The sequence below is a fragment of the Ambystoma mexicanum genome, chromosome 2q (genome assembly GCF_040938575.1).
Source record: "Ambystoma mexicanum isolate Mex_15411 chromosome 2q, UKY_AmexF1_1, whole genome shotgun sequence".
Taxonomy (NCBI): Eukaryota; Metazoa; Chordata; class Amphibia; order Caudata; family Ambystomatidae; genus Ambystoma; species Ambystoma mexicanum.
The window spans coordinates 403925983-404214340 of NC_090924.1; the positions used below are offsets into that span (position 1 = coordinate 403925983).

Consider the following 288358-nt stretch of genomic DNA (forward strand, 5'->3'; position numbering starts at 1 on the left):
CCACTGGAAAACACTCACATAAGACAAAAGATCTAGCAAAAAATGCAAAAATGGGTAATCCCTTAACCTTGGAGGAGCAACATAAGTTGAAGTCCAAACCGACAGGATGGACTCATGAGCCTACAATAAATTCAACTGGTACTCAAGAAAAGAGTCAAAAAACACACATTTGAGTGAAACTAAGAAGAAGTCCGGGGAAACTTACCATAAGGAACATACACCGAAAAGGCAAAAAATTGGCTCATCTAATAATGACACGTCATTGCACAAAACAATACCTGAAAAAAAGAGCTATCAGAAGTACTTGAGCAGCGCTTCTACATCAATAAAAATGACTACCATCATAATCAGGAGACGGACCCTGCAAAGAAGAGATGGGTGCTCAAATTAGAACAAATTCCAGGAAATGAAGACGACGTGACATTGAATCGAGGCTCTGTATTAAGACTATTTTCCTTCATTCCAAAGCTTGGAGGCATCAAATCGGAGGAGCTGCTGATTGTTGATCCAAGTCAGATAAACCGAAAAGCCATTTCTCATCTATACCTATCGTCTAAAAAAGTACACAACCTTCTAATAGAAGAGACCAAGTCCCTATTACGAATGGGCTACGACATCACTAAATCGTCAAGATCGATAGCCCCGAGGTCAAAGACAGGTGTGACAAGGCATTCAAACCTGAAGAAAGGGAGTTTAACATGGGGCAAATCAAGCCGATTTGAAAGAAAGCCATCTCTAGAAGGAGATGAACAAGAAGAAGAGAAACAGTACGAAAAAGATTGAAAAAAAGCCACATACCGGGGGAAGGCCACGGATCATTACTTGGCTCAACCTAAAGAAGGGAAAGGAAAAACCCTGACGGCAAATAACCAAGAGATTGATGATTACAAAAGTGCTAGAAGCATGAGTGATAAAAAAAAACGGCCATCACGATAACAAGAACCATAGAGAAACCAGCAGCAAAGGTAAACCATGGATCAGTTTCAGAGACGAAAACATCTCATATCATATGGGCATGGCTACTAGAAGCCCTCCAGAGGGAGGCTAAGAGATAGCAATGCAATGCTAAAAACGATGCGAGCGACAACTACAATGAAGAGGTGAAACATCGACCACTCTTTAGAATAGGCTCATGGAACACCAGAGGGCACTCCCACCTGACTGCACAGGGAGCCATACAACTGGCTGACTATGACATATTATGTCTCCAAGAAACATGGCTCACACAAGAACCAACATTAGATGGCTATGCAATAGCTTTTTCTCTGGCCAAGAAAGGATCGATGGGTCGACCATCTTCTGGTCTCCTAATAGCCTGCAGGCAGGGCTGCGGATGCGTCTTGGAAGAAATTCTGGTTTGCAACACTTCTTTATTACTGGTTAAGGCTACATGGTCAGATGGCATCTCGAAGGAAAACAAGGGAAAGGCACCAGTCATCATTATAGCAAATACCTACTGGAATCCAGCATCATTGACTGACTCAGTCTATTTGGAAATGGTGGAAAGTGCAATTGATGAAGCAATAGGAGACCATCTGGCACCCTACTTTTTGATCTGTGGGGATCTAAATGCCACCTGTATGCAGGCCTCTAATCCATCAATTTCCCATGAGTCGGAAAGGTCTAGACAAGGATTGGCTTGGCTCAAACTGATGAAGTCAAGAGAGATGTACAACTTAGACAGCGTGTTTCCTGACCCTCTTCGGCCTCCGACCTGGAAACGAGATGCTTCGATGGCCACCATAGACCACATATTCGCATCGGCTTCCCTATTATTGGTCTTGACGACATTTGAAGTGATTGAAACACCAGCTAGTGATCACAACCTTCTTTGTGCTACCTGGCCCAGGAAAAGGGCTGAAGCAAAAATGGAACAGCTTTCACTAGGAGTTAACACGCAGCGTACAAGACTGAAATTATCGGCAGCAGCGATCTGTGACCTTAAGTCAAAATACCATCTGCAGTCACATGGGACACCTGAAAAACGGATTGACTACCTCCCTTTGTTAACTACTTACAGCCGCCAAATGGGAAAAGGCGCCCCTAAAAAAGTGCATATCCACAGATACGATCCAAAACTGGTGGAAACAAAAAAGGAAATGCAAAGATTAAAACGGCAAGCAATCAAAATAGGAACCCCAGTGGCACCAAAAGTAGCGAAAGAGAGCCAACGCCAATACAAAACTTGGGTCCACCATCCCAGAGCAAATCTGTATCAACAAGACGCTGAAAACATCATAAAAGCAATAACATCTAACAACAGCCGAGGAATTTAACTTATGGGCAAAAACTGCGCCATGCAGAGACCACCTCCAAACAGGATTTAAAAAAAACTTGGGCACCACGGCCAACATTCTGCTACTAAGTGCTCTAAAGAGCAGAGTACTTGACGGAGGCCCACGCATTTTTGTAATCTTCATTGATCTTACTCAGACTTTTGACCGCGTAGATCGAGCACTTTTGTGGGCTAAACTTGAAGACTGGGCCTGTCCACAAGCGATTTTGGATCCTATAAAGGCCCTGTACACTGATACCAGCATGAAAGTGAAGTTAGACCAGCAAGGGCTATTCTCCAAATCCATTTCAACAGCCAGAGGAGTTAAACAAGGGTGCCCTCTGGCCCCTGTGCTGTTTTTGGCTTTTTTGGGCGATTTACAGGCAGTAAATTCAGCAGTTCGATGTTTTCCCCCCAAATTGGGGAGTGACCACATACATAGATTGTTATATGCTGACGATCTGATATTGATGGATCATACACCTATTGGGCTGCAACGTCAGCTGAGCGGCCTTGAGGAGTACATGAGGATAAATAATCTGCACATAAACGATAAAAGACCAAATTTATGATTTTTTCGGCAAAAACCAGAAGATCTGAAAAGGTTACACTCCACCTAGCAAAAGAACCAATTGAAAAGGTGACTGAATTCAGATATCTAGGCGTAATCCTGGACAGTTCGAGTTCTGAAAAAGCGATGCAGACTCATTTACAATTGAAAACAAAAAACTGATTGGTCAAGGGAAGGCCATTAATAGGAAATTGGGCACATTTTCGTTGCTACCAGTCCTTGAGTTTTACAAGAAAAAGGTCGTCCCATCTTTGACATATGACGCTGATGCAATGCCAACTCTACCAGCCGCCCTGTGGCCAAAAATAGAAGCTTTATTCTGGAGATCAATATTAGGACTTCCAAACTCTACATCGGTGGCAGTGATTAGACAAGAACTAAGCTTGCTGTCTTTGGGAGGCATAGTAAAAATCAATTCTCTGATGCTATTCAGGAAATGCAAAACGTCAGAAGACCACTCAATATACAACCTGATATTGAAAGAAGCAGAGAAAGGCACCAACAAAACATTAACTGCCTGGTTCTCTTCGAATCAAGATACTTTAGCATCAGTTGAAAGTGATGAGGAAACCTTGTTCGCAAATCCAACTAAAATCCAGAAAAAATTGAAAGAACTAGACTGGATCAGAACAAGAGAAATAGCATCAAATAACAAATTGACTCAACACTTGCCTCCCAACACAAGGAGATTCAATGAAGTACAACCTTTTATTAAAACGTTTCCGTCAAGACGGGCTCGTGATTTGCTCATGAGAGCAAGACTGAACCTCTAATTAACAAACGAAATCCTGGCTATTAGAGGCAATTCACCAAAAGAAAAATGCCGTTTCTGTACTGATCAAGCTGCAATAGAGACAATTCGGCATTTGATTCTGGAATGCTCGGGCACTCAAGGCCCAAGAGCGCAGTACTTACCAGATATTATGAGTGACTTTATATTAAGTGACCAAGACAACTGTTGGGCTAAACTAATAGGCGGGGACAGAACAAGCTGGGAATTGGCAAAGTCTAACATCTTGAATTATATAAATACGGCTCTACTTTCACAGGACCAGCCTAGTTAGTTAGCACGCTAGCAAAACTATCTACAGACGTTGAACTTTGCACCGCTTCTTGACATGATTAGCATTTTTTCTTTTTGAGAATTTGCTTTCATGTGATTCTTTTTGTAAAAATTTTTTTTGATTAAACACAAATAAAAAAAAAAATAAAAAAAAATGTCCTGCAAAAATGCCGCAAAATTTGCCATTTCATGCTGCAAAATTTGCCATTTCATGCCGCAAAATCCTGGAAGGTCTGAAAGGGGGTTGCTAACAAGTACCTTGGAGTGTCATGGGTGCTAACAGGTATCTTGGAGCGTCATGGGTGGGCTGAACCTTGCAGGCATAATGCTCTAAATGAAACCACATGTGTTATTTAGTTGCAGTGCCAGGCCACCCACATGTCATTGCCCAGCCCTATGGAATGTCCTTGCAAATATTGTAAGGATTTTACATATGACCTATGATGTATTTCCCACCCACAAAACACCTGTCTAAGTGCGTTGCATTTCATACTCCCAAGAGCCACCTTGGTGCATCACCATTCCTACCCTCAAGTCTTCTAAGTGCTTACCCTATCCTATCTCCAATAATCCAACTAGACACACCTCATTTTCTACCTCCAGTGAAACCATCTAATCTGAATGCTTGGGCAAGCCCCTTTGATATTAGATAGGACAAGTGCATACCAAATACTATCCCCACAATCCAACTAGACGCACCTTATTTGGTACCTCCACAGATCCATCTAGTCGAGCATAGTGTATGGGCAAGCCCCTTTGATATTTGATAGAACAGGAGCTACCGGTGGAGGACCTCTAGGTATTGACCCGAGACGGCAGTTAGGATGTGACCCCAGTGCATTTTCCAAGGCCTGATTGGCTGCCCAGACACTTTCCAATAAGGAAAACGTATTTGCAAAACATTACTATGTACATGTTCCCATCAGATTGTCAGGTGTTGTCCGGGAACAAGAGCGCACCAGTTAGCGTAAAGGAAGTCTGTGGAGCTGAAGTGTGATCATGTGCAGGGGTGGATTGGGGTTGAGTTTAGCTGGTCGGGGCGCCGCAAAAGCAGACAGCATCCACTGCAATGTGACTTGTTGATGTTTCAGTGAGTTTGAGGCAGGTGTTTATGTGTGAGGAAAGTCATGGGACTGCGCAGGGAGGAGGATTCAGGTTGTGGTAGGGAATAGCCAGGTTTTAAGGACCTTTCTGAATGCAAATTGGTTGTCAATGCGGCAGATGTGGAGAGTGAGAGAGTTCTAGATGGTAGGAGCTTGGATGGAGAAAGAGGATCTTCCCAATCTGGTGGAGTTGCAATGGGGAATAATGAGGAGAAGCGCTGCACCGGAACTGAGGTTCCTGGTGGATTGGTTGCATATGAGTTTATCCTGGAGAATTTGTGTGCGGTGTTGTGGATTGCACAGTGAGTGATGCACATGGCTTTAAAGGTAGCCCCGTGCCTAATAGGGAGCCAGTGTAGGACTCTGAGTATAGGGCTAATGTATTCTCTAGGTGAGGGGCAAATGAGGAGAAGGGCAGCTATGTTTTGCATTCTTTGGCATTTTCTGAGCTGGAAAGCTGGTGCACCTAGATAAAGGCAGTTTACATAATCTAAGTGGGAGAGGATGATGGTGAGGATTGCAGAGATTCGGTGTGGATATGTGAGGTATGGGAAGATTCACCTGAGAATGTGAAGAAGCAGCTTGTGAATACTGGGCTGATGTGTTGGGAGAGGGATACATTTGAGTTCAGTGTGCGTCCGAGGTTTTTCACTGAAGTGGAAGTTGTCACAGGGGCCTAAAGAGTGAGGCTAAGGCATAGGTAGGGGGAGGAGAGCAGTTTTCCCACATACTAGGATTTTTGTTTTTCCAGGGTTGAGCAGGAAGTGGTTGGTCATCATCCAGTGGTCAATATTTGAAAGGCAAGATGAGCGATCCGGACGGGTGGCAGCTGGTGATTTGGGCATTTTGAAGATGATCTGAGTGTCATCTGCATAGATGTAACAGTTGAGGTTATGAGAGCGAATTACTGCAGGTAGAGGGCTAAGAGAGATATTGAAGAGGAGGGGAGACATCAATGCTCCCTGAGGAACCCGTTTCGGCACTGGGCGAAAGATGGAGGTGAAAGGGGGAGGAGCATGATTTTCAAGCGATTCTAGATGCAGAAGGAGATTCATGTGAGAGTGGTGTCCTTGATTCCAAAGGGGTGTAACCTGTCTGGGAGTATGGTGTGGTCAATGGTATGGAATGCGGCCAAAAGGTCAAGAAGGATGAGCAATGCACATCCTTTCATGCCCGCTGTTCTTTTTAAGTCATCCCAAATGGGCACCAGTGAGGACTCTGAGGGGTCTGAAGCCTGATTGGGCTGGGTCAAGGAGGTTGCTGGACACTGTCAAGAGGCAGAGCTGCTTGTATGCTCTGTGGTCCAGGAGTTTGGCAATGAAGCGGATGTTGGAAATGGGTCAGTAGTTCTGGGGGAAGAGTGGGTCGAACGTGGGTTTTTTGAGGAGGGCTTTGAGATAGGAGGTTTTCATGGCATTCAGGAAGATTTCAGAGGTAAGCGATTGGTTACGTATTGACTGAGCAATGCTACCTGTGCAGGTTGATGTTAGGATTATTTTAGGAGTGTGGGTGGGCATGGGTCTCCAGGAGAGCCTGACAGGCAGCTTTGCGCTACAAGCATGAGGAGATCCTGGTATGAGATGGGGGAGCAAGAGGAGAAGGTTGACATTGTGAGGGAATTAGAACTGGGGACGAGTGTAGAGCGGGGAGGGGGCATCATTGCTATTTTAGACAAAATGGCAATGTGTCTATCGACAGAGATGTTGTGAACTCTTGTTAACTGGTTTCCTTTTTAATATCTTGTCCTCTGGACTAGGACATGGTTCTCTCCTCTTATAATAACGCTCTTCCCCAACCAGGTCATTTGTTACTTGTTTTCTCTGCTTTTTACAATTCCAATTACACAGTCCTATCGTTACTTTTTCGTCCTTCGAGCTTGGACAAGTTTCTTCAGATCGATAACGGTGCCCCAGCGGCCTCCTGCTTCTCCTGTTTCCCCCGGTATGTCTCTTTATGCAGGGGAAGGTTGCGGGGTTCGGCTCTCGCTCAGATATGCTTTGTCGCTCTTCTCAACCGTCTGCTTCTCATTTTCGGTTCCTCGTTGGGTCCCTGCCGTACACTGGCATGGGTGATCCGAATCTATCAACGTTTCCAACAATGGTGATCTCTGCATCGTTGCTCAGGCGTCTTGCCCATGAAGCTATGCTTGCGTTCACACCACCACTGGATACCTTGTTCCTTATTTCCTCCTCACAATGCTTTCCTCGCATCTGCGCGTGCGGGCCTTTGGCGTTTCGTACTGGCTTTCTCTATCTCGATGAAATTCGCGGGCTCCATGATTCCAAGTTGCGCCAGGACCTGATTTTGGGATGTCGAAATCGGGTCCCAGCAAAAAAAACGCAAAAAAGATCCGTAGGCAAAACCCCAGACAGGGTTTATAAACTAAAAAAACTCCCGGGACGTCGGGTGATTTCCCCGGAGTGTTCCAGGAAAACCCGGACGTCTGGTCACCCTAGGAGAAGGGACGAACCCTGTTGATTCATCGCAACACTGAATATAATCTCCTGCCTTCCAAGCAATATAAGCATTCTTCTCTGAAGCTCATTTTTGGAATGGCTATTAATAGATGGCAGTCACTTACAACCACTGAATGCAATCTCCCCCTGCCTACCAACTAATAGGAAAATGGTCTCTACAACTATTTTTGGTTATGGCCATTAAAGTATCATACTCACAGAGTACAGGCATAGAATATAAACACCTCCTGCCTACCAAGAAAGATACGACTTTTTCTCTGTGACTAGTATTTATTATGGCCACTGAAAGATGACACATGGACACTGCACATAATCTCCTCCTGCCTACCAAGGAATATCATACCCTTTCTCTTCAACAAGTATTTAGTATGGCCGCTCAATATGGCACAGTGCTCTACAGGCACTGAATATAATTTCCTGTGGCCTACCAAGAAATATAAGATGTTTTAGATGCAGCTAGTTTTAGGTATGGGTAGTAATAGACAGCACTCTTAGTTACAGGCACTGAATTTAAACACCCCATGCCTACCAAGAATAATAAGATCTTTTTCTGCAATTTGTATTTCGCATGTCATGTAACATAGAATGGTCTTATATAGTGCACTTCTGCCAATATGGATGGCCTCGCTTTGCATGGCTCTGTAAGAAAGGAGGGGTGTGTTAGATAACCGGAAGGTAGATGCAGAAACCTTTGGTGTTTATGGATGCAGGCTGGAGGTCCCTTTTACCTGTGTGCCGATATGAACATTTCTATGTTGTTTCTGGTTTGTACCGACCCGGCATGTTAGCTGTTGATAAAAGATGAATAGGGCCTGAATCTGGTAAGTACATTAGGCCAGGGGGTCATCTGAAGTAGTGTGGGCGGTGCAAGAATGCAAGATTTTAGTAGTGAGGAGTTAGCTTTGGGATGAGCAGGGAGGAGGGGCAGTGATCGAAGTGAGCAGGAATGGTCAGGAGCGGTGATCCACTACTTTTCTTTTTTTCTTTTACCATTCCTCTACTTTTCACGACCATATTCACCGTTCTATAAAAAGCATTTGTCCATTCATGTCCCTGTGCGAGTGTAAAGTTTTAATAGGAGCCTTAGTTGCAAGTCACTTAGATTATTGCCATGCCCCGGCCGCAACACCTTGTCACATGTTGCTCTATGCTTCCACCTACCATCTCTCCTGCTGAGAGCACAGTTCCACTACTTTTTTTGGGACACTTCTACCACTCAGGAGGTGGTGGGGAGGTGAGTGAGGGTGTTGTCGCTTCCTGGCTCTTGATTGTAGATTTCAATGAGATTAAGGTGATTGTAGTAAATAAGGCAAGGATTTTGGTGCAGTTTTTAGTCGGTTGCTATTATTTATAATTTATTTGAAAGTGGCTGATTGAAAAGCCAAGTCTTGCGTTGTTTCCTGAAAGGCAGGTGGTTTACCTCCAGGTGGAGAGGTTTGGATAGGGTGTTTCAAGGTTTTGTGGCCAGAACTGAAAAAGAGGATGCACCTTGCCATTTCTTGTTGAAGTTCTGGACTAGTGCAAGTGCAGCATTGCTGGACCTAAGTGTTCTGGATGGAGTGTAGTGTTGAAACGTACTTCTGAAGGAAGAAGTGCCCCCTCATGTTCTGAACGACAGGCGATGGACAAGGTTTTTAAATTAACCCTTTTTATTGTGGGTTATTAGTTGGTGCTTGCACCACCTATAAGCCCAGACTATTGTGTAAGAGTAGGGAGAAATGGCATATGAGGAAGGACACACAGCTTGTAGGTGTTGTTTGGTTATTTTCCCATCACTTGACTGCCCATGGCCACGCAAATCCCTATGGCCTTTCCCACCCAGTTCCTGCCCCTCCCCTCCCAAAACACATCCTCATGGGAACTCTTTGAGATCACTTAAATCAAGCCTTACCATCAAACATTGCATTCGAAGTGCCTGTCAGTGTTTTTTCAAAGCAATCTATTAAATGTTAATGACTTCATTGGAGCTGAAAACCTGCTACATGTGTAATAAAAAAATCTTAACCAGATCTGCCTCCAGCCACTCGATTAATAAGCACTATGTGTGTCCTTCACTGAAATCCTATTAAGAACAAGCATTGGCAAAGGCAACAGTTTTGACTGGTATAAATATTAGGCATTTGCTAGCCACTGCTATCAGATGCCCAAGTACTAGCACCATTTTGCACCATCTAACATCAATCATCAATTAATACCCATATGGCAGTGCATTTCCGATGCCTACACATGCCTACACAATAGCACAAACTGGTGCTATTCCCAATGCTTGCTTTGATGGGTGGAGAATATGAAACGCTAGCATGATATGTTCAAATTGCTTTATTCTGAGAAGTAGTCTTAAACTCTTTAAAGTTTCCTAATTAGGTCATCTGGAAGTCTGAGGCAGAGGCGGTCTGCATAGTCTAGTTTGGATAATATTAGGGAAATCATGGCCATGGCCCTGTGGGTAAATAATAAGTAAGGTAAAATGCACTAAGGTATGGCCTAAAAACGAGTAGATCTACAATTGCAAACACTAAACATAATCTCCTGTATATCAAGAAATATAGACTTTTTCTCTTCATATTTTATTTGGTATGACTCCTAGAAGACAAAAACCGCCCTCTCTCAGACACTGATCTTTAATCTCATCCAGCCCACCAAGAAATATAAGACCTTTCCTTTGCAAATGATGGTAATCACACTGAAAGATTGCACACTCATTTAGAGACACTAAATGTAATCTCATCCAGCCTATCAAAAAATGTAAGGGACTCATTACAAATTTGGTGGTGTGGGAGAAAAGTGGTGGCAATTCTGTTACTGCCACTTTTCCTGCACCACCAAATTATCATTTTGGCAGATTTTCACATTTTCACTGGCAAAATTACCACACAGTAGATCCACCGATTTTCAAAGGGAAAGTGGCAGATTCACCTGCAGCTTTTAGCCATATATAAATATGTAAATCCTCCACTTTACCTCAAAACATTGGCAGATTCACAGTGCAGTAATTCCGCCAGTGATAAATCCACCTAAAATCCCGAGGTTGTCCTATGGACTCCAAAAATTGGGAATTACCACCAATTATTATCCCATGGTAACTCCACAGGACCAAGTGGCACTAATTGTTATTGAGTTTGGAGGTATTTCAGTGGATTTACCACTCGAATACTGCCAAACTTGTAATGAGGTCCGGAGACTTTTTCTCTGCAGGTAGTGTTTGATATGACCTCTGTGCTCTAGCACCTTGAAGCGTCTCTTGTGCTAGATGGAATTACCCCAAAAGATTTCAGACAAAATAACCGGACAGACTCAAAGAATATGGCAAAGTAGTACTTTATTTTCAATTTAATAAATGCTTGTACACTTACACACAAACTTGATTACACAGAGGTTTCATACCCCAATATGTGTCATATATGACGTCATGCTACATGGCAAACAGTATAACCTATTGACGGGAGGGATTGGTTAGGGGAACATTTCTACTTATAGAATACATATGGGTTGGTACTTCACTGGCTATCTCTTATCTCTATGGCATACCTTGAACTACCTCTAAATATGTATAATACTGATTATAGCAGACAAAATGGGAGCAGATTGGTCTCTGCAACATTGTATAGCAGGTTGCCCCATGGACCCACTGATTGGTTGGCATTCCCACCCAACCTCAGACTTTTGGCTCGGCAAGCAGCACGTAAGCAAAACAAAACCCAGGTGCTTCAGTCCCGTCAGATTACTCCCCACTTTCCGAATTAGTCCATCATCTCCCATCAGTCTGACCATGAGCCAAGGTTTCACGTCTGTAGCTGATCTTGTAGCTCTCTCTCTGTTCTAGGACATTCAAGGGAGTGTAAGCACATCACTAGCTTCATCCACAGCTTAATAAATGGACCTGGTTTTCAACTTCTGAATCACGTATGAAGAGACCACAAATGTTTCCATTTCGACCTCTTATTTACTGCTATTTGATTCAATGATGTTGGGTGTCTTTGCTCCTCTTGGTTTCTAGAGACTTGTTCACTCCATCTTGTAGGAGCCTGATTCATTGTTAATTCCCATGACTCTTGCTAATGTTTTCTTCTTCTTTAATCTAAGAGAAATATGTCTCACGTCCATGACTTATCCGTCTGCTTCCCTTTGTGCTTTGCAATTATTCCATAAAAATAGCATCCTTGCTTCCAGGCCAACATAGACTCCTCTTCGTTTTTCACACAAAGCTTACTCTCCAAGATCTCCTCACTTTGCACCCCCGATCTGTTTCTGAGGCAGCTGGATTGAATCTTGATACAATATGACATCCATTTTCCTATCATGGCCGTCCTTGCCATGTTATATTTTCCTCTATAGCAAGCTTCAATATTTCTCATCTACCTTGCATTGCTGCGTATTTACACTTATTGGCCAGCAAGTTACTTTATCTTCTTTTACATATGATTACTTTGTCATTTCATGCATGTTTCTCTTGTCACTTCAGTTGCTTTGTCATTTCCATTGGAAACATTCCTAGCCACTCGAGCAGCGAGATTCTGCAGCAGTTGTAGTCGGGCCTTTGGGCTGCGCAAGGTACAGAGTATTGTAATAATCAATGCAACTCAGCACAAGGGCCGAGACAACTGGAGGGCAGATGTGAAAGGGAAGAGAAGCATAGAAAGAACTTTCCTAAGAATCTTAAGTGGTAATGTCCGTTCTGTAGACAGCAGCCAACTGGGCATCCATGGAGAGTGTTGATGAACAAAAAAAACACCCAGATTTCAGGCAGCAGTGACTGGTGAAGGAAGAACACCCAGTGACAGTGGCCAGAAAGCAGAGGTCCACAGTGAAGGAGAAGGGGGAGCACCAACCACCAGGACTTCCATCTTGTCGTCATTAAGTTTCAGCCTGTTATGGCTCATCCAAATTTCAACGGCTGCCAAGCATTGGCTAAGGCATGATGACACCTCACCCTGGTCAAGATCAAGGCGGACGCGGATCTGGGTGTCATCGGCATAGGCATAGCAGCAGAGGCCGAAGGAGTGGACGAGTCTCACCAGAAGCTGCATGTAGATGTTAAACAACAATGGCGACAAAGCTTGACCCACGGGGGACACCACAGGAAATAGTGTTGAAAAAAAAGGAAGAAGAGAAAGAATATGCTACGATTTGCAAGGAATTAGGTAACCAGGCAAGAACCAGCCCCATCATGCCAATCTTGGCCATACGGAAGATCAGAGAAGGGTGGACAACAGTATCGAAAGCTGCTGAAAGGTCTAATAAAATCAGAGCACCCAACCCACCTTTGTCTACCAGTCTGGCCAGGTCATCCTGGACTGACACAAGGACACTCTCGGTACCTCATACTGAGCGAACGCCAGATTGGAAAGAGTCAAGAACATCAGACTCTGCAAAGGTTTTCCAGACTTGTACCTACATCCTCTTGTTTTATGTTTGTTGTAATGTGAATAACGTTCAAGCACCAGAACTTCTGTTACTCATGATGCCTTATCAAAAGCGTTACCCACACTATGTAACCCAACTATCATCTGAAATATTGAATACTGACTGTAAAAAGACAGGCTACTGGGATGTGTAACCTCAACCCATGCTTCCAATTCTTAGTACATTTGCCACGCAGGCACTTTCAAACGGTCCCCTTGCAAGTTAATGCAATTCAAACATTATACTCAGCATCTCCTATTTTAGCGTTGCTAACATCACCCTACAAGTGGAGAACAACATTGCAATATTATTTACTTGACCTGCAAGGGATAATGGGTATGGACTATTGCGAGCATTGCTTATCTATACTGTCTGAATATGCATTGCCCTAAATTAGGGCAATGCATATTCAGACAGTAGAATGCTTTTCACACAATCTGCATTCTTTCCAAGTGTTCAGAGATCCATTGGGCACAGACCGTAACAAATGATATTGTAACCCACTGCTGTACAAAAACGTTTTCAATGAGCGTTTTTATAACCCTACCCATCGATATAAAGGTGGGGTATATCGCACAAAATCTTGTATGCACGGCAAAATAATTATGTGCATGCAGACATTTACTTAAAATGCACATAATATCATGGTGAGGCATTACATGTTTTATTTACAAAGTATTGTGGGTATGCAAATATCCCTGTGAGTGTTGACTGCTACAATCCCTCACCTTTGACAGTGCCCTGTCTACTATTATTGGCGGGTGATGAATACATCAGCAACAGTCCTGTGTTTCAGCAGTAAAGTACAGTAAAGGGGACGTCTTGTTTGTTTGCTAAAAGATAGGAAACTCTAGTAGCAGTCTAGATAACTCCACTTTCTGTTTCTTTCTATGCTCAGCTGCTGAGGGCTTTTCAATATAATCATGTGGTCTGCGTTCATTGAACAAGATGTATCCCCCTGCATCTTGTTCAACTGATAACAATGTATTACAGAGGAAGGGGTCCTTAGTTACAGAAGAAGGCACTCAATTTGCTGTACGTCTCAGCAGTGGTGATTTTAACTTAAAAGGTATCTATATGTGATTTTCTTCAATGGGGCTCCAAAAAATAGGGCTCTTGTGGAATTCTGTCTAGGCTGTGGTGAGGTTGGGTGGACACAACTATGGGCTGTATTATATGACCTGTCAAGTCACTTCAGAATTCAGGGTTCCAAGCAAGGCTTTGAAAATATTTTTCTCCCTTCTTGGAGTCAAACGATTTTTCAGGGAGTAAAAACGTAATTACCTTTGCCAATAGGGTTTCTTTTTGCTTATTAAAAGATGTCCTTTCCCCTTACAATTTGTCTTGAGATCATGCAGAAATATTATTAAACTTCTTTCCGATGCCACTGTTCTGCTGGCCACTGATTCGGAAAAGTATCAGTGGCACTTCATGGGTACAAACAGGGGGCTGGTTCCTATATGTTCATTGTTTCCTTTTTTTGTGTGAACATTTTTCCGTTTGAGTGAAGAGGAGTGAAAATGGATGGTGTATGTGCCTCTTTGCTGTGAGGCTGGTTTTGAGCAAGTGTTTTCACAACTCATAGGACAACATGATGTCGATAGTAAGCAGAGACCCAGGAATTTTGATCATCATATTATGTGGTTCATTTATTCTGATCACCCTTGTGAATATTATGGGAGGCATGTTCTCCTGGCCTTTGAATTACTTCATAAAGTGGTACATGAACTCCTATTTGCATGTTTTCTGAGACATTCATTTTAGTTGCCATTATTCCCTCTGCAAATATTGTATCCTCTCTAATTTTTGGCAGCCACAACAGTTATTAAAAGCGATATTTGTTTTTGTAATGCACGTGAGCATTTTTCAAGTGGCATGAAGCACACATTTTCTCTGCACTGGAGTAGGTTTGCTAGGTACTGTGAAAGATATTGAACTTTTGGGGCCTCATTAAAACCATGCTGGTATTCTGGCAGTAAATCCACCAGGATACTGGGAAATGGTAACTTACCATTGGATTCTGAGGACCGTGTTATGGTGAAAATCCCCATAGGACTCCAAGGGGGATTTGCCAGTATTACAGGTGCCGGTATTACCAGCCCCTGTAATACCAGTGATTTTTTCCACTAGGGTGGAGGAATTACCTCCAGCTCTTGGCCCACTGGCAAACTAGTATTTGGCCAGTGCGATAACGTGCCAGTATACAGAATTACTGGCACGTTGATAGCACACCGGCCAACCCATAATGTGGCCCTTGGACTGGTTGATGAGTACGATACACAATCACATATAAAATATTTTTTATTTTAGACTATGTGTTTGGAAAAAGGGTTGTAAAATGCACAATTTACACAGATTTTTAAAGATATGCAGTAGTTGGGAAGAGGACATTCCTTTACAAACTCTCGTTGGAGATAGTAGCTCACTAACTACTAAGAGTTGCTGAGTTGCCAGGGATGTTGGAGTCACAGAGGAAGATGTTGTTGGTGTACATGAGAGAAATGTTGGTGAGCAAGATCATGAAGACTCAGATGAAGGATCTGTTAGGGTTGGATGGTCTGTAGTTGAGGTGGATGGTGACTGTGTCTTTGGGGAGAGTGCAAAGTGGCAGGAGAGGTTTTTGAAAGTGCTGATGTTGACGACGTCCAGTGCGGTGCATGGCCATTATGCCCTATGAATGATGGCAAGGCCTCCAGCCATCTTGTTTGCACAGTTTCTCAGTAGAATGCTGTAGCCATCGGGGATGAGGATGTCTAGGATGTGAGTGGAGGTGTATATCATCCAAGTCTCTGTAATGAAGATGGCGGGCATGTCATGAATGGTGATGAGGTTGATGATGTCGGCTGTGTGGTTGATTGCTGAGAGGACATTGACGAGCAACACTTTTAATTTAGTGGTGGAGGCTGGAGTGCTGATGAGATCTATGGTTGCTGTAATGTGGTGTCCATGAGGTTGTTGGTGAGTGATCTGGTTGGCAATGAGTGGTGATGCTGGACTGTTGTTAGAGATGAGTAAAAGACATATTTGAGGGAGCTTACCTGAGGTTTGAGAGGCAGGGGTTCTGGTCCTGGGCCCTTCTGATCCATACGGGTCCAAACAGGAATTCCCCTTTTCTTCATCTACCCTTCACTTAGGGTGCCTAGCCGAGAGATGCCCTGTGATCTAACAGTTAAGAAAGCAAACGGCAGGGTTAAGCAGGTGTGTCACACACCCTAGTTCCACTTGCACCAGCTCACAAAATGGAAAGGAAAAGAGGCTAGAAGTCTCTTTCAGTAGGGAAAAAGGGAGTAGCAAAACAAGAAGATACCAACAGAGCAGCAGTGATTGACAGGTGGGTGGGGCAGATACCACGTGACCTAGATCCACTTGCACTAGCTGACCAACTTCAAAAGAAAAGAGGCTAGTAGGTGGCTTAAGGAGGGAAGAAAGAGTGACAAAACAAGAAGGCACCACAAGATTAGCATTGATTGACAGGTGATTGGGGCTTCAGACACATGACCTATATCCACTTGCAGCAGTGGGCCAATTGCAAAACAAAAGAGGCTGGAAGGCTGCTTAAGTAGGGGGAAAAGAGCAGCAAAACCAAAAGGCACCAAACAATTAGCAGTGATTGGCAGGTGAGTGGGGCACATGTCACTTGAGCTAGATCCACTTGCACCAACTGCCACTGCAGCTGTGACACCATTCGTTTTGTGCAAAACTAAAAAGGTGACATGGGGTAAGAGGCATTCATTGGGGCAGTCCTAGATGGTGCTGAGTTTAGGGCCCTTTAGGAACGTGTATATATAAATATATATATATCCATATATAAATATATATATGGATGGGATACACAGATTAATTCTGAGTCCAAACAAATGAACCAACTCAGGAAGATGACAAAGTACAGTTTTATTAACAATGATCTAAAACAGGGAGTTTACAACGAACATCAACGGACATGCGCTCAGTTTCTCTCTCAGCGATCTTCACACAAATCATAGCTTTTATATCAAAAATACATCAGTGGTGACGTCATGCTACGTGCCAATAATGAAAAACCTGTCAAGGATTGTGATTGCCTAAGGGGAACATCTAAGTTTATTTTTCTATAAGGACTAGGATTGTGATTGGCTACCCACTGTCAGGTGGACAACAAATGCCTACCTCTAAAACATGTCATCCTCAGAAACATTAGATACACAGTTTCTCATTGCTTTTCAAACTATAAGTTCCTTCGTTATATGGACTACCACAATTGGCTGGCACACTTTTGTCAGGTCCGAATTTTTGGTTCACTTAGCAGCTCGTAAACCCAGGCCCAGGTGCAAGGAGATGGGGCATGATGCGAACGCCCCACACCCAATTAGCCCAGCATCTCTCATCGCCAATGCCTTCTGCCATGAAGATTGTCTTTGAACTTATCCTTGCAAAATATCCTTGTCTTTATAATACATGGGAGTGAGAGCACTCACTATCATGTTCTGGGATTCCATGTTCGATTTCTATTTTCATTGTTGGCTCGTGTGACAGGAGACCACGATTTGGTCCATGTTGCCTAAAATGAATTAAACTTGGCACTCTTGGTGTTCTTTCTTTGCACCTTAACGGGGGATAATTCATCCTTTGCACATTAGCTCGTTTCCAGAATAGATAGCTGTCCATGGCTGCTTCAGTCTTGACTCCAGGCCAGACAGCCTCGTCTTGCAGCTCCGCGATTCTGCTTATTCTTGCTGCGACACAGCTTTCCCTTCCCACTTCATTGGTCCTGGCTTTCTAATTTCATGATACCGATGTCCAGCTTCTATACAATGGCGGCTTTGCCTGCGTTCTACTCACTACGTATAGCCACAACTATGATGCCTTAGTCTACCTTGCGTTTCAGCATCTGTGCATTTATTGAACGGTTGATTCTTTACAGCAGTTGTACACGTGTAATCTTCTTCTTTTACATTTGAGAGTTCACTCGATTCTTTACTTTGTCATTAGCTTCTTTACGGTCTATACATTCTCATCAGTCAGTATCTCGAGACGTGCATACTTTTTGTGACGTCACTAGCTCCTTTTCTCTGCTCTTTCTCATATTCCTTCAGCGAGTTCCTCCCTTAAGTTGTCATCCCTTCGGGGATACATTCGGTAGGGTTGTCTCAATGGGTATCTTCTTTCGAACACACACTGCAGTATTTGCACAACTGCTGGTGTTTAACACGGCACGGTTTCAGGTCTCCAAAATATGGGAGGAAAGGGGAAAGGGTTTCCTGCAGAGGCATGCAGCTGTTCCTCTGCAGCGCTGAGAGAGAGAGAAGTATTTTAAATGTAGCCTTTCTTGCAGCGGCAATGAACCAGTGCCAGGAACACATATAACTTTGCAGTAGAACTATATACCATCAAAAGTAAACCATGTGTGGTCATGGAGAGATAAAACCAGTCGTACTGTGGGATAGACATTTCAAACCCTACCACCACAATACGGCTTTAAATGGTTCATACTCTTTTCTATGTCAGCAACCCAGAGGGAACCTGGAAGATTAATTGGTGTGTGTTATCCTGCATCATTTTGTGTCAACCCGTTCATTAATAACAGTGAGCTGAATAACAGAGATCCACTTCGCCCAGTGAATTACACACTGATAACAGTGAGAAAAACAGAGAGGAAGGCAAGGGTGGTGCATTTGACTTCTCATCTCAACTGGAAAGATTGGTACAGTCCGATTTCCTGCAATCTTTGACCATCTCAGTGGATGGATCTAGGACAAAGACCTATCACAAAATGTATCTGTTCAGACACATCATTTGTTGGCAAAGATGATGGTAGGCAAAATGTGAAAAACGCTGTCCAACTCAGTGCTTAATTTGTGGTGGTGTTTGCCAGGGCTCAGTCCTGGCACTTATTTGTGAGCCCCGGGACTTATTGTGTCAGACACAGTTTGATAATGATGTGGTGTTTGGCAACTTTATTATTGTAACTGCCGTTCACATAATAAACACCTACAGAATCAGAGCAAAATGTAAATGATGGTTGTGTTTAAAGACACACTTAAACATTTGTCTCATGTCAAGACACAATGATTATGTTATTTTATTTGTATGTTGAGTGGTATTTCTAAATCATTAATATGACGTAGTGACCAAGTACATCCATCAACCACAATAACCCAGTGGGAGTTGCAGCTTTAACCCCATATATATTGACAGCATGGGGAGCAGTCGTGGGTGTTGGCAACAGTGGGTGGGGCAGCTACCCATCCTCACGCGTCCTGGGCGTGTTAGCAACTATTTGATCCCCGACACTTATTATTTTGCAAATTAAGCACTGGCCCAACTGCTGCAACACAATCCAGCTCCTGGTCACTGGGGGAAGCATGGGTTGGGCTTGTGGAGAGCCCAAACATCCACCTTATGGTGGTAGATAGTGCACTCAGCTTGGTTTGCTGAACTCCTTTTGGTGTTACACAAAGAGGCGCAGTCTGAATCTCCCGGGTCTCGTCTGACACTGAGGATCGAGAGTGAGAGTGAAGTAGACGCCAAGATGGATAGCTGTGAATTAATTCAGAAGGCTTTTTGTAATGTTGCATATAGGTTAATTTGTAATAAATGATCCCAAAACAGTTTATATCATCCCCTGTTTTTTCAGCATGCAAAAAAATCACCAAGGTCATTAGAGTGTGGTACTCTCCCAGCTGGTGTTGAACATCTGGTGCGGAACTATATTTACGTCGACACACCTACGGTGATAATTGCATTCATGTTTTCAATGTCAGCAGATCTTTGGCAACAGTGCTGCATGCATGAAGCCATCTACATGACATTCCTAGCATTCAATAGAGATAGAAAAAATCATTTTCCCCTTGCTGCCTGTAAAAAGGTACATTGCAATGAGCGAGAACACCAGACTAGCAGCAGTGGCTGTGAACAGGAACCAGGGTGGAGAACAGGTTGGAGTGCCATCAATACTGTCGTTAGATAGCTGAAACAATGACAAATGTTACATTCGCAATCAAAATCATCAAGAGACACGTGGGTTTGAATTTAGGTGGCAATAAGCAGAACAAATAAGTGATGGAGAGCGATTGCAGATTGCCTGGTAATGTAGTTATTTGTTTCAAACTTATAAAAGATCAGTAATCATATTTTCAGCTCAGATTTTTGTCGGTCTAGCAAGCTATAGCTCTCCTCCAGACCTGTTACATAAACAGAGAGGAATCCTGGTATCAATCAACTGCCCCATAATGTAGACAGAATGATCATGGTGAAGGCCCTATGATTATGTCAGCCATTTTGGTGGTGGAGATGTGGTTGTTGGCATGTTCCACACCTAGATGGAGCCTTAGACATTGGCCTGTGCCGCATCTAGGTAGGATCATAAATGTCGGCATGTGCCACACTTGGATGACATTGTGAATGATAGCATGGGCCGCACTTGGTTGGAATTGTGAACATTGGCCATAGACGCATCTATTTGGGATTGTGGATGGTGGCAGGTGCCACACCTGGACTGAGCCACCCATAGATAGAGATGTAAATGTTAGCATGTGCCACACTTGGATGGAATCTTAGACACTAGGCGTCGCATCCTGATGGAAATGTGAATGCTGGTGCATGCCACGCTTGGATAGAGATGTGAATGTTAGCTATACCAATTAACCAATCCACTAAAAATTTCACCCCTCTGCATACACCTCTCAAACTCTAACCAAACAAAACCACAAGCCTATAAACACAACAATCCACACAAGCTACACTACACTGCAACAACGAAACAAACCACACATAGACTCACAAAACAGTAAACGACGGCTACCAACCGGAAAACACCCCAAGTCCTGCCAACGGAGTTAACCGGGTTGGAACTGCCAACAGCACATTCCTGCTCTCTTGCACTTTTCCAGCTCATTCCCACTAGCTCACCCCCCCCATTCCCTTTTTCTGAGCCGCCAGAGCGCCGGAGGACCACTCCGGTGGTGATAGTGCACGGTACAAATGTCCTTTAACATTAACATTTTCTAGAAACTAGTTCAGCTGTCCAGTCAGAGCCCCTCCTCAAGCCAGTACTAACAGTCTTTTGGATAATACCTCTTGGCATCTTCGCCAAGCTTGCCCTTCGCCAGACTCCTGCTACCACACATAGTGATCTTTTTACCCAGTGACTTACGATTCACGGCAAAGCTGTTATTACCTCGAAGCAAAAAGAGACATCCGTGTTTTGGGACTGCAAACTGTCTTTTGGTCACCAATAGTCACCTTCTAGCACACATCAGAGCATATACTTGCTCTTCCCCTGCCCGCCCCTCCTCCCCAGCCCCATCTCTTGCTGCTCACCCACCTATTCTCTCCCTCTTGGTCTCTGCTCTTCCTCCACTGTCTTCACTTGCCTACTTCTTTTTCCCTCCATCATGCACTTTGGATTTATTCCTTTCAGCCTCATACTCACCCTCCTCTCCCATTTCTCCCCAGCATTTTGACACAACTTGGTCTAATGTCTACCTCACTCTCACCCTCCCCCATCATCTTTCCTTGCACCGACACACCTCAAAATTGATGGACTCATTCTCCCAGAATCACTGACCTCACCTACTCCCCTCAGCTACCGTACACACCTGCTCGTCTGCCGCCCCTTCGTTCACTCTTTCACTCTGCCTATGCTCCCTTCCCCCTCCATGACCAGCCTCCCCACTGTCATAACAACTCACTTGAGGTTTTGTTTATATCTACTTCTCCTCCTCTGACCTCTCCATTGACCCCTCTCCCTCTTATCATTCTATTGTTCACTTCCAGTCACTCCACCCCTTACTTCTCCTCTCCTCTCTTCAATGACCAAAAGGAAATTCAAGTAGGACTCTCTAACCCCTTTCCTTTATGATGTGAGGACTTCTCACCTGTCTCTATTTCCAATTCACATCTTTTACATTGACTGTGCATTTCTGACTTTCACTATGCACTTATGACTCACATGGACCACATGGACCATCACTATCCTGTGCCCACATCCACACTTTCCCATCCCCCGTCCTCAGCCCTGCATCACCTCTGAGGTCCAGACACTCAAAACAAATATGTGCCATGCCCTGGGATGGTGGCGTAAACCCCAAAGCCCTACATTACAACTACCCTACAAAGATGGGCTTGCTACTCTTTCCTGTGCACTTGCCCCTACCAATTCCTCCTACTTCTCACTCCTGATGTCCTTCTTTCACAATTAATGTACCCTCCAAGCTTTGCTCACACCTCCCAAGCAGAAATCCAATGACCCAATGCCAATATCCCACTCTGCCAATGACTTTGCTCACTACCATTCCTCTTAAATGTCTACAATTCATGACACTCTCACAGCCCTTCTCTCGCTCCCTCCTCCACCCTGGTTCTGTCCATCCCCTCTACCCATTACCCTTTCTACTCTCAACTACATCTCCCCTACGTGTCCTACTGCATTAGCATATATCCCTCACAGCACTAACCCATCTTGCACTCCAGTCTACCTGTTTTCTCCTCAAATGGCGAAAGACATAGTCCCAATCTCCTGCCCTTATCTCTCTGGGCTCTTTTACCTCTTTCTCTACACTAGACTCTTCCAAGCTTGCTTCAAATATGTAACTTTCCCCTTTTCAAGAAACCCTCTTCTGACCCCCAGTGAACTAATGCCTGGTTTGCCTCCTACTCCATTATTCGAAGGTCCTTGACCAGGAGGTCTTCAACCAGATCACCAAGTTCCTTGCGGATAATAGCCTTCAAGACACACTTTAATCTGGCTTCCCTAGTAAACACTCCAACTTTCTCTCTGGTGCACACCTCTCCAAACTCTCATTTATATTCCTCCTTTTGGAACTCGCTGCTGCTTTCGACCTGGGGTTTTGCAAACTGTGCTCGCCTGGATTTCCTACTACCTCAAAGGTCGATCCTTTAAAATATCCTGGAACCCATAAACCTCCATCCCCACCCCTCACCCTGTTACTGTGGCCCAAGGCGGTGCTTGGACTTCTGCTCTTCAACCTCTATACCTCTGCCTAAGGCAAATGGATCATGTCCTTTTGCTTTCTCTACCACCTCTTTGTTGACAACATGCAAAACATTTGTTTTTCTTTTTTCTTCGTCACCCAAGCCATCTCAAAACTGTCTCACTGCAGTCAGTCACTGGGTGGCTCTCTGATGCCTCATTGTGAACCCTCCAAAAATGGGAGTCATCTTTGCTACAGCTTCCAACTCCCTACCTACTCTGCCTTCTCCTACATTCATTCTTCTTGACCTTTTTGCTGCATTGCCCAAAGCTCACAACCTTGGGTTCTTCTTTGATAGCGACCTGCAAATGCAACAATATATCTCTACCACTGCCTCTGCTGCTCGTATTAACCTTCTCAACATTCGGAACGTTTGTCCGATTCTTGCTATACTCTAATCGCCATGCTCATGCTCAGAATACTTGACTACTGCTATCTCGAACTCGCCGTGCTACCTCTCTACTCCTCCCTCTAGGCAAAGCCCTCCTCTTCACTACCCACACTCTCAGGAATCTACTCAGATCCCCTCCTACTTCTAATCATCAACACCATGCAGGATGGGTCTGCATGTACAACGGCTACCTTTTCAAAGCTGTTCTCCGAACCTACAAAGTCACCTATGTTCTTGCTCCTCAGTACCTGGCTAACTGTACCTCAATCTATTCACCATCTTGTTCCTTCTGCTCCTCCTCTGCACTCAGCTTAATTGTCCTATGCTCATCCTCTGCCTCCTCTCGAATCCGTTTGTTCTCCCTACTTGACCCACTCCACTGCTGCCCATCACAAGGTTATCTTGACTGTTAATCTCCCCAAAGTTCGGCATAAACGTACCTAATAGCGAAAGGGGGAGCACCCCTGGTATAACCCCCATCATCCCTAACTGACCCCAGCACTCCCTCCAGTGCTCTGTGATAATGTAATGTTGTATAGTTTTACAGTACTCCTCTTTAGAGTGCATCACCCCCCACCCCTGTGTCAATTGTACCTTTGTAAGTCACCACGTTATCTTTTGGGTTCTAATGACTAACATAAATGTGATTGTTTAATTGAACTTAATGACTGCATCTGTGTATTGAAGGCATAGGAGATTCACAATTCCTTGTGCCAATAGGTATACATTTGTTTACTCTTGATCACAACAGTGATGGATTGATTTTCACTATCTCCATAATACACAAATGTGGAAATTATAAAGAATCTTTCTGTATTTTAGAATATTCACCTTGAAACATTTCTTCTTTTTTGGGGGGTTCCCCACAGAAGTGCCTGGACATTTCTTCGATATTCGAAGGACCTAGTATTATATGTATTTTCAATCCTTGTAGCCAGGGACCTGTCTGGAGCACCTGAAGTGTTGTCTTAAGTTTTAACTACTCATTCAGCTATTACAAAACACATGAAGGAGAAGCAATTTTGTTGTGCGTCCCAACACTCTGTTGTTACATATTTTTTTCGCCCCTCGTGTATGCTTCACTTTCTCCACAGCATCATCTTTGTGATGTGTACAGGTGCTCTTCCTGGCAATGCCATTTGTCATTGTGCTGTTTTGAGTGATTTACTTTTTTATTTTTCAAACTTTCTTTATTAAAGCACTTGGATTCGCATATTACCATTCAGAGTAGAGGTGACATAGAAGCAATCAGAGAATACAATGGTGCAGTTGTGTGTAGACAAGGCAATTAAGAAGACATCAAAACAAATCAGAGGCAGTGACATGCGCAGGTGAAAGCAAACCCATGGAGGAATTTAGGCGACCTTGCTAGGGACCAAAGTGGCGTCATTCATTAGTCTAACTGGGAGTTTTCTTGCCAAGTAAGCCTTAAAGGGCTGCCATATGTCTTTCGGACAGCCCTCCCGCTCCCTGGCTGCATAGAAGCCCCTTGATCTTCGGTATCACTGGCCCAGCTAATATCCCACAGCCATTGATCAGTTGAGGAGTAGCGTCCGGTTTGCCACCAGTCATCTCATCAAGAGCAGCACAGACATCCCTCCAGTACCCATCAAGCTTAGAGCAGCCCCGAACCTTGCGGAAATACCCAGCATTATCCTGCCCACATCTAGGGCAGCAGCCCGCACCTTCTTGCGAAAACAGTTTCAGTCGAGCTGGAGTGTAGTGATACCTGTAGAGAACTGTAAATTGTATTCGACAGAACCGAGAATTGTAGGAGACCTCAGGGGTTTGTGCACACACATCTCCCCAGACCTCTTCTTTAATGTCTAGATTCATGTCCCATGCCCATTTGGAGCAGAGCTTGGTTAAGGGCATCGGAACTTGGCATTGGACTAGGCTATGTAAAGTAGAGACCATGCCCCAGACCTCCTGTGCACCCATAATAGACCCAAGTATGGAGTCATTTACTGGTTCAACTGGGAGCCCACCGCCCTTTAAACACGTTGTGGAGGCCGATATGTTGAGGCCGCTGCGAGGATTTATACTGCCTGAGAACAGGGACGTCATTGGAAGAAATAAAGTTCCCATCTGGGTTCATGTTTCCCAGTGACCTAAAGTCATTTTCAATCCATCGCCATTCGGTAACAGCATCTACCTGGGAAATGATGGACTACTGTTCCATAAAGAGAAATTGCTATGGTGAGGCAGAATTACCAACAAAAGTTTCGTGATTTTGCGCCAGGGCAGGGCAGTGACGCTCGCAGGGTTAAGTGGGCAAGAGTCCCCGAACATAGGGGGCAGTACTAAAGATCTAATGTCCCGCTCACCCGCTGAATACCATTCGAGCTTAACATGTGGGTTAGGCACATCCTGCACAAACCAAAAAGCTGCATATTGTGCCTGTGCCAACAGCCAGCATATCTTGAAGTCAGGAGTGGCGAATCCCGCTTGCGTATAGGGTATGGTCAAGCTAGCACACTTGAGGCGCATCGCCCCTGCGTGCCACACAAAGGCATTGTTGTCAGATTCCAGCTCTTTAAAGATTTGCATTCTAGTCCATAATGATATATTTTGAAAAAAAATATAGAGGTTTTGGGAGGGCTATCATCTTGAGCAATGCCATTTTACCCGCAACGGTCAATGGCAATCGCGCCCAAGCCGTGAGCTTAAGCCTAAGGTGCGACAAATATTTTGCATAATTACAGTCGAATGTGGTAGTATGATGTCTAGTCACTGTGTTCCCTGAGTATTTTATTCCAGATGGAGCACATGAGAAGCCAAGCAAGTTGCGTGGTTTGGTCACAGTGTCCATTAGAGGGAACATTTCTGATTTGTTGCAGTTCACCCGGAGGCCAGATAGACCCCCTAAAGCAAAAACGTCCTGCATAATCGGGTGCAGGTGAATCTGTGGATCCCTTACATCTCCAGCAGCAGAGGTTAAAAACGTGGGCGGTAAATTCCTACTGTCTATATCCTATGCAGCACAAGTTGGTGCTGTCCGCAAGGCTGGCTACAAGTTAAGAGTGCTCCGAAAGGTCTTGCCTTTCCTCCCTTTTCATCTGCGCCCCTTGGTGGTTGCCTCCCTCACTCTTAGTCGCTTGGACTAGTGTAAGCCTCTATATCTTGCCCAACCTATGTATCTGTTTCACCGGCTCCAAATGCTTCAAAACCTTGCAGACCCCTTTTGGTGCTCATATTTCACCAATACTTCGAGCACTTCATTGGTTGCCTGTCCAAAAACAGGTTGGTTTCAAATCTCTCTGCATGGTTCACCGGGCCTTTCAAAGCCTTGGGGCAGAGTATCTGCAGGAGACGTTCCGGCCATATGTCCCGAAGCGACCCCTGAACTCTCAGTCTCAGGAGGCCCATCTCCTCCCTGTTGCTTGCTTTCGCCTGAACAGAATGGGGCGCTGCTCCTTTTTTATTGCAGCCGCAAAGCTGTGGAACTCTCTCCCCCCAAAACTATGCGCCATTGAAGATCACCTCGCCTTTAAGCGCTAACCCTTGCAGTCAGCAAGGTGTAAAGCGGCCGCACATATGGTGCGAAATTGGGATCCAATTTACATTACTCCAGCATTGGATACATGAATCGCCATGAGACCAAATCAAAGGCCTTCTGTATGTCAAGCGTGGCTGGCACAGCCCGAACCTCTGGATTTATCTGAGCAAGAATATAGAAAAGGTGACACAAATTGAGTGCCGTAGAGCACCAATGTATGAAGGCCGACTGGTGAGGCATGTGTGGTGTCAAGCGAGTAGCTAAAATCCTTTCAAAGACCTTAACATTAGAATTTATCAAGGATAGGGGACCATAGGAACCACATTGCTGGGCAGATTTTTCAGGCTTTAATAGCACCATAATAATCTATTCTCTGATGATATTGGGAAGCCTGTGTAACTCGAGGGCCTCTACCCATACCTTATGAATATAGGGTACCGGAGAAGACTTGAAATGCCTATTGAATTCTGTGGTAAGGCCGTCCGGACCAGGGCCTTCCCGCCAGGCATAACATCAATTGCACAAGCAATGTCCGCTCGGGAGAGCTAGCTGATCTCTAGACTCAGATGATAGTTGTGTGAGTGTGAGACCCTCCAAAAATCCATCTATGTCCGTATCGGAACAAATATCTTTATTTGTGTATAAGTCAGAGTAGAAAGTTTCAAATAATGTATTGACCTCAGACAACATGTGTACCAATGTGCCCGGCTTATCCCTAATGAACAGAATGCAACAACTGCCTGGCAAACCAAACGAGTCAGCAATCTACCTGGCTGCTCACCCTCTATGTATCTCCTCGGCGCAGCTGGAACATCAAGAAACTTCAGCTCCCTCGTCACAAGGGTGGAGTTGGAGCCCTGATTCGGTTAGAGCTTTCAGCTACATTTGACACAGTTGACCACCACACTATGTTGTCCCGCCTGGTCAATACCAGTCTCTCTGGGCCTGTGTTAGACTGGTTTACTTGCTTTCTGGCTGATAGGGGGTAAATACTCTCTCTTCCTGCTTTTTTTTCATCTTCCTGTTCACTCCCCTGTGGTGTTCCCTAGGGCTCTGCCTTGTCCTCAATGCTATTTAATCTCTACATCCAGCCGCTTGTGTGTCTTGTCCGCTCCTTCGGCCTCTGGTGCTATTCCTATGCCGACGAGACCCAGATCCTGGTCTGGTTAGATCTTGACCAGGCTGAGGTGTTGTTGTGCCTCTGTTGATGCCTGGTGGCGTTTGGGGAGTGGATGAAGCACAATTGGTTGAAGCTCAATGGGGACAAGACTGAGGTTTTGGTGGTGGGTGGCACTCCTATTTCCTCACTATGGGTTTCTTATTTTTGCCCATCTACATTTGGGAATCTTCCTGTCCCAGTGACAATGGTAAAGAATCTTGGAGTGGTACTTTCTTCCATCCTCTCTCTGGCCACATAGGTTGGTGCAGTATGTAAAGTAGGGCATTTCCACCTGAGGATTCTGCAGAAGGTACTCCCTTTGATACCTTTCCATCTTCGTCCACAGATTGTGGCTGCATTAGTCATCAGCCGGGTCGACTACTGCAATGCACTATACCTGGCCCAGCCTAAGGACTTAGTAGACCGATTGCAGCTCCTGCAGAACCTTATGGCTTGAGTAGCCATGAATACCCCATATGGAGTAGATATTACTCCGATTCTCTGGCTTCCAGTGCCAGTTATCTTCAGGATAAATAATAAATGTGTGTGCTACCTTCCTCGCTGTGATCCTCATTCAGGATCTGCTTGCCTGGTTCCTAATACTCGGCTAGCCAGGGTTCGTGATCAGGCCTTCTCAGTGGCTGCAGCCAAACTTTGGAATGTGTTGCCACTGCCACTGAGGTGTGTTTCCAATCATCTGGAGTTCAGACGTTCTCTGAAAACTCTCTGAAATGGGGTCCTTGATTTTGCACTGGAGGGAACTAGGGCTGGCAATCCCTCACTCTGAGAACCTCTCGGAGGGTGAGTATTATGCATTCATCTAGCCCTTAGACCGCCTGTAAAACGTATCACTGCTCCTTGTACATAGATGGAACCCAGGAAGTAGACATTTTTGTTTGTACACAAAACAAGGGGGGTTCTGGGAGTCCCTCTACCGGCATTAACATGGCCCATTGACCCTTCTTGGGTGGATGGCCCCCTGGAGAGTCTCAACCAAGTCTTTAGCTCACTGTCCCTTTCACAGAGGAGAAATATCCCTGCTTATCAGTATTTGTCCTGCCCAGCGGCAGTCCAGCAGCGAAATGCTAGGCAATTCTCCACTGAACAAGAGTAACAACTGCAACCACAGACACATGTTTCAGCCTAGTCATCCGTCATCAGTGAGGTGGAGCTGTGCCTCTCTAAGAAAAGTGAGCAAGGGGTCCACATATTGATTCCCTTGGTAACTTACGCTTTGTTTGTACATCTATTTATTTTCTCCTCTCGCACACCGCACCTTCACAATTTAGCAGAGGCAATGTCTCACTCCATACACCCTGCACGCACATTTAACACAAACGCTATTGCACATCACATCTGCCATAAGAATGAAGCTACTTTTAACGACGAAAATTTGAACTGTAGCTTCCCACATAACTCTATTTCTCCTTTAACACAACCTCCCTTTAGTCTATAGTATAGCTCGGCTGCGCGTAGACACACTCCATCTAGACATGGGTGACTAGCATGGTCTTGGCCACCTTTGCATAACTTTAATGGCTGAAATACACACGTGCATAATAGCACCTCCGAAATTCACTTACCCAAACAGAGAAAGGAGCTGTCTACTAGAGGTTTTAATTAGCATCTAGAGGGTCCTAAAGGAATGCGGCAGACCTCAGATGTCGCTTCACAAATCCAACTGAGAAGATTAACTGGATTAGACATGTGCGTTTGTTCCAAGAAAAGCTCCCATCAAGGGACTCTGGGGTGCCTAAACTCCCATGGTGGAGCCATGTAGCATGCCCATCCGGGCTGCTCTACGTGATTTGCATAAGCACCTCTTTCTGTGTTTATGCCCTAGAGTGGAAGCTAAAAATGACAAACAGGTTACTAGTGTCCCACTTTCTCATCCAACTCCTTACTCAATAAAGGATATCTGCCCTCTACAGGTGTGCCTCACATTTCCAATATGTATTAGCCTCCTTTTCTTCCCAAACTCCACCCCACCGTTGAAGCAATAAAGGTTAATTTGCAAAAGAATACTTCCTTTTTACACAAGATACTCTCAGAACTTTATGGACCAGGAAATAATCTTGCCGGTTCCGGCCTCTTCATCAACGGAAGCAGTGAACAAACGCTGCTTTGAGCAGGTGCCCGAGAAATGAGGTCGTCGAGGCGTATTCCCATTCTGGTGCTGCTCTAGTCCCTCGAGTGCAAAGATGGTTTATAGTTGGGTGGCAGCTTCATGCGTAGAGCTCAGGGGTTTCTCAAACATGGTATTTGCAGAGAAGCCAACTGAGATCCCCCAGGGACTTCCATTTCCATTACTAATTGAGAGTGTAGAATGCCGGAACCATCATTTTGGAGCTGCCGCTTTGAGTTGAGGTCTACACAGAGGTAAGAGATGAAGGCATAATCTCATCTTCGTAGACCTTTGTGCACACCCTCAATATACACACAAATCAAGATGTGGTTCAATGCTGGTCTTCCAGCTTTGTGTCAGACACCAGTGTCAGGGGAGATTTGGGCCTGCCCAGAATATGTCTGTTTGATTGAGGAACAGTGCTATATTCTTTCGATAAACTTTGTGAGGGTATTCAGTGGCAATACTGGCGAAATAGTATTCCTGAAACTATATGTACTCCTAAATGCTCCCTGGCCATCACCCAGCACTTTCCCCAAATATTTTGGGATTGTAGTAAGATTAGTAAATTAACCCAGTTTTAGAATAGTGCTTTTTGGCACCAGGAAATAAATATAATATCAAGAACAGCATTTATTGCACAGGTATTATCACATAAAAGCCAGCCCCGAGAAGTACAAATTACCCCAAGCAGCAGGTTTGGGATGTCTTAATACATGATGTGTCAGACCCCACTACACTCCTAATGTTCAGCGTTACGCTGAAGACACCCCTCTCTTTCAAGCTACCCTCTTGCACCTCGTCTTCTTACTCTCTCATTCCGCCAGCCAGACTTGGGCCTCCTGAAGAGGGTGTCCCCTGTATTCATGCTTGAGAAACACACACACACACACAGAGCATCATCTCAGTCCCCCTCTATTATATGATTATTATCACTGTGGAAGCTAGCCCCAATTCCTCCATCAGGGAGCCTGGCTATCATCTCCCTCACTTTGAACACTTTTACCATGACTACACGTATGTTGCACTATTGTTAGATTATAATTATTGGATGTGTATAATTTTGTGGAACAGCTCCTAACAGCAGAGAGTGCACTTCAGGAACTCATGGAGGGATTTGATGGGTTACAAGGAGGCCACGTAGGTTTAAAGGGACATACATGGATTTGCTTTCTGACTGTTATTTGGCTGTTTATTTTGTTTATGCAATACCTCTATAACGATGAATGGGCCATCCCTTTTTGATTGCTGTAATGACATGCAGCTTACGAGGAGCAAACAATATTCAAAAAATAAAAGTGAAGATATTTTGATTTCTGAATCAGTTTTGTCTTGTGTTCTACATACCTAGTAATGAGCGCATTGTGGAGTGTCATTAATTACGCAGTTTTGAACGCAGTCTACTTTGGTCTTCTCTCATAGAATAAAGGATGGCAGAAGGAATCGACATAAAGATGTAATTCATTGATTACCTATGGCAATTTGTTTTATGTATGATGACATCTTTGACCAATCGCGCATCGAGCCAGCACCTTGCGCACCAAACGGTTTCGGCTCCTTGAGCGACATTACGAGAATCCGCTGAAATACTGCCAAACTGAATTACCGTTACCACCATTTGGTCCAGTGGATTTTCTGCAGGATTACAAGTGGCGGCAGGGCGGTGTATGTGTATATTTTTGGAGTCCATGAAGCTCGCCCGGGATTTCGGCGGAATTGTAATTCCGCTGGAAGTAATTCTGCAGATTTCTGGCGATATGGTGGAGAATTGACCACTGCTTTTTGCTGGAGGTTTATCTTCCACCTTACCACCAAACTCGTAGTACTACGGTGTGCTAATGCAGCAGTTATGTGTCAGTAACGGAATTACCGCCACGTTATTGCGTTTTTCCCTCACTGCCATACTCGTAATGAGCCCCTCACGGGCTGGATGCTGTGTGCAGCTTCACCACTTACAGTTTGTTGGGAAAAGTCACAAGTGGGTGTTTTTTTGGTGCCCGGGCCAATCTTGTGTGTCTCCAATCCCATTTACACTCTCATGTCTGGAGCATTTCAGCTCATATGTGTTTGTTGCACTCCATGTGCAGGCCACCATGTACGCGTTCCATTATTTCTAAAGCTGGTTGTTACTTTTTCTTGTTAACTTGTTTCCCCAACAAGTTGCCCGAGTTTGTTTTCCTCGTTGATATGTGTACAGATTACAATTCCTTCAAATGTGTGCGAAAAGACTGAATACCATTTCTGCCTTCACTTTATTACATATAAAAACACATAACATTTACATACATTGATAGTGCTTTGGATGCCAAACATTAAAAAAACAAGTACAACCCAGCTTATATACATATATATTAAAGATATTTCATCTCTTTTCTGTCCCCAAAATACAGAGACCCCCTAGACTCCCAGTCCAACAGCCATACGAACGGGTGAGAGAAAATGAGAAAAAAAGATGTTTCAATATTATTACCAATTTACACTAATGTGAAACAATAAATAAGCTATTTACAATTGTTGGCAGTTGTTGATTTTGTCATACACTTTGCTGACATGCACAGTTTGTGTATGTGTGCTTTGGGGTGTTGGAACCTGGCAGTTGGGCGGCCCTTTGTAAAGAGGGACAGTCGGTTTGTTTACAAGTGGAAACCTGAATTTGACAGTTATTTTGAAAATTACGAAATTTGAAAATATGAATTCATAGAAATCAAATTACGTCTCGTGTTTGGAAATGTATGTTGTTGCTCAATGGAGGCTGACATACATACAAACTGTACAATATCAGATTGTTGTCCTTGTAGAAGGTAGGGGCTTTGAAACTTACATTGCTTAAGCAACTTTTAATAAATTGAAACAGATTCTAAGTTGCAATCAGTGCAGGGTGAACAGTTACACCGATGATCTTGTATATGGAACCAACATTCGCCTTCCAGGGAAACTGATTCGTGTGGGAGAAGAACGCGCTGGTTTCAGTCCATTCTTCCTGTTCCCTGGCCGGGTAGAGAATGTGTTATTTGAAGACCACCTCGTATTGAGTGTCCATACAGGGATGACTTGTTCTTGGACTTGGCCGAGTGTCACCTGCAGACAAGGAAGTTTGCCGGCTATTTTTGCTCTAACACCAGACACTCTAGCCTGAATTGGCCAAGTTTCACTAGTTTCAGGGTTTAGCATCAAGGATCGCCCACAGTGCCACTGAGCAGATGTGGTCAGGGCCATCGCGTCCCATCCCTGAGCTGCTAGCTCCAGACGACTGCCCAGGCAGCGATTCGGTCACAGTTGCCGTGGTGCGGCCACGCTGACATTTATGATGCACTGCCAGGCCGGCTGCTGGGCGATGACGGGGACGGGCTCCCTCGGGAGGACGCACCACTGGACTCGATAGAAGGCTGGCGGATTAGTAGCCACTTGGAGCCTAGGGCCTTGGAAAAGTGATCATCGACACTGCCGGCAATGGAGAGCGCACTGGCAGAATCTGGGGGGCAGTAGCGTGTCCCCAAGCTGCGACGGAAATGTTCCTCCACCACGGGGTCACAGGTGTGTGGCGAGCTGGCATCATCTGAAAGGAAGTTCACAAAGAGAGTGTGTTATTAAATGGGTTTCAGTCGAAATTAGAACAAGCTATGTACTAAACCATCAAACGGCCTTCGCTGCTTTGCCAGTAAAATACAAAGGGATTCAGCCCCAGCGATGTCAACCCCTCCAAGAATCCTACATTACCCCATCAGGAGGCCATATGGGCGAGATTCGCCCCAAAACTGCCACTTCCACCATGCTTTATTAGGGGTATAAATATGGCTTTCCCCAGCCCAGATGGTCCCAGACTTGTCCTGAGGACATAAAAAGGCCTTCATTCTAAAACATACTCAAGTCCCTTTATTGCCCGGTCGTTGGATATATAGAGGGATTCAGTGTTCGTAGCACCATTGCCTCTTCACAGCCCTATATACAGGGGAGTTTGTTTTTTTCACTGGGCCGTGCCATTCCTACTCTATGGGCATTCGGTTCCCATTGCCTACACTACTCAATGGGGCATTGGTGGGTTCTTACTTGGACTGCTGGTTTCTTGCCGGGGGCTGTTGGTCACCGGAATGCATGACTGTTTGTTCCAGTTGGCGACACAAGTGATGACCGATGGCCGCATCTGTAATGAAGCAAGGCTGGTGTTAGAGAGGCAAGCGGTTGAGTGACAGAAACAGGCAACCTGGTTAAAAAGAGATGGCGAGAGAGAGAGAGAGAGAGAGAGAGAGAGATAAGGGCAGACTCAGGCAGAGAGGGGGCAGCAATAGGGAGACAAAGAGTGGGGAATATGGAGAAAGAACAGGAGAAACAGTGTGAGAGAAGAGGAAAGAAAGTGAGTTGTGGGTTTTACAAGGGAAGAGTCTAGGCTTTAAAGTGGGTTCTCACCTGCTGCAGCATGGCGGCGGGTACAGGACTGGGTGTCTTGCTGACGGCGGACACGGGACTGGGCATCTGGCTGGGGGCAGGCACCGGGCTAGGGGTCTGGCTGTCAGCTGGCATGCAGCTGCTGCGTGGCTTCTTGATCAGTGCCAGGGGCTCGTCCATGGTTGGGCTGGGCAGCGGGGCCATGAAGGAATGCCGCTGGTGGTGTGGTGGCCGCTCTGCAGCGTAGTTGCGGGTGCAGCGCGGCTGCAGTGGAATGGGCTGACCAGCTGCCAGGCGGAGGGAGGCTGGGAAGAGCTGCTGCAGGGCCCGCGCTAAGGCAGTGCGGTCAGAGGGCGAGCCTGCCAATTCCAGGCGCTCTGGTAGCTTGGCGATTCTCTCCCGGTCACTGACTTTCGGCCTCTCCGTAACAAGGGACGCCCTTTCCCTGGGGGTGAGAATAAAGCATAGAAGTTAATATTTAGTAGGGTGGCAGCAGATAATGCAATATAGAGTCCATGTGGTGTACAATACCCTTTAGTGCCCTTCAATCCCACTGGGGGAGATCATGCCTATGAATGGGAGGCCAGTTCTATATCCAAGCCCATCTCCCCCCCTTAATAGCTCTTAATGGCCCTCAATAGACATCACTCCTCATCAAAGGCTCCAAGTTCCCTTTAACTTTTCTCACCCTCCCATCAAACTATGCCAAACTCCTTGATTCTACACCCCCATTTGAAGTCTTATTTTCCCACAGTGACGTTCAGCCCCTTACAATGGTTCTCAAATGTCATTAATGGCGCCAACCACTATGAAAAGTTCTCTGTATTGCAGTCACCTTAACAGTTTTTAGCACTCTCTGTGGTTCTGACCCTCTGTAATGATTGCCATACCCTCAAGGATGTCACTTCCCTAATTAGCTCTCAAACCTCCACCAGCATCATTAAATCCCCTCAACAGCATTCAATCTCCTCTGCCCGCCACCTCTCGAGTAGCACCCTGGACTCACAGACGCTACTAAGACCTCTGTCCCTCAAGGGTTTACGAGCATTGCCTCTGCAGATGATTTGGACTACAACTCCCATCACCCTTATCCGCCATAGTCAATGGTGAGGGATTGTGAGAAACGTGGTCCGAAACCTCTGGAGAGCTGAAGGTTGCAGCCCCCTGAGCTAGAGAGTACAGGTAGAAGGAGTGCTTACATGGTCAGTGGGAGCGGGATCCTCTTCCTCTTCTGGGTTCCCTCCGCCGGGTGGGTGGTGGTCACACTGTGTCTTTCGGGGCTCAGCTTGCGTTTGATCGGGTAGACCGGGATCCTGTGGTTTGAGACTGGGCGAAGCCGATCTTCAGTCCTCATGCTGGGCTGGCCTGTAAAGAGATAACCGCAAAGGAGGTCAATAACCCTGCTAGCCTTCCTTTCAGAATACAATAATTCCAATGAAAATACAAAAGGCTACAATGTGTGTAGGGAGGGCATATGCGATATCAGGGGTCATAGAGGCATGGGTCCTCTGCAGTGCTCCTTCACACACACACACACACACACACACACACACACACGGTCCCCTTAGTGCATTTGTGCATGTACCTCAATGACCCTGTACGCATGTGGTCAGTTCAGAGCTGTTATACGCATGTTACCTCAGTTGCTAAACGCATGGCAATGTGACGCACTTATGCAACCCCTTGGCAAGCAAGCTCTCCCTGTTGCATCGATATGCCCTTACAGGGCTTCTATGCGGGAGGTGCATCGGCCCTCTGTGCACGCATGCAACAGACGACAGGGCACGCGTGCCTGGTGGGAGCGTAAATTGGGTTTTTGGGATCACGTGTGGCAGACCCCGCGGCTCTATCTCGCGGGCTCCCCTCGGCGCTCAAATGCACCAGATATGGACAGCCGAACTCAGCGCAACCTTATGTATCTGTATAGATCTGCCGAGCACAGCTACTTCTGCTGGGCTTATGCAAGCCCAGTATGCGCCAGAGCTCTATAAGGGGTAATAAGCCCCTCGGGGGTCTCCCTGCATCTCGCTCTCTGCCGTCCACACGCCGCCCCGCTCCAGTAGCCCACCTCACACTTCTGCATCTCGCCTTTGCACCCCGTTTCACACCCACCTGCGCCTCTCTATTTTATTATATCCGGGGCGCCCCTCGTTGACCCACCAGAGACCCCTAGCCACTTGTCTTGCTCCCCTAATGTCTTTGAATATTTCCCAAGTCGGTTTTATTTCTGATCTCATAAAATGCCATTCTCAGAAAGTAACGCGCGGGCCTCGTTACATTGGGCAGGCCTTTGTAACCGGGCCCTCCTTCTACGCCATGCAATGCAGGCCCTGGTGAAAGGGCCCGGAAAGGCCACGCCGTTATCTCCAGGGGACACTTTCACTTTTAAGTAGGCTTCTCGGGCCTGCAGGCGAGAGAGAGTCATGCAGGCCTGAAAGAGCAGCGTGGCCGGCGGCGCCTTCACAGGCATCGCCACTGGGCACACTGGACCGGGCGGCGCCATCACGGGCATCGCCACTGGGCACACTGGACCGGGCGGCGCCATCACGGGCATCGCCACTGGGCACACTGGATCCGGCGGCGCCTTCACAGGCATCGCCACTGTGCACACTGGACCGGGCGGCGCCATCACGGGCATCGCCACTGGGCACACTGGACCGGGCGGCGCCATCACGGGCATCGCCACTGGGCACACTGGATCCGGCGGCGCCTTCACAGGCATCGCCACTGGGCACACTGAACTCCGAGGAGATCAAAGAAAATTCAATTTTCAGAAAACGCACTTTCTAAAGAAAAGAGGCAGTTTCCGTGTAAGCGATTGTGCCAACTTCCCTTTCCAAAGTTAGAATGGCCCTCCTAAATCATCGCTCACTAGCGCCCTCAGCAGACAGGGCCGCTGGCGCACGGTGTGTGCCCATTACCTGTAATCGCGGTAAAAACCCTAGGTTCAGCCTGCGGGGTGAGGTCTATTCTCTAAATCATAATAAGTTCAGACATAGGAGCAGCACCCACATGTGCAATCGCTGTGAAACTTCGGGGACAGTCCGCGGACAGCGGACTCTCTCTGCCACAGAAATACAACCATGCCATTCTAGTCTGCTTTTCCCGGTAACACCGCAGACTCTAAGTGTGTAGTGTGCAACTCTGTCTTTGTTCTCATATGGGGTTAGTATCAAATGTATTCATTTATTGATTGTGCATTCGTAAGGCGCTTATAAATAAAGTACTTTGTCTTGTAAAGTGCCCGTAATAATTGCAGTTGCCCTAGCCAATGCGGAGAGACGCCCCGATGCCTAGTACACACAGACAGTATTATTATTCCGAATATTGCCCATTTCATATCGCATGCACATGGAGGTTCCCAACTTACCTTCCAGGATGTACACCTTGAAGCCCCGGCTGATGCCCGTGGTGTAGTGGAAATTGGCTACGGCCATGGCAGCGGCGGGCTCCCGGGCCTCTTGTGTGGGGATGAGTAAAACGCGGGATGGCACCCAAGGAAAGTGCTGCGAGCAGGAGCGAGACTGGGAGGGGGACGGCGGCTTGGTGCTGGCGGAGGTTACTGACGCTGACAGCGGGCTGCTGAGCGTCCGCAGAATCCGTGCCCCGGGGCTGCCCTTTTCCGAAGCCGCGCTTAGCGAGTGAACCCTGCTGCTCTCGCCGGATCAGGTACTGAATGAAGTGTGAGGTAACCTGCCGGCGGCCCCCAGAAGGATATACCCCTGGGAGGGCGAGAGAGGGAGACGCCCCCCGACAGCCGGCAACCAATCTCCTGCCAGCGCACTGTTTTGGAGGTGGTGGTGGTGCGGGTGGCAAAGAGCAAAGGCCCCTCCTGTGTTGTACCTGCTGCTGCAGGGCTGTGGGGGGAGGGAGGAACGGGGGCTCGGCCTGTCGCCGAATTGTGTAGCTGGAGGCCTCGGGTGCCTGACATACCAGGCGAGCGACAGGATGTGTGTTTGGGGATGGGGGTGGGGCAGGTAATGAAACAACGCGTGGAGCGTGCGTGCATCCCCCCCCCTCCCCCGATCGCACCCCTGGAAACCCACCTCCATGTCACAAAGAGCAGGCGGCAGCCTGCGGTCACCTAAAAGTCACCGAATACAAATAAAACACATTTATAGATCAATTTGGGTGCGCTTTGTAGACAGCCTGCGCCCGCGCACTGCAGGTTCTGACTGCAACCACGCAAACGTACAACGCCAACCTTTTTCAAAGTTGTAATGAGGGTCACCTGACATTGGAATGCTGGTCCAACTTGAATATTATATTGAAAGGCCTTGGGCTGGAGGGATAGTTTGGAGATTCGCAGTTGGATAATGGGTCTTTTGCTAAAATGCTGCAGTTACTCAAGCTTAGATAAGCTGCAGACTGCAGGCAACTAAACAATGCCACGAGTCAGAGTGTGCATTGGTGAATTTCAGCCATGCATTCTTTCCCAGGGCAACTGTGGTGGGGGCGGCCCATCGACACCCGTGTACTTTCTTGAAGCGCGGCTTTCAAGGTTTAGCAAGAAGTCCACCATGACCAAAATGATGTTACTTCATGTATGTGCACCGCTTTCGATGACTTAACAAATGTGCACATCATTTTCCCCCACAGACGCTAGTGCCTCCTAATCTCCCCCGTACAGACTGTGTTCAGATGTTCCTTGTGCTTATAATGTGACTCCTTCTTGCACCAGTGGCTGTTCTTCTCACTGTGTGGTGTGTTGTGCGTGTGTTGGGTAAAAGCATAACTTGTAATCAGTGACTTAGCTTGCCTCCAAGAGCCATAGTAGGGCCATGCCCTGCCTTGGACCCCTACCCCAGATCCACAGGCCATATGCATTTATAAAATAGACCACAAAGACAATCATATTTTTGGAACAAGCAGATCACATTCTATTGGAGTCAGCAAACAAAATGGCGGTCGGCCCCAGCCTCCATTAGTGTAATGGCCTACCAGCACCGACTGAAGGTGCGCTGGGAGGATGCAGCCACACAAAGGCATGATTCTTTAATAGGTGCTGTTTACATGATACTGAGCTGGGGGCAAGGCGCCCTTAAACACACTTTACATGGACAGCAGGAGGCTCATTTCTGTTGTTCGGCTGATACTTGTTCTAGTATCAGCCGAACAACAGAACTGAGCCAGCCCCTTGCTGTTTTGTATTTGTGGTAGGCGGACGCACATATCTCGCACAGGGCGCTGCCAGACCTGGGGCCGGCACTGTGGCCTGCAACACCTTTTGTGTGGCCCTTTCCAATTCCCAGGCTTTCACCAGTATTTTATTGTCATTGGGTGACCTGTGTCACTTCCGGTTTTACATAGCAGACGTTCGCCTCTGGTTACCAACTGCCACGCAGTAGCTCCGACACCCTAGCCTGGAGCGAATAAACCCGGGACCAATGCATTTAGTTGGGGAGGAGTCTCAACTGTACATAAGAGGGCCAGTGCCCGATGAACCTGCGCACTTGCCGTAAGTGGTACCCGCGGTGCCAGCGGGTACCACTTACGGCTGGACCTGCAGCGAGAACTCCCCCCTGGCTAGGACCATCCTGTAACTCTGTTACGCTTTGGGAGTGGCCCCCTGCTGTCCCCAATGCACCCACTTACTTCAGACCTTAACCTTATGCACCTATACTCACCATATCTTCTTACGCACATCCTGCCCTTTTTTAGAGCTTTAAATACATCCAAGAGGAAAACCTTGTGCTGTATGTCCCTTGAGAATGAATGGCCATCCTCTGGTATTCAACTGCCAAGTCAGTCACTCCCCTAACCTTTGTATGGATCACTTCAGTTTCTGCTCTTGCGAGCGAGCTTAAGGCCCTTTGGAACGTGCATATGAAATGGATGGAGTCTAAACAACCAGACAAACTCAAGAAGATGGAAAGTTTCTGTTTTATTAAGAATTATCTAAAACAGGAGGTTACAACGAAGATCAACGCACATACTCTCAATGATTTCCCCAAAAAATACACTTCATATACTCAATTATGCATCTGAGTGATGTCATACTACGTGGCAATAGTGAAAAACCAATCAAGGGTCGGGATTGATTAGGGGAAATATCTAGATATACAATCATATAGGGGCTAGGATTGTTATTGGCTGCCCTTTATCAGGTGGACAACTTATGCCTACCTCTTCAAACATGTACTTTAAGAAAAAATAGTGACATCGAGTTTCATTGGTCTTCTCAACTACAAGGTCCTTCATTATACGGACTAATACAATTGGTTGGCACGCTTGTGCCATGTCTGGAACATTCGGTTCCTTTAGCAGCACGTAAGCCCAGACCCAGGTGCAGAGAGCTAGGACATGAAGCTATCTCTCATGCACTCGTGATCCCTCCCATACTTGCTCCTCACCTGGGTCTTCGTTGGAGCTGTCAGGGTCTTCAGATCTCTTCTTCTATCTTGGCTTCTTAGTATCCTTTACCTTCCTCTCCTTCTTTTTATCGTGGAGGTGGAGGCGAGCTCCCTCGGAGGCCACCTTGGCCCGTTGTGTATTCTAGGCCAAAGGGAACCCCGAGGAGCAAGCCCCCCAAAACAGGGAAAAAGCCAGTCGGCACCAAAAAACCCTTTGTTGAGTTCAGCTGTGTATTTCACGATGAATGATGTTTCCAGAAATCCATTTGGTTCTTCAATAGAGGATCCTCCAAAACGAAGCTTGTAACAGGACTGAAAGACTTCAGGGAATCGGGTAATCAACAGGGTTCAAGGTTAGAAGGCTCCAGCAGCAGCTAGCTCCAGCAGTGTTGCTCGGATGGTGGTCTGTAAGAAACTGATGTCACTGGGCTCTCTGAAGCACAGTGTCGGAATGCGCTAGGGGGGTTGGAACAGTAAATAATCAGTTCCTTTGGTACACAGATCAGAAAGGTAGAGGAATGGTAAGGTGCAGCAAGAGGAAAAGCCAAACCCAGGTGGAGAACAAGAACAGCTTCCAGGGAAGCCAGAGGAGAAACTGAAGTGTAGGGAACTGCTCTGCGTGAATCGGGGATAAAAAACCCAGATGACAGATGAGCCCGCGAGGGAGTGGACAAACGGGGAAGAATGGGATAGTTCAACGAGAATAACGGGAAGAGACAGAGAAGTTAGAGGGCTCACAAGATAGCGGAAGGGGAGAAAAAGGAGAGAGCGAAACCTTGTGGAGTGACCGTAAGAGAGGACTCCCTGCAGGGGGGCTGGTGAAACTTCATGGTAAGGGGAGCCCAGCGGAACAATGGAGAAACCTGGAAGAGGGAAGATGCAACAAGAGAAACACTTTAAGGAAAGGGAGAGTACCCCGGGAAGGACAGGGTACGGTCAGAGAAAAGGAGCTCAGTACAAATTCGGGTAATTGGACGGGGTAGAGACTGGAAGAACCCACGGAGAGCAGGGAAGAAAAGGGGCACGGTTGGATCTGTTGGGAAACAACCGAACAGGCGGTTCAATAGAACTAGAAAGCGAAAGACAGTGTCTCGCCAATGTGACGGGATTCAACGCAGCGATCCTCAGCTTCCGCAGGCAGAAATACTAGCGGCGGCTATGTTGGATGGGAGCTAGACCGCTAACCGCTGTTGATGGAATAAGGTAGTGGAACCTTAATGGAGTCTCCAATGCTGCCAGCATTTCCAAGGGCACCACATGACACTATCTCACCACCCAATTAGCCCAGCATCTATCATCACCCATGCAGGCTGCCATGACATTGTCTTTGTACTTGGCCTTGCAGAGTTTTCTCATCTTGGGAATGCACATGAGGAGGGCACTCACAATCGTGTCTGGAACTCCAAGTTCAAGCTCTATTTCCATCCTTGGCACACATGACAAGAGACCACGATCTGGTCCATTTTGCAGTTTTTAAATGCTCTAAATGAATTAAAACTTGGCATTGTTTGTGTTTTTTCTTGCACCTTAACGTGAGAAGATTCATCCTCCGCACACTCGTTCTTCTTCAGAGTAGATAGCTGACCTCGATTTCTAAGATCTTGACTTCAGGCCAGAGAGCCTCACCACACAGCTCCACTAGCCTGCTATTCTGCTGTGACACAGCTTTTCATTTTCCGTTCATGTGTTTCTGGCTTATTTCTTTCATGATACCAATGTCCAGTTTCTGTACAATGGCGGGTTTGCATTCTATTCACTACTCAAAGCTAGCCTATTCAATGACTTGATCTACCTTGCGTTTCAGCTTCTGTACATTTATTGAACATCTATTTTCTGCAGCACTTTGTTAACATGTAATATTCTTCTTTTCCACGTTGATAGTTCACTCAATTCTTTACTTCGTCATTTGTCCTCTAGAATCTGTATATTGTCTTCAATCGGTATCTTGGTCCATCATGTACACTTTTTTATGACGTCATTAGTTCATTTTCTTTGCTCTTTCTCAGATTCCTTCAGGGAGTTCCTCCTGTAGGTTGTCATCACTTCGAGGGTACATTCCATAGGGTTGTCTTAATGGGTATCTCCTTCCAAATACTCGCTGCGGTATTGGCACAATAGCTGGTGTCAGGCAAGGGACAGTATCATGTGTCCAATACAAAGAAGGTAGGGGGCTGGATCACCTGCAGGTGTATACATCTGGTCCTCTACATTCCCCCCTCTGGTCGAGTCCTCAAACACCTCCTCAAGTTTTCCTACTTCTTTGTATTTTCGCTTGAAGAAGTATTTCTTGGGTGTCTATATCTTCGTCACCCCTCTTCAGGGGTCCCACTGTTTTAATGTGTTCATCCACACTCCAAGTCATGTAATTGCATTGTCTATTCGGGGTACAGAAGACCCAACGTCCCACATAATTCTTATGATTATTTGGATACCAGAATTATGTTCCTTCAAGTGCCACAATACTTGCTTTTATGTATTCTTGGATGGCATCATCATTCAGAACTTTGTCTTCTGGTTCACCCTTTGCGTCAATCATGATCTTCATTCCCACTGCTTTCTTTGCCATTTTCTGACATTGTCCAATGTTTATCCTTATCATACAGAATCCAAATATTATTATCACATATATTGATCCAAGGAACTTGAATAGGTTTGCCATCCAATAAGGAATCTATGAAAACAGGAGTAAGAACCAACTATCATCTCCAATGGCCTCTGTCTCATCCACCATTTTTACGTGTAGATCTGTCAATATTGATATGGCCTCTCTCAAAGTCCTGTTCTGGCCGTCATGAGATGGTGTGAATGTACAACATGATGGCCCGATCTTGGGGCACACACCTCCTTCCACTGCTGGAATCATGTCAAGGACATATACCCGAAAGCATAGTGTTGCATTAACCAATAGGACTACAGCTACTGGGCCCCCTTCATCTTCCACCCATGTCACCAGTTCAGAGAACTTGGCCTATGACTTTAGGCACTCATCATTTACCTTCTGTACCTGCACTGCTTCCTTCCCTAGCAGATGAGCTGCACAGGACATCATTCCCTCTTCCCATACTTTGGTCGTACTCGCTCATCCATAGATTAGACGTTGTGACCGTTCCCAGCAATCAGACATTCCAGTCTTTTCCGTCATGTCAGAACAGGTCATCCTTATCATTTCTTCAACAATCACCTTGTCTTGTACTGAAGAAGGATACACAAGTATCTTGTCTGTCCATCCAGGCTCGTTTTCCATTTGTGTTGTCGTGATATAATCATCCTGGTATGGAAATAACTGTCTTGATCTCCATCGCAAGACTGCCTAGTACCCTTGAAACTGTCCTCTAGTATTACATGCTGCTAGATGACTGAGGGACTTCGCATCTTGCGCTGACATCTCTTTTGAAATGAAGGTTCTTACTGTTGTTATGGCATAGGGGATGAGAGAGCAGACGTAGCAATTCTCATCAGATGCTCTCTCCCCCACCTTTTTCATGTGTTGGTACCACATATTATTCCCCAGGTGAACTGAATTATCAAGATATATATTTATCCCCTGGGTATCTTCCTCTGCATCCCTCTTATGTCACCAGACATGCCCATAGAGCAGTGATCCCCAACGTGTAGCTCACAAGCAACCTGTTGCTCTCCTGACCCTAAAATGTTGCTCACCAGTTGCTTTGGGCCATTGTGTGGAGGCCAAGAATGGGGACATTCAGGGATCAGACATCAATGGCGGTGTACCCTGATCCAGGACTGCACGGGCAGGCTAGCCAATCAGTCTGCTCTATTTACCAGGCATGGCATACTGTTAGTTGTCAAAGCATTAGCTGTGGAGGCATCAGTAGAGTGGTCCGAGTGGTGGGGAAGGCCGGGTGGGTACAGAGAGCAAGGGGGTGGCTGCAGAGATTAATCTCTCATGGCTTCAGATGAGACACACCCCAGCCATTGAAGAGAACCTGAAGCACAGGACCTAGACTGGCCTGGTCATCCATGTGACTATCCATTGTACTGCTGCTGTAATCCAAAGTAAAAATGACTACCCACTGAACCCACACTTATTGAGAGAGTCACAGTCTTAGCACTGTAATGTTTCTAGGCCACATCGTGCTCTAGTATACAATGAGGTGCACCACTGGCTAGATCAAGTACACAATCTGTAAAGAAAATGTTGCAGCCTACTGAGCCTTCCCCTGCAGCATTAAGGTAGACAATAGAGGGTTAGTTGCCAACACTTGGCAAATGAATAGCAAGAAAATAAGTGACTTGAATGCCCAACTGTCAATGAAATTCCAATGAGCTTCTTTTGTACATGTAATATTTGCGTTTGTTGCCAGAATGCAATGTATTACCCAAAATGTTCCACACGAATTGAATCATCTTTGTGAAGACCTTTTCATCTTCTGATTCTTTGTCGAGTACGAAAGTGCGTTAATGGGAAAAATAATCAAACTAGATGCCCATGTTTGTTTTCTGGTGAAAACTGCCAACTTCTGTGCCTTTGTAGAGCTGGTACTTTAATACTGGACTAATAAGTGGCATGCACGCCCAAGCTTTCTTGGTGAATCTGTCGGGGGCCTCACTGATATTGCGGTGGTAACCTACTCCCGTGTGGCCAGGGGATGGCGGCCACTACCTGATCCTGACCCAGGGGGCGGCTTTATGAGGAAGGATCACATGGGAGGAAACAGCTGCTGGGGTGATGTCATGGCTCCATTGAGCGAGACATGGTATCCCCTGTTTTCCTTTGAAAATAACCTCCCTGTGTCGGAAATCCTCATGGCCTATTGTCATGCATCTACTCCTTTTCCTATGAAGAACAGGGAAGCCCCTTTTACCAAATCTGATGAAATCACCTTTTTCAAATCCACTTGTCAATCAATCAGAACTGACTTGCCATCAAAACCTTTTAAAAATGCTTGTTCAAGTCCCATAAGTCAATTGTCCACAACAGACTTTGGTTCCCAGAATCCGCAAAGTACTGGGACAAAGAAGAAAAGTCGAGCAATGTGAAGCAAAAGACACTGCAAGCCCAAAGAGCACTCTAGTGTTTTTTGGCACACACCTGTGCCTGGGAAATGTACGCAGCCCAAATCAAAAATCAATGACAGCTGCTGTGGCGACTGGCTAGAGAGAGCTGCACCTCTCTATAAGGACCAGAGAACTGAAGAGCCGGGACCGGCATTGTGGAGCCAGGCGGCTCATTGATTGAGAAAGAAGCTGCTGAGCCAAGAGACACTGTGAGAACGCTAGGAGCTGGTGAGGGACTCCTGGGCATTCGCAGACAAAGGAAAGCAGCGTTTCACTTACCGGAGCCAAGATGAAAGCAGGCATGTCAAGTGGAAGCCGTGGAGGACCAGCAAATGAGGGAAAGGTACCTGCGAGAAGGAGGCAGATGGGAATCCTTCATCTGCAGACTGCGAGAGAGTTGACCAACACAAGCATAGACTGGTGAGTCCACTCAGAAGCAGCGTGGACACCGGGGCATATCGGTAAGCACACGAAGTGTGAACATTTGGGAACCGCTTAACAGAGAAAGAGATAAAGAATGGACAAACTGAAAAGGGGGGGCCTAAATCACAAACAACCCACCCCTCTTCTAATGTGTGAATGCACACAGTGCAAATACTTAAGAAGCAGAGAGGAGATAACATATCAGAAGGATACATTATCCAACATTATATATAAGGAACTTTGGAAGTGGGCGAAGACTCTGAATGAAGAGAAGCCCTGTCAGGAGAGTATACCAGGCAATTGAAAAGGATTTTTTTAAACAAGAAAGAAGAAACCACACCATCTGATAGAAATACCAGGTGTCCCGAAAGAAACCAAAATTGTAAAGCCAAACAGTTTTTGTGTGGAAGTTGGCCAAGAGAGGCCCAAATATCTATTGTTTATAAAAACCTCAAGGAGCAAAGAATCCAGGGGAAGGGAACTACGCCCTGGAGCCAAGAATCTTCTTTCGTGAAGAACCTTTGTTTGAACAATTTATTCTTCCTTTATGAACACTTTTCTACATTTCAATGTTAAAGACATACCCCTTTTCACCTTATAGTTTAGGTTATAGTCTGAGGGTCAGAATAGAACTTTGGACATAGCACAGTTTTGTCTTTGACATCTTGACACAGACAGATCCTTAGTTCTGGGTTAGGGAGGGAAATTACTGTCAGAGCAGGGTCATAGAGGCCTTTTGTGAACCCCTTTATAAAAGTCTTTAACCAAAAACATGGCAAACCTGTGTCCGACTTTAATTCCTGACTCCTCACATTTCCTTCTTAAAAAATGTGCGTATGTCAATTTCTTTACATGAAGTCTGTGGGCCCTATGCATCATGTTTGTCACAAATGTTACATATGTCTTGTAATTCAGTGTCCTGGTGGAACATTTCTCATTGTTTTATGCTTTGGTTATCTGGCATGTGGCTAATGGGCAATTAAGGTGAATGAGTACCAAATTGTGCACAATGATTAATTAGTTTGTGCACAATGATTAATTAGTATAGCTACCAATGGCACTTAAGTTAGTGAAAATAATTTCTCAGTGGCATAGCCATATTATATTTACTTTAGTATAGCATTTCTTGCTAGATTCTTCCGGCTTCTGTTACCCAATGTAATTTACTGAATTTATCAATCTTCAAAGATGAATGGCTATGTCGACCCTGCCATAGGTTTCAACTTGCGCAGTGCAGGCTGAACCATTGTCAAGGGTAAGCACTTAACAAGTGAGGTATACAACCATAAACATATAATATGCACAGTATCAAGGAAAATCTTCATTGCTTCTGTAAAGTTGTCTTCAAAAGTTCCAACACGGGTAGTATAGCTCAGTGGCAACACGCTCGCCTTGCAAGCAAGGCGACATTGAGCAACACAGGTACTAATCCTGGATCAGCGCTTAGAAACCTCTTTGGTATAAGCGTGCTATAAAAAACAATTATAATAAAAAGTTGTGAATAATGTTAGTGGCCTACTAATGTCCCTAAAAATATACCCCTTACAACTATATTTCCGAGATGATTGCTTGGGGAAAGAGTAGCCAAATCCATCAGAAACATTTTCTTTTAAATCCTAATCAATTGGCTTCAATGTAACAGACCTATAGTGCTTTAAAAAGCACTATTTGCCACTATATTTCACAGGAATTCTTAGGTGGATAGCCCTCCCCACTCAAAGGCTGTATTAAATGATATTTAAATTGTACCATATTCTGTCCAGTGTCAGTCACCCTCTACTCCTATAAAAAGCACAGTTTTCTACTAAAGATCCTGACAATCCGTTTTGAGGAGGGGATGGACCCAAAACAAGCCTTTAATTTTGGTTTAAATGTTACTGTTCAAACATGTTTAAACTGCAACATTTGCCGTTTAATCTCTTGAAAATGTCCTGGGAGAGAACTCCATGCTCTCACATATTTTGTTACGTCTCACAATGTTGAATAATTCTGCTGTGCTCGTGCCTAAAAATATACTGTTTGCCACTTAATGTATACTAAACTTTGTATTTCTATACAATTAAATGTAAAATTATGCTAAAGGCCATTATCGATTGCCTGGACTAGATGGATGGATTACTATTAATTACTGATTATTAATGTGTGCCATTAGCACTATTGAACTTAGTACAGTTATGATTTGTGTTCCAATCATTTTAGCCCCAACTGAATGCCAAAAATTACACCAAAGCAATGTAGTTGCTCACCATTCCGTCTGGCACGTAAATGTTGCTCAATGCTAAGAAAGGTTGGGGACCCCTGCCATAGAAACTAAAGAAATTATTATAATTTCTACTCATACTAGGAAAAATCATAGGTGTTGTTTGTTCAATTGGATCATTAGGATAATAGAGACTTCGAAAGGTACACAAAGAATAAGAAAATACATATGCATATATATATCACACATAGAAGTCTGAAACATTTGGTGTGCCATTCCAATACTTGTTGAACTCGTGCTCTATCTATAATCACATTATCCTCTTCACAAATCATTTTAATATGGGTGTTCAATTTACATTTGTAGTTGCACAATCTGCTCAATTATCGCAATCAGAAGTCTTCTTGTGAGTGGACCATGTTTTTGGTAATTAAGAAAGGTGTGAATATTAACATCTCTTCTAATAAGAGCAGGTTATGACTGAAGTATATATACAAAAATAGCAACTACAAGCCAATGTGTGTTACTGTCAACGGGTATCATATATTATCCTTGAAACAGATGTGCTACTAAAACTGAATATGGGTATTGATCTCTCTTCCAATTTCTAATCAGAAACTGACGTTTCGGCATAGTACTCATGCAATGTTATTCCTTAAAGAATTTCTAGAAAGTACTTTTTAACCTCTGTAATTCTCTGCAAGTCCAGGCACTTCCTGCTCGAATGTTTAAGGAGTGTCCACCGAATTCCAGTCCAAAATAACTGTGTGCTAACCAGACACTGTTTTATTGTCCTTCTTCTTGGTCATCGATCGAGTCTGCAAATGTGGAAATTCTTCTTCTTGTCTAGCTTCATAGTCAACAAGTGCTGGTGGAAGGGTCTCGCCTTTGTAGATTTGTATGTCTCTTAAATGTAACCAAGCTCTTCTTCCAGATACCTTAACTGCAGTAGGGGAGACTTCCTCAATACAAAAGGGACCATTAAACCTAGGTTCATGCCATCTTCGGGTGAAATTCTTTATAGGGATTTGGTCAACAACATATAACTTTGGTGGTGGCAATAATTCACTCGGATTGGTTCCTGGGCTGTCCTCTTCCATGTTCCTTGACCCCTCCCTCCGATGCTTGACTTGATCTGCAATGAAAGAAACACTGGTAGTCATACATGTCAAATAATCATGCATTTCATCACCTAGAGTCTGCTCTACACTCTGGGCATCACGCCTGACTCTAGATGGGGCATAAGACGTGTCCTCATGGGACACCCTGTCCCTAACACGTGGGGCATAAGATGGTGGTCTGAACCTGGCTGATTTCGAAGGGCATATAAGGCTAGAGGTAGGCAATATAGCCATCCCTTTTTCAAAGTTAATTTGATCTTGGCTATCCTCTCTTTTAGGAAGCCGTTGAGACTCTCACACATCCGTTTGCTTGTAGATGATAAGCAGAAGAAAAGGTTTGTTTTATACTCAATAGAAGTCCTATTTGTTCAAATAGCTCATTAACAAATTGTGGCCCATTATCGGACCTTAGTACTTCGCACACACCCCATCTTGGATGAACCTGTTTTGCCAAGACTATCATAGATCTGACTTGTCTAGAAACCTTGGGAAGAAAAGGGGAAAGACAGAGAAGGAAGGAGGAGAGGAGGCCGAACAGGGGCCAGAGGAAGTGCAGGGAGTAGAGGGAGGAAGGGGAGAGGACGAGAGAGAAGACAAGGGGCCTCATTACGAGGTTGGAGGTAGCCATGGTGCTATTATCACCATGGCTACCCCCTTACTGCATTCCGGGTCCGGGTTCCCTGAATGGGGAATTACCGGGCCATTCCAACCTTGGAGGACCCAGTATTTCCCCATTCAGGGAACCCCCATGGGGCTCAATGGGAATGGTGAGCATGCTAATAACGGGCCCGTTAATAACGGGCCCGTTATTATCATGCTGGTCCTTTAGCGGGTCCCGCTAAGGGCACCTGGTAAAACCAGGTGCCCTTAGCGGGACCCGCTAAAGGACCTCGTAATGTGGAGGTAAGGGGTTAACGGCACTGGCACATTTACCGGCGCTGTTAACCCCTTACCTCCAACCTCGTAATGAGGCCCAAGATGTCCTGAGTTTTAGAGATGAAATGAGAAGCCAGTGCTGTGCAGAGGGCCTGGGAAGGGACAGGAGAGGTAGAGACTGCGGAAGAATTGGCTAGTTCCTTGCAGATTTTAAAGAGTTCAGCCGAGTTGTTAGATGCCGCAGAGACGCAGGCTTGGATATGAGCTCTCTTCTTGGTGAGGACAGAGAGCCGGTATTGCCATTGGAGCAGGTGGCAGGCCAGTTTGTCAGAGGATGTGCATGAAGCGCACCATTTCCTCTCAGCCACCCTGCACGTGCGTTTGAGGGTGACGAGGTCAGAGTTGTACCAGGAGTTGCATTTGGCTTTGGGCTTCGGGCGAATCCTCATGACAGGGGCAAGAACCTCAAGAGTATTAGATATAGCTAAGTGGGGCATGGAAAGGGCTGTGACAGGGTGTGAGTCAGCCGAAGGGGGAGGAAGAACTGAGGGCCATACGATTAATGACCTTGCAGAACAGATATGTCCTTGACATGATCACAGCAATGGAAGGAGGAGTTTGCGCCAAAATTGGCCCTTCATGTTGCACGTTCCCACTTTGACAGAGGCCATAACATTGTTAACAAACCTGCACACCAAGATGGAAGACGAGACAGAGGACATTACCAATGACAGTTGGTTTTCATCCATATTCTCATGGATTCCACAGTGGATGGCGAACTTCAAGTTTCTTGGAGCATTATTGCTCATGGTGATGTTTGGATTTTGTATAATCAAGATAATAATTGCCCAGTGTAAGAAAACAGTGAAGAAGGCAGTTGGAATGAAGATCATGATTGAGTTTAGGCCCAAGGAGTTGACTGATGAAGATTTCAGAAAATAAATAGAGGCCAGCATTGCAGCACTTGAAGGAACGAAGTTCCTGTATCCGAAGAATCATAAGAAGTACGTGGGACGATGGGTCTATTGTAATCTGAATGGACAGTGCAGTTACATGACCTGCAGCGTGGATGAACATGTCAAATCGGCCAGCACCCTGAAGGGGATGATGAAGATTTGGACTCCAAAGAAGCACTTCTTTAAGAGAAAATATCAAGATATGGAAACCGGTGAAGAGGTGGTCGATGTATCGACCAAAGGGCTGTGTGTAGAGGAGCAGCTGAATGCTTCTGCAGGAAGTCCCGCCCCCCTGCTTCCAGTATGTTGGGAACCTGAGATTGTGGCATGCTTGACACCAGCAGTTATGACCATACCACGGAAAGTATTAAAAAAAAGGTACCCACTAAGAAAACCATACCAGATATATTCCTGAAGAGACAACAATCTAAGGGAGGAATTCCCAGAAGGAATATGAGAAAGAACGAAAGAGGAGCTAGTGATGTCACAAAGGACGAGCATGACGCACGAAGAAGACTGACCAAAGAGAATGCATGGATATTATGGAAACTAAGGACAAAGTTAAGAATCGAGTAAACTTTCATATGCAAAAAGAAGATTGCATGTGTGTGACACACTGCAGAAAATGTAATACCGTTTGATAACTGTACAGATGCAGCAAAGCAAGTAGACTAAGTGGCATTAGGAGCTAGTTTTTACGTAGTGAATAGACTACAGGCGAAGCTGCCATTGTATAGAAGCTGGACATGGATGTCATGACTTCAGTAAGCTTGGACCCATGAAGGGGAAAAAGCTGAGAGCTGTGTTGCAGCAATAATTATCTGAGATCATGGACATGAGTAGCAAGGCTGTCTGGCCTGGTATCAAGGATGAAGGCAGCCAAGACTGGTTATCTGTTCTCAAAGCAGCAAAACGTGAGAAGCTGAATCATCCCTTATTCAGGTGCAAAGAAAGAACATCAAGCATGCCAAGTTTTATTCATTTAAGACATTTAAATGCTGTAAATTTGTCTGAATCGTGTTCTCCTGCCACGTGAGCCAAGGATGAAAATGGATGTGGCATCAGAAACTACAATAGTTTGTGCCCATGCTCCCTTATATTCCCAGAGACAAGAATACACTACAAGGCCAAGTTCAAAGACAATCTTCATGGCAGAAGGCTTGGGTGATGAGAGACGTTGGGCTAATTGGGTGGGGAGTTGAAGTCAAGTCGACCTCCTGGCACCTGGGTCCGAGCACACATGCTGCTACGTGAGCTGAACCTTCCAGACATGGCACGAGCATGCCAACCAATTGTAGAGGGCCATATAACGAAGAGCCTTATAGTTTGAGAGCCAATAATATACTGTGTACTTAATAAGTGTTGAAGATGACTTGCAGTAGAGGTAGGCACAAGTTGTCCACCTGACACTAGACACCCAATCACAACCTTACCCCTTATAGAAAGTATACTTAGATGTTCCCCTTGAACGTATCACAACACATCATAGGTTTTTCTTATTTGCCATCTAGTATGACATCACTTATGCTGAATATTTAGTATAAAGATGTGATTTTTTTGTGAAATGTACTAGAGACTCGAGCAAACGTCTGTTGATGTCCGTTGTAGCTCCCTCTTTTAGACAATTGAGATTAAAACAGAAAACCTTGCCATCTTCCTGAGTTGGTTCGATTATTTGGTGTCAGAGTTATTCTGCATCCCATACACTGCATGCATGCAATCCAAAGGGCTCTAAGCTCTCTGGTATTTATTCTCTATCTTGAAAAATGTAGGGCTTAGTCAGCCGTGCCCATATTCAGACCTGTGACCTTGAACTTCCCCATGTATTCAAGTTGCAACAATTTAATTCGCTGAGCTACCTTGACTGGAATCATTAAATGAGCCCCAACCCAACTACAAGCACTTGCCTGTTTGCAGGTAATACAGGGAGAGAAATCCTGTTCTCAAGAACGCGATAAGGCTGAGCACTGAAGCATGAATTTGAACCAACTGAACCATTGGTGCAATTTTGGTGAGACCCATCCTGAGCCCTGGATAATACCTCTGTGCCACTAGAGTATGACTCCTTCATTCTGCCCTTGTCCTATACATAATGATATCTACCTTCAGCCAACCAAATGGCACAGGGTGCCATATCAGAAACATCACTCACATGCACTTTTTAATGTTTCTTAACTAACTCTTTGCCATTTCTTTTCATTTTAATTCTCTTTTTTACTGTACCAAGACAACACTAACGCTGTGGACAATGCTTCTTCCCTGGTCTGGTCACCTCTCTCCCAGTAGTCTCACTTACTTTTGCCTCAAAAAACGTTCCTGTGCCTACCTTTCTCTCCCTTCCATGTTTCTGATAAATTCACTTTCCTTCAGACCTTCAATACATCACGTGAACCATTATGAAACTTTAGCAGGTGCTCCACATACACTGATTTTACAAATGTGACAGTTTATTGGGGGGCGTAATAACAATCATAACAAAATTAGTAATACATAATTAAAGCATGGCCAGCAAGGAGCATTCTCATTGCCCAAGTCTACGTTAGACCCTTTAGAGGGATAAATGCCTCAGTAAACATGCAGTGATTTTACTCAATGACAAGCTTGTTGCTCACAGATGCTTAACTTGCTGAATTACCTTACCAGTGCCTTACCAGTGTGCAATATCAGCTCCCTGTCCCTGGGTTATCCATGTTGGCCCTCTTGGAACTTTGCACAAGCCCCAGCCGCAGTAACTCCAAGTGACTGGTTGTGATATTTCAGCAGAACTCCCGAAACAATTAACAGCAAATGTGCCCCCCCGCCCCACTGAGCTGTCTAGCAGCTCCTGAAATTAAAACAAAACAGAGTTCCCCCAGGCAATCTCGCCCTCCAGCATAGCAGAGCTCCAGGCCGTCCTTTGAGCCTGCTGCCCAATTTCTGATAGATGCAAGTCACTTTCACTGCATAGGAGCATTTAGTCAGTGCTAATTCCTTGTTACTTATATGTTTGTCCGGGGCTGAAAAGAGGACAAGTCTCTGGAGCAACAGACCTTTAAGCATCCCCCTGGGTGCAGAGCCAGTTCAGGCCGACCCAGGTGGTGGGGCAGAGGTGTGGCCCGCTATGCTGGCTGTACCTCTAGCACCCCCTACAGGGGCTGGCAATCCACTAAGCAAGAGTCAAACCAGTTGCTGCACCATTTCATGCAGTCAAAGCAAACAAGCACCAACAGTCAAGTCCAAAACCTTTGACTTTTGTGTAGGCGTGTGATAGGCATTTGCATTGCCATATTGGTACTACCTAACCATTAGATGGCAACAGCTGGAAAATGGTGTGAGCACCTGGGCCTATGATGTCAGTTCCTGGCACATGCACAGTACCTATAAACAAGGCAAAACGGTAGGCTTTGCCAATGTTTGTTTTTCACAGGGCTTCAGACACATATCTTGTTTATAAATTAAGTAACTGAAGGCACAATTGGGTAAGACATTTTTCTTACATCAGGAGCGTTTACAATGGCAATTAATTAAACCATTACCTCTCACAAGGCAGCTTAGAAATAACATTGACAGGTCCTGTTCAGCACAAAGTTTGATGTTACTGAGTATTCGTTAGAGCTAGCTCAAAGAGATCCCAGGGAGGTGTATTTTGGGTGTGGAGGGGCAACTAGGGGGTGGGAATGGCCAGAGAAATTAGCCTGACTTTGGCCAGTCAATGGGTGGGTAAAAGGCCAAACAACATCCACACAACAGTACAAAGATGAGAATAAGTGGCAAGCCACTTCACAACTGTTTAATAAAGTGGGACACATACCAAGGACAAAACTAACCGAACAAAATATTTATAATAAAATCAGGAGCATTAACTGTAGGGAAAGTGCTTCAAACTAAAGAGCACTACTATACAAATATAAAACATTATATTGTTAAGCAGCACTGGCGGGAGTGGTGGGGTCATGTAGGGAGAATGTGGGAGAGGGCAGGGGAGCTCTCTCTCTAGCAAGTATGTGAAGTATAAGCCGCGCCTTGAAGGGATCCGCAGTTGGGCTGGATTTGATTGTGATGGGCAGCGTATTCCAGTGTTTCGGGGGCGAGTAGGGAGAAAGAGTGGAAGTGAGGAGGCGGATAGAACAGTGAGACTGAGTGCAGAGGAGGATCAGATCAATCGAGATTGTGAGTAAACAGAGATATAGTCAGAGTGGTGCTGAGGTACAAGACCATTGGTAGCTTTGTAGACTAGGAGGAGGGACTTGAAAAGAGAGTGATTGTGTTTGGAAACCCAACCAGCAGGTTGTTGCTAGGTAGAAGTGGGGCAGGATCTTGGTCGGTTGTAGAGAGCGTGGGTAGGAAAGTTGAGAACTTTATTGACAGGCAGGAAGGGGTAGAGAGGAATGCCAAGGAATAGGTTTCAGCAATAATCCAGTTTACTGAGCAGAGGGTGGAGATTAATGTTTGGTAAAGTGGTTAGTAAGAAAGGGACAGATTTTCTGAATGTTGAGGAGGAGCATGGGTGGGGCCAGGAGAAAGAGAACTTTTGTTTTTGCAGTGGTCAGTGTGAGCCAGCGGAGAGGGCCATCCAGTGACGAATTGCAGTAAGGCAGTGGTAATCTGTTTCCGAGATGACTGAGATAAAGGAGGGAAAGAAGAAATATATTTGAGTATCATCAGCAAAAACGAGATAGTGAAAGCCAAACAACGAGATAAGTCTTTCAAGGGCAGAGATAAAGAAGGTGAAAAGCAGATATGGAAGGGCTGATTCTCAGTGGGTGCTGACACAGAGGGTGTGGAGGGTTCAGAGGTTGTGGAGTTCGAGGAGATTGTAAAAGATAGACATTCCAGGTAGGAAGCCATCCAGGCGAGAGCATATTTGAGAAACCCAAGATTCTGGAGCGTGAGGAGGAGAGAGGAGTGGTGGATAGTGTTGAAAGCAAATGAGAGGTCCAAAATATGAGTATATGATATGATATTATAAGTCATTCATAACGCACAGGTTCATAAGGTTTCTCTGTGCAACAAGACAAGGGAGGGAACAGAGGGAGGACAAGACAAACAATCTTACTAGGCATTGTGTCATTCAGATTATACAAGTGCAAGAAGTGCAAGGGGAAAGAGAGGGAGGGAGTGCAAGGGAGGGGGAGGGGAAACATGGCAGCAATGCTCTGAGTAAGTGCAGCCAGGGCAGCGCGGCTCTGGGTAGTGCAAAGAGACAAGGGACTGTATGGTTACAGATACAGCCCCAAAGTGCATGGTAGGCCCAGAGGCAGTGCAAAGGAACTTGAAGATAATCTGGAATTTTGAGCATCAGAGGGAAAGTTTGAGAAATGCATTGATGCAGGCTCTGTTGAGTGTTTAAAAAGAAGCCAGATTCAAGTGAATCTCCATGGCCATTATCCTCAACGTACTTAGTGTTCCGGTTCAAGACCATCCGCTTCAGGATCCTCGGACAATAGGGAAGGAGGGAAACAGGCCAATAGTTTGCTGGGATGTTTGCGTCAGCAGAGGGTTTCTTTAATAGGGGTAAGACAGTTGCAGATTTGAAGGAGGTAGGGAAGAGTCCAGAGGCAGAGAGAGAGAGAGAGAGCTTAAAGAGCTCAGAGAGATAATGGCAGGCGATTGAGACCAAGAGACCGATTCATGGAACATTTGCCTGGTTCAAAGTGAATTTGCACTGCTGAAAAGTGTCTTTGCATTGCCAACACAAACCCTGATTCATGGAACTCTGCAAAGTGTATTTTTGCCATGCAAAGTCCGGGCAAAGTCATTTTGTACTGCAAAAATGACTATGCGCTGACTTTGCGCTGACTTTGCACAGCAAAAATACACTTTGCATAGTTCCATGAATCAGGGTTTGTGTCGGTAGTGCAAAGTCACTTTTCAGCAGTGCAAATTCACTTTGAACTAGAAAAATATTCCATGAATCGGGCCCTCAGTCTTTCACCATTTGGTGTGCAAAAGGGTCGATAGAACTAAAAGATGGGTTGGCCTTGTGTTGGCGGAGAGATGGTGGACCGAAAGAGCATTGGGGAATGAGAGGAGGGCTATGCGAGTGTCACAAATGTTAGAGATTTTTGAGGAAAAGTAGCGAGCAAAGCATTAGCAGAAAGGAGAAGGCGCTCAATACTTGCTTGGGATGCATTAGCAAAGCTTGGAGGATAGATGACATTTTGTGGGGGTGATTGTGAAGGGAGGAGATTAGGAAGTAAGTAGGAGGATTTGGCGTAGTACAGTGCATAGGAGAGGGCAGCAAGCGATTTTGCATGCTAGGAGTAGGGGAGGGGTTTGTAATGTGCACCATCATCATAGGTCAAAGCGCTTGTTTGTTTGGAGGGTCTGAGTTTCATAGGTGTTCCAGGGCTGAGGATGGGGACAGGAAAATGTGAATGTGCGAGCAGGTTAGTGTTGGTCAAATGGGGTCATAAGTGCCTAGTGAAAGTCACAACAACCATGGAAATCTAAGATGCTTGAGTAAAGGAGAGAGGAAAAACAGAGGTCCTCACATCATCTAGGAAAGGGGCAAGGAAGTCCTGCTTGAATTTCCTCTTAGTAATTGATGAGGGGAGAGGAGGAGTAGAGGGTGGAGGGAGGTTGTTAAAGTGAACAATGGAATGATCAGAGGGAGAAGGATTAATGGAGATGTTGGAGGAGTAGAGTGAATTAGAAAGAAAGACAAGGGCAAGAGAATTCCCACCACAGTGGGTAGGCTGGTCACAGAGGTAGTGGTCATATAAGAGGAATTTAGGCTGAAGGCGGGTGGCCCCAGAGGGCTTGGGAATGTTAAAGTCCCCCATGATGACAGTGGGGGTATAGGTTGGAAGTGACTCAAGGAGAAGGATCAGATCAGGGAAGATGTAGTTGAGTGGATCATGGTTCAACAGAGAGACAGACCAGTGAGAGGAGTGGGAGCGAGTAGTCGAATAGTGGCCTCTTCAAAAGAGAAAGAGATCATATCAGATGGGACTAGTGGGGCAGTGTTGAGGGCATTATTGATAAGGGGCCCCACACCACCACCCTTTCAGACAGGTCACAGAGAGTGGGAGAAGGTAGCAGGTTTAGTGGGAGCTGCTAGTGTAGTAGAGTCATGAGGGAAAATAAGGTTTCTCTGATAGTAAGAAGTGAAAGTTGAGGGAAGTGCTCAGTGATGAAGCAAGACTTGTTGCAGAGGAATTGTGCAGTCCAGTGGCCAAGTAAAAGAGTGACAGGAAGTGGGAGAGAGGAGCAGGTGTTGTGAGTGAGCTAAGCAAGGGGGAAAGATGAGATTGGAGATCCCTGGAGAATGGGAACATCTTGTTTGAGGGGTGTGGGTGAAGGGGGAATGAGAGAGATGGGGAGGCCAGAGAGTGAGGCCGAAATTAGACTGAGTAGAGGCTTAAGATTATGAGAGAAGGAAATGAGAAGATTGAGTAAAAGGAGGAATGGAGCAAAGTCATGGTATACGATGGAGGGTAGAAGAAATAGACAAATGAAGACAGAGAAGAAAGAGTGCAGCCCAAGAGAGATGGTAGGTGGGTGAGCGTAAAGGAAAAGGGGGGAAATTTGGCAATTTGAGGAGAAGCAGGTGTAAATTCTGAGTTGGGGTAGAATGGGGGTATAGGTAATCAAAAGACAGATAACAGGCCCAAAACAGTAATGTTCCTTGGTCCTGGGAGGTAACAGAAGCTCTGCTGTGAAAGAATAGTCAATGGGTGGAAGATCCCTATGTTTGAAAGCAGGAGTCAGATAAAGAGTGAGCTTGGTGAAGTCCTGGCTTGAGCACTGGTTCTGGCCTAGGCCCTCACCGAAACCAACAAGCCCAAACAGGGAGAGGAAGTATTTTGTCCTTATTGGCCCTTTGCAGATGTGCAGGCTGGGTCCCACCGAGAGACTGACTAATTGAGGCAGTGCATCCCAGGACTCTGTGGGAACCAATCATAGTCCTCCAAATGGCGCCTGGACTTACAGGCAGGGTCCTGGGTGTTAGGTTGGCTCAGGGAGCTTTATTCTGCAGACAGGACCCTCAGACGGCGCAAATGGTCCTCTGGGAAAACGGGATGTGGCCAAGGGAAAATAAAATAAGGGAAAGGAACTTCCAGTCAGTCACATGACCATCTGAGAGACAATGACGTCCAGACTTGCACGCAGCGTTGTGGGTGTTGTAGGCCCAGGGAGCTTCATTTTGCAGGCTGACCCTCAGATAGTCCAGAGGGTCCTCTGTGACAGTTTTGCCTTACAGCTTACAGCCACAATCTTAAACCACACAAACAGATAGTCAAGGATAAGCTCCACTGTCCCTTATTCTATATGAATTTATAAACTATTTCTTCTGGGCCAATTGGAATCCCGTTTCGACTCTTGTTCTTCCTGTGTAAAAGGAGCCAGAGCAGGGCAAGGCATTTACCGTCTGCCGCCAAAGCCCTGTCCTCTGCAGTGGAAATTCCGGTTCACCAGTTGTAAATGGTTTTCCTGGATCCAGAGGCAGGCATGAGGACTACTGGTTAGGCTACTGAACTGCATGTAACTAATTCCAGTTGTAGCCTGGAAAGTGTTACTGGGGCCTATGTTTTCCAGGTGTTCTTTTTTTTCCTGCCCGGGGCAAACATATAACAAAGTCCAAAAAGAATATTGTGCATCACTTGATGCACATCCACAAGGGCTTTGAGATTGAGGTGCACCTTTTCACTTAGACATACAATGGATGGAGGCCAGGCACTCGCACAATCAACTTGGTTCAGCAAAACAACAAAGGGTGAGATGTGAGTGCTTGTGTGGTATAATTGACTCAATCATAAAAAGGGGTGGTGAATATTTTTTGTTGTTGCAAGGAATCACTACCGTCTAGAGAGGTGAGGCGGTCCAATATGGCGGCCTGAGTGGTCATCCTATGGTATTTCAGAGCCTTCCACACTTGTAGCGCTGGTCTGCTAAACTAGGCAATAGTGAGAAAAGGGAGTTTATCCCTAAGGAGCGAATGTGTTTGCTTCCGGTCTAGAAGAACTCTCTTCTAAGCCTTTTCACGGGCCACAGCAGTGATGTACCCATCGGCGGTAACTACAGCGCGGTTATCTGCAGCACTGGTGTGCAAAGCCTGGAGGTGCACTGGTTAACATCTGAGCAGGCCGACTCAGCCTTTGGTCACTGTCAGATGGATGTCACGAATATCACCCATGGTCCTGTAACATAATCCAAACCTGTCCATGTTAAACCACATACCTCGGCGCATTTGTATTTGGTCTAGCAGGATGACATCCAAAGGAGCCAGAGTACGTGAAGGATGGTGAGCACCTTTGCCCCCCGTCCCGCCCCCCCCTTCAGATTTCCACCTCAGGCGTGAAGGAGAAACAGGCAGCGGGCTTTTCCTGGAAAGCGCCTCCTGCGCGCGCATCTCCCAGCCCTCGCATTCCAGCCAGGCCAACGAAATACCAGCAGTGGCGGAAACACAAAGGGCTGCAGGTTTAAGATGAGCCCATTCCTAGTGGATAGCTACACAAACACTGGTCTGCGTGCAGCAAACTCGACACCAAGGCTTAGGTGCTGGGATTTAACTTCGGATACTTGTACAGAATGCACATGCCACTGACGTGGCCTCAGACCCACTGTACACAAGTCAGACCTGCCATTTTCATGGTCTCTTGGCTCTTCTCCCAGGAGATGGGTTCGAGGGAGGAGAGCACGGGTGATGTTGCCACACACAGCTCTCTGCAGCAAGGCCTCTTGGCAGGGGAGTTGCTAGGTCTGGAAAAGACCCGGGGCTAAGCTAATGTCGGAACTGTTGGGACTGGGGGCTAGCTAGTCTTTTGGCTGTAGCTCCTGAGATTCTATCCGGGTCTACAACCAAAAGATCAGGGGCTATAGCCCCCTTAGCCCCCCCCTAGCAACGCCCCTGCCTCTTGGTGTTTTTGGGGGCTCGGTGTCCACGAGGCCTAACTCGGGCATACCCTCGCTTGTGTATGTTAGGTTTGGTGACCCAGTTGGGTTCATGCATGCAATGTGGTGTGCGTCTGTGGGCAGCGCCGTATGCAGTGAGCTATGGTGGTATCCAGGAATGTGATGTCAGGGTAGGAGGCGGAAAAGCAGTGATTAGGCAGATAATGTTGGGTTTCGGAGGCATAATGCCACAGGGTCCTGCCACAGTTGTCTTTAAACTATCTGGCCAACGGGAGCCTAAAACATGGAGTTAGATGTTGAAAGCGGAAAAGATTTCTCAGGTTTAGACTTTGTAAATGAGCATTAACATCCTTTACGGTAAGTGTCATCATTCTAATGCTGTGGTTGGAATGTGTGTGGTAGGAATGTGACTTAACATGTTGGTTGCTGGTGCATGCTACATGCCTGGCCATGTTGTACAAGTCCCCCTCCCCCCATGTAGGCTGCGTGGGGCGGCCGTTGCAATATCCGTGAGCCACCGTGCGGCGAGTCATCGGCAGTCAATAAAACCTTAGCCCGGAAAGTTTGTGCCTTTTTTTTATGACGAGTCTGATCATGTAAAATGTTACTCAGTTTCCAAGGGCATCAGTTATCCACAATCAGGCAGTGTCTCAGGCTGCCTCCTTTTTTCCATAATCCTTTGTGTATGGACCTTGTCACATGGGGCGGTAGGTTACAAAGACCTTGGCGACCATTCTGGGTCCAAATGATGTCTTAGAACTCATCGGTTAAACTGTGTTTCGCAGGCTTTCTTCCATTTTGATTGCAAAACCTCTAAGTTCACGGATGTGTGGAAAGGGCCTTGATCAAAGCCAGCCACCGTCTTGGGTTACCCACTTTGGCCTGTTTGGAGTAGGACTGCTTGCTCGGAGCTCTGTAGTTGAGGTCAGTACACGGCAACGCTATGGTAACTGAATATAATGAAATGAGAGTTTCCTTGCGCGCAGTGAACCGCGTATGCAGTGTTACTGTGGGGAGCGCGTCTTCCGGCACGCACCAAGGGTTTTCTATGTTCTAGTCTTTTTATGAGAGTAGTCACTTGGGGCTTTAGGTGTTACAGACCCCCCTTCTCTGGAGACGTTAGTAATACACCCTCTGGTTTGGGAATTGCCATCCAGAAATACTTTTCAAGACGTGACTTTGGGCGCAATGATGCCACATGGGTGTATCTGGTCTGGTAAAATTGTTCACACTTTAAGCTTCCATAAAGGGCTTACGGCATGTTAGCACCGTGACAAGCCCCTGCCAAACCTCTGGTGCATAGTGGGGTGGGCCAGGGCATCCTACCCACACCACGCTGGATCCATCATCACACAGCTGGTGGTGGCACCTGTCTCCCAATGGCTATCCTACTCCAAGGTCCTGGGAGAGGCCTTCATCACAGATCCCTGCGGAAATAAACACAATTTACATGTGCAAAGATGCTTGTTGAAATGAAATTGTGTGACGAACAGAGGCTGGAAATAATTGCAACAACACATTTGTTCAACCCACCTCCATAGATGTAATGTACTGTAAAGTGGGCTCGTATGGCACACATCTGCAATGTTGGCGGCCTCTGGTGACATCAAAGGAAGTGATGTAATTTGAAGTGATGTAATTTGACCCCACTCCGAAGTGGTATCGCGGGAAGCGATGGAACACGACCTTTCACCCCTTTACAAAACAGAAGTGGCATCACATAGCAGTGTTCCTAAGTACACTACGAAAAATATGGTTACGATATCACTTTAGTGTGATATACCTTTCATACAAGAATGGATCGCCATAAGTATCGTTATTATATAGCACTTACGCTTAAGTGCTTTATAAAGAAAAAATATACATACAGTATCACCCAACCTGCGTTGGTACTCATTTATCGACCTCAGAAGGATGAAAGGCTGAGTTGAGGGGTTTAAGAACAGACTTAATCAATGACCCACCCCCTGAAGTATTCCTGAAATACACCTTTATGAGTCTAGCAATTACTGTATAGAAATGCACAAGGACACATTATTTGATATTCCTATTCTTTCTTATTTAGGGTCACTGCTGAAAGTGTGAGACTTGTGGAACCCCTGTTCTTTAAAAAAAAATGTTTTTAAGAGACCTGAAAAAGGAAGCCAGTCACTCCAGATGCAAAGAGCCACATGGCGCTGGTCACAGCCCAGGAGCTTCCATTTAAAAAAAAATAAAAAGGAGAAATCGGGGGTTGCAGTTGTGACCCCTGGCGACCCCTAATGACATCCCTGGGTCTAGGGCACTTAGTGGGCTAGATGAAGAAGAAGGTGCGCAATCAGAGGTGTTGATTAATGCGGACCTGCACTGCTCAGGTCCTGCGTGCTGGTGTGGTTCTCCATAGTTCGACTCTCATACTTGGGTATGGGTTTGGTCTGGAGGGGAAAACCCAAGCTCTGATAAATGACAGTGCTGCAAACCTGCGTTCGCCGCTGGCTTGGTGGCAGTGCATGATGGAAGTAAAGATGCAAGCTTTGGCATAGCTCTGTTAAAGTTAATGTGCTGTTGGTACCTGTGGGTTTGCCACCGTGTGTTAGGTGGCCGTAGTGTGAAGTGATAGGCGATTTAGAGGTGAGTTGATTATTTGAGGAGAAGATTGGAGTAAACAACACAGGAGAAAAATCACATTGCAAGATTTGAAATTTTCAGGGGTTTGGGAGCTATTTAGGTCCTGCTTAAAGTCTAGAAGGGCCGGTCTGGCAAGACACTAAAGCTGCCGGGACTCTCTGTGTTTTGGAATGTGTGTGAAGGAGCATTAGGACACAACTTCTCCCTCCTTCCCTGTCACTCTCTGGCCAGCCTCTCTTGGCCTTCTCCCTGCTCCCACCTGTGAGGCTAAAAACCTGGGGTCATCTTTGACTCCACCCTTTCCTTCTCTCCTCATATCTCTGACATCTCTAAGAAGTCACACTACTAGCTGCACCTCCTCAGAGGTATTCTTCCTTTCCTCTCCTTCCCCCAGAAGCTCACTACCTCCAGAGCTCTGGTTCTCTCAAGGCTGCACTACTACAACAGCTTCTTTCTAAATCTGCTTGCCTCTACTCTCCGCCCTCTGCAACTCATCCAAAACAGGACTGCAAGACTTGTCCTTGGTCTCAAGCCCAGGGATTGTATCTCTCCAGGACTGAAATCTCTGCACTGGCTCCCAGTGGCTGCGAGGATTAAGTTCAAAACCCTCTGCATTGTCCATAAGGCCTTCTGGGATCTGGGGCCTCAATACCTTCAACTTTCTCTTCCTAAATATCTTCCTTCTCGAGCTCTTCGCTCATCCGCCTCCAATTCCCTCAGGGTTAGTCGCTTCTCCAAGCAGCGAGTTGGTGGTAGATCTCTTTCTTCTGCTGGGGACTCCCTCTGGATCAGCCTCCCTGCTTCACTGAAGCTTGAGGAGAACCATCTCCGGTTCCGGAAGCACCTCAAGACCTTCCTCTTTGCTTCTGCTTTCTCTCCTCCTCTCCCCTGCTGATCTCCTTGCTGAATCTGAAACTGCACTGGTTACCTGGCTACCCTCTTATCTCGGGCCCAGGTCTCCTCCCCACCAGTTGCACACATGCAGCGCCCCCTGGCAATCCTTGCTCTAAAGGTCTGTTTCTGTATCCCTACAGCCCCTACTAGCACTTGACTCCTGATGTCTGCACTTACCCCTGCCCTTGCCACCAGCTGGCCGCACTTTTATCTATTATTTATTGTCTTTATTTATTTTTCTGTTATCCTATGTACTGCACTGCCCCCTCTTGTTTCCCCCTGCACTTTTCCCCTTTCCCCCTCCTCTGCACTTGCGCGATCTCAATATCACCTGGCCAAGTAGAATAGCTATCTTCCCTCTGTTTCCCCTCCCTTGCCTCGTCGCGCTTTGAAACACTTGTGTATAGGCGCGTTATAAATGCCATATCATATCATATTATATCTAGAAGATATGTAAACCATAATAGGCCATATGCAAATAAATATAAGGATATAGTCCGCCTCTCGTGTGGAAGTTTGATTTGCAACTGGTTAGGTACTAGTTCCTCCTTCTCTAGAGGTGGCTCCTGATAGTTGCATTGTGGCTTATAGCCAGGTGTGGCTTTTAACCCCTGCTCATCAAAGCCTTATTTCAGTCTCTTCGGTGTGGAATATAAAGGCATCGGGCCATAAGCAAGGAGCAAATCCACAGCACAATATGGGATTAAATCATATTGAGAAGTCCAAAAGCACTGGGCACCAGCCAGGAGCAGCACCCTTCCACTACCCGTCCACTGCACGCACTATTCTAAGATGCTTTGCACAACACCTCTGCCATTAGAATGCAGCTATATTCCATGATAATAATTCGGTCTAGCTGCACACACAATGTTTCTCCTGCTCTTGCATACTCTCCAGACTTCCTCTCAGCACCCTTCCACTACACACACTACTCTAAGACACAGTGCAGAACACCTCTCGTATTAGAATGCAGCAATCCCCCATGATAAAAATGTGGTTTAGATGCACACACAATGTTTCTCTCGCACACTCTCCAGACTACCTCTCCATACCCATCCACCTGCCTGCTCAACATGGATGACTAGCAGGGACCTAGCCACCCCTACCTACCTTCATATTGGATAAAATGCACACACACATTCTATAACACTCTGACAAACTTGCCATACCTGGACTTCTGTCCCCCAAGGACATTCATCCTACAGTGTGTTGGGACCATACCAATGGTGAAAGGCGCTATATAAATGACAATTACATTACATTACATGCGGGGAGCATAACTCAGTCAGAGGACCAAGCAGCAAAACACAGTGTGATGGGATAGCACAGTGCGTACACCAAGGCATAAAAACACAATGGGGACCCCATGTGTACAACCGCATTGGGAGCAACTGGTAAATGCATTTAATGAAGATCTGACCGGAACGGACAGGAGTGGAACTCTTTCAGGGTAATGTCTTATACCTGATCGTAGAGTGGGTTGAGACCTGTTATGGGGATGGTGAAGTAGGGTCGGGCATAGGCTGCAGGCAAATGGTTGTCACCCTTTGCTTTTTCACTGTATCGGCTGCTTGGGCAGGCTGCCCTGGAGGATGCTGTGTTATGGCATAAGAAAAAAAGCTGTAGGGGTTAGTGGGACACTAGGAAATGGTAGTGTGGTGGATCTGGACACGGATGGGCGGTAAGCACTCCAGAGATCCCTAGAATTGCCCAATGTGAGTTTTAAAATAAGGCCCCTGTCTCTCCTTACCTGTGGCATGATGGAAAATGCGGCTATCTGGCAAGAGAAAGCACATTAAGCCTGGAATGTGTCACATGACCCTCATGGACTATTGGGAACATGCTGATGTCTCAGCGGATGCTGGGGGATGATTGCAAGGAGGGATTCTGAGTAGGGGCAGCTGGGAAAGTCTCCAGGGATCCTAAGAAATACCTTACCAGGGTCCTGATGAATCCACAACTACCTCAACAAGAATTCCATGAACTCCAGTGACTGAAACAGCACTGAGCGGACAACCAATACCAGTACGAAGAGCTTTCCACCCGTTCTCGATGCATGATTTGTTATCCTTGATTAACAGCATTAATCCAGTAGGTGTGTCCCCATACTCTACAGAGTTAACTCCGCAGTGTAGAATCACCCCATTTTGCCAGTCCCTCCTTAACTCATCTGTTGAACAAGGAGTCTTTACAAATGTCCCTTCAAAACAACCTTCGTCAAGCCTCATTTCTAAAAATCCCACAGCTCACAAATACCCAACAAGCTGTAAACCAACACCTTCACGCCCTTCACCTTAAAAAATCCTCAGAAAGTTATATAGCAACAGCTCTGGAAACAAGTGTAATGCAACAACCTCCTTCACAGGTCACAAGACGGATTCAGGACAATGAGGGGCATTGCATTTACACTCACCGCTATCTGCGGAGAATCAGTGCTGACGCGAACATGCAAAGGGCATTTATCCTTCTAGACATTTCTGCCATATTCCAGACCATCAGCCACGAAATTTTGATAAAGAGATTGGAGGATATTGGATTGAAAAGAACTCTGTGATGCTGGATTGCATCATTCTTCACTCACAGGTGAGGCAATCAGGTAATTTCTCAGCACGTTCATCTGTGGCGTACCTCAAGGATACAGGCTTTCTCCCCTTCTCTTCAATACCTACATGACGCCCTCTTGGAACATATTAATAATTCTGGCCTCACACGTTCCAACTACACAGGTGATACCCAAATCACCTCCAGAGTTGCAAAAAAAGCAAAGTTTTGCCCATGCCTCAAAAACTTTAACTCATAAATGACAACAAATAAACTCTCCCCAAGCAAAACTGAATTCATGATTTGTGCCACTGCAATCTCGAACCCCACGCCAATCAAATGGCCTGAAGAAATGGGAACCTGCACACAGACACCAGCAATGGTCAAAAACCTCATAGTCTTGATGGGCAGTGTTGCCACTCTCGAACCAGCGGTTAAATCACAGGACAATGTACACAGGACAATGTACCTTGTAGCAACAATAGCTACATAGCCCACCAGGACGGCCTAGCCAAACTAGGGTGCCCCAGACACCACCCCATCCCCTGCCCCACTCCGTTCCTACCCCCATATCCCCCTTCCCCTCCACTTACCGCCACCCTCTCACCTCCAAATCCATCGTCATCCATGACCTACCCACCAACAGCCACCACAGTCCCATTGATAACTCTAACCAAACCAAAATGACCTCCAAACCTCCCACCCGCCTTAAGCCACCCGGGCCCCCCCTCTCCCTTAATCCCAACATCACAACCCGCAACGACAGATTAGGCTCCAGGCTCCCCACCACAAATTCTAAACCTAACTCCAGACCTTACACTAAAACGAATACAAAGCACACTGCACCTAGCAAGCCCACTCCTCCCCCACTAAAAGGTGCCCTACTCAACGTCAGATCCCTGGCTGCCCACCCCACAGAAATTGCAGATATCATCCTCACCAATGACCTTGACTTCCTAGCCCTAACAGAAACCTGGCTTCATGAAGCCTCCGGACCCTATTTATCGCTAGCCATCCCAGACAAATACACTATCCTCAGAGCGGACAGACCAAACGCCAGAGGTGGAGGCGTAGCAATCATATCCAAATCCGCCCTAGGCCTTAGACCAACCGTCACAGTCGCATGCACATCCTGCGAGCTACTCACAACCAAACTACTAACCTCCCCCACAACCACGATAACCATCCACCTCATATATAGACCCCCAGGTCCCCCCGGGACCTTCGAAGAAGACATCACATCCCTCATCACCAAAACTTCCAAACCAACAGCACAAATCATGATCCTTGGAGACTTCAACCTCGGCTACCAAGACCCAAACGATGCATCTGCTGCATCCCTAGCCAATATCCTAACTGATCATGGTCTCACTCAACTCATTGTGCTCCCCACCCACCAAAAAGGCAGAACCCTTGATTGGGTAGCAACCCACAACTGCAACACAACCTGCAAAGACCCACAACCTCTGGCATGGACCGATCACCACATGATCCCCCTTGAGGTTAACACCAATCAGGTACTGCCCAATAAGCACCTCATGGCACCAGCATGCCCCACCAGGAACAAACGCAACATCACTGCTGAAGCCTTACTACCATTGGTCTTACCTACCCTCAATGCTCTCCCAGCTAACGCTGACTTAAACCAGCTGATTGACACCTTCAATGATTCCATGGCCAAAGCAATGGACACCGTTGCCCCCTTGAAAATACGCAAAGCCAAACCCAAAGCTCATCTGAACTCGTGGTACACCCCTGAGCTCAAACTACTTAGGAAAGAGAAAGCTAAGGCTCACCACACCTGGAAGACTAACCCCACGGCGGAAAACAAATCCAACCTCACTAACCTATCCTCACTTTACAAAAGCGAGATAACCAGGACCAAAAAAGATTCATACGACACCAGGATCACTCAGGCAGGATCCTCCACTAAAGAATTATTCAAAATTTTGAAGGAACTAGAAAACCCTATTTCGCCCCCAGAAACCTGCCTAAAAGACAAATCCTGGTGCACCAACATCCAGAACGCCCTTAACAATAAAATCTTAGGACTCCAAACTAAAATCGAAAACAAACGCCGACAATTACTCAACAACAATGTCACCAACCTTAACCCACCCACACCTAACAACACTAGCGCAGGCTTCTCGTTCAAAAAAGTCACCATCCCGGAAGTCCAAAAAATCATCACCTCCTTGAAACCCTCTAACTGTAAAGGAGATAGCTGCCCGGCTCAAATCATAAAAGATGCAGCCAGAGAGCTCTCCCCCTTCATCACCAAACTCATCAACTTATCCTTCACCAATAGCTCCATCCCCAGCAACCTAAAACAATCATGGGTTCTCCCTCTCCTGAAAAAACAATCCCTCGATCCGGCCACACCCACAAACTATAGGCCCATCACCACAGTCCCCTTCCTACTGAAAATCCTGGACAGAGTCGCCTATATCCAAATTCAGGAATACCTAGAATCCAACCAACTACTAGGAATACGTCAATCTGGCTTCAGACCTCAACACGGAACTGAAACCGCCCTTGTTGATCTCAAAAGCCAGATTGATGAAATAAAAGACAAAGGCAATGCCGCAATCCTACTCCTCCTAGACCTCTCAGCGGCCTTTGACCTGGTCAGCCATGAGGTCCTCTGTAATCACCTCGCCACCGCAGCCCACTTCTCCTCCCCTGCCATCACATGGATACAATCCTTCCTGGCAAACAGAACCTTACGAGTCTTCTCCATCACAGCTGCTGCAGACCCCATCCCCATCACATGCGGGGTCCCACAAGGTTCATGTGTATCCCCCACTCTGTACAACATATTCACAAAGCCTCTATTCGACCAACTGGACCATCTGGGTGTCACCTACACAAACTACGCAGATGACACCCAGATACTCCTCACCATCTCTGGTAATTACCAAGAAGACTCTGCCCGGATCAACAAAATATTCTCCATCATTCAGGCATGGATGGCCTCCCACGGTCTCTGCCTGAATGATGAGAAGACAGAGCTCCTAATCGTCGGCTCCCCCAACACTCTAACCAAACTTGACCCTAGCTATAACAACATCACCATCGATGGTCATTCCATTCCCATAGCCAAAAGCGTAAAGACCCTTGGCTTCTATCTAGATGCCAACACTAACCTTAGCAAACATACCAATATGACAGCCTCAGCTCCTGCCTATACCGGCAAGCTCATTAGGGCCAGCAGACCCTTCCTATCACCCAACAGCTGCCTCACCCTTGCCAGGGCCCTAATACAATCCAAACTGGATTACTGCAACAGCCTGTTCCTTGGCGCTAATCAATCCGTACTCAATAAATTGCAGGTAATTCAAAATAACGCCTTGCGCGCAGCCCTCAACATTCCAAGACAAGAGCAGATCTCTGCCACTAGGAAAGCCTGCAAATGGCTCTCCATACGCCAAAAAATTGATCTAAAAATCATCTGCCTCACATACAAAGCCCTCAACCACCTAGCACCACCCTATCTAGCTAATAAACTCACCCTGAAACCTGCCACTAGACTCACCAGATCCTCCAACACTCTTTGTCTACTAGTACCCAGGTTCCACCTAAAAAGAGCTGGAGGGGCAAGCTTTACAGTGCTTGCTCCCCAACTCTGGAACTCCCTACCGCTCAACATCAAAACCCTCGAATCCTTCCAGATCTTTAGGAAGCAGGTCATTAGCTGGCTGCTAAACAAAGAACAACACCACTAACTCTAGACCTGCGCGACTACCAGCTTAGACACTGTACCTATTCTGAAAATTGTATATTGTACGCACTACACATGTTCTATTTATTGACCCCTGTATATATATGTATATATTATAAACCTGTACGAAGTATGCAACACACAGATACTTCTCAACTTTGTAACCAAATTCTTAAGCGCCCTTCTACCTCCGGGTTTGGAGCGCCATACAAATAAAATAAACAAACAAACAAACAAAACACCAGCAATGGTCAAAAACCTCATAGTCTTGATGGGCAGTGTTGCCACTCTCGAACCAGCGGTTAAATCCATTGAATGAAGCTGCTTCTTTCAATTCCCAACCATCCAGTGAATCATGGCTCTTGATACTTCAAAGGCACACACATATACATCCTTCCATCTAGAAACTGCCCCCCTGGTGCCCAATCAGGGGACAGTGAATGTCCCTATGCACCGCTTGTCGCCCCTTGTCGCCCCTTCCAAGGCACGGGGCATTGAATCCACAATGAGGACATGGCCTCCACTACAAACCAACTAGAACTCTATGATCCAGTAACGTAGCCTTAATGAGAGTGCCATGTTCCAGTTGGAAACACCACATATGCCACCCTCCTCCTATCTCTCAACCAGGCTCAGCAACTTTATCTCCAAATGCCTTTGCACAGAGGAAATCTACCCGGCGTTCAGAATATCTCCCAAAACAGGGCTATTCAAAAACGCCCTAGCAGGGCACATGCAAAGGCTGGACCAAACCTTAGAACTTCGGACCAGTGTCAACCAACAGACTTTGAATTCTCTGAGATATCGACCAGCAGCAAATAATGAGACCAACAGGCGAATCTCCAGTACCCAGACCAACCTCAACCAAAAGTCCTACCAATCTCTGAGACATCAACCAGCCGCACGTAATGAGACACAGGGACATCATGAATAAACCCCATATCCATGGACCCAAAGGTGGCCCAGTGCAAAGAGATACCAGAAGCCATCTCGGCTTACTCACCAATATGCCACATGTCCGCACACAATGCATGAGCCAAGGAATTCAGGAGACTGGACTCATTTGGGACGCTCTCCCCGCACCTTCACTGGAATGGTGTAAACTCCTGATCCTGAAAGAAACAGCTCAGCAACATTTCCACACCATTTGAATAGAATGGAACAAAAAAGGGCTAATTCTAGCCCAAAACATCAAGGATGAGCATACTTGCTAATCCAAACCCCTCTCTTACCCCTACCTACCAACTCATGTCTCCATCTCCTAACCCCTACTCACATAGTCAACCCTTTCACTTGGCTGTGAGCTGCCTACAAAATATCACGTTAACGGAGCAATTCCACTGCTCACGTCTCTAGTCCTATCACACAGGCCCACCAATGCTAGCGGCTAATCCAGTCACACAGCATTGACTTTCAAATGACTGGTCTTGTGCTCTCGCCCCGGAATGAAACACACACCAAAGTGTCCGGGTAATTTCCATTCATACTGACACCAACAACTTGGGTGCTTTAAACCTGCATGCACCAATATGTCAGTATTACCTTTTATCTTGCCCTCTAGCCCACTGACAGCCCCCCCCCCTTGCAAGGATGCCAATATCATAGAGGGGCAGTATACAACACCACATCACACTCTAGTGAGTGAACCATCAAGGAAAATTGAAACACTACAATGTTAACAAAGCCATTAGGCCAATTATATACAGCTATTTGGTTACAAATTGAACAATTTGGCCAAAGCTCACTGAAAATCATATTCAAACAAAAGACAACAAGACAAAATACAAACATCTAGTAAAAGAATGCATCATGAAGCAAGACATCAAAACCAAGGTACTCTTTATTCCAAAGTTCAACTTACAGCCAGGGGTTTCCACCCAGTGCTATTGTTTAAAAGATCAGCAACATAATGATGAAGACATTTCTGAAGATTGTCCATAAACTCACTTCCTGGTGTAATACGCATGTCCGATTGTCTGCTTCATCATCACAAAGTACATTCCTCTTGTTGTCTACACCACTTAATATCTCTTCTGTGCATTCTACTGAGGATCATTCAATGAGGATGCTAATGATGATACTGATATGCTGGAGATGGAGAGTCTGTGAAGACACTCTCCAATCTATGAGAAATCATCAAGCACATACAGTGGACTTCTCACATGGGCAGAGACAGTGATCCACTACAGAACCGGTCAGTAAGTGGCCTGTCTGGCCAGCAGTGCTAGTGGGAATCCCCAAGTTTCCACCGGAAAGTGCCCAGTGTGAGCAAGTATTTAGAACCTTGCAGTTCCCATGTTGAATAATTAACATTTATGAAAATGAGCCAGCAATACTTGAGCAAGACTAGGCCACCTAGTGATCAATACACCAGCCCAGATGATTACTCCTTCAAGTCACACACCACGAGGTGGACATGTTGCTGTTTAGTTAGGCGTGTGGCTGAGAAACAGATAGCTCCCATGACAGACTGATGATCAGTGAAGGGTGACTGCCATATTATGCCGAGATGCCATTTTCATTTGTGCTACTACTGTTCTGAATTATAATTTTGGGATCTAACTTTCTACAAGTATAACAGTAAAATGATTACAGATGATACCAGGTGATTGTCAAGGGCGTATCTTGTCCTGGTTCACCCTGATGGGTTCAATCAGGTAAAAGTTGCAAAGGGGGGGGGGTCTGTTGAATGAGTCTCATGAGTTTATGGTTCCAATGTCTGATGTCAGAATGGGTTTTGCTGCTGACTTCTGTACAAAGGGGAGGTTTGGAGGCCATCTAAGAGAGGGCCGTGTAGGCAGATTTACAGTCGCCAAGGGAGTGATCGTCAGATGCTTACATGGCATTCATAATATACTTAGACAATGTCAACAGTTTTACAGCCTAAGTGAGCTAAAACTTAAGCTAGGTTTAGCAGTGTTGAAAACCCCTACAGATATGGGATGATAGGTAAGGTTAGGATGCATGCCTAGCTCCCCTGTCCCCCAAGAGGTTTAGATTTAGAGTCATACACTAGAAGCGTTTGTACATGATCACACAAGGTAACAGTAAGGAGGAGGGAGGTATACACCAGGGAGTTTGGATATTGGAGTTTGTAGTAATTGTAGAGATTGTAGCAACCAGGTATTTACAGCTGCAAAATATACTGAACCGCCACCATTTTGGAAGCTGGGCCGCAGTGGCCAGGGCCCTGTATCAGATAATAATAGATCTAGGCCCCAGCAGCAGGGCACATTCCCATTTTCGCTCTCATCTCAGGCAGTAGACGAGAACGTAATTCTATCAATTAAGACATAGCCCTTCATTGTTTCACATTGCAGGCCCACATATTATGAAATGAATGTGAACAGCATGGCATGGGTAGGGTTGCACCTGTCCCTGAAGGACAATCTCATGGGAGGCAGGGCAGAGGTCTGGAGCTGCCCAAACACCGATCCCAGATTTAGATAACCTGTGGCCCTCAGGTTTACCCCCATTACATTTGAAATGCCAGATCCCCACTATTGGAACCCTTAAATCCCTCAACATTCGATTGATTAGTATGTTTACTGGGGCAAGGGGGAGACCCAGGGAGGGGAAAGATGCAAAGGGGGGAGCCCAAGCAGGAGGCTCTGTGAATTGTACTGCAGCATGCGCAAGGTGACGCAAGGTGAGAGTAACAGATTTAGGCCAAAGATGAGGAGGCATGGAAGGGGTGCCGGAGTGTCTAGAATCAAACAAATTTCTTTATTTATTTTTCATTTTTAAAGTGCTCACACAGCCCGCGGGCATCGAGGCGCTGTTACAGGAATTGTGTGTTTTTTCAGTTGCGTAATTATTTTTTCTTTTTTTGTCTTTTTTTTTGTCTTAGTTGCATATTTATAACGCGCTTAAACACCCACAGGTTTCTAAGCGCGGACCCGGGGATCGAACCTGTGTTGCTTCGTGTCGTCTTCTTCCAAGCCGCGCACGTTGCCGTTAAGCTATCCTCCCGGGACAAAGCTCTGTGCATTTCAGTGAGCTATCTTAACATCGAGAGTATCCACTGAGCTCATGTCTAATTACCAGGTGCACTTCCCATGGCCGATATGTGGGGAGAGGAGCCTTTTAACTACTGAACCAATAGTGTTTCAAGGGCCCAAAGCCAGCAAGGCCGAAGACCACGTGGAAGAAGATCGACTCAAGGAGCTGTAGCCAATCACTTGATGTTTGCTAAGAAGCAGACTATAAGTTTATAGGGAACTTCCAATGAGAATGATGAGATAGTACTGTATTTTGTTTGCGTCACGAGTGAGGCTGCTGCCCTTTAAAATGTCCTGTTTGCTTTTAACTAACCAGTGCGCTCCATGGCAGTAGGGTTTGAATGCTGCTGCTGGCATGTATTTTCTTTTTGAGAATTAAAAACTTTGTTATCCTTGCAAAAGGTGCACCAAGCTATTTTCCCTAGAGGATTGCATTTTCTCTCGTCTGGTTGTCTGGAGGTCTGCCTTACAAATTTGGTGACCCCCGACGTGATACCAGATTTTCTGCAGAGACAGAGGCTTCCTGGCTGTACATCTGGAGGGGCCACATCTACCTGCAGCAACCAGTCACTTGTGCACAACCTGAAGTGGCTTACAGGAGCCATGTTGCCAGAACACCTGTTTGTTATATGGATCAGGGTGCAACTCCCGGATGGTGCAGACCGTTGATGCGACCCCGTGATGGAGGAACTGTAGGGTATTTTGTGGAGATTTGGGGCCTGACGGTATTTTATTACCGCCGAAAAATAACTTAGCAATAATCACTCTTTGTATTCAGATTTGGCCATGTGCAACAATAATACAATGGACATGCATTATTTCAGCACCCAGACCTGCATATTTGGTATACGTGGTTGGTGGTATTTTGGTGAGCATAATTCCCTTGTTTTATTTGTGGCCCCAATGTCCAGAATCTCTTATCTTTGCTTAGATTTCTCGTGTGATCACTAGAGAGACCTCAGACCTACATTTTAGGAATACCACATTTTTCAGTGATAGTGTTGGTGTGCCACCATGGGCGAACTCACTGACTTATTTATGACAGAGAGCTATATATGGTAGTCTTGTGGTAATTTCCACTACCTTATATACGGTAGGGAGCTATGTTCAGAGAGTCTCTCTTCCCGTTGGCTCATGTACCTCCAACAAGCTATGCTACAGTCACTCACAATTATTCATACTGATTCTGACATGCACACATCTGTCTTAAAATGACCATTGCACTGTTTAAAAATCTCCCCACATCATCGGCATTGTAATGGTAAATAGTAAATACACCACCCGTCTGTTTTCAAATATTTTTCTGTATTATAAAAGTTGCATTTAAACACGATCTCATTCTTTACAGAAATAAATAAAATGGTACAGTAAAAGCATTGTCTATGACACACTGCAAAGAGAGTGGCGGAGAACAGAACTCAAATTGCAACATTGGTATTTGATTAAGACACGCACAGGAATCCCCTTTCCTACACTGACTGCATATTTTCGTGCACACACGGCTCCCACGCTTATGTAATTACCTTATCTGTTCAAAGTTTTCTTCAGCTGTTCTCCTTCGGAATGTGGTTCCCTTGAAGATTAACCCCAGTAAAAGGATCGCCTTTCCTTTTCAAACCGGGGTCATTGCCTGGAATTCTCAGCATTTGCAGATAGGAATGCCTCCAACCAGGAAAAGGTCTTCCTCCCAGCTCTGCCAAATCTTGACTGTAGCAGGACGCAGGAATCTGCATTCAGTCAGGAGTCCCACAGCCAGGTCTTCTCCCCAGTAGTGCAGAAAAATGTCTGCCTGTCTTTTTCCCCGATACTGCCCACTAAAACTTTCATCTCAGCCCTCTGTATGACGTGTCCCAATGAAATCCATCATCTCTCATCCTCCTACTCTCAACAATAGCTTCGCTTATACATTTGCAATTGTTGCAAATCTGACTTCCTTCTTCCTGCAGTTACTGTGCACAAAAACACGGAGAAGCAGGCAGAGAAGAGAAGAAAAAAAAATCTGCACACACATTTAAATGGCTTTCAGAGTATGCCTAATTCTGCAGTGGAGAACACATTTTATTAGTGGGTTATGTTAAATAAGGTTTTATTAGTCAGGTTAATGGTTAATAGGTTAGCTGTTAATTTTCAAATGTGTCTCTCGCACCATAGGCATTTCAGGTGAAAATAGTGTGCATTTTTAAATAAGCATGTGTGCTTTTAACTGTAAAAATAGATTTGCATCTTATATGTTAAAATCGTTTTTGACTGAATAGCCTGTCTTTCCTTGTTAATCTGGTAACCCATATAGCAATGCACCGCACCCTTGTGGTGGTGCTGCGAAAAAATTTTTGCGCTACTTGTGCAGTAGTGCTGTACTCTGTGCTGTTTGCTACCTGTGCAGTAGTGCTGTACTCTGTACTGTAACACGCTAAATATCCTTACAGAACTCCGGAGAACGAACAGACATAAGTTCATATTTTGTGGGAGAAAACAACTTGTGCATGGAGAAACGGGGGAATGAGTGTGGTTGTTGAAGAGTGCGGGAGAGTGAGGTGATTGGTATATGCGGGTGTGTGACGGTTTATTTTTTATTATTATTATTATTGTAGAATAAGAGGATAAATGGGTTATGGGATCCTTCCCGATTGGGAAAAGAAGACAGCACTGTATTTTAAGGAGATAAAATAAAGGAAGAAGGGTAGAGGCCCCACATATTTAGGCGACCTGGGATCGCCTCACCTGATATAAAGGGGTGTTGGAACGATAAGCAATCGTTGTGTTTTTTATTGATGTTGTTGTGCTAGTTGGAACTGAGGAGAGATTTATATTGTTGTTGTGTTGTGGGTGAGATGGAGGTGTGAGGTATGAGTACAGTGGATGGTGAAGATGGTATTGATGTGAGGATTGAATAGAGAGAGTGAGAGAAGGGGAGGGGTGAACTGGAGAACGGGTAATTGGGATTGAAGGTGACCAGAGGGGTTGGGGGGCAACAAGAAGGTAGGAGAGCCTCTGGTTCAGCCCTCCAACAGACAGATGGACTTTTGAGTGCCAAAATAGAGAGGGCAGAACCCCAAAATTGCACTGATTACTCCGCTAGAATATATGTGTGCCGCTTTACCATTATACAAAGATAAGATATTGAAGTGTCATAAGCTGAGAAACAAGGAAGACTGTTTCATTCATGGCCAGAGCAAGGACCAAATAATAAAGAAATATTAGGGCACATATATACATTTTTAGCCACCAATTATAAGGGTAAAAAGCTTAAAAAAAGGAAGGAAGTATTATAATTATGGAAGATGGTAGAAGATGGTAGAAGACTTAAAAGATGCCGCCCCAAGCCAAGTGAAGACATCTTTTGGAATGCCAATGTTAGAGAATAAGACTAGCCCCACTGCCTCACCGGGGGGCGATTGTTCCACCCCATAGCCGGTCAAGTGGCACAGCGAGTAGAGCGCTCGCTTTGACACCCGTGCAGAGCCTGTTAACGCAGGTTCGAATCCCGGCGGGGCCAAACTCAGCCTTTCATCCTTCCGAGGTCGATAAATGAGCACCACACACCGTGGGTAATAATAAGCAGCGCTCGGATACCTGAGGGTTTGTAGCGCTATATAAAAGCCTAATTATTATTATTATTATTATCCAGACCAGACACAGAGGCCCACAAACCCACCACTGCCCCTGCTAGGGTGCTACCCCGCCCATGTTGCCTTACGATGTACAAACCCCACGTATGTTCTCCCACCTGCCTCTGCCCCGCCCCTATGATCATCCCAGGCCTAAAATCAAAATATTTCCAATGCCGTCGGCCAATGCGACAGAAGATGAAAGGGGGGCGTGACTTGACAAGAAACCTCAGAAGGAGTTAGAAGAGGCTTTCAAAGCGGCAGTAGAGCGCTAAAACTGACATACAACAATCAACATAGAGAGTGCCGGAGAAATCCTAAAGGGAGAAGACACAAGTGTGTTTGGTTTATTCAAAGAGCACCATTTTCAGAAGACGCCTTAAAGTGACCAGGCTAGAGCATAGTCGCAAATCAGGAGGTATAGTATTCCAGAGGTGAGGAGTCAAAAATGAGAAACACCCCCTTTCTATAAGGGACAATTTGGTTTTTAGTGATTCCAGCAGACCAGTGTGGTTAGACTTGAGGCTATATCTGTCTGGTAGCCATTTAAGTTGAGTTGTCAGACAGGTCGGACCATTTCCATGGAGACAGGAGTGCGCAATGCACAGGGTACGAATCAGAACCCTCTTGGCTATGGGAAGCCAATGAAGCGATCTCCTTGCTGCCGATACATGTTCAGTTTTTCTCAGACCTACTACTACCTTGACTGCATTGTTCTGAACAACTTGTAGGCGATTGATCTCCCCCTTGCCCACACCTAGTAGAAAGCTTGTACAGTAGTCCAAGCGACTGCCTATGATTGCTCTAGCTAGGGTAGCACAGCTAGTCATTTCCAGAAAGGGTCTGAGTTGAGCAAGAAGTTTGTTATAGTAAGAGGAGTTTGACACCAAGCAGCTGATGTAAACCCTCATAGAGAGTACTTGATTGATGGTGACTCCCAGAGTCTTCACTTTCTTAAGAGTAGGCAGCAGACTGTCTGCAATTTGGATGGAGGAGTATGCTTGAACTAGCTGATGCAGCTTGGCGTGAGTACTTAGGATTATAAGCTCAGTTTTAAAATTGTTCAGGGCAATACCATTGTACAACATCCAACGATGAATGCTATTGGCGGTGGTATTGATGACTTCAGTGTCCTTGATGTAGTTACAAGAGAGTGGGATAACAGGTGTATTTCGCATCTAGATGATCAAACAGTGTCAGCATAAGTATTTTAAAGAGAGTGGGTGACAAACAAGAGCCCTGCGGCACTCCACAATCCTAAGCATAACCCAGAGAGATGGCCTCCTCATGAAAGACTTTAACTGTATGGTCAGACAGAAAGGAGAGAACCCAAATAGCTGCTTCTCGGGAGAAATAGGCCCTTTCACATAGCCTACTGGCTAGAATGGAATGTTCAACCAGATCGAAAGCAGAAGTTAGGTCTAGAAGCATCAACACTGAGGCTTTGCCTTTATCTATTTGCCGTAAAATGTTGGTCTTAAGATACAGTAGTGTGGATTCACTACTATGCTGGCTTTGAAAGCCTGATTGCTTAGGGCCTAGTATAGAATATGTGCCAGCTTGTCAAGGATCTTCAAAAGAAAAGGAGAGTTTGTAATTGGGCTATAGTTATTAGCTGCACCCGCATCCAAAGAAGGCTTCTTTAAAAGTCGTGTTATTCAGGCTTGCTTAATCTCCCTTGGGACTGACTTTTCTTTAAAAGAAGCATTGACAAATTTAGCAATGAAGGGGGGAAGGGGCAGGGCACAGGCTTTAACAATTTTTGCTGGACAAATATCACCCTTTGCAGCTTGTAGGTTTTATCCAATTCAAAAATCTCAGGACCTCTGCTTCAGTCAATTCCCTAAACTTAAAGGGCCTCGGTGGAGGGGACTGGTGCTTAGCCAAAACATTAGGAGGTGGAGAATTCAAATTTACCAATCAGAATTTAATCTCACCTTTGATTAAGGAGATCTAACTGGACATGGCTTTTTCAATTTCGTTCAGGATTGATAGCACAATTATCAAAGATGTACATTTAGGGAAGGAGGATAAGGGGAGTATAAGACAGCAAACAGGAAGTTTGGACGTTGGAACAGTGAGATCGGAAGATGAGATGGGTGGTGATCCAGGAGATGAGGAATGGAACACCGTGGACAAGGTATGAGACAAAGAAGCAGGCCCATAATATCACTGCACGTGGAAAGTTTATGGGTTCCCCAATTAAGGAACAGATAAGGAACAGATACAGGAGCATATCATTGGTTAAAGGAAAGGTGCCGGGGAAGAAAAGTGGAAGATGAAGGCGACCGGGACACAGTTCTGTTTATTGCACAAAGGACCAGGAAGGACTCTGTATATTCCGTGGCCACACATGGATAAAAACAATTTAATAAAATGTTTACTGTCTCTTACTGCGGGATTGTGTAAATGGATTTATGCATTTTAGAAACAAACGGCGGGCATTACATTAGCGTTGGGGGACTTGAAAAGCCTATTTGTTGCTATGTTGGGAGATGAGGCTGATGATATTTGGATGAAAGCAGGGTAATCGGGTGTGAGTTTGGGAGACGGCATTCATGGCAGCACACATTTTAAAAACATCAGGGCACAATTGTGGGCTGCATTACGACATGCTTACCCCAATACGCCCAATCTCCAGTCCATCATGCAATGCACAATGGGAGATGATGAGGACCTGTCCCAATATATTTTACAGACTCAAGAGATGTGGAGGGCAGAAACAGGGAAATCGTGGGATTGGTCAATACTATTCTTTCATTTTGTGGTTAAGAAGGGGCTTCCCAAGGAGGTCCAAAAAGCACTTCACAAAATAATGCAGAAAGAAGCAAAGGAATGGGCGAAGATACAGTCTATAATTATACATTACTGTAAACGGTTGAGAGAAAAACAGAAGGAAATGATCCAACAACTTCAGACAGAGGAAGCAAAACTGGTATAAAAGAAGTTAGCAAAGATATCAGAGGAAGGGCCCATGATAGCAGCAGTACATGAGTCACAGACAGTCACAAACAGAGATGAGGGCCATTCAGGCAGACATGAGAACAGCCCCTGGGTGGACAGGAGGGTACGACTGGAAAAGTGGGTTTCAGCCTCAATATCAAGGATGGTCCCATGGAGGATATCAGTGGGGAAGAGGGGGGTTTACAGGCTTGAGAGGAGGAAGAGGAGGATTTAGGGTTATGGGGACAAAGGGGGAATATGGGGCAATGTTGGACATATGGGACAATGGGACATTTTTAATGGTAGTGTAGAAGCAGGTGTGGTGTAGGTTACAATCCAACGCCCTTGTACACTCCAGGAGCTTCCATACGGAGCACAATAACCACCTGTTCAAGCACCCCCAGCCTTCGCCCTTCCAGCAGCTGCGAGAACCAGTCCCCAACAGTCAGGCGGTGTACGCTGCCTACCCCACCCCTCTGCAGGTGCCCAAATACCCAAAAGTAACACGGTTCCCAATGGCACCGTCACACACTATCAGGGAGCAAGTTTGCTAGGAGGCAATCTTTTCGTTTTCCCAGGGACAAACACCTATCCAGATTAGAACAGCCCACAAAGAGTTCTTGCATGCCCAGTCCTGTCCGTCACTCCCGACCCAGTAAAGGAACCCTTGATGCCCATGTATATAGGCAACAAACCCTTTATTTTCAAGGTGGACACCGGTGCCACCAAATCATGTATTAAAGAGGGACATTTTCTTTTATCAGGTGAGATTATGGACATGTAGGGCTTCTCTGGGGTAGTGAAATCGGTTTCTTTTACAGAAGAATTGGCCATCAAGGTTGGGGGGGGGACAATACAGTGCAAGCTCCCTTGTTGTTTCTGGAAACCTCCCCTGTTAACCTGTTGGTACGAGATGTGTGCAGTAAGCTGAACATGACCTTCTTGTTTACTGAAAGAGGAGTGGTGTATTCCTCCCCAGGGATGTTTCACATAAGAGCCATGGTGATTATCCATGCCCTAGGGAGTGAGTTAGCAGCCTAAGCAGTCTCTATACAACCAGATTTGTTTATTTATGGAGCAACAGTGCTGTTGAATGCCATGCCCAGAATAGACAACAGGTGTTGCAGAATTCCCTCAGATTTTATTTTCAGGCATGTGTTGCCTTAAGAGCACATTGCACGGATGATTATTATGCTGGCCATTGAAGGAGTGTTAGTGTCAAAGACCAGAATTGTTTTGAATGTGGTAGACCCTGACGGGGCACAGTGGCACACAGTGTTGTGTATTGACCTGGCCAAGCCATTAAAGGAACTGACCGACCCTGATGTGTTTGAAGATAAGGACGACAAAGGGGAAATTGTACTAGCAATAAGTGTTCCCTGTGAAATAATGGTTCAATATTGCTAGGTCCCATGTCCCATGTTTATGGCAGGAAGTGATCCTTCATTTATATAAAATGACTTGGTACAGGTCCGAGATGTTCTATGTACAACTAATCCCCAGATGTAGGTCTTCTGTGAAGTGCTGCCCCAATACATATTACCCTCAAACCAGGTGCAGCACTGCCCCAAGTGAAGAAGTATCCATTGTCAAAGGAGGCGAAGCAAGGAATAAATGACACAATTAATGCACTTTTACCCCAAGGGACTATTGTACCTTCCAATTCACCCGGTAATAGGGCCATATACCCTATGAAAAAATCAGAAGGGTCCAGTTGGAGAATGATTCAGGATTTGCGCCCTTTAAACGACATAGTACAAGCAGAATTTCCAGTTGTCCCGAACCCTGCAACAATATTATGCAATATACCCACGACAACTACCCATTTTACTGTCAATGATGTCAAAAATGCATACTTTTCAATGCCCCTACATCCATATTCACAGTATCTCACAGTGTTTACCCATGGCAGGAGGAAATTCCACCATAAAAGGGGTATTGTGAGTCACCCAGTATTTTCAACAGGGCGCTACATGCAGATCTGGGCAATATACAAGTGCCCAGCATCATTATTCAGTATGGGGATGATTTGATAGTATGCAGTAAAAGCAAACATCAGTGCAGAGCAGACTGTATCACTCTTTTGCATTTACTGGCTGGTAAGGGGTGCAAAGTGGATAGGGCAAAATTTTACAGTACAGTCAGCAGATAGTTTTATACCTAGGTCAGCTTATCTCTGTTCCTGGGAAGAGAATAACGCCTGATCGTGCAACTGCCGTGCGCAGCACACCCTATCCAATGACAGTGAAAGACATGCAGAGGTTTTTGCAGCTATGTGAGTATTGCAGAGCCTGGATCTTTGACTACACCACTTATACATGACCGTTGCTGCAGGCGCTCAAGAAGGTTCAAAAGGCAAAAAGAACTCTCACCTGGACAGAGGACATGCTCACTAGTTTTAATAAGCTAAAAAGAAGTGATTGCCACAGCCCCACTGTTAGCAACCCCGTACTACACCTAACTACACCCAGGACTTATATCTCTTTTCACATTCTGGCGGGCAAATGGTGACAGCTGTATTGATACAAAAGAGCACAATGGGCCATAACCCGTAGATTATTATAGCGGTATGCTGGATTCAGTCATGCAGGCCCAGTTTCCATGTGAACAAGCACTTGCTGCCACTACGTTTGCCATAGAGAAGTCTGCAATGATCACCATGGGGTGCTCAGTGATACTGTATGTAGAACATGCATATTCGGCCATTCTAGAAAGACCAAAATCCAATTGACTATGCAGCAGGCATCAGCATATGAGATTATATTGTCCAGCTCCAATATTCACATAGTACAATGCAAAACAGTGAATCCTCTAATCTTCTTGACTGAACTTCTCATTGAAGATGATAAAGTACTCTTTGTGCTCTTTTGTGCCACTTATATGGGACGGGACGATGACACTCCAAAAGCATGTAACTATGCCCTGGATGACGGAGAAGTGTTTTTTTGATGGGTCGTGACAACTGATCAAGAGACAGGGAGAAGGCATATGGTGCAGCTGTGGTTCGCCTAGCGGATGGAGAGCATGAGCCACTGGTACAGAAAAGGCTGCCCATGCATTATTCGGCCCAGGCAGCTGAACGGATTGCATTGATAGAGGCCCTGAAAGCATTCCAGGGGTGCAGAGTGATGATTTACTCTGACTCGGCATACACCACTACAACAGTACATTCTGGTTTGGCCCGATGGAAAAAGAGGGGATTTAAAAGAGCAGATTGGTCTCTCGGCCCACGTTAGTGGTGGTGGTGAATTGCACTGCCCACACTAACAATACTGTAAATATTTCTCTCGGGAACTCCACTGCGGATGCAGCAGGCAAACATGATGCCTACCTCCCCATACCTGACATAGCAGAATATCCTGAAATTGCAAATATGCAAGTACAGTTGCCATCAACATACATGTTATGTTATGTTATGTTATGTTATGTTATGTTATGTTATGTTCTCTGCACTTATAAAGCGCACGGTCGCCCGAAGGCATCATGGCGCTGCAGAGGAAAGACTGACCAATTAACAGAGAGACATAGAGTAAGTGCTAGAAAAGAGTGGTCTTAAGCACTCTTCTAAAAGCAAGATGATTGGAAGTTTTTCTCATTGCGGAGGGGAGACCATTCCAGAGGGTAGCTGCGGCTATGGAGAAGGCCCTGCCTCCGACCCTAGCACGATGATATCTTGGGACAACAAGAAGGTCTGCAGTGGATGAGCGTAGGTCCCGCTCTGGGAGGTAACGGGAGAATTTGTCCTGCAAAAACTCGGCCCCTTGACCGTGGATGGCCCGATGGACTTGACACAGGGCCTTGAAGCAGACACGCTGGCAGACTGGCAGCCAATGAAGTGAGCGCAATACCGGGGTAATATGGGCTCCATACGGGGTGCCCGTCGCCAGCCTAGACGCCAGATTCTGTATACACTGTAGCCATTGTGTCAAGCCAATAGGCTGCAAATTACAGTAATCTAAGCGTGAAAGTACTAGTGCTGTGACTACCGGAGGGCGCATAGGTTCGGATATCAAAGGTAGCACCTTCTTCAAAACCCTGAGTTGGTGATGTGCTGCTTGGCATACAGCCGTTACTTGATCAGACATGGAAAGGGAGGCGGAAAGAATAACGCCCAGGTTTTTCACTTTACTCACTGGGCTGGGGAGGGGACCCAGGGAGGAGGGCCAAAAGACAGAGGTCCACACTGAGGAATCCGGGGGACAGCCCACCACTAGCACCTTGGTCTTGTCACCGTTGAGCTTGAGCCAGTTCTGATCCATCCAATTGCCAACAGCCCTCAAACAGTCACGGAGGCACGACATGTCTACACCAACTCCTGAAATAATTGAGTTACAGGTGCGGGCTCCACAAGATGAGCAATTGTTGTGGCAGAAGAGAGGGTGTGTACAATCCCCAACTTTAGTGTGTAAACAGGGTACTACAGGAAAGGTGGCAATGCCTTATGAGTTGATGGTTGTTGCATTTGAGCAGTTCCACTATCCTTCTTATATGTCCAAACAACGCATCACTACAGACATGCAGGATGACTGGTGTGTCCCCAATCTGGAAGAGCTTCTGTATGCATTTATTTTCAACTGTACAATGTGTCAGGGTTATAGTACTGTGCAAACACTCCGGACAATCAGTAGCACATTGTCCCACCCTACTCGGACCGTTCCGGGAGCTTTACATTGACTATACTGACATGGAGGAATGGTGCAACACGTACAGATATCTCATTGTGGTGGTATTCCCCTTCCTCAGTTGGATCGGGCTGATCCTTGTACACATCCAGATGCCAAATTGGCCGCCAAGTTTTTGGTGAGAGGTGTTTCCCTGATGGGGTGTGTGCGACACATTAAGATCTGATAATGGCGCACACTTCTTTAACAAATTCTTTAAGGAATTAACGTCCCTATTGGGCATAAAGTATAAGATGTGTTCAATTCACTACACCCAGGCCAACAAGCATGATTGAACGGTTCAATGGCCTTTTAAAGGCAAAGTTGTTAAAGTTATGTATTACCCTCAAGAAAAACTGGGTCTAATGCTCACAGGGCTGCATCCGTCCGGGGAAATGAATTTAAGCAGTATTTGTCTGTGTTGATGTGCTCAAACGTATTTCTCAATAGATAATGCAACGACTTTCAGAAGAAGACACCAGTGCTGCACATATTCAGTTGTCACCTGGAGATACAGTATACATGAAGAATTTTGTCCGCAGGTGGTGTGAGACCAGGTACAACGGTCCATTTACGGTTGTTTATGGCAATCCATTTGCAGTCAAGGTAAATGAGCTGCGCTACTGGTTGCACCTTTTGGATGTCGGATGGGCCCTCCATGTTGCTCCCCCTGCATCTGACATATTGCCAGCATTCATAGAACAATAATGTGTTTATTTTTCTGTTTATGTGTGATTTATTAATACAGTACTAAAAAAAACCAACGCTATATAAAGAACAAAAGTGGCCCAGAAGGGCATGTGTATATAACGCTTTCTTTTTACAGTACATCAAGTATTCCTCATTAGTGCAACAGCATTTCAAGCATTTCAATGCACTCACGTTTTGACGAGGTTATTAAGTTTCAGTTTTATAATGAATACTAAAGCTACACATTTTTTCTTTCTAGCACTTTCAAAAATGCATTGCACTTTTAAAAGAGAAAACACAAATTTTTATCACCATTATAACTGCGTAATATATATAGTAGTAATCATATTGGTAGGTTTTCTTTTTGGATTGACATTGTATATAAGTGGTGGTCATTTTATATAGTGGAAGCATATCAAGGGTGTGTGTGACAGGAGTGGATGTATAGACGTGGGAAGGAGTTTAACAACAGGAATGTATTCTGAAGGAGTATTTCGAGCACAAAATGAAGAGCACTGTTATAGGGCTGCACAGGATTAAAAGAGATGTGAGTACCAGATGGAAGTATGACAAATAAAGGGGTTTTGGTTTAGATACAATGGAAGATGTGCACCATCCAGAAATTAGAAACATATGGTACAATGGCATGCGTTGAGTGGGGAAAAAGAGGGTAAGTGGAAGCTGCTATGTCTGCTCCTTGATCCCCTACGCATCTGGGGCACCCAAGATGTTAGGACCCATGACTATGTGATCTGTAACAAAATGTAATGACTAACATTTTATTTGTCATTGTCTTGTAATGTAAATTATGCAATGTGCCCAAATACCTTCAGGTTAGGTGCGCTATATAAATGAACAAATAAATAAATAAAATGTCATCATTAGATGCCTGGGTGGACTGAGAGCCAAAGGAAGCCCTGGAAATAATTTTAAAAGTGGCCCCATATTACACATTTTCAGCACACCCAACCCTTTTCCGGTGGGAAAATGTGGAAATACCACACAAAAGAGGCCCATGGTGCATGCAGAGGCCTATCAGAAAATCTCCAGAGGTCCGTATAGGCCAGTCCACCCCTAGGTAGATGCTTAGTGCTTAGTCCATCTAGCGATATGCAGAGTGTGGAGCTTGTTCCAGGCGCATGGGATACAACTCGTGTTGATAGACAGAGATAAAAAAAAGTGTGCTAAAGACACCAAAAATCTGCAATTCATGCTGCACCCACTTATAAAGCTGGATGTTGTATTGTTTGCATCGAGCCAATGGGAAGGAGCAGTAGTCAGATGCACAGCACGTGGGCTGGCGGGGTTCGTCGAAGAAGTAATAAGGACATTTAAGTTCTGGATCTGCTGATAGCCATGAAAAGGGGGTATGTAAAAAATGGGACTATCATGTTGCACTTACATGCCTTCAAATGACACAGAGTATGGGTCCCTGACACACATTATAGGGGCCCTACTCAAGCTGAAGCTGAACATGCAAACTGAGGGCTGGAATTTGACTGGTTCGATAATAAATTCTCATGGCCCCATCCTGGATGGGAGCACTGGTGAAGATATTGGTCTGTATCCTAGTGCTTCTGTTAGTGATGCTCTGCACGTGTCAGATAATCCTTTGATGCTGTGCAAAGACCCTTCTGAATAGCGCAACAATGATGGTTACAATTGGGGTAAATCGAGCATCTCATGGTATAAAAGATGGTCATGCCTAAACAGATGATCCTAATAAACCTCATATGGTGAGGACTGAATGTAGAATTGACCCCCCAGGGATAGTGACCACGCCCCCACCAGACCCCAAGAATTACACTGAACATTGGGTTGACTTGGCAGATGATGGAGGGTGCATTTACCTCACATGTACCCCGGAACAGTATGCCCATGTAGATGATAACATGAGGTAGCAGAGGGAGGGGAGAGGTATACACCAGGGACCATGGGATTTTTGAGCTTATATTATGTGTATACATTGTAGCAACTAGGTATTTCCAGCGGCAAAATATACTGAACCCCCACCATTTTGAAAGCTGGGCCTCAATGGCCAGGACCCCGTGCCAGAGAATAATAGATATAGGCCCAGCACAAGGGCACGACCCATTTTTGCTCTCATCTCAGGCAGTAGTCGAGACGGTAATTTTATCAATTAAGACATAGCCCTTCATTGTTTCACACTGCCGACCCACGTATCATGAAAGGACTGTGAACCGCAGAACACGGGTAGGGTTGCCCCTGTCCCTGAAGGACGATCTCTTTGGAGACAGGGCCGAGGTCAAGAACTGCCAAAACACCCATCTCAGCTTTAGAGCACCGGTGCCCCCAGACCTACCACCATTCTATTTCAACTGCCAGATGCCCACTATTGGAACGCTTAAATCCCTCATCATTCAATTGATTAGTGCGTTTACTGGGTGGCAGCCCAGCGAGGGGGCAGATGGTAAGGGGGGAGCCCAAGCAGGAGGCTCTGTGATTTGTACTGAGAGGTTCGCGGGGTGAGAGTAACACATTTAGGCCAACGATGGGGAGGCATGAAGGGGGCTCCGGAATGTGTCTGGAATCGAACGAAGCTCCTCGCATTTCAGTGAGCTATCTTGACCTCGAGAGTATCCACTGAGCTCATGTCTAATTACCAGGTGAACATCACGTGGTCGATATGTGGGAGAGGAGCCTTTTAATTCACCTTTTTCACTAATGAACCAACTGTGTTGCAAGGGCCAAAAGCCAGCAAGCCAGCAAGGTGGAAGACCACGTGGAATAAGATTGACTTAAGGAGCTGTAACCAATCACTTGGTAATTGCTAAGAAACAGACTTACGCCTTGAAACACTTGTATATAGGCGTGTTATAAATACCATATCATATCATGTATATAGCGAACTACCAATGAGAATGATGAGATAATACTGTATATTGTTTGTGTGCGAGTGGCACTACTGCCCTTTAAACTGTCTTGTTTGCTTTGTACTAACCAGTGCGCTCCGTGGCAGTAGGGTTTGAATGCCGCTGCTGGCATGTATTTTCTTTTTGAGCATTAAAAACTTTGTTATCCTTGCAAAAGGTGCACCAAGTTTTTTTCCATAGAGGGTTGCATTTTCTCTCGTCTAGTTGTCTGAAGGTCTGCCTTACAGTCATTCGCATTCTTGCGGAATGATAGTGTGTGAAAAGGATTTTCTTGTTATTCACATTGTGCTCAACCATCATCAACATTCATTTGGTCTTACAGTCATTCAAAAAGAGTCAGTTTTGGAGTAACCGCCTTTGGATGCTGGCCACTCATTCACTCAACAAGTTTTTGTCTCCTGTGCCCCCGATTCTGAGCAGGAGCTCTTTGTCGCCAATGTATAAAGGCCATGGAGAGACCCCACGTTTTTACCATGCTACTCAACTGTGAGATTAGACACTGGATAGCACCGTAGGCACGGGAAGCTCTTCTGAATGGGCCCGGCGCACGGCGAATATAAAATTATAGTTTTAGGAAAGAACAGACTGGTCCAGCACCACACTCCCAGGTGCCCCCTGTTCTACAGAACCCTTATGAATATGACTTGGGCAATGGGGATAATAAAATGGGCAGAGCATTACAGGACCGTGACTCAACAGCGGCTAACATGAGGCCTTCAGGTGCTGCGTGTCTCAGTGCTGTGTGTGAGCATGCTTTAATTGCCCTGAAAAATGTTAACAAACTGCTTTTTCGGGACAAACGTTGTCCAAAATACAATACTTTAACATTAATAACCAAAGTGAAAAAAAACAGGAGCCTGTGCCGTGGAAGTAAGTAGGAGGGGAGGGGTAAAAAGGCAGTTTAGGTGGGCGCCCCTCTTAAAGGCGAGGTTGGGAGGAAAAGCAGTAGGGAGAGAAGAAGTCAGCTGTCTCAAATAGGTGTGTGTGTGTTTGCTTTTGTGTGTATGTGTTTGTGTGTGTGAAGCCACAATGGTCTTTGTCCAGGAGATAGTTTCATGAAAGGTATAGTTGAAATGGAAGGATTTCTCCTTTCTGAGTGTGTTGGCAATGGTGGATTGGTTTGAGGTTGGACATACTTTGCCGATATCAATTAAAAATGACCAACAACAGGCTTTAGATTACTGGGGATCAGTCAAATCCCCCAAAAACTAACCTATACAAATTTGCGGTTCGCTGATTGAAATATTCAGTGACCCGTGCATATTTACAGGCCTTTTTCGGCCTAGTGAACCGGCCATGCCATCTTTAGCCCCTTCCCCAAAGCACACATATGACCTCCTCCATCTCTGCTGTACCTCAATCCACCATCGCAGCATTTTAACAAAGAAAACATATTTTGCTGTCTATTTCCGGAGCAAGAGCATTGGAAATAAGAAGAGTTTAACACGCACCTGCCAGGCCTCAGCAGGGCAGTGGGAAATGGCACAGGGGTCTGAGGGAAATGGCAGCGCCTGCTCTCTCTTTCACAGCGACGCGGAAACATTTACTCTGTATAAATGTTTGGAAAAGTGAGAACGTTTGAAGGACCTTGAACCACTCAAAATTCAGGTTGCTCGAGGCGCCCCCAGGCTTGTTCACGCAGGTCTACTAGGGATACCAGGACCTGTCTTAAGGCGATGGGGAGAGCGGTTTGCCAGGAGTGCATTGATAATTGAGCTGGGGTTGGGTGCAAGAAGAGTGCAAGTGCATATGACTTTATGGCCTGTTAGACCATTCAGCAGATGCGCTGTAGTAGTTTCTATATGTGATATATTGTCACGATGCCTGCCCCCAGACATCTGGAACAAGTCCATCTGTCCAGGGAACAGGCACCCAAGAAGACACAGGCATTCCCAAAACCCCGCCTAGGGGCTAGGCACCAGGCTCATATTGCCAACTTTAAACTATGCAGGTCATCCTGCAAAGAACTCATGTACAGGCCATCATGAGGCCATGAAGGGACTACTTTCCTTTAGGAACTATTTTGCTGCTTGGGTGTGGTACTGGAACTTCTTACCTGGGAACTACTTTTTTGATGCTATTTAAACCACGCCGGAAGAGCAACACACACTTCGCGTTATTCTGCATCTTAGCAGCATAACGCTCACCTTGTCTGCAGTCAGTCTACAGCCACACCCGTCTTGTGTCCGGAGCCGATCCTAGAGAAAAGGATAGAAGAAGAGAAGGTTAGAACAAGGAGATTTCCATTCGGTCATCATCTTTTCCTGGAGCAGCCGCACCTGTGGATAAAGGAAAAAGACATTAAAATAAACCGCGTCGCATTGCCAGCTGCAGCGCCGCGCCATACTCACCTGTCTTCGGAGCATCTCCACGACCAGGCGCATCACCTGTTGAATCTCCGCCCGAAACATCAGCATCTGAAAAGACAAGAACAAACAAAAGTTGAGCGGGGCTCCGCCAAAGACATTCTTTTACTTACCGCAAGATACTTACTCGGAATTTTACCGCTCGAGGCAGCGCTGGTCCCCATCCTACGTGAGACATTTTCGTCAAGGCGCCGCACATGCAAAGAAGATAGAGAACTATTGGTTAAGTACATTTAAAACAATATTACTAGCTAGACAGTGCTAGGTACAAACTGACTCTTACCTAAGCGCTACCTTCATCCATCGAGGCGAACTCGCTCCTAGGATCACGCTGCAAGGGAAAAGGTATGAAAGGAGCAAGAGTGAATTAACACACATTTGAACTCTAAAAGAACTATACATTCGGTTTACACACTACTTACCTCGGAGTCATTGTTGTCTGGAACTCTGCCAAATACCTTCGGATCAGTAAAGTAACTGAACTTCTACGCGTCCCTGCACTCCACGCAGGATGGAGAGTTCATCCTTCCAAACAATAAGGTGAGACCTTACGAAGGGGAATACTGGAAGTTTTCAGGGAAAATAGTGTTAGTGTAACCTCTCTACCACGGGTGGCTAATCCCCTTTCCTGCTTTTAGGAAAATATTCCTGCGGGCCAGGCAGACGAAACTGAGTGGGCAAGTGCAGTCTATCATCACTTCGCTACGAGTCACACTGGTGGAGACCGCAGCTGTCCAGCTTCGTTCGACGCCCCTGTGGAATCCAGGTGAGCGTAACAGAACGCAAAGCCTTACTACAAATCTCCACACGGGCGTTATGGAGACCTCAGAGACTGACCAATTAGCTCAACTACTGAGAGAACTAAGAGCTGAAGTGCATTCCGCTCGTGAAGAGACTAATGCACTCAGGAGAGAATTGATTGTGGCTAAAGAACGTACGGATGATCTCGCCAGGCAATTACTTCAAGCTGAAGCTGGGCACACACATTTACCTAGACTCGAGGGAGCTTCTGCCCAAGCTCAATCAAGTGATCCAGTGCAAGTAATTTTACCAGGGACAGTTCCTTTAGCACCGCCAGAACGCTTTGCGGGGGACCCAAAAAGGTTTGCCGTGTTTATGAACCAGTGCCACCTGCATTTTTTATGTAGACCTGGAGCCTTTCCGAATGATCAAGCAAAGGTAGCCTTTGTACTATTGTATCTCAGCGGCAGTGCAGCCGATTGATCTATTCCACTAGTCAACCAGGATGACCCTCTTCTTCGGGATTTTGAGGGTTTTCAACTAAGCATGGAAAGACTATTTGCCCGACATTCCCAAGGCCAAGCTTTGGATAACAAACTTTTGTCCTTGCGTCAGGGTAACCAGGATCTGCTGACCTACATCGCAACCTTCAATAGGTTGGTGGTAGAAACCGGATGGCCAAAGGTCAAGCGGTTTACGCTATTTCATCGTGGGCTGCGAGGTGAACTAAAAGACGTTTTGGCACAAGTAGTGAACCCACCTCAAGATTGTGCTGAATACATAGACCTGGTTGTCCAGTTGGATCACAGACTTCAGAATCGGAAGGCTGATCGGGCTAGATTTGAGAATCCGATATTGGTAAGACCTAAGGACAACGTCACCCCCAAAGGAACTGATGTATCTGAACCCATGCAAGGGGGTTAAAGGACCTTTGACTCAAAAAGAAAGGGACAAGAGGCGGCAGTTACAATTGTGTTTGTATTGTGGAACCTCGGGGGCATTTTTTACGGAATTTCCCAGTGAAACCACCTAAGAAGGTGGTAGGAGTTGCCGACAAAATAAATATGGAATCAGAGCGGGGAAACAACCACGCCCGACAAGCGTAGAGGTCCGCTTGCCGAGCACGAAGAAGGACACTCAGACCTCGCACCTAATTATACCAATGGTACTTATAGATCAAAGGCAACCATCTCGCATGCACGCAGTGAGAGCATACATAGATAGTGGAGCCATAGGAATCTACATGGATCGAGCCATGAACCTGCCTCTTTGCAAAAGACCCACAACTGATGTAATCACCACCGTCGATGGGACCGAAATAGCTTCCGGTCCAGTAACTCATTCAACTATGGAGATGACACTGTTGGGTCAAGATGGGCATCAAGAGAGCATTGTGTTTGACTTAACCAAGGCCCCACAGTTCCAAATAATTCTGGGAATGTCATGGTTGGAAACTCATAATCCTTGTATTGACTGGCGAGAAAAGAGAGTGACCTTCTCGGATTGTGCACACACTTGTTACCCTGAAAGAACTTTGATCAAAAGACTGGCTACGGTCACAAATCTGATAACTCAGTTACCCCAGGAATACCAGGAATTTCAGGATGTTTACCAGAAAGACCAAGCAAACACGTTACCACCCCACAGATCATATGATTTCCAGATCGACCTCCTACCCGGCGCTCAAATTCCATGCAGCAGAATCTACACCCTCACTGAACCCGAAAATCTTAATTTACGGCAATATTTGGATCAATACCTCGCTAATGGCTTCATTCGCCCGTCCAAGTCTCCGGTAGCATCGTCTTTATTCTTCGTCCCTAAAAAGGAAGGTGACCTTAGGACTTGTATTGACTATCGTGCATTAAACCACATAACGGTAAAAAACCGATACCCGTTGCCCCTGATCCCAGAACTAATGGACCAAGTAAAAGATGCTCGTATCTACACTAAGTTGGACCCCCGAGAGGCGTATCATCTGGTACGAGTGAAAAAAGGCGATGAATGGAAGACTGCCTTCTGTACCAGATACGGTTTGTTCGAATACCAGGTGATGCCTTTTGGGCTTTGCAACGCACCGGCAGCCTTCCAGTATTTTATGAACGATGCCCTTCGCGAACTCATAGACGTCTGTGTTGTTGTATACATAGACGACATCTTAGTATACTCTTCATCTGAATCAGACCATGTGAAGCACGTTCGTTCTGTACTAGAAAAACTACGCCAGCATAAATTATATGCGAAATTGGAAAAGTGCGTTTTTCATACTTCGGAAGTTGAATTCCTTGGATTTATCCTGACCCCAAATGGAGTACGAATGGATTCACGAAAGGTGGATGCATTCCTCAAGTGGCCCTCACCTACCTCGATTAAAGGGGTACAGAGTATGCTTGGATTTGCGAACTTTTACCGCAGATTCATTCCTGATTTTTCACATCTTGTACACCCCATCACGGCTCTTTTGCAGAAAAATAAATGCTTCCAGTGGACAGAAGAAGCTGAAAAGGCCTTCCAAGACCTAAAACAGAAATTTACTTCAGCTCCTGTTTTAAAGCACCCACGTTCAAATCTTCTGTACGTGGTTCAAACTGATGCATCCAGCTTAGCCATGGAAGCTGTCCTTTCCCAAAAGGATCCTGAAACTGGTCAACTTCACCCGGTGGCGTTCTGGTCACGGAAATTTTCAGCACCAGAGTTAAACTATGCAGTTACCGACAAGGAACTACTGGCCATCAAGTCGGCGTTCAAAGCCTGGCGGCATTATCTTCTCGGAGCTCGACACACCATCACCATAATCACGGATCACAGGAACTTACAATATTTAAAGACAGCCAAGGCTCAATCGTCACGCCAACTTAGATGGCCCTTATTCTTTGCGGAATATGATTTCGTGATTACGTACCGACCAGGTTGTCGAAATAGCAAAGCAGATGCCTTATCTCGTATTGGAATGGGAGAAGCATATTCAAATCCAGAACCAGTACCCATAATTTCAGAGAGAAGAATTCTTGGTATAACCACTCTACAGACTCTGGACGACATCCATAAAAAGATTCAACCGCTTTTCGACCCTGCAGCCTTATAAAGCTGGTTGAACAAAGGCAAAGATTATTCAGTCACCGATCACCAACCATACTATCAAGGACGTCTTTACCTACCAAATAAAGAATTACAAGAACATGTTATCTGCAATTACCATGAGTTTTTGATAGAACGGCATCCTGGGATCGCTAAAACCGAGGCCAAGATCAAAAGACCATTCTGGTGGCCTACCTGGCGGAAAGACATTAAGTCATTTGTACTGTCTTGCGGGATTTGCGCCCAAAATAAGACCCAGAAAAGGAAACCAGCAGGCCTATTACAACCTTTGGACATTCCGCCTACGCCTTGGCATACCTTATCCCTTGACTTTATTACTGAACTTCCCCCCATGTAATGGGTATAACACCATCCTAGTTATAGTGGATCTTTTTTCCAAAATGGTTAATTTCACTCCATTAAAGGGTCTACCTTCAGCCTCGACCTTGGCCAAGGAATTTCTAGAACATATCGTCCGAATTCATGGATTCCCCTCCGTATTGGTTTCCGAGCGGGGAAGTCAGTTCATTTCTCAGTTTTGGAGGAAATGCTGTCAATTGGCCCAAATCGACGTTAGACTATCAACCAGCCACCATCCTCAAACCGATGGTCAAACTGAGAGGACCAATCAGACACTAGAGCAATACCTACGGTGCATGTTAACCAAACCAAAGCCAATTGGAAAGACATTTTGTGGATATCCGAATATGCATACAACAACTCATTACACTCAGGAACAGGACAAAGCCCATTTTATACTATATATGGGCGACATCCTCGAACCTCTGAACTCGATTCGCCCCAACACTTCGAGATGTCCGCCGTGAACCATCTACATGCCACTATTACACAAGCTTTTAAAAAGTCAACTGAACATTTGAAACAGGCTAAAGAAAGATACAAGAAAACCGCAGATCAACATAGAAGCGAAGCTCCGAAATATCAGATAGGAGACCAAGTTTGGCTGGCTTCAAGACACATACCTTTAAAGGGGACTTGAACCTTTAACCCCAAGTATTTGGGACCTTACACTATTAAAGCCATTATTAATCCTGTGGCCGTCAAATTGGAGTTACCGTCAAATATGCGAATTCACCCAGCCTTTCCTGTTTCACTTCTAAAGCCAGTACAACCAGGGACAAGGCTAACTAAACCACCTAACCCCATCCTAATAGACGGGGAACCAGAATTTTAAGTAAAGAATATTTTGGACTCAAAAATAGTCAAATCAAGACTTTTTTATCTGGTTGACTGGAAAGGTTATGGTCCAAAAGAAGGGTCATGGGAACCAAGTGACAATATTCATGCACCTCGATTGGTGAAAAGGTTCCACCAGAATTTCCCAGACAAACCGGTACCAGTGAGGAGAACAGCCTTAGGAGGGGCCTTGGGGGGGAGTGCTGTCACAATGCCTGCACCCAGACATCTGGAACAGGTCCATCTGTCCAGGAAACAGGCACCCAAGAAGACACAGGAATTTCCAAAACCCCGCCTAGGGGCTACATGGGTTCAGTCCTGGCGCCGTAGGTGCCAGGCTCATATTGCCAACTTTAAACTATGCAGGTCATCCTGCAAAGAACTCATGTACAGGCCATCATGAGGCCATGAAGAGACTACTTTCCTTTAGGAACTATTTTGCTGCTTGGGTGTGACTCTGGAACTTCTTACCTGGGAACTACTTTTTTGATGCTATTTAAACCACACCCGAAGGGCAACACACGCTTCGCGTTATTCTGCATCTTAGCAGCGTAACGCTCACCGTGTCTGCAGTCCAGCATCCAGTCTACAGCCACACCCGTCTTGTGTCCGGAGCCGATCCTAGAGAAAAAGAAAGAAGAAGAGAAGGTTAGAACAAGGAGATTTCCATTTGGTCATCATCTTTTCCTGGAGCAGCCGCACCTGTGGATAATGGAAAAAGACATTAAAATAAACAGCGTCGCATTGCAAGCTGCAGCGCCGCGCCATACTCACCTGTCTTCGGAGCATCTCCACGACCCTGCGCAGCACCCGTTGAATCTCCGCCCGAAACATCAGCATCTGAAAAGACAAGAACAAACAAAAGGTGAGCGGGGTTCCGCCAAAGACATTCTTTTACTTACCGCAAGATACTTACTTGGAATTTTACTGCTTGAGGCAGCGCTGGTCACCATCTTACGTGAGACATTTTCAGCAAGGCGCTGCACCTGCAAAGAAGATAGAGAACTATTGGTTAAGTACATTTGGAACAATATTACTAGCTAGACAGTGCTAGGTACAAACTGACTCTTACCTAAGCGCTACCTTCATCCATCGAGGCGAACTCACTCCTAGGATCACGCTGCAAGGGAAAAGGTATGAAAGGAGCAAGAGTGAATTAACAGACATTTGAACTCTAAAATAACTATACATTCGGTTTACACACTACTTACCTCAGAGTCATTGTTGTCTGGAACTCTGCCAAATACCTTCGGATCAGTGAAGTAACTGAACTTCTATGTGCCCCTGCAGTTCACGCAGGATGGAGAGTTCATCCTTCCAAACAATAAGGTGAGAACTTACGAAGGGGAATACTGGAAGTTTTCAGGGAAAATAGTGCTAGTGTAACCTCTCTACCAAGGGTGGCTAATCCCCTTTCCTGCTTTTAGGAAAATATTCCTGCGGGCCAGGCAGACGAAACTGAGTGGGCAAGTGCAGTCGATCATCACTTCGCTCCGAGTCACACTGGTGGAGACCGTAGGTGTCTAGCTTCATTCGACGCCCCTGTGGAATCCAGGTGAGCGTAACATATATGTGGTGGGCTAACGTCTTTGAAGTTACAGTGCATACATGTGCATTCTGGCTTTTATATATACGCACGGCGTGATAGAGTGTAAATCGCACCTGGAGTGAGAGGTTGTGCAACCGAAAGAAACATCTGTGTAACATGATGCTAAGAATCCCAAACAGAATTCTCTATCGGTGCAACTTCACTTTAGTAATGACACATATGGGTGCAGTATATGGGCGTAGTATAATGCAGTTTACATGAAGTAGTATTGGTAATTGCTTGCACCTGGCTTAATAAAATCACAATCTAGCATCAGCCCTCCCCTTCAACCTGCCAGTATCTTTCCATGTGTTTGTATGTTCGTTTCTATACAGCTACTGCTTCTCTTATTTGTCACCCCGTGTGACCCTGTGCTATGACCAATGCACCACAGGCCACGGTATGGTGGTTCACCCCAGGAAGGGGCACAATAGGCCACACTTCCAACAAGCCTTGGTGCTGTTAGGCCACTAGAGTGGTGCTGGGCACAGTATATAACATGGCTTTTAATATAACACAATATAAATCAAGGACCATAGTGATGATGAAAGTAATAAATCAAAGGTTGGACGCCATGCCTACCAATGACGTGAGCAGGTTTTATTTGCAAACATTGAAGAGAGCACTGCATTTAAGCAATGTTTTCTACAGGTGATGGAAGGTGGATATCCACACAGCCTACCGACATGAAAAGATTCAGGCACAAATATGCAGACTCCCCTCTCTACTGGAGCCCCTCCATCAACTTCTTCAGAAGATCACCCGCAGTAACATTTTTTAAAACCTTTATTTTTGATTTTTAAAACATTAAACAACTACGCACCCACATTAGGGTGGTTTTAACTCTGCGCCATGTCCTACCTCCCCCCCGCCCTTTCCTCCCCCCTGCCCCCCCGCTCAGTCCTGTGACTCCTATGGGTGTGCAGTCTTTTTCCGGTTACTTGAGACATGTGGCCGGTGTTGTTAGCTCTGTGTCATCACAGCTGGCTTGTTCCTGTGCCAGGGGTGCCTGGCCGAATGTCAGGTGTCTCCTCAGCTTCGTTTAACAGGAATTGTACTAACGGGCCCCAGATGTCAGGTGGGCGGGCATGTAAGGGTAGTGACTTAATAAAGTCCGTTTCCACATCCTGACAGTAAAGAATGTCCCTGCGCCAGGCAGGGATTGTTGGAGGGGGGCCTCGACCCCAGGCCATAGCCACTCTCCTGCGGGCAAGTGTCAACAGGAGTCCTGCCAATGTCCTTGACGGGGCGGAAAGTGATTTTGTCATGCCGAGTAAGGCTGCCGTTTGGCTCGGTTGTATCTCCTCACCCACTATTGCTGCTGTCGTCTCCAAGACTCGGCTCCAGAAGGGTGTTATTTCAGGGCACTCCCATGCGAGGTGGACGAAGTCTGCTGGTTGCATCCCACATCTCTCGCAGTTCGCATCCGCCTCCGGGTGGTGTCTGTTAGCTTTTGCTGGTGTGTAATAGGTCTGGTGGAGGAAGTTGAAATGAATTAGTTTAAGGCGAGAGTTGAGAGCTATTTTTTGTGTCTGTTTCAGGATGTAGGTCCAATCTTCCTCTGGAATGGTCATGTGTAGGGACCTCTCCCATCTGGTCTTTGCCTGAGTAAGTTTGGGTGTCGTGTCTGTGATGATGGATTTGTAGATTTGCGACACCAGCTTGCCCTCGCCTTGCGCCTGTATGGCATTGTGGAGTAGTTGCCAGGTTGGGGGTTGTTGGGGGAAGTCTGGCAAGAGAGCTTGTAGAGTGTACCTGGTCCTGAAATATAGGAATGTGTCAAGTGCGGTGTTGCCGCCTTTCGATTTTGCTTGTTGTGGTGTTATAAAGCCGTCCTCCGTGAAGAAGTCTCCCAGGGTCTTTATTTGTAATTTGTCAACCCACTGGTGAAATACTTTCTCAGATGTCAGTGGAACTCCTGGGATGAACTTTACAGGCAATAACGGAGAGTATCGAGGTTGTACCCCGTATATTTGAGCCAGTCTCTTCCAGACCTTGTACGTTGAAAGCATTGCGTTCATGGTGCAGTTGGGGACGGGAATTTGGCTGAAGACGACTGCTGTTAACAAGTTTGGGGTAGCCAGGGCTCGCTCCACCTGCACGTGAGGTCTGATTGTATGGGTGGCGTACCAATGGCTGAGGAATTGCGCCTGGGCTGCCCAGAAGTACTTCTCCAGGTCTGGGAGGGCGAGGCCCCCGCTCATCACCGGGAGTGTCAACGTTGCGTGCGCCACTCTGGCTGGTTTGCCTGCCCAGAGCAGCTCAAGGACCATACTCTTTAGTCTTTTCAGGAAGGTTTGGGGTAGCAGTATAGGGATATTGGTGAATAGGTACAACAGTTTTGGAAGAATCACCATCTTGACCAGGGAAGTTCTCCCCCAGAGCGTTAGCGGTAAGGACTTCCACCGCGTCACTTTTTCCTGGAGGGACTTGACTACCTCTTCGTAGTTGTCGCGGAACACCTCGTGGTAACTCAGGGACATATGGACCCCCAGGTACCGGACTTTGGACGTTTTCCATGTGAACTGGAAGTCATCCGCGAATGGTTTGGTAGTAGGGGTCAGCGGGAATATGATGGACTTCGCTGGATTGACCTTCAGGCCGGAGGCTGTTCCAAACTTGATTACCTCCCTCATGACCGGGTTTAGATTTTCTTCGGGATCCCGAATGAGCAATGCCACATCGTCTGCGTAGAGGGACGTAATGAGCTTGTGCGGTCCGATTACGAGCCCTCTTTGTTGTCTATGCTCTCTTAGGTTGGAGGCCAACGGTTCCATTATCAGGGCGAAGATGAGTGCTGAGAGCGGGCAGCCCTGTCTGGTGCCCCGTTGGAGCTCTATGGGAGCGGATTTTGCCGTGCCTACGATGATGTTGGAGCGTGGCTTGTTGTACAATAGAGAAACAAGTTTGATGAAGCGCGCACCCAGCCCCATTCTGGTGAGTACGGAGAACATGAACGGCCATTCCACTGAATCGAATGCCTTCTCGGCGTCGAGGAGGACTGCGATTGCTTGAGCTGAGGGATCGAGAGCTTCGATGACGCTGAACAGCCTCCTGATGCCAAAGGTTGTATTGCGGCCCGGTATGAAGCCTGCCTGATCTGCTAGTACCAAGGTGGGCATCAGTGGTAGTAGTCTGTTGGTAAGTACCTTCGCGAGTATCTTGTTGTCGAGATTGAGGAGGGAGATGGGTCTGTATGATGCACAGTCCTCCGATGGTTTGCCTGGTTTGTGCAGAAGGATGATGTTGGCTTCTCGGGTAGAGTGGGGGAGGGATCCCTTCTCCAACGACTCCTCATAAACTGCCGTCAGAAGGGGAGCGATGGTGTGTGCGAAGGCTTTGTAAAACTCCCCGGTTAAGCCGTCTGGGCCGGGAGCTTTGGAGTTCGGGAGGGATTTTATGGCATCAATAATCTCCTCTTGAGTGATTAGCTCATTCAGCGGTTCTCGCAGGGGTTGTTCGACCCAGTACAGTTCAGTATCCTCTAGGTACTCCCTTGCGGCGGTTGGGTCTCCGTTGTGTCTAGTACTGTAGAGTTCTTGATAAAACAGCCTGAATTCTTCTGCCATGTCTTCGTCGGTGTGGGCCATTTGTCCCTGTTTGTTCCTGATCCCTTCTATCGGGGGCAGTTTATTGTCGGCTCTGACCAAGTTTGCCAGAAGAGCGCCCGGTTTTTGCCCCTCGCCGTATTGCCTGACCAATCTGTCGCGGTTTAGGAATTTCACTTCGCGATCGGCGGCGTTCCTGAATCTTTGTAGCTCTTCTCTCAGGGCGACTGATCTTGTTGGGTTGTTTGTGTCGGTGCCTTGAAGTTCTAGCTGTTTTAGCTTCTCTTCGCTGGTTGCCAGCTCCCGCCTTATGAGTTTCAGGATGCCATTTTCTTTGGCGTGGCAGACCCCTCTGATGTAGCACTTCAGAGTTTCCCAGAGCGTGCTGGCTGAGGAAACTGACCCTGTGTTGGCTTCAAGGAACATCGAGATCTCCTTCTTCAGTTCCGTCGCGAAGACCTCGTCTCGCATGGAGCCTGTTTTGAAGCGCCACCTCGTTAGGGGAGGTTTGGGATTAGCCGGGATGAGGACGAGAGTTACTGGGGAGTGGTCTGAGAGAGTTCTTGGTTGGATGTCGCATGAGCCGCTGGTCCATGGGCCGTTCCTTGAGGTCAGAAGGTAGTCGATTCTAGAGCTAGAGTTGTGTGGTGCGGAGTGGAATGTGTATTCTCGCCGCTCTCCGTTTGATGCTCTCCATGAGTCTTTCAGGTCGAATGCTTTGCATATTTCTTTTATTTGGAGGCAGGCTCTGGACGGAGGGTGTGGGGTAGCGTGGGATCTGTCTTTCACCGGGTTCAGCACTGTGTTCATGTCCCCACCCCAGATTATGGTTGCGGGGTCTCGAGACGAGAGATGGGATAGCACCCAGCTGAAGTTGTCAGGGCCGTCTACGTTTGGTGCGTAGGAGTTGACAAGGGTGATTTTTTGGCCATCTATGATGCCACTTACGAGGACTGTCCTCCCTTCGATGTCTTTGGATGTGTGGACAAGGCGGAAGCCAATCCTCTTATGTATAAGGATCGCTACTCCTCTAGAATATGACGAGTAAGAGGAGAAGTACCTGTGGCATCCCCAACTCTTGGCCCACTGATGGTCCTTCCCTGGGAGCAAGTGTGTTTCTTGAATCATGGCTATGTCCACTTCATGTCTCCTTAGGTATTGGAGGATTTTCCTGGTTTTCGATGGGACATTGCCTCCTCTTATGTTCCAGGTTATGACTTTGAATGGAGTAAATTAGGGTCTATGTTGATTCGTCGTCTGTTTCTCAAGCTTGTTGGTATTGTAGTTGGGAGTGATCTGGCGGATAGAATGGAGTCGGGAGGTTCGGAGGTTGGGCTTTGTGTTTGCGTTAGTGAAGCGGGGGGGTGTGGGGGAGATGGCGCGGAACCTGGATGCTCCTCACTGTTGAACCATTGTGAGGATACCCACCTCAACTGGAGGTGGTGTGGTACACTTAACTTCCCTCCCACGCGCGGGCAAACCCCAACAGACCCGCGATGTTCCCTTTTCATCAACAAACAGTAAGGGTTGCTGTGCGTGGGGCACTAGGTGCCTCCCGGGAGTCAAGGGTGGCTCTCCTACGAACTAGAAGTGTCACTTTCTGCGGCATGGGTTTGCGTGGATGCGCTGGAGGCAGGAGGTCGTCTCCCTCGGCTGCCCGGGACGATTATTATGGTGGTTCTCTGCGCCTTTGGTTTTCGCGCTGCGGCCTGGGGTTGTTTGGGGCAGGCCTGCAGCCAGCTCGGTCCAGGTAGTCGTTGGCTTCATCAGGTGTGTGGAAGAAGAACGCTTTCCCATCATGTTGAACGCGAAGCTTTGCCGGGTATAGCATTGAGTAGAGTATTTGGTTGTCTTGCAGTCTCCTCTTTACGGTGGTGAAGGAGCGTCTCTGAGTCTGTACGCTGGGGGAGAAGTCTGGGAAGAACTGAATTGGATCTCCATCGTACTGGAGGTTCCCTTTTTCCCTGGCTGCTTTGAGTATCGCATCGCGATCTTTGTAATTTAACAGTTTTGCAATAATTGGCCGTGGGTTTGCGCCTGGGATTGGTCTTGAATTTGGAATTCTGTGGGCGCGCTCGACTACGAATAGCTGGGAAAGTTCATTCCCGAAGAGCGCTGTGCAGATCTGTTCAACATGGTCTTCCATTTTGCCTTGAAGTTGTTTTTCCCTGATTCCTAATATTCTGATGTTGTTTCTTCTTGAGCGCCCTTCTAAGTCTTCATTTTTGGCACAGACTGCCTTCATTTGGGTTTCAAGGGTGGAGATCCGCGTGGTCAGTGCCGACGTGCCGTCGTCTAGGTCGGAGACCCGTTGTTCCACCGTGTCGAGCCTATCGGCGTGCTTGTCGAGCCTGTGTTGGAGTTGGTCTACTTTAGACGAGAGATTGTCTAGTTTGCTGCCTAGGTCACCAATCCCCGCCTTGAGGTCCATCAGGATTTCCCTAATGTCGAAGCTTGGTATCTGCTCGTCCGACATGGAAGTAGCGGGTGTTGGGGACGCTGTTCTGCACCCTTCGTTGGGGGGTTTGCTGGTATGGCTTGCGTCGAAGTTCAATTTCTTTTGGGTTTTGTCTGTTTTCCCCATTACGCTCTTGTTTCTGCGTTGAATGCTTGACCACCCCCCACTGGTGTTTATAGCGAGTCCGATGCTTTCGACCTGGTGAGGATGGCGAGTGTTCACCGTGCCGGAGCGCGTTCGTGCTCTCCGCTGAGTGAGAGAGATTTAGGGTGTCTTCCGGTCTTGGCGGGTATTGCGCTGTTTTGTGAGAGAGGCCAACAATGTCCACCTTTGTCGAGCTGGAAGCAGCTGAGTGTGGGGCCTGGTTCGCTCGGATTATGGGGCAGGTGATGTGCGTGCTTGGAGCACCCGATTTTGAAGGGGGGATTCGTGGCGCCTGGCAGCGGGGGTAATCTTCGTCGCTTTTGGCGGGCGCTCCGGTTGCCGTCTGTTGGGACTTGGTCAGGCCTTGGAGTGGGGAGTCGTTGCCGGGTATTGGGGCTTGTGCGGCGTCGGGATGAAGGGGCAGCGGGAATGTTCTGTGGCCGTTATTCGGGTGGGCGCCAAGGCAGGCAGTCTGTGTGGGGCTTGTCGTTGCGCCTCCTGAGTTTACACGGTGTCTGGCGAAAGGGGTTTGAGCAGCCTGGTGGGTCGGGAAAGCCGACCTTTCGCGCTGGATGGGGATCCTACCTTCGTGTCTGGCGATCTCCGCTGGATTTTCTGCCTGGTCGCTGCGGGGACGGAGACCGTGTGTCTCTGGGCGCTGTCGTGCGCACGTCAACCCGTTCTCTGGTGTGCCCTCGGTCTCTGACCCAGCGGGTCGCTGCCAGTTCTGGGCGCCGGGTGGCTCGCCGCTACTTCAGCGCTTTCGGGCCCGGGTTGCTCCTCCCCTCTTGGCCTGTTGCTGGTGTGGTCCGCGGGCCTTGGCGCTCGAGCAGGATCTCGGCCGGTGCTTCGCCGTTGGGGAGGAAAAAGGTCTCGGGGTGATCAGAGGCGCCTTCCTAGCGCACCTGGTAGCAGATTTGGGTGAATTGGATGCCGCAGAGGCGAGGATGTCGCAGGATTAATGGAGAGCCACACGGAGCTCTCTAGGAGGCGGCCATCTTGGATGGCTCTCTAGCGCCCTCTGATCACCCGCAGTAACATAACAATGATCTATTTGATTACATCACAGCCATCACTGCAAATGCAATGGCATCAAATTTTTTGCGACTCATTTCAGCGTTAGTTGCAGTCCCTGCCACGTCTTCCCACCTTAATGAATATACCAACCCCCCCATATACAGTGTCACTGAAATTCGTTGTAAACGATGCAGTGAATCAAACTCGCAGTAATAGTCTGCAATTAAATTAACCTATCCCACATAACAAATCAGGTATGGCAGTCATTACAAATGATAAAACTGATCATAAGGTTATTATGATACATGTAGACGATGGGTGGTATGTAGTTCGACAAATAATTTAAACATGAAGAAGAAGAAGACAGTTAGAAGATGAAGATGATCTCCAAATTAGAGATATCTGATGTTTAGTTTTAGAAGTGAGAGCGATGACAATATGGGGTAAAATAACATGTAGCTTCTAATTAGACAAGTCCAGGAAGTAGCAAAGAAGATCCTTTGGTTCTCTCCTCACTGTGAACATTGTAATTTTACTAATAACTCTATGTTAAATGTTTATCTGTTACTTGAAGCTTTTACAAACATATACAACATTTTGATGGTGAAATTGAAATCAACATGTTCACGCATGTGGTGAAAGCTCTTCAGGCTAGAGTTGGCTGGTTAGTGTTCTCTAGAGCAGATATATTGGCCCAATCTGCCCATGATTGCAGGGTGGGAACATTCCAGAAGTTCCTCTGGAAGCTGACCCTTCGTAATGAATCAAATATCCCTTTGGTTATACTAGAGCAGTGGTCTTAAACTGTGGGGCTGTTCCCCAGGGGGGGCAGAAGGATGCCTGGGGGGGGCACAAGGCTCTTAAAAAAGGGATTGTGACTACTTATAATAGAAAATATTGCAGATATGCCACCTGGGCGGCCCACCACAATATATTTACTCAAGGGGGGGCTTGGCAGCAATATTTTTACTCAGGGGAGGTTCAGCATTAACACAAATTGAATGCCACTGTACTAGAGACTGTGGAGACTGTCATTGAACACAGTCTGAACTGTGGCAAAGAATGAGAAACCACCCACACAACAGTAAAAAATCAGAACAAATTAAGATCACATTTTTAATATCCCTGTCCGATCCAATGTGTTTCTCAAGGAGAATATTAACAGCACATTCCTGGAGTGTGTTTGAGAAGAGAGGAGTTCCAGCCTTAATGGATTGAAATGTATCCCAATGTCATCCATGTTGGAACCTAGTTCCAAATCCCACCCATACTAGCGTCTCTAAACAATGAGGAATGCCACAGACTGTTGATGCAAATGAGATGCATTGGGATAGGGAGGTTACATTGTGGAAGAATTAGTCAAATATGAATTCAACGATTTATTGGGATTGAATGTGGCTGAAAATATATGTGGGGGGGTGGGTAATCGTGATAATTAAGATAGAGTGAAGTGGAGGGGTCTGTCTGGGGTCTCCGCTGTATATAGTTGCGGTCAAATTGCCTTAAAGAAAAAAAAAGAACATATTCAACTAATTGTTTTCGATGTAATCACATAGAATCGATACATCGACCAGCCAGACAGAGGGAGACCTTGGAAGTAGTAGAGAAAAGAAGGTGGCCAATGACGGAGGAATTGATGTTCAGGGCAGGCTTTCCAATATTTGGATGAAGAATTTAGTCCACCTCTTGACAGACCAAGACCCCACAACCGTTTGCACCAAAGTTAGTAGAGAGGTCTGTGGATTAAGGAAAGAAGAGTAAGAACAGCTGTTGCTTGCATAGGGTGAAGAGAGCCATAGCGATCAAACAGAGAGAGAGGGAAAGAGAAGGTCTAGTAGGGGGAAGAGGGAGCAGATGAGAAGGAAGAATGTGTAAGGGAGCTATATTGGAGAAAATATCAGCGCTAATTAGCAGCACTCGGATATTCTCTTGAGGGGGTGAGTATCTGTTGTGAGCTGTGTGATGGTCTGTTGGAGTTTGTGGAGCAATGCCAGGCTATTTTGGAGAGTGCCTAAGACTCTGCTATCCGCTGTTATCATGGTTGCCTGAATATTTTCTGGATGTGGACTACAGTCAAGGACATTGTGGGTGCAGGATAAGAATGGAAGAAAGACCCGGGATCACAGGGGGGAGGAATAAGACAGGCCAGCTACTTTAGGCGGGATAGAGTGAAAATACCGGTTGCCAAGCTGCAACATTTTGGCTGACTGTGGAAGACTTTATTCAGCAAGGGAAAGCTAAAATGTTGTGCGGCGATATAGAGTTACAGTGCATCCCCCAACCTCCTTATGCTCTCTGCCACCACATGTCCGCGATCTTTGCAGGCAATGCCACAGCTTTCTTTTCCTCCCTATTCTTATAGGATAAGCACACTGTGCACTCTGCATAGCAAGTACCTGGGAATGACAGCCGTAGTGAAGGTGGCTGATGAATTTTAAAGAAACATTACACACAAATTATACAATGATGAATGCGGTTAAAGAGAAGTAAGAAAAAAAGTTAGGAGTTAGAAAGAACAGAAAGAAAACGACTTTTGTACCGAGTTCGGAATAATTGAAGAAAGATAGACAAACAAATAGGTAAAGGAAGGGAGGATTTTGTTTTGGATTGAGAAGAGCAAAGGAGCAAAAATGGGACTGAACACACAGAGGCTTGACAATAGAGAGCAGATGTATAGATTGAGAGTGTCAAAGATAGGCGAAGTAAGATGAGACCCAAGAAAATAGATAGACCAGAGGAAGACTATGATTCCATTTGTATTCATTGCAAAGAAAATGGAATAGAAGATGAGAGTCAAAAGGCCGAAGGACATAGCGGCCGAAGGACATAGCGCCTCATTCTGAGTTTGCCAGTCTACTGGTGGTAGAGCCGCCAGGATACCGGCAAATGTATATACCGTTTCTGGCACTCAGCCTGGTGGCATTGCCTTGGATTCCGAGTGCTGGAGGGACGGTGTAAATCCCCATTCATGGAGTCCCATTGGATGCCATGAGTGGATTTGCTGTCATTATCCGCACCGGCTATGCCGGTACTGGTAATTAGGGCTTTTTGTTGCTGGTAGGGCACCTGGCTAGCCTGAAGTAATCCAGGTGCCCCACCGGCAAACCCATAGTCAGCCGGTGCGGTAAAGTGTCCGCATCCATGAATAATGCACCGGCCGACTTAGAATGAGACCCATAGTGTGGAGAGAAGGGGTTATAGTACAACAGGGAGGGAGAGAGCAGAGTTATGAACAGAATGACGAGGGGTGAGAGGCGATATAGGTAGAACGACTAAGAGGGCAGAGCAGTAGTCGAGGCAAGAAAATATAAGAGACAAGATAAGAAGTTTAGTTCCATGAAAGTAAAGGGAAGGACGGGCCTTGGAAATATTATTAAAGAAATGAAAAGGGCAGGTTAGGAGTTAAAGTAAAGCTATGAAAAGAAAAGGAAAGGGAATAATCAAAAACAGCACCTAGATCCCAAGCAGAAGTGGAGAAGGAAAGGGAGGAAGGGCGGTAGAAGAAGGCAAGGGGAGGCTCAAGAGGAGGGAGGGTTTGGGCAAGGAAAAAGAGAACCTCAGTCTTAGTCGAGGTGAGGTGAAAAGAGAGAGGGTGCACCCAACATTGAATAGCAAAGAGACAGTTTGAAAGGGCAGTGTGAAGAGTGACGGGCAAAGAAGACAAAGAGGAAAAGATTGGAAAGTTGTCTGTATAGAAGTGACAGGAAATATTGAATTAAGTGATTAGAGTGGAGAGAAGAATAGTGCAGATGGCCAAGAAAAGAAACTTGAGAAAAACTGAATTGAAGAGGTAGTGAAGGCCATTGGCATTGTAAGACCAAAAGTGAGTTCGATCAGAAAGGCAAGAGTGAAACCATTGGCCGACAGAACATGTAAAGAGAGGGAGGACAATCTAGAGAGAATAGGGTGATAAACAGTGTCGCAAGCGGTTTAGGTCGAATTGACCAAAAAAAAGGTCAAAGCGACCAAAAGTTCTAAAAATTCTACCACCAAAGGATCGAACACCAAATGTTTGATCCTTTGGTGGTAGCATTGAAAATAAACGAGGGCTGCGGGGGTGTCCCCCCCATTGCCCCGCTCACTATACTTTATGGTATAGTGAGCGGGCGCTGCGGGGGACACCCCCGCACCGTCCGTTTAAAAAAAAGAAAAGAAAAGGACCCTGCAGCGCTGGTTCCCAATCACGGAAGTGAAAGGGAACTGGTGCTGCAGGAACCAGCGTGAAGATGAAGGTAAGTGGGGTTTGTTTATGTTGGTGGTGTGGGTGTGCTGTGGGTGTGGGTGGGGGGATGTTATGGGTGTGTTGTGCGTGTGTGTGTGAGAATGTGTGTTTTTGCAAATTATCGGGGCTGAAATGTCCGAAAACAAAGTGCTCAAACCTTTGGTCATTCGAACACTTTGTTTTCGGATATTTCAGCTGCGATAATTTTGCCTTCGGTAAAATCACTTGGATTCTCGCAAGCTACATAGAAATCTAGAAGCACTAGTATTCATGAGCGTTAACATGGAAGTCAGAGAGCATCGAGTTAGAGACATGTAAAAGGCAGTTTCCATACAATGAGAGGGGTGAAATCCCAATTGAATAGGTGGCAGGAGAGAAGCTGAGTCAAGATACGAAGGTACATAGGCATAGACAGTACATTCAAGGATTTGGAGAAAAAAAGCGAGGAGAGAGATGGGACAGAAATTAGCAGCAAGAGAAGGGTCGACAGAGTGTATTTTCAGGATGGGAAGAATCATTGCATGTTGAAAAGAAGACAAAAAGACAAGGTGGAGAGCAAGAGATTGACAAGGGCTGTAAGGTAGGGGATGAGTCCAAGGCATACTGGTGGGATGAGAGTAGAGGCAATTGTGTCAAGTAAGGAGGCTGTAGGGTGAGTACGAGTCAGGAATGGGACAGTACTGGTTTAAGGAAGAAAGACGAAAGTAGAGAAGAAGGGGGACAAATCACAGAGTCAGCCAGCAGAGATGGGGAGGTAAAGGATACACTTAAGGAAGAAACTTTAAAAGTGAAGTAGTTAGTGAAGTTGGAAGAACAAAGGGGTAGGTGAAGATACAGAGAAGTCCAGGGGGTGGGGAGAGGAACTGCAACAGGCAACGAGGATTGGGAGAGAGAGAATCTTAGGATTAGAGACGTCATGTTTCTTGGCTAGTAACAGAGAGGAGTCAAAAGAGGAGTGAAGAGAAGATAGCAGCACAATATCAGAAGCAGTTCTGAGATTTCTTCCATCGTCTTTCTGCCGGAGGAAGGGATGTTTGAAGGGCATGAAGAAAAGGTTGAGGGTGGTCCAAGACGAAGTTAAAGGTGAAGGATGGAAGAGGGAGGCAAGAATAGAAGGGTGGCCAGAATGAAAAGTAAAAGCAGCTTGATCAGCAGACAGGTTTGAGAGAATGTTAGGCAAGGGAAGAGTAGAGTTTTAAGGATGAGGGATGAAAAGAATGGAAGCCACAGTGCAAAAGAACTGCAGAAAAAGAGGGGGTTATTGGGGAAAAGGAAGATGGGGAAAAAGGGAAAGGAGAACATTGTCAGAGGAAAAGACTGAAGAAGCAGAGGAAATTGAGTCAGAATCAAAAGAATAGAAGATGAGCTCAAAAGAGCTGGATACATGTGGGATGGGGAGAACCGAGAGAGACAATATAAATCAAGCAGGAAGGGAAATGGAGCAGAGGAGTGAGAGGAGTTTAGGTGAAGGTTGGAGTCACCAAGGAAGAAATAAAGAACATTAGGAGGGAGAAGAGATGAGAGTAGGGAGACTAGATCCTCACAGGAGGAGAGACGCTGTCCTGGAGGACAGTAAACAATAAGAAATGCTAGAGGAAGAGGTGTAACAAAATAATCACAATTACATTGAATATAGGAGACAAGTGGAAGATTGGGAGGAGATGGAGAAGGACACCAGGAGTAGTGGGAAAGAAAGCCAACTCCACTCACTTCACCAGTAGTAGAGGAAAAAAAAGAAAGGCAGGAATAATAGTGTTATGGGGAGTAATCCATATCTCAGTAAGACAAAGGAAATGAAGGGGAATAAAGCACAGGAATTTCCTTAACCTGCCTTCCTTTGCTAGAGCTAGAGACTGGAGATTGGATGGAGTTGTGATGTGTGTGGGTCCAGTATATAGATGCTTAGTCAATTTGCCCCAGTTTTTGACATAGCAATCTGCGGGTGTGAAAGTCAGCTTAATCCGGGCTGCTGACAGAAGCACTGGCCTATCTCTGGCTGTGGGTGCCATTTCTCTTGAAGATCCAGCAGGTCGTAAATAAATGTAGATTATTCTATAAGGTAATTACTATTATTGTCTTTATTGTTTTGGTTTATATAAACCTTTACAATTTTACAAATATACAAATATTTACAAGATTTTTCAAAAATTCATGTATAAGCAGTATTAAGAGATAAAAGCAAGAAACATCCCTAAAACCTTAAACATATTAAAAGGTAATAATATTATTTCTTTACATTAATTGCACTCACAGTCCATTTAGACGGGAATAAATGCTTTTTGTTCAGGTTCAGCTAACACGTTAGTCGTTCACATCTTAGAATCCTTTTTATATCATAGTTGCAATTTGATGCCCATATGTTTCTGTCAAAGTTATACTTTCAAATCTTACATATCCTTATTACAGCTCTTGCGGCATAAATGTAAGCACTTTTATTTTCAGAGCAATTGAATTACCATGTAACATTTCGTGCCACAGCTTATCTCGGTCAACATTTGATATATCCAATACAAATTTTGAAAAACATTCAATTCTTTGTTGTGCTAAATTCGGACAGACCAATAAAAGATGCTTCAAGGTTTCAGTTTGCTCTGGGAGATTACAGAATCTACAACCTACCGACCCATGCATGTTTGAACCACGAATTGTCAAGATTTCATTAGAATTCAGAACATTAAATCTGAAACGCATCGTTCTATTCCTAAATGTCCTGGAAGGATATTTTACTATATAATTTTCTGGTTTTGGAAACCATTTCCAGTAGGAAACTATTTGAGAATATAATTTTGAGTTCAGCAATACAACATTGTTTTCCAACCAGTCGTAAGCTTTTACGGTTTCTTTAACTTTCCCATGATTTCTTAGCAGAGTCCCCAGTGACAAACCCACAGTCTGCAAAGTTTTTACACACGACATTTTTAGAGCAGACATGATGTTTCCCTTTTCTGCAACTTTAAAATAGAAGTATAGCGATTCTCTTTCTGCTGTCAGGCATTTTCTAAGCAGTGCTAGTTTTTTGATGTTCATAATGCAGGAAATGGAAGTCAGTCCTAATTCGTACCTGATCATTTCAAAGGGAATACATTTGGGTATGAAAAATAGTATTTTTCACCGGATTGAGGCTTCTAGATGTTTTAAAAAAGATACTAATGAGTCAGGTAAAAATTACACTTGATGTAACATAGCTTGCATTCAACTCGGTGGGCCTCATTACAACGAAGGTGGCCACGGAATGAACAGTGCCGGTAAGGGGCCGGCACCGTTCATTCCGGGATGCCCTATTACGAGGTCTGCAGCGGGTCCCGCTCTGGAACGCCTGGTCAGACCAGGCGTCCTTAGCGGGACCCGCTAGCAGACCAGGATGCTAACAACGGGCCCGTCATTAACGGGCCCCGTTGTTAGCATCCTCCCCATTCCCATTGAGCCCTATGGATGCTCAAATGGGAATGGAGATGTACTGGGTCTGGGTCCCGAGAATGGGAATTACCGGGCCCGCCAAAGTCAGCATGGCCCAGTAATTCCCTATTCCTGGAACCCGGACCCGGTGCCCGGTATGGTGGTAGGCATGCCGCTAAAAGCAGCATTGCTACCTCCAAACTCATAATGAGGGCCATTGTTTTATTGCTGAATATTGCTTTTCCTTCTCATTCATGTGCTTTATTCCTTATCTGCACTTGATGTTTATTCTATTTTTTGTATTTCTGTTATTTGTGTTAGATTTCTATTACCTTTTGATTTCTAGGGCTTGGCTCTTTCTTAGTGTCCTGATACTTTGTCACTGTACCAGCCAATTTTGTGACTAACTTGCAGGCAGAGTTGGATGTTTTTAGATGAGACATTGGGCCTCATTACAAGTTTAGCGGTCTGGAAATAACATGCTGATAATTCCAATAACCGGCAATCTTTCTGGACCGCACAACTAGGAGAGGGAATGCCTTTAACAACGGTGTCAGTAAAAGCATCCACTGTGCTACCATAGCCAGTAGCACAGTGAACTGAAACTATGTGACCCTCCTGAAGCCGTGCCGGAAACACCGGCACCACAGTAACAAGGCAGCATTGTGATAGCGGTTTTCCCAGAAACACTGGCACAAAAATGCTGGTGCCACCGGGCAAACTGTGCCGGAAACACTGGCCCATGGAGCAGGAAGAAACCAATCTCAGGTGTGGAAGAACAAACCACAGGTGCACCCAATACACCCAGCTGCACACAATGAGCACCAAGACTGCTTAAAAGGACCACACCATACACACTGGCACACAACCATGCTGCCTCTCGTAGCAGTAGCTCTGGACCTGGAGATGCTGCATGCAGGAGTGAAGCTGTAAGAGTGGGCGCTGCATCAGTGGCAACAAGATGACAGGCAGTGGAGGAGGAGGAGGATGAGAAGGAGAATGCTGATGAACAATGGCATGCAAGTGGCGCCCCGGAGGCATGCAACAATACCATGCACAAGGGCCACTCCCTGGGGCCCTGACTGACAGGCAGATCCATACCCTATACCGCCTGAAACAGGGAGACCACCCTGGAACTCATGGAGCTCATACAGGACGACATCCAGAGCATCATAGGAATGCGGACTGCTATACCAACCCTGTTGAAGGTGGCGTCAGTGCTGCACCTTCTTGCCACTTGCACATTCCAACACTCAGTCGACAAGCTGCTTGGCATCTCACAACCTGCATTTTCAACTCCTGGTGCAGGTACTGGATGCCCGTCTGTGCCATGTGTCCCAGTACTTCGCCCTGCCAACTACCCAGGCACAGGTCAATACCACCAAGGTCTGCTTCTATGCACTTGCAGGCATGCCTAATGTATTGGGAGCAGTGGACTGCACACATATAGGCTGCCCACGCCACAGTAGAGGTGTATAGAAACTGTAAGCAGTACCACTCATTGAATGTGCAGGTGATCTGTGATGCAAACCTAACAATCACCCACTGCTGCGCCCGCTTCTCTGGATCAACCCACGACTCCATGGTCCTGCAGTACAGTACCCTGCCTGCATACATGGTGTGTTATGGGGGACAGCTGACTTGGCTATTGGGTGAGTGAAAGCATCAACACACACACACCTATTCAAATGGGAACCAGGGTACAGTGGGGGTTCGTTGTCTGGCACCAGTGCATGTCGCAAAACCACCATGCCAATGCAGGGTTACAATCAACATGCAAAAGTGGGTGGCCATTACTGGAAACTACCACACGTATCAACGGATGGACACACTATCACATTCTGAGCACGGATGGACAGGCACATTCAATGCACTAAAAGTACCAGAATGCATCACTGCCATGTCACAATACCCAGCACATCTCGACTCAGCCCCACTCACCCCCATCAACCGATCCTTTGGCGACAGACCCTAAACACGGCCTGACCAGCATTGCCTGTCACAGGGTGCATCAGGGCAAAAGAGGGCCCACAAGTGCACAGACCCAGATGCATGTGTTACACACTCACATACCCAGAAGTATTCACTGTCCAGTCACTTGAATGTAATGGTCCTCCCTCTGTCCCATTCCTTGCAGGTGATTCTAGTTATCCTTTGCTACCATGGCTAAGGACCCCTGTGAGAGATCCCCCAACTTAAGAGAAAAAAGCCTACAATCGTGCTCAGAGAAGTGCAACAATGAAGCAGACCACTTCACAAAATGAATGTCCAGACGTAAATGCCTTTGCACAACTATATGCAGGGGCGTTGCTAGGGGGGGATAAGGGGGCTATAGCCCCTGGTCTTTTGGTTGTAGCCCCGGATAGAATCTCAGGAGCTACAGCCAAAAGGTTAGCTAGCCCCCAGTCCCAACAGTTCCGACATCAGCTTAGCCCCAGGTCTTTTCCAGACCTAGCAACTCCCCTGACTATATGTATTTTGAATGAAACAATCATCACAAAATGTTTGACCCACCACCACCACCCCTCTCAAACTAACTCTCCCCACCACCTCCTTCTCAACTAACCCTCCCCGCCTAACCCTTTCTACCACCCCCTTCCCAACTGACCCACCCCAACACACCCTCCCCAATACACCCTCTCCAACACACCCTCCCAAACACACCCTCCCAAACCCACACTCTAGGATGCAGTTATGTCACATCTACTGTTGTTCAGGGTCACTTCCGTGGTCTCTTGTTACCAGACGTACCCTTTTTTGATGATCCTGACAGGTGCAGGTAGTGGTGCCTTGGGCTGCTCTGCTGGGAGCTGGCAGGCATGGTGATGGTAGAGGGGGATTCAGAACCAGCCATATCCCTGTGCTCTACGGCCACCTGCAGGGAAAGTGTGAGCGACTCTGCATTTGCAGTGATGGCCCTGTTCCCCTCCCATACCCTCTGTGCCAGCAGGACCGTTGTGAAGGTTGAGTGGCCCAAGGCACGGCCAAAAAGGGCCAGCTGGTGGCTTGCACACTTTCACGCATCATGCGTGTCTCATCAAGCACTGCCTCATATGTCCAGCCATCTCCTCGTGCCCTGATCCAATCCTCCGGATGCGCGCATCCATTTTTCAGGATACTGGGGATCGGTGGTGGAGGTGGGCTGTGCAGGTCCGATGGGGTGAAAGCAGGATGATGATAGGGGGTGTGGTCAGGTGACCCCTCTGTGCTGCTCCCACCCTCCTTCACGGTATCATCATCTGTGGACGTGGCGATGCATCTGGGGGTTGGGGGTGGCAGTGGCCATCTTGGCGGGCCAGTCAGATGTGTGTCTGGGGGAGCCAGTTGTGCCTCCGTGGGTGCTGGCGTGGCTGCAGAGCTGACTGTGCTTCCATGGGTGCTGGTGTGGCTGCAGGGGCAGCTGGCTGTGCCTCTGTGGGTGCTGGTGCGGCTGCAGGAGCAGCTGGCTTGGTCACAGGGCCCGTAGTTTGCATTGGCGTGGCTGGTGTGGCTTTGGCACTGGAGGCGCAGGGTGTGGACCTCCTCCTCTGTGCAGGTGGCTGTGAAGTACTCAGTCCACCCTGCTCGCTGTCAGACAAGGTGCCTCTGGGGGTGAAATGGTCATGCCATTATACACCTCTGTGACATCCTTTGACCTTGCAACATGCAGTTTCAACATTGTGTGACATAATGCCTGTGCATGGAATCATGACGTCAGGATGGCTTTGCATGCATGTGTGTGTGTTATGGGGGTACATTGCTCGTGGTGCATACATGCCAACATGGTCAGGTGTGTGCCTTGTGTATGTGTTACTTCTCACGTCGTCACTTTGTGCACATGACTAGTACTCATGTGGCTATATGTGTGTTGGAATGTTTTGGGGGACAATGTTTGGGTACCCATGTGCAACAGCAATGGTTTTTTGGCCATTCCATGGGTTGAATGTGGTTTGGTGGCATGCAGTTGGACATGTCTCCATGTAATGTGTGCTGCATTTCCCTGCCCACTGTGTATTGTTTTGGTGTGGCACGTTGTACTCACTGCCCTCTGCATGTGTCCCTATGCTGGCCTCTGCTGCTCCCATTCCCTTAAGTCCTTTGAGGTGCAGCACACTGCTGCATTTCTCCTCGCAGGCCATCAGCTTGATTGGGGAGGCCGTCGCACCTCCAGTGGCCAGACATTCCCTCCTGTGGGCCGAGAGCAGGTTGCGGACTCTCAGGCGGACGTCATCGCAATGCTTGTTGCAATCTCTTTGGGTGCGTGGGACGGGGCCCACAGCCGACACCTTCTGCGCCACCTCCTCCCATATGGCATTTTTGAGGATTTGGCTGCTCCGCCTGTGGTCAGTGACGAACAGTTCCCCTGCATTGTCCACTATGGTCTCCGTAAGTATGGTCAATTCCCGCTCCATGAAGCGTGACTTCCGCTGGCGCACATCAAGAACTTTGGTCTTCATATCTGCAGTTAGGTGCTGAATATCACAGTGACTGGATGGCAATAGGAAGTTGGTGAATTTATGTGGATTGGGTTTTTCAAAATGGCCTCCGGCGAACTCCCAGTTCCTGGAATGATGTTGGTTCCAGTCCCAGTGTTTCTGTTGCCGGTGCTTCCGTCGGATACATGCCGGTAACGGTGGCACCGGGATTTTTGATAATGGTGCCACCATTCTTAGTGGTCAATGACAGTGTTTCCATTATACCGGTTGCACTGTTACTGGCATGCCGGATTGCATGCTCCCGCAGGGTTTTGATGTGTCAGTGATTCCGTGGTTGCAATTGCCTGAAGTGGTGCCACCCATTTCATAGAATCACCGCCATATTACCGGCAAACTTGTAATGAAGGCCATTTTCTGTCAGAAAGTGTTTCATGAAATACATTTTTGGTAAGTATAGAAATGAACAAATTTGGAAGATCTGTGAAGTTTCTCAAGATGAAAAATTGCAAAACTTCAATTTCCATCTTGCTTCAAAAACACATATATACATATTTAATTAGTGCCCGGTTAGGCAATTTAATTTTATGGACTGGTTCACTATCCCGGTCATTGGTACCATTTTGATTTTTTGTTGAAATCACTCTGTTGCTAATTAACCCTAATTCATTATTTATTTGCAAGTCATTTTAGGGTTTTCTAGAGCGGAGCTGGGATAAAGGTTCACCGAGGCACCTACTTATCATCAAATTAACTATGTTTCCAACCAAGTGATTAAATAACAATGAATTTGGGAGTGTGATAACAACTGTTGGTATAAATAGAGCTTTAAAATGTATAGTCAGATTTTTGACAGCAGCAAATATGTGGATAAAAACATATATAAACTATTAATTGAACTCATTGGGTTCGATACCATTGCTGTGCGCTAGTGACCGCTCTGAATTACTGAACCTTTCTTTCTTGATCGACAGCAAACACACTGTTCCCAACCAACCACCCACTACGGTTTGGAAAATGTATATAAAGAATCGATGATCTGGGAAGGTGACTCGCACTCAGACTATAGGTATTTATCAAAACTGAATAGGAATGCAAATAAAAATGTATTCATAACAGGTAATTCTACAGTAGTATTGGATTTATTTCTTGTGATGTACAGCTGACACGTGTTTCGACCACCTGGTCGTTTTCAAGGCTGTGAATTGTTACAGACAATGCTTTAAGCAGAACACAAGATCAAAACGCATGACGTTAGAAGTAATCAAACAATAATAGATTTGGGAGTGGATTCAAATAAAAGGAGTTAAACTGCGCAGGCCTCCTCTAATCTCTGAGTAATTTATGAAATGATTGGTACTCACTGGTAACATGACCCCGGATGTTTCTTACAAATGAATGTGTTTAGGAGTGTAGCAAAAACATATATAGTGTGGTTTTCTTTTTGAAGAAAATGGATGTTAAATATGGTCAGAAATAGCTTACAGGAGTATATTTACAGGTGGTAGATGAGAGTGTGTGAGCAAAGTGGGACATTGATCGGGGACAATATGTAGATAAACACATGTATAGTGTGTGCTCTAATGCAATAGTATGTCACTGAAATGTGGCACCCTAAATGTCATCCCACGTGGGCTTGCCACCTTCCTATATTCCAGGTTGGCGAGTGGAGATTTGTAACACCAATTATCTACAATTCCCTCACTCTTCCTTACTCCTCTCCCTCACTCTCTACCTCTATAACACTCTCTCCCTCTCCTTCTCTCCTCGCCTCAAAACCTACCTTCTGTCCCTTCGATGGTCACACAATCTTCTAGCTTCTTCTCCCCTCTCTCCATTCTACTCCCCTCCTGTGATCTCCTCACTACTCTCTACTCTCCTTTACTCTCTGCTCTCTCCTCTCTACTCTCCTCTCCACTCTCCACTGGCATCTACTCTCCTCTCTCTTCTTTCTGCTCTACTCCCCTCACTCTTCTCTCCTCTCCACTTTCTTCCCTTCTTCTTCACTCACTTTCATGCTCTTCTTACACTCCCTCGGGCACTCCTCTTGCCTTCACTAGCATTTCTTCTACTCTCTCCCTCTAACAACACTCAGACCTTCCAGCAACCATGCATGCACTCTGACAATCAGGTACCACTCTCACTAAAAACCAACGCCTCATCTGCAACGATCTCTACCACAGTCTTCGCAATGCTCTGCTCTGCCGTCTTTCCTTCACCTCATCTCTTGGTCTGCTTCCACGCCACCTAACCTCACCTGAACACTGCTTGCTCCTTTTGTCTCTTGCAGGGTTTTTATACCTCTGAATTCCTGTGGTGGTCTTTCCCTCCCTCTCTGTTGATTTGTCTGCTCATCTGTTTGTTGGGGCCAATCTGATCTTAGTATTTTCCCCAGGGTTGTGCCACAGCACCGGGAAGCTTTAAATCCCTGCTTAATCCCACCCCCTTTCCACTCGTAGCATTCACGTTAGCTTTTCTGATGCAGGTTCCTGTGGTTGTGTCACCGTTGCAGGGATGTGGTGAGTCTTGTTTCAATGTATGAGTAGTTTGCTGGACCATTGCTGGCATTTCTGTCTCAATTGTGAAGCTGGCCGTTTCATTCTGCAGAGCGCGGTGACTTCGATCTGTTGCAGCGCCTCCTGGTACAGGTAGTCCAGAACTGAGAGAAAAATCATTCTGTCTAGAATAGGGTACGGCAGGCATTGGGTGATTGACAGTGGTACCTCCCACATGCAAAAAGACACCGATGGCGGGTTGCAGAGACTGGAGCACTCCCATCTCCCTCACAGAGCCTTTGGGGCAGGACTGGTTCTGGTGAAAACCCTGAAAGGCCTCCAAGCCCAGATGGAAAAGAGTCCTTATCACCCCCTAACCGGGTGATGTCTCTGACCCCGTCGTACCGTGATTCTGCATAAAAATATATGCTGGTTGCCTATAATATGCACACCACAAACACAACGATTTATAGGCGTAACCCTTGATGGATGACACTTTTACAAGGGGAGTGAGAATTGAAAAAGAATCAGGGGCTGACTGTGAGGGAGGAATCAAAACCTACTTCAAAGATACAGCAGTTTCAGATGCTTTCTTCTGCACCCAGCTGCAATAGATATGTGTTATGTTAGTTAGCATTTGTAAAGGGCATCTATCATCATTTTCCTGGCCTCTTGGTGCTAAAGGTTTCTGCAGTCGACAAGAGGAGGATCTTCTCCGGGTGGGTTACCCTCTGAGTGAGTTCCAAGGGCAGCGGGTTGTTGCCCCATGAGATAGGGGGGGGTGTGTATGTAGCCTGCTCACTGCCTCAGGTCCTCAGTCTTTCTGTGACACTTGGGTGTCAGTATTCATTGGAGTTTGTTTTTTGATGTCCTGTGTGTGTGGCGTTGTTGGTCAGGGTGGTCAGACCAATAGGTCTTCCATGACTCATGGGTGTCACTGTTAATATGCATATGTCCATGAGTGTGTGTTGGCTGCATATGTATGTGGCTTAGGTTGGTCAGGCCTTCAGACCTTATGTTACTCCTGCATGCCAGCGTTAGTGTGTGCATGTTCATCCGTGTCGTAGGTTAGCATGGCTTCATGATTCCGGGTGGTCAGACCTTCAGGCCTTCCATGACTCTTCGATGTCAGTGCTGGTTTCAGCACGTTCATCGACGTAGTACGCGAGCGTGGCCTTGTGACACAGCATGGTCTGGAATTCAGCTGTTACATGGATCCTTGGTGGAAGTGTTACTGAGATATGCTCTTCAATCTGTTTGGTGTATCCAGTTATTGTTCAGGCTGATTTTTTTGTACGACCGTGTTCCTTATTGAGTTTGTAAATCAAGGTGGGAGGTGAATGTTGTTATTGTGGACGTGGGTGAGTTTATGAGTGAGCATGGTGTCTGTGCCAGTTTATTAGGGAAGAATATTTCTTAGCTCTTGCAGTTAGGCTTTGGCCCATCTGCCACATCTGGGTTTCAGTTTTAGTGCTAGGCCCTTGCTGTAGAAGGCAAATGCGTTCCTTGGCTCAGGATTCCTGGGGCAGATGAGTGCCTGTGTTATAGAGGTATGCAACTGTGGCTAAGAAGGCCATCTTTGTAGGTATTGGTGACTGTGTTGGAGGTACAGAGAGAGGAGATGGTGTTGCAGGTGGAACTGGCAATCTTAGTAAGAGGTCATGGGGATGGTGACGGTAGAGGGTTATAGCTGATGGTGGTTACCTGAGTGTTAAAGATGGTATCAGTAGTGGAATTGAAGAGGAATGTGGTTATTGATAGAATAAAGGAGTGTCTGGCTGTGTCAACTGATCACAGGACTGTGCTAAGAAGGAAATTAACATAGACGTTCCCCCATCCTCTTCCTGCATGCACTGGTTGAGGTGCTGTGTGTACATCTATGTGATACCTACATGGTGCAGACAAGCGGCATGGGGTAGGGCTGCGCATATGGCAGCAGGTATTCTGTCTCTTTAACATTATGAATAGTTGGGCGCAGCTCTGATCCTTTGTCAGTGTGTTATCTGAGAGTGTAGACGTAGGGTGGGTCCGGCTATGGTCATGTTTTTGGCTAGGATAACTGTAGGCCATCCACATATAATCCTTGACTGGTGAACCTACATTTTTCATGTTCTACAGAAGTGGGGATATGAAGGGAGGAGATGTGCGTTAAGCGATTGATAAAGGCTAAGTAAGAGTGGTAGGAAAGTTGGACTGTCTTTCTGTCATTGTGGTGTTGTCTAGTACATGTACGTTCCCTCTCCCTTCCCCAGGTTCTTGCCTGCTTGTGTTTCTGTGTGCGATGTGGAAGTGTTGGTGCTATTTCTGTTTGGGTGCATGGTGATGCTTCCTCTCTTGGTGTGGGAAGTTCTATTGTGGTCTGTGTAATTACAGGGATCTGTGTTCTGGTGTCTCAGAGAGTCTCTACCTGCATTTGCTCTTTTTGCATGGAAGTCTGTCTGGTTTGCAATGTGCATCTGCATCTGTACGGGGACTGAGTAACTTCAGGGTTATCATGCTCTGTTTGTGGGATCATTCTTGCAGTTCACCTAGTCCACCCTCCCTGTTGACCATGTGGTCCTACACAGAACTCTAGGCCCTCTTTCTCTTTCCTAGAATTTAATAAAGATGTATCAAAAGAAGAAGGGAACAGTGGGTCTTCTTGGATTTGTTTTCAGGATAATGGGAAGGGCTCAGTGATTGGCCAGCAATAGTTGTTTGCGTTGATCTTACTGTGTGGTGGTGAGACGTGAGACTGCGGAGGTTTGCAATAATGCTTCAGAAGTACAGCTCTTAGCAACTACAGCAATAGATGGGCTGAAACCGGACATTGATGCAAGCTTTGTCGCCCCTTTCTCCAATAAACGTTGCGGCCCTGAGTAAGCTGATTAGCTAAGTGAAAAGCTGCAAAAAAGCATCTTACCCCAAACCTCCTGTGAATGCCCAGACCATGGAAAGTGAAGTAATGCACCACCTGCAAAGATCTACATCCGTCCAAGTAGGACCTGCTCTGCTGTGATAACCTGACTTTAGAACAACCAGAGGCATTGACATCACATTCAGCCAGTAGCCTTAAAAATCTTGACCTGCATGCAGCCTACAGCACTATTAATTATTCCATCATATTCCAATATCTCCAAGACTGTATGGGAATTATGGGGACAACCCTCGCTAATACAATCTCCTTCGTCCAACATTAATCAGACCAGAATTAAATAGCAGTCTTCCCTTTGGTACACCAATATATAACCTGTGGTGTATACAAAGCTCTGTCGCCTACCCTTGGCTACTCAATGTTCGTCCGGCCGCCCGCCTCCATGATTGAGTTGCAGAAGGTGTTATTCTAACTATATACAGGTGGTTCATAGATCCTGAGGTACTTGGCAAGAGCTACGTAACATCATCTATATGTCTAAACCTGTCTGTCTTAAGTCTAAATAAGTCTAAATAATTTGAGGCTAAGCAGATTTATTCTCCATAGATCCAAAAGAGAAGAAAGAACTGTTGTTTTGAAGAAGCAATTTAGAACATTTTTTCATTGACACATTTAATGCATAATAAACATCAAACTATCAAAGTGATAAACTATCTTTACATTTCAGAAGTCCATCATCCATAAATAATCCTCCAGAAGTTCTTAACAAGACCAGTAGTTTAGGGTTCATAACAATGTTCTGATTTCACCTAATAAGCGAGCAATGGGAGAAACGGCAATTCCCACTCTGCTTTGGTTTGTACACAGAATTGAACTGTTCAGGGCATGTGTAATGAAGTGGATTAAATTTTCCTACTGAAAAAAACTGGAAAGAATTGAAACCCTCACTCGTTGGTCACGCCTTTGCCTTCTTTAGCAACACAATCGTGAAGCAGCTCAACAACCATTTTGAGGAGTTCCCGTTGAGCCCTGGCGTAAGGGGCAGAACGTAATGATATGCATTCTTTCCTGAGATTATTACATCTACTGCTGACCTCAGGGGCATGATTGCACACATGCACCTACGCAATCTGGTCCAGACTATAGATTGGAACCTGATACAAGATGGACATCCTCAGTACATCTCAAAACAAGCGTGCATACATCATAGCAAATGAGAGGTGTGAATGACCTCCCTCACTAACTACCGTGGATGTAACGTACTTGGAAGTTAGAGAAGAGACGTCTAACCCATTCTAGTCACAGGAGTCAAACAGACAAAATGAAAGGTGTGAAGAAGTAGAAATAACCAAGAGACATTTGCTCTTGAAGAAGGGCTACGCCCGCAACACGTAGGGCTCAAGACTTTATTGTTCATCGATTACAAGTTTATATATACATATCATAACAATTTAGTTTCTTGCTATTGTTAATGCTGATTATGACTAACCATTGTGAATAATAGAAGTCATGATATCATGCAGATATTTTACTCAGAATGAGATGGTAAATACACAAATTATTGACTGACTAGCTCAGTATGGAAGGTGTGCAGGGGACGGGAGGGTCCACCACTTAAGGACAGTTAGTAGGTATTTGTTCATGTAACAGTTTTCAGTGCTTGAGCTGTGTTTTTCTCCCCCGTACCCTAAAAGTTTGCATAAATATTGTTAGACAACATTGAATTAGTTGATTTATACCTCTTAAATCGGTGTGCAGGCCACAATAGTTTTTCTATATTGCAGCTCAACAACCAATTTGAAGCCGTAGATTTATTGAGGGCCCTGTAACGTGGGGTAGCCACCGTAATCACAGCCGCTGCTGGCACCAGTTTACCATCAGGCAGCGGGGACGCTGTTGCTATCACCACTGTGCGCATGCACCCTTCACTTTTTCCCAGCCCCCCTCCCCCTCGCAATGCGCTACACCAGGGCTGCTCCACCGAGGCAGTTTAGGCTTTCCTTCACCTGGGCTCCCCCGATGGAGCACCCCAGGACTTGCTCCATCCCGCTCTTCACCCGGGCCGTCTGACATATGCGGCATGGGAGGACTTTTTAGAAGGGTCCTGCTCCGCTGGCCACGAGGTAGGCCAACAGGGGGCAAGACTGGGCAGCCTGATTTGGGCTGCCCCACTCACGTGGCCCGGACTGTGTTGTTCTTCTTCGGGCCGGGCATCCCCAGGCACGTTGCCTGGGCCCTTTACAAAGCTGGGTCAATCCTGTCACTCTACCGAGTGGGCCAACGACCACCACAGCCCACGACCCTTGGGATGAATGACTTACTAAACAGTTCTGTCTTAGAAAGTGATTATGCTAATAACAATTTGGGGCGTGAGTTGGGCCCGATCTATGAATTGAACAAATGCATTCAGGCCTCCATTGGTGCATTAACTCCATTCATTGATAAGAAATTACTGCATGACTGAGCAGTGAACCTTTCACCTCCTATGCTTCCGCGTCTATACGCTTCGCAATTTAAAAATACAACCGATGATGCTAGAAACCGAGTCCCGAGTCCTTTTATGTCAAAGGAAGGGATCCGGTCTCCGCCATCATCTCAGCAAGCCTATTCCAACTTTGCAGAAGCTATGAATAACCCGATTCCTAATAATCTACAGGCTGATGACCGTAATGAAATACCCTATATCACTCCGCCCTCCAGTCCTTACACCTTTCCAGTCATTGTTAGGATTTTGGATCTGCTTGACAAAGGTCATGATTTTACACATATGGAACTCAGTGAAATGAAGTGCTCCTCGAATGAGATGTTGCTTAAGCTTAATCGCCTTGAAGGTTTCCTGATGGCAAAGAGACCTTTCACTATGTACTTTGCCCTTGTGCCGTCAGCACCCATCAGCTATCTATCATTCCTCCGAAACCCCAATATGTAGAGAAACAGACTCAGTACTGTATTCTCAACTTGAATGAAAAACCTCAGTCAGTTCATTTATGCTCACCTCAGGTTGAGCCCGTTGCGACTCCTCTTATTGATGGTAATGATATTGCTGCTATTAAACAGGACATCAGAGAGATAAAACTTGTCTTAAACAGAATAGATCTCACTCCTCAGCCTGATCCAACTTTACTTCCTTCTGTAGGCCCTCCATCTTGATAAAAAATATTGAAGACTCTAAGATTGATGCGGTTAATGAAAGCGAATCTAATGATAAATCTTTGTTTATCTCAAGGCGCTTAAAAAAATCCATTTGAAAGCTAATAAACGGGCTTAATATCCACAGGAAAGACAAACTACTGTTGAAGAAAGATGGCCTTAAATCATCTGATGTGGAGATGGAGGTTGATCCTGCTGAGAAAAGTGCATTGCCTGCTATCCAAGATGACGACGCAATTGATGTTGAACAACTTTCAGAGGAAAGTCGTGCCCTCCTACTCCATCCCCTATCTCCCAAAATAAGAATTAAAAAAAACAAACAAAATAAAAATACCAGCACAGTCGCTCTTGGCTCTTGCACTAAAAGTCTTCAGACTAGGCTCCACCAACATGTCAGCCAAATGTAAATCTCAGTTGAAGGCTCCGTTATCTGGTGTTCAGGATAGCACTGTTCCCTTACTGAAACCAGACACTATGAAAATGCAAAACAATTTAGACAATTATTTTCCCTCAACAGGTTTAAAAACAACTTCCAAATTAGGGCCCGGTTCTCTTGTCCCATCGACGCCTATAGGGATGCAAAATCACTTTAAAGCCTCAGATTTCACGCATGAAATATTTCCTGTCTTAACGACTCAGGCCGCTCTATCTTATGCTGAAGTCTGCTGCAAAGATTCTCACTCTCTTTCAAAAAACGATTATGTGATTATCTGTGGCCCAGGTAAGCATAGAGGACTTTCTGATTCAGCACCCACTGATGGCCCAATAATCCCAATGGCAGTATCCACTGCATCTTCATATAAGAATGTGCATGGAGATTGGATTATCGATCACTACAATCAAACTACTCGTGGTTATGATGACGAACAAGGCGTAGTGGCTCGCACTCCAAAAGATCGGGGGGGCAATGCTCAAATTCAGATTTTATTTTTAAACATGATCCAAACCCTAAATATAGCTGTAAAGAGTGGTGCCCTATCTTCCCAATTATTAGCAAGGAAATTTAATTTTCATCCACAGACTGTGATGGATGCGCAGCATCCTCCCTTGGACTGGCCCCAAAGTCTACCTGAGGTGAATGCCTCACCTTCAATGGAAGCGCCCGTAGTCATCCCACAGACTCCCACTGTACTTAACCAAGATTCTGCTGTTATATCCCATGTTCTGTCTCCCTCCGTGCAACCTTCCACTGAAGGCGGAGTGATATCTGAAGAATTTAACATCATAGGACTGGAAGGTACTCCTGAAATCTTAAAGGGGGATAGGATTAATAGGAATTTCCTCTTGGGATTACTTGCAAAGATCCAATCATTGCGTATTTTGACCACCACTGATTTCAATCGTATTGCCTTGTCAGTTGAGAATAATCTCAGAATGTTGGGTAATTCAATGGTGCCTAAATTAATTTGAGGCTTTAGAGCAGAGCTAAAGAACATGGGCTTTTGTCTCTACACCTTTAATAACAAGTTAGTCGCACAGGAATTTTTGCAGAAATCTGCTCAAAAGTTGGTTGGAGCCCTGCCCTATGGGATACCGAATGGCTCGTCCATGGAACAATCTTGTATATCCAGCTTATTGCAATGTCAGGAGGAAACCAAAATCTAGCGTGGGTTGAACCCTTAATTAGTTCAATTTATTCCTTACAAAATGCAGCAACTTAGAAAATAAAAAAAGCTGACCTTATCCTCGTTTCTTAGAACTCATATGGCCATCATGCACTTCAAGGTTGGGTAGATAACTTTCTGGGTGAAGTGCAACCTGACATCATCTTTTTACAGGAAACCATGAGTATGACTGACTTGCTTCTAGAAGGGTATTTTACTGTCTGTAGGCATGCAACTAAGGGCCTACTCGGTAGTCCGATGGGAGGGCTCGTAATTGCAATTAGTAACAGGATTAATTGTAATTCAACCTAGATATATTCCTCTTCCAATATGTTAGCGATGGAAATCAATCTGTTTAAAAAAAGATGTTGATCATTTATTTGTGTTATCCTTATATTGGAATCCTCGTAAAATAGTTTTGGAGGAGATGTTTAATGATCTAGATCAAAGCTTGGAATGTATTCATAGTGTAACAGCGAGGCCCAGAATAATCATATTTGTATTTGTATTTGTTTAGTTATAACGTGCAGACCATCAGGCCCGGGGGCATCAGGGCGCAGTTTGTACAACGGTTGCAAGGAAAAACATACAGGTAAGGAGATTACATTACAAAATTTAAACAATACCAGCAAATAACAATCATACTAATTACATATATTACATAGGTTACAATGCACTTAGGATTAACTGAGGAAGTATCCTAGTGTGAACAAAATCATTAGCAAAAGTAGCAGGCCGGAAATGGAGTCAGGGGAGGCGGGCCAGGGTAAGTAAGACAGAGATGTCGAGCGTGTGTTTTAATGCTGGTCATAGAGCCAAGATTTGGTTTCAGTCTTGAAGGTTTTGAAGGAGTCTTCAGCTCTGATAGTTGCAGGGAGGGTGTTCTAAAGTTTAGAGGCTAGGACAGGGAAGCTGGTTCCTCCCGCTTTCTGAAGCTTAAACCTGGGGATAGTTAGGCAGAGAGTCTGAGCAGTTCTTAGTGGACGGGCAGTAGAGTGGCGCGAAAGCCGAATAAAGAGATAGATCGGGGCCTTGTTGGCTAGACATTTGTGCGTGAGGGCAAGAGTTTTTAGGGAGATTCTCTGCTTCACCGGTAGCCACTTTAGGCTGGTTCTGGCTTCTGAGAAAGGTGGTTGCGAAGGATGTTCAGGGCCGCTCGAATGGCATTGTTCTGGGTAGTTTGGAGTTTGGAGAGGTTCTCTTGGCTATTGCCTAAGTAAAGAGCACTGCAGTAATCAATGTTTGCCATGATAAGTGTTCTGGCTAGTGTGACACTGTTGGGGGTAGTGAGAAATGGTCTGCAGGCTGAAATGAGTTTGCACGTGTAGGCAGAGGCAGACCTAACTGCATTTGTTTGTCTCGATAGGGATAGAGTCGAGTCTAGGTAAAAGCCTAATGTTTTGGTGTCTTTCGAGACACGTATGGTATTGCCGTCTATGGTGAACGACTGATAAGATGGCTCAAGTTTGCTCAGGCGCTGTGAGGTACCCAAGATAAGGAGCTCCGTCTTATCATCGTTCAGACATAGCTGGTGCTGGGCCATCCAAGCTTGGATGACCAGGTAGACGTCATTGAGGGCCTTGGTGTCAGCCAGATAATCACCTGAGATGGGAATGAGTATCTGGGTGTCGTCCGCATAATTAGTGTAGGGGATACCCAAATAGTCAAGCACATCAAAGAGTGGTTTCGTAAAGATATTGTAAAGTGTCGGTGACACCCAAGAACCCTGAGGTACGCCGCAATGAATAGGGGAAGGATCCGCAGCTGCGGAGACCCTCATGGATCTGTTGCTCAAGAAGAATTTGATCCAGGCTGCAGCAGACGGTGAGAAGTTGGCAGCAGAGTGGAGGTGCCTGCAAAGGATTTGGTGGTTAACCAAATCAAATGCGGCGGAGAGGTCGAGGAGTAATAGCATTGCTAGTTTGCCATTGTCCTTTAGTACTTCAATCTGAGTTTTTAGGTCTAATAGAGCCGTTTCGGTCCCATGTCTGGGCCGAAATCCGGATTGTCGTAGACCTAACAGATTGTTTGATTCGAGGTAGTTTTGGATCTGCAGGTAAGCTGCGCGGTCCAGTATCTTAAGCAGAAATGGTACTGTAGTAATAGGTGGAATTTGTGTAGCGGGTGATTTCAATTCCCTATGTCTCAGGAGCAAAGTGGCGACTAACTCCAAAGGCAATGTAGCGAATGCCGGAGCACAGAGTCGAGGTGTCAAATGGATGGATTACTTCGATACTTGGGAGCTTTCATTTTTAAGCAATCTGTCAACGGGTGCTCAGCACACATGTCGTTGTGGTAACTTTACCTCCATGATTGACTTTTTTGCAATATCTGAGTCAATGCTGCACTTAGTTCCGCCTGTAACGATCCATCCACTTCCCACAGGTGATCCTGCACCCCTTCAATTAACTCTAACTTTGTTACATGAGTCACATAGCATTAACCATCTGTTGCCTTAAACGAAAGTAAGCGACATAAGCTATCCGTGAGGTGGAATCCAGGATTATGCAAGCGAAGTTCAGTGAAACTAAAGTATGAATACTCCATTGCTTCTTGTCATTGGGGTCCTGACGTCTCACCTTTTGTAAAAGAAAGAGTCATGGGTGAGTTAGTTGCTGCAGTTATTCAATCTATTCAAGTCAAATGCAGTTCTAGAGATGTTCCTAGGTCTCACAAATATGACCATGAGACACAGCTTTTAAAACATAAAAAAACAAAAAAACAAAGACTTACGTATTATTACAAAAAGAATTCTCAATTCTGATCGGGCTAAATTTGCCAAAAATCGAACGTTAACTTTGTACAAAAATAAACAGAGACTTCTGCGCAAAGACAAGTCCAATGAGTTTAACTGCGAGATAGTACGCAAACTATGTATGCATGATACCAAATGTATACATGGTCTATTTTGGAGAAATATTCTATTCCATCTCGTTTCAGATTTTTATCCCCTGCACCGTGTTTTCAAGCAAAATGGGACTCTTTTAATTGGTACGTGAATTACATAATTTGGACAATTAATAAATTATCACCGTCTAATGCTCCTGGTCCGGATGGCATCCCGGCATGTATGTACAAATCCGAACCAGCCACTTGGGCATACATTCTTAAAATTAAGTTTGATGTAATTCTCAAAACTGGTAACATACCGGAGCAATGGGGGACGTCCTTAATTGTCCCAATCTATAAAAAAGGAAATGCATTGGATCCTCACAATTATCTCCCCATTTCGCTTATCGACACAAGTGCGAATATCTTTGCAAGCTTACTACTGTATGATTTTGGAAAGCATATTGCAGACAAAAATCTTTGGTTTTAGGAAGGAGATGGGCACCTCGCTTAATGCAACTCTGATGGCCCATATTATTGCCAATACAAAAAAGGAGCATACCCTGTATACATTGCAAGCATCAATCTCTCTTCTGCCTTTGATTCAGTGGTAAGACAGCTTCTTTTGTCCAAATTATTATCATTGGGTATACCCTCAGAAATTATATATTGGTTAATAAGATTAAATTCCAATACGGCATACAAGGTTAAGCTGTCCAAAGAAGGTGCTAGTACTGAAGCCATTAGAACCTATATTGATCTTAAGCAAGGCTGCAACCTTGCTGCAATTCTTTTTAATCTTTATATCTGTGATCTGGATCAAGTATGGAAGGAGCTTGGCATGTACTCTGTAAGAATAGGTACCCTTAGACTCCATTGGCTCGCATTTGCTGATGATCTTCTAATAATCAATACAACACCAGCTGGTTTACAGGCCAAAGTGTCCGCATTTGAAAAAGATGCTTATAATCTGACTCTAATTCCAAATATTAGCAAAACAAGCATTCTGATTTTACATGCAGGAAGAAAAATAAAATCATTCAAATGGAACATTAGGGAAACTTGCAGTGCAGCTTCAAAGTGAGATTTGCTACTTGGGCTACCAACTAAGTAGCAATTCTACTATTTCCATCTGGAAAGAAAGACTCAATCAGAAGGCTCATTCATTAGGAAGCCAAATGAAGCTAAGTTTTACAAAATACTGTCAATTTACTCTTATTCCTTTATGTGATTGCGTTACCATGAAAGTGCAAGCAGTTCTCATTTATATCCTGGACATATGCCCCTTTGATTTAAGCTCCTACTTGGACTCGTTTCAAGGTCGCTTATTGAAAGGAGCCTTGCATATGGCTTTGTCAATCCCTAATTGTGTGAGCAGGCATGAGCTAAGCCTCATTTCACTATCTTCCAAAGTGCTATGGCGTTCATTGTCAAGCTACACTAAAATTCTGAATCCTCCAAACAATTGCCTTTATAAAGATCTGCAATGTTTAATGGATGAAGAATCAGTTGATTCCATTAATAGATTCAAAACCTGTATGCAAGAGGTTCTAGAGAGACTGGGTTTAACACACAATGATCTATGTATTAGACCTGCGTATGCTAAAAAGAAATTGTTCGAAGAAGATTGGAATCGAACCATTGACCAATTGAAACATTACTCTTTGTACACTGAATATGCCAAATTCTTTAGAAAGCGCATACCACGTAACCAGTATGTTGCGATATTTCCATGTTCGATTATTAGAGGGTTATTCATGCGTTTTAAAATGAATCAATTCAAAACTAAGGAACAATGTCAGCATTGGGCAGGTATGCCGATGCATATGCAATCCATGGAATGTAGATTTCCTCATTGTTTTGAACCAGTTGAAACCTTGAAACATTTGGTGCTAGAATGTTCTTATTTTAAAAGTTTGCGATCACTCATATTGATGAAATTTGTTAATATCGAATTTGTTGACTGCACTGAATTTTTATGGGATCGACTCATGAACGGCACGCATTACCCATTAATTTTAGCATTAGGAAACGTTTTAAAGATTGTGGAAAAGGAACTTGCTTGTTTTGAACTTGAAGCGGTTAGCAGTTGATGCTGTTAATCAATTTAATTTAAATTGTATTTTAAATAATGGGTATTATATCTGCAAATTCAAATTGTAAATTGAAATATTATATGAATGTGAAGATGTATTAATGTGCTATGTATGAACTGTTCTTAATGATATTTCATGTTTTTTTGTAAAGTTTTTTTTCGACCAAATACAATGGGAAAATAAAATGTAAAAAATGTCAAGTGATAAACAAGGTGCAATGTTCTTCATAACAGTTCCGCCTATGCTCAAACATCCACAGGCCAGCAACTCGAAATGGAGGAAGCCATTTGCAATTCGTCCACTAGAATTTCCAACCGGAAAACAACAGAGGTATTAAGGAAGCAGGGTGCATGTGTTTGTCCCTTATCCCCGAACAGATAGAAACAAAGCCACTGTAGACACGGCGGGGGACTCTCCCTCTCCTTATGAGCCTAAAATTAGAATTGTTTGTAAAAACCTGAAAACGACAGCTATTGGCCAGATCTGCTTGTTTCCTTGAGAGCTAAGGGGCTGTGGGAGCAGTGAGACGCTTGGCCTGTAGGAAAGGCAGCGCTGGAAATGGGGAAACGATTCTACTGACAGGGAAAGTGTTTCTCCTTGTACCTTACCCAACAATATACGTATAAATAAAGTCAAAGTTGCCATGCCACTATGCAGCTCCAAAATTGTTGATGAATAAACATGAATAAACATTATTCTGTCCGCTTTTTACCATTGCCACTAAGGTTGGCATACCCATCGAGATCCTAGTTTGACATTTTCTATGCGTTTGACATTCCAAGTAAGCGCCCAGTTCCCAGAAATACAGGACACTACACAGTAGCCTTACATATTATGGTGAGTAAAGGCCCACTGCTTAAACTCTGCTTTTGCAACGGAAACTGAAAAGACAAAAAACAGAACAGAACATAATAGAGAACTATAGGTACCAGAATACAATTGAATGTCAGCCTAAACACATCTCCTAGGTTTTAACATTTTACCATTTAGGTGATAATGGCCCACTGCATTAAGTAATGACTAAGCAAAGTAAGTGAATTACCCAGCTGTTGACAAGCTGGTACAGCCCACAGAGGCGTGCCATTATCGTGATTAGCACCAAGCTGCATCAGGCGAGAGGCTTGCAGGGGGAAAGGTGTGAGGAACTTTCTTCGTGAGAGACCCCGGCAAAGACATCTCGCGTGAAATCGCACGTGCGAAGCACGCTCAGCTCCCGGAGCCCGCCAGACTGAAATGCGGACCGGGATACAGGAGGATGCTCCCCACGCTGCTCTTACAGGACCAGGCCTGCAGCCTGACGTGCATGCAATACAGTCAGGCCTTCCCTTGTCTGACTGTGCTACCTAGGCTGTGTTACTAGTTGAACTCCATGAAGGCATAATCCACTGCTGTGAGCCCAACAACAGTGGTTTCCAGCCAGGTCACGTGAGAGATATTGGGTCTCATTACGATATTCGCGGTAAAAAACAAACCTTACCGGCATGGAGGCAATACCGCGTCCGGTTAGAACTGACGCCGCTAACAGCGGCCGATTACGAGAATGCGTGCACGCGCGTAGCGGCATGCCGGTATCGTCTGTACCGGCATGCCGTTAATGACCCTAAAACCTCTGTTAGCGGCATCATGCAAAGCGCTGACACCTCCTCTGCCTTCGTCCACCCCTAAATAACGGGCACCGGCAATAACAGGTCCAGCAATACCGGGCCCGGCAATACCGGAACCGGAAGTAACGTCATCGCGCCGGAACAGGAAATGCAACGATGGTCATCTTGAAAAACACAATCCATTGCCATCCTACAGACACAGGACCTGGATCCACACACCACCAGCTACATCTCCAGCACAATACCTAAGGCCATCAAAAAAGGTGCCTCCCGTCAGCGAAAGGTGCGCTTCTCGGAGGATGAGTTAAATATGCTCGCAGACAATATGGCCCAGAATGCAGATGTGGTCTTAGCAGCAGACCTCAGGTGACCTGCCCAGATAAAAAAAAAAAGAAATATGGGAGGAAGTGGCCCGAATGGTCAGTGTGGTCGGCACCACCCACCGCACCGTCAAAGATGTAAAAAACGGAGGGATGACCTGCGCCTCTGTGTGCGTAATATCCTATCGGCCAATCAGAGCCTGGGACTGGCTACAGGCTGCATGTCCAACTCCCCAATAAAGCTCACCCGATGGGAGGAAACCTGTGCAAGTACGATTGGCATGGAGGGCATTGAGGCAGTGGGAGACATGGAGCGTGGTGTCCCGTCATTGGCAGATGGAGGTGAGTGTCCACACAAACCACTGGAATCCAAAGCATGGTGATGGGCCACAAATGTGAAAGTGACATAAGCCAATGCATTGGCCATCACACACATGGACACATCCCTGCCTAGATGCTGTCCGCAGCACCGTCACATCAACATGCATGCAGCATGCAAATGCCATACCTGAGACACACCCCACAAGCAGCTAAACGGCATGTGTCACACTGCATGCAGTCCACAACACAACGGCATGTCACACAGCATACACCACCTTACACATGTGAGAACCTGACATATGCCTGAATAACCCCCCCATATAGCAAGAAACCTGTATGTCACAACTCTTAGACAGCAAATCATCACATGTGTACAACTGCAATAATACCAAAGTATGCATAATGCATGTACAACCATCACTGATGCTGCGCCTCTCTTTGTCCCCCACAGGCACAGATTCCGACAGCGATGCTGAGGATACAGCCGCACAGGCCAGGACACCATCCAAAAAGGCCAGGGTCAGGGATGACGGCACAAGGCCATCCACATCTAAGGGCACTGGCAAACAACAGCCACCCAAGGCATTGCCGAGGCACAGGGGCGGCAAAGAATAGCTGCAAAACCCACAGCAGCTATACAGGTGGAATCCACTGATCCTGAGCCAGTGGCAGAGGGGACCTGTCTGCTGCAAACAGCTCCGTGGGGGAGGCAGCTGCCACAGTGCCCCAGAGTGGGGACGAAGCACAGTGCCAGGCTGAGGTATGTCTCCCTGAGGGCGACAACCTGTCCATGGATGTGGTGGGCACACCCAGCGCTAAGCAAATCACCCAGCACACCCCGCAGAGCAGCCCCAATAGCACCCCACTGGAACAGTCCCGAGGAGAGGCATTCAAAGAGGCCTGGAGCCCACCAGAGGTCACACATGCATTTGGCCCCTCAGCAGATGTCCCATCCACCACAACAGGCATCCGGGAAGGAGAGTTGCGCATGGCCCAAATGGAGGGGCGGCAGCAGGAGCTCACAGGCCTCGTGAAGCACTATGTTTCCGATGGTGCCTTGACAAGGCAGGAGGCCCGTGAAAACACTACAGCCATTACAGGGGCCATGGAGTCAAGCACCAGGTGGATTTGCGAGGAGCTGTCAGGGGTGAGGCAGGTCCTGGCCAGGATTGCCCAGGCCTTGGAGGCTCAGCATCCTGCCCCAACAGTGCAGCATGCGGGCACTGCATCATCGTCAAGCTCCACCCAGACGAGCCCCCTGTGTAGGTCTGCACGCAAAACACAGCGCTCTGACATGCAGCCCCCGGAGGCCGACAGAGGCTGCCAGTAGCAGGGGCAGCCTGCATGTGCAGTCTCATTTTGACTCATGTTGCACTGACCATGATTGCACATCATGTGTGGGGGAGTTGTGGGGGGAGGGGGGTGTGTGGGGGAGTTCTGGGGGGAGGGGGTGGGGGAGAGGGTGGTTGGGGGAGTCGTGGGGGAGGGGGAGGGTGGAGGACTATGTGTGTGTGAGGTGGAGGGTAAATGCACATTGTATATATTGCCTGTTCAACACACCTGTTGTGTAGAAAAAACATCACATTACTGGACATTGCTCATTGTGTATTTGTGCTTTATTGGTTTACAGTGCACAGTGTCCATGTACCCCCACACCCAGTACCCAGAGTCCCACATCCATGGCACCCTCTGTATCCATGTGTCTTAGAAATATTGGCCTATCAAAGACTGGCGCACAGCACGTCCCTCATGTGCATCGCCACCTGGCTGATGTGCAACCCCTTCTTCTTCATCATCCTCATCCTCACCTGGTGGTTGTTGGTCAACGTCAGGCGGCAGAGGCATGTTCTGTCGGATGCACATGTTGTGCAACATAGCACAGACCATGATGATCTTGGCCACCTTCTCATACCCTTACAGGAGTGCCCCACCCGACCTGCTGAGGGAGCGGAAACGTGCCTTCAACAGGCCAAAGGTCTGCTCAATCAGCACACGGGTCCGGGTATGGACCTGATTTTAGTCCTCTTTGTGCCTGTTCTGCGGGTTCCAAACAGGGGTGAGGAGCCACGGCTTCAAGGGATAGCCAGCATCACCTGCATGGGAGCAAAATGTGGTATATGTGAGTCAATTCCTACCCTGACACTTGTACTAATCACTATCATGCCTGCAGATATTTGTTGTTCACATGCACATGCCCCTGGATGTCTGCACACATGGTTATTTGACACAAAGTGTGCTGTTCCATGGTCTACAGGTGTGGCTTGCGTCGTCCAGATGATGCAGGGTGTCCACTTCCTTGCTGGTGTTGATGCACTGTGGATGCCTGCCACTGTATTTGCAATCATATAGGTGATCTGGAGTGAAACGCATGTATTTTTACTAGTAGCATTGGCACGTTTCATCATGATTAGTCATTCATCGGTTATTATTCCCATGGTGACATGCAGCGCTACTGTGGTTGTGGGCCAGTGACAATCAGTGAATTCCCTTGGTGGATCGATTTGTGTGCACTCCTGGATGCATGTCCTGTGTTGTGTTTTGTTGCAGTAATGTACATTGTGCATACTCACAGCATGTTGCTGCATTGTGTTACAGAGTGTACGGTCTGATGATGTGCAGTGGACGTGTTGAGGGATGTGAGCTGGTTGAAAGTCTGGCATTTTGGCATTGGTGTGCAGCTTCCAAAATTTCTATGACGTTTAGGTGTCATGTTCAGTCTGGGATGTTTTGGGGGACAGTGTTTTACAGAATTGGAATTGTCCAGTCACCACCCCAATCTCACCCGGGTGGTGTGTGCATCTCTCCCCCCCTCATTACACTGACATGTGCCTGTCATGCAACTTACCAAGCAGCCAGGCACGTCATCCAGCATGTGACTCCATGTAGCGTGGTATCGTGGCGTTCCGCAGGACCATTGAATCATGAGTTGATCCGGGATATCGGCATAACAATGTGTGATGAACTTGCTGGAGTCACATACCATCTGCACATTGACGGAGTGGTTTAGCTTACGATTGTGGTACGCCACCTCCATGGCATGTGGGACCACCAATTCCACATGGGTGCAGTCGAGGGCACCGATACAATTTGGCATGCCTGCCAGTGCATAGAAGCCAATTTTAGTGTCAAAGATCTCCCGGGCAGTCTGTGGTAGGGATATGTAGTTGCTTGCATGCTTCAGGAGGGCATCCAGCACTTGGGTCAGCATGCGTGAAAAAATAGGTTGTGATATGTCATGCATCTGCCCCACTGTGTGCTGGTAGGTGCCTGTGGCCAGGAAGTGAAGCACAGACACTACCTTCAGTAGAGAGGGGATGGCGGTGCGGATTTCAATCAGGCTGACAATGTCGTCGTGTATCATGTCCACAATGGTGGTGATGGTGTCCCGGTCCAGGCAGTACAAGGTGCGGATCTGCACAGGAGTTAGGTTGAAAGGACTGGCTCTGATGCGAGGGATTGGTGGCTGCCTGCATGGTACCACTGGCTACACTGGTGGGACTTGCTGGTCCTGTCTCACCCTCCTTCTCCTCCTGCGTTTCCTCTCTAGTGCCTGTTGTAGTTGTTGCTCATGGAGTAGCAATGCAAGCATGTCCTGCAGCCCCAATATCGCAACTGCAAGTGGGATCATTTTGGTGTGGGAAGGGGTGTGGTGTGAGGGTGTGCTCCTTTTGTGCTGGGCCAGACTCCACTGCCTCCACCTGTGCTGATTGTGATACCTGTGGCTGTTCGGAACACAGCACATTGCTATTAGCGGGTGATCCGCGATGACAGTGTTGCTGGTATCACGGTATCCCTAATTACTGCCTTCGGGATGCCGGTAGGTGCATGTCTGCGTGACTTGTGATGTCCTCCTGTTAGCGGCATCCCGGTATTGCTGGCACGAAGGGCCGCGTACCCGCGCCCTTGCCGGTACAGAGGAGCACAGTCTCAGCGGTGGTGCTAATACCGGATGCCTACTCGTAATGGGCCGTAGCGGTATGCGGTGCCGTTATTCCCTTACCGGCATTGTTTTTCCATTACCCCAAATCTCGTAATGAGGCCCATTGAGTTGCAGCGACTCCACTTATGCTCTGTATGTGTGTACATGCAAACAATGTGCCAACCGGGGCAATAAAGCATGTCACAAAAGAAATCTGTGTCTTGCGTTCCTTCCAGGCCACCACAAAAGGCAATAAGGAAAAACAAAATTAGCAGGGTGCGCAGAAAGTGGCATGCACAGAAGAGGAAGCAGATGGCAGCGATGGTGAACCACGAAAGTAACGATGGAGCCAGATGAGGGAGGACGTGGAGAGTCAGGTGACTGAGAGGTAGAGCGGGGAGAAGGGGTAACTGGGGAAGTCGTGGAAATAATCTTGCTGGGGGATGTGACAGGGAAGGGAGAGAAACCTTGAAAGAGCAGGTGGAAGGAAAAGAGTGTAGAGATGGAGTGCAGGGAACGTGGGCCTACACTAACAAATACAGCCCGCATTCCCAGCATGCTGACTGGAGTATGCAAATTCTATGGGAGCTAATATGATGATATTGGAGTTCGAGGTGGGCCATACTGGCTGGCAACACCCTGCTCCGGAGGCCATTATTTCCATTAGCTCGCTGTTGCCCTGAGCGGGGTGGGATGAGGGAAGTGGGCTAACAAGGTCGAGGGAGAAGAGGAAACCCTGAAAAACAGAGAGCGCAGAGAAGTACTCAAAGAGGGGCACGTGATAGTGATGATAGAATGCATAAGGGGCCTTTTCGGCTGTTGCTTGAAGATTCTGTTAAGACCGATATAAGACGTGGTGAAGAGAGCCAGTGGTTTAGGAAGGCAGACAGCATTGACACGAGGATGTAAGTGGCGAAGGGGTGGGGAGCAGAGGAGGAGGGTAGAACACCTTGGAGTGAGAGCAATGCCATCAAGGAAGAAGGAATGCCGGGACTGCAATGTTACATGGGTAAATAAAATGTGCATACCCTGATGCCGATTGGTGCATTCTACGGTTGCTAATGTACTTTAAAGACTAATAGACAAACTACAAAAGTGATACAGTGTCATGCTTATAGTCATTGTTCAACTCTGGCATGCAGCTTTTTGTTCATGATGTGAAAAACATTTGAAGTCTACACATTAGCAAACCCTTTTTGAGTCACAAAAGCAGGCATCCTGGAAATAAACTCAGCAGCTGCGCTGTTGCTTTTAGGCGCAGATGCATGATCACAGTTGTTTTCACCTAAACATTAGCACTATTCGGAGGGCTGCTGTTCATTCAGACTGTTAAAAGTGTTTACCAGTTCCGCATGAAATGCTTGGGTGCAGCGTCCCAAAGATAAAAGATATGTAAGAGTTAAGGGAGCTGCGATGCCCCCCATGAAATGAAGCCCTGTACCATTATTATTACAGCAGCCGCACACAGCTCTCCCCTGCTTGTCTGGGGAGGAGAGATGGAGTGGTAAATTTGGCGTTATATGGCTTGCATGGAATTGCGCTCCCTGGAACAGTGCTGTAGCACAGCAATTTTTAGTTAAGTCCCATGCCAGAAACTTAAGCTCCTATTCCTTTACTGCAGAAGGGAAGATTCTGTGGAATGGAGATGGCTATCTGAGGTTCAAAGAGAAATCCTGTTTAAGCAGACCTCTCTCTATTTGCCAAAATATGTCTCTCTAGTTGCCAAAATATGTCAGAAGAACCATGTGCAATCATCCTTAAAGTTAAAGGTCTTAGGCCAGTTATTGTTAGCATTGAATTAAGTTTTCAATACCAAGGTTTAACCATGTACTGACATCAGGACCTACTACACCGAATCCCAAGAAGAGATGTGTTTTGAATATGATCTAAAGATAATAGTGAAGATAAGCCTGACCAATGAAATCAGAAGAATTGGAGAAAGATGGGATTTCTTTGAAGAGGTTTTGTACAATCATATTTGGGGGGGGGGGGGTGGAGGGTGATAAATGTATCTAGGAGTGTTTAAAATTGCTGCAAAAAGTACATAAACTGCCAAATTATATTTTATTGTGGAGACTTGGGTTTGTTTGGTCCTGCAACACCATCTAACCACTACCCAGAGCTTTTGTACAATAAACTTGCTTTATGTACAACTGTGTACTCGCTTCTTAAGTGGTAGGTCTGTCTTGGGTTAAGGTGATTAAAGGTCCACCCCTACACAGGCAAGGGGCGGTGTAATTGTTTTGCAAAAATGTAATGGCAGTGGATTTTCGGTGGCACGACAGGCAGTTCGCTGTGCAGAAATATGAACGGCGGCAGGCTGTATTTTTGGTGGGATCACGTCCCTCTCAAGTGTTGGCCGGTGTGAAGGGCCTTGGGTTTTTCTTTTCATCAGTTTTTGACTATGGTGGCCAGCGGGGGTAAGTTTTGTTAGACCGTAACACTCAGCAGATTGAGGGCATAGAAGTTAATGTATGGAAAAAGGGAGAACAAGGGACTGGTGTGTAGACACATGGAGTGCTGTATGTGCCGTTAGCATGGTAGGATGCACACCCAGGGTGCAGGTGTTGTCTGGGGCAAGGGTGGAACCAGGACAACATCAGGGAAAGGCGGCGGAGTACAGCACACCCCTGCTTATGGTATGTGACTTTATTAACTATGCAAAACAAGGGTGCATTCTTGTGTATCACATTTTACAGTAATAGTCTTTTGGAGACCAAATATCCGTAGACAATCTCAACAAAGGTAGACATTCTAAACATCATGTTCATGTATTTAGGGTAGTTATCTGAAACTTCACATGCAATCTCTGACCCGCCTCAGACCACTTTGCATAGGGGCATAGATACAAGAACAAAGACTGAGTTTAAGCAGATTAGGTTGATACAGTCTGTAAGGAATTCAAACATCTGCACAATGGGTGTGCACTCGCGTGGGTTTTTTTAATCTTTTTTTAAATTAAATGGAATGATGGCAGATGAATCCCAGAAAATGTGTGGGGCTAACCCACACACATTTTCCTATGCACACAGCTTGACGTACACATAAGCCTATGTGCTCTGGTTGGACACAGCCTACAGGGCAGTCCCCGCTGTCATATTTAGTTGGGATATGAAAGGAGGAGTACACAATGCATCTCCAAGAGGGGGAGGACCAACCTTCCCCCTGCCATGGCGAGCCTAATTAACTAACAAGGGCACCATGGATCCGCCCTATTCTTTTGTTGGGCCGGCAGCTGGTGGCATTGATTCACATACCAATCAGGGGTATTTCCAACAGGCCAACATGGAGCCCGGCTGCAGAGGTTAACACAGGAGGCAGGAAACCCCAACAACCTTTCATATGCAACTGTGTTAACTTGAAGCAAGCTCCCGCCCTCAGTATCGATTGACAGTGAACTGTCATGTCTGGGACTGCGTCTTTACAGTAGTCAACCATGCAGGGGGACCCCATTCATAAAGTATGAGTATGTGGTTTGCAGGAGCAGGAAAGTCTGGCCCCACTGCAGCTTCAAGGGAGACCTGCCGCTTGAATCAGGAACCACAGACAGCTCCATTAACCACAGAGACCCTTTGATCCACAATAGACAGGAAGATGAGTGGGACTTAGTATTACATGTTTTCAACTCTTTTCCTTTTCTGTTGCAAAGCACTCTGGTTATGACCTCACGCATACAGGAGATTGTGGTGAGGACACAGGATTGGTTAATAAAGGTGGGCTTAGCCTACACCAATCCCTGTGGTCCATTTGATTTTAAAAGTGGGCTGAGCCCCTCTTTTGGCAGATCATTTGAAGACTTTGAAAGGAGTGGCAAGTATAACTCTTCATTGGAAGGTACAGTCTGCCTTACATCTTCTGCTCCGCCAGTGAAGGAAGGCCAGGACCTCCAAGAGGGAAGCAAGATCCCTCCCCTAAACATCTCCCAGCAAATAGAGGGAGATACAGAATCCAGAGGACCCTCCAGCATTCCAGAACCGATAACCAGCCAGCACAGAGCATGCCCTGCTAGGCTCTGCAGCAGGCTTCCTATGTGGGAAGTGCCAGAGAGCCTCTGAACCCAAAACCAAGGACAAGACAACTGGCTCCAACATACTCCTCAGCTTTGGGCCATCAGCCTTAAAGGACGACACAAGTTCGGTAAAGAAGCTCGGAGAAGTGCATCGACGAGCATCTACCAATGTCTGCCTTAAAGGACATTTTTGAGCCAGTCGAGTCCCTCGAGCTGCAATCGACTGCTATGCGGACTATGTTACGCTGTAGTCGCTTAAAGCCATCAGAGATGTCTTGACCAGTGCTTCAGAACTGCCGACAAGCACCTAGACAAAGCTTCCTGACCTTGAGGCGCCGGGTAGACCAGTGTTCTGACTTGAGTGTCGTGTAGACCGTTGATACCTCCGTCCCCAAGTGACGCACAGGGGAACCTAAAAGAACCCCGCTGTGCGACCTTTGGAGCCACACGTGGGAGATGTTGTTTCCCGAATCCACGGAACCTCAGGAACACCGATGCTGCTGCAGAAAGAACGGGGTTAAGTACCAGGCAAATACAATAGAATACAAGAATCACAAGGTCTGAATGATCTTACCTATCCAGTGTTTGGAAAACCCAGGAGACCTAGTGAAGGAGGTTCGAGACTCAGATGAGAGGTAGTCCCCAGAACAACAGGGACTGGAGTCACACGTGGGTACAGGACAGCCCACCTTAACCAAGGGCTTGGAGACGTAGCGTGAGCCCTCAAAGGGCAATGGCGTAGTGCAGACAAACAAAGTTCAAAGGGATAATCCGAAGGCAAGTGAGGGACGGGCCGAGGTTCAGCGATGAGTCAACAGTTCCAAGCAAAGGTACAAAGGATAATCCGAAGGAGTCCAAGTGAGTGATCCAAAGTCAAGGTAAACCAGAAGAGCAAAAGTCCAGACGTAGCACCAAACAGAGTCGAAAGACAGCTGAGAAGCGGTGAGTGCTCCGTGCATCAAGCATTATGTACTGTGCGCTTCCGAGTCACGTGACGCCCTCCATCGTCACGTGGAAAACGCCGCTCAGAGTCACGTGAGCGGACGACTGTTCGATGCGGAAGCGTTCTGCCGCCTCTTCTGCTGTGTGCTCTCCATGGCAACTGCCAATGCAGGAAGGGCTGCAACCGGGCACGTACATTGTACCCGCTACAGAGCTTTCGGTCCTGTGGGGCAACCAAATCACGTGAGTCTCGAAACCTGGGGGGAGTAGTGTGGGAAACCGGGGAAGGTGCTGTGGGGGTACAAGCAGTGTTCTGATGTGCAGAGGAGCGTCTAACATAGCCCCCCCCAACAGCCCATGACCCCGTGGGCAGGACGGGTGATCCCGATGGAATCGGGACACCAACCGAGGAGCGTTAACGTCCAGGGCAGTAACCCAAGAACGCTCCTCCGGGCCATAACCCGCCCAGTCCACCAAATACTGGAGCCTACCCCTAAACCAACGGGAACCCAGAATAGCCGAGACTTCAAAGACATCAGGAGATGCCAGGGACACCGGGGCCACCGGGGCACGGAGACGGGAGGAAGCAGGGCAAGGCTTGAGAAGGGAGACATGAAAAACGGGATGGATGCGCCAAGAGCTCGGGAGAACCAGGCGAAAAGCCACAGGATTCACAACCTGGGATATCACATACGGCCCAACAAAGCGAGGCAGAAGTTTCCGACAACCAACCAGGCGAAGGTGACGGGAAGACAACCACACCCGGGAACCCACCGCAAGGGGAGGAGCAGCCAAGCGCTTGCCCTCAGCACGGGACTTCATGGAGGCCTTCGCTTCAGTAAGGTGGACCAAAGTACGAGCATGAACAGCAGACAGATCCCTAAAACAAGCTGTGGCAGCAGGATTCAAAGAGACAGAAGCGTCAGGGACGGGCAAGACCTTGGGGTGTTGGCCATAGAGGGCGTAGAAAGGAGAGAGACCGGTAGCAGAATGAGCCGCGTTGTTGTAGGCGAACTCGGCAAGCCGCAAAACACTCAACCAGGAGGACTGTTGCTCTAAGATAAGGCACCGGAGATACTGCTCCATAGATTGATTCGTCCTTTCAGTCTGCCCATCAGTCTCGGGATGATAGGCCGAGGTGTACCTGGTATCGATGCCAAGCAGCTTAGTCAAAGCTTGCCAAAAAGGAGACGTGAATTGCGACCCTCGATCAGAGATAAGGACAGAAGGGAGCCCAAACAAAGAGAAAACCGATTCGAAAAACAAGTCAGCCAGGACCGGGGCCGAAGGGATCCCCTTACAGGGGACAAAGCAAGCCATTTTGGTGAATGTATCCACCTCCACCCAGATGGTATCAAAACCCCGCACCCTGGGGAGGTCGGTCATGAAATCCATGGTCAAAGTGTGCCAAGGTCTCGGGGGAACCGGTAGCAGAAGCAGCAGGCCAATTGGGCGGCCCCTGCAGTGTTTGGCTTGAGCGCAAACAGAGCAGGAGTTGACATAACATTCCACGTTGCGCTTCATAGAAGGCCACCAGCACCAATGCTTTAGGAGATCCATGGTACGTTCCTGACTGGGATGGGCGTTAAAGGGGGCATCATGAGACCATTCAAGGGCCAGGTTACGGGTGTCGGGCGTGGGGAGAAACAGACGATCATGCACGAAAGGCAAGCCGTCACAACACACCGGATCCCAATCTCGCAGTTGGTCAGAGTGACTGCTCGTCCATGCTCACACAGAATCCAACAATGAGAGAGAGGGAGTACAGAGACAGATCACGTGACTCTTGCCTAGAAGAGTATCAGGGAAGGTTGGCAATGAGACCCCACCCGGAGTGCGTGACAAAGCATCCGCTTTCCCATGAGTAACCCCGGGACGATGGGTGATGTGAAAGTCAAAAGCGAAAAAGAAGAGGTGCCACCGGACCTGTCTGCTGTTGATGCACTTCAGGGAGGCCAAGTCTTGCAAGTTCTGGTGATCGGAATAGACAGTGATCGGGTGCCTGGCCCCCAGGAGATGATGGCGCCAGACACGAAAGGCGTCCATGACAGCCAGAAGTTCCTTCTCCGTCACAGTATAATGGGTCTCAGTACTGGAAAACTTGCGGGAGTGGTATGCCACCGGGTGCAACTTGCCCGTGGTCGGACAGGTCTGGGACAAAACCGTACCGAGGGCGAAGGAAGAGGCGTCTGCCTCAACTATGAATGGGAGTTCGGGATTGGGGTGCTGAAGGATTGGTGCGGTGGTGAAAGCGGTCTTCAGAGCCTCGAAGGCTTCCTGATGTTCCTTCCGCCACTGATAGTGTACCTGAGGGCTAGTCAGAGCCGTGAGTGGGGCCACAATGGTGGAAAAGGATGAAATAAAGCGCCTGTAGAAGTTGGCGAAACCCAAAAAGGCCTGCAAGGCCTTGAGCGTCTGAGGTATCGGCCATTCTAGGACCGCCCTCACCTTGGATTCGTTCATGGACAGGGCCCCAGGGGTGATGTGGAAACCCAGAAACTCAACAGACGTCTTATGGAACTGACATTTCTCGGGTTTGGCAAACAGCGAATGTTTCCTTAGATGGGATAAGACCTCCCGGACATGCTGCACGTGGTCATCTAGATCTCGCGAAAAGATCAGGATGTCATCCAGATAAACAACCATGCACACGTCCAGAATGTCCCTGAATATGTCATTCATAAAACGCTGGAATGTGGCCGGGGCGCGCATAAGCCAAAGGGCATGACTAGGTATTCGTACAACCTGTAACGGGTGCAAAAAGCAGTTTTCCACTCATCGCCCTCGCGGACGCGCACTAGATTGTATGCGCCCCGAAGGTCCATCTTGGTAAAAACGGAGGCATGGGATAAGCGGTCCAGGAGGGGGGTGATCAAAGGGATTGGATACCTGTCCTTTTTAGTGATGGCATTAAGGCGCCGGTAATCCATGCAAGGGCGTAGATCCCCCTCTTTCATGGGAACGAAGAAAATAGGGCTTGCAGCTGGTGAAGTAGAGGGACGGATGTGGCCTACTCGTAAGGCGTTCTGGACATACTGCTTCAGAGCATGTTCTTCCGAGGGGGACAGAGAATAGATCCTACCCGAAGGAACGGCAGAACCCGGGATTAGTTCAATCGGGCAGTCATATGGTCGGTGTGGGGGAAGCACCTCGGAAGAACCGCGATCGAACACTGATTCGAATGCCTTGTACTCAGGGGGAATTCCGCTAACCACCCCTCCAACAGTATGGGAATCCACAACCACCGTCATTCAATGTGAGATGAGCGAGAGCTCCCAGGGCCCGTGATGGAGTATCTGCTTCCTGATGGGCTGGGAGGCAATAGTTCTGGCAGATATCTGACTCAAAGAGGACCGTGCCTGTTTGCCAATTAATGAGAGGATTGTGCTCACGCAACCAGGGTATTCCTAATATGATACCGAACTGGGGTGTGGTAATCAGGTCAAAACTTAGCGTCTCTGTATGAATGTCTTGTATAGTCAATAAGAGGGGGGCAGTTTGATGCCTAACGGGACCAGAGACTAGAGCAGTGCCGTCTACAGCCTGGACAGGTTCGGGTCAGGTTTTCACCACTAAAGGTAGATTGAGAGAATGGGCTAAAGCAATGTCTACGTAGTTCCCTGTGGCACCAGAGTCAATGATGATCGTGACTGCGTGGGAGATACCCGCAGAGGGACAAAGAGTGGCCTGTACAAAGATGGGCTGGACACGAGCAAAAGCAGGAGAGGCACCCGGAGATGAGGACTGGAAGCTCAACCTGGTCTCCGGTTCTAGGGTCGAGCTGTCCGAAAAACCTGGGACTTCTTGGGACATCGGGGGCATTCCTTAACATAGTGTCCCGTGATGCCACAATAAAAGCATGCATTATCCACCCTCCTACGTTCTCTCTCGGATGTCGTGATGGGACTACGTAACCCTCCCACTTGCATGGGTTCCTCAGTGCTGGAGGCGGGAGTATTGACCGTTGTAGGGTGGGAGAAGCCCAACTCAGCCCTGCACTCTGTGCGACGTGCATCTACCTGCAGGGCAAGATCCACTAGTTCTTGATACTGAGTGGGCACGGAGGGGACCAGTGATAAGGCATCTTCATTGGATTACTCAACCCTCTATAGAAGACTACCGCCCGCTTGCTTTCTGGCCATGATGTCTCGGCTACCAATTGGTTGAAGCGGGTGATGTAGTCTATCAAGGCCCCTCTACCCTGGGTTAGTGCCAACAGCTCCAGATCCCTGGATTGTGCCTTGTAACGGGTGTCGAAGACTCGGGACATCTCAGTAACTAGCAGGTCAATATCATAGAGAACCGGACTATTGTTCTCCAGAAAAGGGTTAGCCCAAGCGGCAGCTGTTCCGGCCAGGTGAGACAGGGTAAAGGCCGCTTTAGCAGTGGAGTTGGGGAAGGCCAGAGGTCTGCACAGGAAGTGCAACTTGCACTGATTGATGAAGGTCCTGAACTTCTTGGGGTCGCCTTGGTAACGTTCAGGAGCAGCCAGGGGAGAAGGGGCTGGAAGGACCGCCGGGGTTGGGGCTGGGGTACTTGCCACTGGAGGAGGCGTGGCTGGGGTGGCAGCATCCCCGAATTCAGAGTCTGCAGGGAGGGAGTGCTGGACACTCTGTATGGAATCTAATCTTTGGTGAATCACGGTGTTTGCAGCGGCCATATCCGCCCTTAATATTGTAATTGCCTGTACTAAAGCAGCTATGGGTTCTTCCGTGGACCCCTGCATTGTTCAACACGACTATACGGCTTCTCAGTCTGTTCTGACTTGAGTGTTGTGTAGACCGTTGATACCTCCGTCCCCAAGTGACGCACAGGGGAACCTAAAAGAACCCCGCTGTGCAACCTTTGGAGCCACAGGTGGGAGATGTTGCTTCCCGGATCCACGGAACCTCAGGAACACTGATGCTGCTGCAGAAAGAACGGGGTTAAGTACCAAGCAAATACAATAGAATACAAGAATCACAAGGTCTGAATGATCTTACCTATCCGGTGTTTGGAAAACCCAGGAGACCTAGTGAAGGAGGTTCAAGACTCAGATGAGAGGTAGTCCCCAGAACAACGGGGACCGGAGTCACACGTGGGTACAGGACAGCCCACCTTAACCAAGGGCTTGGAGACGTAGCGTGAGCCCTCAAGGGGCAATGGCGTAGTGCAGACAAACAAAGTTCAAAGGGATGATCCAAAGGCAAGTGAGGGACGGGCCGAGGTTCAGCAATGAGTCAACAGTTCCAAGCAAAGGTACAAAGGATAATCCGAAGGAGTCCAAGTGAGTGATCCAAAGTCAAGGTAAACCAGAAGAGCAAAAGTCCAGACGTAGCACCAAACAGAGTCGAAAGACAGCTGAGAAGCGGTGAGTGCTCCGTGCATCAAGCGTTATGTACTGTGTGCTTCCGAGTCACGTGACGCCCTCCATCGTCACGTGGAAAACGCCGCTCTGAGTCACGTGAGCGGACGACTGTTCGATGCGGAAGCGTTCTGCCGCCCCTTCTGCTGTGTGCTCTCCATGGCAACTGCCAATGCAGGAAGGGCTGCAACCAGGCACGTACATTGTACCCGGTACAGAGCTTTCGGTCCTGTGGGGCAACCAAATCATGTGAGTCTCGAAACCTGGGGGGAGTAGTGTGGGAAACCGGGGAAGGTGTTGTGGGGATACTAGCAGTGTTCTGATGTGCAGAGGAGCGTCTAACAACCAGCCTGTAGCCATCCGTCCAGCTTCATTTGCCGAACTGTTTTCCGCCTGATCCCCGTAGCTGTCTTCCGTCTTGAACTCTGTCACAGAAGCTGCAAAGTGCCCTTAAACCATCTCAACCCTGTTGAGGACTAAGTACACCTACAAGCACAAGGTAGATTGTGGTTCTGTCCCCCTGGTCCTCCTTTGATAGCCCCTAGAGGCATTTTAAGAGCCATTGCTCCCTTTGTGCTGAAGCCAAGTATCCTTGAACTGTTGCGATTATTTACTATACCGACCACCCTCATGTCAGTATCCAGAGTACATCCCATTTCCTTCTTGAAACTGTCTGTCCTCTGTATTCCTTTACAGGGTGGGCTGTATTTCGTAGTGTTGCTCTAACTGGCTGTTGTGATAATGATAAAGTAGATATTTTTATAAAACCTTGACTGGACAGTCCCTTTTATCATTGGGTAATAATTGTATTTTCGCTGTGTTGCAACTAACCAACGATCCACGACCTGTCGGAGATAAGCCCGCCGTTCCGTCCAAGTTACCGAAATTTGACAAGGAGGTTTATAAGTGCTTGTTTTTCCAATCTGTTTCGATCCCTTCTGGTGTACTAGAAGTCTGGGGCTGATTGATGGTTTAGAAACCGATATTCACATCTGTTGATTTATCACACAGTCATTGCCAGAGAAGCCGTCCGATAGTCTCCTCCCAAGTACACATCCATTGTATAGCGTGTCTCAGAGTTGCAGCACTTGCTGTTAGGTTGCGGTTGGTTGGATGACGATTGGAGTCCTGGGTGCCATTGGCATGGTGGGATGCACACCCGGTGTGGGTGTTGTCTGAAGCACACCCACAATTGCTGCCATTTGCCGTCTGGACACATGGAGTGCTGTATGTGCCACTGGCATGGTGGAATGCATACCTGGTGCGGGTGTTGTCTGGGGCACCGCCGCATTTGCTGCCATTTTCAGGCGTGACTAGAGTATTTTTAGAGCTGCCAACCCGCACAGTGCAGTTCACAATAAAAGACTGCCCAGGAGCAGCTTTGGTGCATTTGCAGTAGTGAGGTGGGTTGCCGTTTGTTATATTTGAGTGTGGTGTATTGTATCCATCATCACAGTAACGCCCTAACAGTGTCGATAAGTGGGGGAGTGTGTGGCATTGTGCGCACGCCCTGCACCATAAGACAGGGCACGCATGCGAGGCAGTGATGTCATGTGACCCAAGTCCAGGGATGTCCACGCTGCACGCCAATAAAACAGTTACATGTTAGACACCATTAAGAAGTGTTGTGTTGTTATTGTCAGCACGCCTGATACTGCGTGCCCCAGGTAAATGCAGACCTGACATAGGTGACGAGCAGAGGAAACCCATGCCAGCACTGCCACCGGCACCTACCGGGAGAGCACGCATCAGTGCTGATGCGCCCCGATCATCAGAGCTGAGACCGCAATGCAAGTCACAGGCCTGCCGTGCTCTGGGGGGGGCAGAGACTCTCCAGCAGAAGAGGACGAGCGCTCCCCACCGCGCTGGCCAAGTTCTCAGAAGTGACACCTCACAGCCCAGCGCAACGCAGCCCAGAGCAGTTACTGCTGACCCTCCCCAGACAGGAGTTTGAGGAAGGGACTCCAGCCAGACTCTCAATCCAAGAGGTGCAAAAATTGCACACAAACCACACCCCACTGGGTACCCCTGCAGAGGACACCACCTTACTGGACCATGTTGAGTGGCGTCCGCCCTGACACCCAACTAGTGGACCGACCTCAGGTACACACGCAGGACCACTGGCCCATCCGCCTCAATACTGTCCTGACCACACACCACGTGGTAAGCGCCTGGCACCCACGCCATTTCCGCACGATGAGCGCCCCCGCGCAGGACCAGGAACCTGTCAGACCGGCCGCATAGGGTATGGACTTGTTCCCGCTGCCATCCCTGCTGCCACTTGACACGATGGACACTACACACCTGGGTCCTAGATGGTCCCAGTGGATGAAAGAATTTGATGCTTACCTCAAAGCCGTGGGCCCGCATGAGGACAAGCACATCATAGGACTGCTCACCCTCACAGCATGCCCAGAAGTGCGGGACATTGTTTTCGAATGACCCAAAGTCATCGAATGCACCTTCCCAGACCTCGGGCGCATACTAGGTGACCACTTCGCCATCCAAAAGAACGTGGATCACGAACGACACGTATTCCATACACCACTCAACTGCCAGGTGAGAGCATGGACAAGTTTGTTGCACGCCTCAGATCTAAAGTGAAGCACTGCGAATTTCACCTCTACAACAAAGAAGAAGCCATTAAGTCCCGAGTCATTGCGGGCTGTGAATCAACCCCACTCAAGAGGAAGCTACTACAGACACCTCACAGCTTAGCAGAGATCCTCATGCTGGTGAGGACCACCTCAGCACTGGACCACCAGATATCATCCATGAGCAAAATCCAGATATCCACCAGTGAGTACCATAAAAGAAGAATCAGTGAACAAACTCTCAACACCGTCCACCCCGAAACAAGAGTTGAAGAGCGAAAAGCAACTGTGTTTCTGATGTGGCTACGATCTCCCACATGAAGGGTTGTGCCCAGCCATTTGCCAGATATGCTCATCTTGCAGGGATGAGGACCACTTTCGACAAAAATGTGCCGCAACACCAGGACTTCAAGACCATACAGTCAGACCAACAATCACACAGATGCAAGTCACCGTTGCGACACTCATGAGATGACAAAAACAGATACTCTGAGAGGAGATCCAACCGAGAAAGACGCAACACCAGGGCGAAGCACTCTCCCTCTACCGACACCCACAGGAAAGGAAGGCATAGAGTTCACCACCTGTGCACAACCACACCTTCAACAAGTGAGTTAGAGTCCCAGTCAAGCACAGAACATAGGCGAAGGGGTTACCTATATGCCCTGGGAAACCCTGTAACCTTGGAACAGAGCCCCACACTACCCATCAATATACAAGGACAAACATTCAACTTCCTTATCGACTCAGGAGCAACCGTCAACGTGATGCCTGAATGTGAATATCGCAAGCTAACACAGACCCCAAGACTCAAACAAGCCCAGGCGGACATCTATGCCTATGGGGCCAAATGACCGCTCCCATGCCTAGGGTCCTTCACGTCATCCTGTGAACATAAGGACAAACGAGACCGCATCCTCATCCACGTCCTTGCCACCAAAGCATCTTGCGGATGCATACTAAGCTTCAGACTGGCGATCCTGATAGGGGTCATCCACATCCTGTACCGGGTAATGGCCAATAAATATGTATCATCGACCGTCAGAGTGGAAAATAGCTTCCCGAACCTCTTCAAAGGAATCGTAAAACTAAGAGGCCGCCAGATTCATCTACACATAGACAAAACAGTGAAACCTGTTGCGCAACACTACCGAGGGATATCCTTCACCATCCAACATGAAGTTGAAAAAGAACGTATGCCCTCATCGAGGCAGACATAATTGAACCAACATCCGGTCCCACCCCCTGGGTCTCGCCAGCCTTGCCCATGCCAAAAAAGGGCCCAGCGAGTCACATACAGCTTTGTGTGGATATGTGCACACCAATCCCTGCTTATCACTGATATGATACACGTGCTAAACTGAGCCGAGGTCTTCTCCAGGTTAAACCTGAACAAGAGGTACCAGATCCAACTGGACAAAAACTCCAGGTACATTACAACCTTCAAGACACATATAGGTCCCTTTCATTACAAACGATTAAACTTTGGTATATCATTGGCCGCCAAGATATTCCAGGAAGTGATCCGGAAAATTATGTCACATACCACACTGTATAAACGACAGCAATGACATCCTCATCTTTGGAAAGTCACAGGAAGATCACAACAAAACACTCGTGAAAATATGCAAAGCCCTCAGCGACGCAAACCCGACGCTCAACAAAGAGATGTGCGCATTTAACAAAACAACACTCAAATTCTTTGGCCATAGCTTCTCTGAGAAAGGCATTCAACTAGATTCGGACAAAATGTGTGCACTGACAGAAGCTCCTCGTCCAACTAACATCGCACACGTGAGGTCCTTCCTAGGACTAACAAGCTACTGTACAAGGTACCTTATGAACTTTGCCACCACCAGCAGCCCAATGTGGTCGCTGACCAAGAAGGGCCACCCATTCTCATGGGAAACTATGCACTAACAAGCATTCAAGAAAATCAAAAAAGACATTGCCGTTGCTGTCTGTATGTCGTACTTCGACCCCAACCTACACACAGAAGTGACAGTAGATGCAAGCCCCATAGGGCTAGGCGCTATTTTAGCACAACATTCAAGCAGTGAACACACGTGTAGAAGAATCGTGTCCTCTGCTAGCAAGAGTCATGGAGGCTGAACAACGATACTGGCAGGCAGAGAAAGAAGCACTTTCAGTACTATGGGCCTGTGAGCACTTTCATATGTTCTTGTATGGCAAGCCATTTATTGTCATCACGGCCCACCAAGCCCTCATCACCATATATGGAAAGCCGTCATCACAAATGCCTCCCAGAATTGCAAGATGGGGGCTCTGCTTGCAAGAATACTGTTTCGACATCCTCCACAAGCAGGGGAAAGATGTGAACCTCGCGGATTTCGTATCCCGTCACACTCTGGCAGACACACACTCCCTGAGGGACAGGGCCGACGGATATGTCAACTATGTTGTCCACCACACCATACCACAGGCAATTCCCATGGAAGAACTGACATGGTGCACCAAGGAGGACGTGACCCTAGACATTGTGACCTCCATCATCCAGAACGTCAGGTGGGAAGCTACGGAAGCACCACTGCCAAACAACCAAGCAATAGACACAACCCGCTTCAGAACACTGGCCCAGTCAAAAGAATAAATATCCATGCCACCTTCTGGTTTGATCCTCAAAGGGGATAGGGTGGTACTGCCATCTCCTCTACACGAGAGAGCAGTAGACATTGCACATGACAGCCACAGGGAAATAGTGTCCACCATTCACCTGCAATTACTTCAAGACCTTCACCAAATACATGGGTTTCCGGCACAGAAATGTTACCCCATTGTGGCCCCAAGCGAATGGGACTGTAGAGCGATTTATGACTAAAGTCAAGAGGGCGGTGAGGAGATCCAACATCACCCATATGCCAGTGGCGCAGTCCTTGTACCAGCTCTTAAAAGACTACCGAAACACAACATAAGACTCCACCGGGGCCTGCCCGGCAGAATTAATGTTTGGCCGCCTTGTGCACTCCCAAATACCTCACGAGGCCCGAATGACTAAACCCAACCCTGAAGGACCGTGAAGCAGAGGAAAGACCAAGAAGCGAAGGACAAGATGAAAGAATACGTGGGTCGCAGACGCCAGGTCTGCTAGAGTGACCTCAAGGTGGGAGACTGCGCATCGTGAGGCAGGTGGCCCATTACAAAGGGATGCCACCATTTTACCCTCTCCCACCGATCATCACCATCATGAATGGATCCATGGTCACTGCTGAAAGATCAAACAAACAAGCGACGAGAAACCCATCCTTCTTCAGAAGGACACACAGCGTTTACCCAGAGGTGGACACCAATGAGAGTGACGAGGACTTACGTATCCGAGAAGAATAGGGACACACGGGGGATGAGGAATAGTTGGGTGCAGAGATTCCCGCCGCCCCTGGAGAGGGCCAAGATGAAGCACTGGCTCATCCACAACCTGAAAACAGACCTCATTGCACCATCCAACGCCCAAGAAGATGGATCGAGGAGATGGGGTAGGACTAGATTATATTAGGGGGAGATGTAGCATCAGGCGTGCGCCCTGCGCCATAAGACAGGGGCACGCATGCGAGGCAGTGAGGTCATGTGACCTGAGTCCAAGGATGCGCGCCCCATGCACCAATAAAACAGTTACTTGTTAGACACCCTTAAGAAGTGTTGTGTCGTTATTGCCGGCGCGCCTGATACAGCACGCCCCAGGTCAATGCATTGGCGCACATTTGAAAGTGCAGCGGGGGTGCCTCCAATGAAGGCCAGTAAGGGGGCGGTGGCATAACAGAAGGTGAAATTATGAAGCAGGATTTTGATAAAAAGGATGGCTCATAGCACGGAATGGTTGTTGCAATTTGTTATTATGCAAATATTTAAGAAAGCATCCTACAAGAAAGAGTATGTTTTGTGTAAAGGGGGAAAGGGTGCGCGCATTCTACAAGAAGGAATAAGGTTTTTGTTTTTAAAAGGGGGAAACGGGGCACAAACTCTCCAAGAAAGAATTATGCTTTGGTTTTGAAATGGTTTTGAAACGGTGGGCGACAGGTGGGACCTTGTATTTGTCATTTCACACAAAAAAGGATTGTCGGATCACACTCGCAGCTAACTCAGTATTGTGGGATGAACAGGGCGGTGTATGTTGCCACAGCCCCGCCCCCATCACCCCTCCTATTAACCATTACCGAAAAGATTACCTAAATGAAAGAATGATGCTCCTGGGCGCTGACGGTGACGTGCGTCTTAAAGAATAATGCTCCTGCGCGCTGACGGTGACGTGCGTCCACTTAAATGTATTACAAATGATTGCCATGAGCAAAGCATTATATTAATGCAAGCAATATGCTCCTGGGCACCTATTAGAGGTATTAGATGGTTGGCCCGTAGAACAGTTTTTGGAATGGAGAGGGTACGATGGTACTGTGTGCAAACTTGCAATTACTCTATTAACATGTTATGTCTATGTACTATTGTGTAACAGGTGAAGCAGAAAGGTATACATATCTAGAAATGAAGGCACAAAGCACCTTTCACCCACAGGTTAACCACACCCTCATTCACATGTTCAAACTTAAAATGACCAAAGATCTGAGCCGACTGATACGACTCAGTATACAAAAGTAACACCAGGAGACACCAGTTGAAACTCATTAAGGAATTAGCTGATGATTCTACTCTCGCTTTTTTCTGAATATTAGCATGTGCTTGGCAACGCAGTGTAAGGACTCTGTTATCCAGTCAATAAGTGACGTTCAAATCAATGAACACCACAGACCTAACTGTTGAATTACCTGCACATAGACTGGCTTGATCTCATCCTCTAGACAGAGGCTATGGGATTTGGCCAATTAATTGATGGCCTCATAACCTGTTAGGGGCAGTAACTCATGAACATGTGACGGATGGAGCACCGTTTAGTACATGAGGCTCCTTGTTTACCCTCACAAACATTAACCTGGTATGACATGAGGAAAGCATAACCAAATGGTGTGTTACTTCTGAGTTTAACAATTCGAAACTGCCTATCTGAAAGGATATCCAAACTAGCAAACAATAACATACCATATTAGTCATTAACATATACTTACATTTTATTACTCACATGTAGTGAAAAGTCTCAATAAAAACAATCATAAAAAATGATCATATCACATAAAACAATTACAAAAGTAAAAAAGCAACACAAGTATATCTGTATAAGTGGGTCCCAATGGTACGATTTTTCTAAGGTCAATACAGTGTCAACAATTCACACTCAGATCCTTAAGCCACAGAAGAATCTGGCTGTTTCATATTCTTTGATGTATTCAATAGGTTCCCAACTTGCACAAGTTTCTGTCCCTTAGACACACAGAGTGTAGGACATTATTCAGGGGTAGAAAATGTCTTGCGTCGATTGTATTCAAAAAAGCTTCTAACATTGAATACATCAAAGAATATGAAACAGCCAGATTCTCCTGTGGCTTAAGGATCTGAGTGTGAATTGTTGACACTGTATTGACCTTAGAAAAATCGTAACATTAGCACCCACTTATACAGATATACTTGTGTTGCTTTTTTACTTTTGTAATTGTTTTATGTGATATGATCATTTTTCATGATTGCTTTTATTGAGAATTTTCACTACATGTGAGTAATAAAATGTAAGTATATGTTAATGAAATAATATGGTATGTTATTGTTTGCTAGTTAGGATATCTTTTCATATAGGCACTTTTGAATTGTTAAACTTCTTTTTGTATAATATAAGTACTTCTCCATGGAGTAAGAAGTTGTGAAACCCCCACTGTGGATCAAGCCGTTTTGAGAATAGTGTTACTTCTGAGAACAGCCTTTACAAACTGAATTTGGGTGTTTCCTTTGTGAACAGTTTGAACATGTGTTTAATTATTTTATATTTTGTTCCCCTGCACTAGAGAGGAATAAGACCGTTTTTTTCTGCTTTTCCTTTTTTTCCTTTTTGATATTTTGAAGTGTTTAAATTTGTATTCATGAATTCCTGTATTGCTATGATCTGATTTACAAGATTTATGTACCAGTCATGAAATTTGACATTACTTCTATTTTTGTTTTCTTTTTAGTGAAGCATGATTAAGATGCCCCTGATGAAGAGTGAATAACTCGAAACGCGTTGGGCAATTTGTGAATAAAATGTATTTGTCATGAACTTCAGCCTGATATAGTTAATGTGCATGCATTGTTTATCTTTAAGAATTGAGAGATCTGATATACAAACAGACTTTAGTGTGACAAAGCCCACTAGTGATGTAAGTGGCTCTCTTTATAGGAACCACTTGCCACTGACTCCCAACTGTTTGCCTGTATTAGGCTTTAGGATAGTGTGTAGGGGAGGTAAGTTCCCTAATTGGGAACTTTCTTTCTGGTTATGTCTATGTACTATCACAGGTGACAAGAGCTAGCTGAAGGAACTGAGTTGCCTACTTCAGATTTGACCACTGCATAGGTTTTTGGTAAGGTATTAGACACTCCCACAAGAAGAGAGATTTTGGCATCACTTCACGGGCAGTTGGGTGTCAAATGGCATGCGATGTGGACAGAGGGAGAGATATTGCCCCGAGCGCTGGCTACTGGGTACTGTGTACTGTCATGGGGAGATGCAAGGGTTGGTCTGTACTTTGAAATTGCCTTACGAGTGACTTGGTACTTTGGGAAGAGAACACATTTCACTTCTGTCATTGTAGGTCGCTATACTGGGATGTTGAGCCAAGGGTCACCAGACATGTTCTCTAGTAGCGAGAGCAGCTCCAGCGGCAGGAGTGGGTGGGATAATGATGAAGAGGCCGAGCTCTGGCTGCTCTTCCAAAAGAAGGTCCAAAGTAGAGGAGCAGGTTGGGCAAGAAAGGTTTTGGTCAACGAAGGTGAAGTGTCAACACAAAAAGGGGTTGCTCCTGCCCAGGTTGGCACCACCATCATGATAGAGACCCCCCAGCAACAGAGAGGCAAGCACATACACTGGCGAAAAGAAAAAGGGCTGCTCGACAAGCAAGGGGTAATGCCATTGTTGCAAAAGGTCATGGACCTGGTGGCTGAGATGGGCAAGGGGGCATTGTTGGCCAAGGTTGATATTGCGTCTGCATTTCGGCTCCTGCCTGTGCACCCGGTTAGCTTTCACCTACTGGGTTTTCAGTGGGAGGACCAGTATGATATGCCCATGGGCTTCTAGGTGTCTTACTCATTCTTTGAGGCTTTCAGCTCATTTTTGGAGTGGGCAGCCTGTACAGAATAGCAGAGAGGGGGGATCTTTTACTACCTTGATGATTTTCTGTTTGTGGGGAGAAGGAGATCTGGAGACTGTGCAGGTGCTTTGGTTTCCTTCCAGAGTTTGATGTGCAGAATGAGGATCCCGCTGGCACCTGAGAAGACACAGGGTCCGGCGGAAGAGATCATGTTCCTGGGCATTGAAATAGACACGGTCAGGGGGGCCTGCAGGTTTCCCGCTGACAACAGGCAACTGACAATGTTTCTAAGAAATGATCTGGGGGAAGAGCTCTGTCTTCGGGTGGGGCCTCCCTCTGGAACAGCCTCCCTGCAACTCTAAAACTTGAAGAGACCCACCTCCGATTCCGGAAGCACCTCAAGACCTTCCTCTTTGCTTCTGCCTTCTCTCCTCCCCTGTTGATCTGTTCTGAATCAGCATTATGCACCTGTCCCCCTCTGTCTTCAGGGCCCAGGTACCTGCTCACCCTGCCACCCACCTGCACTGCCTCTGGGCAATTCCTTGCACTGGGGTCTGTATCTGTAACCCTACAATCCCCCTCTTTTTCTCTTCTTTTTCTGCACTTATTCAGACACAACCTGTCTGTTGCCTTATTCCCAGCACGTGCCACTTGCTGGCTGCACTACCGCTGTTCGTTAACTTTGTTATTTATTTATTTATTTATTTCATGTTTTTATTTACTTATTTTTATTTTTGCTCAGCACTTTCCACCTCTCCCCCTTGCACTTACCCCTTTTTCCCTCCCATGCACTTGCGTGTTCTCAATGTCACTGGGCCTAGTAAGATTGTTGTTTTTGTTCTCCCTTGTTCCCCTCCATTGCCTCGTCACGCTCTGAAACACTTGTGTTCGAGCGCGTTAGAAATAAAATATCAATATCAATATCAGAAGGCAATGGGACTGCTGGCAGAGATTGATAATAACCTGGTTAAGGACAGGACTATGCTTGAGAAGGTGCCGCAATTGCTGGGCAAGTAGAATTTTGCCTCAAGGGTTATCCCTGCGGGCAGAGTATTTTCTAGGAAGTTGGTGAGGTCATCGGCAGCGGTCACGCAGAATCATCATCACGTCAAGCTCAGTTCAGCCCAAAAGAGGATCTGCGCATGTGGCGGACATTCCTAGTAGGGTTTAACGATGGGATAAGGTTGTGGAGGGCCCCTTGGGCGGCCGGCAGAGAGCTCCAAATACACTTGGATGCATCAGGAAGGGATGGATTTGGGGTCATCCTAGGTCGGAAATGGTGTGCACAGAACACAGAAGTGGCCAACATAATGGCAGAAAGAAGGAAGGACCAAGGATATAATGGCTCTAGAGATCTTCCCGATTGTGGTATCTCTCTTGCTGTGGCCAGGCCAGCTGAGTAACAGGAGGGTACGTTTTTGGTCCGATAACAGGGCGGTTGTGCAGTCCATTAACTTTCAGGCAGCATCATGTCTGGTTGTACTAAGTCTGCTGAGAAAACTAGTGGACATCTGCTTTTACCAGAATATTGAATTCAGGGATCTCTATGTACAGGGTACTATTAACAACGCAGCTGATGCGCTTTCTTGTCTTCAGTGGGATATGTACCGGAAGGCCCATCCTGCGGTGCAGAAGTGGGGGTGCAGTTCAAGAATGAATGGTGGCCTTTGGTGTTGTGGACCGGACCCTCTAGGACCTTGGTGAGCGATCACTCACGCCAGGTGTTAGGTCCTGGGAACCAACAGAGCTACGATAAGTTCCTATGTGTGTCGCGTACAAAAGGGTGTGTGGATGAACAGCTGGAAGACGAGGTGTGCGTATTTCTGGTCGGGGCACATGAAAGTGGTGAGACAAGAAGCTGGGCTGCCGACCATCTGGCGGCAACAGCTTTCTACAGCAAGCTGTTGGGTAGGGGTGATCCCACCAAGGGTTTCGTGGTGCGAGCTGCACTGAAAGGATGGGGCAGAATAGCGGTGTATAGGAAGGATGGGCGCCGGCCCATTGATTTCAGGGCATTAGTGAAACTACTGAAATGGTTGCCCGCTCTGGGCTATGATGCATATGAGGTGGCACTGTTTAGGGCGGCCTTTGCTCTGGCCTTTTTTGGGGTGTTTTGCATCAGTGAGCTGGTCTGGACTTGCAAAGAGGACCGTTCAGGGAGAGCACTGCTAGCAAAGGATATGGTGTTCACAGAGTTGGGATGAGCATAAGGTTGAGGAGATCCAAGACGGATCAGGATGTAAAGGGGAAATGGGTTACTTTATTTAGTTCCCCGAGCAAGAAAATGTGCCCCGCCGGTTTGCTTTCACAGTACTTGAGCGGCAGACCAATGGGGAGGAATACCTACTAATGCATGGTGATGGGTTTCCCTTGACCCTGTTTCAATTTCGCACGGTTTTGGTGGCAGCACTGGCTGACAGTGTCTACCATGGTACGGGTTGGTCCTCAGAATAGGGGTGGCTACGAATGCTTTCCTGAAAGGAATGCCTGGGCCAGCAATACTGAAGTTGGGGAAGTGGGATTCTGGTTGTTACAGCTTATGTGTAAGGACTGGCGGTGTTCCCCCTTAGGTTCTGGTGAAAGAGGATCATGGATCGTGCTTGACTGCAGGATGTTTAACTGTTTAAAGATTTTAAAAAGAGTTTTGAACACGTCTCATTCTAGCGGCAGATGGGGCTGTTTGGCTCATGGGTCATTCATTTGTATCACACGTGGAGAAGAGAGCACAGCGATGGCAGAGGGATGTCATCATGGGTCAGAGGAACAGAGAATTGGTTTGGCTGGGTACACTGGGCATGCAATGGCATTGTTTACTGCCCACGGTTTTCAGACAGCTGGGGAGAATGCCGGGACAGGGCGTTCTGGTCTTGCACCTGGGGGGGGAATGATGCCACCTTGGGGAAAGGACGGCTAATATGCAGGAGGGCATCAGAATGTTGGGTCAAATGCTGACACACGGCTTGTGTTTTAACAGGCACAGGATGCTGTGTGAGAAAAACTTTGTACATTTTGCTACCAATGGGGTTCACCTGTCAGACGAGGGGCACAAAGTTCTCCTCCTGGTTGTCTTTGCAGCTTTTAGGAGGGCTGGCTGTGAGTGAGTTTCTATGGTGATTATCGGCAGCGGGAGCATTGGGGATCTAGAGGGGCCACCCCCAAAGCGTGGCAGAGTTACTGGGTGGTCATAGCCAGGGAGGAGTCGAGTTGTGGATGCTACCGTGGGCATTACCCACTGACAGCACAAGCCAGGTTGGGGTTAGATGGGTGCTGACACCCTTACGGACAGTTGAGACTCCTCGACAACTGAATGCAGTGGACCTGGGGTTATTCGCTCCACACAAGGTTGTCGGAGACTTACTGGCCTGGCAGTAAAAACAACCAGAGGCGGTTGTCCACTAGGAAATAAACCGGAAGTGATAGTGATAGTGCACTGGTTGTGGAATCCCAGGAATGGCAAAGGGCCACCCGGTGAGTGTTTTAGGCCAAGTACACAGAGTGAGGCTGGGACCACAGATTATGTTGACTCCAATAAATGTGATGTTTTTTTTACAAATATAAAAGTGTCCTCTCAATTTATTATGATGATAATATGTGGTATGTTGTGTGGTGTTGGTGGGGGTCCTAAATAGGGGTTCACCCACTGTTTGTGAGTGAGAATCCTGCATTTATGCTGTCCATGGTGTGTCTGTTTTTTGTAAGGAAAAATGTGCTTCTGCAGCGCATGCTGTACCCTCTGGGTGTACCTGGTGGTAATGGCCGTGCCTGATCTTCATGGTTTCTAAGCCTGACGGATATGGTCATTGCTTCTGTTCTATTTCATATGCATATTTGGTCCTGCCTGAGTGTGAGAAATGTTGTGTGTAAGAGTGAGGCATTTCATTTTAATGCTATAAAAAGTTAAAAATATGAGGCGTCAGGGGGAGGCTGTTCATGCTATATGTGAGGTGCAAGACATACATATGAAGAAGAGGCGAGAGAGAAAGCAGAGGAGAAAAGAAGGGACTTGAGCCGCTTCTGGAACTTCAGGTGGATTGTCTCAAGTCAAAGAGTGGTAAGCGGGCATTCCAGAGGGCGGCACCTGCAAATGCGAGAGATCTACCCCACATTGTCTGCTTGGAGAAGTGTCTGACCCTCAAAGAGTTAGAGGTAGCTGAGCGAAGGGCTCTAGAAGGAAGGTATTTAGGCAGAGAGAGTTGGACATAGTGATGGCCTCGTCCCCAGAACGCCTTGTGGACGATGCAGAGGGTCTTGAACCTGATCCTTGCAGCCAACTGTAATTAGTGGAGAGATTTCAGGACTAGAGAGATGTAGTCCCTGGGCTTGAGGCCAAGGATAAGTCTTGAAGTCCTGTTCTGGATTAGTTGCAGGGGGTGAACATAGAGTTAGGCAGATTGAGAAAGAGGCTGTTGCAGTAGTCCAGCCTGACAAGAACCAGAGCCTCTAGGGGCAAGGTGAGAAAAAGTAGAATACCTCTCAGGAGGTGCATCTGGAAGTGGGCTGAGATGTGAGAAGAGAAGGAGAGAGTGGAGTTGAAGATGACACCAAGGTTTTTGCCTCACTGGAAGGCGAGGGTAGAGGGCCCAAGGAGGGCAGCCAGAGTGAGAGAGGGAAAACGGGAGCAGGGGTCCCAATTAGAAGGATCTCAGACTTACTGCCATTAAAGTAAAGAGCTTTGGAGATGCACCAATCCTGAATCGTGGATAGACAGTCAGGAATGATTGAGGAAGGAGAGGAGGTTGAGGGAAGCCTGAAAGAGAACTGACTGTCATCTGCATAACACTGAAAGTTAATAGAGAAGGTGGCGATCAGGTGGGTCAAAGAGGCCAGATAGACATTGAAAGCCAGGTGAGAGGATTGAGCCCTTGGGATACCACATGTGGAGAGAGAGGTGGTGGAGAGAAAGGACCCAAGTTGGACCTGGGAAAGTCAGTCCAGGAAGAAGGAGGTCAGTCATGCCTGGGTCTGAGCCGTGATGCCAAGGTTCTCACAGAGTCGATTGGTCAGGGTGGCATGATTGACTATCAAAAGCAGAGGAGAGGTCAAGGAGGAGGAGGAGGACAGAGGGAGAGCTGAAATCATGATTAGAGAACAAATATTCAAAGGTATTCAGAAGAGCAGTTTCCATGCCTCTGGCTGCTCTGAAGCTAGACTGGTCATGGAGACTACAAACAGATTCAACGTGGAAAGTAAGCTGTGAGATGGTCAGCTTTTCCAGAAGTTTGACCAGGAAAGGGGTGAAAGAAATTGGACGATAGTTCGCCGGACAGGTAGGATCGGCAGAAGGCTTTTTTAGGAGGGGCTGCACAAGGGAGTGCTAGAGGAGAGAGGGGAAAGATCCAGTGGCGAAGGAGTGATTACAGAAATCGGCCAAGGCTGGATTGAGAGTGGAAATGTGGTCTTTATAGTTCTGGAAGAGCTGGGGAGCACCTGTTTGGACGACACTTCCATAGATCAGCATTGTCTAGAAACATTGTCAAGTGTTGTCAGAGAGAAGGAGGAGAAAGGATGGGGAGAGGGAGAGGCTGCCAAAGGAGACCTGAGAGAGGAAGAGAGAGAGAGAAAGAGAGAGAGAGAGGAGGAGAGAGGGAGAGAGAGAGAGAGAAGAGAGAGAGAGAGAGAGAGAGATAAGGAGGAGGAAAGCAAGGACAGGATGTTCTGAGTTTTAGTGGTGAAATGAGGCCAAAGCCGTACAGAGAACCTGGGAGGGAACAGGAGGGGTGGAGACTGCAGTGGGATTGGCCAGCTCCTTGCAGATGTTAAAGAGTTTGGCCATGTTGTTAGAGGCCGCAGAGATGGAGGCTTGAATATGGACCCTCTTCTTGGAGAAGACAGAGACTCTGTGCTGCTTTTGGCACAGGCGGCAGGCCAGTTTGTCAGAGGATGCGCGTGAAGCCCTCCACTCCCTCTCAGCCACCCTGCACTTGCGTTTCAGGGCGGTGAAGTTGGAGTTATACCAAGAATTGCCCTTGGAGGTAGGATTCAGACAGATTTTAATTACATGGGTAAGAATATCCAAGGTGTTGAAGATAGAAAGATGCAGGTTAGAGAGGGCTGTGTCAGGGTGGGGTCAGCCGCAGGAGTAGGAGGAGCAGAGAGAGTTGAGGCAAAGGTGGCCACTGACACTCACTTCATGGGCCGGCAGTGCTGGGGAGGGCTTTGCCTGTGCTATAAGATGTTTCAGGTGGGAAGAGAGCGGAAAGTGGTCCGTCCAAGAGAGAGGAGTGGTGAGAGGGCTAGAAAGAACATCCATCGTGTGTCCAGCAAACTGTGTCGGACTGGAGGGCAGAATGGAAAAGGAGATAGAGTCGCAACGGTTGCAGAAGAGCCCGGAGGAGGGATTAAAGGCATCCAGTGGATGCTGAGGTCTCTGAGGAGGAGAGGTTGAGAGGTAGAGGCCAGGAGAGAAGGGGAGCGGTGTGGTGTCTGGCATGTTTATCTGGCATGTTGTATACTGAATTAATGCATCTCTTGTTATGTGTGTTTCAGCTATCTAAGGAACCCTAGATGGAATGTAGTATGGTAAGTACTAGGGATTCCTGACATGACTGTTGGTGGGGACATGGAGATCGGAACCTTCAGTAGAAGGATGCCAAATCTCTCCCATGTAACCTTCCTGCCTGAGTTCTAAGTATTAAACTACATCTCCAGTTTGTACTTACTTGGCTCCTGCGTGGTTCCTGCATGCTGGATGACTTGCTTGAAGTTCCCAGACACTACAAGAGGTCAGACCATTCTTAGAGGAAGAAGGTGACCTGGACAGGTGGCCTGTAGATGCTGGCCACAGTCAGAGGGAGGCCAGGAGAGATAGAGAGCCTGCATACCAGGCATTTTAAGGAGGAATGACAGAAGCAGGAAGCGACTCAGGAAAGATGAGAGCCACTCCACCTCTGGGCCAATTGGTTCTGGGCTCGGAGAGGCTCTTGTAGCCCACAGGGAGGAAAGTGTCAAATCTTTTGACAGAGCTGGCTGTGAACCATGTCTCGGTGAGAGCAAGGACATCCAGGTCAAGGTTTTCGAGGAGGTGGCAGATGTCCGGGTATTTGACAGCAGAGCGAGAGCTGAGAGTAGCGACGTGGAGCAGTTTGACACATTTGAAAGACTTCTGGGGTGGAGTACAAGAGTGAGGTTCACCCAGTGGAAGTGGCAGTGGGGCCCAATAGTGGGCAGAGGCAGTAGACAGGGGTGGAATAGGGGTCAGAGAGGAAGAGGAGGGGGGTGCCTGAGAGAAGGCAGAGGAGAAGGATGGAGGTGGCAGAGGAGCAAGTGAGATGGTAGAAGGAGTAGCAGGAGAAGAAAGGAAGTTGATAAGGCGTAAGAGACACCTATCAAGAAGGAGGAGATTGGACTGAGAGCCATGGACCATGACATTATCATTTAGATAAGTACCACCATTAATGGGAGAGGATGAGAAAGGAGAGAGAACAGAGACCATATGAGGGGTCCATAGGTCTGGAGAGGGAACGACAAAGAGGATGTCGGTAACAGGCTGCCTTGAGGAAGCGCTGATGTGGGTATCAGTGATAGGGAGGTCTGGGTTGGAGACCAGGATATCCCCCTTGAACGTTTTCCTTCCAGACATAGCGAGAGGGGTAGGATAGGAGATAGAGTAGCAGTTTGAAAAGATGGGAGCGATTGAGAGCACCATAGAGAGTCCAAGGGGGCAAGAAGGGAGAGTGAGGGAAGAAAGAAGCACAACCCACAGCTGTGCAACACAGGAAGCCCCAGAGGGGGAGGACTCATGCGGAAGGAGGCACACAAGAGGCAACAGGTAGGCAGCACACCAAAGGGGAAGCTGGAGCAGAGTTGACAGCAGACAGGTGGTGGACAGCACACTGCAACAACACCTAGTTTCATCACCAAAAGTAATGCAATGAGGACAAACAACTTTCCTCGAGAGTTGGGAGGGATGGCAAAAGCAACACAGTGCACTGAGTGCTTATGAAGGGAGAGAAAAAGAAAATAGAGTAATTAGAGTGTGGATCAGTTTGGTGGGGTGCAGTGATTGCTGCCCCACTGACCCACTGCACTTACTTAAGCAGTCGCAGCAGGTTGACGGTTTCAGGATTCTTGCTTCCCCGGCTGACACCGGCAGACATCATCTGGAGCTGCTTCTGTGGGAGCTGTCCTTTGCCTACGGGGTCCTTCGCCACAAGGGGCTGCAATGGGCAGTGGGGCTGCCCTCGTAGTTACAGAGAAAAGAGGCCATTCGCCCAATCAGGGACCATGAGCAGGTAGGGAGGAGGGAGGGAACACGGAAGGGAATGGGAGCAGAGAGAAGGTTGGCCGCGATGGGGCAAATAAAAGAGGCTAATAAAAGAGATGGTGCCAACAAGAAAATACACTTAACCCCAAGCACGAGCTCCTGAATGTGACTGCTCACATGTTTTCAAATTCCAAAAGTAAGCCACGCTGAGCGCAGGCTAACCGGTACAACCAACAACGCAAGCACAGGCCGCTCGCCCAATCAGGGGTCGGGGATGGGTAGGCGGGAGGGAATAAGGAAGGGAACGGGAACAGAGAAATGGCTGGCCGCGATACAGCAGATAAACGTTACAACACCTGACTGCCTCACAGTGAGGGGGTGACAGACTACCATGTGCTAGAGTGTGAAAGTCTTGGCTTGTTTGATTATTATAAAATAAAACAATGCTAGTAATTTGTTTCTGAAAGGGAGGCCTGCTAATCAGAGCCCCCCCCCCCCGTTCAGAAATGCTCCATGCCAAAATGATAGTGCACACATGTGCCTTGCTGCAGTGGTACAGAGCAGGTTCAAATGTCACATGTGCACACCTTACACCTGCTGGAATGCAACGTCTTTCCTGGCAGTCGTGTCATTTTAACTGTCTGCATCTATGGTCTAACTTCAAATGATAGGGGAACCTAGGTAGTCTGGTGGCACACACATCTGTAAATGTAAGCCATGCTTAGTCAGGTGTGGGGACTGCTAGAATCACACAATTATAAATCCACTGCATTTTGGTATCACACCACTGTCACCTCTATGAGCAGAGCATAAGTATGACAGGACTGATGTATATTGGATCTAGGCTAACTGTCTTCACAGCTGCCATTTGCAACAATAGCCAGGATGATGCCCCTTTGATTCTTCAGCAGGATAGGTATTAGTTTCCCGCAGGACATAGAAACTTTCTCGAGGAGGTCTCCAAGAATGGTGCTTCAGAGGCAGCACTGACATAACAGAGCCAGCCTTAACCCAGGGTGCGGGTTGCAGTAATCCTCTTGAAGCCAGCAGGCATGGGAGGGGGCAGGGATGGCATAGCTAGAGAAGGGGGGTAGGCCTGGAGAAGGTTTTCACCTCCTATCTTTCTGTTAGGGTTCTCTTCCTTTTTCCTGTCCCCTCCATTTCCTGCAGGGCATAGTACTCCGGGTGTGATGTCATAGAGCAAAGGGCACATGTTACAAGACTTGGGATTGGACCCCTTACATCAGGCATGCTTCAGACCAATCCCCTGTGGACATTTGCCTTTAAAATGACATGGATAAGACCTTCATTCTTTGATTTATCTTTGGACCCTCAAGAGAAGAAGGAAACCCTTTTGACCTCTGTTGGGAGTACAACCCTTACAATAGTCCTCTGCCATTGAGGTGAAGACAGAAGGCATCCAAGGAGCTCTGTCCCCTGAAGAGGCCCAGGGAACAGTGGAGGTAACTTCTTCTGGAAGAAAAACTCTCTAGAGGCTGCACTGAAACCAGGCTCCTGTTCAAACCTAGCTCCCTGTAGTGGGAGTGCAAAGAAAAGGACTCAGCTTGGCCCTTGAGACAATTGATAGGGCCCCCCATCAACCTAGAAGTCATGGAACAGCTCTGTGCCCTGATTCCCACTTTGCATAACTTGTAGGTTACATCGACTTGCGCATCGCCTGCCTGTCCCAAGCTTCTTCATGCCAGGTGATGCTGCTGCTTGGACCGCACTGCATGTTGGACCCAGGCGACCAACTAGCCAACCCGACTCTGAATCACCACCTCAGGAAGCTCCTAGAAGCCTGGCTCAAAGCTGTCGAACCCCCAAAGAAAAGAATAAGGCACTGAAAGGAGGCCCTGTAACTCTCGTCCACCATTGGGACCATAGATACTTTTAGGCCAGAGCGTCTCTGTCTTTTCCTTCTAAGACATTCTTGAACATTCATATTGTGCCAGTTAAGTACCTGAACCCCCTGGTCATCCACCAAGAGTGCCATTATATAACAGTCTGCCCCTAAACATCTAGGTGGGCATTGGTCAGTGAATAAGCCCAGGTGATTTAGGTCCCGGAAAAACTTCACCACTGACGTCATGCTCTTGCCCCACAAAAGTAGGGTAGATGGAAAATAGTAAATGTAGGTGTGGGTGGGGCTTATTTCGTGCCCAGCTGACACGTCTCTGCTAAATGTGGCCTCTCTCATTCCTATGCCATCTTCCCTTCAATTTGAAGACTCAACTTTAGGAAGCCATTCCTGTTTGCACACCAAGGCCTTGATTGTCATGGTTTAGACTGCAATCTATCAGTGGTGACCTGGGCATCTCTGATTTGCTCCTGCTTATATCCGATTCAAAAAAGCAAAACGTGGAGTCTCTAGCATCTCCGGGCTGCTCATGCAATTGCGATTCACAAAGATTTGCTCAAAGGCCCCCCCTGCTTTGCTCCATTTTCAGGCTTGTGAATCGGGTATATGGTGGCAGGTGCAAATGAGAGATTGCTCCAGTTCAAATCTTGGTGAATCGGGACCCAAAGCCTTTTCACGCTTACTGGATGGAGTGTGTAGGCTGCTCTGATGTGTTGGCACGTTGTGTGGGGAGGCGAGTGCTGCAGCGGCCCGTGCTCAGGTCCTGGGGCACCTGTGACTGACACAGACGCAGGTATGCAGGAGGGATCATGGGACTGGAGCAGCAGCCCCCGGCGCTGTCTGAGGTGGGACGCGGTGGGACCTGATCCAGGCGAGGTGGTGCTGGGCCCGTCGTGTTCTGACAAGCCGCGTGCCTCTCTCTTCACAAAGGGCGGCTCAATGGCTCACCTGGCCATGCTCCACGACGCGGGGAGTCATGCTGCTCGTCCACATTTTTCTCATTGTTGCGTCGGTATGTGGGGGAGATGCAGGGACACGTCCTGGAACCAACCTAGGCAGCCGCAGCAAAGGCTGGTGCCCCACTGGAGACATCCACGCCTGGCATCCTCCCTCCTCCGAGTGCAGCAGAACGCAGGTGAAAAGGGGTCAGGGCTTCAAAATGGAAATTCCAAAAAACGAATCAGCTATGTGGACAAACGTGTGGTGGGCCTGCAGCAGGGAGCCCCGAAGGAGGCAAGGCTTACGTCTGATATGTGTGCATGTGTGTATAGGTCACACTAGTTGAACAACACGCGGTGCTTAGTGAATGGCTGAGGCACATTGACAGAGCTGTTGAAAGTCTCAATTCTGAAACAGGAGTGCATTGTGCAGCTTCCAGGTCAGAAATGAAGTGCATCTGCAGAGCTGTGAACCCTATTGCTAGAAATTAGATCTAATAACAAGGCAGATGGCGGACTCCCATACTGGTCTAGGTGGAGGCGGTGATGGACATGGCAGAGGTGCACTGGCAGAGCTGGACATGTTTTCTGAACTTATCTTAAAAGCTGGTGTTAGGCAGGGGTGGCCTGGGAACTAAAAGAGGCCACGGAAATAATTACTGCTAAAGAGGCCCTGGAAATAATTAAATAATTTTCAAAGTGGTCCCATCTGACACATTTTCAGCAAGCCCAATGCTTTTCCTATGATAAAATGTGGAAATACCACACAAAAGAAGACCAGGGAGTAGAGGTCAACTCCAGAGTTCCCTATAGGCCAGTCCACCCCTGTTGTTAGGACGGTTGCAGGGTGAGTTCAGGGTTTAGGTCCACATACTGGGAGAAAATGGGACCACGCTCCCAATGCAGAACACGCTTCCACCAGAATGACACAGGATTCCATGTGCATCGCTGCATACCTGTGAGGGGAGCGCTTGTTGCACAAGCAGTGCTAGTGGTGCGGGCCTCAAGGTCGTCCAGGCAGTGAGTGACACTACTTCCGTTCCTTCACGGGGCACCACTTTAGGTCGAGGCACGAGGGGTGGGGCAGGGATCTATCGTCCATGCACCTAAAATAGGCCCAGGCACGTGCACTCAGCACCTCCCACAGCCTGCCTCCTTACCCCACATGAATCCTTAGGTGTTGGTGTCCTGGCATCAGGCAGGGTGGAGACTGTAGTAAAGCACATCCAACATTACCGAGTCCTCTTCACACAGAGATCAGAATTTATAAATGATCACAGCGCCTCACATCGATACTGAACGAGTGGGACCATTTATAAAGTGCGCACTGGGGGCCGTAAATAGCTATGCACCCCTTTTGAGTCAGGGAGGGGGGATACTGAGCGTGTGGGAGCATTCATAACGTGTGCACTGGGGACAGTAAATAAGTCTGCACCCCTTCTGAGGCACTGTGCTGTGGAAGGGATACTGAATGAGTGGGACCAGATCAATAACGTGCGCCCAGGCGACAGTAAATGCGTCTGTACCCTGTGAGACCCGGTTCAGACCATACACAGGGCTTTACGGAACTCGTTCCTCACCGGCACTGACTCGGACACAGACACGCATACACCAGGTAGAATATGGATTTCTTTATTCTCTTCACATCAACGGCTAACTGCCAAAACCCTGTACGTTTCCTTAACTTGCCCCCTCCCTTCCATTGTGCCGCGGTACAAGGAATTCCACAGCCAACTCTTCCCAGACACCTTCTGGGAGCGGGACATCTGTAGTGGATTAGGGTGCAGCGGCTGAGCCACGAGGGTGCAGATTTCCCAACTGCCGATGACCAACTCCACCAGAGCGTCCAGCTTGGGGAACCACACCTTCTGGAGTAGGAGGCGTTTTGTGAAGACCACTCCCCGGTGGCCTTTGTGCGCCAGCATGAGGATGCGTTCGTGCAGCGAATATGCGATGACGATCTTGCAGCCTTTTATGACGATGTAATCGTCCACCACCGTTAGCTCGTCTTTCACTAGTTCCAGGACTCTTATGTCGACCCTCACAGCTTCCTGTTCTTGCCTCGACTGATGCTTAACGTGCACCATCTTGTCCGTTCAGATGCAGTGAGTCACTATGGAGAGGGCCGTTTCGTTTTCTGATTCTTTCCGTATGGTGGCCCACTCTACTGGCAACGGTTGTAAATGATGGATGACATAATTGAAGTAAGCATCAGCCATAGAGGGATCTGCTTGTGGTGGACCCATAGGGTGTCTTGAGAGGTAATCAGCCGGGTTGTTCTCTTTCCCCGGGCGATGCACAATGTCAAACTTGTAATCCTGTAGCCATAGTCCCCACCTGGCTATTCTGGGGGGCATCCTCACTTTGGTGTTGCCGAATATCGTCAGGAAGGCCTGATGGTCAGTGATGACTGTGAATGGCTTGCCGTATAGTGAGAGGTGGAAGTACTCACAGGCCCACAACATTGCCAGGCTCTCCTTCTCCACCTGGGAGCAAGCCTGTTCAGTTGTCGTGAGGCTCCTGTTCGCGTAGGCAACTATGAGTCTGCCGTTCGGATCCGCTGGGCCTCGTTGTGTCAGTATGATGCCCAGGCCGACTGGGCTGGCATCCACGACAACTTCAGTCTTTCTGTCTGCATCGAAGTATGCCATGTCCTCTGCTTTGGCAATGTTGTGGATGGTTTCGAAGGCAAGTTGGCCCCTCAAGAGGTTGATCCTTCCTTGTGAGCAGGCGGAGAGGATTGCTGACCGTAGCATAGTCCTGCAGGTATCTTGAGCAGTAACTTGCTAACCCAATGAAGGGCTGTAGTTCTGATAAGTTTTGTGGCGGCTGGGCTATGTTGAGGGCCGCAACTTTTACGGGATCGGGTCTCATGCCCTTTTCAGAGAATTTGTCGCCGAAAAATCGGAGTGACCCTTTCCTGAATTCACATTTCGCTCGGTTAAGCATCAGTCCCGCTGCCTCCAGTGCCGAGCAGACTTTGTGAAGGACCACGCCGTGTTCCTCCTTTAATTTGCCGAACACTAGCACATCGTCCGAGTAGTTCAGACAGTTCGGGACATGGCGGATGACCTTGTGGATCTCCTCCCAAAAAATCTCTGCCGCAGACGAGATGCAGAAACTGAGCCTCTTGTATTGGAATAGGCCCAAATAGGTGACGAAGGTGGTAATATATCTTGACTCTGGCGCAATCTTGATCTGGTGGTAACCTTTTGTGAGGTCCAGCTTTGGAAAGAACTTAGCACCATGTAATAGGTGTATCATATCAGTTATCCTGGTGCCTTTCTCTTTCTATGGCCACATGTTTGTCCACACATAGTCTGATGGAGCCGTCCGGGGACTTCTTCGGGACGGGTACTATAGGGGACACCCACGGGGTGGTCCTGTCGCCGGCTCTATGATGTGCTGCTTTGGCAGTTTGTTGATCTCCTCCTCCGCCTGCATTTGTATATTGATGGGTATGTCCCTGTAATGCTGAGTGACAGGTTTCACTTCTGGGTTGATGTGAAGCTGGACCTTTCGATTTTTCAAATTCCCTAGTCCTTTGAATAGGTTTGGGAAGGCCGCCTCAATGTCTTCAGGCCGTGCAAAGTACTTGTGAGCCATAAGCTGGTACAGGATGTGGACTAGACCCATTTCCACTGCGTTTTTTGAAACTGAGTATACAGCCACTGTTCACCTCGGTCTTGAGGATATGCAACTGGATCTTTGCGACATGTGCCTTGTGTGTGCACATGGCAGAAATGACACATTTGCATGGCAGTGGCGTGGTGGAGCCATACGGGTATATGTCGACAGTGGACTTTTTGAGCTTCGGTACCTTCAAGAGTGTATTGCATGCCTCCTCACTGATCATATTAACCGTGATGACAGTGTCAATTAGAAAGTTCAGTGGCATGTCATTGACTTGTATGGTCAGGACCGGGCTGTGCTGAGTTGCAGCGCTGTTATTTAGGGCCCACACATATCCCTTTTTACGCTGGTCCTTGCCCGACAAAGGCAATTCGCTGCTGGAGGGCAACTTCATTTCGATGTAACGGATGTAGCGTTTGTGCCTGCTGCATCTAGAGCCGTCGGACAGCCTGTATTCTTCTTGGGAATATGTTTTCCTGTGGTCACGCTCGTCTCGCTGCTGCTATTTTTGGTCCGTGTGTGGTCCACCCTCGCGGGGGCTTTTCGGTGCCATCTTGCGTCATTCCCTAAGGTTTCTCTGGTGAATAGGATAGATAGTTGCATTCTTGCACACTGTCCTAAAGTGGTCATCTCCCCCACACGTGGTGCATTTTTGCCCCAGGATGGGGCAGTCGCCTGTGTGAGAGTATTCGTACCCGCGTCTGTAGCACGTGGCATCTGTACATTTGGGCAGTAAGTTCGGTGCTGTGAAAAGCTTGTTGACAGCGACCTGGTCGGTCGTCTTGGGTAGTAGGGTGACTTTACCCAGGCTGTCTAGCTGAGATTCCACTGCTTCTTCCATGCGTGCCAGGGCGAGGATTTCTTCTAACGACCGCTGTTTCTGCAGGGGCTTCTTTCGAAAACGCCTGGGAATCACATCCAGCTATCGCCTGGGACCATGGTGCCTCGTCATTGGAATACTGATGGAATTCGCAATGTCTCAGTTTGAATCTCAGCCGCATTACGAAGTTGTCTAGGGACTCCCCTTTCTCTTGTCGTGCTGTGTGAAATACATGCCTTTCATAATCGACATTTGTGTGGGGCATGAAGTTTTCCAATAGTATGGTATGCAGGTCTTGGTAGGATGCGGTGCCAAGGTTGATCAATTCCCCTACAATGTCTCTGACGGTCGGTCCCACTGCCATGGATGGTGTGTTTTTAAGTCACATGTCATCCTTGAGCCATATGGCCTCCACGTAGAAGTTAAAATCATTTAACCAGGTCACCCATCTGGGGCCCAGGTTGCTAGTATCTTGTATATCAAATGCTTGAGGTAGGTGCAGTACTTTGGAGCCTCTGCTCGAAGGGGGGACCTGACCTTAGGGCCCAACCCCTGACGTGGAGGAGGCACCTTCTTCAGACATGGTTTTCTGTCTGGCCGCTCTGGGGAGCGTTGGTGGCTGGTGATGTGGGGAGCCCCCTGTTAATTGCCTGGGGCAGTGCGTGCTGGCGTGCAAATGTTCTGTGTTTATGTGGTGGGTGAGTCCGCACTGTTCTCCTGTCCTATTTTGGGGTCTCTTGGCTTGCCCCCTTTGTGAGCCCCACTGGGCTTCTAGCGCCCCTCAGACCGTGTTGTGTCCCCTTGCGTGCTTTTTATTCTGCCTCGAGTTGAGTGGGAAGGTGTAGGGGCCTGCATTTGTGTGCGCAGTGTCAGGGGCCAGGCCCTGCTGCACAGTAATGCCACTTATAATGGTGCTGGGCCTCCGGTATAATATTTCTCCTCCATCTCTTCTTTGAGAGTGCTGGTGAGGGATGGGAGCACGCAGCGGCACCTGGGGCATATTGCCTCTGACTCCCTCCCATCCGTCTCTGCCATTACCTGTGGGTCCCAGGGGTGGGCTGAAGTGCACTGACAGTGCTTGGAGGCGCGCCGACGCGCGTGTTCTGTGCCCGACAGCACCCTCGCAGTAAACGTCCCCTCAAGAGCACGGCCAGTGCTCCGGGCATACGTGCGTCCCTCTGTTTGGCTGGTGCCCTGGTGCAGCAGTGCAGGGTGCAGTGTGGTGTGCGTTCGAGCACTAGCCTCGTCGCCAATGTGAGACCCTGTGCAGACCATAAACAGGGCCTTGCGGGACTCGTCCCTCACAGGCACTGACTTGGCCACAGACAAACATACACCAGGTATAATATGGAACGTCTTTATTCTCTTCACATCAACGGCCAAGTGCCAAAATCCTGTGCCTTCTCTTAACCCGCCCCCTCTCTAGCCCAATGTCATTTCCCCAGTAACTTGGCCCAAAGTGAGGGCCACCCACATAACGATGTGGGAGGGGCGAAGTCAGCCATGTCACGACATGACCCACCCTTTCTGAGTCACTGTGCTGTGGGGGGGATACTGAGCGAATGGGACCATTAATAAAGTGTGCGTTGGGGACAGTAAATATGCCTGCACCCCTTCTGAGTCACTTGTATAGTGAGAGGGATAGTCTTACAGTCAGTGGGAAGGCCACTGGTTCATCTGGGAGTGCTCAGAGGCAGCCTTTCCCCAGAGCATTCAATCACTGCCCCACTCAGACATCTTTGAAGGCATGACATCAGTTACCACCTTTGCACTTGGCATTGCCCTGCATCTTCAAGGGCACATTGCTAAAACATCTGCTATAAATGGCTGTCTTATACCATAATGTTCCTAAAATGTGTGGTAAGCATGTGAGCATCCATAATTGTGGTAAAAAAAAAGCCATCACATTGAAGGACTACTTCCAAACTAGCATTGCTAAAGAAGAGACCTCTCAATTACGTGCTGATGTCTATGGGCCTCATTCCGGGTTTGGAGGCAGCCATGGCGCTATTAGCTAGTAGCGCCATGGCTGCCTCCAAAATCGTGCCTGGGTCCGGTCTGGTTGTATGGGGACTTACCGGGCAATTCCAACCTTGGAGGACCTGGAAAGCAGTGGTCGAAATGAGCGGGAGCGGTTGGGAGCGGTGCTCCTCTACTTTTTTAAATTAGGTTTTACAGCTTCTATACTTTTATTTTAAAAAGAAACCATTCCGGAATGGTTTCGTTTTAAAATAAAAGTGTGGGATGAAGTTGAAACTTGCACTTTCAGTGCACTGCACTGAACGTTCCCTTGAACAGCAGGGGCAAGTGTTTGGGGGGTGTATTGTGTGTGGGAGGGGACATGGTGATAGTGTTTGTGGGGAGTGGGTGCAGGCCAGCAGGGAACATAGTTCCACTACTTCTTTTCGTACACTTTGACCACTGGCGGTAAGTCCCCATTCAACCAACTATTCCCCATTCCCATTTGAGCCCCCATAGAGCTCAATGGGAATGGGGAAGGTGCTAATTACGGGCCTGCTAATAGCAGGCCCGTTATTAGCGCCCTGGTCCCTTAACAGGACCCGTAAAGAACATGTGGTAAAACCACATGTCCTTTGCGGTTCCCGCTAAAGGACCTCAGAATTGGGCAGTAAGGGTTTACCGGCACCAGTCTCCTTACCGGTGCCCGGTATCCCTTAGTGCCCAAGTTGGAATGAGGCCCTATGTATTAAGGAGGAATTCACTTACACAGTTGCCATATACACACTAAACTAGTTTCTAAGTCCTACTCATGCCATTTTGTTTTGTGGCCTTTCTTTGATGAGTGAACCATGAAGCTTGGCAAACATGGCTGTTTTCCTGTTACAGACTCAGTCTGATTCCACAAAGGCATCCTTGGTTTGGGTTTAAGTCAGTCTAAATTGGCTTAGGGTCGTAGAAACCTCCCAAACCACAAACAAGTGGATGTGCATGAGTGTTTAGAGGTTTGGCTGGCCTGTCATAATTCGCTGGCCACAAAAAAGTGAATGCTGCATGCCTCTTGGTGGGCTGAGTTAACCAGCCCCTGATTGAATGAGTATGTCAGTGGAAGACATGTTGGGATGAAATGACTTCTGCCCTGCGGAAGTGAAAGGGGCACTAGTGGCTAAAGTGCCTACTCCACCCTCAAACTGCTACAAACCAAGAGTGACCCCAATCCTAAAGGTAAAAGAGGCATTGGTAAGAGATATACCTCTTCCTCATTTTGTTGTAATGTGGGCCGAGGCAAGGCTATACTCTCAAGAGGGGTGTGAATGTGATTCAGAAGCAACCCAACCAGCAGTAGTACAACGGTCCAAAGAAGAAAAGGAATGTCCAATCAAGGTTCTATAAAAATATATATACTTTAATAAAAGACATCATCTGAAAAAATAACGAAATAGGAAAACACTATACAAAACCCATCTCTGAGCAAAGCGCACAGAATATGTTCAGGTAGAAAGATGTAGCACTCTGGGTCATGATTCAGGGGTCCAAGGGGTGCAAGACAAGTAAAAACCACACGTTTTAAAAAGGAGCTAAAAGTCAATAATCCCTTCTTGCAGCTCTTGGTGGTTCAACAGAATCTAACCAGGCTTTTTGGTGCTGTTGGGGCTATTTGATGAAGTTTGAGTGCAGCAGTCACATTGTTCTAGATGGTTGATGGTGTCAAGCAAAGGTCGAACAGGCTGTCTCTGTTTCAAAGGTGATGCTTGAAGAAGGGCAGATTGTGATGGCCACCAGGGTCAGTTTATGAGTTGCTTCGAATGCAACGAGGCTGGTGACTGAATGCATGGTTCTTACTGGATCAGTTTGATGAAGCATCAAGGGGCTGTGGATCGTGAGGGCCACCAGGTTTGGTCCAATGGCTGATTACACGATGAAGAAGATAGTGACTGGATATGCATTCTAGTTTGAGCGGCTTCATATGGCATGAGAGGGTTGGGCTAGATGATCCTCCAGGGTCAGTTTGACTGACAATGGCGATTAGCAGGGAAGATGCTGGCAGGTCTAGTGGTGGTTTGAAGGCAGCGGATGCTATGAAGAGCTTGAGCTGAAGCAACTGTGCGCACAGCTAGCACAGTCCAGTGATGAACAGGTTCAAACAGGCATTTCAGTGGTTTGGGTATAACAATTGCGTTGATCTAGAGCGGAGCAGATGTTGAGCACAAGTCGAACAGGAGCTTGTGCAGTTCGAATGCGATTCTTGGTGAAGTGCAGATTGTGATGTCCACCAGATTCAGTATGAAAGTCGGTTCGACTCCGAAGAGACTGATGACTGGCTATGCAGCTGCTGCATGACGTTCCTTTTTGTTGGGCATCCCGATTGAATCTGCCTTTGTTGGGAAACAGATGTCTAGGCTCAATCTGCACCTGTAACTTTATTAATCCGGACCAGAGACCCCCACATCTACTTGCAAGAACCAATAATGACTCCTATACTCACCTATGCAGCTGCACTCCTTGGGCTTTTTCTGCCACAACCAGCATCATAAGCACTCTCCCCTGGGTCCTTAGACCATGTGGTTAGTTGGCTGCTCCAGGGCCCCCTGACTCCAGGTGCAGACTTTTTAACTGCACCTCTACCACCCCCATACTACGCATCTCATTCAGGGTCCTCCTAGCCATAGACCACGCTGAGTGAGATCTTGTTGTTTGGGCTGTATCTGCACCTGGGACTTGATCCATCTGGACTCCAAGCTCCTAGCCGGACCCACCACTGACTCCTATACTCACCTGTGCATGTACATACACTTGGCCATGTGGTGCTGCTGCAACCAGTGCCGTGAGCACTCTCCCCCAGGCCCTAAGAACATGCTCACACCCTTGCCCTTCCCATCCAGAGTCTCCTGGCTCCGATGCAGAGGTGTTTCTCTGTCATCCTACCACCAATGAGCCTAGAACTTACTCTGCAACCAACTCTCCCCAGCCTCCTGCTGCTCAAACCTTGGGCTGGATCTCATTGTTTGAGTGAACCATGAGCTTCCAGAGCACTTCTCTGGGGGTCCCTCCTACACACCAGACTGCGGTGGGCCTCTCCTGCTGCCACTGTGGTTAGTAGGTAATACTTTCATACTTGATTATGATCACAATTGCCTATCCCTTTTCCTCCCTCCTTTCATGTTTAATGCATGTAGGATGTATCTGTTAGGCTATGTCTATTTGCTATGCTTGACGGTATTAGAGGACATTTGTTCCACCCATTTGTGTTTTGAATATACTTTCTGTGTTGTTTGTGTATGTAATGAAATGTCATTTAATGAAAGGTGAAGTGGTGTTTTATAGTGCTGGTTGTAAAGACTGGAGGGGGGGTATCTGTACTTCTGCCCACTATATAGTTGGCGTAGAGGCACAGAGCACCTCATCCAAGGCTCTCAACTGGTAAAGTTAGGCAAGCAGCCAGGCTGAGACTCAAACGACGTCATGCAGGCTGGTTCTTTGGTACAGTGAATCCCCAAGCTCCCCACAATGGAATGTCCACACACTATGTTAGGTGATAACACAGTCCTTTATTATTACCATGAAGGATAAAAAGTGAGGTAGGTATATACAAATACATAAGACTCACTTTATACTACAAATATAAAGAGGTAATTCAATTTAGTATATAAACTTATGTGTCGGACCATCTCTAACTTTATATTTAATTGTAATGCACCAACTGTTGACATTTATTAAAAAGCATTTGAATTATTAGGCAAGGGTTAATGTGATAAAACATTACTGTAGAAAGGCAGGTCATAATTAGAACACAGGCAGAATGCTTTCTTTAATGTAAAAATGCAATTCTGTGTGAGGATGCTCCCACCTGGGCAACCTGTAAGGGAAAGTTAAAGCGTACATTATGTTGTATATCACAGCCCAGTGCAAATATGCTCATTAATAATCTGTTTCTCTTTCTACAGATCCCACTACCTGAAAGTACCTGGTAAGCCACAGGAGAACAGGTTCCCAGATTAATCTGGAACCCCTGGATGAATCCTGCGCATGGAAGATGATCTTCCTCACCACAGTACCTTGGGTGCCTTGGAAGGTGAAGTGATGGAGTTTCTTGGCTTTACTCAACTAGACCCCTGGAGAATGGACCCCCTTCGGGATGTCAGTGTCAAGAAGAAGAAGGGAACCAAGCAGCGTCAGAAAGGCAGCAATGCAGGTCTTTTGCGGTGGTTTCAGATGTTGGGTTGTTACTTCGGCTGTGGATGTGAAACGATGGTGAGACTTACTTTGGACCACAACAGGGCTTGGCTGAAGAAGATAAGACCCTTGGTGGCCATGGATGACCTTTGGGTGCGACTGGTGCAGTGGCAGAAGTAGGTGTCTTGTTTCGGGATTTTGCCGTTTACCACCTTTCGGTTCTTCGGTGCTGCATTCACAGCACAGACCTCAGGATGGCTTCTGGTGACCTGGACATGACAGCTGGACTGGACTGCGGACCCTCACCAAGCCTAGTCCCTCAGGACATCCTCAGATTTTGGTGCCGGTAAACCCACGGGCGGAAACTCCTCTGCAGACAGCAATGCTGGATCTTCTCCAAACTGGAACAGTGGATGGATGTCATGGCAGAGGTGCCCCTTGAAGGTTTCTTTAGTGATTTGGAACATTTGCAGCTCTGGGTGTCTGGCAGCACGATGCTAGGGTACCTCATCTTCTGGGCGATACTCACCAACTTGGCTTCCAGTGGTCACGCACACCCCTCCGGACCCTGGGTGGGAGGTACAGGAACTCCTCTTCAGGACCCATGAAGATCCCTTCTCTGGACAGCAGGCACACAGCACTGGCTTCCAGGACACTCTGGGTGAAGAGGACAGTTGCACAATGTTCCCTCGTTGCTACAAGAAAAGGTTGCCAATCCAGGTCCTCTCTGGTTCAGTCCTTGAATCAGCATGGCAACTTTCGGATTTGATGAAGAGATGCAGCTACAGACTTCTTCAGCTGGATTCCAGGATGCAAGCTTAAAATGACTTCATCTTTTGGTTCAGGCTTCTTGTAACATGTTCTGACAAGTAGGTGAGTGTGAGGCCCCCTGTTATACAAAACATTCCCCATTGACTCAGGCTGAGCTAGGCTCAGCCAGCCAATCGCACACAAGTGCATTTGTGCTTGCAGGCAACCAATCAGGCTCACAGCCATTCAGGCCATTCACATGAGACAGACACCCACAGCACAGGATGTGGATTGGGGGCTGCTCCCCAGCCTTTCAGTGCACCACACTGCATTCATTCCAGGTTCAGTCATGGCTGGCTCAGGCATTGCGTCACATAACCAAAACCAGACACTCACAACACAGAATGCATATTGACTACTCCCTCCATTCATGCAGGCACCACCACAAGGGTGTCCCCACAACGAGCTGTCCCTGGGAATGCTCCAGCCAGGCTGGTAGGAGGCAGACCCAGAGCCATATATGGTCCTTCCACCAAATAGCCATCAGGGGAAGGGAACAGAGCCAGGGCTGCTCAGGACTTTGAGAAACAAGGGTAAAAGGCATAGGAAACCAAGCAACCACCAGTTGCCATCTTGCCTTTGTGTAGGAAACCATTGATTCCTTTTGCAGGGCCTGGAAATCCCCAAAATGAAGGATACCCAGAGCCACTGTCAGGTCAGCATGTAACTGCCACCAGCCCATTCCATGCTCTCTGGGCTACACACATATGCCCAAAAAACATACACTTGGGGAACAAGGGAACACCCCCAGCCATGGGTGCCCTAAGGGTATCCCATAGGTACTGTTCACCAAAAAGTAAAAATGAATAGCTGCACTGCCAGGGGTCCAAACTGGAGTCTTGTGCAGAAAAACACACATGAAACACCAAAAGAGAAGTGGTAGGACAAGGACAAGGAGGCCCTGTCCTTCCAAATGCATTTCCAGCATCACACCGGTCTGCCATTGTTGGCCTTCCTGCTACTTTCTGTGTTGTTGGTATATATCTATATCTAACCAAATTACCTATTTGACAGTGTTTTAACCTTTATTCAATACTTAGTAAATAGTATTTGAATGTATATTTTGTGATGTACTTTGTTTTGCATGTGTATGGGCCTAATTTTACATTCATACTAAGTCACACCTTGCGTCCCCCCACCAATTGAAAAACCAGACTCTTCTTCTATGCTACCATTCAGAGAGTTTGTACAAACCAGGTGGACAAACCATTACTTCACTAACACTAGCTCTTCTTACACCCGTCGCCAGAGAGTTTTGCAAAGCTTCAAAACACCATGGCAAGGTAAATCTATACAGCCTCTTAGGGGATCACCAAAAAATGGGCCTCAGGTGGATATGAGATTACTCATAAAAGCAAAAAATGTGTCTCCATTGTCAGGAAGAATACTGCCAAAATGCTTTTTTTCCTGAAGCAGTATTAACCTTTATAGTGTCTTGACAGATTCTCACAGTGCACCCACACACCATGCAATCACTTCATCAATACTTTTAGACAACATTGCCTCCCTACAAGAAAGCATTCTTCCAACTGAGGTACTTCACTAAACCACACTTTGAGACATAGCACAGCTCCTGACTACCTTCTTGCAATTCTGTGAAGTTTTCATGGAATAATTCACCAAAACTGGCAACCTCAAATCTTCTGGTTTACATGCTGACCTCTGTAATGCCAAAATCATTCACTGGGCCAGCTCAGACCACTCGTTACAATGTTCATTCGTGTCTTCCTCTCGTTAGCACCCCGGAGGGAGGGTGGGGGGTCAGGGGCCTCCAAGCCAATCAGGGATCTCGGATTGCGATCTGTACCTCATGGTAAATCCCATGTTCTGAGACCCATGAGCAGCGGTAGGCCGCCATTTAACAACAGGGCACCAGGTAGGTACTTCTGCACCTCTTACTCCACTCCCACCCCAAATGTCCACCTTTCCTGGACGCTCCACCCAGCCCCATCCCCTGCTCCCACTTACACAAAGCTGACTGGTCTCTCACCGGCACCTGGAACCCTTAGTGTTCTGGAGTGGCAATGGCAGCCATGGAAAGGTAGAAGGGACTATGTTTAGTTGCCTTCTACCTTAACTATGGCAGCCATCTTGGATTGTTTACATTTTTTTAAGGTGGAAACAGCAACTGTGCCGTTTTCAACTTAAAAAAACCCAACTATTGGCACCCCAAGCATGCTGGGATGCAAATAGCAAGAAACCGCTCCAAGCAGTGACATTACTGAGTGTGGTAATGCCCTAGGGCTCATGTTAACGCAACCTCAGGGCATTACTTGATTTGGTAATGCCCCCACCCATTGGGGTTTATTGCTTAAGTAACAATATTATAACAATGTTAAAAAAAACAATGCGGGCCTGATGATCTAGTACAGGGGTCTGCAACCTTTTGCTCTCCAGATGCTTTAGACTACACCACTACACTACACCTGCCAGCATGGTCTATTGTGAGGGATCATGTGATTGTAATGAGAATTACCTATGGATTACCTATGGTGCATTAATATTATTGGCTCCTCAGCTTTCATGTCGCCTGTAACAAAACCTCATTCCGAGTGATTTTCTGTTAGGTTTCCACCCATGGTGAGGGACCGAATATCGCCCACAGAACATAAATAAAAAACTTCGAACATCAAGAGATCAATGTCATGATCACCTTTTAATCCTTTTAGACCTCTTAGGTGCATTGGATATGATCAAACGCACCAGGTATCGGAGGAAGGGTCCTTCACTGGTTTGCAATATTCATCTCATGGCATAAATTCGCACGTCATACTGAGTGGCTTCTTAACGGAGACCGCACAAGTTTTCCACAGCATTCTCCGAGGCTTGTGTCCAAACATTGCTCAGATCTATAGAACCCTGCTGGCCTTGAAGTTTTCAGTCAAAGCATTGGCTACCATAAGTGTGCTGATGACACCAAGGATAACATATGAAAGTTAGAAAAGCCTGGTAAGCATTGCTTTGCCACATGGACAGTAGTGAGGTTGCCTCGCAATAGTCTATATTTGAATGGAGCCACAACGGAAGCATTGATATTGTGCGAGGAGGTCCATCAGGTCTTCTTTTGCCTCTCTTTGATGGCAATGATCTTATGTCTTCACAACCATTTAAAAACCTGGGGATCAGATTTGGTGAAGAGCAATCTTTAGTACTGCAGCTCAAAAATGTGATCAAAATGTGTGTATTCCTCTCCATCTTTTTGTTTGCAGAACCCTATCACCACCATTATTGCCACGTCGGATTACCTTGCCCCCTTAATTATCACCTCCAGGATTGATAGTTTGTAAGGGTGTCTGTACATGCCTAGCAGGATCAAACATGAACAACTTCCAATGTGCTCAGATCAAACTGCCCAACAATCCATGGTGGCCTAAAGCAGCTGGGCCTCAGCACTCCTATACGGAAATTCCTCACTGCAAGGTTAGATTTAAAACATTCTGCACTGTTCACAAAGCTCTGCACGACTGCACCACTAACTATCCGGCTCAACTGTTCCCATCAATCACCAAGAAAAGCCCATAAGGTTGGCTTGCCAAAACTAGTTACTGCACTGGGCCAATGGGACAATGAGATTTCTGAAACCCCAAAGCCCCGCTTATAGAACTGCCCTTTCCTCTCCCCAATCCAAAGCACGGAAAACCCTGGGAATCCATCTCTCATATCCAGATATCATATGTGAAGTACGTGGATTGAGGGCCTCCTGGAGTTTGGTTGATTGGGTCAGCTGTACATTCTGCCCACCCTTCTGATCTCCGCTCTCTTGTGCCGGCGATGGAAACCGCTCTGCCATCGTGAGAGCGATGTAATGCAAGGCCAAGGAAAGGTGGGCCTTGGAATTTGGAGAGGGATGGGGAAAACGGGGAATAGAGGTTGGAAGAGGAATTAAGAGGGTCATGATAAAACTTCAAAAGAAGGATCTGACACTAAGTTAGATCTGTGTTGGAAAGAGCAAAAAGAAGGGGACTAAGACTGAGAGTTCCCAGGATTATTCTCTCTCTCTCTCTCTCTCTCTCTCTCTCTCTCTCTGTATCTCTCTCGCACTCTCTCCAGCTGTGACGTCAGACGGGCATCCTCCTTGATCTGGGGTGGCATAGCTGAAGGGAACGAGTGGGAGCAAGGACTAGGGCACACCACTTCATTTCCACACAGAGTGGACTTCTAGGAGGCAAAGGAATTGATGGATGTTGCCCGCCCTCACAGGGGCGCTAAGTGACAGACTGTGACATTCTCCTAGCCCAGGGTTGTCAACACTGGCTCGCGAACCCCACCCAGAGGGCTTTACCCTATAGGGCTGCAGTTGCATTTTTGGATGCTGGGCGAATGCAAGAGGCAGAACTCTGACTGTTTCACTGCAGCATTATATTCAGGCTGAGAAAAAATAAGCAAAATAAAAGTACGCAGATTCACACTAGGGAGCGACTTGGAACTCATTGCAATGCTTACCTTCTCAGCAGGCTCCATTTACAGGTATATGTTAATGGTGTACTACAAAAAAATATAAAGCAAAACTAAATATAACAATTAAAGAATATACCATACCACATTCATTAATTAACACCCACTTTACAATGCAACATTTAGACCTGACTTTTTTTAAGCTGATAGCAGGAAGAAGCTGAAAGTTCAAAATGGCCACTCCATGAAACCTGTCACTCTTTGTTCAACAGGTGGGCTCGGCGGTCGAACTTTCTTATGTCACCAAGCGTAATTCTCTTCAACATAATGGCTTTGAGAAATTCTCATCTTGCTGCACCAATCTGTGGATCGGGCATTCTTTGCATCACATAACACCTATTTCTTGAATACCGCTGTCTACTCATAGCCCTATTCTCCAAACCCACAGGACAAATATAAGTAGCTCTCTTCTGACATTTTGTGAGAATCAGGATAAACAGCTGCCATACAGGAAACAGTCTAAGAGTAAAGTTTGCAGGCTAGAAGATACTCCCTCTGCTCTTCCAACGTTGAAGAGTAGTGTCTTTCAGGAGAGTCTCGTTGGAATTGGACCTTAATGTTGTACACCAGCATTGTGACATATGAGCTCTGACTCGCAGTATGTACATTGCGGGGAGGGTATGGTCGGCCTCAGTCACACTTCTCTACCCTTCCTGTCAGTCTGCCCTGATTCCAGACGGTAAATCTGTAGACAGAAGCACTGATGCTCTGATGGTGGTGCAAGGAAGACAGGCACTTACTGTGTCTACAGGAGGACTTTTCCGGTCTCTCGTCCTTCAAATGGGCTGCCATCTTAGAAAAATGGACTTCACCTTTCGTCGTTCCCTCTTATCCTTAATCTGCTTTGAGGTCTCGGCTCTGCTTTCTTGACTCCCAAATCCTGAAAAGGCAATAGGCTCTTTTTTCATAATTTTTTTCCCCTTGGTAGGAGCCGACTTTGCCATCCCTTCATTTCTATCTACTAGCTGGGTGGGTTCAGAACTCACTTTTACATCTAACGACCTCCTTCTTTACTCCAATGTCAAAAAGTGTTGCTCCGATCAGTCTTTATTCGCACCGTCACAATGGAGCAATAAACGCTCCTTGTTTAGAGAGCCTGATCCCACTGAGTCCAACTCGACCCACTCATCCGGGGGAACATTGTCATGGGTTGTAAGCAGAGACAGATGGCAGTCCTATAGTTCTTTGGAGCTTAGTTCAACCTCTGGTAGAGGTGAGAGACTACCCTTCGGTTTTAATTCACATTTTGGGGTCCGTAGTCTTTGCTAACCTTGGAGGGGCCAACTCACTAGATGTAACTCTTGAGTTTTTAGTCAAGGGCTCTGTTGCTAAATTCCTTAAGAAAGCCTGACAGCCATTAGATCTCCTTTTCAACGTGGCGGTTTGTACCGAGAGACCCCCTTGGACTGGCTAGCGGATCTCAACTGCTCTACGACCATCACAAAAAACGAGCAAACTGCTTGGTCTGACCACCACGCCATCTCCTTCTCCATCCAAGGGAAATCACAACCAAACTCTCCAACCCCTACCATCCCCCAAACCCTCACCAGAAACAACCGCAACATTACCTTACAAAACCTCTGCCCACTTATAGACAATATCTGTACCCCTACAAACTACGCCAACCTAGATGCGGAGAAACTCGCTGACCTCTACAACAAAACGTTAGAATCAGCAGTAGACACCATCGCCCCACTCAAACTCACCAAAGCCAAACCGGCAGCCCATATGAACAAATGGTTCACACCAGAGCTAAAAATCCTCCGAAACTCCAAACGAGCCGCAGAAGCCACCTGGAGAAAAACGCCCAACCTCTCCAACAAAACTCAACTCTCGATAGCAGCCACCACCTACAAAACTGCTATCCTTAAGGCCAAAAAAGAGACATATGATAACAGAATTGAGAGCGCCAAATCCAAAACAAAAGAGCTTTTCAATATCCTCAGGGAACTCGAATCCCCCCCCACTCTGGCTGAAACCTGCGTGAAAGATGCAGACTGGTGTGAGAGGATTCAAAAAGCCCTAGCAGACAAAATCACCATGTTACAATCCAAAATCGAACAGAAAAAGCTCAGCCTTTCCAAAAAAACAAACCATCCTCCGTCCACCACCCCAAAAACACCTACTTGCCCCCCCTTCTCCTTCTCACCAGTTTCCACTAAAGAAGTAGAAAGCATCATTAAGGGCCTCAAGCCCTCTAGATGCCAAGGGGACTCATGCCCAGCTCTCATCATCCAAGAAGGCGCCAACACTCTGGCCCCCTTCATAACAGCCCTCATCAATGCATCCTTCAAATCAAGCTCAGTGCCCAGCAGCCTCAAGGAGGCCTGGGTCATGCCACTTCTAAAAAAACCTAATCTAGACCCCAATAACCCAACTAATTACAGGCCAATCACCACCGTTCCCTACATCCTAAAGATCCTAGACAGAGTGGCCTACCTGCAAATACAGAAGCACCTGGAAGACAACAACCTCCTGGGTCTCAGACAATCCGGCTTCAGGCCAAGGCATGGAACAGAGTCAGCCCTACTGGACCTAAAAATCCAGATGGACGAGGCAAAGGACAAGGGTAATCTAGCCATTCTCCTACTGCTAGATCTATCAGCTGCCTTCGACCTCGTCGACCATCAGATCCTCACAGAACATCTGATGACCTCAGCGGCCTTCTCTAACCAGGCGACTGCCTGGATCCAGTCCTTCCTAACCAACCGAACCACCCGGGTCTTCTCCCCAGGGGCATCAGCACTCCCTGTCCCCATCACCTGCGGCGTTCCTCAAGGCTCGTGCGTCTCGCCGACCCTATACAATATCTTCACAAAGCTATTGTTTGACCGCCTAGATAACCTAGGTGTCACTTACACAAACTATGCTGACGATACCCAGGTTCTCATCACCCTATCAGGGTGCTACGACGAGGACTCCACCAGAATCAACAACCTTTATTTAGAGATCCAAGCCTGGATGGCAGAGCACGGCCTATGCCTCAACGACGAGAAAACTGAGCTCCTCATTGTCGGCTCCCAACATCGACTAAACAAACTAGACCCCCGTTACGCGTCCATCAACATAGACGGTAACCTAATCACAGTAGCCAAAGAAATTAAAACCCTTGGGGTTTATCTAGACTCTACTCTCTCGCTCAAAAGACAGGTGAACGCAACTGCCTCTTCAACAGCTTACACCAATAAGCTCATCAACACCTGCAAACCTTTCCTATCACCTTCCAGCTGCATTACACTAGCCAGAGCGTTAGTGCTCTCAAAAATTGATTACTGCAATACCCTCTTTCTTGGCTCATCAGAACACAACCTGAACAAACTACAGGTACTTCAAAATAATGCCATCAGAGCCGCCTTCAGTATCCCACGAAACGCCCACATCTCCAGCTTCAGACAAGATGCTCACTGGCTCCCAGTACGAGACAGAATCATCCTCAGATCCCTCGTCATCGTCCATAAATGCCGCTCTAATGACGCACCCAAATACCTGGCAGACAAGTTCCACAACCACACCTCAACTAGACCAACTAGAACACCATACGCACATTGCCTTTCCGTTCCCAAATTCTCCCTAAAAAAAGCAGGTGGCGCCAGCTTCCCGGTCCTAGCTGCCAAACTATGGAACGCTATGCCACCATACCTTAGAGCAGAACCCTCATTTTGGACTTTTAGAGCCAAAACAAAAACATGGCTTTCCAACAAAAACGCTGCTTAATGCACTTCCTCTCTGCATGCCTCTGTTGACCACCTGTAACCCGGTCTGCTACACCGTTGTTGTTTTATCACAGTCTGTATTGTATATTTTTGCCATGCTGTAACTGTTTCTAAGTCTCCGGCGCCCAGCTACCCCAGGGTTCGGTGCGCGGTACAAATAAATAAACTAAACTAAACTAAACCCCCGGCCAGCCCATAGCGTCGGGGTTTGCTCTGCAGTACTTTAAGACGAGATAGCTGCACCTTGAGATGGATGGGGATGCAGGTTTTCTTACTCCAACACCAATCAATAAGGACAACTCAATGGTTTGGCAAAGGGGAGTCTGTTTAATGACAAGTACAAAAAACGGGGAAACATGGAAATTGACAGTCGTGATTGGGTTGGCTTCAACACCATGCATAAATCTCCACTTTGCTTAGCAGCACACAGAATGGTCAACCAGATGCAGGGTGTCCCCCAATTCACCCTGCCTTCCTTCAATCAATCATCACTTTATGGGCTATGTGTCAATAAGTTCACTGTGGCTGGCCTTGAAACTGCATCTTCTTGTCTCGAAAAAGTTCTGATATCTCTGTCTGGGTGGATGCCAAGCGTAGGTGTGAAACTGTGCCTCTTCTCGCTTGGCTGGTCACGTGCTAGCACACCATGAATTTACCTCGTTCCTTTCAATTTGTGCATATGATTTTCGTTTCACCCTGCCACCTGCCTTCACCTTCTTATCTTGTTCCTTCAGTGGCAGGATATTCTGTTCCTAGCTCCAATTAAAAGTAGCTACTGTTCAGAGCTTCTTTTGATACGACCTTGGCTTCCCCGGCACAAGCTGCCTCTGTCGAGTTTCGATTCAGCCTTTTTCCTCGTGTTATTAAAATATGAAACTTCTTGCGTTTGGCCTATAATAACCCCTGGTTGGTTCTGCTTTTTATGCAAAGTGGATTCGCACTTGTATAACATGCTTCATTTTGAGGTAGATTGTGTACATTGGCGATTGCTGCTCTATCCTTCTACTTAGCATAGCAAGCCGCACTGTTTTCTATAGCTTTCTTGCGGTTACAAGCGTATATACAGACGTTAGCTGGTTGAATATCTTCACCATGCTTTCAGCTTAAGCTCCTTTGTATTTCAACAATGTTCTCTTCTTTTGGTTTCACGATATCTTTATTCATGGCGTTTCGTCTCTTTGTGTCATCCTTGGGTCGTCATATCTTCTATGGGTGTGTTAGTCCAGACCCTCGTGACGTCACCATTCATCTTCCACTAAGGAATTTTTTGGTTTCTTCCTGTACAGTACTTAAACAATCCCCATCTCGTTTCATTTGCTGGTAGGGTTTTCTTAATGGGTACCTTACTGCCCATGGTTGTCTGGTTATTTGTACTTCACTAGGTGTTGTTTGTCCAATAGGTACTGGGCAGAGCCCCATTGTGGCTCTCTGCTGGTTTATCTGCTCATCGTACGCCACATAGTTCGGTGTGAATGTTCCTGGTACTTCAAAATGGGTGACTGGAGTGCGGGCTATATTTGGACCCCCTCTACAGGTTTCCAAGTTTTTAGATTTACAAATGGTAGAATCCACTGTGTTAGCTTCTGCCTGCCTCTTTCTTTTGTCCTCTTCTGGAAGATTAGAAAAGCGCCTTGGACCAAGGCTCTTTGTGTTGCAGCATCACCATTGGTCAAAGGTTTAGGCAAAACCCCTTCCTTTTCCCTTTGAGCATTCAACAAATCCTTGCTCTCTTTGTTGTTATCAGAAGCCTGTGAAGGCATGAGATCCTTTAGAGGGCTGATCTTCTCTACTGGGGACTCATTGTCAGCCTCTGTTCTAATGCTTAATTGGACCACATCCGCCGTTACAGTCTTGTTTTCATACTGGAGCATTCCGGTGCTGATCAAGGATGTTAAGGGGGGCAATTCTGAAGGACCCATGGACAACATTTGGGCCTTTTGCATATGGATAGAGGCCTTTACTTGCAACAGGTCGAGTAAGGAATGAATTAAGCATTTTTCTCCACTCTTTCCAAGTTAATTGCTATTTTGGGGTTTTGGTGTATTCTCTTGGAACATTCCGAATCTTGGTCAACTCTTGCTTGAAGAGTCGTGGTCAAGTTTTCCATATATATCAGTTTTGAATTGATTATGGCTAATAGTGTAGAATGATCCTTCAAGTTTCCATTGAGTATGCCATAAAGCTTTAAGAATGAAGCCAAGGACATTGTAAGGGCTGACATCAGATTAGATTGTGAGTTGAAGGCAGTTGAATTTATAATCGGCAGAGGACCTTTTGAGGCTCTGGGAGAGAAGGCTGAGTCCTCCAGCGAGGAGACAGAGGAGGATATTTCAATGGGGGTCTCTTTTAGGAATTCTTTGGGAGTTGACATGAGGTATATAGCTGGCGTCTTAGGACTTGGTAACACAGGGCAGTGGAATTTCCCAGGGGGTCCACCAGCCCCTTAGCCATAGAAGCTAATTCCACCTCTTGGACAGGCTCATCATGATTGTATTCTCCCTTTTCGATGGAGTTCCTTTCATGCCTAGAGTTGTGCAAGTTGGTTTAGGTTTTATTTCAAAGGCCGACCTCTCGCAACCTAAGTTTTCAACCCTCGGGGAGCTAGCCTCTTACCAGGGTTGATGGATAGTTCTTTTACATTTTGCCAAGAATCAGATACAACTGCAGGCTTTGCCATTGACAGGGCAAAGAGTCAATGGGGGTGCGCCCCTAGATGACCAGGGCTTAGAGCTTCAGCTGAACTGCTGCAGGATTTAGACCTCTCCAGCCCATGAAACAACCTCAGTCTCTTCTCCACAGGAGGTTTTGTGGAGTCTACCGCTGGCTTTGGGGAGCTCCTCACTTCAGTTGGCCCCAGTTCCAGATTCCCCAGCTCTGTCAACATTTCAACATCAGTTAGTTCGAGGGCATTATTCTCTCCTCTACCTTCCTTACGGCAATCATAGTCGTTTTTTGGTTCCAACATCCTCTTGGATCTAATTGGACACTTTAAGTGCAAAACAAGGGTTCTTTTTTGTTAGGGGCAATTTTCCATTTTAAGGCCTGAGTGAGGCCACGATATTCAATACCATTTCTGGAAATGTTTGACCAAGCACAGATGTTTTTCTGGTTGTCAGGTGTAGGGGCAGAGGAGACGGCCAGAGACTGACCTCCACGGCCAACTGAAGACTCTGACTTAGTTCTCTTCGGGTCTTTTCCATGTGTAGGCTTAGACTCCCCCTTCCCACTCACCTTGTTCTTCAATTGTAGACAAGTCCATGGTGAGAAGATCGGGAATGTCTGATCTTCCATGAGAGCTCCAAAAGGAGGGACCAGCTCCCGACTTCGGATTCCCGGAACACTGGAGCACCCGGCAACACTCAGCTCCGCTCAATGACAGCGGGTTTAATGCAGCTCCTCCTCAGAAAACGGTAAACACTGTAGAAAGACAGTGCAGCACAACAAAACATCAAGCAGAGATCGCTGGAACACTCTGCAACACTCCCTAATCTAATTTACCACTATCAGATTTTGCCACTGTAAGCTTTGGCCACTAATATTTTGCAAATGTGGGTTTTTGCTAAAGTGCGAATTTGCCACTTTAAGATGTTGCCGCTTTAAGATTCTGCCTCTGTAAGGTTTGGCCACCGAGACTTTGCTAATGTGGGTTTGCTAATGTGATATGTTGCCACTATTACATTTTACCACTATCAGATTTCAGGATTTGGCCAATGAGATTTTGCTAATGTGACTTGTTGCTGATGTTAGAGTGTCACAGTATCAGATCTCGCCACAGTAGGGTTTGGCCACTGAGATTTTGCTAATGTGACTTGTTGCTGATGTTAGAGTGTCACAGTATCAGATCTCGCCACAGTAGGGTTTGGCCACTGAGATTTTGTTAATATGAATTTTTGCTAATATGAGATTTTGCCACTATCAGATTCTGCCACTGTAAGATTTCCACCAATGAGATCTTCCCTTTGTGAAGCTCTGCCACTGTGACACTTTAATTCTATGAAAATTCTGCCACTGTGAACATTCTGCCACTCTGAGTCAGAGGCGAAGACAGGGTTGGTCCTGAGCGGGCAAGGCTGATCCAAAATGTTAAATGCCCACTGAGCAGTACTGTGTGGGCATTTACAGATGTTAATGTCACTGCAGTGGGCCCAACTACATTATATTCAGGCCCCACTTGTTAGACAATCCTGGCTGCACCTCTGCTCTGAGGTCTACAAATGTGATGATTTGACACTGTTGGGCTTTGCCATTATGAGGTTCTGCCACTGTGAGTTCTACCACTGTGAGGCTACTGTCACAGTGAGGCTACCGCCACTGTGAGGTTTTGCCATTGTGGGGCTGTGCCATCATGAGACTTGCCACTGTGAGACCTGACCAGTGTGAGGCTACTAAACATTACTATAACTTTCAATGTTCCTACAAATTCAACGTCAGTCGCCAAATAAACAAACTTGATATCATGCGACAAACTGCAGACGCCTCCAACAATCTTCTCAACCCCAACATACTGAAATCTCCACAGAAAACGACACCACAGATGCAAAAAATATTCCCATACAGACACACACCAAAACAACTGCAACCTGATACCATCTAGGAGCAAGCTCTACACACAGTGACCGTTGTTTCCAAACTGAGGCTACCAACTGCTAAGCAAAAGCTCTCTTGCTCTCTCCCTCTCCACCCCACTAACTAACCCTCCTTCCCTTTCAGATCTGCCTGAGCACCTGGAAACCATGAAAATGGCAGTGGTGGGTGGTATAAATCTCAACGAGAACATAACATAAGGCATTCCTTTGAGGTGGCCACCATCTTGGTAGCAGACGAAAGCAGGAACGCAGGTCTTCTCTTCTTAAGGGGTTGGGGTCTTGTCCAACTATTCATTTAACCCCCCCACACCCACGTACCCCCACCCCCGCTCTCCCCACCCCCGCGTGTTAATAATATTGGGTTGGTTGCAGCCTTTTTTAAATCCCAAACCAAGCGGCAGTGTCTGTCGACGCCTTCCGAGGCCTTCCCGACTCCCTCCACAATGAAATCAGTGCAGTGAGAGTTTCAGCTTCCAGACAAAGCTGGCACCGGCTCTCAGCATTTCATGACCAAATAGCTATTGTGTATTCAGCGGGCCTCAAAGTCTCGCAGGAGCGTGCTGCGGAAGGAGAGGCCAGGCGAGTCTATTTACAGACCTCGCCCCCACTGCAATTATATATTTGGGCAGACACCCTTGCACACAGCCTGAAGCATGCACGGGCGTGCGCTCACATACGCCTCGTTCAGCCGGGACACCGTGTTTTCAGTCGTGTGCCTTCTCTTTAAAAAAAATGTAGTCAAGTACTTCAGAGCTGGCAACCGCCCCATGGCATCAGAATGATCATTATCCAGTCTGTTCTTGTTTGCCAACGCCACTTTGCATGCTGGGACTCGCAGTTTTAAATATCAGCCCACTGTGCCATCATGCCAGACCTGTTATCTAAAAAGTAAGGACCAGGTAAAGGTTTGCCTAACCATATTTGGTCAGGTAGTAACTGAGTCCAATTGGTTTACTTGCTGAATGTCGTCTTGGGAAGATAGCTCAGTGGCAACGTGCTCACCTTGGTAGCACAAACAACACAGGTTCGATCCCCTGGTACGCGCTTAGAAACCTCTGGGTATTAACCGCGTTATAAATAACCTATCATATCATGTCCATTTGGGTGTTTAAAGCGCTCTAATATAGTGCATCCTGGCTTGAGATACTGCTGTGTGCTGCAAGGCCAGGAAAAGGGCAGGGTTCATGCAGCAGACAGAACGAGCATCAGTGCCACACAAGGTCTGTGCTGGTGCCCAGAATCCAAGGCCCAAGACACCCACATGAGATGTCCAAGGTGGCACCAATGAATAAGTGGCCCACATTGCAACACTGGTCAGACTACGATATGTTATGTTATTTATAAGGCACTTAATACCCAGAGGTTTTTAAGTGCAGACCCAGGGATCGAACCTGTGGTGCTTCTGTCGTCTTGCTTCCAATGCCAGCCCGTTGCCCCTGTTCTATCCTCCCGAGCCTATGTGAAGTAATTTATCAAACTGGTCCACATGGGCCAACTAAGTGGCCCACTTTGATCCCAAAAACTGGCCCACATTAGCGTTTTGTGTTTTTGGTTCTGGCATTGCCCTGTTGCCGAGCTTGGAGATGTCCAAAGCCCCCTTGGCAGAAAGCCTGGGTGTTCACGAGGTCCCTCTCAAGTGCAGAAGTCGCCCACCCTGGGACTTGCTGATGCAGACCCAGGGGCTCTGCAAAGCAGCTAGGAATGGCAGATTCTGTCAGAATGATGCCTTCAACAGCGAGAACACAGCCAAAGATCCAACTAATTAAGAGCATCCTTGCATTCCCCACCCTAATCTGTACCCCTTGCCGGCAGTTTTCTGGGGCGCCTCTTTCCGTGTCGCCCATCTGGTACAGTGAGCAGAGTCTAGGCCTAGCTGCGCCCATACTGCTGCACTATTACTGTGTCCGCTCGTTATACCGAGTCGCTTCACAGCTCTGTTCGTGAGATATAAAAACCAGCACATAAACACGTACATACATACACGGAGAGGCCTTAAAGGGGACCTGGAATGGAGGCAGGGCTGCCAGGAGCGCTGGCACAAGGCTGCGCGCTCAGGTTGGAGCTTAATCATTGAAGCCCAAGTCTCCTGCTGCCTCCGTGGAGGTGGGGGCCTTCTTAAGCCACTGCTGTGCACTTCTGGAAATGATCTGCCTACATAGACCACCACTCCTCCCCAAGCTACCCCCTCCACCGTCCACCCCCCGTGCTGCATTTAGCTGCGTGCGCTGGCACACCCGCAGGCGTGCGCTTTACATCGGCACCCACAGAGCTGAGGCGGCCACCAGTCTGCTGGCGTGAGGACGCGCGTGCATATAGAGAGTATTAGCCCCTATTCTATATCAAAACCGATAATGCGGGACTCCGTGGATTCCTCAAAGGCACTAAACTGCAGGAGTGAACATCTGCATTTATACTACTGGACATTAAGAACATTTTCACGGACTGTGATGTACTTTTTCTAATGTATTCGTTCATGTATTTTGCAGTTTGTAGACGGGTGCATGCCGCTTTCCAGCCGCGTTCACCGCATTTGTCGTCCTTTGTGGACATTGTCAGCGTAGAAGTTTGGGCCTCGTGCGGATTAGCCGACCTTAAAGTCTGACAGGTGGGCGCGTTATTCGGTCTGGCGTGCAGTGAGGGAACACGCAACCGTGCTCTGCATGTCTGGGAACTTGTAGGGTTAGGCTTACGATTTGACGTCACTTCTCACGTCCTCTGGGAAGGGCTGCTGCTCTCACTAGTGGCCAGATTTCCCCCGATAGCAGCAGAGAGGCAGTTGCTAGTGTGTGAGGCCTCATGGGAGCTACCCATGCGAATGTGCAGACAGCTGATGTAGCGCTTAGACCTCTCTTGAGCAGCTACAGATCACTGAGGCTCCTGAAAGGGGAGCAGCGTTTGATGATGAGAGTCCAGAGAAGCAAACTGCATACACGCTATTGTGGCAGTGTAAATCATAGTGAATTGTCGCAGTGTACATCAGAGGCAGTGCAGCAACTCCATTAAGCTCCTGATGTGAAGTGTGGATAAAAGGTGGGCAGAACACGTGTTCTGTATTCTGGGTTCTAGGCCACTGAGAACGCCCTGAAAAGGCCCAAGGCCCCCAAAATACCTGAAAGGAGTGGTTCTCTGTGGAAGAAAACATAGTTGTCCAGGGACACCAGCACGTCATTCCAGTGCTGCAGGAATGCAGTCATGGGACGAAATGTGCCCCCATATCTGCGGGAACCTATTTTGGGAATATTTTGGGGGAATTGGTGCATTTCAAAGACCAATCGGCAAGTAATATTGGTTAAAACCGATTAAAACTCCCAGCTGCACTGTTCCCTAAGTCATTAAAGTGGGGCACATTGGCTCAGAAAAATATCTCATACTTAGGGTGAGGGTCCCAGTATTTGGAGCTCCGTCCCCCTTTCACAAGATTATGTTCCCATTGGAAACTGCAGTGGTCCCGGTTTTTGGTAGTAAGTCTTCAAGGCTGGCAGGCAGGAATGCACTAATTATAATGTGTTTATTTGAACAGTAAATCTTAAACCCCCCTTCTCCTCCAACTGCTACTGAAGTGTAGTGCCTTGACATCCACTTTCAAGAGTTAGTCCTTCTTTAATGTTAGTTGCCCTGTCCCGGTTTTTTACTTTTTAAATCTGGTCACCCTACTCATACTGGTCTGTCTTCAGGGCACTACCTTATTGCTCTATGGGTCATTTGGGGGCTGGCGTCTTGTATGTGGTTTGGGGACATTGGCATGTAGCTGTGTGAGGTGGCTCTGGTGGCAGGGCATCTGCTACAAGGTACCAGTGCAGCTGAAGTTCACCAGTGGTGGCTTTTCCATGCATTTCTGGAGCAGGGGCACTGGTTTGCAGTTCCTGCACCTTGCACTTCATTCTTGCATAGCCGATAAGGAGTCGAGCAGGAAAATGGCATACAGGGACCTTAACTGGACTTCAGTTCATTGGCAGATGCCATGGTGGTATGGTGATGGTCACCAGCAGTTTTTGGGAAAGTGTCTGCCAAGCGTCAGTGTGGCTTGAAGCAAGGGCTCTGTGCTTTGTGGTGTACAGTGGCAGGCCAGGTGCCTGTCACTCTTTGTGGAACTGACAAGCATTCCCAGGAGAGCCAGGCAGCTTTCATGAGTCCCTGATACCATGGCAACTTGCAAAAGATCCAGTGCAAAAGTGCCAGTCGCTTATGTCACTTACCTCTGTTCCTGCTGCATGGCCTGGTCTGCTGTGCTCGACCTCCTGTGGTCCTATGTGTTCCTCTATAGTCGGTATTAGATCTGCATGAGGGTTTGGGGACATTTTAAGTGTGGACGAAGTTTTGGGCCTTTGCCGTTTGCTGGTCCAATTGCAAGGATATGCACGTGGATCTCCCAGTCAGCTTTGCTGGTCTGAGTTCACTTTGGTTTGAGGCGAGTTGTCTTTCTTGGGCAGCCTCGGTCTCACTTCGGTTAGGCAGGCCTTGTTGGAGAAATGGCCATGCTGCGCCCCGGCGTAGAGAGCAGGCACGCGGAGGTTGCAAGTTGATCTCACCTGCGCCTGGCAGTCTGCACCTTTTCTGGGGGCGGTTCAGAGGCGCGTGTCTGGTGATCCCAGCCTGCCTAGGCCTGCTCCTGGGAGGGAGGAAGCAGAGACGGATGTTGCCTGGGTTTATTTATTTCACTATCTGCAAGCACCTGTACACTACATGTATATAAATGGGCACGCGACAGCAGTAACATAGGCAGAGGCATGAAGATGCTTGGATGAAACATAGGTCTGTACACCGAAATAGAGATTGACAGATGGACCGACAAGTAGTAAAACGACATCTCGGTTACTGTATTTATGAGTATGATATACCCCACCCCCTTGGAAGCAAGACAGCACAGAGCAACACAGGTTCGATCCCCGGGTCCACGCTTAGAAACCTCTGGGTATTAAGCGCGTTATAAATAACCAATTACAAATACATTCTATTTCTCGCCTTTTAGTTTTCAGAAGAGTATATTGCAGGGGTTAAGGTCGAAGGTTCATGGGAGCAGACCATTCTAGAAGTAAGTGCGACACTGGCTACATCCATGGTAGGACTGGACTGCAGCTTCAGTAGTTGGTGAAGATGGAAAGGCGCACTTTGTATTCCGAAAGCAATGGCGTGAACAGTTACCATGGGCGTAATTATAGGAGGGGGGGGGGGGGGCAGGGGTGTTTGTCCCGCCCCAACTTTGATGGCACACAATCATGCCCCCATTCATTTGGCTAGGGCACCTTTTCTTCAGATGTCATGTCCCCCCAACATTTCCAGCAAAGTTACACCACTGCCAGTTACCACTCAATTCTCGAGTTTGCGCCAACGTTTCTAGCCTCCTAATGCACCTGGGAGAGTTGAGAAGGGAACCCTGGCAGTGCGGTGCAATCATAATTATTGGAGAGATACCTGGGCCCCGTGGCCAGTAGCATGGCGATGGAGCAATTCAATGGAGCCATCCCTGTGCCAGGCAGCATTAGGTAATCTAACTACAAACAGAAGGCAGCTAAGAACTCGCCTTTCTGTTCCATGCAGCTACAAGTCAAAATGTTGCGTTATGTTATGTTAGTCTGCTTTTATACTGTGTCAAATCACCACTCTAGTAGTTTCAAGGCACCAAAGATCAAAATGTTACAGTATACCAACTAACCCGATATAGCTCACTTCTTCATAGCCTGTATCACTTTGTTGGCTGTTTCACTTACAGTGCAATGACAGCCAACTCTCCCTCCTCCCTCCTACAGGTGCAAACAATTTACCATCACTAGAGGAAAATGCAAGTAGCCACAATTTGACCAGACTTAGAATAGAAGTGTAAAAAGAAAAAAGACAAAGAAATACTCAAGCAGCAGTAACAGCACAGGGCTCTACAGCTTGCCATCACTGGTGGGCAACACAAGAAGCACAACTTCTCCAGGCTGGAAATCCAAAAGTGTAAAAAGAAAACGTCCAAGAAAAAAGCAACATTATCTACACGGCAAGACTCTATAATTTACCTTAACTGGAGGATAACACAAGAAGCCAAAACCTCACCAGACTGGAAATCAAGAAGTGTAAAAAGAAAAAAGACAAAGAAATACTCAAGCAGCAGTAACAGCACAGGGCTCTACAGCTTGCCATCACTGGTGGGCAACACAAGAAGCACAACTTCTCCAGGCTGGAAATCCAAAAGTGTAAAAAGAAAACGTCCAAGAAAAAAGCAACATTATCTACACGACAAGACTCTATAATTTACCTTAACTGGAGGATAACACAAGAAGCCAAAACCTCACCAGACTGGAAATCAAGAAGTGTAAAAAGAAAAAAAACCAAGAAATACTCAAGCAGCAGTAACAGGACAAGACTCTACAGCTTACCATCACTGGTGGGCAACAAAAGAAGCACAACTTCTCCAGGCTGGAAATCAAGAAGTGTAAAAAGAAAAAGACCAAAAAACAAGCAGACACCAGCTATGCGACAAGACTGCCGTGTACCTGAGTACTTCCTCTATGGGCACAGCAAGTGGGGTGTTGAGACCAGTTTAATTTGTAAGTGCCATTTAATGATGAAGAGCACCGTTAATGTTCACAGAAGTGTTTTCTGTGCGTCTATTATAGTGTGGCCTAAGGTTAAGATAAAAAAAATTTGCATTGACTTTTCCCAAAATTCCTTTGCTAATAACCTTTGGCTCACTGGCCCGATTTAGATGACATTTTCCAAAATAAAGACTGGACACTGGCCCTTCCAAGGTGGCCATTTTGGAACAAATGTGTTGAATGGTATTAATTTGTGCTATGGAAAAAAGTACTTCAATTGAACGCCTATAGTGCAAAACAACGGATTTGTGTCAAATAAGAAACAAGTTGGATACAAAGCGGCACAGATAATCCTTATTTTGGTTTCATGTACATTTGTCAAGTATTGAAAAAAAAAGATAAAGAGAGGAGTGCCCCATATCTCTACATCTTTTATATGTCTCCCCTGGTGCATTGCAGCAGTGAGACTTTTCAGAAATGAAAGCCAACATTTTGTTTTTTGCTCAGTGCGAGTGACTACCGTGTGAATGCTGTGGGAATAAGAAAAAAAAGTACTCACAATGAGACTTGGAGGGGGCAAATAGGTGGTTTCACATTAAGGTAGAGGAGGGTATTAGGACGAGAGAAAGGGGAAATGTTTGGTTGAAGAGGTGGAGTGGGCTGGAGAGTCTATTTTGTGGCAGATCATTTTCATTTTACGGCGGGAATCCCGCTGGAGTCCCATGAAAACTTCACAAGCGGCACTGAGAAATAGAATGTGTATGGGAACCGGCAACTGAAAGAGGTTAATAGGAGAAGGTTAGGGATGTTTTACACAAAGTGGGGACCTAGAAAGCAGGAGGGGTGCACATGGAGAGTGGCGGTGGAGATGGGGAAGATGTAAATGGTAAACTATTGTATGTTTCTATGGGGATTTCCCAGGGGAAACCACCACAGAAATGAAAGAAGGGGGGCAAAAAAAGGGTATGTGCTAATGATCAGTGGCCCATGTGCTTTTAGTTATGTTCATGTGACAGGGACAGTGCTAATGGCTGGTAGGATCTGATAATTTAATAGTGAAGGGGTTATGGGCCTCACCCATAAGCTCGGCCCACTGGCTATACTATGTATAGTAGCAGTAGTGGCCGTGTAGTTATGAGTAAGTTGCTAAACCCATAGGAAGAGAACTTTTTCGGCGGCTTATAACTTCTCTCCCCCTAGACGAACCCTCACCAAACTTTGCAAAAAATGTATATGGCCGGCTCTGAATTTTTTCGCCAAGTTGTGTGAGGTTTCGTGCAGGGGGAGCAAAGTTATAGGGGGGTCCCCATTTTTTTCTCCATAGACTGAATGGGGAAAAACTTTGCGCACAGCTACAGCCCGAACAGCTGGACGGATTTTCACCAAATTTGCAGCAGGAGCGGGGGCTTGGGTCAGAAAGTGTGCTTTTGTGTGTTTGGTGGAAATCCGACCAGTATACTGAAATGTACGTCCCAAAAAGTTAGTGATATCTGGGTCCGCTCTGCGGACCCATTTGCCTGTTCGCTCTGCGGACCGAAGTGTCATTGGCCTGTGGCACGCTGTTCTGTCGGCAAACAGTGGACGCGGCTGGTGGTTGGCTGGAGAGAAGCGTGCTGTGCGTCAAAGGTTTTGGGAAACGCTGACATGGTGTATCTGAGGACAGCGGTGCGCTGCGCCGAAAGGCATTGGAAAACATGGTTTGCAGGATCGGCTGGTTGAAAGAGGGTGAAGCGAAGATATTGGCAATGTTTTGTGCTGTAGGCTATGACTACCGGTGGATATGTTGACTTAGTGTGTTTGCGTTGTTTTACGGCAGTGGGTTTGTGGGGAATTGTTCCCATACTTGTCTGACTTGTCTTGTACTGGTTGTGGGTAAGGCACAGCCTTTTTACTGCATGGGCATGGCATGTAGAAAGAGCCTACGGCTTGGCCACCTCCCCCGCAACGTAATGCCTCCATGCATGCGAGAGCAGTGAGGCACTTAGCGGTTAGGTATACGGGCGAGTTTGGTCACACCGTTGCTGCAAGGGAGGCCTTAAAGACATGGAGAAATGGAAGGATTGTGTGGGAGAACACTGTTGCGATATGGACCATTTCCGCAGCTACTGATATGTTGGTGAGTGTAGGCAGACTGTATAGGGGATGGGGAGTGCATTGGAGATAATATGAGGATATTTGCAGTCAGTGTACTATGTTGTGTTGTGCCTGCAAAGGCCCTACTGCCTTGTGTGCATGGCTACAGCCCTTGGCCGTAACAGTGTGGGCACTGGTTGGAGGTAGGTTTGAGAATGTTGCCTTGCTTGCGTCTGTTAGTGTAGCTATATGTACATGTAGGCAGGAAAGCACTGTGGTAAATGTTACCATGCATGCCTCTATTGCCTCCAGTGGGTGTGTAGTTGGACTAGGCAATTGGGTGCATGGGCGGAGACCACAGGCCTCTGCCTATGTACCTAAGAGCCTAGGGCTTGGGCACAGCCTTGCTTTAGGGAGGGCAGTCAGACAATGGCACGAGCAGTGAGGCACTTAGCGGTTAGGTATACGGGCGAGTTTGGTCACACCGTTGCTGCAAGGGAGGCCATAACGACACAGAGAAATGGAAGGATTGTGTGGGAGCACACAGTTGCGATATGGCCCATTCCCACTGCTACTGACATACACTGCATTGGTGGTTACGTGCACAGGGGACTATTATATGTTGGTCAGTGTAGGCAAATTGTATAGGGGATGGGGAGTGCATTGGAGATAATATGAGGATATTTGCAGTCGGTGTACTATGTTGTGTTGTGCCTGCAAAGACCCTAATGCCTTGTGTGCATGGCTACTTGCCCTTGGCCATAACAGTGTGGGCACTGGTTGGAGGCAGGTGTGAGAATGTTGCCTTGCTTGGGTCTGTTATTGTAGCTATACGTACTTGTAGGCAGGAAAGCACTGTGGGAAATGTAACCATGCATGCCTCTAGTTCCTTCCAGTGGGTGTGTAGTAGGACTAGGCAATTGGGAGCAAGGGCGAAGGCCATAGGCCTACGGCTATGTACCCAAGGGCCTAGTGCTTGGGCACAGCCTTGCTTTAGGGAGGGCAGTCAGATATTGGCACATGGAAGGAATTTGTACGCAGGTACTCACATATACTATATTGGTGGGCAGTTGTAGAGGCGACTATCATTGTTTGGTGAGTGCATTCAGACTCCATTGGGGATGGGGAGTGGATTGGAGACAATATGAGGATATTTGAAGTTGGAGTAATATGTTGTATTGTGCCTCAAAACCCAGACTGCCTTATGTGCATGGCTGGGGCCCTTGGACTTAACAGGGTGGACACTGGTTGGAAGTAAGTAACAAAGTTGCCTTATGTTCAATACTGTACCGATATGTACTTGTGGACAGAAAAGGTAAGTGGTGACATATTTCCATGCTAGCCACTGGTTGGAAGTAGGGTGGAGAATGTAGCGTTGTGTGAGTTCGTTAGTGTACCCATACGTACCGGTAGTCAGGAAAGGTACGTGGCCACATGGTACCATGCATGCCTCTGTTGCACTTTACTGGGTGTGTTGAAGGAGTAGGCTATTGGGTGCATGGCTGTACCAATATGTACTTGTGGACAGAAAAGGTAAGTGGTCACATGTTTCCATGCTGGCCACTGGTTGGAAGCAGGTTGGAGAATGTAGCGCTGTGTGAGTTCGTTAGTGTACCCATACGTACCGGTAGTCAGGAAAGGTATGTGGCCACATGGTACCATGCATGACTCTATTGCATTTTACTGGGTGTGTTAAAGGAGTAGGCTATTGGGTGGATGGGTGGAGCCGTAGGCCTTCGCCTATGTACCCAAGAGCCTAGGCCCTGGCCACAGCCTTGCTTTAGGGAGGGCAGTCAGACATTGGCACATGGAAGGAATTTGTACGGAGGTACTTATTTACACTTTATCAGTGGGCAGTTGCAGAGGCGACTATCATTTTTTGGTGAGTGCAGGCAGACACCATTGGGGATGGGGAGAGCATTGGAGACAATATGAGGATATTTGCAGTTGGAGTGCTATCTTGTGTTGTGCCTGCAAAACTCGTAATGGCTTGTGTGAATGGCTGGGGCCCTTGGACATAACAGGGTGGCGACTGGTTGGAAGTAGGTTATAGAATGTTTCCTTGATTGGGTTCATTACTGTACCAATATGTACCTGTGGACAGGAAAGGTAAGTGGTCACATGTTTCTGTGAATGTCTCCATTGTTTTGCAGTGGGTGTGGCGAAGGATTAGGCTGTTGGCAACAAAACTGGAACAAAATGCTGCCCTGTATGGGAGTACTGTGATATTGGTCTGTGGATTGCACACCTATGCACACAAAGAGTAGCATAGGTGTTCGGCACAACACCTGAAATGCAATGTAAGCATGTATGGGAGGACCGTGATAATGGTGTGTGAATTGCACAAATATGTAGAAAGAGTGCATTGAGTCCAGGTCGAGTGCATTGGGGATGGGGAGTGAATTGGAGGTAATATGAGGGTATTTGCAGTTGATGTATTATGGTGTTTTGTGCCTGGAAAGGTGTACTGGATTGTGTGCATGGCTAGGGCTCTTGGATGTAACAGTTTGGCCACTGGTTGGAAGTAGGATGGAGAATGTAGCATTGTGTGAGTTCCTTAGTGTACCCATACGTACAGGTAGTCAGGAAAGGTATGTGGGCACATGGTAGCATGCATGCCTCTATTGCATTTCCATGGGTGTGTTGAAGGAGTAGGCTATTGGGTGCATGGGCGGAGGCCGTGGACCTCCGCCTATGTACGCAAGAGTGTACGGCTTGGGTACAGCCTTGTTTTAGGGAGGGAATTCTGACATTGGCACATGGAAGGAATTTGTAACAGGTCCTCAGATATACTTTATCGGTGGGTAGTTGTAGAGGCGACTGTCATTTTTTGGTGAGTGCAGGCAGACTCCATTGGGGATGGGGATAGCATTGGAGACAATATGAGGATATTTGCAGTCAGAGTGCCATGTTGTATTGTGCGTGCAAAACCCATACTGGCTTGTGTGCATGGCTGGGGCCCTTGGACATAACAGGGTCGGCACTGGTTGGAAGTAGGTAACAGAAAGTTATCTTGATTGGGTTCATTACTGTACCAATATGTACCAGTGAACAGAAAAGGTAAGTGGTCACATGTTTCCATGCATGGGTCTATTGCTTTGCAGTGGGTGTGGCGAAGGAGTAGGTTGTTGCTAACAAACCCGCAACGCAATGCTGCCATGTATGGGAGTACTGTGATATTGGTATGTCGATTACAGACATATGTACAAAGAGTACTTTCACTTTGCCTTAGGTCATTTGCATAAGTTATTATAAGCATACCTTGTGCCATACAATACACTTGTAAATATGTAAGTGTCCTAAGGTCCGCCCCTTTGCAGAATCACTGTGGAGGACATGGTGCAGTTCGTATAGGAGCATTGGTGAGAGAAGACATCATTTGCGTTAGGAGTAGTGTGGCCGAGAACAGAGCCTCGCTTTAGGGAGTGTAGTAAAAAAGTGGGACATGAATGGATTGTTTTACTATGGAACATTTGCAAAATGGCCCATGTACGCAGATACTAACATATACAACGTTGTGGGGTAGGTGCGCAGGCTAAAACCTTCAGAGGCAATTTTCTTTTTTTTTTATTGTGATGTTTGGTTATACAGTTGACAACCTTTAGTCACAGTTTAATAAAAAAAAAAATTCCAATAAGTACTTTTTCCTTTAAACGAAAAATCATGATACTTCAAGTGATGATAACTGTTTCTGAATGGCAATTGAGAATTTAACCACGGCTAAGGCTATTGATGTTCTTTCACTGGATTGCAAGATTTTCCACCATAAGTCTTTTGATTTATGTCCATACTTTTTTATAATGGGATTCATTAGGATTTCCCTTTGTGACAATAAGGCTGTGCAATCCATCATCAAATGGTTCAGATTTACTATAGTCTTGCCCTTATTACATAGTCTATAAATCAAGGGATTAGCTGCATGATTCCGAGGCCGGGCGGTTTCTCTTGTTTTAATTAAATACAGCCGAAATCTAAAAAACTGGTCTCTGAAATACCAATGAGGAAACAATCTTAGATAGTTGGGTAGAGAATTCGTTTTTTTGTTGTCCTCGGTTTGCCATAGATTTTACATGTAGACCATTCTTTTCCAGTTCTGAACGAATCACAAGGTTGTTAATCAAAGCCTCCTTTGGGGTTATCGCCTATGCATTTTCTGTAGAATGAGAGCATTTTCCATTCTACGATTGCTAGCAGAGAGGATAAACCCAGCTCCCTTCGTACTGCTTGTATCGGAGTGCCTTTAGGTAGTCGAAGTGTACTTTTCCAAAAATGACCTTCTAGTGCTGCCCAATTTTCCTTCTTGAAGTTAAAGGATGTTTCAGCGCCATAGGTTAAGATCGGAACAACCTTATCTTTGTAAAACTTGATTAGAGGAATTTGTAATGATTTAGATTAATTACGAGAATTGAGATGACCAAAGGGTTACCTTAGAGAAACACCAGTCGTTATCTCTCCTACGCTTCCTTCTTCGGAAATGGTTTCCAACAGGGGTAGAAAATGAGTGCCTCCCTGAGACCCTTCCTCCGCCTCAAATACAAAGATTAAGGAGGGGAAGGACTCCAGGGAAACCCTCTGGGGAAGAAAACCCTGTGTTGATGGCCCCTGGATAGATGTTGTCTGTCTGGCGAGGTTCTTGGTACCCAGAATATCCGCTGAAGGTGAGCCGTCTGAATAAAGACAGAGGAAAGTGGTAAGTTGAGGCAAGGATATTAGAAGGCAGAATATGGGTAGAGGAAATGAGGAGTACCTGATTGAAATGGGGAAACCACTTATCAAGCTAGATTGCAGCTCTCCCGATGAGACGCGGACAGGAGTAACCTCGGGGGCGTCCCAGGAAGAGAATTGTTCTCATATCTCAATGCTGCAGATCGTACCCTGCTTTTCCCTGCTTCTGCATAGGTAAAACAAGGTTAGGTGTCAATTCTGATCTATATCTATCCCCGGGTATACTAGGGACTGAATATCTATCTTCACGTACCGCACGCCAGGGAGGGAGTCTCACTAGCGAACCGATCAGTGAGGTTCAGCTCGAAACGACTGGGGCTGAGGAAATCCGCTCGAGTCTTAGATGTTGTGCAAAAGTTGAGAGAAGGATTCAGGTCTGAAAACAGGTGAGTAAAAAGGGGTAGAGTTACACAGAAGGAATGACACACACTCTGGTAAGCAATAGATCCTAGTATCGAACTCACGAAGCGTTGTTGTGGAGGAGTAGCAACGCATCCGCGCGTTGTCCGCAGGATCAGATGAACCGGCTCCGGCGTCGGGGGGCGGTCCTTCCACCGCGGGGCCATGGTGTACGTCTAGACCCACACCCTCTGTAGCGGCGGCCATCTTGGTAGTAAAGATGGCCGCAATCCGTCTAATAGACCATCTATGCCACAGTGACCATGGTCTTCGCAGGGGCGTGACAGTATGCCCCCTCCGAAGGGCAGGGGCCCCCGGCTTTCCCGGATGGTTACGGAAGAATCGGCGAATAAGAGCTGGTGCATGCACTGCAGATGCAGGTTCCCAGGAACGGTCAGCAGGAGAATAACCCTGCCAATCAACCAAAAACTGAAGGCGACCTCGAAAGATGCGAGAGTCACAAATATCCGCCACCTCATATTCAGGACCCGACGGGGTAGACACCGGAGGAGGGTGAGTATTCTTCAATCTTGAAAATCGATCACACACATCCTTCTTTAGTTGGGACACATGAAACACGGGATGAATCCGGGACCAAGAAGGAGGAAGCCTGAGTTTGAAAGCAGAGGAACCCAACTTCCGCAGAATGGGAAAAGGTCCGAAATATTTAGGAGACAGTTTGGATGGGACCAGATGCCGTGGTAAGAAACGAGAGGCCAGCCATACCAAATCACCCACCTTCAGGGAGGGTGCTGGAGAACGGTGTTTGTCTGCAAACCGTTTGACTCTATCCTGAGCTTCAAGTAGCGAGGATTTGGCCGCCAAATGACCTGACTGGATAGCTTGAAGTAGGTTATCCACATCTGGAAATCGAGACGAAGAAGGAAGGCCAGTAGGAAAACAAGAAGGGTGAAATCCATATGAGCAAAAAAAGGACTGGAACCCAGAGCGGAATGACGGGAATTATTATAGGCAAACTCCGCCAATGGTAATAGAGAAACCCAGTTGTCCTGTGAAGCTGAGATGTAGCAGCGCAAATAGCCCTCCAATGTCTGGTTCAGTCGTTCCGTCTGGCCGTTGGTTTGAGGATGGAAGCCAGAACTCAATGCTCGGGAGATCTTGAGACTTTTACATATCTGTTGCCAATAACGTGAAGTATATTGGGAACCACGATCGGAGATGATAGTTTCTGGAAGCCCATGGAGCGTGAAGATGCGTGAAAGGAAAACTTTCGCCATCTGGGCTGCAGTGGGAATGCAAGGTAGAGGAATAAAGTGTGCCATCTTCGTAAAGTAGTCGATTGTAACCATGATTACCGTACAACCATCTGAGATAGGGAGTTCGACTATAAAATCTGTCGAAATTATCTGCCAAGGTCGATCAGGAATCGGCATCAATGATAGAAGACCCACTGGGCCCGACCGAGGGGTCTTTGTTTGTAAACACATGGCACATGCCGACACATAGTCTCTGATATCTCTGCTCATCTTTGGCCACCAGAAATGGCGTTGAATCAAATCCTTGGTATTAGTCATACCGCGATGTCCTGCCATCGGAGAATCATGACAGAGTTGAAGTACCACTCTTCTTAATTCTTCGGAGGGAATGAATAACTGTTTGTTTCTATAGAGGCTTCCTTGAGAGGAGTTAAGCCTCCAGAGAGCGGCAAACCATGGATTGGCCTGTATAAATCGAGAGGTATCCATAGCTACCAGTTGAAGAAAGGTGGTGATTTCCTGCAAAAATCTGGCTTTGGGAAACAAGGGTTCGGAACGGAAAGGAGTGGTAGAGTTGTAATCCTTTCTGGACAATGCATCTGCCTTGAGGTTAACTCTTCCCGGTATGAAGGAGAAGATGATATCATAGGGCGAAAAAAAATGGGCCCAACGAGCTTGGCGACTATTTCGGGTTTGAGAGTATTGTAAGGCTCGGAGATTGCTGTGATCGGTCCGTACTTCGATGGCAAATTTGGCCCCTAGTAACAGATGGCGCCACTCCTCAAAGGATCTCTTAATAGCTAATAATTCCTTTTCGAGGACCGAGTAATTAATCTCTGAAGGTGAGAGTGTCTTAGATAGATAGGCCACAGGGCACTCCTCTCCTTGTTCATTTTCTTGCAGTAGTACGGCACCTACAGCATGATGCGAGGCATCCGATTCTACAATGAACTTCTTGTTTTGGTCTGGGGTCAGGAGTATAGGTTCCTTGGTGAAATCTTCCTTGAGACTCTCAAAGGCTATTTGAGCCTTGTCTGACCAAAAGAACTTTGCATTTTTCTTAAGGAGAGCCGTCATAGGGAGAATCTTCTCTGAATAGTGGGGAATGAAACGCCTATAAAAGTTGGCGAAACCTAAGAATCTCTGCAGGTCTTTAACACACTGTGGAACTGGCCATTCCGTTATAGCAGAGACCTTTCTGGGATCCATGGCAACTCCTTCGGTGGATAGTATATAACCCAGATAAGCCACTCTGTCCTTGTGGAATTCACATTTGTCTAGTTTGCAAAAAAGATGATTCTCCTCCAGTCTCTGTAATACTTCCTTCACATGTCGGATATGGTCCGATATGGAAACTGAGAAGACCAGTATGTCGTCCAAATAGACTATAACGGTATGTAGAAGGATATCCGAGAATATGTGATCCATAAAACGTTGGAAAACAGCTGGTGCATTGGAAAGTCCGAATGGCATCACTTTGTATTCATAGTGGCCCAAGGGAGTACGAAAGGCGGTTTTCCATTCATCCCCTGCGCGGATTCGGATAAGATGGTAAGCTCCACGTAGGTCTAGCTTGGTAAATATCTTGGCACCCTTTACTGCCTCTAGAATATCTGGGATTAGTGGCATCGGGTAGCGATCCGGAGTGGTGATCTTGTTCAAACCCCGATAGTCTACACATGGTCTGAGTTCTGTCGAATCCTTCTTGGGGATAAAGAACAGTGAGGCGCCGGCAGGAGAAGTGGATTCCTGAATGAGGCCGTTATGTAAATTCTTCTGGAGATACTCTTTTAGGACTTCCCGTTCGCGTGTTGAAAGTATATACATGCGCCCAAAGGGGATTGGAACACCCGGATCTAGCTCTAGGGCGCAATCATCTCTACGATGGGGAGGTAATTCGGCGAACTCAGAATTGGAAAACACTACTTGAAATTCTTGGTAGTCAGGAGGTATTTCCTGGATGTTATGTAACACCGAAGTAGTGCAATTCCTTTCTTGGAGGGAGTGTGTAGAACAAAACCCCAACGCTCCACCAAAAAGGCAGTGAGTAAGGCAATGTTCCGATCCTAAAAAAATTGTGCCGGCCTTCCAATTGATGTATGGATTATGGGCTCTGAGCCACGGTAATCCCAATATCAAGGGATAATGTGCAGTGCGAATGACATCGAATACGATAGTCTCTTGATGAGAAGCAATCTTCATTTGAATAGGTCTTGTTTGTTCCCGGATAGGACCGGAAGTCAGTGGACTTCCATCAACAGATTCTACTGGAACAGCAATGGTTTTAAGGGAGCATGGTATATTCTTGTCATTCTTCCAATGGGTGTCTACAAAATTTCCCGCGGCTCCGCAATCAATCAATGCAGGAACCAATATTGGCTCGGAAGTGCCCCATTCCAATGAAACCTGTATGGCAATCATGGGAGGATCGGGAGTGTCTGTGACTTGAGAAGTTACTGACATGGATGAGGAACCTGATATTGGCTCCCTAGCCGCGGTTCCCCAAGCGGTTGGGAGGAAGCGTTTCCCTGTCGTTTGGTAGGGGTGAGGGGGCAATCCTGTACTGGGTGGTCCTTGGACCCACAATACATACACAAGCCCTTAGCCCTCCGTCGATTACGTTCTTCCAAGGTGAGTCTACCTCTTCCTCTTGTGATCCCTATTTGCATAGGTTCATCAATTGGGGTTTTCATAGGACTAGAAGGGTGCATAGTAAATGGTCTCACAGAACGGTTTCGACGTCGCTCTCTGAGCCTTTCCTGTAGACGGTAGTCCATTTGCATCACTAATGTAATCATTTCCGCTAGGTTGGGAGGTCGAGACACCCTAGACACCTCGTCTTTAAGTTCCTCATTCAAACCCCTACGAAATAGTGTTATCAGAGCATCATCAGCCCAAGAGGTTCCAGCAGCAAGCTGTTTAAAAGAGGTGATATATGACAGTAGATCCTGTGATCCCTGTTTGAAGTCTAATAATTGCTCTTGGGAAGAAACAGTGATCTCTTGTCTGCTAAACATGGACCTAAGACTGTTCAGAAAGGCGGGATAGGAGTCAAGCAGAGCGTTGTTTGTCACAACCAGAGGTGTAGCCCATGCCAATGCCGGTCCAGTCAAGTTAGCTATCATATGTCCCACCTTGTCACGATCATTCTGAAAGAAGGCCGTTTTAAATGAAAACTGGACAGTACATGCTTCGATAAAGGCTTTAAGTTTGTGGGGATTCCCATCATATAAACCCCCTGGAATAGGACCGGGAGGTAATTCTGAACAACTAGGTACCCTTCCAACCTGTTGTCTCAAAAATGCATTTTCCTGCTTTAATGCCTGCACTTCCGCAGTCAAAGACTGGACAGCAGAAACTAATTGCTGCTGTTGGGCTGCGTCCATGGTATCTCCTAGAACTATCGAGTTCTTTAAGGCAACCGTTCAGCACCTGGGAAGACCCAGTATTTTCTTTTTCTTTGGGCGTTGCTAACTGTAATGATTTAGATTAATTACGAGAATTGAGATGACCAAAGGGTTACCTTAGAGAAACACCAGTCGTTATCTCTCCTACGCTTCCTTCTTCGGAAATGGTTTCCAACAGGGGTAGAAAATGAGTGCCTCCCTGAGACCCTTCCTCCGCCTCAAATACAAAGATTAAGGAGGGGAAGGACTCCAGGGAAACCCTCTGGGGAAGAAAACCCTGTGTTGATGGCCCCTGGATAGATGTTGTCTGTCTGGCGAGGTTCTTGGTACCCAGAATATCCGCTGAAGGTGAGCCGTCTGAATAAAGACAGAGGAAAGTGGTAAGTTGAGGCAAGGATATTAGAAGGCAGAATATGGGTAGAGGAAATGAGGAGTACCTGATTGAAATGGGGAAACCACTTATCAAGCTAGATTGCAGCTCTCCCGATGAGACGCGGACAGGAGTAACCTCGGGGGCGTCCCAGGAAGAGAATTGTTCTCATATCTCAATGCTGCAGATCGTACCCTGCTTTTCCCTGCTTCTGCATAGGTAAAACAAGGTTAGGTGTCAATTCTGATCTATATCTATCCCCGGGTATACTAGGGACTGAATATCTATCTTCACGTACCGCACGCCAGGGAGGGAGTCTCACTAGCGAACCGATCAGTGAGGTTCAGCTCGAAACGACTGGGGCTGAGGAAATCCGCTCGAGTCTTAGATGTTGTGCAAAAGTTGAGAGAAGGATTCAGGTCTGAAAACAGGTGAGTAAAAAGGGGTAGAGTTACACAGAAGGAATGACACACACTCTGGTAAGCAATAGATCCTAGTATCGAACTCACGAAGCGTTGTTGTGGAGGAGTAGCAACGCATCCGCGCGTTGTCCGCAGGATCAGATGAACCGGCTCCGGCGTCGGGGGGCGGTCCTTCCACCGCGGGGCCATGGTGTACGTCTAGACCCACACCCTCTGTAGCGGCGGCCATCTTGGTAGTAAAGATGGCCGCAATCCGTCTAATAGACCATCTATGCCACAGTGACCATGGTCTTCGCAGGGGCGTGACAGAATTAAAGTGAAGCCACAATAGCGTCTTCGAATAATTTTTCCTAGACCTGTCAAATTTGTAGCTTGTTTTCTTAGTGCTTGGTATCGAGGAGCATCAATGTTGCTTAAGTTTAAACATACTCCCAGGTACACAAAAGATTGCACTACTGGGATTTCCGTTCCCAGTAGAGACCATCGTATCATTTTTGATCGTAATTGGCCTTTTTGAACACCAAAGGGTAAAATAGCAGATTTTTGGGGATTAATTGTGAGTCCATTTTTTCCCACATAAAGTTGAAGGGCATTTATCAGTCTCTGAAGACCTATTGGGGTCTGGTCTATGAGGACCACGTCATCGGCATATACAAGCCGACTTACGTGGGTGTTTGCTATAGATGGAGGAAAGCATCTTATATCGTTGGCTGCAGAAGCTATGTCACAAATGAATAAGTTGAATATTTCAGAGGCCATTGGACATCCTTGCTTGACACCTTTGTTAGTTGGAATAGGCTCAGTTAGTAGACCTGTTTTGTTCCAGCGAACTCAGAGAGTGGTGTCTTGATGGAATTCCTTAATAGGGTCTTTGATGGAAGACGGACAACCCCATTCTCTCAGTTTGGTCCATAGCTGAGGACGAGAGATGCTATCAAACGCTTGCATTAGATCGATAAATGCAATGTACGTTTTTATATCGTTCCTTCTCTCCGTGCGATATTTCAACAGATTTAATATAAAGATGTTAAGTGCAGTCCCGATGCCTCTCACAAAACCTGATTGCCATGGATCAGTGTGACCAGAAGATGTAGCCCATGCTTGCAAAGATTGTAGTACAAGGGTCCCAAATACCTTGCCCAAGGAGTCCAGCAGTGCTATAGGGCGATAATTGGCTGGATCTTGTCGAATGCCCTTCTTGTAAATGGGTATAATTATGGACTCTTTCCACGAAATGGGTATCTTTTGAATTTTTGTGATGTAGTTAAATAGAATTGATAAGAAGTTGGCCCATTGTTGTGGATCTTCTTTAAGGGTTGCATTGCTTATCTCATCGTGGGGCACATGCTTTTGCTTTTCTTAATGACATTCTCAATGGTTTCCACTGAAGTGTCTATTAATTTCAATTTCTCATCCTTTTTTGGAAATGTCGTGTTGTCAGGTTGTTGGTTGAAAATTGAATTTAAGTGGGAGATCCAAGTAGAGGGAAGGATCGGTGTCATTATCAATGAATTTTGATCTACCTCCAGCTGGTTTATTTGTCTCCACATTTCTGATTTATTAGACGAGCTGACAATGTCCAACATTTTTTCCGCATCATTGCGTTCTAGTACTTTTTTGTACCGTTGTACCCAAATCCGATAAGGCTGAAGAATTTGTTTCCTTTTTATTACGGCTGTTATGGAATAATCTCGGTTTAGGCTATTTAAACTCTGCCTCCTTAGTTTGTTTGGAGGATGATTTCATTGTCATAAGCATGACAATGTGTAGTTTGCTTTAGAGAAGTTAGTTTTGATTTTGTCTCAAATGTTCTAAACAAGCTGAGATAGTTTAAGGGTTCAGTCCCTCCTGTCGAATATAGGTGATTCACTAGATTTCTTAAGTTTTGAGTCAATTAGGGTAGTTTGGTGGATAGAATTTTAATTCGATTTCTTCCCATATTGACTTCTACCACCGTCATGTCTGTGAAGTTGCATTATTAAAAACTGGTAATAATTTTAATGAAAGCAAGTTGTGATCACTGCTGGCCATTTGTTGAACTTTCATCTTATTTTCCGAGGAAATCATTTCAGTTGAGATGCATATATAATCTATAATGTGACCACCATTCTGACTTTTTCTCGTGATGTTAGCTGGTATGTCACCACTGATATTTCCATTGAGTAGATTTAATTTATTTGCATTCATGGTGATGTTCCGCTGATAGCCTCTCTTTTCTGCTGATGTGGCTGAAATGGTGTTAAGTGTTATGAATCCTCTTTTCTCATCCCAACATTTGGAATTCAGTTCTCCACAGATGATGAACCATGGATCCACCCATTTTTGTTTACAGCACACTATCCACATTTCAATTTGATCTGGGAAATTCAAGCTTGCAATAGATGCTGGGTTCCAGTAAAGGTTTACTACAATGCGCGTTTTTTCTTGTTTCTGTATTGTAAATTTTGAGAGTACCCACTATGATCTGAATGAGAGAGGTTGGTGTAATTTCTTTCACTATTGATAAATCAAGATGGTGCTTAATAAGGATAAGTAATCCTGACGTAGGTCTGCCAATATCTCCTTTGATTGCTGGATTGAGATGACTTGAGTAGCCTTCAACTACAGGGGGGTACGAATCCAAGTCTCTTGAAGTCAAAATATGTCATTATTTTTGATTTGATTACTTCCTTTTTGAAACAGATGAGTGAAGCCCTTAGTGTTCCATGACGCAATTGTGAGGGGCTTTGAAGCTGGTGGGAGCCCGTCCTATGGCAGCTTGATCCTGTCAGCCACTAGACCCATGAGCCATTTCCAATTTTCTTCAGTACCTGCCACTGGCGTCTTTGGATCATGTTTACTTGGTGATCTTGCATGGCCATGTCCTTTTCTAGGTTGTGGTGACATTGAGTCTTCTCGCCTCTTAGAATGCATGCAGTAGTTGGTCTTGCTCCGTCTGATCTGTGTCGATCCGAATGGCGATGTGAGCTGTCATGCCAGTTATTTTTATGAGGGCGCTGGTCATAAGTGTCAGTAAATGTGGGTCTTTCATTCATTCCGTTAGTTCTCGAAGACCACTTGTTGTTATGCCTGTAAACTGATTTGGGTGCAGATTTTGAATTCATCTCAGATGAAGTGTGGGTGCTTTTTGATGATCCATATGCGATTTTTGGCTTAGTAAGATCAAAGCCTAGAGATCTCAATTGAGATATTTCTTGTTTCAATGATTGAGTGATTAATGGAGTCATCGGGTAGATGAGTACTCGATCGAGCGTATTCTCTTCAGGAAATTCGACTCTCGCTAGGTCATTAGAAGTTAATGATCGGAGAGATGGTACATGATGTAGTAGTCTTATGACATTTGCTCGATTCATGATCAGCTCGTCTTCCTCTGTGCTAATTCTTTCAAGTAAGAGACCATCTTCAAAAGCATTGAAATTGTTTGCATGCTTTCTTGGTTTTTGTTCCTCATAATTTTTCGAGGGAGGTGGTAATTTGAGTGGTGAAATGTGGTAAGTGTCTTCACTTGCTTCCGCCCATGTGTCATCATGCGTTTTATTTTGTTTACTGGTTTCGGAGGTAATTTCACCCTCTGCGCCCGCAGTCATGCTTATTTCTTTGTTCATTACTTTCTCTTTCTCTTTGTTATTAATGGTTTTGTTCTGTTTTGAATCTTTTTGAAGTGCTGAACTTAATTTGTCGAATTTTATACCTGGCTTGATGGATGCAGGATTTGGCATAGGCTTCTCTATATGCAAACGGAGTGGCCCTTTTGGAGCTCTCTTCTTATCTGATTTAGTATTGGATTCTGATAGTCCATCTTCGATGTCCGTATGAGCCGAGGAGACTCTAACATTTGCCTCCTCGTCTTCTTCCAGGTCTTCACTTGTTATGGTACTATTGACAGAGTACAAGTCTGCTGATGAAGCGTCATTTTCATCAGTGATTTCCTCCGGCACACAATTCTTTTCCATAGCTACTGTTTGAGGATGTTTATCTTGTAGGCTTTGTTTTTTGCAGTTGTTATGCTTATTATGTTGAGTGTCATCACAAATTGTTTCTAATGATGTCTTTGTTTTTTGATTTATTTGTGGCAGTTTCATTGATGACTCTGCATTCATCGAATCATGAGCCTTCTTCTGTTTGTTCTTACATGTCAATTGTGATAAATTAATCTCAGGCATTATTTTAATCGTGATTTGAGCCTTTGATTGTTAATTTGTTTGATGTTTGCTTTGACCCAGGTACTTTAATTTTATGATCATGTTTGGTTTGAGATGCATTTTTTGTGGATTTTGATTTAAGTGTTGTTGCTCCGTTTACGAAAATGGGGCATATTTGTTAAGGTAAATGTTCACAAGGGACATGAATGGAGCCCATGCCAGGTGTTAAAGCTATCTCTGCTATTCCTTTCTTATGGGACGGTTTTCCTTTGTCAAATGTTGCAACTATTCCCAGTGAAGATGCAATATCGCCAAGCGGTTGATCAGTGATCTTTTTGGGTGGTGGATTTTTTGATGAGGTGGTATATTCTGGAATCTCAAAAGGATCTGTCAGATGATCACTTGATTTATTGGTGTTGGTTTCCACATCAATTGATTTGAATCGTCTGGATAGACGTTGGTTTTCCTTTTCTTTTATCACTGGATCAAGTATCGAGTGGAGAAGGGCTGCCACTTTCGCTTGGCACATGTCTATGTCCTTTTGTATGGCTGTGATGAATGCTTCTACAAATATCATTTTTGAAGTCATCATAGCCATAACTGTCGTCTGATCTTTTAGTTGTTCTGCCATTTGCTCATGCAGCTTCATGAATGGTGCCATGATCGCAGTCATGGTTGATATCACAGTAAAGTTATTTTCAGAAACAGCTGCTGGTGTCTTTTTTGATGCGTCTTCAGTTTGGGTTGCGTCATCCCAGAAACTCACTTTGCAAGCTGGTAGGTTAGTCAAATCACTACTTATAGAGTCTTTTGACTGTGTGTTTGAATTTCCAGATGAGCTGCAATTTGGAGTAGAGGTAGCACAATAAACTGACTTTCGCAGTTTTGAGTTGAAGTTGAAAACACTTGTACTCTATGATTTCATTGTGTCAAATGCAACTGCGGGCAAGTCTTTGAATTGAGGTTCGAGTGCTTCAAGTGTTGAAGTGGAGTCTAAAAGTTGTTGATCAGAAACCTCTGATTCTCCAAAAGATGGGTCATGGAAATTAGTGGGATGGAAGCATTTATTACCAAGATGCGGCCGTTCTTGTTGGTGGAGGCGCCAGTTGTCTCGGCTTCCAGTATTCCATATGAATTATTCTGGAAGATGATAGGGCATGTATAACTGCTTCCTTGGGAAGATGTTGCGTTGCTTTACTTTGCCTCCCGCTAATAGCGAATCACTGATGTGCTTGTGCACATAAGTTTCAGCTGGATGTGAGTTCTGGTCGGTGACAAATGAACGGTCATTGTTCACAGAAGAGTTGATTTGAGCTGATGGTAATGTGCGAGGGTTGGCCACTTTGTCAGGCATTCTTATTTGGCACGCTCGAAATTCATGGTTTGTGTGATGTATAAGTGAAGACATTCCATCATTTGATGTTATTTGTCCAATTTCAGTTTGCATTGCAATTGAAGAGTGCATATGATTATTACTTTCTTTCGGCACTGGCTCGAGTGCTAGCTCGAACACTAGCTTGGTCGCAGGCATATTGCACAGTCCATTATCCTGACAACCAGCAACTGGTGCTCTAGGTGAAGGTATTGAAGTTATTTTTGTGGCTGACACATTTTGACATTTTTCAGACTAGACATTATTTTTTTGTTTGTTTAAATGCACATATGATGGATCGCAAGCCTCAAGATGTAAAGCAGAGGTGGCGCGCTTAGTGCAGATGGTTTTTTGATCACGCGCGGCCTCTTCATGATTAACAAAGAGGAGGTCCGCTGAAACTGTTTGAGGCAAAGTGGAGTATGCTGTGCTATGAGTGGGCGGAGAAGTGGAAGTTTGATAGGGTTTGGGTGGCAATGATTATATTAATATTGTTTAACGGACATGAAGGCATTTTGCAATTTATGTCCAGCGCGCCACTCACCTCATTGTCCTTCGCTGTGTAAATGACGGCAAGTATAATTTCCAATGCGGTTTCCGACGAATCCTGCGGTATGGGTTCCATGATGCGCAGTTATAGTGTTCCAATGGGCTTTTCCCGGAGACGCTGTTGCAGGGCTGCAAAAGTGCAAGGTCGAGTAGATGACTCGGGACGAGCTTCACTCGGCCAAACACTCCGCCACACTACGCTCGTGGCGAGTGTTTTAGTAGATTGGCTCCTCCTCTTAGGATGAGCAGAGTAAACAGACTCTGCAAGTGGCCAAAGGAGAAACGCAGCAGTCTCTTTTGTCGTGGCCACACTCGGCCAAACACTCCCAGAGGCTATTGGGGATGGGGAGTGTATTGCAGATGATATAGGGATTTTTGTAATTGGTGTACCATGTTGTGTTGGGAGTGGCAAGTGCCTACTGCCATGTATGTATGGCTACGGGCCTTTGACGTAACAATGTGGACATTGTTCGGAAGTAGGTTTCAGAATGTTGCCTTCTTTGGGTCAGTTCTCATACTAATACTTTGAGAGCAAAGGAAGGTAGTGCAACATGACACGAGTTAATAAGCATTACACATGTAAATTATGGATAATGTACAGTCCAACACACATACATGTGCAGCGGACACCATCATGAACGCTGTTAAGTGCAACCATATACAGGATGGTAGGCCATCTCACTGTTACCTTTGTTTGGCGTACTTGTTGAGATGGGCAACAGAAGCGGTTGGAGCTTTTAGTGTGTGCAATTTTGATGTGTGCATACACCATCGCAGCAGTCACTGGCATCAGTGACTTTACTTGTGGACAGTTGTTCCTCACGGCGTGCACTCCAGGCATTTATTTTATGTGCATGCCAAGCGTAGCGCACTCTGTCATGTGAGCACCTAGCTCTGGAAAGGAACAACATAAACAAAAGGAAAAGCGGACATGCGCACAGGGTATACGGTTCCAGAACATTCAGTACTTTAGTAACAATACAGTGAGTGGTTGGAAGTGCTTTATTTTGCCACAGAATGTAAACAACAACGTGCCAGTTGGTGCATTCACCTCTCTTTTATTTCACAAACAAAATCCAGTGACCAATGCCGTGAGTGCAATTCTGTACTTCTGTTCTCGTCTAGCAAAGTGAGAAAAGGAGTATGCAGTGGTGCTTGGTGGCCCCTGTGGGAGAATACATTTTCTTTGAAAGGTACAGAAGATAGCATCTGGTGCCTCTGGGATGGTGCCTTACAGAATAAAGGTTTGCAGGTTGGTTCGTATAGCAGGAACCGCAAGTGGACATAGCGGGCTATTTCATTCGGCCCAGATAATAACGATGAATAAGAGATTGCTTATGGTAATCTTCCAATTGTTGGTCCACCAGCCGTCTATTGGAATGTGGAAGGTGTGGCACGTGCAGTAAGGTGCAAGATATCTGAGTAGAAAGAGGAATAAGAGTAGATGTAAGTAGGGGGTATTAGTTGCAGCGTACAGGACAAAACCTTGCAGGAAGGATAATGTAGTAATAGCTGCCTGCCTGATGGACCATGAACTGTGTGTTAGTGCGTAGCGTCATATGTTTACCCACTGCCTTGGTCTCTGGTTTGTAGGTAATACTGTGATTGTACGACTGCACACAAGAAAATGTCTTGGAACCGTTTGGGACTAGATGCTGTTTTCATGTGTTTCATTTTGAAAAAGTTGACAGTGGTAGCGAGTGTAGTTATACCCATGGCACAATGTTTCTGTGTGTCTGCAAAGAAAGTAAAATAAGAAACGTAATGGAGGTCACCTCTGATTGCAGGAGAATGGAGGAGCTGCTTTGGTAAGAAGTGAGTCAATGAAATGTGAGCTGTAGGTGTTTGTGTGCCGGTTGACCGCTGCGTGCACCTGTGGCCGTTATAACATTCAGTAGACTGAGGGTGCGTAGACGTAGTAATTGTGTGAAAGGGCATACAAAGGGCAGAACAGGGAATGTAGCAGTGTACGAGTGCGCAGAAGGTGCGCTGCTTTAGTGTATGACTTCCGTTCCATGTTCGTCTTGCCTTGTATGGCTGCAATTGGAGGGGGTGGGGAAGAATGGCAGCAAACAAAAGTACAATGACAGTTGCAATTTACTGGGAATGGTAGAGACATGGCAGTGTAATGGTGTTTTTTTACTGCCGTCACAAAGGTATGTGTAATGTACAGAGAGAAAGTGAGTGGTAGAGTACATTTTTAAATATGCATACTGAGGAACATGTTAATAAATGTTAATCATAATACACATGTGATGTAAAGGTGTACTTAGATAATTTCGGCAAATTCCATGCTCCTATTGGGTCGGCGTGAAATTGCAGTGTACGTCATATGGGATCGTTGCAGACTACCTTTGGGACACACGGACAGAGGAACTGCAGTGTAAGTTATGTATCTTTTTTTGCTAGACTTTTATGCAATATCTGACCTTGGAAACATGCTTCCCCCTCAAGACTGTTTTACAATGAGAGTGTGTCCTGTTGAAGGAGAGGTATGCTAGGTTTCGATTTCCAGAGATGATGCAGGAAAAAAAGAAAGGAATCAGCCGGCAACGTATTTCGATTGTATCATGTATTTACAAATGTTGGTAGTGTCATTACAGTGAAGGTAGTGCAATGTAGAAATTGATAGGATGCTGCTGTACAAATGGTGCTGTGAATGCGCAGATGGCAAAATATATAAAATGTGCTTTTACAGTGGATAAGGACTAGTTATATGTGCAGTGTATTATGAGGCAACGGTGGGTGATGTCAGACTGTGTTCGCTGCTTCAGAAGATGTGGGTGGGTGGTCCATCGTACGCAGTTTGGTGTCATGCTGCATGACCTTGTTTGGAGCTACTGTTCAGGAAAGGAAAGCAGTTCGTGTGAACGTTTGTCTAACATTGTAAGGCAGTTATGTGCTTTAAATGGTGTTTTCTTTACAAAATAAAAAAGGGAAACAGAGGTTTTGTTGCAATATGGCTGGGGAGCTATGATCTATGCGCTGCAGTGAAATATGGGCTGGATACGTTTCTTGGAAACGGTGTACATAATGGCCTACACAGTGCCAGTGGAAAGCAAGGAGCCAAATGTTGCAGCAGTTACGACAGTTACGTAAGATGTATTGATGCATGCATGAAGTTGTATTGTTATGGGTGTGCAGATTTTAGGGTAGGTTACTGTTGTGTTGTTAATTCAGTGTGTGCACTTATGATAGGATTAGGTGACCAGTGTACGTAGGAAACAGGTTATGTATTCTGTGGAAGAAATAGCAGCCAATGTTAACCTTTAGTGGGTAAGGGGTAGGTGGCTGTGTTATGCGTGGGGTTTGTGGTACATGGATAGATGTTTGTATGTATACTTCCACAGTGCAGCAGCAATAGTGGGCAGGGTGTACAATGTTTAGTGTATGGCTGGAGGCCCTATAATGTACAGGGTGTAGTGAAGCATGTAGGGCATAGGCACAAGGTGCATAGTGTAATATAGGTGTGCATTGTAAATGGTCGTATTGGTATGTGTATACAGCAGTGTATACAGCAGAAACAAGTGTACTTATTGCACTGTGGATATTGTAGAGAAAGAAGTATAATGGCAATCGTTGCAGACTTACTGTTTGGATTGAGGAAGGCCTGCACTGTGTTTTGTGTATGGAGTGTAAAATGTTGTGGTACTGGTTGCGGCATTATCTGTGGGAAAAGAAAACAGAATATGTTAGCACAGGTTAGTTTGCATTCCACTACATAGCATACATTTCTTTATTTTGTGGACCCTCATAACTGGTGCTTCCTAAGTACTATGCTTTGAGCCAGTGTACTGTGCAATCAGCGCAGTTCCTGCGGTTCTTTGCATAATCATTGGGTCTCTGGGGAAAAAAATCCATGCTGGATTAAAAACAAACTTTGAAATTGTGTTGCTGCTATGGTGCACAATGAATGATAGTGACGTGTGTACTGGGTACAGCACTTTTTAAGGTGTACTTTTGAAGTAGGAGGAAATGTAATGGTGTACGATATCTGGACTATACATGTTGGTAGGATGGATGGCGTTGTATAGCAGGTGGTGATTTGTAAATGTTTACGTGCTTCCTTTTTGTACCACTGTTTGTTTATGTGTTTGGTTGCTGCTGGTGGTTTGCTAGTATTATGACATTGTTTTGTGCTAGTGCAGAATTCTGATGGTAGTTACGTACCTGTTGCCGTACTGAAACTGCTCATACTTTGGAAGTGTTTTCCGCTATGTTTGTAGCACAGTAGTTGTTGAAGGTTGAGTTGGGTAGTTGTGATGCTGCAAATAACATTATATTCAGGTTGCAGTTAGATACCAGGTGGCGTATTCTAACTGTTTACAGTGTCCCGTTCGTAAAGGGTACGTAGAGAAGCTTGTACATTCATGTGGTTACTTGGAGATGTGTGTACATTTGAAGCCGTACTGTCCAATTGCGGATTTACGTGGTGTTGCGTCCATATGTGTTCGAGTTGTATGACTATTCTTGGAGAGCTGGTGACTGATTTGCGCAAGTGGTGATTTTAGAGGTTACTGAGGATAGTTTTGAACCCTCATACTTACAACATTCCCTTCCATGTATCCAGTGGAAAATACTGGTACTGTGCATTGTGTACACGTACTGTTTGTGTTACTGTACTCCTTGGGTTCATTGGGAATAAAATTGCCCAACACACACTGTAGTGCATTTAATCAATGCTTCCAGTATGGTATGTTCCTTTAGGTCGATAGTGTGGAAGGAAAAACATTTTTTGTCCACTTACAAAGGTACTGGTTGGTGCTGGGGAGTAACGTATAGTAGGTTTGTACATCAACAAGTACATTTTGGCTTCAAGAATATTAAGTAGGCATTTGCAGGATTTGCAGGTAGTCTGTGCTTTGGACTGATGGAAATATCATTGCATTCCCACCACAATGATTGCTTTCTAAGTTATGCAGTATAGTGGCCTCCATTGATGGAGTCCCCTGTGTGGTAGATTATGGCTACAGTTGTGAAGGTTTTTTTGCCAAGTGATACCTGTCCATGTGTGAAGGCAGTAAGTTTGCAGTTGTTTTTGGTACCATCGGCTTGTATCTTAAAAGCATTAATATCACATATTGACTATGTGAGTGTATACGTAGCATCGAAAGAATATTTGAATTGCACGACGTACACCACATACTATGTTTTGCATTTTGCACCAGTTGCTGAAATGGAATGGAGTCACAGTTAGGTATTGATACATACACAAAGAATTTGTTAGGGACTTGCTCCTCAATGGCATGGTTGCAAAGAGTGCATGTATGTTTCCACATGTAGGAAATGTGAAAGATTTCATTTATAAGTATGTTTTTTCTTTCCAATATTTGAAGTAAGTACATTAGAATTTCCTGTGGATCTTCTTGTCGGTTTAAAGTGAATTTCACCATTCCAGCACTGTAGTCCAATTCTTGCCTTATTCCTGAGACACTGTAAATGGTGTCACGGAATACAGCAATCATTTCTGTGCATTAAGATAATCAGTTAGGTTATTAACACTTTCTGGTAATACTGCTGCTTTTTTGCTTACTTTACTTTTCCGGTACATAGACATATTTGTGTGCGTTGTGGTCTCTTTATGGTTTGTGTGCAGTACTACATTTATGAAGTAAGTGAGGGATTCGTAGCTACTTATCACATGTTTAAAAGTCCACAAACGTCTAAAAGGAAAGCATGCATCATTTCACTATTCAACATGGGAAGAATTTGGATATTGCACCTGTATGATGCATGCTACACACACCGCGAGTTCGGCCATGTAATGGAAAGCAATGTGTAATGCAATACTGTTTATAGCAATGCCTTGTCTAATGACCTACTTATGTAATGATAGTTCTCCCCAAGGATCTCTGATAGCTTTCTGCCAACATTACAATGACAATCCCTTCTGGAGGCTTTTCGTGACAACTAAATGCACATGTGATGTCATCAATGATGTCATCAATGACATTTGTGATATCATCTTTGATGTCATGGGTGTTAGTCCTTGCAGTGCACAGTGGTAGCACGAGTTATTGTTGCGTACCTTACCATAACTGGCGAATTTCTGAGGTTTTAAGGTTTTACCTGTAACCATAATGTCCCTGTAGCAACGTTTTTTCCATTGAATTTCATAGGTTTTTTTAGTAGTGCAACTTAACCATAACATCCCTTTAACAACATTATTGTTAGTGAATTTCATAACAAAATCATAAATGTCATTGATGACATCACATTTGCATTTAGCTTTCATGCACAGCCTGCACAAGGGATTGTCATTATAATGTTGGCAGAAAAGTATCAGAGATCATTGGAAGCGCTATCATTTGCCAAATAGTTCATTAAGGGATGCATTGCTATAACCATCATTGCATTACTGAGTTCTTTCCAGTACATGAAGGAACTCATGTACAAACATAAGCTTTGTCTGCTGCATGCACCATAGAGGTGCAATATTCCAAATCTTCCCATGTTGGATAATAACATTTTGAATGCTTTCATTTCAGAGTTTTGTGTACTGTGAAACATAAGTACCTACTAATATGTCACTTACTGCATAATTGTACACACAAAACATAAAGAGACCACAATGCATACAAATACAAGCATATGCAGGGAAAGTAAAGTAAGCAGCAAAAAAACAGCAGTATTACCAGAAAGTGTTCATAACCTAACTATTAACTTCATGCACGGAAATGATTGCTGTGTTTCAGGGTTCCTTCTTCTCCTATGTATATGCATCATATGATGTGACTGAACCCTAAGGAAAGTAGTGAAAGAATGTATGAGAAGGGTAAGGTCTACAAATATAGTACCTTTTACTTTTTTAATTCCTGACTGTCAGTGAAGAAAACCACCTGCCCTAGATATGTCAGTGAACAAATAAAGAGGGAGCCAGACATGTGATGTCATCAGTGATGTCATCAATTACATTTGCGATGTCATCTTTGATGTCATGGGTGGTAGTCCTTGCAGTGCACAGTGGTGGCGCCAGTTATGGTTGCATAGCTTACCATAACTAGAGAATTTCTGGGGTTTTTCGGTTTTACCTGTAACCATAACGTCCCTGTAACAACATTTTCTCATTGAATGTCATAGGTTTTTACTAGTGCAACTTAACTATAACGTCCCTTTAACAACGTTGTTTCACTGAATATATATAAACTATCTGACACAGGATTAGTGTCTCCGTGTAAGTTGTGGGCTGGAAGGAGGGTCGTGGTTGGGTATGGTACCTGTTCGATCCGATACCTCTCTGACAATGGAATGCAGTTTATTGCCCAACACCAGTACTCACCCTGCTTCGTTCTGCTGTTCGTCCTCCGACGTGCAGCTTCACTCCACTCCGGGTTTTCCTTGGTGTCGTGCTGGTTCTGCTTCCTAAATTTGTCTTCTTTGATACGACCTGAGCTGCAACGGGACAGTCAAGTCTTCCCAACGTGCAGTGGCCGTGCGCTCAATTCCAGAAACAATTCCCACCGGTGCTCAAACTCCGCGCTCCCACGTTGCAGCGTGTGGATATCTTCAAAGCACTGAAAAAACGTCAGGCTGGGTGAGTAGCACTCTTCATAGTTTTGAAAATAAATAAAGTCCGGACATCCAAGTTGAAAAATAAAATATATATTCCTTTATTGGTGCCTTGCAAAGTGGCACAATGTAGTTAAAAAGCCATAGAAATAAGGCTCTCCCAAAGTGCAAAAAATATGCGCGTTTGGAACGTTAACGCGTTTCGCGGCTTTCCTCGCCGCTTGATCACAACAATTCGTTCCTAGTCAACCATAGAGTTTTGAACCATTAGGCAGAGCAGACGGCAATCTTTGTGCCGACATAGAAAGGGGACTCCACTTCAAAACTCAGCCCAATCGAAGCTAACTGATGGCGGCCATTTTAGTGTGGTTAGTGCTACACTAGTCTGATGGTTGTGCATGCCACTTCCATCTAATTGGAGTGGTATTCTCCTTAACTGTGTCTAGTTAGAGTTTGAAACTAAATGTGCTTCAAACTCAATGTTGGTCCGCCACGGTCTGCCTCGGAGAGTGAGAGTTTCCCCGTGGAGCCCCGTTATGTGTCAAAGGCCTATTACAAATCCAATACATATATTGTCTAGCCTCAGTCTTATGGCTCAAGTACCTCTCTGCATAAAAATATATATATATATTACAAGGCCTGGGGTAGCGGCCCTGTAGTTATGGTAAATTGCTTAACCCATACGAAGAGCACTTTTGGGCGGCTTATAACTTCATCCACCCCCCCGACCCCCGGACGAATCCTCAAAAAACATTGGTGAGGTTTTATCAAGGGGGGCAAAGTTATAGGAGGGTCCCAAAATGTGTGTTTTTTCCCATAGACACAATGGAAAAAAAGTCTACAGCCCAAACCGCTCAACGGATTTTCACCAAATTTACAGCAGGAGCAACGGCTTGGGCCTGAAAGCGTGCTTTTGTAAAGTTGGTGTAAATCCGTCCAGTCGTGTTTTTAAAATGACCAAAAAGTAGGGCAAAAAAAAGAGTGATATATGGGTTTGGTCCACGGACTCACTTCCCTGTTCGGTCCGCTGACGGGCCTCCGATTGGTCCAGGGGGAGGCGTGATGTTCGTGGACATGGGACGCACTTGGTGTTTGAATGGTGAAGAGCGTGAGGTACGTCAAGTTTTTGGGGAACACCCACCATGTTGGATATGCCGTTGGCCGTAAACATTGAGGTAAAAACATATGAAAACAATGCACTTGTGAAACTGATGAAACCATCTCTGGGGAGGTGAGGGGTGATGAGGATGGGATGGGATATGGTCTTAAAAAGTTAAAAAACAGGGTTTTTCCCACGGTATCTGCGAACAGTTGGAGGCAGTCATGTGATGTTCGCTAACATCTTAGATGTTCAGGGGAAACTATGCATATTTGTGCATTACAGGGTTGTTGAAGAGCAGTTTTGGATGGCTTAAAACTTTGGCGCAACTCAATGAAACTGCATGAAATTATGGAAATGTATTCCAGACCTGAGTCTGAATGGTTCTACACAGTGTGGTGCTGTTTTGTGAAGAGGGACCAAAATAAGAGGGGGGTCCCCACATATTTGAAAGGCTTACAATTGTGGTGCCATTTGAAAAACATGCACAATTGAGTTTGCAAAAAGATTGTAGACCTAGATATTAATGTTTTTGCAATGTTTGGTGGGATTTTCTCAAGAGGGGGCAACATTAGAGAGGGGTCTCAACATTTTTAGAGGTCTTATAACGTGAAAACGCCTGGAAAACACATTTTAGGTCATTTAGTGGCAGAAAGACGGGCTGGGAAGGGTGGGGGAGTGGAACAAAAATGATATGGGGCTATTTTTGTTGGTTGAACAAGACCCTGCAGGTACCATAGCTGCCTGTGGGGTAGTTTTCAGGCAACGTCTTGAACGGACAGCTTGGGAAAGACCTTTGGGGTTATTTGATGGCTGAAAGAGGGTGTAGAAATGGTAGGTAAGTGGAATGAAGGCAGGGATGTTATTTCTCCACAATGCCAGAGGTAGTGGAAGTGACATCACACAACCCTTGACCTCTGATGACATCACCATAGGTGATGTCATTTGACCCCACCCCGAAGTGACATCATGGGAAGCGATGCAGCACAACCTTTCGCCCCTTCACAAAACAGGAAGGGGCATCACATAGCATTGTTGCTAAGTACACTACGGAAAATATGGTTACGATATCACTGTAAAGTGATATACATTTCATACAAGAATGGATCACCATATGTATCATTAATATCAGCAAGTATAGACCCATTTACCAAATTACTGTGAATGCAAGCAGATGTCCAAGGCCAAAAGATAATGATGTGTTATTATATAGCACTTACTCAAGTGCTTCATATAGAACAAATATACATACAATATCACCCAACCTGTGTTGGTACTCATTTATCAACCTCAGCAGGATGAAAGGCTGAGTTAACTTTGCTGGGAGCCGAACCTGCAACCTACAGATCACACGCACATTGCAGCAGCGAGCGCTCAACCCACTGAGCTATTGTGATGGCAATAGCTATCTGAAAACCAGCCACGCCAGAAACAAAGAGTCACATGTTGCTGGCCCAAAGAGCCCCATGCTGCTGGCCACAGCCCAGGATCCTCAATAAAAAGTTTTTTTAATGTTTATATTTTTTGGGGTAGCAGGGGAGACCTCAGGGGTCGCCCTTGCGATCCCTGATGACCCCCTAAATGTCATCCCTGAATGAAGGCAATGTAGAACTGTTTTATAGATGAAAAAAGGGTTTGGAAGTGCTAACGGGCCCGCTGTCAATTTTGGTGTCCACAGACATAATGTCAATTGCAGGGAGGTGGGGGTGAGTTTCATTAGTTGACCGTGTATGATATGTACTTGTTATGCAATTAATTGTGTTGTGGTCAGTGGCAATGGGTACAATGACCACAGAAGTAGGGTGTGTATTGTAATTATAGGTAATGTAGTAGGAGTAAGGTCAGAATGATCACAGTAGCAATATGTGTAAAGTAATTCTATGTAATGTAGTGGGAGTATAAAGTGTTTGCAGTATGAGGTATTATGAAATTGAGTCATTGGGAAAAGAAAAACGTACTGGATAAAACAAAACTAAATACAATACAAATGTTATCAATAGTTGCAGGTAAACAATTGTGGGACACTTCTGTAAGTGCCGGGAGGATAGCTCAGCTGCAACGTCCTTGGCTTGGAAGAAAGACGACATGAAGCAACACAGGTTCGATACCCGGGTAGAAAACTCTGGGTATTAAGCACATTATAAATAACCTATCACATCATATCATATGTGCAAACATATAAGCGTAATGTTACATATTGGTGTGCAATAATACATGCATCGGTCTATGCCACTTGCCTTGCCTTACCGTTACATACCACCCCATCTAGTATTGTCAATTGGCATCTGCGATGGAGTGCTCACAAGGCGGCAGGGTGGATGGAGACGCTGGATGTGTGTTACACCATGTGCACCAGAAAGGTATCTTATGCACTGTGACTTTTCTGTAAATTGACACTGCAGTGCTGGTGTCTGCAGACTCTGCTTTGAATACCTTGTTCCTGCAATGAACATATGAATGAGTCCATTGAATGTTGTGCCAGGCCTATTGTGCTTGCCCCATTCTTCTGGTTCAGCTATTACTTTTACCTAGAAGCTGAAACATGTGTAGAGCAATGGTACTTTGTAGGCTGTACTATTGCAACAGCGTCTTCTTTAATTTACCTACTTTCTTTTGCGGCCCACTCGAGGTAATTCGAATCAAGGCTGCCTGACTTATCATTGGCCTAAAGACCAGGGACCGTATTTGTGATCCTTGGTCTTAAACCTTTACTTGGCACCTGTAGTGCACTAAATGTCTACATTGCTATTTAACATTAAGTGTTATATGGATGACAAGCTTCAAGCTGTGTGCTGCCTCCTCTGGTGTCCTATCTCGCTTAGTGCAGACTGTGCATATGTGAATTAGGAATGGTGGGCATCAAACAATGTGTGCCTTAATGCCAGTAAGGGTGAGATAATTTTTATTAGACCCCTGTTACTGTTTTCCCTATTTCACTCCAGCTGTCTTGGGTCTGTACCTACGCCTTCTGGTGAGAAAAGAAAACCTTGGTGTTATCTTTCACTCCACCCTGTCCGTATGTCCTCACATTATGGACGTCTTGAAGAAGTTCCACTACCAGTTGCAGCCACTAAGAGGTATTGTTGCTTTTGTCACTTTGCCCCAGACCCTCACTGTCGCAGAGCTATAGTTTTGTCTAGGCTGGACCATTGTAACAGCCTGTTTATATATCTAAGTGCCTCTACTCTTGGGCCTCTATGACTTATCCAAACAGCACTGGAAGACTTGTGGTTGGCCTTAACTGAAGGGATGATATATCTCCTGTCCTGAAACCTTTACAATGGCAGTAATAGGTAGCTTCAAGGATCAATTTCAAGACCGTCTGTATTGTTCACAAGGCTTTTGGTGGCCTGGGGACCACACTACTTGCAAGTTTATCTTCGTAAGCATTTTTGTTGTTTAGCTGTTTACTTCTGCACCTCCAACTCTTTGAGGGATAGGCGCTTCTGTAGGTAGACAGTGGGGGGGTTGATTTCTCTACTTGGGTGGTGAATTCCTCTGGAAGAGATTCCCTCCATCTCTGAAAGTAGAGCAGGAACACCTCAGGGTCTGCAAGTAATTGAAGACTTTCCTTCATGCTTCTGCTTTCTCTGTGTCTCTCCGCTGTGGAAGTTTTCATTCTGATGCACTAACTGGTTACCTGGCTACCCGGTAAAATTGAAGATCCATGTATTATTGACAAGGCTGTCGGGCCAGTGGAAACACACTACCTGCAGCTCTGTCTGACAATCTACTTGTCTTCCCAATACATTCAATGTTGCCTCTACAACTGTGTGCTAAGGAAATGCTTTTTATAGCTCAGAGCAGGGGGCACATTACTATTGAGGTACTGGGAAATAAGTGCCTCTGTGTAAGGTTAATTTTGAAAGAAAAAGTTAATGTTTTTTAAACGGGCACTTTGATACAGGTAAAAAGGAAGAAAATATTGTAATATGTGGTTCACTTGAAATATTTGGTTGTTTTTGTACACTGTTTGACAGTAATAGTGTCAATTGTTGTGGCATGTGTTCTAGAAACTAAACTGACGCAGGCACGCTGTGATCGCTACATGAAGAGTGGCATTGTAATGTGTCCTTGAAAACAATGCACTAAGAATTTGTGGGAGTAAGTATGTCGACAATCTGCAAAGAAATGATAAGATTCACTGTATTAAAAGTAGACATTGGAAAGTAAAGTTTCTATTTCAGAAAACTGTGCTGTGAAGCAGTTGGTCCTCTACAACATCGGAAAAAAGGATTCGCAAAACGCAATGTAAACAACATTTTAAGTGAAAGCTATCGAAGTGTGGAAAGTGTACTGTGTGCCGTATGATAAACGATGTGACGGATGCATGTTAAATTTGCTGCAAAGAGTAGACGACGTACATGATACGTGAAACTTTAATTCATAGCCAAAATAAGAATGTATTTGTATATTTCATTGTAAAGTGCATACTGAAATATGTTTTTCTGTTATCCACTTATATAGTTACATACTCCTGGTCTGTGCGTCTCATGGGTTCAGTCTACCAGTCGACGGCTTCTCCAACAGTGTTTGGACAATAATTATCAACAATGCACATGTTATAAGTATTGTGTAGGATGATCGCCGGACAACAATTTGTCCTTTTGCAGGCGCAGTAACAAGAAGCAACATGTGCGCATATAGGTTCTAGAAAAGTGCTCGGTGAAACTGTTCATTTATTTAAATTTTAAAGCAATTATTTCGCAATGCGTAATGGAGCGGCGTGTGCACAGATTATTCATTGCTTATGGAAAATAAGTTTTGGTGGAGAACGTAAAGACTTGCATTGATGGATCAATGATCGGATTTTCCAGCACAAGATTTTAGTTCACAATTTCAGTGAAAAAGTGAATGCTTTGACATTCGGTAGCTATGAACCGTGATAGAAAAAGTTAATGAAGTTTTCATGGACTTAAGTGAATGTTTTCATTGTTCTGTCAAAATGAAAAGTATTTCTTACAGTCTCCACTATTGCTGTTTCCTTCAAAATAAAATGTTTCTATCATTTCTGTAAAAAAAGACCAAAGTTTTGCATTTGATGTGGATGTTTGTGCAGAAGTTTCTTGTTCTACGTAAATATAACTTTATGACGTTGCTGATCACTGTGTGTGTTTGGCTACGCTGCCCACTGATGTCATTGAAATAGGTGGAGCTTATTTTGAATGTATAGTTTTGTAAAAGTGATGGGCAGGCTAACGTAATCAGTGCCGCGAGGGCTTTTGAAGTTAGGGTGATAGAAACGTATTGCATCCATCTACTTGATTGAGCAATATAGTAGATGGAGTTTATAAGATTCTTTTTTTTGTGCTATTTTTTAACTGGGAAAGGCAGTTCATAAAGGAACGTTTTTTTTCTCCAAGTGTCAGGATCCGTCCATGGAGACTGTGGCATAAGTGGAAGTTACCGTCACGAAGACACGTTTAGGAACGGTCTAGTCCTCATCCAAGATGGCGGACGCTATTACATAAGCAGGCTCCGCCCATCCTTCGGTGCGTTGTATCTGTGCATTTCTTCTGATACCTTCGCTCCCCAGCCTTCTACGTCCACCCATTGTTTTCATCTCTCGCTAGAGTCAGCCTTCTGCCGTCCTTATTGCTTTCTATCCCTAGCTTTCCTAGCGTTCTTTCTTTCCTTCTTCCGACTTGCGGTCTCGGTCCGCCTCTCCTCCGCGTCCCTTCGCGTTCAACCCTGTGCCTATTTACTACGTTGTTTTTCGGCTTTCACTGTTCCTATTTGCGGTCTACGGTCCGCCCCTCCTTAGCGTCCCTTCGCGTTCAATCCTGAGCATATCTATTACTTTGTCTTTTGCTTTCACAGTTCCTACTTGCGGTCTCCGGTCCGCTCCTCTCGCATCTCTTCCCGTTCTGACCAGATCCCGCCCTATACCTACCATTATCTGGTTAACCTTCCTTACCTTTAGTCCTGTGATTCTCCCTTGCTCCCTCTACTTTCGTAGACGCCTTTCAGCTACTTATCTTTGAGGTTTAGACCTCATTCCACGATTTACGCCTGCCTAACTTGGATCCTTACTTAACTGTACCCGCTGCAGTCTACGACATCTGTGCAGTTTGCCAGGACGAAATACTCACCAAACTCCACCTTGTATCTTGGCTTCATCTGGATTATACCACCGGTGTTTACCCATCACGTGATCTACCTCCTGGAACTGCTTCACAGGGTTTTTTGTGCCGTGGTTTGGCTTTTTCCCTGTCGCGGGGCCTGGCTCCTCGGGCCCCCCCCTAGACAGGTTCTGCATCCTGCCGAGGTGGCCTCTGAGGGAGCCAGACCCTATTTACATGACAGGAAGACCCGAGAGAGACCCACCAAGGAGAAGTCCAAGACTCCACGAAAGCAGTCTTCACCAACAAAGGAAGACCCAGAGCAGACTTCGGGTGAGGAGCAGGCTGAAGGAGGGGATACTTCTGACAGAATACAACGCCTAACTAGATCTATGGCCTCCATTGAACAATATCAAGAGCTGGTAGCCGCAGTTCAGAGCCTCACCCTTGATGTCCAATCTCTCAAGATTGAAAATGCAGTCCTACATAGAGATGACCAAGGAGACTTACCTCCTATGCCCCTGTCTTTTGCCAAGTATGATGGCCATCCAGGGGGGCTCAAGGACTATTTAGACGCCTGTGAAGTATATTTTGCCTTCCGACCCCATGCTTTCGAAACTGCCAAGGCCAGGGTGGGATTCCTGATAGCCAATCTTACTGGGAATGCCTTGGCCTGGGCCACTCCATTGGTGACAGAGAATGATCCCTCCTTGACGAACTACGATCCGTTCGTTGAATGCTATAAGGGAAGGTTCGATCGTCCTGAAGTGCTCTACACATCATTAGAAGCTATTCTTGATGTTAAGCAAGGAAATACTGAGGTACAAACTTATATTTCTCGCTTTCTGAGGCTGGCGGCACGGTCGGATTGGTCAGACTCCGCCAAACAGACAATATTTCGGAGAGGTCTCCATGACGAATTGAAAGATGAACTAGCCTGAGTAGCCAGGCCAGCGTCCTTTCAAGATCTCATGACACTCACTCTGCAGTTAGAGTATCGACTAAATGAACAGCGCCAAGAAAGACGACGACCCCGTCAAAGCCTTCCATCTCCAAGCCTAGTTCCTCACATACCAAGGGTAGAGACCCCCTCAGAAGAACCTATGCAGATTGGGGCAGCCCGTGGCCCGTTGACTCCCACGGAACGCAGGAGACGAAGAGATTTGGGACTTTGTTTATATTGCGGCTCTTCTAAACATCTGCTTAGAGATTGCCCTGAGGTTCCCCCATGAAGGAAGGAAAACTCCAACCCTCGGGCCTTTGCAAGGGAGGTCTCGAGGGAACAAGACACAGTCCTTGCAACCTTACCAGACATCAGAAATGAGAGAAGATAACAGTCTGATGGTATTCCGAGTCAGACTCTGGATAACTGAAGCTATTCAAACTGAAGAATACGCCATGCTTGACTGCGGGGCGGCAGGAAACTTCATGGATGCAGAATGGGCTAGGGAACATCATGTTTCTATCAGACAGAAGGAAATACCTATTTCAGTTGAAGGTATGGATGGTACTCCCCTTTCCTCTGGCCCCATCCTATTCGAGACTGTGCCTTTATGCCTGGCCTTGGGAGAACATAATGAACTTATGGTCTTTGATCTCATTAAGGCCGCGCATTTTCCTTTGGTGATAGGGATCCCATGGCTGAGGAGGCACAATCCGCAGATCAATTGGACCACCAACTGCCTCCGTTTTGACTCTGCGTACTGTGCACACCACTGTAAGATGCAGGACTATGACTCGACACCAGTCATAGAGAGCTGACCATCCAGATTCAGGGTAGTCTCATCGGTTCCCAGACAGTATCAGGAGTATGCAGAAGTATTTGAAGACCAAACACCCAAACTCTTACCCCCTCACAGACCAGAGGACTGTGTAATAGAACACACTCCAGGGTCGGTCGTCCCTTTTGGTAGGATGTATCCTTTGTCACTTCCGGAAAGACAGGCTCTCAGATCCTATCTGGATGACAATCTACAGAACGGACTCATTCAAGAATCCAGATCATCAGGAGGGGCCTCGTTGTTTTTTATTCCTAAGAAGGATACTATCGAACTACGACCTTTTATAGAATACAGTGGGTTGAACAGGATCACCATTCGAGACCGCTACACCATGCCCTTGATTTGTAATATACTAGAAGCAGTCAGGGGGGCCTCGTTCTTCACCAAATTGGACCTCAGAGGGGCTTATCACCTCCTCAGAGTGAGGAGTGGAGATGAATGGAAGACGGCATATCGAACTCCTTTCGGGTTATACGAATATAGGGTGATGCCCTTTGGCTTGGTGAATGCCCCCGCGGTCTTCCAGAGGTTCATTGACAAGCTCTTCTCAGACATGTTGTATGTGTCTGTGGTAATTTACTTGGGCCACATCCTCATTTTTTCTCAAGAACTCCAGGAACATCGGAAACAGGTCAAGAAGGTCCTACACAGACTCTGAGAGAATCATCTCTTGATTAAGCCGGAGAAGTGCCAGTTTGAAGTGAATTCGGTGTCATATTTGGGTTTTATCCTCTTGAATGAGGGTATCAAAATGGAACCAGGAAAGATAAGGGCCATACTAGAATGGAAACCACCAAGAAGTGTTAAAGAGATCCAGACGTTCTTGGGTTTAGCCAATTTCTATAGGCGGTTTATCCCAAATTTCTCTAACCTGATATTACCCATTACTGGTTTACTCAAGAAGGGAGTTAAATATGTATGGGGTTCTGAACAAGAAGTAGCCTTCTGACGCCTTAAGGAACTATTCACTTCAGCTCCTATTTTGATACAACCTGATCAAACAAGGCCCTTCATACTGGAGACTGATGCCTCTGGGGGAGCGGTAGGAGCCATTCTCCTACAAGAAGCTGAAGACGGACTCACTCATCCTGTGGCATATTACTCTAGAACGTTAACCAAGAGCGAACATAATTACTCAGTTCTGGAAAGAGAACTATTGGCCATTAAATTGGCATGCCAAGAGTGGAGACACCTGCTTCAGGGAACCGCTCACCCTTTTCAGATACGAACGGATCACCGGAACCTAAGAGTACTGCAGCAGATGGAGTGCACCAATGCCAGACATGCCCGTTGGGCATATTTCTTTTCCCAGCTTGACTTCACCATCTCGTACATACCTGGAACCGAAAACAATGTGGCCGATGCACTCTCCAGATGTAATGAAGAAGAAACAGACCACAGTCAGAACCATGATCTCTTATTCCCTAACCTTTAGATCATGGCAGGTGTTACATCATTTCTTCAGGAGCTCACCACTCAATACAATCTACTGCCAGCTTTCCCCACCGCAGCAACTCAGGCCGATGACGGATTGTACTACCATGGTACAGGGTTATTCCTCCAATCTACAGAGCTACAGGAACAGATCCTTACATGGTGCCACGATTCCCCTCTTGCAGGTCACCCGGGTATCAGGAAGACCCAAGATCTTATAAGCAGACGGTTTTAGTGGCCTGAACTACACAAGGATGTGGAAAGATATGTATCTTCTTGTCCAGTTTGTGCTGCCAACAAGTACCAAACAGGGAAGCCTCTGGGCAAACTACAACAACCAATACTACCGACCAGGCCTTGGGAACATATCTCTATGGATTTCATTGTAGATCTGCCAGAATCCGAAGGAAAGACTGCCATCATGGTGACTGTGGATACTTGCAGTAAGATGGCTCATTTTTCTGCATTGGAGGGCCTTCCTTCAGCACCCAAGACGGCTTCAAATTTTGGACACTGCTATGCCAACAACTGAGAATTGATCGAGCACTGTCATCTGGTTTTCACCCGCAAAGCAACGGCCAGACTGAAAGACTCAATGCCGGATTGGAATACTATTTAAGATGCTTTTGTAGCAATCGACAGGAGAAGTGGTCTTCTTTCCTCACACAGGCTGAGTTTGGCTATAATAACAATTATCATACTTCCATCCGAATGAGTCCCTTCTGTTGTACATACGGACACCATCCCCAACAGATGCCCTGCACCGGAATGTTGTCAACTAAATCTCCAACCCTAGATGACAGATTGTCCGAACTCACAAGGATACACAAGCTTGCTAAGGAGGCTCTGGAAGACAGTCAGCAGTCACAAAAGAGATGGGCAGATCAAGGTAGACGATCCAATCCTGAATGGAAGATCGGCCAAAAGGTCTGGTTATCAACAAGGTATTTACCTAGATGGGTACATACCGGCAAATTCGCCCCACGATATCTTGGTCCCTATCCAATTTCAAGACAAATAAATCCAGTAGCCTTTGAATTACAACTGCCTAAGGCTCTCCGGAGGATACATCCTGTTTTCCACACATCCCTACTCAAGGAATATAAGAATGATCCATTTCTACGCAAGACTCCGAAGACCAAGACACCAACTATTAGAGAACCACTAGAGTACGAGGTAGACTACTTGGTAGATTCACGTTATCACCGGGGAGGTCTTCAGTATCTTGTCCACTGGAAGGGTTATTCCACAGATGAGCGAACCTGTTAACCCAGTCATCACCTACATGCCCCCAGGTTGCTGCGAAAGGATGTCAGGCTGTCATTGAAATAGGTGGAGCTTATTTTGAATGTATAGTGTTGTAAAAGTGATGGGCAGGCTAACGTAATCAGTGCCGCAAGGGCTTTTGAAGTTAGGGTGATAGAAACGTATTGCATCCATCTACTTGATTGAGCAATATAGTAGATGGAGTTTATAAGATTCTTTTTTTTTGTGCTATTTTTTAACTGTGAAAGGCAGTTCATAAAGGAACGTTTTTGTTCTCCAAGTGTCAGGATCCGTCCATGGAGACTGTGGCATAAGTGGAAGTTACCGTCACGAAGACACGTTTAGGAACGGTCTAATGCCTTGGCGTGGGCCACGCCATTGGTGACAGAGAATGATCCCTCCTTGACGAACTACGATCCGTTCGTTGAACGCTGTAAGGGAAGGTTCGATCGTCCTGAAGTGCTCTACACATCATTAGAAGCTATTCTTGATGTTAAGCAAGGAAATACTGAGGTACAAACTTATATTTCTCGCTTTCTGAGGCTGGCGGCACGGTCGGATTGGTCAGACTCCGCCAAACAGACAATATTTCGGAGAGGTCTCCATGACAAATTGAAAGATGAACTAGCCTGAGTAGCCAGGCCAGCGTCCTTTCAAGATCTCATGACACTCACTCTGCAGTTAGAGTATCGACTAAATGAACAGCGCCAAGAAAGACGACCACCCCGTCAAAGCCTTCCATCTCCCAGCCTAGTTCCTCACATACCAAGGGTAGAGACCCCCTCAGAAGAACCTATGCAGATTGGGGCAGCCCGTGGCCCGTTGACTCCCGCGGAACGCAGGAGACGAAGAGATTTGGGACTTTGTTTATATTGCGGCTCTTCTAAACATCTGCTTAGAGATTGCCCTGAGGTTCCCCCATGAAGGAAGGAAAACTCCAACCCTCGGACCTTTGCAAGGGAGGTCTCGAGGGAACAAGACACAGTCCTTGCAACCTTACCAGACATCAGAAATTAGAGAAGATAACAGTCTGATGGTATTCCGAGTCAGACTCTGGATAACTGAAGCTATTCAAACTGAAGAATACGCCATGCTTGACTGCGGGGCGGCAGGAAACTTCATGGATGCAGAATGGGCTAGGGAACATCATGTTTCTATCAGACAGAAGGAAAGACCTATTGCAGTTGAAGGTGTGGAGGGTACTCCCCTTTCCTCTGGCCCCATCCTATTCGAGACTGTGCCTTTATGCCTGGCCTTGGGAGAACATAATGAACTTATGGTCTTTGATCTCATTAAGGCTGCGCATTTTCCTTTGGTGATAGGGATCCCATTGCTGAGGAGGCACAATCCGCAGATCAATTGGACCACCAACTGCCTCCGTTTTGACTCTGCGTACTGTGCACACCACTGTAAGATGCAGGACTATGACTCGACACCAGTCATAGAGAGCGGACCATCCCGATTCAGGGTAGTCTCATCGGTTCCCAGACAGTATCAGGAGTACGCAGAAGTATTTGAAGACCAAACACCCAAACTCTTACCCCCTCACAGACCAGAGGACTGTGTAATAGAACTCACTCGAGGGTCGGTCGTCCCTTTTGGTAGGATGTATCCTTTGTCCCTTCCGGAAAGACAGGCTCTCCGATCCTATCTGGATGACAATCTACAGAACGGACTCATTCAAGAATCCAGATCATCAGGAGGGGCCTCGTTGTTTTTTATTCCTAAGAAGGATACTATCGAACTACGACCTTGTATAGAATACAGGGGGTTGAACAGAATCACCATTCGAGACCGCTACCCCATGCCCTTGATTCGTGATATTCTAGAAGCAGTCAGGGGGGCCTCGTTCTTCACCAAATTGGACCTCAGAGGGGCTTATCACCTCCTCAGAGTGAGGAGTGGAGATGAATGGAAGACAGCATATCGAACTCCTTTCGGGTTATACGAATATAGGGTGATGCCCTTTGGCTTGGTGAATGCCCCCGCGGTCTTCCAGAGGTTCATTGACAAGCTCTTCTCAGACATGTTGTATGTGTCTGTGGTAATTTACTTAGGCCACATCCTCATTTTTTCTCAAGAACTCCAGGAACATCGGAAACAGGTCAAGAAGGTCCTACACAGACTCCGAGAGAATCATCTCTTGATTAAGCCGGAGAAGTGCAAGTTTGAAGTGAATTTGGTGTCATATTTGGGTTTTATCCTCTCAAATGAGGGTATCAAAATGGAACCAGGAAAGATAAGGGCCATACTAGAATGGAAACCACCAAGAAGTGTTAAAGAGATCCAGACGTTCTTGGGTTTAGCCAATTTCTATAGGCGGTTTATCCCAAATTTCTCTAACCTGATATTACCCATTACTGGTTTACTCAAGAAGGGAGTTAAATATGTATGGGGTACTGAACAAGAAGTAGCCTTCTCACGCCTTAAGGAACTATTCACTTCAGCTCGTATTTTGATACAACCTGAACAAACAAGGCCCTTCATACTGGAGACTGATGCCTCTGGGGGAGCGGTAGGAGCCATTCTCCTACAAGACGCTGAAGACGGACTCACTCATCCTGTGGCATATTACTCTAGAACGTTAACCAAGAGCGAAAGTAATTACTCGGTTCTGGAAAGAGAACTATTGGCCATTAAATTGCCATGCCAAGAGTGGAGACACCTGCTTCAGGGAACCGCTCACCCTTTTCAGATACGAATGGATCACCGGAACCTAAGAGTACTGCAGCAGATGGAGTGCACCAATGCCAGACATGCCCGTTGGGCATATTTCTTTTCCCAGTTTGACTTCACCATCTCGTACATACCTGGAACCGAAAACAAGGTGGCCGATGCACTCTCCAGATGTAATGAAGAAGAAACAGACCACAGTCAGAACCATGATCTCTTATTCCCTAACTTTAAGATCATGGCAGGGGTTACATCATTTCTTCAGGAGCTCACCACTCAATACAATCTACTGCCAGCTTTTCCCACCGCAGCAACTCAGGCCGATGACGGATTGTACTACCATGGTACAGGGTTATTCCTCCCATCTACAGAGCTACAGGAACAGATCCTTACATGGTGCCACGATTCCCCTCTTGCAGGTCACCCGAGTATCAGGAAGACCCAAGATCTTATAGGCAGACGTTTTTAGTGGCCTGAACTACACAAGGATGTGGAAAGATATGTATCTTCTTGTCCAGTTTGTGCTGCCAACAAGTACCAAACAGGGAAGCCTCTGGGCAAACTACAACAACCAATACTACCGACCAGGCCTTGGGAACATATCTCTATGGATTTCATTGTAGATCTGCCAGAATCCGAAGGAAAGACTGCCATCATGGTGACTGTGGATACTTGCAGTAAGATGGCTCATTTTTCTGCATTGGAGGGCCTTCCTTCAGCACCGAAGACGGCTTCAAATTTTGGACACTGCTATGCCAACAACTGAGAATTGATCGAGCACTGTCATCTGGTTTTCACCCGCAAAGCAACGGCCAGACTGAAAGACTCAATGCCGGATTGGAACAGTATTTAAGATGCTTTTGTAGCAATCGACAGGAGAAGTGGTCTTCTTTCCTCACACAGGCTGAGTTTGCCTATAATAACAATTATCATACTTCCATCCGAATGAGTCCCTTCTATTGTACATACGGACACCATCCCCAACAGATGCCCTGGACCGGAATGTTGTCAACTAAATCTCCAACCCTAGATGACAGATTGTCCCAACTCACAAGGATACACAAGCTTGCTAAGGAGGCTCTGGAAGACAGTCAGCAGTCACAAAAGAGATGGGCACATCGAGGTAGACGATCCAATCCTGAATGGAAGATCGGCCAAAAGGTCTGGTTATCAACAAGGTATTTACCTAGATGGGTACATACTGGCAAATTCGCCCCACGATATCTTGGTCTCTATCCAATTTCAAGACAAATAAATCCAGTAGCCTTTGAATTACAACTGCCTAAGGCTCTCCGGAGGATACACCCTGTTTTCCACACATCCCTACTCAAGGAATATAAGAATGATCCATTTCTACGCAAGACTCCGAAGACCAAGACACCAACTATTAGAGAACCACTAGAGTACGAGGTAGACTACTTGGTAGATTCACGTTATCACCGGGGAGGTCTTCAGTATCTTGTCCACTGGAAGGGTTATTCCACAGATGAGCGAAACTGTTAACCCAGTCATCACCTACATGCCCCCAGGTTGCTGCGAAAGTTCCATTTAAAAAACCCGGGTTAACCAGGGGGTTCCCGTAGTGAGAGAGGTTATACTGTCAGGATCCGTCCATGGAGACTGTGGCATCAGTGGAAGTTACCGTCACGAAGACACGTTTAGGAACGGTCTAGTCCTCATCCAAGATGGCGGACGCTACTACATAAGCAGGCTCCGCCCATCCTTCTGTGCGTTGAATCTGTGCATTTCTTCTGATACCTTCGCTCCCAGCCTTCTACGTCCACCCATTGTTTTCATCTCTCACTGGAGTCAGCCTTCTGCCGTCCTTATTGCATTCTATCCCTAGCTTTCCTAGCGTTCTTTCTTTCCTTCTTCCGACTTGCGGTCTCGGTCCGCCTCTCCTCCACGTCCCTTCGCGTTCAACCCTGTGCCTATTTACTACGTTGTTTTTCGGCTTTCACTGTTCCTACTTGCGGTCTCCAGTCCGCCCCCCCTTAGCGTCCCTTCGCGTTCAATCCTGAGCATATCTATTACTTTGTCTTTTGCTTTCACAGTTCCTACTTGCGGTCTCCGGTCTGCTCCTCTCGCGTCCCTTCGCGTTCTGACCAGATCCCGCCCTATACCTACCATTATCTGGTTTACCTTCCTTACCTTTAGTCCTGTGATTCTCCCTTGCTCCCTCTACTTTCGTAGATGCCTTTCAGCTAATTATCTTTGAGGTTTAGACCTCATTCCACGATTTACGCCTGCCTAACTTGGATCCTTACTTACCTGTACCCGCTGCAGTCCACAACATCTGTACAGCTTACCAGGACGGAATACTCACCGAACTCCACCTTGTATCTTGGCTTCATCTGGATTATACCACCAGTGTTTACCCATCACGTGATCTACCTCCTGGAACTGCTTCACAGGGTTTTTTGTGCCGTGGTTTGGCTTTTTCCCTGTCGCGGGGCCTGGCTCCTCGGGCCCCCCCCCTAGACAGGTTCTGCATCCTGTCGAGGTGGCCTCCGAGGGAGCCAGACCCTATTTACATGACAGGAAGACCCGAGAGAGACCCACCAAGGAGAAGTCCAAGACTCCACGAAAGCAGTCTTCACCAACAAAGGAAGACCCGAGCAGACTTCAGGTGAGGAGCAGGCTGAAGGAGGAGATAGTTCTGACACCAAGAGAGGTTAGAACGTAAGGTGGGAAGGGGAATGAGGCACGTCTTCTACCTCATCTTCCAGGTCTTCTTGATTGTCTTTTGAAGTATTGTGCTTCTTTTGTTGTGTAGGTCCTCTAGCTGGTGGTGGTGGCTCTTGGGGAGGATGGATGGCAATAGCTGGTGCCATTTTTAAGATGAATCGCAGTTTTCCTATTATTCTTCAAAGTATGTCCTGTGTGCTAGTTTTTTATGGATAATGAGTAATAATAGGTGTAGAAGCTGTGCAAGAGTACATTTTGAGGTTCAAAGTTCCTAGATGAGCTGAAAAATGCAGTTCTGAACTGTTCGCGAAGCACAGACCCGTTTGCAAAGTGCAGACACGTTCGCAAACACGTCATCATGCCATGTGCACGAGTGGTCACGTGGCACGGTCTGGACGTTCGCGAACATAGGCGAACACAAAAAAGAGTGGAACAAGTTGCAAAAAGTGTATAGAAGTGTTAAAAATGATGCTAGAAGGTGGGGAATGGCAGAGTTTTAAGATGAAACTTTCTAAATTGGCCAAAAATGTTGCTAAATTGGGATAAGTATGATCTTAGTAAGTTGTAGGAAATTCACTGAAAAAACATTGTGAAAGGGACATTAACAACATTGTTAATAACTTTTGACCTGGGTGGCGGATTTGGTTGAATTTTGGAGTCAATTAGGGATGCGCAGCGCAGCCCCCACTACTTCCAGCCATCCAGGACTGCAAAGTTTGGTAAATATTGGTTAAAAAATAAAAAAGTTATTAAGAATATTAAGAATACAAAAAAAAGTTGAGGCCTAGTTCCCATTCATTTTCCCACAGAGAAAGAAGGTACATTTTTGCCAGACCGCACAGTCCAAACTGCTGGATGGATTTGGACCAGGTCCAAAACAACTTGTGCACAAAGCGTTTACTGGAGGCCTTATTGTGGTTTGGGGTTATTCCGTGCAGTAGTTTTTAAAATATTTGGTGGAGAAAGTGGTGCTCCTTCTCAAAAATAGATAGCTTTATCTCATGTAAATTGCCAAAACCGGGGGTTTTTAGAAATGAAACAGCCGCCATCTTTTTTTTTCTCAAAGTGAGAGATAGTCGTGGCTATAGCCGAGAATATCGGAAAATGAAAAACAGGAAAAAAGCCTTTTGCATGTCAAAATACATGTCATTAGGTTAGTCGTGGGTAGGGCGGTGGCTAGAGGACACCAAGTGAAATGTGGGAGTTGGAGTTGGAGCATGTGTTTTTGGGGGAATGGAAGAGGGCAGGGGAGGTGAGAGGCCTATCAGGGGTGTGTGGGGAGCTGACACAGAGTAGGGGAACAATTGGTGAGGGCTTGGGTTAGCAGTGAGGCATTCTTTTCCCAACAATTCCCAACAATTGGGTTTTGCAATAACCACGGTTATATAAGACTACAGATAGCCGAGGGGATGTGTAGTTCCATACCCATGGCTAGAGATTTAAAAACCTATATATATATATATTTTTTTATATATGTTTTCAGCTAAAGTGACACCATGGCCAGGGAGACGTAAGGCATTTGGGACTCTTATTCAGTGCATATTATAATATAATGACTGTCCACATATTACTGTGGACATGGCTAGTGTCTGTACCGCTGCTCTTATTACTGTGGACATGGCTAGTGTCTGTACCGCTGCACTTATTACTGTGGACATGGCTGGTGTCGGTATTCATGCGCATATACTTTCTGTACATTCACCTAATATCTCTTCATCCTTACCACGGCTATCAAAGATGGTTGGGGGAAAAAAAAGACCAGTGTTTCGGTGTTTGTAATTGTTTGGGGTTACTGTTGTACTTATATAGTTGTCTGTGATAGGTTGCAGTGAAAATGTGTCTGCTATTTTAGTACTTTGCTTATTAAATAGTCCTCTTTTTTGTGGTTTTGATTTTGGAAAGTATAAAAGCCACCATGTTGTCCACTTTTTCATATAGATTTCAGAACTCACACTGTAAACATGCTGAGTGTGCAGCTGATGTGAAAGTAAGTGTCAGTAAATGTTTACATATTTAAAGGTTTATTTGCAGTGTTGTGTGTGACAGGTATATTATCCACTGCTATCAGATGGCATGTATTGAAGTAGCAATTCATTGTACCATGAAAGTGTTTATAAAGTGCATTTATTTAACTTAATAGTATTAGAAAAATGTTACATTTTTAAATCAACATTAAATCCAGACTGTGCAGCTACTATAATGTTGTCTTTTTGCATATCTGTATACCTGACTGTGCACCTACTTTAATTGTGTCTTCCATCCATACCCGTACACACCTGCTGTAGCCTCCAACATGTTTGGGGATGCTTGTGGTCTCGTGCAGAAGGGATGTGACCTAGCAGTTCGGGCTGGACTTCCCCTTTTGGGGTGGGGCCAAGCCTGATTTGCATATGGTCTTTCCCCTTTTGTAATGGCTTGGCAGGCGAAGAAGGATGGTCTGGAGGGTTGCCCCGAGCAATGCCAGTGGTTAAGATTCAGTCTAAACCTTCCAGCCATCACCTCTTTGTTTTTGCTTTGTCACCCCGAGTGGGACGGGTATGCCCAGACGTGGGTCCCGTGCCTGCTGGGCCTAGAGACCCAAGCTACTCCTCACTGATGAGCCCCAACAAGGGTGAAACATGTTTGGGGATGCTTGTGGTCTCGTGCAGAAGGGATGTGATCTAGCAGTTCGGGCTGGACTTCCCCTTTTGAGGTGGGGCCAAGCCTTATTTGCATATGGTCTTTCCCCTTCTGTAATGGCTTGGCAGGAGAAGAACGATGGTCTGGAGGGTTGCCCCGAGCAATGCCAGTGGTCAAGATTCAGTCTAAACCTTCCAGCCATCACCTCTTTGTTTTTGCGTGGAATATTATGGCAGCAAGTGGGAATGTGAGGGTACACTTAGCATACAATGACCACACTGGGATTATGAGGCTACACCTGGCACATGGCAATAACTGGGCGTTTGGGTCTATACTACCATAAAAAGGCAGGTCCCTAGTCATGCAATGAGGTCTACTTGGTTTCATCGACAAAAATGACAAAGTGACAAGTAAACTTATGGTCGTTTTCACTATGGCTTTTTTTCTTTATTTTTTAAAAAATAGTTTTCCCCTACACCTCCTCCCACCTCTCTACCCGCCACCCTACCCACCTCCTTCCCCACCCTTTCCCATCTCTCCATACCCTCTCTACATATAACTGTATAGTTCACTTTGTCATTTTTGTTGAGGAAACCACGGTGTATGATATAATGGTTGCACCGCTGACATAAAAAGGCAGCACCCAATGAATGTATGATTAGTAGCTAAAATAGTTAATGCATGATCAGTACCTACCTTTTTATTAACTGACCAGTTTCTTTGTTTTTTTTACGTCCGTGACATCACTTCCTGTACCATTGTATTGCTGCGTGGTGTATTTCCCTTAAAACACCATCCTGGTAGCACACCAAAGGCAGCATGTTGGCATGTGTAGGACAACAAAGCAAGCACTGCATCTTGGCGCTGCCTCTGGAAGCAGGTGCTGCTGTAGGAATCCTGCTTAGCCTTTCAAAGAGTGTGAAACTATCGTCTAGCATAACACGCACCTCCGTCTCAGACCAACCGTATGATCAATGGAGGCACGAGATTTCCAAATGTGTAAATGCAACTACTTCCTCGCCTTCCCCTTTCACGACAAAACACACCAGATTCGTTATTAAGCCTACCGTGTGCTAAAAAAAACCACAAAAAAAACCATGAACTACGGGGGCCTGCCTTCAAAACGTGCAAACAACTTGCAGCTTTGTTCCCGTTGCACTGCACACGGCTACCGAGTCTGGGGAGGTGAGAACGCATTAAACCTGCCCCTAGGGGGTCCGTAGCACTGACTTCCTGTCTCTAAAGTATTATGCATAGTTCACAAGGTGCTCTTGGGTCAGCGCCGGTGACCCTCGGCCCTAATTCCCTCAATGTACCCACTGGAGCAGGCAGGCACCCCTGAGGACAGCTGCAACCTTCCCGTGGGAACCTGCTCTCCACTGACTCTGGCTGAGCCATTTTACCTGCTCCTCATCGGCACTAAACTGCACGTTAATGACAGATTTCTGGATAAATGTACAGCAAGAGGGGCATGTGTACATAAAGCATTAAATACGAGCTAGACTGCTAGACAAAATGCCCATATCAGTCACGTGGGTGATAAAAACAGAACGAGAAGCCGAAATGTCCACTCATTCTCAGGGGGGTTCTGGAAGTGAAGCCTCCGATCATGCCAATCCCGCAGGTGTGTTACGTGGGAACGCTGGCATATATTGGCACAGAAAGCATGAACTTGTCTTCTGTAGAATGGCACAGCTGTCATTGTTGGATGTTGCCAGCATAAATACTGTCTTCTTACACTGGCAGAATACTGGGTTATATGTGGTTTTACCGAAGTAAAATTCGGAGTGGTAAGTTTCACCGAGGTACAAAATACCGAAAAAGATTAATTTTTAAAAATTATTGTTTTGGGGGGGCCACCCCACAAGCCACCAATGTTCCTACCCTTTTGGACCCATCCCCACCCATTGTAACCCCTTACACCACTACCATGTATATATGTATTTACAATTTTCGTTATTTGTTCGGTATTTTGTACCGCAGTGAAACTTAACACTCTGAATTTTTTTCGGTAAAATTACTGGATACGAAATACTGGCATATATTGTGGGCATCATGAAAATGCGTTGGAAAATTCTTCGCTATACTGTTTGGTTACCTTGCATTTAAAGGACTAATTTAATGTGTTACCCTACAAACCCGACTGTAAATTGTGCTGTAAAATTTGAATGCAGTATTTTAAAAATAAATTCTGTGCGAGAGCCCCTCGAACATTCCTTGGTTGGGTAAGGCTTCCTCGCAATGTTTGGTCATTTAACTGGGAAATATTGACACCACTCCAGAGAAAAATGCACCAGCTGCCACTGTGGGACACTCTTTTTAGCTACCAGATTGCTTTGATATGCAAGTCAAGACAAAGCGACACAAATGTGCTCATTTTCTTTAAATCGTTAATTGCCGGGAGGGGAGCACTTAGGTTTGCACTTATGTGCAAGCAGGTCCCCTATGGGCAATTTTCATCAAGTGCAAATCAGAAGTGTAAAGGGATGGAGGAAGCCTCTTAACACTTCTCTGTTTGCACTACGCAGTGCAAATAGAGTAAACACCGAATGCCATTTATGCATGGCATGCAATGTTTACAATAGTTTACTATGGAATCCGGCATATTCCATAGGAAATCATTGGTTTTACACCAGCATGAACATCTTTGCCGTCGTGCAAAGTGAGTAAGCGCTGCCTGGAATGCTCACATGCTAAGCAGTATTTACTTTTCGTTGTGAGCATCTCCTCGCTCACAATTACAATTAAACCCTGCCCGACATGTGTCAGGCAGGGCTTAATTGTAACTGTAAACGCTGCCTGCCATGTGACCATGGCAGTCAGTGTTTACAATGGATCCCTATGGGGTCGGCCTGCTTTATGTTGGTGCATAAATCCGGCGGACCCCATAAGGATCTTCAGCATGTGCACCGGCATGAAAATCCATGCCTGCGCAAATGCTGTAGTATTTGTTTTTTTTTTTGTTTTGTTTTCTTTGGACGTCATGCTGTAGTATTTGTATGGCAGAGAGGAAGAAAGGAGGCGGAACTGCAAGTGGCTTTCCGCCATACATATGAATGAAAATGGGGGTCACGTTAATGAAAGGCAAACAAGCCTTATGCAAGACTTTCACACCTTCCATTAACCGTAAGCCCCCACTGAAAATGAGCTCCATTAAGGTTTGCAAGAATGTTTAACCCATTGTGGAGCTCACACCCAGGGGTGTTGCTAGGTCTGGAAAATATTTGGGGCAACGCTAACGTCATGGCTGTCGGGACTCGAGGCTAGCTAGCCTTTTAGTTGTAGCCCCTGAGCTTCTATCCGGGGCAGCAACCAAAAGAACTGGGGCTATAGCCTCCTCAGCCCCCCTAGCAACGCCTCTGCTTCGTCAATGCTGCTTATTATGCGCCAAGTCAGTCAGGTCCGTGTTGGTAATACTATCATGCTGAGACTAATGTAACGGCATCCACTCGGCTGTTTCGCACTAGGACCCTGCAGAAAACAGAGGGGGAATCCTGATTATGCAGTCCGCCTCATTTCCAACATAAAACAATCCAATTACATCATGTCTGCCTGGAAGGCGCTGCACTGGCTGCTCATCAAACACTGCGCTAACTTGAAAGCCCCTTGCTTAGTGCATAGAGCCATGTGCGGTTCAGCCCCAGGGAACCGCACCAGACTCTCTTCACCCGTATCAGCCATCTAGAAGCCTTGGGTCCTCCTCCCAAAACAAACTGCCTTCACACCCATTGGCGTGCCCTCAATTGGGAAGATCCCAGCACTTCAAAAGTGCCAGAGTATGGAACTTCCTCTGGTTGCACCACTCCTGGAAATAACGAAAAGGTGCTGCAGCCCCACCCTGCTTGGGTCTGCATAGGACACAGGACGGATCAGATCCCAGAACCGCAATGACACATTCTGTATTCTGTACCATCACCTCCCATGGTCAGTAGCCATCTTTTTATGAAAAGTGTGCTGAAATGGCCGGTGTTGGGATGCCACTCAAATTGCACTATTTAAACAAAATAAGGCTGAGTTCCTTTATAAGGTCACGGAGCTCTAGGGTGACTTGCAATATGCGTTTCATGTATGGTAGGGGGTATTTTACTCCTCATAATACATAGCCCCACGCTGTCATTCCCTACAATTCCTCGTCTTTTGCATGGTATAATGTAAGATCTTTCATTTCCTCTTCAATGTAATCGTTACGGACTCTGTTTGGATTTGAAAAAGCAAAAATGCAGCTCCTAATGTGTTGCAGAAAAATAGTTCAATCAGTTTCACAAAATGTATCGAAAAAAGGTTTTCATTTTGTTCTTTAAAATAAGTAATAACATGCAGATTATTGCTCACATGCACAAACTAAACATTCTACTATGAACAGTTCCTTGTGGAGTAATGGCTGTAAAGTGGCACAGAAAACTATTCTGCAAGCAAGGAATTTGAAAAGCTTTTCACAACTTTAAGGACGTGCATGCTCATCCTTTTTGCATAGACTTGCATAATAGTCTGGCACTTAAGGGGTTAAGTGCTGCAGTGACAGCTGCAATTCTCTCTGCTCGCTGAAGTAGCAGGGATTGTGACATCACAACTGAAGCACAATAACTGATTACTGAGCAGTTGTGACGTCCCAACTAGCATGTAATAAGAACACTGTTTCCAGCCTTTTATACAGATATTGCAGGCTGCCATGTATTTTATATATTTATTTTTCAAACATTTCACATAATAGAAAGATTTGTACAGTATTTAACATATTGACATAATCACAGCAAAACCAACAAAACTACACACATCAGAACCCCCCCCCCCTCCCAGGAGTCACAATACAATCAATAAATAGGTCTAATACAATAAAATAAATTTGCCCCAAATCTTATTAAACAATGTATTTTTCTTTGCTCTCTGATACAACACCCTCTCCATATCCTCTAGAGAATGCACAACACCCTCTCCATATCCTCTAGAGAATGCACAACACCTTCTCCATATCCTCTAGAGAAAGCATCTCCGCAATCCATTCCTCAAAGGTAACTGGGGTAGTTGCTTTCCAATGTCTCAAAATTAGTTTCTTCCCCACCATTGCCCCACAAAAAATCCACTTCCTCTGAGAAGTAGTCATGTCATCCAACAGATCCCCACAATCCAGTACAATGGTCTTAAAATTCATCGGAACCTTCTCTCCAATAATATTTTCACAGATCTGGTCAAATTCAAACCACAAACCTCGCACCCTTGAGCACTCCCATAGCATATGTTCAAAGGTGCCCACCTCGTGTAAACATGGCCAACATTCAGAGCTATCAGTCATTCCCCTTTTCATTATTCTCTCCGGTGTCCAGTACGTTCTATTCAATATCTTAATTTGACGCGACCTGTCAGCCAGACTCCGAGAGCAAAGTTTCACATTCTCACAAATACGCATCCAATCATCCTCCTCAAAATCTTCACCAATTCGCTGATTCCAATCCAATCTCAAAGCATCATTAGCCTTATAGTTCGACACAATCAGTCTATAAACATAGCTCACTAGGCCACATCCACTCACCCCAGACTCCCAACCAAGTATGTCTATATTGATCCTCCTTTCCATAGCCACATCTCCCACCGCTCTCCTGATCTTTCTATAATCCGCCAAACAAAAATTAGGAATTTCAAACCTCAGCCGAAGCTCTCTAGCTGACATCCAATTCAAACCATTGAAAGATCTCCAATCCAACGCACCCCAGCCAGGTACCATTCATGCCAAAACAAAATCTTTCCATCATGCAAAATACTTGTATTCAGCTAGATTGAAGCACTAGGATCTTTCAACGCAGTAAAACCCAAACACTCACTCAAAGCAACCCATGAACTCTGCAAACTCCTAGTCAGTGGGTCTTCCACCTTTGATCGATGTGGCTTACTAGTCAACAGAGCCCTAGGCGATAATGGGCCTACATGGCTAGGTTCTGCACAAATCCAATCATCATGTTCTGAATCGAGAAAGTTAAACACAGTTCGTGACATAAAAGCCAGATGGTATGCTCTGAAATTAGGGACTCCCAGCCCACCCTTAGGCAAAGGCAATTGCAATTTGCCAATTTTCAAACGAGGTGGCTTATGGTCCCACAAGAAGTCCTGTATAAGTCTATCCAACTCTCGCCAAAAATGTTTCTCAATATCTAATGGGATCATACTCAATACGTAGTTCACTCTAGGAGTTGACACCATTTTTAAAGCATTCACCTTCCCCCAAAGGGAAAGGTGCAACAAGCACCACCTTTCCAAGTCAGATTTAATAGCAGTGCACACCATATTCATATTTTCTCTCATAAAATCAGTAACATTTGGCAAAATCCATAAACCCAAGTACAACAGTTTTTCAGCACGCCATTTAAAGCCCAACTGTGTAATAAATTGTCTATTACACAACGGGACCAACGGTAAAACCTCTGATTTTGCCCAATTTATCTTGTACCCAGAGCACTGGTGAAAGGCTTCTAGAATGTCCATGAGAACAGGCACCGACTCACCAAGGTTCTTGAGAACTAATAACAAGTCATCAGCGTACAACCAAATTTTTTGTAGCACCCCCAGCATCTAATGCCTTGTAAACCTTCCTCATTTCTCATTGTTATAGCCAAAGGTTCAATACTTAGTACGAACAGCAAAGGAGACAGCGGGCAACCTTGTCTTGTACCGCGTTCTAATCCAAATGCTGTAGACTTCTGACCATTCGTTTTAACATCAGCCGTTGGCCTGGTATATAGCAGTTTAATCCAGGAGCAAAACTGTATCTTGAAGCCCATCCTTTCCAGCACCTTAAACATAAAATGGCAATTAATTCTATCAAAAGCCTTTTCGGCGTCCAGTGACAGTACAGCCGACTCTTCTGACAATTCTGATGCCTTGGTGATAGTGCATAGCAATTTCCGCATGTTACTGGACGTCATCCTACCTTTAACAAAACCAGATTGACTCTGATCTATCAGCTTTGGCAGAAGATTTTCCATCCTTAGGGCAAGAATCTTGGCCAGAATCTTATTGTCCACATTAATCAAGCTAATCGGTCTATAGTTGGACGCCAGTGATTCATCCCGGTTTTTCTTTCGGAAGACTGAAATTGTAGCGTGTCTAGTCGTGGCCGGAAGTATTCCTTTAGCCTTGGAGGTCTTGTACATATCCGTCAATAATGTCAATGCTGAGCAAGGCAACCACTTATAGAATTCTACTGGCAATCCATCTGGCCCCGGAGACTTACCAACGTTCAATTTTGATATTGCCAATTTGACCTCATCCACCGTGAGAGTTTCCTCCAGTAAGGTAGCCTCTTCCTCCGAAATTTCTGGGACCTGAATCTTCTCCAGAAAGTCTCCATTTGCCGCATGAATATGGGGTTCATTTTTATACAGTTCCTCAAAAAACTTTCTGAAAACTTCATTTATACCCTCTGGAGTGTATGTGATTTGACCAGTAGAGTCTGCAATAGATGTGATCGAGCACTCCGACTCTCTCAGCCTCAATCTGTACGCTAACCAGCGATCACACTTCTCCCCATGGTCAAAATAAGAGCATTTTTGATGGAAATACTTCTTATCCGCCAGATTAGATATTAACATTTTCAACTCTCTTTTCAGCCTATATAATTTGTGAAGCAATTCTACTCTCACAGGATCCACCATCAAAACCCCGACCAATTTTTAATCTTCAATTCAAGTTCTTTTTTTGAATTGTCCCATTTTTTATTCAACCCACTCGCCAGACTTATAAACATACCCCAAACAGTGCACTTAAATGCTTCCCAAACCATGTCTGATCCAACTTCTCCATTACAATTCTCCTTTACAAAAAAGTCTATTTCAGTTGCAATTTTGTCCATCTCTGCTATATTATCCAACAAGATGGTATTTAGCCTCCAAGACTTTTGTCGACACACATTGTAACTCCACTTCAAATCCACTGAAACATGAGCATGGTCAGTCAGTACAATATTGCCAATACTACTTGTTTTGTGGTTCTGTAACATGTCCCCTGCCAGCAATACCATACCAATTCTGGAACATGTAGCATGTGCACCAGAATAAAAACTTTATTCCCTTGATGAAGGGTTATCAATCCTCCAACAGTCTTTCAGATTGTGTTCCTCCATCAGCCCCTTTAACGCCCGAGACTGCATATCGATCCTCCTGCAGTGTCTAGTATTACTCCTATTCAAATCAAAATTAATAACTGTATTGAAATCCCCTCCCAAGATTATGTTACTGGACTTTAGGTCTTGAAGTGTTTGAGCCACCTTCCTGAAAAAAGTACCATCATCTGATGTTGGCGGAGAAATATTACAAAATGTCACATCTCTGCCCTGAATATTTGTTAAGATAGCAACCATTCTACCCTCCTTATCACTAATTTCTTTAACAACCTTGATCGGTGCATGCTTTCTGACCAGAATAACCACCCCTCTGGACCTTGATTCAAAGGATGAGCCATATGCTCTCCCAACCCAGACTTTTTTTAAACCATCTAGATCTGTTTTCAATAGATGTGTCTCCTGGAGAAAATAAACATCCCCTTTCAAATCATTCAAATAAGACAATACTTTTCGTTTTTTCTGTACATTGTTCAGACCATTCACATTCCACGAGATAACTCGTAGTTGATCACTCATTTTGACCCATAGAAAATCCACCCCCACCCAATTCAAAATAGACCTATGCAATGGACCCTGATATGCATTTGTGACCCCACTAGAATACCCAGACCCCCCCCCTCTGAAACAGATGCAGAACAACAATAACAGCGTAAAACAAAGATTTCTAAAACACATTCCTAGAAATCCAACACCCTGGACTCCTCTCCCAAATAACGTGAACACCCCAATAAGTCCCCCAATACCAAAAGAGGAACCCACATAGTAAACAATCCGGTAAAAGTCCTCCAAAACACTATAGCCTCCACAACCATGCTGCATTAAATTCGATACAATACATAATACCAACTCTACTGCCCTACTACAAGCCGTACCTATACCAGTCTATCCTTCCCACAGGACGTAATTATCCCCTGAAGTACATTACCAAGAATCAAACTGCAAGAAAGCACCGACCAAAAATACACTGGTCAGAACATATGTGCTCACTCTTTCTGTCCCCTTAAACATTAATAATTACCCTTCTAAGCCACCCAAAGTCTACCAGACGAAGGTGCAAATCCCATCTCTAGTATACCAATCTTTCCCCTCCCATATCAACTCCTACACACATCCTCCACATATCCATAACCCTGCCATAAAGTACAAGACTACAGTACCCTACCCTGGATTCCAAAACCATAACCGACAGTGATGTCAACACAGAATAATTCAAAAATCAAAGAAAAAAAATATATATATATGCGGCACATAACCCCAAGCAGCCCGAGGTAATGAAACAATGTCAGTCTACAGGAGCTGTCAGCCTGAAATAAGAATAAGCCTCATGTACAATGAAATAAACGTACCAGATTGACTCGCCATTGGCGCGAGTCTTCAAAACCAATGTGGAAGCAGAAATCCAGCCCCATACTATCCCACCATTGCAATTTAAAACCCCACATAAACCAACACCCCTCAAGAAGAAATATTGTTCACTGAAAATCCCATGTCTAACCCAAACCAATGTTCTGATCATGTCTATGTCACACGAAGGCAGTGCAACCCTTCCAATTGTTACATTCAGAGATCTCAAACCGCAAAGGTGCCGGGGAGAGGAAGCAGCTGCACCACGCCACAGACCTAAATAATCCCGGCGAAGACAGACAACCTCCGAATGAACATGTATTCAAGTCACAGATAACCTCCAGAATATAATGATTGGGCAGGCCAGCATATGTAAGTAGCAGTGGCCATGCAACACATGGCCTAAGTTTGCACATCGGTAAATAGGCAGCAACTAAACATTGCAGCCTACAGGGTATTTCACGTCCCAGTGGCATAACTTTATTGAAATGTCCAAAGCCACATCATGTTGCCAAAAATAAAAATAAATAAATGCGGTCTGCAATTGTGGTCAACACTCCCATCCAACATATGGGGAACGCTATGACAGGAACGGAACAGTAAACATTGATCGTGACCAAAAATAAAACACTGCTCCAGCCACCAAATGACATTCCTACACATGAGCGCCGCAAATCCGACATTAATTGGTGCGGCATTACGTTCATATGGGGCACTCTAATGCAGTGTCATAGGTGTGCTTCCCTCTGCTTGCCACCCTCCCTCCCCCTTCCCGGGGAACCTCCATGAATTTCACTCTCATTGCTGCATACTCAAAGCCCCGACTCCCGGAATGTATTATAACACAATAAAACTTGAAATCATAAATGCACCTCCTGAACGTTAACATGGAAATGCAGTTTAGCCTCAGGTTCCATTTCGTTGCCTTTCATGCTTGAACAATTAAAGCCTATATGATCAAACACGTCACTTTTCTTGATTTAATAAAAACGATCAAGGCTTCTCTAATGTTGGAACAACTGCCAGCACGAATGATTGGAATGAGTCATCGTTTATGTAAGGTACTGCACCAGGTACAGGAAAAAAGGAAGTGGGTTAAATCCTCACCCTTCCTTAAGACACAGCTGCAGCTTACTGGTGTGCACTGCCTTCCCAACTCCGCATGTTGTTTTTAAGATTTATTTTGTTTCATCTGCCAATTATGTTCCAGTGCAACTTATCCGAGATCAAGTTCAAACGGAAAGTGTCTTGGCACCACTAACCACTACACATTCCTGGTACCTTACTACTGGGCACATCTGGGCTTCCCAAAGTTCTGGCAGAGCAGCTGCTTCTAAAATCTCCCTCGCCAAGAACATCCATATTAATGCTGCTCTCCAGCCCGGCTCCCGCTAGTCTCTTGCTAAGGGCTCCATGGCTGATTGTGTTGAAGGCGGTTGGGATGTCCAGAAAGATATGGGTGTGTGGGGGTTGTCTGACTGAAGATTTTTAAGGTTGCCCCAGATAGTTGAAAGGGTTCTGCCCCTTTCCCATGAAACCTAGCTAAGATTGGTATGAAACTGTTAGGCTCCACGTGGAGCGGTAGTTGTTTTTTCATACATGTTGCTGGGTAAAGAATGTTAGATATTTTCTGGTGGTTGTTATGGGCAGCGGGGTTAGATATTAGAATGTGTATGGGGTGATTTGGTGTATGCTATTTTGAGGACCCCAGGGGTGATTCCTTGTTCAACGAGGCAGTTGAGCAGAGTCGAGAGAGAATTCTAGTTGTTGCAAGATGGTTTTATGGGTGGCTGATGAGCCTAAATCTTCTGGCGATCCTTCTGGATAGCTGCTGTTCATTTTCAGGAAGCCTTTCTTAGTGAACGCACAAACTGCTGCCAGGCCTTAGGGTTGAAGTGTGGCTTGGTTGGAGACTGGTGTTCTTTTTGTATGGAGGGGTTTTCTTTTGATGTAGGGGCTCATGCATTTGTCGAAGAAGTTGGATGATATAGCCTCACAGATCATTTGCAATGGTGTAGGTTTGATCATGCCGAATAATCCGCTCATGAGTTCCTCAACCAGATCGAAATGACCCTTTGCTTGTTTAATTTGGCTGGCAAAGAAGGCTTTTTGTGTCTTTTATGGTTTCCAGCCTGTAGATATAGAGTCCATGGCAGTAGACAAGCTTAGTGATACTGTAATAGTTTTTCCTCTATAATTATTCTTTCTTTCTGTTTTTATGGGCTATTTAGTGCAATGAAGAACCATTGTGTTTCTTCTTTTTCCCAGACTAATGGAGTAGTTTCTTTGGAGCAAACTTGCCCAGGATGTGTGTTATCCACTTCTGAAGAGTTTGCATTTGTCCTTTTGGGTTATTGAGGTGTATGCAGTTCTCTCTTGCCCTGAGATATTCAGGGTTACACGCAAGTCCTCTCGCTTGACACTTTTCCATGTTCTCGATTGTGGGGTGAGGAGTGCCTAGATACGTTTAGCGAGAGCGATGTTTGGAGTGAGCAGCTTGAATGAAATTGTGAGCTGGCCTCCCCACAGTAGAGGTAGTGGTGGGGCTAGTGGGATGAGGTTTGTATTGCAGAACACTCCATACAGTGTATGGACAGCTGTTTGGGTGGGCCCTCTCGCTAGCTGTTTGAGGTGTAGTGCTTCTCCTAATAGGCATCTTACTAAGGAGTTGGTTTTACTTTACAGTCATGACATTAAGTCACCCAAGATGATTAGATAGTCCTTGTAGTGGACTGGTTAGTTCGTCACTGCATCAAAACAGTCCCTGAAAATTGAGGGTTGTAGGAAGGAGGTAAGTAGATCAGTGGGAAGGTGAGTGTTGTTGTCTAGGTGATATTGCCTTGCATTGCTTGCGATTTGCATTCTGGAATCAGGTTGGACAGCAGTATTTTGTAATGGATGTATTTGGTGTTCCAGCTACATTTTCAAGGGTGATGCTTTATGTTGCAATGGGCTGCCATTTTTATGGTCTCCATGCAGGAGTATTTTACCCCCGATTTTTCCACAAAGGGAGTAATACGACTTTTTAAGGATTAAAAAAAATTAAGTCACATTCCAAATGGGACTATTTTATTTTATTAGCAAGTACAAATATGTTTAACTCAAAGTGAATTGTTTTTGTAATACATATTTCTTTGCACCTAGTTATTCATGCACATTAAAAGATACACTGTTACCCCTTCAGAACAGGCAGTAATATTAGTCGAACGTATCCGTGTGGCTCTATGTGTACTATTAATCTGAACATGTATTTGGAGCTGCATGGGTGAAAGCAGGGATGGGCTCATGTGTGTCCATTACTTGCTCTTTGTTTAGAGTGTTTGTGTTCACTGCTTTTCTTTTTTTTGAGTATTTGCCTATTTTAGGGAGTAAAAGTGGTTGGTATACTCATTGCCTGTAGGGCTGGATGTATTCTTTGTTTGGTTTGGCAATCCCTTTCTCTCTTCCTACCAGTCATGTTCCACTTTGCAGTATACTGGAAATACCTTGTGTGAGGCAGGAACAAAATTGTCCATTACCCAGGTCTCTCTGATGAAGATGGGACAAGGAGACAGATTGGTTGTGATTTTGTTTAATTCTGATTGGGCCATCCCTTGGTTGCTCTACAGTGGATTCTGTCATTGTTGGAGTTGCTGTGTGGTTTTGGCCGGTGTTTTTTGTAGTCAGGTTGGGGTTGTGAGTTTCTTGTTCATTTTTGTGAGATTGCTAGTGAGCGCAGCTTATGGAGAGAAGTGGATGCTGCCATCAGGAGGCCTAATGGATTCTGTTTTGGGTTGTGGTTGAGGACTTGACTCTAGTATCCAAAAGTGGTTAAATGGATTTGAGCTCTTGGTTTGGTGATAAATGAGGTCAGAAAAGGTGAAGAGATCAGTTGTCTGTTGTGCTTTCAGCGGGAGATGTGCATATTGCAGTATTTCGAAAACATGCAGGTGTGAGGGGGGCATCTTGGTGGGCCGTGAGGCTCTTTATTTTCCATGAAGTTTCAATTATGTGGTAGTTGTTTATGGTGTGGGATGAGATGGGCGCAACCAATTTGGAAAAAGGGCAATTCCTGAGTTTATACGGTCTATTAAGTTACCAAAGTTTGTTGAGCTCAATGGAGCTACTCAGCCACAAAGAATCCTATGGCATAAGGATCAACAAACAAAATGTAGGAAGGAACTGGGCGTTGCCACTCAGTTAGCCGGGTGCTCCCAATATGCCCTATATATAAGCTGGGACTAGTGTCGTGCGTTTTGAACAATGTTCATACTATTGTTGATTCATAATGGTCTGAAGAAATTCAAAAGTGGACCATTTCTAAAATGCCCAAATGTTCTTTTCTTACATATTTCTTGCCCATATATTGACACGTGTTGACACGGGGGGGCAATTGGACCAGTTATCCCTCGGTAAAACAGGGATAAACATGATAAGTAAACAATAGCCCTGTTTTGAAAAAGACCTAAGTACGGTCGAAACACGGTTGGACATAATTCTACAATCTTGTTATCCAATGGAGGGAGGGGGGATAGAGCCAGGGATAAAACAGATTGGATAAATAGGGTTTTGGTGCTAGCGGCAAAGCAAATATTACATGTTTGGAAGACAAGAAAGAAGCCTATGGTGGAGGAGTGTTTGTTCTTCAAACAGGGAAGGGAGGGTCGCTACTCTCGAATATGGGGACCTTTAACGATTTATACGGCTAGAAAAAGGTGTCTTATTTTGGCTGTTTGTTGTTTTGATAGAGAGGGAAGGTTCTGTGGAGGTTTGGGGCTGCGAGTTGTATGCTTTGTTGTTGTCTTGTCTTGTTTGTTGAGTTTATAGTTTAATTATAAGATTGTAAATAGTGTTTAATTTTAATGATTGGTTGCTGTATTTTTCATGCATTCTGCTGGATTTCTGTATTACTCAAATGTTGTTATGAATTTTGCAATTTGATTGTAATTTAGTGTCATTGAAATGCATTTGTTGTTTAACTTCAAACTATTAAATAAAATGGTTAAAAAAAAAGAAATATGTAATAAAAGAACATTTGGGCATTTTAGAAATGGTCTTTTTTTTAAATTTCTTTAGACCTTTATGAATCAACAATAGTTTGAAAGTTGTTTAAAACGCATGGCACTAGTGGTGTACTTGATTAGAGATTTGCTCCTTATAGAATAGTATTCATTCATATGCATTTCACACATTTATTCATTCCTTGGTTTACTCATGGCAACTCCTTTTAATGTGATTACGCACAATGCCTTTGAGTATCAAAGTCTGATGACACTATTTTCTGTGATGCCACTTCTGATGATTTCAGTACACATGTGCATTCGGGGTCTGTATGTTGCGTTAAGCCCCAGTTCCAAGGGCTGGAACTGGGGGTAACGGCCCGGCAGTCCAAGTTAACGCATTAACAAGGTATCCGGCCTGTTACCCCTGTTCCAGCACTCGGAACAGGGACTTAAGGCCATTAGCACCCCAGGCTACCAAAGCGGTAACCGGGTATGCTAAAAAAAGTATTTTTCAAGATGGCCACCATGGAAAGGGAAGTAGGGCTTCAAGAAACGGGTCCTGGACGCTTTTTGTTTTTTCCGACACAAATATAGACTCGGCTCAGGCCGGACATTCAAGCACTGCCAGTTTCCCACGCCACAGCTTGGCAGACATACACACAGCGTCGTCCGTGGCTCTGCAGGTCGTTGAGGTGCTCAGGTTGAAACCACATTTCTTTTATCAGTGGCAGAGCCTTTCATACATGCGCATGATGGAACATTTCCAACTCAAAAGCTCACAAAGCAACAGTTACCTTGCAAATCCGTGATAGTTAAAGTGAGCAACACAAAGCACCAATTTAAAGATTTGTTTTTATCCATGATGTCTACTATCTTGACGTGCAAAAATTAAGTTGCTTTATGCCACTAATGGAGCCGGAGGTTTGTGACAAATCTAACTGAATTTATTGCTCAACTTATTTTATTGCATGTCTTGAATCACTGAAAGTACAGTGGGGTTAACTAGATTTTAAAGAGTGCCACTATCTTGCATTCTGGGACTTATAGTTTAGTTAACCATTCCGGATGTGAAAACGAAAGCCAGTGATATTCTATTGGCTTAACAAATTGCTATAAGGATTTATGTGTTGTCGTCTGGCTTTATTATGCAATTTGTGTTTTTTTGTAAGTACACTCTATAAGACAGTATTACTGTAGGCCTTGAAATCCAAACAAACTGTACCGAGTAAAGCTTGGAAGATACGCGATTAAATTTGCAGAGTGGATTAAACTCCCTGCTTAACTGTTCAGCCAAAGTTTGTGACCCGCACTCCTCCGCCCCTACTCTCAACCTCCCCCCACCATACCCGTGCTATCTGTCCGATACTGCCGCTCCCTCCTTTTTGGATGCAGCCGGAGTACCACCAGTTCCTTTTTTCCACTTCCACCTCTGGTCCTGCAAAACTATTTTGTACAGATGATCGCGCTAGTCCATCAAATCCAAAATGTACTCCAATATCCTCTGTAGTCATATCAATATCAAATCCTCTTGACAAGAATCCTGTCGGCAGAAGTTCATGATATATGGTTCACAGTGTTCAGACTTATGGGATTATTTTTCCATTAAGAGTTTAGAGATGAAGTTGTATGGTTCCAAAGTTATCTCAAAATATGTCTTTTCAGAGTAAAATGACAAATGTAATGTCACTGTGTGCTAGTGCCCACTCCACCCAAATGTTCCTGCCCAGGCAATCTTAAACCCACCGCCTCCACTAAGACTGCCGCTGTGCAGGCACCGCTCGCATGTCGCAGTGAACACTGCAAGAGCTGATTTCCAACATCAACATTCGGGTCCGCTCCCCGCAAGGACAACAATCTCTGTTGCTCCATCCAGGGCTGGCCTTAGTGGCAGCAGTGCCATGGGCAGCAAAACAAAATGTGGTTGCCCCCGTGCGACCTTGGTCACATTTTTCAATAGGCGCCAATGCGAAAGCAATCGCGGCCTATTGTTATTAAATGCACCTCGCTCCCGAGAGCGGGGAGCATTTAATGTCAATTGAGCACCTTCTCCCACCAGACGTTGAGAGACTCCCCGCGAGCTGGCGTGGTGGGGGGCTAATGGCGTCCCTACCGTAAGGCTGGCCTTGGCTCCATCCAACCTGTGCACTACATTGAAATGATTGAAGGTGCCCCAGTGACCTCCCTGTCCTAGTGGGGCCTGGGGGGATGGGAAATACCAACAGGAGTTTACGCTAGAGGTCACAGCACGTAGCCAGCCACTGACAGGCACGGTGTGTCTCCTCATACAGTAACCAACATACGGAGCAGATAGGTTCACAACGTCCCGTTCCACTGCCATTCCTACGCCGCCTACATAGAGGGAGACAGGCACCTGGGGCCCACACCCTACTAGCACCTTTTCCTAGACCATCATTCCTACGAAAGCCACAGTCATTCCAACTCCAACCATATCAGGACATTCCGGTATAGCTTCTCTGAGAAGAATGGCTTGAAGAATTCTCGGATTTCGCCAAAGCCTAGGGTATGACAGATCCCAGATTTCCATACCACCATCACGTCAATGTATTGGAGTTCTTTGCTCTACAGTAATAATAATTACCTTCCGTCCCCTTGCTCACCACAGTCCTTACTTAATGAAGGGCTCTGCCACCGAGCAGCCTCTCACCATAGCTAATTCTAATACTCCTTCTCTTTCGCTTATTACGTAACTATGATCACTCACTTCTTGCCCACAGGCAGACTCCCTAGGGGAAGCCAAGGGCATGCGCATGCTATGCATTGATTTTTCTCCCTGTTGCCATGGTAACAGGATGGGAGTAGGAGCCAGTCGGTATATCCTGAAAACAGGACATCAGGGCAGGAGGGAAAGCACCATCAACCATTGCCAGAATGGCTCAGTTTCTAGGTGGCCCCTTTCACCCGAGTGAACATCAGTTCCTTTCCATGGTAAATGGGGGATGATTTGGCCAGGAACAAAACACAGCTGCACTCTAGCAAAATGTGTCTTGCCAGATCACCGTTCTGTGCAAGCCCAAACCCCCAGACTACCAGTTTCCAGGATCTGCTGCTGAGTCTGGGCTCCCTCTGTAGCAGATTAGCAGCCCTTCAGGGGCTCTGCAGTAAGTGAGGGGACCTCAGTGATTAATGTACAGCTCTGTGCGAAAGTGCGCAAGCACAAGTTCCACAATTAGGCACTGTCCACATTAATGTATATGCCTTGCAGTTCACAGATACTGTTCTGTTCGGGTGAGTAATGTAACAAATGAAACGAGCAGAGAGACCCGTTTTTATTACAGTACAGGCTCGTCATTCCCATTCATTAGGTGGGCCCATAGCTCACCCTACCCCAAGCCATTGAAATTTCCAGCTGACTTCAGGGCACTCGGTCTCATTGTATTTAAGGCTACACACTTTATCAATAAGCGCTTCACCGTTTCCAAAACCTGGTCTTCGCCAAGCGACAGTTTCTTTGGCTGTGCAGGATATTGGTCCATGAACCAGTCATTTCAAAGGGGTTGACCACATTTGTTTTGAGCCTTAGGTAATCCCAGGCTAAAGGATTACCCATGAACTGCTGGATATAACTTGGTAACCCCACTCAATTTGCGAGAATAGAGAATAGCAGGCAGTTACACTTAGATGGAAGTTTACTAGCTTGTAGCTCCTGATGGTAGGTTACAACCTTCAGTTTCATCTGGTGTTCATAGCGCTGGAGGCCAAAGGTCAAAGGGTCCACCAGGAACCCCGAATGCCAGCTGGAAGAAACTGAGATGATGTTAATCAGATTACTGTGTGCAATGTAAGCACCTTTAGACCGTACTGCCTCAAATATGCGATGATTGGGGCTTCAAATTGGAGCATTGACCAGTTTCCAATGAATATGCATTTTGGATAGTTGAACTCTAGCCATACACGAAACCATACCCGACTCAATATATATCTTTTCTATAGATATGCATGCCGGGAGGCGGAACAACTTCTTTAGAAGTGTCCCCTCCAGCCTAGAGTCATGTTAGCAATATCCCAACTCTCTACTCCTCACACAAGAATAGGTAGGAGTTTCACTGAACACAACTGCGCCAGGATGCCCACGGATTAGCCCTTGGAAGCCACTTTTTTCAGACGCTAACCTGGGCACCTTTCAACTTCAGGAGTTCCATATGGCTAGTGCCAGATAGCTGGCAGTCGATAAGAACACAGAGGTATTTGTATTCTTGAACCACCTCCAATTCTCTCCCTATCGAGATTCCATCGCATCTGCTTAGTTTGTGGTGTTGAGGGCTGAAAATCATAACCTTGGTTTTGTTGATGCTAATAACAAAGGACTTTACATCCAAGAAGGACTTCAGGCAGCCCAAAGACGCCTGGAGGCCGACCGGAGAAAGGTCCATCAACACTATGTCGTCGGCGTAGCCCAGCCACACCTTTTTAGGCGCAATCGAAGTCAGATTGGCCAGTGCTGGCCCCATATCTGCTTGATACAAGTTGAAAATGAGAGGGGCTAGATTGCATCCCTGCTTTAATCCCTGGTGGGTGGGGATCCAGGTACACGTCCTCCCTGTTTGATCCAGCCTGACCTTAACCTGAGTGCTCTCATGCAAAGCAATAATCATAGAGAGCAATCCTGGTGTAATGTTCCAATCAGACTGTTTTTTCCATAGCCGGCCCTTGCCTACAGATTCAAAGGCAGCGCTAAAACTGATGAAGGCCACATACACTGGCCTTCCACTGATGCCCCATGCCTGTTGTATGACTGCTTTGAATACCGGACAATTAGTGGTTGTACTTAATCCCCTCTGAAAACCTGCTTGGTTTAGGGTGATAAGTTTAGCAACCCTGCCCAATTCCGAAACTCACTTAACAGCAGTCAAAAAAATATCTTAGATGGGGCGTCCAACATCGCGAGCAGGGAGTAATTACGCGGCTCCCCTTCTTCCATATAGGCACGATGATACTATCGTGCCATGAGTGTGGAAGAGTGCAAAAGCTCCAATCAAGTGCAACTGCCTAATGTGCAGCATCCTTTTTGATTAGGGAGCTACAAATGCCATCCGGGCCCAGTGCTCTTGATGAATTTCTTCCCGTAATCAACTACAAGATGTCACAGGGCCCCTTGTTGTAGAGCCAATTAGCACATTGAGTATGTGGCAAGGATATGGCTTTCCCTCCATTTTCCAGGGTTTTGGTGAGGAAATCCGTCCAGACTGGTTCAGAGACACCTACAATATCACAGGGCGGCACCGGGTGGTATCCCTAAACAGCCTTCCAGAATTGCCGGGTATCTTTCTTTAGTGCCAGACCAACCAAAGATTTCCAGTAGCCACAGTCTAGATCAGGGGTGCACAACTGATTTTGACAGAGGGCCGAAAGTACCTTACATGAGGGCTATAGTGGGCCGAAAAGTAAAAGTGGGCGGGGTGGTAGGCGGGACATGTCAGGAGGCTTTTTCAACCCCCAATTTGTATTAAACACATGGAAAAGGAATATGTTTTTGAGGGGTAACGATTTTTATTGCATTTCAAACTTACATTTTGTACTATACATTTTCCATTGTTATCATTTATTTCGATTTAGTTATTGTATATTGTCTGTTTAATTAAATTATATATATTTTATTGACCCTTGATTGGACATTCCGTTATTTTGGACTGCTATAGTTTGCTGTTTGGGTTGCCCAAGAGGAGTATGGCCTTTGTTGAGTCAGGTTTCCTCAGAAAAGCAAAGGATGTACATCTCCTAACTGTGCCTGTTTTAGCTTTATTATTGAGTTCACTCTTGGAGTGCAACACTATGCCCCATGGCTCCCACCCCCAACCTAACCATATGCCCCATGGCCCCCTCACCCCCAACCAAACACTATGCCCCATGGCTCCCACCCCCAAGCAAACACTATGCCCCCTGTCCCTCACCCCCCAAGCAAACACTATGCCCCCTGTCCCTCACGCCCAACCAAACACTATACCCCATGGCTTCCACCCCCAACCAAACACTATGCCCCATGGCCCCCTCACCCCCAACTAAACACTATGCCCCAGGGCCCCCTCACCCCCAACCAAACGCTATGCCCCATGGCTCCCACCCCCAACCAAACACTATGCCCCCTGTCCCTCACCCCCCAAGCAAACACTTTGCCCCATGGCCCCCTCAACCCCAACCAAACACTATGCCCCATGGCCCCCTGACCCCCAACCAAACACTATGCCACATGGCTCCCACCCCCAACCAAACACTATGCCCCATGGCCCCCTGACCCCCAACTAAACACTATGCCCCATGGTCCCCTCACCCCCAACCAAACACCATGCCCCATGGCTCCCACCCCCAACCAAACACTATGCCCCCTGTCCCTCACCCCCCAAGCAAACACTATGCCCCCTGTGCCTCACCCGCAACCAAACACTATGCCCCCTGTCCCTCACCCCCAACCAAACACTATGCCCCATGGCCCCCTCACCCCAAACCAAACACTATGCCCATGGCTCCCACCCCCAACCAAACAATATGCCCCATGGCCCCCTCACCCCCAACCAAACACTATGCTCCATGGCTCTCACCCCCAACCAAACACTATGCCCTCTATCCCTCACCCCCCAAGCAAACACTATGCCCCCTGTCCCTCACCCCCAACCAAACACTATGCCCCATGGCCCCCTCACCCCCAACCAAACACTATGCCCCATGGCCCCCTCACCCCCAACCAAACACTGTGCCCCATGGCTTCCACCCCCAACCAAACACTATGCCCCATGGCCACCTCACCCCCAACTAAACACTATGCCCAATGGCTCCCCTCACCCCAAACCAAACACTATGCCCCAAACACACTCTCAAGCATGCATCCATACAGACCCGAACCCCCACCCCCCAAATCAGCACACTCTCAAACATGCACCCATACAGACCCGAACCCCCCACCCCCAACTCAGCACACACACTCTCAAACATGCACCCATACAGACCCAAACCCCCAACTCAGCACACACTCTCAAGCATACAACATGCACCCATACAGACCCGAACCCCGCATCCCCTCAACTCAGCACACACACCCAAGCATGCACCCATACAGACCCGAACCCCCCACCCTCCAACTCAGCACACACACTCTCAAGCATGCACCCATACAGACCCGAACCCCCCACCCCCAATGCAGCACACACATTCTCAAGCATGCACCCATACAGACCTGAACCCCCCAGCCCCAACTCAGCACACACACTCTCAAGCATGCACCCATACAGACCCGAACCCTACACCCTCCAAATCAGCACACTCTCAAACATGCACCCATACAGACCCGAACCCCCGAACTCAGCACACACACTCTCAAGCATGCACCCATACAGACCCGAACCCTACACCCCCCAAATCAGCACACTCTCAAACATGCACCCATACAGACCCGAACCCCACACCCCAACTCAGCACACACACTCTCAAGCATGCACCCATACAGACCCGAACCCCTCACCCCCCAACGCAGCACACACATTCTAAAGCATGCACCCATACAGACCCGATCCCCCCACCCCCCAACTCAGCACACACACTCTCAAGCATGCACCCATACAGACCCGAACCCCCCAACCCCCAAATCAGCCCACTCTCAAACATGCACCCATACAACCCCTCACACCCCAACTCAGCACACATACTCTCAAACATGCACCCATACAGACCCAAACCCCCCAACTCAGCACACAAACTCTGAAGCATGCACCCATACATGCATCTCAACATACACAACACAAACATACAAAAACAAACATTCATGTACACCCGAACCCCCCACCCCCCCAACTCAGCACACACACTCTCAAGCATACACCATGCACCCATACAGACCCGAGCCCCCACCCCCCAACTCAGCACACACACTCTCAAACATGCACCCATAGAGACAAGAACCCCCGCCCCCCTAATCAGCACTCTCAAACATGCACCCATACAGACCCGAACCCCCACCCTCCAACTCAGCACACACACTCTCAAACATGCACCCATACAGACCCGAACCCCCCACCCCCCTAACTCAGCACACACTCTCAAGCATACACCTTGCACCCATACAGACCGGAACCCCCCACCCCCCAACTCAACACACTCTCAAAGATGCACCCATACAGACCCGAACCCCCCTCCCCCCAACTCAGCACACACACTCTCAAACATGCACCCATACAGACCCGAACCCCCCACCCCCCCAACTCAGCACACACTCTCAAGCATACACCATGCACCCATACAGACCCGAACACCCCACCCCCCAACTCAGCACACACACTCTCAAGCATGCACCCATACAGACCCAAAGCCCCACCCCCCAAACAAGCACACTCTCAAACATGCACCCATTCAGACACGAACCCCCCACCCCCCAACTCAACACACACACTCTCAAACATGCACCCATACAGACCCGAACCCCCCACCCCCCCAACTCAGCACACACTCTCAAGCATACACCATGCACCCATACAGACCCGAACACCCCACCCCCCAACTCAGCACACACACTCTCAAGCATGCACCCATACAGACCCAAAGCCCCACCCCCCAAACAAGCACACTCTCAAACATGCACCCATTCAGACACGAACCCCCCACCCCCCAACTCAACACACACACTCTCAAGCATGCACCCATACAGACCCGAAGCCCCCACCCCCCAACTCAGCATGCACACTCTCAAACATGCACCCATACAAACCCGAACCCCCCACCCCCCAACTCAGCACACACTCTCAAGCATAAACCATGCACCCATACAGACCGGAACCCCCAACCCCCCAACTCAGCACACACACTCTCAAGCATGCACCCAGACAGACCCAAACCCCCACCCCCCAAATCAGCACACTCTCAACATGCACCCATACAGACCCGAACCCCCCAACTCAGCACACACACTCTCAAGCAGGCACCCATACAGACACAAACCCCCCACCCCCCAAATCAGCACACTCTCAAACATGCACTCATTCAGACGCGAACCCCCCACCCCCCAACTCAACACACACACTCTCAAGCATGCACCCATACAGACCCAAACCCCCCAACTCAGCACTCAAACTCTGAAGCATGCACCCATACATAGATCTCAAAATACACAACACAAACACTCAAAAACAAGCATTCATGCACATCCGACACGCCCCCCCAGCTCCCCATCTCAACATACACAACACAGAGACTCAAAAACAAACATTCATACACATCCAACACGCCCCGACCCCCATCTCAACATACACAACACAAACACTCAAAAACAAACATTCATACATATCCGACACCCACCACCCCCCATCTCAACATACACAACACAAACACCCAAAAACAAACATTCATACACATCCGACACCCCCCAACCCCATCTCAACATACACAACACAAACACTCAAAAACAAACATTCATACACATCCGACACCCCCATCTCAACATACACAACACAAACACTCAAAAACAAACATTCATACACATCCGACATGCCCCCGACCCCCCATCTCAACATACACAACACAAACACTCAAAAACAAACATTCATACACATCCGACACCCCCCCATCACAACATACACAACACAAACACTAAAAAACAAACATTCGAACACATCCGACATGCCCCCCACCCCCATCTCAACATACACAACACAAACACTCAAAAACAAACATTCATACACATCCGACACGCCTCCCACCCCCCATCTCAACATACACAACACAAACATACAGCAGAACAGACCCGACACATAAACACACAGACCACTTACAGGAGACGTGCTGGAAGGCAGGTAAGCTGGAACGCTGGCGAGTTAAGTGGAATCGTGCTATGGTTGGCGTGGCAAGCAAGGCTGAAATGCCTTCCGGCATCAAGCCTTACTGGCCACGCCAGCCGTAGTGCTGGCCCTCCATTGGTGCAGCACACACGCACTACGTGGCTCGTAGGAGTGACGTGGTGTGCGTGTGCTGAGCCAATGAGGGCCAGTGTTTTGTCCGGCCCGGAAGACAACAAAGACTTTCCTAATGGAGGGCGGCCGATGCTGCTTGCGGCCACCCTCCATTAGGAAAGCCTTTGTGCCTCGCGGGCCGGAAAAAACAGCATGGCGGGCCACAACTGGCCCGCGGGCCGTATGTTGTGCACCCATGGTCTAGATGGTATGAATGGTTTTTCAGCCATTTACGGTAATTATTTTTCGCTAAATTGATGTGAAGAGCGAAAGCTGCTCCATCCAAGGAGGACCTTGAGAGATTGCGCAGAGAGGTCTGCAGGATCCTTCTCTTTTTAACAACAAGTTGGTCAAATAAATGACTATGAATTACCCATGTTGTTTGCCACGATTTAAAGTTTCTCTTAGAGAAGGTCTCTGTGATCATCAATGCCAGCATCTCTTCATATTCTGTGATTGCACCCCTTGCTGAATTTGGCAATTTGTCAGTCATGATTTCTTTACTGTGCTCAATAAATGATACATGTTGGACACAGTTTTCTCTAATCAACGGTCATTCCAAGAAATACAATTTAACACTGCGCTAATGCCCAGGACCTCCAACGTGGTAAGTATTGGGGGGGGGGGTGGCAGCACATTCATACTAATAACCAGAGGCAGATGGTCGCTCTCGAGCCTATGCATTATGGTCAAGTCTTCAATCAACCAAGAAGCATTTGCCACAAAGGCAGAATCCAAGATACTGCAGGACTTGAACCCAACACGCGAGTTCTGGGACGGTGAATCTGATGCCATTGAGCCATTACTGATCCTGAAGCCGGCAGAGTATAACACGCTTGCCCACTCTAGTCCCCACCTACAATGTTTTGATAAAGGATCGGCTGTCTCAGTACGGAAGGACGACTTGTGTTCTAATGCCAGGGATACTAGTTCCTTTGGAATCTTGGAGTTAAAGTCTCCACAGATGGTACACGGGAGTCCTCCCAGTTGGCTATCAAGCAATGCTTCTATCTCCGCTAAAACCATGCCATGGGCAAGCCTATATGGAGCGTCCTAAATGTTAATAATTATGAGGTCTTTGATTTCTCCATTAGAGGATGATTGGACAGACACTTTGGCCATCAAAATGTTCAGGGAATTTGATTCTAGTTCTTCCAATATCAGCAGTTTCTTGGTGCCTAGAAGTAGACCTCCCGTGGGAAGCCCCTGTTCGCCCTGTATTGCTACTTTGCAAAGAAATTGCCAACTGTCCACATGGACCGGGTTTATGAGGCATGTCTCCTGTAAAGCCACCAGTATGTATTGGTTTATATGGTCGATCAAACCGTCCCGCTCATAAAGATGGGAATTACCCCATGCATTCAAACAAATCATTTGGGACGCTTGCCCTTGGGCTAAGAGTCCTTTTTCCCATGTAGGGCAACATGGTTCGCTAACCAGGTCCAATATACCTCTTCACCCCATTGTGCCACGACAGACCATGCGTCTCTTGCCAAGCTAGAGTCGAAATACAGGTCACAAATGGGGTCAGACAGAAATTCACCACAGCGTGACATTTTAGAGTGATCGCTCGGATGCTTGTTTACTGGACAAAATCGCCCACCATACTCAACATCGAAATCAATGCATTCATATCCATATTCCAGAATGTAACTTAGAGTGCTGCTTGCATAGAAAAATGCTATCATATGGGCCTGGACACATTCTCGCAAATGTCCACAACTCTGATGTTGGTGCTCTGAATATGTCTTAATGGGATGATACTATGGAACAGGACCAGCAGACGAGTTCAGTTTAGATTGAGGCCACCATTAGCACCAAATAGGCTCTGTATTTGCAGGGCCCATGTGCTGCAGTTTCGCTTCCCAATGGACAACCCAGAGTCGCAGGGCCAGGTAGTTGGTAAATTGGCCAATCCGGTCTCTCCAGGATTTGTTACCATCAAACCAATACCTACTGGCTGCCGAGAGCATGAAGTGGTCTAGACCACAGCGTTCGCTCCATGTTTCTCAAGTGGCACTTGTAATACAGAACAAGGTATTTGGATACGGTCCTGAGGTATCACCCCCCCAAGACGGGAAGTGATCCCTTTTATCCTGTGTATGATGTATTAGGCCCGGGACCTTGGGCACAGGCTTCTCGCTGATGACATCTAGCACACTTCTGTTTGGAATGGTTAGTTGCGGCAAGGTAGATCCAACATACTTGCGGACTCAAGAGGACTAATACAAACTCTCTCAATCCCTTCAGGAATTACCGCCCAGTTAATAACCAGAAAAAGGCTAGGGTTGTTAGTGATGCTGGTCCCGAAAAGTGGAAATAAAGTGCTAGTTGAAGCAGAGGACACCACATTTTTAGTTGTGAGATAATTGCACAGCTGTGCCTTCCTCATTGTTTTCTTTTTAGAGTCCAGCGGTTCGTACATCAAGGCCTGACCGTGTGTTTTCCGCTGTCTTCTCTAAATAGCAATATGCCGTTCCCAGATTGCCGAGGTCAAAGGTTGTAAGGTGGCGAGCTTTTAATTGGCCAACACTGATTGTTCGTGGCAGGAAGAGCCTGAGGGAATTGTAGTATTCGAGACCAAGGAATGGACATCTTCCAATGATAGGATCTGGGCGGCAAACTGGTTATCTAGTGACTCGGTTAAAGCGCTATTTTTCAAGAGCTTTGCCCCATATGTGCTCAGATTGTCCTCAATGATCTCACACTTAGTCAGTGATACTGTAAGCATAGTCTCCAGAATATTAAACATTGCTTCGGAAGAGTCACTTGCGTCACTTAAGTCCAAGTCAGCCAAGCAATTGTCAATTGACAATGGGGGAAGGCTGTTCAAACGAGGGAGAGTGACTGGGTGTTGGCTCACAGGATTACCCGGTCCAACTAAACCTGATGATGTGATCTGTGACAGCACCTTTTGGTCAGGTTCGAGTAGACGCTCAGTAGATTGTGATTAGCTGGGTTGACAGGATTAGCAATATGGAGATCGTTCACCGGCACGTTGAGGCTCCTCTCAGGCTCAGTGGCCTTATTAGTCTCAGCATCCGTTTCCATATGCCAGCCAGACGAAATTCCTGGCTGTTCAACACATGATTGTTGCTGCAAGTACCACTGTCCCCTCTGGCAGTGCAACCCGCTCAAAACTATGCGGCAAGGTCTTCACTACTGTAGGAATAGTTTTAGAGACAAGGCAAGGAAGTGAAGATGTAAATTCCACAGTCAGCTCCTTATTGAGGGTTTTAAGCACATCTGTATCATGTTCTTTAGATGAATCGATTATCACAGCCTTTGGATCATTAGCCAATGGGAAGAAGTCAGTCAATGGTTTTGAGTTTATCACCCCTGATGTTTATAGAGGTTCTTGCCCAGATTGACTGTGCGCTGAGGGCAGGGACGAGCGGCCCGCCTTGTATTAGTGGCAGGATTATCCTTAGAGGGTAACATTCTTCCTTCATTCATGTCACCACCTTCCAAGTTGCTTTCAAGTGCAGGCTCCTGACTCCCCTCTAACGTTGGGCATAATGCACCTAGTGAAACAGAGTGGCAGAGCAGAGGGTGGAAGCTAGAGAGAACTGATTTGACTGATGTAACTGCTGTGGTCGAGTTCGGAACCGATGCGGGTGCGATCAAACTTGTTTTTCTTGCCAGGCTTTCCATCCACACATGGGGCAAACTGAAACAAGTTGATGAAGGGAAGATCCAAGCACAAAGCGTGTCGCCAAAAGCAGTGGAAGCAGTGGAAGCTGTGGAACTGTGAAACTGCACACAGCTGCACACAGCTGCACCCTGTGTGCGTACTGCACTGGGCGCAGGCTTTATGGTGGACACGCCTCCAACCAAAGAACACAGCAAACAAGACTCCAGGCTCCTTCAGGCTCTATCAAACTGCACACAGCTGCACACCGCGCACGTACTGCGATGGGTGCAGTCTTTATGGTGGACACGCCTCCAACCAAAAAACACAGCAGACAGACTCCGGACAGGACTCCAGGCTCCTTCATGCTCTGCGAAACTGCACTGCACACACCCGCACACCGTGCACGTATCGCGCTGGGTGCAGGCTTTATGGTCGACACGCCTCCAACCAAAGAACACAGCAGACAAACTCCGGGTAGGACTCCAGGCTCCTTCAGGCTCTGTCAAACTGCACACTGCCGCACACCGCATAGGTACCGCACCGGATGCAGGTTTTATGGTGGCCATGCCTCCAACCAAAGAACACAGCAGACAGACTCCAGACAGGACTCCAGGCGCCTTCAGGCTCTGTGAAACTGAAAATATAAAATTCTGTGGTCACTCATATGTTCCCTAAAATCAGTGGTCGAAGTGTATGACACTGTGAAACTGCACACAGCTGCACACCATGCGCGTACTGTACTTGGTGCAGGCATTATGGTGGTACGCCTCCAACTAAAGAACACAGAAGACAGACTCCGGACAGGACTCCAAGCTCATTCAGACTCTGTGAAACTGCACACAGCCACACCCATGCGCATACCGCTCTGGGTGCAGGCTTTATGGGGGTCACGCCTCCAACCAAAGAACACAGCAGACAGACTCTGGACAGGACTCCATGCTCCTTCAGGCTATGTGCAACTGGCACTGTGAAACTGACATTATAAAATTATGTGGTCACTCATATGTTCCCTAACATCAGTGGCCGAAGTGTATGAAATGAAGTAGTGTAACAACTATGTGCCCTGCTGGCCTGCCCCAGCTCCCCACAAACCCCATTGCCACACCACTCCCAGGCATAATCGAAACCCCCAAACAAACACGCCTGCTGTTTAAGGAACGTTCAGTGAAGTGCAGTGCAAGTTTCAACTTCTCGCAACGCTCTTATTTTAAAAAAAAGCCATTCTGGAACGGTTTCTTTTTCAAATAAAAGTATATGAATGGTATAACTTAATTTAAAAAAGTGTAGGAGCACAGCTACTAACCGCTCACGCCCACTTTGACCGCTGCCTAATATGATCTTTGCTTTAATGGAAATTGTTAGGACTCCCTCCAGGAGTCACTCTGCAGATGTTCTTGATGTGGTTCCTTGTGGAGATCAGGCACTGTTTGACCCTGGGTTGGGGCTACATCTCTCATGCCTGTCCACATGACTCTGACCACTTCCCCTCCGACAAACAGGGGACGGGGACAGGGGTTACCAGAGATATTTTGTCAGTTTGAGGCACTGAAGTTGGGTGCTTTCATAATAACCAGTTTGATGCATTTGAAGGCCACGTAGCATCGCTCTTGCCATGTTATTTGTTGGCACATGTCTATTAAGGGTTTGCTGGAATTCAGCGCTTTAAGTGGGATGTGAAAATGAGGGGGACTGTAAGAAGAGGTTGTGGACAAAGTGCAAGGCGTGGCCTAAAGGAGGATCAGGAAGATTAGTCAAGGGCTGCCTGTCCTAAACAATACATCATGAGTGTGAGGAATAGCCATCTGGCAAAAGTGTGGACACCCTGGTTTATTTGATTTGTATTGATTAATAAAATGATGTGGGTAATTCTGACTCAGAAAGGATGGCCTGCCAACCAGGTCCCCCTTTCCTAAGCTACGTGACAAAAGCATAGTGTGCAACTGGCATCTGCTGGCTCAGTACACTGGTCTGCAGCACCTGCTTTCCAGTGGCACAGAGTAGGTTTAGGGGTATCAGGTGCCCTCTTGGCAGGACAGCTGCAGTGACAGCCATGCCTCTGTAGTGCAGGGTCTGCATTTAAGACTTGTGCTCCTGTTCCCAAAACCACATAACTATGAGAGTTACTGTCCTGGTGGCATTTGTAAGCTTTAAATATTAGCCATATCGGAGTATAAGTTATGGTCGCCAGTATCTGTCATGATTATCCAGCCCACATCAATGTGATATCATACATGTGCTTACACTCTGATCCCAGCTCATCTGTGGAAGGGTTACGTATGGCCAGACAGCCTGGCCCTGCCGGTGACAAGTTGGGTGGCACCTCGCTCCAGAGAGCCAGCCTCCCAGCAGGAGCTGGCCTCAAAACAGAAATGAAAGAGCACACACATCCCAAAATGATTAGCCTTACACCAGGGTTCTGCATACGAAAAGCATCTTTAATGCTATTGGCAAGGGAATGGGAATCAGTTAGTGTAGAAAGGGGGAGCTCAGAGCAACTGGAGCAAGATTCCACCATCTTGTTTTCTCCATATATCTATCTTTTTTCCTGTCAACCCCACTTCTTCTGGCACAAAGTACTTTGTGTATGATGTCAGAGGGCATAGTCCACTTGTTTCAAGGACAGGGAACGGACCCCTAATGCAGGCTTGCATTAGTCCAATCACCTGTAGGATTTTGCCTTTAAAAGAAACCCACTCCATCTATGAGTCATCTCTGGACTTCAGCCCTCAAAGAAGCATTTGTTTGATCCTTTTTGGAGAGAAATTATTTCCAAAGTTCTCCAGTTGTGAGGTGGAGACAGGTAGTCCAAGGCAGAGGTACGCTCTGTTCCCTAACCATGCCCAGGGCGCATTGGTGGTGAGCTGCTGCTAGAGCAAGATCTGCCTCTATGCCCACCACACTGGTACCATGCTGAAGAACTCCTGCAGGTTTATGCCAGGCACTCCCTTGCTTGGGAGCCAGATAAAAAGGATTACCAGTCTCATCCCCTCTCAGGGGTGTTGTTTATAGTCTTACGCATATGATACCCAGCTGATTTTCCATGTGGTTTAAAACCCGAAAAAGACTGCCACATGGCGGAATGGATATCTTGCAGATAATGGCGCATGGATTAATAGCTGAAACTAAATGGAGATAAGATTGAGGGCTTGGTGGTTGGGTCTCTGGCAGCACAATCACTTTGGTCCTCAAAGTTCTGGCCCCCCTCTCTTGGCTCTCTTCTGACTATGGTCGACTCTGTGAAGAATTTGAGAATAAAAATGGCCGCCTCTTTTTCCCCTGACCTTCAAATTTGTGCCTAATGTAGTGCAGTCCATTTCAAGCTGAAAACTTTAAAAAAGGTTATTCCTTTTATCCCTCAAGTTCTTTGTGGGCCAATGGTGGCTTCATCCACTCAAGGGATTTTAGATAACTGCAATGCTACTCTTCTGGCCCAACCAAAGCACTATATCAATAGGCTATACATTTTGCAAAATTTTGCGTCACAATTGGTTGCTGGGCAGCCCAAATACGCCATATTGCCCCAGTGCTGCAAAGCCTTCATTGGCTCCCTGTAGAGAGTACGATTACTTTTAAAGCATAATGCTTGATACATCAAGCTTACTAGGGACAGGGTGCCTCCTACATTCACGATAAAATCACCCTATATACGCCAGCTAAAAATCTTTGTTCCCAACATCTTTGTCTTCTGTGTGTCCCTAGGTTTCAGAAGGCAACGGTTGGAGGCAGGGCTTTTTCGCTGGCTGCCGCCACTCTCTGGAATACCCCTCCTTTGTTCTTACAGCTGAAAGAAAATCATCTGACCTTCCGGAAAGCGTTAGAAACTTTCCTTTTTCAAGGTTAGAAAGGAAAATGCAGAAAATATCTTTAATTTATCCCTTTTGTTTTACTTTCTTCACCTCTTTTTTTCTGTCTCTCTTCCTTTTTATTGGTTTTTCGATAAAAGTGCCTTAGATCACAGTGCTTTCTTCAAGCAATCCTAAATATAATGTAACATAACTCTTGCCCCTAAGACTCAGGAGTGGAACTCACAGCACCTGAGAGCCAAGACTGCCAGGCCAATAAAAATAAAAGTAAAGCAACCCTCTTGCAGGACAAGGCTTGCTGCAAGCCTGAAAACAGACCATTGCCCAGTGCCCAGTAGCATGAAAATGGCAAATAACAAACAACCGTAGAAGGAGGTACTTGAAACAATGTGGGAAAGACCTAAAGAACAAAGACAGACACTAGCACATACACGTACCCAGAAAACTCTGCCCCGGAAACCTAGAAGGAAAATAGGCAATCTTAAGGAAATAAAGGGTAACTATAAATCATCAGAGCTACTTAGAAAGTTAGCTACCAGAAATAAACTATACAGAAAACCAAGGCATACACATTGGGGCACCCAGAGGGCACACTTAAAAGCCCATCAGCCAGTTGAACCAGAGCATCTAGACTTATTTTATAGAAGGGCGACTACTCTGAACCCGAGACAATACCACAATCTCAAAATTAGCAATTCACATGCGGTACTTCCATGGGTAAATATTTTAAGTGAACAAATATGTACCGGGAATGAGGAGACTTAGCCAACTGAGGTTTGGCTAGGTGGAGCACACTGTAGCAATCCTAGAAGCTGATCAGAACACCTGGACACTCCCCAAGAGGGTTGAACTATAGTAGAAAAGTAAACTAAAAAAAAAGAAATAAGCAGACTGCGTCAGCCAGGTGGCCACACAATTATATTGGTCCCACTAAGAGATGCTGCACTGGTGGCTCCAAAAGGCCGGCACTGCTTCAGTCTGCCTTCCAGGAGGCATCAGTCATCTGTAGGTATCAGAACATTATGACACGGGGAGTACTGTTTCGAATGCCTCCGTTAGCAGTATCCCACTGTAGCCACAGAGGCCTCCATATCTACTTCCAGCTGTAAGGTATCATGCACAAGGGTAGGATAATAACATCATATAGCACGCATATTGCCTTGAACAAGGGTTCTTCCATCTCCACGTGCTGCAATATAAGGTATCACAACTCATTACCCCGGACGTTAGAAGGATCAAGTTGGCTCCACTGGCACTCAAACCTGTCACCACTGGCCACACAGAGATAGTGGACACGAGAGCTGAACTCACTGAGTTATCTCAAAGACTCGGCCCAGAAGACAGAAGGAAAAAACAACACAGCAACAATATATTTGCCATTTAAATGTGCAAAAAAACACCCTCCATGCCATTCTTTTCCTCAAAAATCCCTGTGTTGATCCAGCAATATTGTCCAATTTTCATCTACTGTGAAAGGTCAGGTGTTCAGGTGCACACCGGTATTGGGAAATAAATTACAAATGTGTTTATTGGTAAGAGGAATACAACCCTGGGTCTGGATTGTGAATAACAATAGTAAGCAAACCGATATCCAGTGTTCGTGGAACACTCGCGTCCCCTGCACACCAAGTATTATTGTATAACAAACAACATTTTATAATTACTAATCATAAGTATTAAATAAATACATTCAAATACACATTGTTTTGCAAAAAAATATTTTTTTGTATATCTATAGTAAATGATATGCAAATTATTCACAGTTTAGTACATTAAATCTGTACAGTATATCGAATTCATATTTTTTCAATACAATATAAAGGGTAAACGTGCTCCGCACTTTTCTCTCATCCGTGAATATTCAAGATAATCTATAAACTCAAATAGAGAATAAGCTCGTTTAGTTTGGGATATTCACATATTTGTACATAGTAGTCGTATGCCAAAAAATCTGTCATGGGCCATCCCTTGCTCATTCACCAGGTGTAAATCAGGATTGGGTGATCCAAGTAGACGTCTTCTACTCCTAGGAACTGTTGTATGACTGCTCTTTTACCTGTTAAATAAATGGGTGGTCACTGCTGTTGTCAATAACTTAGATTAGCTCTACAATTAAAAAATAGGGTATGGCTAAAATTGAAACTATTCTTACCTTCGAGCTAGAATGTATGGTGTCCAAGAAGTTCTAAAGTCGACTCATCTGTGCTAACTTTGTGCAAACTCAACCTCTTAAGAATGATATCCTATGAGTTCTTTGTCTAGGTATGTCTATTTTTCACCAAACAACTTTCTACATCTCTTCATTAGAACTCATGATGATAAATATTAGATGTAACGGCTCGAAGTCCAACCTTAGTTCCACTTGTCAATGGTCTAAATGTCCAATACACAAACGCACGCAATTCACTATGAAAGTAGGCACCCCGAAATTACATTATTTAGATGTGGAATTAGAACTAATAGAAGGTACTCTGTCAACAAACATTTCCCACAAGCCTACTGATATAAATAATTTCTTACCCTTCCTCACTCAGCACCCTGGGCACCGCAAGGACAATCTTCCTTATAGACAATTCTTGATATTGAAACATATCATTTCAGATGACAACATATTGGAGTTGTCCAGTCAAACGATTGAAAAAAAAGGATCTAATGACCTTTTGCTCGAATGCAAAAGGATCGAAAAAAAAAGGGTCGCATTTTTTTATTTATTTATTTATATATATTTTTTAGTTTGGGTTGGTAAAAAAAATGTATTTAATAAAGAAAACAGGGGCCTGGGGAGGGACCCCCCATAAAAAAAAAAATCCGACCCTTTTTTTCGATCCTTTGACTGTCAATCAAAAGGCATTCGATCCTTTTGTTTTCGACCCTATCACTGGCAACCAACATTGGAAGTGGAAAACGAGAAAATGACTGTCAGGTACATGCAAAGAGGGTATCCCAACACCATAATTGTGACAGCTCAAACTAAGGTGAGCCACATGAAATGGGAAGACCTTCTGATGGTCAAAGCCAAGACACAGGAAATACCCTTTCTCTACACCTTGAAATACTCCAGTCAAAGTCACCATGTGACCAGACTTATTAAAAAACTGGAATACCATACAGCTGGACACACAGTTACAAAATCTCTTCCCCAGACCCCCCCTCATATCATACAAGAGGGGTAGAAATTTCAGGGATGAACTGGTCAAGGCTGAAAATATAAAGCTGAGTCCAAAAACCACACTTCAGAAGAAGAAGAGTGGTGCATTCCCTGTCTACGTTGCAATAACTGCAATAACATTATGAAAGGCATTTATGTGAGATACTGCCGACCAGGGGCAAAAATCAAACTTAGAGACTTCACTACATGCAACTCAAGTTCTGCGATATATTGCCTCATTTGCCCTGGTGGAATCTTTTACGTAGGCCAAACTGCAAGAAAAGTGAAAGATAGATGCAACGAGCATAAAAGAAATATACACACAAAGAATACATGCTCACCCGTTGCTAGACATTTCAGAGACCAAAGGCACACAGTAGCTCAACTGAGATGTATGGTACTGGGGTGTACACAAACTAAATAGAGGGGGTGACCTAGCAAGAAAACTGAACCAGAGGGAAATATATTGGATTGAGAAATTGGATAGCCTGACTGTGGGTGGTATGAATGAGGATTTGTATCTGTGGCCCTTTCTTCAAATTACCCCTCATAGTCAACAGGATGAGTGATGTGCTGTATAGATTGTAAAAATATTTACCATCTCTAATCATTCACCTGGAGTAATTTCTCCTGATTAATTCAGAGAACCCCACAGTACCGCCATCCTTTAATAGTCTTATCAGGCTATCAGGCTCTGAAAGTAAATTAAGCATTGCACAACACCTACTCGAGTACCAATATACTACGTCACATATTGAGTGCACACAGGTTGTAGAAGCCATATGTATATCCAAGGAATACCAACACCATAGTGAATGAATAAGGTCTCTTGACAATATTGACACTGTGAGTTGTAGGACTTTTATGACCAACTGGTGAAAAATAGACATACCCAGACAAAGAACTCATAAGATATCATTCTTAACAGTTCAAGTTCACACAAAGCTAGCTGTTCTAACTCAATGGGTCCGACTTGATGGTCGTGGAGTTATGTAATGCCTCCGTCCCCAAGTACCGCTCAAGCAGAAGGTAAACACTGCCCTAGCAATCTTTGAGGCCACAGGTGGGAGTGTCATCGTCAGCCTGGTACCAGGAACGCCGGAAGGACCCCTGAGTGCTGTAAGGCAAAGGGTTATAATCAAGGAAACACCCAAAAGGCAATTGGCAGAGGGAGCAAACAAGATGCAGTGACAACAGCTTACCTAAAAGGGGTGGAGTATAGGTAGGAGACCTATACAGACAGCAGGGGAACAAAGCACCTGGTGGAGCAAGAACTTGATCCGTGGCAAAACTTGAAGCAATCCGAGGTTTGCAGAAACAGAAGGGTAATCCAAAGGCAAGTCCAGAGTACAAACAGGTGTCAGGTGTCCGGAAGATCAGAGAGCACGCCAGAGTCCAAGGGTAATCCGAGAGCAGGTCCAAGAAAAACGTTCCAAGGTCGAGGCAAGGAGAGTAACAAGAAGCAAAAGGTAACGCCTGCAAGTCCTCCGTAGAAGTAGCTGTGAAGCAAAGTGGTTTGTTTGCCGGCTTCTTTTGAAGCGGCGAGCGGTGTCACGTGACGCATCACGTGACCGCTCGCACGCGTTACGTGGAGCGCAATGCGGCCAGCGATTGGGGCTGCCGCTACTTCCTGGTATCCTGGCGTCGCCGGCTGTGCAGGAGGCGCCATCGCAACCGCCAACGCGGAAAAGGGCGAAAAGAGGCGGGACCGGACAACATGGTATCCCGCCTGCCGTGCTTCCCCTGCTGATGTGGATGGAGAACACGACGGCGAGAAGCGCCTGGGAGGAGAGACAGGTGTGAGGGGGGAAGTGGGAGATGGGGTGTGTGTGGGGGCGTGACAGAGCCCCCCCTCAAAGGCCCACAACCGCATGGGCTGGATGGATGTTCACGGTGAAATCGGGCCACCAGGTGAGGAGCGTGAACATCCCGGGAGGCAACCCAGGAGCGGTCCTCAGGGCCGTAACCCAGCCAGTCTACTAGATATTGCAACCCGCCCCTGTATATACGGGAACCCAGAATAGCCCGCACCTCAAATACATCGGGGGACAGAAACTGGGGCAGGAGGGGCAGCCAACCGGGTAGGGCCAGGGCATGGCTTAAGTAGGGAGACGTGAAATACCGGGTGGATCCACCAGGCGGGAGGCAACGCCAGGCGCATTGCCACCGGGTTCAGGACCTTGACCACCTCATATGGACCCACAAAGCGAGGGAGAAGTTTGCGACAGCCAGGGATGTGCAAATGGCGGGCAGAGAGCCAAACCCGGTCCCCCACTTTGTAAGCAGGCGCATCCGCCCTCCTCGTGTCAGCAGCGGTTTTCATGGAGGTCTGGGCCTTGCGCAGGTGGAGCAACGTTTGGGCATGGACTGAGACCAAATCCCGAGCACAGGCCGAAGCGGCGGGGGTATCAGAAGAGGAGAAATCTGGAATGGGGAGAGTACGGGGGTGTTGGCCATAGAGGGCGAAGAAAGGTGAGAACCCAGTAGCAGAGTGAAATGTATTGTTATAAGCGAACTCGGCGAGATGCAACAGGTTAAGCCAAGTGTCCTGATACTGTAACGTTAGGCAGCGTAGGTACTGCTCCAATGTCTGATTGACCCTCTCGGTTTGCCCGTCACTCTCTGGATGGTAAGCAGAGGAATAATGAGCATCAATACCCAACAGAGAGGTGAGGGCCTGCCAGAAACGGGAGGTGAACTGCGTGCCTCGATCAGACACCAACACATGGGGCAGGCCAAAGAGACAGAACACAGACCTAAAGAAATGCTTGGCCAAGACCGGGGCTGAGGGTACCCCCTTGCATGGTATGAAACGGGCCATTTTGGTATAGGAGTCGACAACGACCCAAATAGTATCGAAACCCTGAGTACGTGGCAGATCGGTAATCAGGTCCATTGAGACCGTGTGCCAGGGTCGTGGAGGAACGGGGAGAGGGAGAAGAAGACCCAGAGGTCGGCCCCTGCGTGACTTGCCCTGGGCACAGACTGAGCAGGTATTAACGTAGTTCTGTACGTTGCGTTTCATAGTCGGCCACCAACACCAGCGTTTGAGTAGGTCCAGAGTGCGATGCTGCCCGGGATGACCATTAATGGCAGCATCATGAGACCACTCTAACGCCAGGTTCCTGGTTTCGCTTGTGGGAAGAAAGAGCTTCCCGTGTACAAAGGGCAACCCATCCTGCATAACTGGATCCCATTCTGTTAGTGATTGTGGATAGCGGGAGACCCACTGTCGTATGGTGGACTGTAAAGAAGGCGACGGTGTGCAGACACAAACTACATGAGTCTCACTCAACAAGGTTTCAGGGAAGGATGGGAGAACCTCCCCCCCAGGGGAACGAGACAGAGCGTCTGCTTTCCCATGCCCGACACCAGGTCTATGTTTGACCACGAAGTCGAACGCGGCAAAGAAGAGATGCCAACGTACCTGGCGGCTCTTTGTACATTTCAGAGAGGCAAGGTCCTGGAGATTCTTATGATCGGAGAACACCACCGTCTGGTGTTTTGTGCCCAGGAGGTGGTGTCTCCAGGTTTGTAGAGCGTCCTTAATGGCCAATAGTTCTTTTTCTGTAACTGTGTAGTGCAATTCGCTTGTCGTGAACTTACGAGAGTGAAATGCAACCGGATGCAGACGACCAGTGGCAGGACATGGTTGGGACAGTACAGCGCCTAGTGCATAGGAGGATGTGTCTGCCTCGAGGACAAACGGGATTTCAGGGTCAGGGAGTTGTAACACCGGAGCAGTGGTGAACATGGTTTTCAGAGAGTCAAAGGCGCTTTGTTGTGTCACGGACCAGACATAGGGGACGGAAGGGCTAGTGAGCACAGTGAGTGGTGCTACGATAGAGGAGAACCCAACAATGAATCGTCAGTAAAAGTTAGCGAAACCCAAAAATGACTGCAGTTGCTTGAGTGTGGTCGGAATTGGCCATTCGTTGATTGCCCGGACTTTGGACTGATTCATAGAGAGACCCCCGGGAGAGATATGGAACCCCAAGAACTCAACCTGACTGATGTGGAAAATGCACTTCTCGGGTTTAGCAAAAAGTGCATTGGCTTGGAGACGTAACAACACTTCCTTAACATGCGTGATGTGTTCATCGAGGGAGGAAGAGAAGACCAATATGTCATCTAAGTACACTACCAAGTAGGCGTTCAGGATATCGCTAAATATGTCATCCATGAAGCGCTGAAACGTAGCAGGAGCATTACAGAGGCCAAACGGCATAACTGTATACTCGAACAACCCTTGTCGTGAGCAGAAGGCCGTCTTCCATTCATCTCCATCACGCATGCATACGAGATTGTACGCCCCCCGAAGATCCAGTTTGGTGTAAATCGTGGCATGAGTGAGTTTGTCTAACAACGGGGTAATAAGAGGTATGGGATAGCGTTTTTTTACCGTGATGGCGTTCAAACGCCTGTAATCTATGCAAGGACAGAGATCCCCTTCCTTCTTTGGCACAAAGAAGATAGGACTTGCAGCTGGGGATGTTGATGGGCGAATGTGACCCAGGCGCAGGGCCTGCTGTATGTATTCTTGCAGAACTCGCTCTTCTGTCTGGGTTAGGGAGTAGATCCGGCCCTTTGGGATGGGGGCGTCTGGGACTAAATCAATGGGGCAGTCGTAGGGTTGATGCGGAGGAAGACCTGTCTTCTATGGCTAAAGAAGCGACTACCCCTGGGATGTCTGCAGGGCTGGAAACCCGAGGTGTCTCGAGCAGGCAGTAGTATTGGCACGTTTCTGATTCGAAGGAGACCTGACCCGTGCCCCAGTTAATCAGAGGATTGTGCCTCTGTAGCCAAGGAATGCCCAGGATAACTCCGAATTGAGGCGTGGCTATGAGATCAAATGACATGGTCTCTCTATGGATTTCCTGTATGACTAATTCCAACGGGGCTGTCTGTTGCAAGATTGGTCCAGAGGCTAGGGACGTCCCACCTACTGCATGAACCGGTTCGGGGTGTTTTTTTTTGGATCAGAGGTAAGTTTAGTGAACTGGCTAGCGCTATGTCTATAAAGCAGCCTGTCGCTCCAGAGTCGATCACTATTCGTACTGCATGGGAGATACCTGCAGCAGGGTTTAAGGAGGCTTGTACCACCACAGGTCGGACGGGACCAAAAGCCGGATCAGAGGAATTTTGTATAGGACTTGCCCCAACCCCTGATCTCAAGCGCGAGTCTTCAGAAAACCCGGAATTTTGTTCCTTGGCCAACGGGGACACTTCTTCACAAAATGCCCGTTGAGACCGCAGTAGAAGCAAGCATTGTCCGCCCTTCTGCGCTCTCGTTCGGCATGAGTAATAGGGCTGCGTACCCCGCCGATCTGCATGGGTTCGGGTGAGGTGCCGGATGTGGTTGAAAGTGAGGTATGGGATAGCCCTGCTTCCCCCTTACGTTCTGCCCGTCTGGCGTCAATTTGCAAGGTCAAATCAACTAGGTCGATATAGAGTGAGGGAAGAGAAGGCACCACAGATAAAGCATCCTTCATGGAACCACACAAGCCCCGATAGTAGATCACTTCCTTTTTGTTCTCTGGCCAGGAGGTCTCAGTAGCGAGCTGGTTGAACTTGGTGATATACTCAATGAGGGTGGACCGGCCTTGAGTAAGATCTAGGAGTTCCATGTCTCTGGATTGGGCTTTATATTTAGTGTCAAAAACCTTGGCCATTTCTTGGGTCAATAACTCGAAATCGTACAGGGCAGGATGGTCGCCCTCCAAAAATGGGTTGGCCCACGTGGCTGCCACACCCGACAAATGGGAGAGAAGAAAAGCCGCCTTAGAGACAGAATCAGAGAAAGCCTGGGGTCGGCACAAGAAATGCAGTTTGCACTGATTTATGAAGGTGCGATATTTCAAAGGATCCCCCTGATACCTCTCAGGGGCTGCTAGCGGAAATGGGGTCTGAACCACCAGAGACGGGGCTGGCAGAGTGGGCGGTGTGACAGGAATCGGGTTTTGGGGTGGGGCGGCATCGCCGAACTCGGCGTCAACAGGTAAGGGATGTTGTGTGCTTTGCATGGCATCAAGATGGTGGTTCAGTGCAGTGGTGACAGCGGCCAGGTCAGTGTGGAGGGCAGTAGTAGCAGCTGCCATATCTGCCCTAGGCGATGTCACTGCTTGCATTAAGGCAGTCACAGGGTCCCCGGCTGAAACATCCATAACTGGACGACCATAAGGCTTCACAGTCTGTTCTAACTCAATGGGTCCGACTTGATGGTCGTGCAGTTATGTAATGCCTCCGTCCCCAATTACCGCTCGAGCAGAATGTAAACACTGCCCTAGCAATCTTTGAGGCCACAGGTGGGAGTGTCGTCGTCAGCCTGGTACCGGGAACGCCGGAAGGACCCCTGAGTGCTGTAAGGCAAAGGGTTATAATCAAGGAAACACCCAAAAGGCAATTGGCAGAGGGAGCTAACAAGATGCAGTGACAACAGCTTACCTAAAAGGGCTGGAATATAGGTAGGAGACCTATACAGACAGCAGGGGAACCCACAGCAGGCTGAGATGATGTACTTGGCACTCCTGAAAGCACCTGGTGGAGCAAGAACTTGATCCGTGGCAAAACTTGAAGCAATCCGAGATTTGCAGAAACAGAAGGGTAATCCAAAGGCAAGTCCAGAGTACAAACAGGTGTCAGGTGTCCGGAAGATCAGAGAGCACGCCAGAGTCCAAGGGTAATCCGAGAGCAGGTCCAAGAAAAACGTTCCAAGGTCGA

General features: G+C 46.4%; 1 protein-coding gene and 1 long non-coding RNA gene across 4 annotated transcripts; one reads left to right on the forward strand and one right to left on the reverse strand.

The window, feature by feature from the left end:
* Window positions 1-32270: 32270 nt before the first annotated feature.
* LOC138569448 (transcription cofactor vestigial-like protein 4) lies at window positions 32271-38369 on the reverse strand. The gene is made up of 5 exons (XM_069647425.1): window positions 37791-38369; window positions 35620-35785; window positions 34442-34865; window positions 34085-34178; window positions 32271-33593 (listed from the first exon to the last, which is right to left on the reverse strand). Exons 1-5 carry the CDS (start codon window positions 37855-37857, stop codon window positions 33340-33342), a joined length of 1005 nt encoding a protein of 334 aa, XP_069503526.1. The 5' UTR covers window positions 37858-38369; the 3' UTR covers window positions 32271-33339.
* On the forward strand, window positions 37963-182601 carry LOC138569449 (uncharacterized). Of its 3 annotated transcripts, XR_011303242.1 has the most exons (4): window positions 37963-38089; window positions 118907-119001; window positions 128553-128627; window positions 158079-158157. It is a non-coding gene; the product is annotated as an uncharacterized lncRNA (long non-coding RNA). The 3 variants fall into 3 exon arrangements; XR_011303240.1 differs by lacking the exons at window positions 118907-119001; window positions 158079-158157 and adding an exon at window positions 180553-182601 and having other exon boundaries at window positions 37978-38089; XR_011303241.1 differs by lacking the exon at window positions 118907-119001 and having other exon boundaries at window positions 37978-38089.
* The last annotated feature ends 105757 nt before the right edge of the window (window positions 182602-288358 follow it).

Bases quoted from the DNA above. Each gene is read 5' to 3' on its own strand.
- LOC138569448 (XM_069647425.1), bottom strand. From the start codon at position 37,857: ATGGCCGTAGCCAATTTCCACTACACCACGGGCATCAGCCGGGGCTTC. The intron at 35,786-37,790 runs GTAAGTTGGGAA...ATCTCTTTACAG, and splicing joins CAAGGTGTACATCCTGGAAG to GCCAGCCCAGCATGAGGACT. The intron at 34,866-35,619 runs GTAAGCACTCCT...TCTCACCCCCAG, and splicing joins ATCCCGCTCCCACTGACCAT to GGAAAGGGCGTCCCTTGTTA.